We start from the raw sequence: 288,358 nt of genomic DNA on the forward strand, positions 1-288,358 counted from the left end.
GTTGTATCTCATGCTATATATATCTGTAGTTTATGTTTTTGTTCTAGCCATATGCGTGTGCATCTGTGAGTAAAAGCTTCTGCTCTTAGCTGCCGGCTACATATACATATGTGTGTGAAATAATACCTCTGCTTCAAGTTCCTGGTCGTGTGTATGGAAATTCTTCGTTGCTTTGTACATAAGCACCGGTGGGCAACACTACATAGACACGGTTACCAAATTGAGAGTGCACTAGTATACACGAATGCGTAGTTAGCACGAAAGCAAAATCAAGTATATATTTAGTTTGATTTCAGCGCTTGTACTGTGAGCACGTGTCACACGCATTCTGTTGTACTCTGTTACTCTGGTTTAAGAGCACATTCGACACGTCCTTACTGCACGAGCATCAAAATTAAACTAAATGAGCCGTCGTTGATTTTTACGAAGTAATCGTTGTGCTCTTGCTCATCGTATACGTATATGGTCGCTTAGTAGGTGCTAAGCTAACGCTCACCCCTGTACATAAGTGTGGTTGCTTGTTTTAATGTGTACATGTAGATAAGTGTGTCTGCTTGCTGTTTTTGATGTTGTGATTATTTACTAACAGCATAGCGATGCTAACGTTCGCCACAGTATATATATGTGATGTAGTGAAAGTGCCACTGTTACAACTCGTGGCAAACAACCACACGAACTGCATTTTTCAACTCTTAATTTTATGTTACAACCTGCTAATTTTGTGTCACATCTTAAAATCTCACTCTCATCATTTTTTCACATCGCGCCTAAAGGAGTATAACTTCAAAAATATATTTTTGTTAACTTTAAAAAAAAAAATTAATCTTGCCGCGCCCCCTAGCTCCGCGTACGTTACTGCTATTAATTTGATTATAGTATGGAATAACTTAATAATTCCATTCAAAATTTTAAAGTCAATATATGCACATAGACATAGTTTGCTTTTCTTTCAAACACTAAAGGCCGCTTATTATTATTGCTTTCACCGCAAATATTGCAATATGTAAATTTCTTTTTTTTTCTTCTAAATATTATGTATTTAAGTAATATTTCTTACTCATAATAATACACAGACGCATAAATCAAATAATAAGTACTCTTTATTATTATTATTTGCACTTTACAAAAACAAGAACAATAGTAGATACGTGGTAGGATATACCAATATTTACTTACGACTCAGCGCCACTCTTGTGGCATCAGAAATGGCTTATTGAATAAGAACTTAAATGTGGCAGCCAAAGCTGCCTGTGTATCTGGTACTTGAAAACTTTTGGTTTTTGAATTAGCCACCTTTGAACTCCCGACTTCAACAATCCTGCATACATACATATATACATATTTATTCACAGTTAGACAAGATGTAACAACATAATTTGCATAAAATTGACGTTAAAAGGTTACATTTAGGATATGCCAAACATTGACATAAGTAAAATGTGAGAATGTAGATGATGTAAGTGAAATCGCCAGGCAGCAAGCAAGCAAATGAAAGTGAAAGTAACTTTACAATCAGATTGCAGTAGCCGCCTCTAAAATTTACTTTGTTCAGTTATCCTCATATAAATAATGCGCTGCGCGACTCCAAAAAACCATTTTGAATGGTTGGCGTAGTGAAGTGGAACCACATGAGCCCAGCTCACTCGCATGCTGTGTTTGCTTCATCATATTTTAATAACAGTAAATCAATTTGCTTCTACTTTTTTTATAATTTGTGAAAGCAACTCAAAGCCTTCTAAAAACATGGGTTAAATTAATTTTTTGCGTTACGTAAACAAATTATAATTGCACATTAGTAGCGTGAAAATAAAATTCAAACCAAAGTAAAACAAGTAAGGACGTGACTGTCTTCGGCTATGCCGAAGACTTCATGCCTTTCATGAATGGGGCTGAACAATAATCTTATCCCGTTCGTAATCTCCAAATAATCGGATGTATAAGATAAGAAATATATAGTGAACAGATGTACATACCTAAACGATTTTTAAGAAAAATATATAAGTAAAAAATGGCAAAAAACCCCCTTATCTGAACGATCGGTTGTATGGGATATATATTATATATAGCTCCGATCGAAATGATTTTTACAGACATCTTCTATGATATATTAGAATAAATATCACCAAGTTTAACGTTTTTATATTGGAAATTAAGGGAGAAATTGCCAAAAATTTTTCTATCTGAACGATCGGTTGTATGGGAGATATATGTTATAGTGGTCCGATCCAACCGGATCCGACAAATGTCTAATATAATACAAAAATACATCCATGTGTCAAATTTCATTGAGATATCTCAAAATTTGAAGGACTAGTTTGCTTTCAAACAGACAGACGGACATGGCTATATCAACTCAGTTCGTCGCCCTGATCAATTCGGTATACTTAATGGTGAGTCTATCTTCTATATTTCTCAACGTTACAAACATCGGACCAAAGTTTCATGTTCATGAAAGGTATAATAAGCCCAATCCTGTAATATGTGTACCTACATATGTATGTATGCATGTGTTTGTTAGGTACCTGCCGAATATTTATGTTTTAAACCGAACCGAACTTTGTACACTTTCGGGAGAAACCCAACATGTACAAACCTTCATGACAAATCAAATACTTTTGTACTATATAAACTGGCTACTACCTTAGCACGAAAAGGTGAAACTTTCCAGAAATTGCTGATGGGGAAATGCTATAATCGCAAGCGTGCCGTTAAAACCTGGGTATGTCGTACAGTTTCAGTTGAGACATACACCCAATAAGATCTTGCCCTGGCTCTATACGCAAGATTTCATCAGGACTTGTCCTGTAGGGAATGCGGTAGCTAGCGACCTAAAATGGCAAATAAGTACTAGTTCGATAGTAACTAGATTTTCTCTAGTTCAAAAAGCGACAGTTTGCGTTTTAATACATTACATTGTGACGAATATTAGCATCATTAAGCTGATACTAAATAAATAAAGGCACAACAACAATAAAGCAAGCTGCCACTCTTGTGTACACCAAATCATTTATCATTTACACACATACATACGAGGCAACGAAGAGATAACTCACACAGATGCAGTCAGCAGCCGAAGTTTTTCTCACACATGCACACTCATATACATATGTAGCTCAATTACCAAGCAGGAGATACAGCATAAGGCGAAACGTTTAGACTTTAGTAGAAATATGCGAATGAAGCGACGAAGAGTATAAAAGCAGCGCAAGCTGAGTAATCAGTAATCAGTTTGATTTAAACACGCTATCAGTTGCAAAGTATAAATGTGAAGTATAATTGTACTACTCCCAAAGTTAGCTAATAAAGAACATTTTGCAATACAGAATATTGGAGTTATTTATTCGAGAGTTCAGCGATACGAGCATTAGCAAAAGGTTGCAAATAAGCGGAATTTCTCTAAATTTGTTGCAACATTTAATATATATTTGATAAATATGCTATCTAAAAAGAAACTAACGCAAGCTTCAAGTAGCTTCGACTTTGAGAATGCGTTCTTTCGCCACACTTTTAAAGCTTTTCCCTTACGTAAACCCTATCACATATACTTCGCGGTAGGTCCCACATAGTGAATTTATACAATAACAAGGAACTTGCACTTGAGTCAATTCATATTAAAGAAGCCTAAGTCCTTCAGAGGGCAATTTTGGGGAATACGAGACATTCACCGAAACTCGAAATGGATTTTTGTCATATAATCTGTGGGAATTTTTGCCTGGATGAGAACTATCTTAAAATGTGGGAAGATATTTCCATTGCAGATATTTATGGAGTGGTTCGCAAAGGGGATTAAAGCGTATGTAGAATTTCGGTCTGGTTCCGGCTCAATGAAATAGAGCTAATAAGAGAACTAGATCTCAGCTGTGAATTTATATAATAGCTCGGAACTATTGAAAAAGTGCCAATAAAAAAAACACCGCTCTCAATGGCAACTGGAGCCAAAAACATTACCCCAAAAACGAAAGAAACCTAAATATTGCCGACGAAAAACGAGAGAAGAGGAAGAAGCAGCTTGAAGGAAATGTTAAAACATTTAAAAAAATTAAGTATGCTTTGGCCAAACAATAAAATATTAGCCTGGATATAAAGGCCAGACTTCGAGAGATCGAAAAAACGACATACGTAGTCGACAGTTATCGTCGCAACTGAATTTGAGCAGAGCTCTAAGTCAAAAAATCAACTGCACCAGAAGGGGACACAGCTACAACAGTGGAAGAACAGAGCACAGTCCTGCAGAAGATCACAGCGCTAGAATAGACAAAAAAGAAACTTCTCCCAAAAATGGAAACAACTCCAAAAACTACAACGAAGGCAAAGCAATACACCGAGGAAGTTCTTATCAAACCCGCAGCTACTTTGACGTTCTGAACAAACTCCGAGGCAAAATAAAACCTGGTGATGATGAAGCAATAATAGAGGCCGTGTGAAAGACAAGATCCGGCGAGTACTTGAATCCCGCTTTCTGTGAGGCACCTAAGGCCATGCTAGATAAATCAGAGGTAATATCCGACCTTAAACCAGAAGTTATTGTGAAGCTGCGTTGCTTACTACAACAGAGGAAGTAATCGAAACAACAAAGCACGAAAAAACCAAAGCTGGTTGGAATATTCCACTCGAATCGCTCTGGCTCCAGCCGGGAAGTAGCATGCCACTGCTACCTGACACCCAACGATGGCATACTGGAGTTTCAACAAAAGTTTAACGATATCAACACATCACGAAAAATAGACGGATCGGTTATATTCAAAAGTGACACTTCAAGAGCCATTGAGTGACCAACAACTAACCCAAGAGGAAGAAGGATGATGGACATAGTAGATAGGCTGGAACTATCAATTATAAACTCTGGCTCATCCACCACATTCAGAAGATCAGACTGCAAAAAATAAATACTAGATATCACGATGGCATCTGATAACATCTCTGGAGCTATAGAAGGGTGGAAATTGCTTGACTTACTTACTTCCAGCGATCGCCAATACATCTCCTTCCTAGTAGGGCCGCAAGAAGTGCCTAGCGCGAGCACAATCACAAGCACTCGCAGTTGGGACTTATGGAAGCTATTGAAGCCCTAAATGCTGCTATCGACGCATACCTGTTAAGCAATCTCGTCTCATCAAGTGCTGAAGAGCGTGTTAAAGCTACCATGTTGGGCGTCAAATGGGTATATCCTCCTAGTAAAAGCTAAATAGGCGTTAAAAATGGTAAACAAGCAAAGCTGAAATAGCTGCCAAGACCGAAATCGAATAAAACTCCGAATTCTTTTCTTTCCCTAATACCTTAGCTCATTTATATGAGACGTGGGTATGTTAAGTAGCATAATACTCCCCAAATTTTCCACACTGCATGTGCAGAGAAAAAAGTGATAAATGCCAGCAAAAAACATATTAATTATAACCCGCTGTGAAAAACAGGTTGTAGACTGATGAATATATGTGACAGCATATGATATACAAACAAATACCAAACCCATATTGTACAAATTAACATAAAGCTAAAATGTCTCCTTAAAACTAGTTTGAAGCAACTCCTTTGCTTTCAGAGCACAAAACGCTGGCGCTACCAATGGGCGGAATGAAATAAGCGCTACTAACTTTTTAATCACCGAAAAAACTCCTTTCAACACTTGACAGTAGCTTTTCTGGTATTTACGACGAAAATTATTTTGTTATATGAAATTGCTGCATACTACAAGGGATGATAAATGCCAGTTAGGCATGACTATTAAGGTCAGCTCGAGATTAGTATGGCAATCTCAATATTGTAACGAATTTAGGGAAATTCCGCTTATTTGAAACCTTCTTCTAACGTTCGAATCGCTAAATGGTCGAATAAATAACTCCAATATTCTGTATTGCAAATTGGTCCTTATTAGACTACTTTGGGAGTAGTACAACTATACTTCACAATTATACTTAATTTCGCAACTGATAGCGTGTTTTAATCAAACTGATTACTTATTACTTAGCTTGCGCTGCTTTTATACTCTCGGTTCCCTCGTTCACCCATTTCTCCTATGGTCTAGTAATTTCGCGAATTCCATGCATGGTTACCAGCTACATACATGTATATTTGTAGTTTGTAGCCATATGCGTGTGTATGTGTGGGTATCTACTTCTGCTAATGACTACATATTTGTATGTGTGATTTGAGATATGTCTTCGTCGCCTTCTGCATAAGAGTGGCTGCTCTAGTGTTGTTGTGCATTTATTTAGTAGCAGCTTAGTGATGCTAATATTCGTCACAATATGAAGCTCTGAAGCCTTGTTATGTAGACGCCAAAAATCTTCACTGATAGATGGAATATAGGATGGCTAAAGAGCTTTCTGAAGTAGCGTGTTACGACAGGCCTAGAAAATGGGAGTGGACTATCTCGTTGACAACACGGTTTCTCCGAAAAGGAAAATGCGCAATAAATACCAGCAAAGTAAACTAAAGTTATTTACTTCCGTGATTCTTTAGGAAATAGCAGTTCACAACCCATTGCGCTGATCGTGGTAATACATTTTAGTAGGTACCTCTTCAAAAGTTAAAGAGAGTGCTAAACTGAGAGTTTCCGGCCCAAGCATCTAGTACTAAGGCTTAAAATCCCGGCTAGTGCTACAATATTTTTCTCTATTTTTCGCGATAATTGACGCCAATTGAAAGTGCTTCCACCTGCCTGTTCCAACTCAAATATGGGTACCGATAGAAACACTCTCTGAGCCGAAGCGGCCTCATTTATTCGTATAACATGACCCTGGCAGCGTAACCTTTGGGCCCTTGGAGCCCGTCCATGAAGCAAAAAAAAAAAAAAAACATGTATCAGGTTCTATAAGTAAACAGACAGGTGTACAATTAGGAAACTAATATTTTTAAGTTGTCTAGAGCTCACCTAGGGAGTGAATTTAAATCACCACAGAGGGTTCTTTACATGTAACAAATAATGTCGAGCTTCTTGAGAAGAGCTTCGTCGGCTTCTTATCGGTTACAACCGAAAGCGGCAAGTTATTATTTTTTATCGATAGCGAATTATAATTGTCTTGTTATCGGCTTGATATTCCTAAAACAAATCGAAAAGTTTTCCAAAAAAATCGACAGCTTTTCTATAACAAATCTATGAAAGGACGATAAGAAATTTGTAAAAAATGGATAAGTTTTCAATATGAAATCGATAACTTTTCTAAAGCAAATGAAAACTTTTTGATAACAAAATTTTCCGAAAAAATAACCGATAACTTTTCGATTAATGATAAATTGTCGATAGTATTTTACTAACATTTTCATTACAAATCGATAATTTTCGGTAACAAATCGATCAAACTACGTTACAAATTATCGACAGCTTTTCGATAGTAAATCGATAAATTTTCCATAACATTTTGATACGTTTACACTACGATAGGTAACTGATAAGTTCTCGATATCAAATCTTGTTTAAAGCAAATTGAAAATTGTTTGATTATATATCGGTATTTTTTCGAAAATTACTTTTCGGTTATAAATCGATAACATATGAATAACTTTTTGGCAACAAATCGATGGCTTTTAAATAACTTTTTGATAACAAGTCGAAAATTTTTTGATAACATAATCGATAACTTATCGGTGTATTAAATTTCAGTAAGGTGGGAAGTGCGACGACCCTTTTAATGGTAGTGTTAGTATAAGTGGTAATGGTAGTGGGAGTGAGAATGGGAGTGGGATGATAGGAAAGAGGACGATGAAATAGAGAGTGATATCGGGAATGGGGGACCATTTTTAAATGAAGGCAAGCCAATTTCGAGCAGCAGAATGTCTGCCGGATACGCGAGCTTCTCCTTTGAAGAAATTCATATAGGAGATCGATAACAAATCGATAGCGAATCTATTACACTTCGATAACAATTATTTATTCTCTATATAGTACACCAATACCCACAATCCCCCTAAACTTACATTCAATATTCCCCCATAAGGCATACCACTTCCGAAGATAACGTTTACGCTTATGCTTACGCATATATTCTGGACTTCCTTCCGCCTACCACAAACAACGTGGTTTATACATCAAAAACAGTTTGCATTAAATGCTTTAATAGTCTCCTTCAAAATCGTGTTAATTTAAATCTCCTTTCGACCCACGGCTACGTTGTAGTATGGGAGCGATTACTGCAAAATCGCGTTAAATAAGTACTCTTTTATTCATCGTTGGGAGAGATCTCTCTCTCTACGTGGGATTAAGCAGTAACTAAAGTACTGAAATCAACTATACAACAAAGTTTTAGGCTAATCCCTCCGTTGAAATGAAATGTTACTGGCGGCTTCATTCATTCATTCACTTGGAGTACCTTCATAAACGTCAGCAACATTTTTGTATGACAGCAACAGCCACCAAACTCACTATTGCTCGTAACAAACAACAATTATTCATATAAATATAATACGAGTTTGAGCTGGTAACTGACCAACTGTGTTTGCGATAACCACAAACATACGAGCACCCACAAGCAGTGCCACCACCCTTCCAGGATCTGAGTGCTAAGGCAATGATTTAGTACTTTCATTTGGACGATGTTAGTTTCGTGCACATTTATTATTTTAATAAAATTGCTTTTACTTATAAAGATATGACATAGGATGTTGTTATTGGTGAGTGATGGGGATATACCTTTGAGTTTGTATGGGGAAAAAAATTGTCATACATGCTTAGTTAAGACAAAAAATTTGGTTATCAAAACGGTTAGCCAAAACAGTCAAATCCGCTTAAATGTTATGGTGATTCTTTAAGTATGAAGATATCAATGATTAATATTTATACCAAAGAAGTGACGATTTAACTAAATAGAAGTAGTAAGGGAAGCTTGTTACGTAAATATCACTTCTGCATTTAAAGTGTGCAAAATATTGATAAAAGCAAAAGATTTATTGAATTCGCATATTATTCTTGTAAAAAATATAATGAGATACTCTCAAAATAAGTAGTACTCACCCTAGGAGCCAGTAGAGCTGCCTCAAATACTCACCATATACAAGCTCAAGTTTATGTGCTGAGATTGAATACAAACACATCTACCTAGAGATGAGGGCGCGAGAACGCGATGCAGCCTAGCTTATCAGCATTTGAAAGACCAGGTAGTTAAAAAGATGACACCTACCATTGCCTGCTAGCAGGGGAGCCTGAGGAAAGAGAAAATATGTAACAATAAAGGGGTTGCGGAGGTCAGTGTTTATGTTTTGGCAGGGCCTATACTCCAGAGGTAGAGGTATAACTGGCTTATAGCTAAAGCCAGAGTTAGGACTAGGCGAAGGTCAATAATTTCACATTCCACTCAGCTGAACGAATGTGTTGCCAAATAAAACTATTTGGCCTTATCAGTGCGGCTTCAGACCTGGCAAATCTGCTATCGACCAAATTTACACTATACTCCAAATTTTGGAAAAAGTCCACATCACCTTCGCCTTCGACAGTACAAAAAGAGCTGCCTATATGCGATATTCAAGGGGTTGATAAGCGCAATACAAAGCTTTGTCAATCTCTCCTACGCGAGGTGAATCCTGTAACAAATATGTATATATGAATCATACACAAATTTAGCAGGCGAGGATCTGGCGAACCCAAGTTCCTCATGGAACTAGTGGGTGGGGGGATAGCCTAGGAGGTTTAATGTGGTCACATTAATTGTTCTGGAAATGCTCGGGCTAGTACCTTATTGGTGCTTGTTACTGGAACGCAGCGGATCTATATCCAGCAAATCAACATCGACAACACTCCTCAACACCTTCGGAGAGTGCCTTTATCGTTAATGCAACAACAACTGAGGGAGCCCGCGATTTAGAGGTACTATGACATTTTTTTTTATTCAGGAGAGTCTTTAGTTATTCCATGTGCAATTTTTAAGCCGAATTTCAAAAGCTACGAAAATCTGCATTTCGTTTTAATATTATAGTGAAATGTGAAAAATAAAAATCTATATATATAAAACGAAAGGCTAAAATGTGTGTTAGTTGGTCGCCGGTGTTTGAAGAGATGCGTCGGACGATTTTGTTCAAACTTTCACACAAGTTGCGTAAACCTCACGCGGTGGTTACTACATAGGCTTGGTCGCGATCGACGTACAAGGTCTCGAGATATAGGCCGAAACGTGGACCTGAGTACCCCCAGAATGTGTTTATAGCATATGGATAACTAATGAAAGCTGTTGATGGATGCTTTAGTATAGGGTAATTTTCATACCCCAGGGTGACTACGGTCTCAAAATATAGGCCAAAACGTGGGCCAGTGAATGCTTAGACAGTGTTTATACAATATGGATATCAAATGAAAGCTGTTGATGAGTGCTTTAGTACAGAGTAATATATTATCCAGAGACGGACTGGGACTGGGATTAGGGCTAGGACTGGGACTGAGACTCGGAGTGGGACTGGGACTGGGACTGGAATAAAACACATGCCACCCTCTGGGGCAGGCAATAAGGGATGCAGAAGAATGAGAAGGAATTGAGAGAAGAGAAAAGGGAGAAGGAGATTGAGAAAGAGATAGAATGAGACGAAGATGGGGACAGATGAAGCGGAAAATACGGAGGGAGGAGTGAATAAAAGGATTAGGAAAAAGTGAAGAGGGGAGGAGGGCAGAGTCAGAGGGAGGGAGGAGTGAATAAAAGGATTAGGAAAAAGCGAAGAGGGGAGGAGGGCAGAGTCAGACGGAAAAACCGTATTAAAATGTATGCAGATAGGCCAAATTTAGGGCAGGACAACGTCTGCCGGGTCTTCTAGTACCTTTATATTAAGTCGGTTTCCCCTCATTTCCATACGAATTTTTGACCCACGGAAAAGTCTTTTTCGGTAACTTCCCGTTGAGCTAGACACTTGATACTTTGAACATAGTTCAGATCTGAGAGACATTACAATGCAAGTGAAAAAATCCGCTAGGTGGCGCACGGATCGATATATACAGAAAATTTATTTTAAAATGGAATTTTTGCGATCGACTTTTAGCTAACTTCTCGGTGATCCAGAGACTTGAAACTTAGCACATAGTTTGGGAGTCGATGGCACTGCAATTCGTGGAAAACGAAATGCCGCCAGGTGGCAGACGAATCGAGATAAACGAAAATCGCCGAAAATCCCTGAAAAAACGCAGGGAATGTTGCAATCGATTTTTGAGTAACTTCCCGGTGAGCTGGAGATATAAAACTTGAGCCGTAAGTCAGAACCCGGTGACAATACAATATTTTATCAGAAAAATTCCGCTAGGTGGCGCATGGATCTAGATATTAGGAAAATTAATTTTAATTTGGGAATCTAACTTCCCGGTGACCTAGAGACTTGAAACTTGGCACACAGTTCGAGGCTTGGTGGCAATAAAATTTGTAGAAAACAAAGTTCCGCTAGGTGGCGTGCTAATTGAGATAACTACAAATCCCTGAAAAGCGAGGCGAATTTTGCGGTCGATTTTTGAGTAACTTGCCGATGAGCTAGAGACTTGAAACTTGGGCCGTGGGTCACACCCTGGCGACAATGCAAAATTTTATCAAAATAATTCCGCTAGGCGGCGGATGGATCGAGATATTAGGAAAATTAATTTTAATTTGGGAATCTTTCAATCCATTTTTAACTAACTTCCCGGTTACTTAGAGACTTGAAATTTGGCACTTAGTTAGAGGCCTGCTGACAATACAACTTATAGAAAACAAAGTTCCGCTAGGTGGCACGGTAGTCAAGATAACTACAAATCCTTTAAAAAGGGGGGAAGACCTTGCGATCGATTTTCGTGTAACTTCCCGATGAACTAGAGACATGAGATTTGGATATCTAGAGACTTGAAACCTGAAATATAGTTTAAAACTCGGTGACAGTGCAATTTTTGATCAAAAAATTTGAGCTACGTAACGCACAAATCGAAATATTTAGAAGATTAGGCCGTACCTTCATGGTTAGCCTCCTGAGTGTTGCAGGCGTTGTAGAATTCCACCTCGTTGAAGGCCCAACTCAATGCACGTCCTTGCATACTTTTTGGCGTACGCGACTGTCACCACGATTCTTTTAGACTTTCACGCGTATGCCAATTTCACCACGATTTTCAGCTGTACAAATTAAGTAACTGGCAAACGAGGTGGAATTCTCTTGTTATGATTCGAGGTGGAATTCTGTTGTTTTCGCCAGTGTTGTCAGCGAAAATTCTACTAGTTCTATTAAATCTTGCTATTTTGAACAAATAAAAAAAGATAAAAATTTTAACTTAGGAATTACTTAAATTACTAATCAAAGATGCAATTGCCTTTATGTAGGCAGTACTAAAAAATTGAAAATAACTCCACCTCTATAGTTTTAAATCCCAAAATCCTTACAAGAGCTATTTTTAAAGTTGTTTAGTCAAAATTCAACAAGACTATGTCTGTATTAAAGAAAAAATTGCCTTCTATTTTTTGGTCCATTTATATAAAGGTAGTACTTAAAATTTTTTTATCATCTTTTTATTTTAATTTGATGCTGGAGAAAATAATACTAGCCGAAAAATGTAATTACTCTGGAACAATAAAGAGCCCGAAAATACTGTCGTGTCGTCAACATAATATCATTTATTTGTACATCCGTGCCGTGTGAATGAGGACAAATTGAAGTATATGCTGTCTTCAAGCAAAGAGTCAACGCAACTGGACCACTGTTGGCAGCTGCATAGGCATAGGACAACATCTGGCGACTCTGTGAATATTGAAGAGAAAATTTCTTCGAACGAGCTTTACGCAGACATATATGTATAAAGTCCAGTGACCATTTAAACGGTTAAGCCCCAATAAAGTAATAAGTAGTATACCAAAATACCAAATTTTCTGGTTTGATTTTTTCTCAGTTTCATAGACACAGTTGTTGCCATGGCAATGCTGCATGACTTTACGACCAAATAATAATCTAGTCTTTAAAGTTAACTAAAAGTAAGATTGTTTCTGGAATACCGTAAAATAGTCAATTATTAATAATTTTTTAGCAATTAATATTTATTTTTTTCTGCAGGAATAATGCTCTGAGAAATCTCTTTTCCCGAATTTTCTGGTTAACTGTTTTTGAGCACCGCTTACTCAACAACGGAACATATGTATATAACTATTGTTTTCTCTGTGATATGCTCCAATAAATATATATATATCTTTGACACAGAAAAAGAACTCCATGAAAATGCTGTTGTTGATAAACACAACCTTTTTTTTATTATTTCTTCAAACGAGTATGTTGCAAATTCAATATTTGCCAACAAATTTGCATTTTTACTCACTTACCTTCGCTTAAATGAGGGACATATGACAAATGCTGGACAGTGAAATATTGAAAAAAAAAATAAAAAATATTGAAAAAGAATGAAATAAAACTCAAGCAATATGATGATTGTTTCATGGGTGAAGTATGTATGTTTGTATATATGTACATTTTTTTAGACTGCTGCATGCTACATTAACATAGCACAGCATGCAAATAATGATGCACATACCTATGCGTGTATATGTATTGGTAGTATCCTGAAGGCATTCATACAGAATCAAATTTTTTAAGCAAACAAAAGTTAAAAGCAATGAGCGCGTACGAAATTCACACTGCCCTTTAAATCAACATACACATATGTATGTATGTACATATGTATGTATGTTAGGGCGGGTCGATATGACCGACACCACTAACTTTGGAGGCCCGACCCACCGATGCCAGTGGCACACCCCCTGGAACCCCCCTGGGGGTTCACCACAAATGTTTGTATTTTGAACCCCCAGGGGGTTCCAGGGGGTGTGCCACTGGCATCGGTGGGTCGGGCCTCCAAAGTTAGTGGGGGTCGGTCATACATTTGGACTCGATTGGAGTACTCTAAATTGGTCAAAGTGGGATTTTTCAAAATTTGCCCCTACCAAAAAGTTCGACCCAAATTGGGGGCGGGGGAGACATCAGAATTCGTTTTAGAGGTATGGTTCCTTCGGCAAAATGTCTTATTTTGATCCCCTTTGATTTTCACAGAGCAATGGGCGATTTTTTTGCCTCCCCACAAATCGACCCGCCCTAATGTATGTGTGTACATACATATGTGCAGTTGTAAGTCTTTATGTATACAATATATGTTAACAATTGCTTGGCTTTTTTTTGGATGTTAAGAAGGAGTGATGATAAGCATGTGGGAGCTGTTGTTGTTGAGTAGCCAACTGCAGTCATATGAAAAGCATTCACTCGTACAATTTACACAGCTTTTTTTTTTTTGATATGAAAATTTCTGTAGATAGTATGTTCTGTTTTTTTTTTTTCTTTAAGGTTTTGCTTTCTTTTTGTGTGATTTTTTTTTGTGAGGAGGGCAGAGTCAGACGGAAAAACCGTATTAAAATGTATGCAGATAGGCCAAATTTAGGGCAGGACAACGTCTGCCGGGTCTTCTAGTACCTTTATATTAAGTCGGTTTCCCCTCATTTCCATACGAATTTTTGACCCACGGAAAAGTCTTTTTCGGTAACTTCCCGTTGAGCTAGACACTTGATACTTTGAACATAGTTCAGATCTGAGAGACATTACAATGCAAGTGAAAAAATCCGCTAGGTGGCGCACGGATCGATATATACAGAAAATTTATTTTAAAATGGAATTTTTGCGATCGACTTTTAGCTAACTTCTCGGTGATCCAGAGACTTGAAACTTAGCACATAGTTTGGGAGTCGATGGCACTGCAATTCGTGGAAAACGAAATGCCGCCAGGTGGCAGACGAATCGAGATAAACGAAAATCGCCGAAAATCCCTGAAAAAACGCAGGGAATGTTGCAATCGATTTTTGAGTAACTTCCCGGTGAGCTGGAGATATAAAACTTGAGCCGTAAGTCAGAACCCGGTGACAATACAATATTTTATCAGAAAAATTCCGCTAGGTGGCGCATGGATCTAGATATTAGGAAAATTAATTTTAATTTGGGAATCTAACTTCCCGGTGACCTAGAGACTTGAAACTTGGCACACATTTCGAGGCTTGGTGGCAATAAAATTTGTAGAAAACAAAGTTCCGCTAGGTGGCGTGCTAATTGAGATAACTACAAATCCCTGAAAAGCGAGGCGAATTTTGCGGTCGATTTTTGAGTAACTTGCCGATGAGCTAGAGACTTGAAACTTGGGCCGTGGGTCACACCCTGGCGACAATGCAAAATTTTATCAAAATAATTCCGCTAGGCGGCGGATGGATCGAGATATTAGGAAAATTAATTTTAATTTGGGAATCTTTCAATCCATTTTTAACTAACTTCCCGGTTACTTAGAGACTTGAAATTTGGCACTTAGTTAGAGGCCTGCTGACAATACAACTTATAGAAAACAAAGTTCCGCTAGGTGGCACGGTAGTCAAGATAACTACAAATCCTTTAAAAAGGGGGGAAGACCTTGCGATCGATTTTCGTGTAACTTCCCGATGAACTAGAGACATGAGATTTGGATATCTAGAGACTTGAAACCTGAAATATAGTTTAAAACTCGGTGACAGTGCAATTTTTGATCAAAAAATTTGAGCTACGTAACGCACAAATCGAAATATTTAGAAGATTAGGCCGTACCTTCATGGTTAGCCTCTTGAGTGTTGCAGGCGTTGTAGAATTCCACCTCGTTGAAGGCCCAACTCAATGCACGTCCTTGCATACTTTTTGGCGTACGCGACTGTCACCACGATTCTTTTAGACTTTCACGCGTATGCCAATTTCACCACGATTTTCAGCTGTACAAATTAAGTAACTGGCAAACGAGGTGGAATTCTCTTGTTATGATTCGAGGTGGAATTCTGTTGTTTTCGCCAGTGTTGTCAGCGAAAATTCTACTAGTTCTATTAAATCTTGCTATTTTGAACAAATAAAAAAAGATAAAAATTTTAACTTAGGAATTACTTAAATTACTAATCAAAGATGCAATTGCCTTTATGTAGGCAGTACTAAAAAATTGAAAATAACTCCACCTCTATAGTTTTAAATCCCAAAATCCTTACAAGAGCTATTTTTAAAGTTGTTTAGTCAAAATTCAACAAGACTATGTCTGTATTAAAGAAAAAATTGCCTTCTATTTTTTGGTCCATTTATATAAAGGTAGTACTTAAAATTTTTTTATCATCTTTTTATTTTAATTTGATGCTGGAGAAAATAATACTAGCCGAAAAATGTAATTACTCTGGAACAATAAAGAGCCCGAAAATACTGTCGTGTCGTCAACATAATATCATTTATTTGTACATCCGTGCCGTGTGAATGAGGACAAATTGAAGTATATGCTGTCTTCAAGCAAAGAGTCAACGCAACTGGACCACTGTTGGCAGCTGCATAGGCATAGGACAACATCTGGCGACTCTGTGAATATTGAAGAGAAAATTTCTTCGAACGAGCTTTACGCAGACATATATGTATAAAGTCCAGTGACCATTTAAACGGTTAAGCCCCAATAAAGTAATAAGTAGTATACCAAAATACCAAATTTTCTGGTTTGATTTTTTCTCAGTTTCATAGACACAGTTGTTGCCATGGCAATGCTGCATGACTTTACGACCAAATAATAATCTAGTCTTTAAAGTTAACTAAAAGTAAGATTGTTTCTGGAATACCGTAAAATAGTCAATTATTAATAATTTTTTAGCAATTAATATTTATTTTTTTCTGCAGGAATAATGCTCTGAGAAATCTCTTTTCCCGAATTTTCTGGTTAACTGTTTTTGAGCACCGCTTACTCAACAACGGAACATATGTATATAACTATTGTTTTCTCTGTGATATGCTCCAATAAATATATATATATATCTTTGACACAGAAAAAGAACTCCATGAAAATGCTGTTGTTGATAAACACAACCTTTTTTTTATTATTTCTTCAAACGAGTATGTTGCAAATTCAATATTTGCCAACAAATTTGCATTTTTACTCACTTACCTTCGCTTAAATGAGGGACATATGACAAATGCTGGACAGTGAAATATTGAAAAAAAAAATAAAAAATATTGAAAAAGAATGAAATAAAACTCAAGCAATATGATGATTGTTTCATGGGTGAAGTATGTATGTTTGTATATATGTACATTTTTTTAGACTGCTGCATGCTACATTAACATAGCACAGCATGCAAATAATGATGCACATACCTCTGCGTGTATATGTATTGGTAGTATCCTGAAGGCATTCATACAGAATCAAATTTTTTAAGCAAACAAAAGTTAAAAGCAATGAGCGCGTACGAAATTCACACTGCCCTTTAAATCAACATACACATATGTATGTATGTACATATGTATGTATGTTAGGGCGGGTCGATATGACCGACACCACTAACTTTGGAGGCCCGACCCACCGATGCCAGTGGCACACCCCCTGGAACCCCCCTGGGGGTTCACCACAAATGTTTGTATTTTGAACCCCCAGGGGGTTCCAGGGGGTGTGCCACTGGCATCGGTGGGTCGGGCCTCCAAAGTTAGTGGGGGTCGGTCATACATTTGGACTCGATTGGAGTACTCTAAATTGGTCAAAGTGGGATTTTTCAAAATTTGCCCCTACCAAAAAGTTCGACCCAAATTGGGGGCGGGGGAGACATCAGAATTCGTTTTAGAGGTATGGTTCCTTCGGCAAAATGTCTTATTTTGATCCCCTTTGATTTTCACAGAGCAATGGGCGATTTTTTTGCCTCCCCACAAATCGACCCGCCCTAATGTATGTGTGTACATACATATGTACAGTTGTAAGTCTTTATGTATACAATATATGTTAACAATTGCTTGGCTTTTTTTTTGGATGTTAAGAAGGAGTGATGATAAGCATGTGGGAGCTGTTGTTGTTGAGTAGCCAACTGCAGTCATATGAAAAGCATTCACTCGTACAATTTACACAGCTTTTTTTTTTTGATATGAAAATTTCTGTAGATAGTATGTTCTGTTTTTTTTTTTTTTTCTTTAAGGTTTTGCTTTCTTTTTGTGTGATTTTTTTTTTTTCCTTTTGTTATTATTGCTCATAATATGTCCTTTTGTTAAACGAATCGTGCAAATGCGGGCATCACTCATTTAAACGCTGATTACTCATACGACATGGCGCACGCGAGTTTTAAAAATTAAAAAAAAGAAGTTTCACATGAAATTGAGTTGCTGTTGATTTCACAAATTGTTTACTTGTGTTTAATTTTGTATGCACGATTGTTGTTAGGGTGGTTCCTAGAAAATGAATAAAATTTTATTATTAGTTTTACTATAAAGATTTGATATGATTTTTTTTATACTCAGCTGAGCAGAGCGCACAGAGTATATTAATTTTGCTCGCATAACGGTAATCCGTAATGGCATAAACTAATCGAGATAGATATAGACTTCTATATAGCAAAATGATCTGGGCGAAAAAAGAAATTCATTTAGCCATGTCCGTCCGTCCGTCCGTCCGTCTGTCCGTAAACACGATAACTTGAGTAAATTTTGAGGTATATTAATGAAATTTGGTATGCAGGTTCCTGGACACTCGTCTCAGATCGCTATTTAAAATGAACGAAATCGGACCATAACCGCGTCCACTTTTACGTAATCGAAAATTTCGAAAAATCGAAAAAGTGCGATAATTCATTACCAAAGACGGCTAAAACGATGAAACTTGGTAGGTGACTTGACCTTATGACGCAAAATAGAAAATTAGTAAAATTTTGAACAATGGGCGTGGCACTGCCCACTTTAAAAAGAAGGTAATTTAAAAGTTTTGCAAGCTGTAATTTGGCAGTCGTTCAAGGTATCATTTGGCAGGAACGATACTCCTATTAATATATGTGTGCTAAAACAAAATTTGCAAAATTGGATGACGAACACACCCACTTTTTAAAAAAAGTCAAGTTTAAACAAAAAATTTAATATCTTTACAGTATATAAGTAAATTATTTTAACATTCAACTGAAGGAATGATATGGTGCAACAAAATACAAAAATAAAAGAAAATTTCAAAATGGGCTTGGCTCCGCCCTTTTTCATTTAATTTGTCTTGAATACTTTTAATGCCATAAGTCGAACAAAAATTACCAATCCTTGTGAAATTTGGTAAAAGCATACCTTCTATGTCGATAACTGTTTTCTGTCAAAATGGGTGAAATCGGTTGAAGCCACGCCCAGTTTTTATACACAGTCGACCGTCTGTCCTTCCGCTCGGCCGTTAACACGATAACTTGAGCAAAAATCGATATATCTTTACTAAACTTAGTTCACTTACTTACGTGAACCCACTTTATCTTGGTATTTAAAATGGGCGAAATCCGACTTTGACCACGCCCAATTTTTCGATATCGAATATTTCGAAAAATGAGAAAAATGCCATAATTCTATACCAAATACGAAAAAAGGGATAAAACATGGTGATTGAATTGGTTTTTTGACGCAAAATATAACCTTAGAAAAAATTTTCTAAAATGGGTGTGACACCTATCATATTAATTAGAAGAAAATGAAAAAGTTCTGCAGGGAGAAATCAAAAGCCTTTGGAATCATGGCATGAATACTGTTCGTGGTATTATATATATAAATAAATTTGCGATACCCGACTGATGATGATCTGATTCACACTGCACATTTTGGTCGATATCTCGAAAACGCCCTCACATATTCAACTAAGGGCCACTCCCTTTAAAGACCCTCATGAATACCTTTAATTTGATACCCATATCGTACAAACACATTCTAGAGTCATCCCTGGTCCACCTTTATGGCGATATCTCGAAAAGGCGTCCACCTATAGAACTATGGCCCACCTTCTTTTAAAATACTCTTTAATACCTTCCATTTGATACCCATGTCATACAAACACATTCCAGGGTTACCCTAGGTTAATTTTCCTACATGGTAATTTTCCCTTATTTTGTCTCTGAAGCGCTCAGCTGAGTATGTAATGTTCCGTTACACCCGTACTTAGCCTTCCTTACTTGTTTTGTTTTTATTTCGTTTGGAAATTACTAATTTTTTTTATATTTTTTTATTTCGATCGGAAAACTACTGTTACTTTTTTTGGAAAATAGTAGTTACCAGTTGGCTGGAATTTTTTAATTTTTCTTTTTTTTTTTTTATTTATAACAAAACAGTAAATTTTTTTTTAGTAAAGTAGTGTTTTTAGTTTTCTATATCTCTCAGTTAATTTTTTATTTTTTGTGTTTTGAAAACGAAGCGAGATAAAAGAACAATAAATAAAAATAAAGAACACAAAGTATAAATTGAAAAATTATTTTAACAATAAAATGTATAGCTGTTATCCCTGGATTACACTAGGTTAGATAAGGTTAAACTGGCGGGTCAGTCAATAAGGCCTCACATATACTGAATGTGTCCATAGTGTTACCAGAATTTGTTTGACTACCAAACTGAAAAATCACAGTTAGGTACTAGCACTAATGTTATAAAATAATTCCGTCCTTTTTGCTATTATTAGAAGTTTTCTGGGCCCTACCTGCCCCGAGATCTGTCAGCTGTGTCGCTGGTAGCTGAAGCCTTGAACTGCGGGCGCAGAACAACAACACAAAACGTGCTAAATCATTTCTTCCTGCAGCTCGCACTTCCTACATCTGCCGTTACTAAGGGAGCCGAACCTATAAGCATGTGACGCCAAAAGGCAGTGTCTAGTCAGTATGCCCATTGTGAGCCTTAAGTCTTCTCTCTTCAGAGATATGAGCCACTTTGAGCACATGATCTTAGAAATATTGCAGGTGTAAGCTTCTGTATACGTCTCTTCTGCTTGTTGAATCATACGCAATAACTTTCCCTTTTTGATTTCTCCCAAACGAATTTTGATGTTCACCGTCGATTCATCGAGGACTGCCTGCTCCTTTGCCAACTCATCGGCGTTTTCATTACCTTTCATCCCTTTACGATCGGGAGCCAGCTCAGTATTGGTGTATGTTCCGGCCTGATCGAAGTCTATCAAATGTTTATTTGCATTCCAGGACACTTCTTGATGAATTACATACTAAAAAGCCTCGAAAGTTATAATTTTTATCTAATAACTAATTTAAATAAAACAATAACAATGTCGGCTGTATTTGGACAGAGCAAAAAATTTAATATATTAAAATCTTTCGCTACAGTATTACAATAAAGCTCAAATTTAGGAGCAGTTGTTTTCATCTCTTCGATGTCTTTTCCAAACCATCTATCAACAAATAGCAAAACCGCCCAAGTACCACAATGTGACAAACTTGAGATTTCCAAAAAAAAATCATAATTTTCATATTTGAATAACGGTGAAATTGACGTTGGACTCCGAAATTGTATTTCAGCTCTTTCACTTACATATGTATATAAAGCTCCTAAGTAGTATATAAAAACCGAATGTTCTAACATATTGTAGCGAATTTTGGGAAACTTTCTGCTAAAGTTCGAATCGCTGATTTGTCGAATAAATAACTCCAATATTCAGTATTGCAAAATGATATTTATTAAGACTACTTTGGGAGTAGTACTTCACAATTATACTTTACTAATAGCGTTTTTAAATCAAACTTATTGCTGATTCCTCAGCTTGCGCTGCTTTTGTACTGTCGTTTACCTCGTTTGCCTATTTCTCCTAAGGTCTATAGGTTTCACAACCATGCTTTCTAGCACAGTTGTATCTCATGCTTGGTTATTTAGCTATATACATGTATCTCTATAGTTTATGTTTTTCTTCTAGTCATATGCGTGTGTATGTGTGAGTAACAACTTCTGCTCATAGCTGCCGGCTACAATCTGTCTGCTTCAAGCTGCTGGTTATGTGTATGGAATATTCTTCGTTGCCTTGCACATAAGTGTGGCTGCTTGTTTAATGTGTACATGTATCTAAGTGTGGCTGCTTGCTGCTTTTGTTGTTGTAATTATTTACTAATAGCATAGTGATGCTAACATTCACCACAATATCTTTAATAATTTATCATAGAAAAATTCCTAAGAAAAACTTGTGCAAAATAGGGTTTTCTGCACTACTATAAAATTCAAAATTCCATCAGATAGGCGATTCTGCAAAGGCATCGACGATCTACCTTTTTTGGTTCCCAAGTCAGCCCGACCAATGGCTGTTATTTCAGTGGAACCCAATTTAGTTTGTTGCGTCCTTGGTCGCAATAATTAATGGAGAGATAATTAATAGGGCGAAGCACTGCTACAACAATAACAACAACCTACCTTTTTCGACCCAGTCTAATGTATATTTCTGTGTCTGCAAAAAAGTTGGCGCCTGCTATGAAATTACTGTAATGATACCAAGCAATTTGCCGCCGCTCGATATATCTACCATCAAATTCTTTCTCCCACTAAAAACACAAATAAATTATTGAAAATTATCTCCTACAATAAAAATCGAACTGCGCCCTATAAAATTCACAGTAAAGCGTTGTGTTAAATAAAGTTCTTATGAAAATCAAAATTACTCTATAGCTATAAAGACAGCAAAAACGAGTTACCAACCGCAATGCAAACCCTTTAAATAAAATTCCTTACTTTCTCTCACCACAAACTAAATTTGTGATTATTGCCTTATTTCTTTTTCTTTTATGTCAAAATTTCATTTTTGTAGCAATGACACGCCAGCAGCAAACTTACAAAGAAAACATAAAAATTATATTGGCGTCCAATGTTTTTACTTCTTCGCCTTTAGCTGACTGGTCTACAAAGCTATTCCTGAGCTTTGAGCACTGCCTGGAAATTAAATTGTGCAAAGTTTTGGTAATTTCAACAAAACTTTCCAAGCGCCGTAGGAAATTCAAAACTGTTTGCTTGAAAAAAAATGTAAGAAATGATAATTAGGCAAGAAGCATCGTAGTAATAATAACAACATATTTTACCACAATCTGTGAACATAGTAAAAATCAAAAAAAAAAAAAAAAAATATTAATAAATGACAGCACTGCTTAAGTAAATACATGCTTTAAATAATGAAGAACATTCGGACAGTGTGTTAAAACTAATAAACTTCTGATGTCAAATAAACTTTATGCAGTTTTAACAAATTTGTGCCTTTCCTCCTTTTTTATCCCAATTTCACTCGCAAGTTTCATTCTCCCTTCATTCTTACTCCCCCTCTCCTTGTCATTGACACTCTTTCTCATATATTTTATGCCTTTGCCCTCGTGTTATCCCTACTGTTTAACCAACATTTACTTTTTGCAATTTTAACAACTTTTTGTGTTTCTCTTTCCCTGCTTTTAAATTTCCGTTTTCCTCTACCTCGGGTTCTCACCTCCATTTTCGTTTCATTGCCCCGCTTTCTCTTGCTGCTTTTGTCCCATTTCCTCAAATTCTTTCTTCGGACTGCCCTTACTGTGAAGTGTAATTTTCTGTAATCTCTGTAATTTTGACAGTTCGTTTCTCTCTCACATCCACTCTTCCTCAATTTCCATCTTCGTTTTTCTCACGCTTTCAGTTTCAATTTACCTTTCATTCCCACTTTCCGACCATTGCCCGAACCCTCTTTATTACCTCATCCTACTTCTTATACGACGTCCTTTTCTCTCCCTTTTTTCTCTATTTGAAAATAAATAAATGTAAGGCGCGATAATATCCGAAGAGATTTTAGGCCGAGCTTCTTTACAATTTGCATCGTGTTCCTTTTGCCTTTTCCTTCAACTTGGCGGGACGGGGCCTACTTAATTTATGCCGACTCCGAACGGCATCTGCAAGGCAGATGAGTTTTCACTGAGAGCTCTTCATGGCTCAAATGTACTCAGCGTGCTTGCCAAACATTCTATTGCCCCTTCGTCTTTCCCCTACAACGCATTACTCAGAGACAAAAATCACCCTCACTTTGCCGGCTTCAACGCATATTACAGACCATGGCATTGCAAATACCCGATCGATGTTAGGAGACGAACACTAGCTAAATAATAAGACGATATATTTTCAGTGCAGTGAATGGAGGCGTCCTTTCACAGAATAATAGTTTCTCGTATTAGATCACTTACGCATACTTCTTTCAATTGACCAGCCAGTCGACTTCTTACCTTCGGAACGCCCAAGCTACTTTCAGATAGTTTATTTGCTGGACTTCGCAATCCATTATATGTTTGACATGGAATTTCCAGTCAAGCCTTACCGAGGGAATATGGTCAAGCTCGAAATTACAACCTTAAAAGCGGAAACCAAGCAATCAGCATAAGTGGATATAATAATAGGAGCAACCAAGACTTTCAGTTTCTTTTCTGGTGCGGAAAAGTTAATTGTCAACCATAGGATATATGTATGTCTAACCCGATACAATTCACCACTTTTAGAATCTGGTCTGAAGAGGCCTTTGACCAGCAATTTAGAGCTATTTTAGCCAACAAGTTGAACGGCATCCTTCAGCAGAAGAGGCCAACGGGTGCTTGTCATGCCGGCTCTATGTATCGGAGCGATTCAGGTTTTTTCCGGATCAAGGGCTGTCGTTCCAGTGTAACCCCATTTAGTGAGTGATCGCACTTTTTACAAAAAGAAGTAGGTGCTCACCTGGCAGCATGTGAAGCCACAGAAAAGCAACATTGCACCCTTGCCATCACCAAAACATTGACTTAGAAAGCTATGAAGAAGGTCCAAGTCCCTAGACCGAGGGATTTCGATGGCATCGTCATGCTTGACAAGTGGGCTGACAGCGTGGCACTCGACCTGTCGAAATCCTTCTATACCGCCACCCACGTCATCCTCGACAGCATCTGCGAAATTTTGAAATTAAGATCAAGTTAAGAAAATTTAAACAAGGAGTGCTATAAGGTGGTGTCCTTTCTCCATCATTTTTTATTAGCTTTCTCCACGCGATTAGATAATGGCAACTAATTCCAACGCATTTCAGATGTGCACTAAAAACATGAGCTATGTTCCTGCTAACCTCACTTTCTTTCTCTGAAAGCTTGAACTGGAAGAAGCTGTAGGGCAATTTGGGGTTGTCCAACAGCGGTTGTACTAAAATGATAGGGTTAGTTGATGAACTGGTTCAAGGGGTATATGTGATGTCCGGTGTTCTGTGTCAACTTGGATATGTATGATTTCGCTGATATCCCTCCTTTGTTCAGGCCATACAACTTCCTTAATTATAGTAAGAATAACACTTTTGTCTAGTGGAGAAGCTGTAGATTGTTAATTATGTAGCGCATTGACTCACTTAGCGTCCTTGTACTAAAATTAAAAAGTGCAACCAGATTTACTTTGACTCACTAAGTGAGAGATACTAACAGGAATTTTAGTTAACATGAGAGAAACTGACTCATTGTGTCGCATTGCGTTATACATAATTTGCACCTTAATTCTTATTCTCATTTTGTCAGTTCAGCATTTCAATCAAAATAAGACACCGTGCTATTTCTTTAACACCAAATTCTCATTCACTCATACCCGGTCAAAGCTCCATCATGTACTGGCACACGACATCAATGTGTCAATGCCACCTTTTCAAAATTAACTCTTAAGCGCCAATAAGGGAACATCCAAAAGTCGCACCAGTGCAACTCAACATAAACGCTACTTAAATGTAAAATGTAAGACTAAAGCAAAGCATACTTTTTGGCCTTAAACATTTTCCTTACGCTATAATCAAACAATAGAAAAGTGTTACTGCGATTGTTTAGAAAAGAAACATTTTCGCTCCTTTTACTTTTAACATTTTTTGTTGTTCTAGTGAGTGCCCATATTACAAGTGAATGCCATAAATATATATACACCATACTCTCTTGTATTTCCACCAAAGAAAATTGGCTTCGGAGTGTTCCACTGGGAATCATTTCCCAAGAAAATCAAGTCAAATCAACGATTTACTTGATGGCAGGCACAAAGTTAGGCGACTGCTAGCTCTTACCTTGTTGTACAAGTACAATTTTGTGTAGGGTGGCAATGCTCAGAGTATTGCCATTTGAATCTATATGCTCCAAAAGTGATATATATTATCTACTTTCTTGCAGAAAAAATTGCTAATTAAGGCCTACTTCCGAGTTGGTGCTAATCGGGACAGTTGGTGGCCATAACACCTTTTAAGTCTAAGCTATAAGTATTTAAATTTATTAATCATCTCAGAACACCTTAAATTGTTATTAACGCATTCTAAGGGTTTGAAAAGGATATCACAATGTTAAAATTGTCAAGGGACAGAATTATAACTAGTGCCGGCCTTAATGCGATAGTTCTGCTTGGGGACAAATTATCAAGGTACATCAAAGTACCCAATGAGTGAGAGATGGCGATAGACTCCAGGCGATGGCAGAGCGAATTCATCAAATTCGCAGTGCAGAAGAATATCAAATCGAGAATAATTAGCATTGATTTCGATTAACTGAGCAGAGGCGTTGCTTGAAAATCAAGGCGAATCCATACCAGGTGGTGGCAAAGCGATTTCGACCAATTCGCCGTGCAGGAGAATGTCAAGTCAAAAGAAAATGTTAATTGTTTTCGATTAACTGACATATTAAAGTACAAGGCGCTGTATGGAAAATAATCAAGAACAAGCAATCAGCTGATAGAATAATACAACGCGAATCTATAGCAGGTGGTGGCAAAGCGAATTGAACCAATTCGCCGTGCAAAAGAAAATGTTCATTGATTTCGATTAACTGACATATTATTGTACAGGGCATTGTAGGGAAAATAATCAAGAAGAAGCAATCGCCTTGAGATGGTGTTATTCCAAGGCAAATTCAGTACCAGGTGTTGTTATCCCAACAGCTGATTGCTTCTTCTTGATTATTTTCCATACAAAGCCTTGTACTACAACATGTCAGTTAATCGGTATCAATGAAAATTTTATTTTGAATTGACATTCTTCTGCACGGCGAATTGGTTGAATTCGCTTTGCCACCACCTGGTACGGATTCGCCTTGCATCATCTGGTACTGAATTCGCTTTGGGGAAAAAGTTATTTGTTGTACGCGTTTTTATGTCATGACTGCCTAAAAAACAGACAAACAATAAATTTCACAAAAATATTCAATAAATTAAAAGTTGCTTCAAAACAAAAGAAAAAACTCTTTCGTAGATTATATCAAAAGGTTGCGGGATGAACCCAATAACAAAAATACCAAAATTTCTTATGAATGGTTTTTTTTTATATTACTCATCATGCATTGTCGGTTAATCACTTCAGCGATTTGTAGGCCTCGGCAGCAAAGCACGCAAGTCAATCCCTCCTAGCGATAACTATTGGTGCCACCTAATGAGGAGGAAATCACCATACACATATGATTTCTGGAGCCTCGTTCTTTCCTCTGCTGCCAAAGTCGCTGTCGTATTATCACATACCACAAAGAATGTCCCAGAATGATATCCTGGGGAAGGTAGCATCAAAAATAAATGCATCAAACACTTTTTGCAAAGCGGGTTCGCCCTTTACTTACAAATAGGCTCATTGTGATGCCCTACATATGTATATGATCTCTATGACTAACATGATAACAGTGATTGTTCATTTTTGCTCATTCTGCTTTATTTTCATTACAGAGGAAGTTCTTGGAAAGGACGCTCTCGAAATGTGTTACACATAATGATGCTGGGGTTCGATATTTGGTACTTTCTTGTAAATAGGCTTATTTCCTTTTTCCGTGGGTTAGCTTCGAGACTTATGTTTTTAGGTCATTGAAAGTTGTTGCTTATTCACTCTGCATTATGTTACTGAAGATTTCAGGAAACTTCCTTCCAGCGCATTCTTAATAATTTATAGCTTTCCACCTCCATTAGACAATCAATTCCACAAATAGCGGAAAGAGATCGCCTCCTTACGGGGTGGTCCTATTTTAACAGTATCTTAGTCGTATTAACGCCTCACTTCGTAATAATTATCCGGCAAGTAATCAAAAACCTATAGCTCTCACAACGACAACTGGCGGACAAATGTATGTTTCACAAAACTACTGACATTCGCTTTTCGAGCTCAGAATTTGGCGCATCGTTAATACCTAACCGGAACTAAACTTATCTGATCTCGTCGGGAAGTGTATTAATAGGACACCGAACTTGCTGCTGACCTACAGAGATGATTGCGGGGTCTTAGGGTCCTTACGACTATTTCTAACTGAAAAAGCAAGAGAATTTCTTCTTAAACTAGACAAATCTGCTGTGAAAGTATTTACAGGCCTCGCATCACAGCTCACTGTGAAACTTCCACGATGTGTCAAACAAGGCGTATACCAATAAGACCACTCCACTGAAACTGTGAAGTTGAGGGCGAGTGGGAGCCGATTCCTTGACCTGAAGACAAAACGTCTCAAAATGCTGTGAGCTCAATTTTTTCACACTCTGGCGGAGTGAACGAATGTGGAGATTTTGACTCTCGATTCTATTTCCTAAGTAGGCGGCTTTTTTCACGGTTGTTTCTTCGCATAACCATAGCGTTCACTTAGACCTAGCACTACATTGCTAGGATGAGACATTTTTTTTATTCTTAACAACTTCTTTCGAACTTTTGTCTTGACACTGAAAAACTTCTGGTCGTATTTAACAAATCGTTTGCTATTTTTACGAAATTTTTTTGCAGTGTAGCGGCAACTCTGTTTATTTTTCATGACCTCAAACTATTACTGCTTGCATGGTATTTATGTTGTTGTTTTTTGGGTGCTTCGAAGGTTGATTCTGCGGCTGTCGGTGTGGTTACGCGTTGCCTCATTACTGATTGTACCCAGTAGCGCAAAGGAAAAAGTAAAGTTTTGCATTATTTTTCAAGAGAGATTAAATTGTTTTAATGGTTTTTTAAAGTTTTTGACGGGCTGCTATAATGAGAATGTTTATTATTAGAAAGTGGGTGTGAGTATTCAAAATAGATTCTCTTCTTTATCCAAAGAAAGTGGATGGGCATGACAGCCGAAAATTATTTAACAATACGCTTGGATAATGCGTCTTATTCCACTTCTACGTGATTGTACTTATTTTGGACTTGTTTGAGCAAAGTTGAACTGTGGCGTTAGGCTTGCACGGGGTTGGAGTTGGTTAAATTAATGGAAAAACCAACAAATCGTTTAAGTAGTCATGGCAAAAGTTTTGCACTTCTTTAGTCTTCTTTAAATATTATCAAATTGTTTTCACAATAAATGTTAATACGGCTTTTTGCGGAGCGAGAAAGTGGTAAATAGGTCCCTGTAGTACAATAAAAAGTTTAAGTGTTTCGATGTGATTTTTAATTGGTAAATAACTTTTCGCAGCGACGTTGGAAGAACTAAAACAAGTTCTGTTGAACTGGTCGGCTTCTTGGTCGTCCCCAGTCCCAGCCAATATGCCTACATAACTACTTAGAAGAGGAAATAGAAGCCTCTAAGTCTTAGAACTGAATCCAAACTTCATCAAATCTTAGCAATCCCTTCGGTGCAGGAAGAGATTTGTATATGCATCTATTAGCGTATCAAGCATAATTTCCGCTCCTCCCGGTCCACTCGTACCGATTTCGGCTAAGTGATGCGCTTGCCAGTTATTCGAGGTAATCGGAGTCAGTCACTTCCAGACCACAGTCGATCCCAGAGATTTAATTTTATCTTGGATATCTGAGTAAATGTAAAATTCTTTTAACTTAATAGCGTTAGGTAGCATCCTATCCCTTCGATAAGAGAATGCCTGTACCTCAAATTTTGTGCGATCAGCACTTTTCCCCTATCCAATTCCCGTCCTCCACTTTATGTATTTTTCTTTGTAAGTGACTTCGGTTACCAATTATCTTTGATACGCCCAGGGAATGGGTGCAGCCGTAACCTTACGATTCACCGCTCAACGGCTTATCAATGCTTTCGGACATGTAGTCACCGTTCAACTATCGTTTATATCGGCTCACGGTTTAATGGTCCATAAATTATCTAAGCCATCTACTCACCGTTCATCGATATACCAGTTGTTTTGGACGTCAACTCACCGCTAACCGATCCACCTGTTTTTTGTTTTCTTTTTGTGTATCTTCTTACCGTTCAACGATCCTCCAATTGCTTAAGTTATCCGCCCACCTTTCCACCACTTGTTTCAGACATCAGCTAATCATTCTCTGATCCACCAACTCTTTCGAATATCGGTTCGTCGTTTAATGGACCATTAATTTTTTCGATATCTATTCACCGATCCACTAGTTGTTTACCCCTTCACTGATCTACTATTTGCTTAGGACATCTCCTGATCGCTCACCGATCTACCAGTTTTTTCGAACATCGACTCATCACTCTCCAATGCACCAGATGTTTAAATAACGGCCCACCGATCCACCAGTTTTTTCAGGCATCGGCTCACCGCTCTCTGATCCATCAGTCGTTTTGTACAGCGGCTTCCGTCAAGTTGTTTGATGTCAGTTCACAAATACAACCTTATTTTGATATCGGCTCCTCCACCTACTACTCGAGTCACCTACTCAGCTAGGAATTATGGACGTTCATCACCCTATGCAGCGTTCACCGAAGTCACTGCTCAATTAGGGCTTCACCTTTAACCGATTCTATCAGCAGCTTTGACACCCCCTCCCCTTGAACCCTCCCGAATAATTCCCACTATTCTTCACAGCGAGCGTATATATGTGTGTGTGTGCGTGTTTGTGTGTATGTATCACTTAAAAAACACCAACAAATTAGCGCGTGCTTATTAGTAAAGGAAGGGGAGTCCATACTCGACTCGTTTGGACTTCGGCGTAAACCATCTTACAATATATTTCCTACTACAGGCAGGTTTCACTTAAACGCAACCGTACAGAATCCGTGTGAGTGCAGCACACTCAGCCCTCAATATATTACTGTCAAAGCATGTGTGTGCCACATCAATTCGTTATCCCATATTTATAAAAGCTTCAAACCTATGTGCCTAAATCCCATTCCATAAAGTTTGGTTTAAATTATAATGGTCCAGCTAATATTAACCTCATATATCATGACCGCCTTCATATAACAATAACTAAATTTAATAACTCTTATTTATCCATGTGTAAGGTTAAGAACAATTGCTTGCTCATAAACGTTGAAAACTCGCCTAAGAAGGAGAAGCCTGGAGGAGAATGGTGAGGTTCATATTATAAGTAATTCTATTGTCATGAACCAATGGTTTGTCTTTGAGCAGCAAAGGGCCATTGCGAGCGCGTCATAAAGGTCACGGCCTTAAAGCGCCCGTATTTGTAAAATATGCCTTTTCCCCCTTATACCCATTTTTATCTTTTTTTGTAGGCTTTTTCAGTTGCTGCTGACTCTAAACTCATACTGTATGCGTTTACTTAATAGATAAGTTGCTCATATTTCTATTTTTATGACAACATTTAGCATTTGCGATTTCCAATTGCTGCTACCCCCTCGCCAGCTTGGACAATTGAAATCTCTGTTTCAGTTGTTCCTTAGAGTTACTGCCATTCTTCGATTTTCCGATATTAAAGTCACTTGTTTGCCTGCAGCGCAATTTTGCTTACCGTATTGACATTTGATCTTTATGTTCTTATAAGTTTGATTGCAGATTTTCTGTTGTTTTTTTTTTATCGTTTTCTTTACTGTTTCTCTTGTAACTCTAGAACAAACTTACATACTCGTATTCAAAACTCCTTTTCAATGGTATGTCTGCTTTCTACGCACTGCTTGGGTTTTTGTTTGGCTTGTGGCATCTTTTTATGACCCAAGTGTGTTTGCCTTTTGGCTTTTTATGCTTTCGACAATAAAAAATCAAACTTTTCCTTCAATGTCAACCACAGACATAAACGTATGTCGTATTTCCCACATAACATTTGATATAATTTTATAAATAGTAGTTTTTAGTCTTCTTTGAGTCATATTTATAACAATTTGTGTTCGCTTTACATTTGGTGATGGCATTTGCTATAAATAACTTCGCAAGCGTAGGAGTGAATCATTTTTGAGCCTTCCTTCATTCGCGGTAATGATAAGTTTTAGTCTTCTTTGGATCGAATTTATAATCAATATGTAATTTCTGTACATTTTGTAATTGTATTTTTTTAAAAACACTCTGAAAGCGCTCGAGTGAGTTATTTTTGAGCCTTCCTTCATTGGCGGAAATGACTAGTTTTTAGTCTTCTTCGGCTCGAATTTAAAATCAATTTGGGATCGCTGTACATTTTGTAATAGTATTTATATAAATTACTTTGCAAAGTGTACGAGTGAGTATTTTTTGATTATTTTTTAGTTCCGGTAATTATGAGTTTTTAGTTTTTTGAGTCCTTTCTATAATCATTTGTGATAGCTGTACATTTAGTTGTTGTATTTTCTATAAACTACTTTACAAGCGTGTGAGTGAGTAATTTTTGAGCCTTCCTTCATTCGCGGTAATGATAAGCTTAGTCCTCTTTGGATCAAATTATTAATAAATTTGTAACTGCTGTACATTTTGTAACTGTATTTTCTAACACCTTGAAAGCGCTCGAATGAGTCAATTTTGAGTCTTTTCTCAATCGCAAAATTAAGAGGATCTTCTTCGGGTCGTATATATTTTCAATTTGCCACTGATTATTACAAATCACAAACCATTTGGTGAGTCATTTTTGACTCTTTCGTAATTATAATCAATCTGTGATGTGATCACTGTACATTTTTTTATTGCCACCGTGGTGTGATGGTAGCGTGCTCCGCCTACCACGCCGTATGCCCTGGGTTCGCACCCCGGGCAAAGCAACATAAAAATTTTAGAAATAAGGTTTTTCAATTAGAAGACAATTTTTCGAAGCGGGGTCGCCCCTCGGTAGTGTTTGGCAAGCGCTCCGGGTGTATTTCTGCCATGAAAAGCTCTCAGTGAAAACTCATCTGCCTTGCAGATGCCGTTCGGAGGCGGCATAAAACATGTAGGTCCCGTCCGGCCAATTTGTAGGGAAAATCAAGAGGAACACGACGCAAATAGGAAGAGAAGCTCGACCTTAGATCTCTTCGGAGGTTATCGCGCTTTACATTTATTTATTTTATTTACAATTTGCAAGCGGACGAGTGAGTCATTTTTGAGCATTCCCTCATTCGTAGAATTGATTAGCTTTAAGCAGGTTTGCGCGTTTACAACATTTTTTGGATTTTTTACACTTTCATTGTAAACAATTGTAGACAATTGTAAACAATTGTAAATAATGTAAACAATTGTAAACATTTACCAGCATATATCATTTCCACTTATATTGTAAACTGTCAAGTCAAACAGATCAATTTGAAAGGCCCAAAAAGTTACTTTTTTATTTATTATAAAATGAAAATTGACCAAAACAATGAAGAATCGGACAGTGAAAATGAATAAAAAATATTAAAATACTAAATATTAAAGCGTATTTTTTTGTTATTTTTTTTACAAGCTTAGAAAACTGTTTGAAAAATAGTGAAAATGCTTAATTAGTAGTAGATTGTTTCTGACTCACAAAAAAAGCAAAAAAATGAATTGTTTACAAAAATGAATTGTTTACGTAAACAAATGCTGTAAACAACAGTTTACAGGCCTAATCCTGGCTTTAAGTCTTCTTCGGGTCGTATTTATAATCAATTTGTGATTGTTGTATTTGCATTTTGTATATAACGCCATGCAAAGGAACCAGTGAGTTAATTTTGAGTCTTCCTACATTCACGGAAACTTTTAATTCTTAATGTTCTACGGGCCGATTTACATATATTCACTTGTGATCGCTTTATATTTTGTAATTATTTTTATATAAATTAATTTGCAAGCGTACGAGTCTTTGAGTCTTCCTTCATTCGCGCGAATGATAAGTTCTTAGTATTGAGGCTCAAAATATATTCGAATATAATATAAAATGCTTTGTGGGTGTTATTTGCCATATGTATTGTATATATGTTGTATTGTGTATCCTTTATGGTCATAGAAAAATAAAAGGTCATTTATTACTGACTCTGTAAACGCCACTCATAAGACGCCAAAAAATATTTTGTAAATCTTATTGGTAAACAAATCGAAAAGTACATAGCCGCATTCTTTTAACAAATATAATTTCTTGGTGTCTTTACAAATTATTTTACTGTTGTCAAAACCTTCGAATACAATATGCCAATACAATAATGAATCGATTGTTTGCTCATGCGGTAGAGTATTTCAGAGTGTCTGTGTACAGTTTTTTTTTTTTTCAAAAAGCTTTTAAGCAAATTTGTATGAACTTTGTTTAAAGCCTTTGATTGAACTTTGTAATTTTCTATAGCCCAACTATGTGCACGTAAAGAACTAATAAATCGGGCAGATGGTGACTCCCACTCCCTCTCTTCCTCCATTTGCCTCATTCTATCTTTATACTTCTCCACCTCTACCCGTTCTCCTCCTCTTCTTCTCCCTCTTTGCCTCCTCATCCGTTTAAATAAGTTTACTGGCATTAAAAATGCTTTAAATGACGACTTGGATGGCCGGGGGCGCACTCATTGTACCTACCTGTAACCCTTTCCTAAAAAAAAGTATCTAAATATTAATCGAGTCCAAAATAAATAACATAAATAAATAAATAAACGTACCATAAATAAGATATTTTTGACAGAGTTGGTCACTGGTATCCTGCCCGAAAAAAAGTTATTGGAAAGGTCGTTTCGGATTCGATTGAGTACAACAATTTTAAACGATAAATATATACATTACTATAAAGTAAGTGTTTTTAAATTGCACAAACTCAAAAACAACAAGTAAGGAAGGATAAGTTCGGGTGTAACCGAACATTACATACTCAGCTGCCAAATAACAGCTTGCAAAACTTTTAAATTACCTTCTTTTAAAAGTGGGCGGTGCCACGCCCATTGTCCAACATTTTACTAATTTTTTATTCTGCGTCGTAAGGTCAATCCACCTACAAAGTTCTATCGCTTTATCCGTCTTTGGTAATGAATTATCGCACTTTTTCGGTTTTTCGAAATTTTCGATATCGAAAAAGTGGGCGTGGTTATAGTCCGATTTCGTTCATTTTAAATAGCAGTCTTAGATGAGTGCCCAGGAGCGTACGTACCAAATTTCATCAAGATACCTCAAAATTTACTCAAGTTATCGTGTTTAAGGACAGACGGTCGGAAGGACGGACGGACATGGCTAAATGAATTTCTTTTTTCGCCCAGGTCATTTTGATATATAGAAGTCTACATCTATCTCGATTAGTTCATGCCGTTACGGGGTATCGTTATGCGAACAAAATTAATATACTCTGTGAGCTCTGCTCAGCTGAGTATAAAATGCACCCAGATAAGGATATCTCCTAAGACAACTTAGAAGAAGAGTCATATGAGCGGTGCGTGTTTGCTTGCTGACTTCAACCCAGAGCGAGCAAGGAAGAAGTGTTTGCTGCTACAGTTTCTGCACAATCCTCTGCAGTACCAGATCTAACCTTAACAGCGAAAATGTACTCACGAGATTACAAGGAACGTTTAAAGGTCTGATGACGCTACAGAAAGCTGATGGATTTTTAACTGCTGCTCGAAGGAAGCATTCGTAGCTTTATCCGTTACAATGTTCACTAGCACTTCTTCCGTACGGCCAGTGGGATCACCATTGAATTACAGCGCAACAAAAAAAATTGGCTTACGGCGCAGGTATTGAAATTGTACGCATGTATTGGTGTTAGTATTTGTGATGAGTAGAATAAGTTGCTAAGTGTACCATTTATGGGGGCAGACTTTTAACCCAAACTAGTTCATAATTGTCATAAGAAATAGAGATAGCTAACATTTTATTTCCGTAGTGAGCAGCATACGTACAACATCACCCCAAACTCATCTCCTTCATTCAAATCCTCCGACATTATTCCATAGATTTTCTCGTCCTAGGCATATCCATCTGTTGTGAGCACATCTATCAGCAGCTCTTTTAACCAGTAGAAAAAGTGATACATCCAGCAGCGACAGTAATTTCGTCAGATTCATAGAGTTTCCTATACACAACGGCTCCGGCAATATGTATTAAATGCCTCATAGGATTAAACAAACGAATACAGTTTATCGATACTGCAATCGGAAGAGTAGGGAAAAATAAAGGGAAAGAGAAAATATATGGAAAGCGTAGGAATAAAGGAACCATTCAAGGTTGAGTTTTGCTACTGCTGAAAAAAATACAAGGTTAAGCTGCATGGAATTCGCTAACTTTCCCTACGTGAAACTTTGATCAAAGATTGACCTATTATGATGGCCACTAACCCTTGTTATACCAATTACGTTATATTAAAGTTAAGCTATTATCCTTACAGATCCTACAAGCTGCCAGATCACAGCAGCGTTTTCCAAACGGAAGTATTAGCCGTAACCAAACCAGTAGAAACACTGGAAGAGAGGAACTTAAACTGCAACCGTGATAACTTTTATATTACCAGCCAAGCAGCAATTAAGGCAATAATCTCACATAGCACAGCATCTAAAAGTGTGTTACAGTGTAAGCAGTCGCTGGAAAGAATCGGGACAGGGAGAAGTATACATATATATTGGGTCCCAGATCACATGGGAATAGATGGGAATGAAAAAGCAGATGAACTAGCTAAAAAGGGCGCATTCCTCGAAGCTTGCTCCGTAGACGCCCCAATTAGATTAGGCGATATTAAGAGAAGGAAAGATGTGCACATGTTCGACAAAGCGGGCAAGGCGTGGACCCAAGCCTGCAAAGTTAAAAATAAATAAATGTAAGGCGCGATAACCTTCGAAGAGATCTAAGGCCGATCTTCTCTTCCAATTTGCGTCGTGCTCCTCTTAAATTTCCCTACAAATTTGCCGGATGGGACCTACATGTTTTTTGCCGACTTCGAACGGCATCTGCAAGGCAGATGAGTTTTCAGTGAGAGCTTTTCATGGCAGAAATACACCCGGAGCGCTTCCCAAACACTGCCGAGGGTCGACCCCGCTTAGAAAAATTTTCTTCTAATTGAAAAACCTTATTTCTAAAGTTTTGATGTTGCTTTTCCCGGTGTGTGAACCCAGGGCATACGGTGTGGTAGGCGGAGCACGTTACCATCACACCACGGTGGCCGCCAAACAAAGTTACTTCTATCATAAACAGAGAGGACTGTAGACTCATGGCGGGTATTCTGACTGGTCACTGCCTTCTGGCGTCACATGCCTTTGAATTAGGCATGATCAATGATAGCACATATAGGAAGTGCGGATTGGAGGAGGAAACGATCGAGCACGTTTTTTGCTCATGCCCTGCGCTTGCCAGGCTAAGACTCCAGCTATTAGGAGTGATACAGCTGTCAGATCTAGAAGCATCAAGTGGCTTAAGCCCTAGAAGGCTTCTAGTATTTGCCAAGAGGCCGGAGTTATTTTATAACATAGGTCCTGGTTTTTGATAGGGGTTTTCAACTCGGTCATTAAGATAAACTTCTGGAAATACTACAGACTCATTCGGTCTATGTGAGGTCCTCATGGACTGGCCAGTTCAACCTAACCTAACCTACCATTATTTTGAGTTTGGATACTACCCTAACAACATTTGGAACCGGTTGAATGTAGCTAACCCCCTTCTACTTAGTAACAGATAATGGCAAAGCAAATGCTGCTCTCTTTTCTCCTCAAAACATCTGCAGCTAAGACAGTAATCCACTAAAAAGCTTTATCAGGATAACCTCGACTTATTTCGGATTAAAAGTGTGTTTTTGCGTTCTTTATCACAGGAGTGTCAAACTTGTTTCGTAGTCTCGCTAGCAGAAAGTGTTTACCAGAGAATTTTGGCCTTCTTTATGGTATTTGTTATCACACGAAGCTTAGAAGGAGCTGTCTAGCACAACAGTTGCGTGCGATATATATGCTCTCAACAGGGCGCTTAGAAGTAAATAATGACCCCCCTGCGGGTTAGGGGGCTTAGAATATAGCCGCGGTCGGTACGTCTGTCGTAAGAGGCGACTAAAATACCAAATAGATTCAAGGGGTTGCCAGCGCAATACATAGCTTGTCCAACCCAATTGTCAACATCGCCTACCCATGGCGAATCCTGTTTAATTAACCCAAGGCCTTCGGGGTGTTTCCTTATCGCTACAACAACAACAACAAGTGAATAATGAAACGAGCTAGTCTTCCATTTGGACAAACGAACGTTGCTCTCAATTGTATCCCCTCTCTCTCATCTCGCTACATATTACAAAAAGAACTAAATGCATAACAATAAAACAAAGCCTTCGAAAATTAAGAATATGAAGTTGTAGCTCGCAATAAAGACAACGACACGCCGTCCACACAAAAAGGACAAGAAAATTAACTTGTCGCTTAATTAAAGTTAAGCCTTGACCGACGGCAAAAAGTGCTATCACCTTTTTTGCTAACAATAATGCTAAATGTAACTATAGAACAAGATGTTATAATAAGTATTTATGTACTACGTGAAAAAGAAAACCGTAAAATCACGTAGAAAATTAGGCAAAATGACATGAAGCTTGCATAGATCTTTGTTACATTTCCATTACATTTAATTACCAAATTTTATTCTTAACAAAATTATGCAAATGTTTCATTATATAGCGACGCCGCATTGTGGCTAAAGAAATTAGCATTCATTTTCCGAGTTTTAAAATCGTAAGAAGAGGAAGAATTAAAATGAATTAGAGCATCACTCATACCACGTGGAGCACCTTCGGCGTGCGAGCAAAACAAACAAGTAAGGAAGGCTAAGTGTGGGTGTAACCGAACATTGCATACTCAGCTGCCAAATTACAGCTTGCAGAACTTTTAAATTACCTTCTTTTCTTCTTTTTTTTAAAAGTGGGCGGTGCCACGCCCATTGTGCAAAATTTTACTAATTTTCTATTTTGCGTCATAAGGTGAACCCACCTACCAAGTTTCATCGCTTAATCCGTCTTTGGTAATGAATTATCGCGCTTTTTCGGTTTTTTCGAAATTTTCGATATCGAAAAAGTGGGCTTGGTTATAGTCCGATTTCGTTCATTTGAAATAACGATCTGGGAAGAGTGCCCGGGAACTTACATACCAAATTTCTTTAAGATTCCTCAAAATTTACTTCAGTTATCGTGTTTACGAATGGACGGACGAACATGGCTAAATGGATCCCTTTTTTCGCCCAGATCATTTTGATATATAGAAGTCGTTATGGGGTACCGTTATGCGAACAAAATGAATATACTCTGTGAGCTCTGCTCAGCTGAGTATAAGAAGCAACGGCGTTTTAATGATACAAATTTGTAAAATGTGTTAAATACGATTTTTTGTTGTTTATGAAAGTGTGTATGAAAGTATGCCATGAGAAAATCTTAATTTAGGAACTTATTTTCAAATCATATCAACAGCTTAACGACATTGTTAACTTTGGTTAGCGCTCATACCAAAAAAAATGGTTAGCGGGCAGATACCTCAAAGGCTTTGAAGGTAGCATGAAACGTGTTGTGGTTAAGAAAAACATATTTTCAATTTATTGTTGTAGCTTTTGTGGTTAGCACGAAGAAGTACAAACAATTAACAATACACGTATTTTATTGTATGTATATGTGTATGTGTGTGTTTTTTGGGATATATGAACATTGACACTGATTTCGGTCAATTTCAGCAACCCGTCTGCTTGACTCTCGATAACAAGCAATAACCACACAAATCACTAAATTATTCATAACGCCAAGTGTTTTTCTAAGTATAGTTGTTTATTTGTAATTTTCTTTGCAAAAGACAGATGCCTCTCATAACTTAAAAGCAGATTTGGATTTTGGGTTGGACTTGTCAGTTTGCTAACTAAACTATCAACTGCCTTTACTATGTAAAAACTAATTACTAAAACGTTCCTTTTTAGTAAATTATCGAAGAAAGATATGAGTGTACCATATGAAAGCATAAACCACCATGTGTGTGCCTGAGTCACAACTAAGCCAAACACAAACTAGTCCATAAACTACTTAACACAAAGGCGGTTTCGACGTCACAAGCAGGTTCTCAAACAGGCGTCGGACCTCTATGCCAGGAATTTCCCGGCGAACCTAGTACTTAAAGAAAAATACCCCGAACTAGCAAAAGAGGATCGCACTCTTTCTAGGGAAATGCGCGTCACTCTAGCTCAACTTCGATCTGGATACTGTAACAGGTTAAACTTTTACCTATCCAGAATCAACCCCGACATACATAATGTATGCCCCGCTTGCAATGTGTCCCAACATTACAGCAACCGTCTCTTTAATTGTAATGTGGAACCAACGTTTCTACCACCCTTCACACTATGGTCCACCGTTGTTGAAAGAGCAAGTTTCCTTGGACTCCCGTTAGAGGACATTGATGAGTTATCGTGTGAGCGTTCGTACCTATAGGATGGAGAGAAGCACTGTTACAACAACAACAGCATGACAACAAAAATAGTAGAACATAAAGAATATCAAATAATTTCATATAACAAAAATTATGTTTGTAATATAAAGAAGCTAAACATAACATAAGTAAACATAACATGACTTAACTCAACAGGAACAAGCCCACTCTCCTCATTGCACTTGATATATGGAAAATTCTCAATACAGCGGTAACCCCAACGCATTTCTACACTTTGTTGAAGCATACGTCTCAATAAACTAAAAAAGTAATCTCGGAATTAACTGCTTGTTGACCCCTCGAAAGTATCAGTAGAGTTTGGGATTAAGTCAGAATGGTTGAATAATTTCGATGACAGCGGAGAGGTGAAAAAAGTAGAGACAAGAAAAAGGGAAGTAGAGAGAGGAAAGGAAATATAAGAAACCAAAGCAGAATCCAGACGGCGTGTTGTGGATTTGTTATCGAAGTGTTTACAAGTGGGTTTGTTATCGACAACACCGATTATTAACGAGTCATCGGTTTGATATTTGTTATCGCCTTACAATAACACTTTCATAACAAATCAATAATTTTGCCATAGCTAACGGTGACAATCCTATTTTTCGATAATAAAGAAAAATTATCGATAAAAATCGGGTTTTCCCTAGCAATTACAAATCGATATATTTTCGAGAGCAAATCGATAACTTTTCAGCCACAAACCCAACCGCCAGTAATAAACCGATAGATTTCCCACAGCAGTTTTTATCGGAAACAAGCAGGGACGGAAAATAAAATTTTTTTTTTTCGGAGTCCAAAAAGTCTTTATCAAAAAATTGTCCTAGGCGAAAATGTTTGAGTTCTGAGTTATCCCTATAGCAATATCATGTCGAATCATGCATCCTTTTTATTTTCCGAACTTTTCCTCAAAAGTCCACATATAAAAGCAAAAATAGTAATATTCGTATTTTAACATCGGACAAGGGAAACAGTAGCAATGTATATGTGTGATTATGAAAATAAAATGAAAGATGTATTAAATGACTTGACAATGTATAGAATACAAAGACAGGACCCCACATCGAGGCTACAAAGCAAAAACAATAGCTTAGTTGATAAGCTTTTCAAATTGGACCTGATTTCAAAGGCCGAAAGAAATAAGTTAACCACGACCACGGCACTATCCCCACGAATTTATGGACTTCCGAAAACACACAAGGAAGGAACACCACTTCGGCCGATTTGCTCTGGGATTGGATTACCATCACACGGCCTATGTAAATACATTGCCGGCATATTAAAAAACGTCATGACGAACTCCATATATAATATTAAAAATTCGCTAGAGTTTAAAGAAAAGATAAATAACTCATATATTTATGACGATGAAAAACTTATATCTTTTGATATAATTTCCCTATTCCCCAGTATACCCACACAGCTAGCACTTGACATTATAATAAGAAAATGGCCGATAATAGAAAAACATACGAAAATGCCAAAGAAACTATTTATGGAAGTATTAAAATTCTGTATAGAAGAAAACAGATATTTTAAGTTTAAAGTGACAATATACACACAACTAAAAGGATTACCGATGGGATCGCCGACTTCACCAGTGATTGCAGATATCGTAATGGAGGAATTATTGGAAAATACAACTGCAAAATTGACTAGAACACCAAGATGCATTACCAAATATGTGGACGATCTATTCGTTATTATAAATGAAAATGACGTAAAAAGTACACTTGACGCATTAAATTCATTTGACAAAAACATAAAATTCACAACAGAACTCGAAGACGACGGAAAATTACCTTATCTCGACACAATTATTATTCGACGAGGAAACCAATTAAAGCTCAAGTGGTATAAGAAATCAACATCTACCGGACGAATCATCAATTTTTATTCAAAACATCCAAAAAAGATGATAAGGAATACAGCAATGGACTGTATACGACGTATGTTACAAATATCAGATGACACTTACCACAAGGAAATAAAAGAAGAAATTAAATTAATATTAAAAAGGTATGACTTTCCTGACAATGTTATCAAAACCTTTATAAAAAGAAGTTTATCACAGACGAGTCAACGTGAATCCGAAAAAACAAAAATATTCAAATCGCTAGCATATGTACCAAAATTGTCAGAGCGTCTAGCAAAATCAGATTGCTATAATAGAGAAAAAGTGAAGATAGCTCACAAACCAATAAACACATTGAAAAATATTTTTAACAAAACGAAATCCGAAATTCCTAAAACAGAAAAAAGTAATATTGTCTATAAAATCCCTTGTAATGGAAACAAAACAGAATCATGCAATAACATATATGTGGGAACAACGAAAGCAAAATTAAAATCTCGACTAGCGCAACATAAATCCGATTTTAAATACTGTCATGAAACTATTAACCAAAAAACAGCATTAATGACACACTGTGCAACGAAGAACCATTTTCCAGACTTTGATAAAACGAAGATACTCCAACAAGAAACCAATTATAACAAAAGATTTACACTGGAAATGCTGCATATAATTAACACACCGACCAGCATAAGAATGAACTACAAGACGGACATCGATAATTGCGCGAACTCCTACAGACATTTTATAACAAACAGACGGACAGTACAAAACTCCGCGTTGAGCAGTGAAGACGCATAAAATAATGTATGTAAATAATGTTTTTTATGAATGTTTGTTTTGATGTCAATTGTTATTTTTATTTTGTTTATGTTTCTTTATATTGTTATAGTTAATCCTGAAGACGGTTACAGTAGGTAACCGAAATATATTGAAGAAAAGAAAAACCTCAACAATTTTTGAAAATTTTATTTACAAAATTGGACCTCAAGCCGGCAAGAAAATTATTTATTTAAAAGTAAAATCTGTATTTTTATTTTTTGAGCCCGATAGAACTAGTTAAACTCGGACTTTTAAAAATAAAAGTCCGGAAATAAAAGATAAATCTGGACTTTTATTTTTTAAGGCCAAAATAAAGGCCGGCTTGATAACAAAGAAAAACGGCTGTTCCGAATTAAAAACATTTTTTTATTTCGGATAAGCCGTTTCTTTGTTAGCAAACCGGACCTTTATTTTGGCCTTAAAAAATAAAAGTCCGGATTTAACTTTTATTTCCAAACTTTTATTTTAAAGTTTTGTTTTTAAATAAAAACATTTTTTTATTTCGGATAAGCCGTTTCTTTGTTATCTAGCTGGACTTTTATTTTGGCCTTAAAAAATAAAAGTACGGATTTAACTTTTATTTCCGACCTTTTATTTTAAAGTTTTATTTTTAAATAAAAACATTTTTTTTTCGGATCAACCGTTTCTTTGTTATCAAGCCGGACTTTTATTTTGGCCTTAAAAAATAAAAGTCCGGATTTAACTTTTATTTCCGAACCTCTAATTTAAAACTTTTATTTTTAAATAAAAACATTTTTTTTATTTCGGGCAAGCCATTTTTTGTTATAAAACCGGACTTTTATTTTGGCCTTAAAAAGTAAAAGCCCGGATTTAACTTTTATTTCAGAACTTTTATTTTTAAAAGTCCGAGTTAAACTAGTTCTATCGGACTCAGGTAATAAAAATCCGAAAATAATTTTTATCTTGATCCAAATATATTAAAAGTCTAAAATTAATAGTTTTGCAAGGAATTATATTATAAACTAGAAGACCCGGCAGACGTTGTCCTGCCTTAAATTTGGCCAATCTGCATACATTTTAATAAGCTTTTTCAGTCTGGCTCTGCCCTCCCCCCTCTTCACTTTTTCCTAATCCTTTCATTCACTCCTCCCTCCGTCTTTTTCGCTTCATCTGTATCCATCTTCGTCTCATTCTATCTCTTTCTCAATCTCCATCTCCTTCTCCCTTTTATCTTTTCTCTTCTCTCAATTTCTTCTCATTCTTCTGCATCCCTTATTGCCTGTCCCAGAAGGTGGTATGTATTTTATTCCAGTCCCAGTCCCATTCCGGGTCTCAGTCCCAGTCCCAGTCCGTCTTTGGATAATATATTACTCTGTACTAAAGCACTCATCAACAGCTTTCCTTTGATATCCATATTCTATATACACACTAGCTTTACCAGGCGCACGTTGTAACGCCCGAGATCGAATGGATGTTGCGTTATTTTTTCTGTTTTCTTTGTTGATAATTTAATTTATTGTTCTGTAAATTGAATTGAATTTTGTACGCATATTTGGTGAATTTTTCTGTTAAAACATTTTATTCTTGTACCTTATTTTATATTAGTGTATTGCTTTTACAGCTGATGATTATTGCTTTGATTACATTCCGAAGAAGCATGACTGGTGAGCCAATTTTTAAAGTTGATATATGCGCAGGCATGCATTTTGGTTCTAAGGAGTATAGAAATTCATTTGAATAATTCACAATTTTATCTTCATCTGTAACTGTGTCGATCGATTTATATTTCGTCACTTCACCAGGAAATTGATTTTGAAAGCGATCATTGATTTGTTAACATGATCATTTTCGGGAGCTAAGATAGTTCTTTCGCATAGCCAAAAAACAAAAACATTTAAATTTAAAATTCTTAATTCTGAAATATGAAAAACTTTCGTCTTGATCGAAGGAACCTCGAGCCAAAATTTGGTGATAATCGAAGTATAGCAAACACGTTTTCATAGGGAACACACACACAGAATTTGATTTTTATAGAAGATGTAGATAGACTGAAGCTAAACAATTTTTTTAACAGCGGCAGATTACTAAACGTTCAAAAGGCATAACAGCTAAACTCAGCAATGCAGTCAAACTTTAGGTGTTAAAATAACTTAAGTCTGTACGGCAGCCATAGTTTTAATTATCTACCTTTACGACATCCAGATATATGCAGTATAATATATTCCACTTGTATGGGAGATGCCACGCCCCCTTTTTCCCAATTCCATATTTTCTTGGTGGTTTTAGGGATTGACCTCAAATAACTCCTTACTGAATTTCAATGTTCTGGCATGTATACCTTCAAAGTTATGCAGTACCAAATAAATATCTCAATATAGTCCCGAAATATTTCCGAAATATTCTTTATACATTCCCAAAGTTACCTGGAAACAGTACCTGACACAATCCTTAAAACATTCAAAATAATCCAGGAATGACCCCAAAATAACCAAAAGAAAAAAGACTCGAAATTATATCTGCATGTTAAATTGTAGGAAGAGTACCTCAAAATGGGGATTGTATGAGGCCACAAAAGCAGTGGACAGGGGCACGCTGCTGGGTAGGGTGATATTACCTCTGCTGTGGACGCTGGTCATCACCCAACTGCTCAGGCAGTTCGATGAGGGATCCGTCAAAGTTAAGGATTACGCAGATGACATTTCAATTGTCATAAGTGCCTTTCAACAATTAGCACTTCGGGATATTCATACCTGGCAATGCAGTGAAGCCGGATATGGTGTTATTTACTAAGAGGTACAAGGTCCCACATTGGACCAGGCCTAAGTTAGGTGGGGTTACCCGGCATGATAAACCAAATTGCTTTTTTTGGTTAACCGTAAAATTCAATCTCCGGAAGTAGAATAATCATTCCGATTTGGTTTATTGCTTCTCTCCGGTTAACAATTCTTTATTTGGGACTAAAGATAATTTAATTTTTTTTTCACAATTCGATACAAAACTATTCCAATTCGTGAATTCCATTATGTGAACATGAAATGTACGCACTCACTATGGGATTACCAGGTATGCAACCACAGAACTCTAGTTCTGGTGCTCATTAGAACGGCCTTTGACCACATGAAATTTTCACCTCAGTATTTGAATGGAGGTTTATAAATACTACATATGCATATGAATACAAATACTAGGTGAGGTAGGCCCTAACATTTGTGTTCAGTTGTCTTAGGGCTTCAACAACAACGCACATATGTATGTTCGAAAATTTTCGCAAGCCAAAGAAATATTCTTCTACATGAAAGTGTCCATATATACATTAGATTGCCTTAGTGTATTTTAAAGCGTCTGGACTAATTTGAAATTAATTTCCTCCATAATTTGGTTTCTCATGTGTAAACATCTTTGCTCACGAAATGTAAACGTGCAACATAATAAATGAAAGAAAAGGAGAGAAAGAGAAGAAAACGAAAAACGGAAAAAACTGTACAGTATGGCATCAATTTGCTATCGAGTTGCTAACGGTTTGTTTTAATGAGTTATCGGCTTATTATCAACGAGCTATGGGCGTGTTATCCATGTATTGTTGTTGTTGTTGTAGCGATAAGGACACTCCCCGAAGGCTTTGATGTACCATTAAGGTACTAGCCCGGAACGATTTGGTATAACCACATGAAACCTTCTAGGCCATCCCGCCCTCTCATCCCCTAGATCCACAAGGATCGATGAGTTATCGGTTATTTGTATATAGGTTGTTATCGACGAGGTAGAAACGAGGGTTCGATTCGTTATCGAAGGGCTATAAACTTGCTATCGATAACAAAATTTATCAATGAAAAACGAATTTTTATCAACAATTCATAGGTATTTTATAGATTAATTATCGAAAAGCCATCGATATCCTACCAAAAACTAAAGGTTTGTCATCGAAAAAATATCGATTTGTTATTAAAAAATTAAGGATTTGTTATCGAGAGTTATCTATGTGCTATCGAAAGTTTTCCGTTATTCATCGAAAAGCTCTTGATATGTTATCAGGAATAATAAATCGACTTGATATCCAAGCTGTCGATTCATTATCGCAAAATTATCGTCATGATGTCAAAAACTGATCGATTTGATATCAATAGCTGGAACCTTTCAACGACAGCCATGCACCAATATTACCAGCCCCAGCGGGTTAGGGGGCATAGAATATACCCGCGGTAAGTATTTGTTAGGGTAAAATTTTGTTAGCTGACCTAATCATGTGAAAACGACTTCATAGCTTAAAAGGACATTAAACGGAAATGTGAAGCTTCTCAAGGCCAAAATAATGGCATACCAATTTTAAAAATCGAACGTCAAATAACCAAGTTACAACGAATAAACCGTTTCGGCTGTATTTCGAAGGATCAAAAAAATTAAAAAAAATTTTTCCGAAACCCTCTCAACATAATCTTCAAATTTAGGGGCGGACATTAGCAACTTTTTTTTTCGACCCAGTCTAATGTACATATTCCTAAGACCCGCATATGTTATGCTTAATAGTTTCATAAGCTCCATTTAAGATTCGCTAACACATGTTTCATAGAGAGTCAAGTGGCAATTGCCCCAATCATCCCTTTTCATAATAACCCTCAGACACATTGCATTGTTGTTGTTTGCCATAACTAAACTAATTTAGTGAAATGTGTGACATGCCTGGAATATATTAAATCAATGCAATCATTTACTGAAACATATCAACTAGTACTACTAACTGTTGTTATATTAAATACTGTACTATCTCTAAATAAAACTCATGTACATAGTATGTAGATGCGGGCTAACCTAAAATAATTACCAGTATCTGTAGCTGGTTTAGTGGGAATTTCAAATTCCATTCGTATGTTTATATACACACGCGCATATGGAGATAGTAAATGTTTGCTTTGACATAAATTGATATAAGCGGGTTAATGTATATATTTAATGATAAGGACAACTAATTTCATGTGATAAAGTTTGTGTTATGTTTGTATATGTATGGATGTGCGTATGTATTTAAGATAAATTTTGACATCCTACATATGATGAATTTCATATCAAAACCTACAAAAAAAGGCACATTTTGAACCCGACCCTCTCAGATTTTGATGAAATTTTGCATAGAGGTACACTTTACCTATACAAAGACCACCTCGTTTTTAGAAATTTCTGAAAAATTGTGGGCGTGGCAAGGTGTCAAAATTGTGAAAAATGCGTGAAAAATTACGGTAATAGGTACATTTGAGCTGTGATAACTACGGAACGGCTCAACCGATTTCAAATCACTTGATACCATTGGAAAGGTATTCAAATCGGCTTCCGAAAATATACAATGTAAAAAGATTGTATTACACTGAAAAATTTATTGTTTCAAAAATAAAATTTTAAACTTGGAAAAAAATTCAAAGACCAAGTGTTTTAAAATAAAATATATTTTTATTAGAAAGGTCTATTTAATATATATGTAGTTTTGGTTGTAATCCTTTATTATTTTAATCACTTAAAACTACTTACAAAAAAAGTTTATGAAAAAAGTATGATTGCACTAACATGTGCTTGCGATGACGGGGATGAAAAGATAAAGAAAAAGTAATTGTTTTTGTTCTACATTTTACATTTCAACAACTGGCTGTGGTGAACTTTGCTATCAGCTGTTGGAGCGGCCATATCATAGGAGAGGTGTGGAAATCCATGTTGCCACATATATAACATATCCAAAAATTAAAATGGCATTTTCTACCCTTTTTTTTAATTTTAAGTAAATGCATCTCTTTATATTTTGATATGGTAATTTCGAGCTGTGATAACTACGGAATGGCTCGACCGATTTCCAAGATGTTGGTACCATCGGTATTCTAATCGGCTATAGAAATCATATACTGAGAAAATTTTTATTACACTGAAAAGCACTTTCTTTTTGTTTTTAAATGCTTGAACTTTGTAATTTTTTCAAAGTTTAGTTTTTAAAAAATTTGAAAAAATGGGTTTTCAGCGATATAAAAATTCTTACAGTATACGTTTTCGAAAGACGATCTGAATACGAGTACCCTTCCAGTGGTACCAAAATCTTTGAAATCGGTTGAGCCATTCCGTAGTTATCACAGCTCAAAAATACCTATTACCGTCATTTTTCACGCATTTTACACAATTTTGACACCTTGGCACGCCCACAATTTTTCAAAAATGCAATTTTTAAAAAAGAGGTTGTGCTTGTATAGGAAAAGTGTATTTGTTCTCAAAATTTCATCAAAATCTGAGGGGGTTGGGTTCAATGCATATCGGTTTTGCTATGAAATTCATCATATGTGCTGTTTAGTGTTAACATTAAAATTTACACTCCTCTTTCGTTGAGCCTCATCACAATTAGCTCTTGTGTCCTCATTAAATCGCACTAATGCAGGTTCAGCTAAGGCAGGTTAATGTAGTTTTTCTGATGATGGCTTTCTATTCCTCGTACACAAACCGGTTATCCTTGTTTCAAATCCCAGGGCAAGTAATTTAAAAACTTACTTAAATGGCGATTAACCGTTTGAATGGTGATGACCGCGCAACAAGTCCAATTGGTAACACGAAGGGAATCTGAACTTTCTAGCGTAAGGTGGTCGCGCCCTTCTCTTCTGCTGTGGCTGGTCCCCATAGGAATAATCATCGATTTAATATCGGAAAAAAGTGTTACCAGAAGTGTGTTGAACGACCAAACCGAAAACCCCTATCAGCCAAACACGCCCTATGTTATGAAATAACTCCGACCTCTTAGCAAATACTAGATGCTTTCTAGGACATATGCCTCTTACTGATTCCAAACCTTTTGGCGGAGGCACTCCCAATAGCTGGAATTCAAGGGGTAATAAGCACAATGCATAGCTTCCGCAACCCAATTGTCAACCTCACCTACGCCACGCTAAACATATTTAGCAGGCATGGCTCTGGCGACCGTAAGTTCTTCATAGAACTGCGGTATGGAGGTGGATGCAGTATAGCCTTGAAGGTTTAATAGGGTCATATTAAGTATTTTATATAGTACCTTAATGGTGCTTGGCTAAGACACATGATCTTCGACACTTTGCAGCTCCACGCTTGTTTCCTCGCCTTTCCCGCGTAGTTTCTAATCGGCGTACCAATGATTTGTTATCGATGACCAATGAATTTGTTATGAAACAGACACCGATAAAACTTCAATATCTGTTGGTATAGGTTATTAGCGATACGAAGGCGACGAAGTTCTATTTATGGAACCCAAAATATTTGTTTCAGGTAAAATTAACTCTGTTTTAGTTTACCTGCATCCCCTGGGCGAGCTTAAGTTAACAAAAAACATTGGTTTTCTACACCTCAATGTTTACACATCGAACTTAAGGAGTAATTGGTACTCGCATGATGATGTGCGAATTTAAATTTCCCGATTCTTTCAAACGCTTTGGTAACTTTAACATTTTACTTAAATTTAATGTCAGCTACCCTCACTCAATTTCTTTCATAACCACATACATATCTCTATCGTTAAATTTACGGTTGCATTTCTGTCAAATATTTAATTATTCATAACACCAACTTGTTCTGCCGTTTATGTGCAACTTTTACCTTCCTGCCCTACCTCCGAAAGCGTTGTGTCAAAACAATTTGGTTACCCTTTTAACTATAAACATAAATATATATGTATATATATATATATGCCCTTGCAAGTATGGGAATAATAACAAACATACTTAAATATTCTTTGCAACTTGCCATTGTTCATGTCGTAAAATCATGTTTTCTTATCGTAGTCCCACGTTTTTAACCTCGCCACGCGTCATCCGCGCTATACACCCCTAAATGCTTTAAACGACGCGTCGTTTGAATTATAGTGGCGTAGGTTAAATGCCTCAATTCTAGGTCATAAACTACATGCAATCCTTTTGTTTTCTATCCCTCTTCCCTTAGCAAAGGATTGACGTATCATAACATCGCCGATGAGCCTTATGGGTTGCCAAATTGCGGCGTGTATTGAATACCTATATTGCTAGCAAGGTCTATATGCATTACTTGTTGGGAATAATATTTGTATCTACGTAAGGTAGCACTTTAACCTTCCTGCATAGCATTGTTGAGTTACCAAGTAAGACCACAATTAGGTACCATGACTAGAAGTTTTCTAGGACGTAGCTGAACTACTGCCACGAGCTTTGCCAACTCTGGAGCGTTCATCTCGCAAACATAGGACACGAGAACAGCCGTACTTCCTACATCTGCTGTTATTGGCGATGTCTTATTTTATAGCACGTAACGCCAGAAGGCTCTTTCCAGTTAACCAACCCATCATGAGCCTTAAGTCTTTGAGATATGAGCCAATTTTTAAGTCTAATATCGTAGGATATGCTCACGATCTTAGAAATTTGCCGCTATTTCTATTTATATCAGTCCTGCTTTATGGAACATATGCAATCCTGTCTCTCAAATGGATTGGAACGTCTACCGCCGATTCATGAAGTTCTGCGCCCTCTTTAGCCTGCAACTCATCGGCGTTTTCGTCGCTTTCTATTTGTTACGACCGGAGCATAGAATAACGGTCCGGCCTGAGCGAAGTTTTTCCAACACTTCTTTGCATACCAGGACACTTCTTGATGAGGTACTGTGTGAATTTTTTGCCTTAACGGCCTGATTATCAATATATATAATGACGCAACTATAACTCACGCTCGCTCCCTCCAGAAGTTTTGCAGCTATCTTCACTGCAGTTTCCGCCTGAAAGATAAAACTATGATCTAGCAAATTTGACCTTAAGTCGCTAAATTTTTTATTCCGCTACAGAGGAAAAGTCTAATTACTCCTAGAGATTGGCAGGCAGCTTTCTATGCAACCTGAAACCTAGAAGCCTAGCTCCGTCACCATTATTAATTTTAGATTGAATGAGAGTGTTGTTGTTTCTATAGAACTTACCACTGACGAACTTTAGGCTTTATGATGTATTTTTGAATTCCCATGCATTGTATTAATCTCCCTTTGCCGCTCCATATTAAAAATGATCATACGTGGACACGACAGAACCCTCCCAAAATCCGCAAAGTTCTCTAAGCTCGGAGAGATAAAATTAGCAGAATTGGCGTAATTGCATACCTAGAAATTATTTGACAATTTTATATTTGACATTATTATATCTCATTGCTCAGTTTTCTTACCGCGGTCCCACAACGCATGCCTGGCGTTCGATTCACTGCTAATTAGGAGCTTCTCCTGCTGGCTATTCCCTTAAACAGTTGTTTACACCTCTGAGAAGGATGTGTGTCGATTGTGAGCTATTTACGCAGAGGCCTTCGCTACGCTTTGACAGTTTTGTGACTCTACTATATTCACAGCAACATCGTAAATACTGAAAGTAAGTAGAAAGGAAGTGTTTAAAATAGTATTTCTAACGAGTATACAAGCTCCCAGCTTACCTTAGTATACAAGCTCCCGGCTTACCGCCACCCTCATCTTCATCAAGGGTGGAACACACTTACACGTAGAGTAAGGTTGAGCTCCTCTTGCTTACTGAGCATAGCCGACTTGACACTGCGTTCATTCACTTCCTGTGAGAGAGTTTCCTTCGTCGACTGCTGTAGGCGTTGCTGCAGTTATTAAAGTAGCTGCAATGCGGGCTTTGTTGCGACGATAGTTTCATATCTTTTGAAGACAGTTTCCTATTGCACGGTATCCTATTTTGGCGACTTTATGTAGAATAATAGTGTATCCTGTTACTAGAACACCTTGCCTCTGGACATCGTATCATTTGTTCGCATCCCTACACATATTGGACCAACAAGTGAGCCGCACAGGGTTGATCTGCCCCGTTATAGCAGGCATGCCACGCTTAAGCTCTTAAAAGCTCATAAAACAGCCGCAATTGCCCGATCATCGAATGAGACTGTTCGTGGCCAGCTTTTCATTCAGTACGGCATGGATACCTCCAAGGAGGGTGACATAAGGTCAACCGCCATCACTTCAAATTACCTGTTGACCATTTCAGATGGGCTTAAAGTCAGTTGAACTTGGGACCATTTGATACCGTCAAATTTCAAATGGTTACAATGTCACTCATATAGACATAATGACCAACCTGTTTTCAGAAATGGTCATAAAGTCAACTCTTTTTTTTCAAATAGTCACGTATTGAAATCTTAATAACTGATGAGTTACAGTTACGGTTCATTAATTTCGCTATACTTTCGTTAAGTCGAATGAAAAGAGGTTTTTTTTTGTTATCTAAAATTGACGGCCGTCTTTTCTTATATTTTGGTACCATTGCAAAGAAAAATTAGATAAACAAGTAAGGAAGGCTAATTTCGGGTGTAACCGAACATTACATACTCAGCTGGGGACAAAATAAGGGAAAATCACCATGTAGGAAAAAGAACCTAGGCTAACCCTGAAATGCGTTTGTATGACATGGTTATCAAATGGAAGGTATTAAAGAGTATTTTAAAAGGGAGTGGGCCATAGTTCTCTAGGTGGACGCCTTTTCGAGATATCGCCATGAAGGTGGACCAGGGGTGACTCTATAATGTGTTTGTACAATATGGGTATCAAATTAAAGGTATTAATGAGGGTTCTAAAAGGGAGTGACCCTTAGTTGTATATGTGAAGGCGTTTTCGAGATATCGACCAAATGTGGACCAGAGTGACCCAGAACGTCATCAGTCGGGTACCGGTAATTTATTTATATATTCGATACCACAAACAGTATTCCTGCCATGATTCCAAGGGCTTTTGATTTCGCCCTGCAGAACCTTTTCATTTTCTTCTACTTAATATGGTAGGTGTCACACTCATTTTATAAAGTTTTTTCTAAAGTTATATTTTGCGTCAAAAAACCAATCCAATCACCATATTTTATCCCTTTTTTCGTATTTGGTATAGAATTATGGCATTTTTGTCATTTTTCGAAATTTTCGATTTCGAAAAAGTGGGCGTGGTTGTTGTTGTTGTTGTAGCGATAAGGTTGCTCCCCGAAGGCCTTGGGGAGTGTTATCGATGTGATGGTCCTTTGCCGGATACAGATCCGGTACGCTCCGGTCACACAGCACCATTAAGGTGCTTGCCCGACCGTCTCGGGAACGATTTATATGGACACATTAAACCTTCATGTCATCCCTCCCTCCCCACCCCCAAGTTCCATGAGCAGCTTGGCGTCCCCAGAGCTTCGTCTGTTAGTGAAACAGGATTCGCCGCAGATAGGTGAGGTTGACAATTACATATATATTGCGCTGGCAACCTGAATGGTTGCGCTACACAGCCCCTTGAATCTGGTATTTTAGTCGCCTCTTACGACAGGCATACCTACACCGCGGGATATTCTGACCCCCTAACCCGCTGGTCATAGTCGGATTTCGCCCATTTTTAATACCAATATAAAGTGAGTTCAGATAAGTAAGCGAACTAAGTTTAGTAAAGATATATCGATTTTTGCTCAAGTTATCGTGTTAACGGCCGAGCGAAAGGATAGACGGTAGACTGTATATAAAAACTGGGCGTGGCTTCAACCGATTCCGCCCATTTTCACAGAAAACAGTTACCGTCATAGAAACTTCACAAGGATTGAAAAATTTTTGTTCGACTTATGGCACTAAAAGTATTCTAGACAATGAAAAAGGGCGGAGCCACGCCCATTTTGAAATTTTCTTTTATTTTTGTATTTTGTTGCACCATATCATTACTGGAGTCGAATGTTGACATAATTTACTTATATACTGTAAAGATATTCAATTTTTTGATAGAATTTGACTTAAAAAATTTTTCTTTTTAAAAAGTGGGCGTGTTCGTCGTCCGATTTTGCTAATTTTTATTTGGCACACATACAGTAATAGGAGTAACGTTTGTGCCAAATTTAATCATGATGTCTTCAACGACTGCCAAATTACTGCTTGCAAAACTTTTAAATTACCTTCTTTTAAAAGTGGGCGGTGCGACGCCCATTGTCCCAAATTTTATCAATTTTCCATTCTGTGTCATAAGGTCAACCCACCTACCAAGTTTCATCGCTTTATTCGTCTTTGGTAATGAATTATCCCACTTTTTCGGTGTTTTGAAATTTTCGATATCGAAAAAGTGGGCGTGGTTATAGTCCGATTTCGTTAATTATAAATACAGGTCTGAGATGAGTGCCCAGGAACTTACACACCAAATTTCATTAAGATACCTCAAAATTTACTCAAGTTATCGTGTTTACCGACGGACGGTCGGACATGGCTAAATGAATTCTTTTTTCGCCCAGATCATTTTTATATACAGAAGTCTATATCTATCTCGATTAGTTTATGCCGTTACGGATTACCGTTATGCCAACAAAATTAAAATACTCTGTGAGCTTTGCTCAGCTGAGTATAAAAACTGGCTCAAAGAGGTCCTCTCCGGGGTAAGAAGAATCTATTCAACTAAAAAATTAGAGACTGCAGCGATAATTTTTCTAACTCTGGTTTCATTACAAAGAAACAACAAATTGAAATTGATCTTATGACCATTTAAATGATGATAACGTCAATTGTCTTTCTAGCCATTGACTTTATGTAACCCCACCAACTCCACAACTCCACACCTTGACTAACACTACTGCGGGTGCGGCGGTCTCCACATTCCGACCGAGTGGCTTCTCCCCACATACATGCCTCCCGAACTATTCAAAATATGGAGCTTTCCTTCAAGTTGGATCTCTCTTGGCCACAAGGCGACCAACAAATAAAGAGTACCACAGCTAACTACTGAGTATATAATGAAAGGTTTGAGCTGAGCTTAGCTTTTCTTACTTTATTTACATTTACAATAGAGTAATCAATAAGTTGCGGCAACTCTTTCTAATTTGCCAAAAATCAGTAAACGGTGCAATCTTGTCGTTTGTTTTATACATTTCTTCATTATACCAAAATAACAAGTCTGGATTGCCGGCCCACCAAAAACTTATAGTTTTCTTTGCTAAGTCGTTGGCTGTATTCATTTATGTTTTCCTTAACAGTTTTCTATTCTAATTACCACTCTCTTATACGCCACCACCATTTGCCCTTCACCGCGCTCACTGTTTTCAGATTGCCAATGTTTTCTTATAATTAAATCTTTTGTATATGCTTTCTTACAAAATATTGCCATTTGGCTTGTTTGCTTTTGTGTATATGTATGTGTGTGTATTAGTGCGTGCGGAGAAACTTGGCAAATGCCTTTTAGCCATAATTCGTAAATTAGCGTCAAAATTGCTAAACAATGTGAATGTCATCGCTTGCACTTTTAGTTTGGTTAGTTATTTGTGTGTTGTTCTTGTTGTATGTACGAAAGTTTCAAAGATTGTTGTACGTCTTTGGTTGTAGCCTTTGCTTATCCTGAAATATTTAAAAAGAACAGATATTTGCATCTAATTCAATTTTAATGCTTGATTTGTTATTAATTGAAAATGCCAACTGTTGTTATACTCAGCTGAGCAGAGCTCACAGAGTATATTAACTTCGTTCGCATAACGGTAATCCGTAACGGCATAAACTAATCGAGATAGATATAGACTTCTATATATCAAAATGATCTGGGTGAAAAAAGATTTCATTTAGCCATGTCCGTCCGTCTGTAAACACAATAACTTGCGTAAATTTTGAGATATCTTGATGAAATTTAGTATGTAGGTTCCTGGGCGCTCATCTCAGATCGCTATTTAAAATGAACGAAATCGGACTACAACCACGCCCACTTTTACGATATCGAAAATTTCGAAAAACCGAAAAAGTGCGATAATTCATTACCAAAGACGGATAAAGCGATGAAACTTGGTAGGTGGGTTGACCTTATGACACAGAATGGAAAATTAGTAAAATTTTGGACAATGGGCGTCGCACCGCCCACTTTTAAACGAAGGAAGTTTTGCAAGCTGTAATTTGGCAGTCGTTGAAGATATCATGATGAAATTTGGTAGGCACGTTATTCCTATTACTATATGTGTGCTAAATAAAAATTAGCGAAATCGAATGACGAACACGCCAACTTTTAAAAAAAAATTTTTTTTAAGTCAAATTTTAACAAAAAATTTAATATCTTTGCAGTATAAAAGTAAATTATGACAACATTCGACTCCAGTAATGATATGTTGCAGCAAAATACAAAGATAAAAGGAAATTTCAAAATGGGCGTAACTCCGCCCTTTTTCATTTAATTCGTCTAGAATACTTTTAATGCCATAATTCGAACACAAATGTACCAATCATTGTGAAATTTGGTAGGGACATAGATTCTATGACGGTAACTGTTTTCTGTAAAAATGGGCGAAATCGGTTGAAGCCACGCCCAGTTTTTATATACAGTCTACCGTCTGTCCTTCCGCTCGGCCTTTAACATGGTAACTTGCGCAAAAAACGATATATCTTAACTAAACTTAGTTCACGTACTTATCTGAGGTCACTTTATCTTGGTATAAAATATGGCCGAAATTCGACTATCAGCACGCCCACTTTTCCGATATCGAAAATTACGAAAAATGAAAAAAATGACATAATTCTGTACCAAATATGAAAAAGAGATGAAACATGGTAATTAGATTGGTTTATTGACGCAAAATATAACTTTATAAAAAACTTTGTAAAATGGGTGTGACACCTACCAATTAAGTAGAAGAAAATGAAAAGGTTCTGCAGGGCGAAATCTAAAGCTCTTGGAATCTTGGCAGGAATATTGTTCGTGGTATGACATATATAAATAAATTAGCGGTACCCGACAGAAGATGTTCTGGGTCACCCTGTTCCACATTTTGGTCGATATCTCGAAAACGCCTTCACATATACAACTAAGGGCTACTGCCTTTTAAAACCCTCATTAATATTTTTAATTTGATACCCATATCGCACAAACACATTCTACAGTCACCCCTTGTCCACCCTTATTGCGATATCTCGAAAAGGCATCCAACTATAGAACTAAGGCCCACTACGTTTTAAATAATCATTAACACCTTTCATTTGATACACATGTCATAAAACACATTCCAGGGTTACCCTAGGTTCATTTTGCTAAATATTGATTTTCCCTTATTTTGTCTCCAAAGCTCTCAACTGAGTATGTAATGTGCGGTTACACCCGAACTTAGCCTTCCTTACTTGTTAAATTGTTGTTTTTGTTTTTTTGCATATGTTGTAAAGAAAGGAAATTGAAAATTCTTTCAATTTGATGACTCAACTAAATGGCGAAGCTTTATGATATACAATTACGTTCTTTGTTCCTTTTTCAGCAATTTTCCAACATTTGTAATACCCTCTAGCTGACTCGGCAAACCTTGTTTTGCCAAATAAATAATTTCTAGCCCATCCCTGCAAAAATCGTTGGATCATGTGGTCCACTGGAGTACTTACCATTATACTCCATTGTAATGCAGCAATGGACTAGCTCATGTTTCTACACGAACATATTGTAAGCCGATCATTGCTCGTTTGTAACCATTGTAATCACTACACGATGTTTATTGGACTGTGTGTACTCCATGGGTTACTCTGACGTAAAACGGAGCTGGAGTATATGGTCCAGTCCTAGGACATCGCAATGTTAATTGGACCATATTTTTTGAATGAATTGTGGTTAATTTGGAGCACTCGGTTGGTCCATAGCGAGTACTCCATACATGCATACATGGAGTACGCGCGATTTTTGCAGGGATTGAGCAGTCTCAAAGGCTTTGCCCTGCGATGTGGATTTACTAGAAGGTTTTCAAATATGTACCAACTCGTTTATATCCCTTCTTCTTTCTCTCTTGTCTCTCACTCTTTGACTTCATCTTCCTTTGCTTCTTTCTCTTCGCTTTCCTCCATCGCCCTACTCCCTTTCATATCTCCAATCTCCCACAGCCTCGTTTTCGTTGTTCCCCTTCCTACTCTCTCAACTATAGCGGAAGGTTTCAAGCCCAGGCAGATGATTGCACTAATGACAAAGAGGATGAATATAATAAGAGCCACCAGTCTGCTACGAGTGGCGAGTAACTCGCTGGAAATTAAAAAATGTATGCCTAATGTTTAATATGAGAGATACTTTTGGGGTGTAGGCACCTTATGCAAATGTTATTTTTGGAAAGAGTATTAATTAATTAATTAAATAGAGTGGGAAAAATAAACACAAATACCCCACGAAGATGTATAGAAGACATTTTACGCACATCTCGCCCAAAAAACAACCAGCGACTACCTCGAAGAAAACATCGAGCAAATGGCTACAAGTAACGAGCGACGTCTCTTATTATATTTATCCTTTTTGCTAATGATAATGGCGCGTTCCTGGTAACCGACGTATAGACTATACTCAGGGTGTATTGGGGATCATTTTTATCTTTGATAGATAGGGAGGTTAGATAGTAAGTTGTCGTGGAAGCTCCCTGTGGAAGAGAGAGTGAAAAAAGACTTCGCAGCACTATATGCATGCAAAGTTGCACGTGGGGCCTATCACCCTATCACTCACTCATTGGGTATTAACGGCAATTGTTAAACCCATACCCATAAAAAGATCGCGTTAGTAACTGCAACGAGGCATAAGGCCTCGGGACAGCTTGAGTGCAGGCTGTATGGCCATAGCAGTATAGCGCCATCTAATTTCGGGCAAACGAAATACATGATCCCTTGCCTGAACTTCGGAAGAGATATTGGGATCACAATTGAGCCGGAAGGTTGGCACCAGGATGCAGAAATGGCAGAACATACTATACTTGTGCATACCGATGGTTCTCAATTAACGGAAGGGGTCGGGTCTGCTAACTAACTGGACACTGCCTTCTGGCGTCACATGCTTATAAATTAGGCCGCGTCACAGCAGATGTAGGAAGTGCGAGCTGCATGATTCGTGTCTTGCGCTCGCTCCAGCTATTAGGGGCGGTAGAATTGCCAGTTCTCTAGACAGCAATTAAGCTAGGTCCCAGAAAATGTCAAGTATTTGCCAAGAGGACAAATTCTGTAACACTATGGACATATTCAGTGTATATGAGGTGTTTATTGACCGTTGAGTTCAACTTAACGTAACCTAGATAGCGACGTACGTGACGAAACCTGTGTGGTGACATACTGTAAACGGTCAAAAGTCAATTGAAGTTATGACTACTTCAAAAAGCCATATGATTAATTGCACTTATGACCACTTCAAATGGATATAAGGTCAATTGACTTTACCTGACCTTCCTTAGCCATAGCTATATTCTATGCATGGTTATCGCGAGGTCAAATTTGACCGCAAATTTGGTCATATCTTTGAAAACGGCTTATCATACAGCGTAAAATGCGTTAGCCGTTTGTTTTGACTACATACTAACAATTGAATTGACAAATTAGTGAAAATGGCAATTACCTAACGGTTTAGCAAATTTCACATAAAAATTTCATTTGCTGTCATGTTGTCAAGTTCGTTTGCCAACTGGTGGTCCCCAAATAAATAATGCCACAACTATTAAAACAATGCCAAATATTAGAATGGTTTTTGAAATAAATGAACACAAAAATTTAGCTTGGGTTTTGAACAAATACTGTCAAATATGTCTGACCGACTTTGAATTCGCATATGTGAAAGAATGTAAAAGCATTTGACACCATATGACCAGCAGGTCAGTTAAATATTTTTTTACTGTCGCCGTAAGATTACCAGTGAAAACTGTTAAAATAACTAGATTTTCGTCAACATTAGATTGACAGTGACATGGTCATAAGAACAGAATGGTGAGATCGTTGAGCGTAAGTTTTTAATAATAAAATAATTTTAATAAAATAATTTAAATAAAAAATTGTTTAAGTTAAACGGTTTTATTGAAAATAATATTTACATGAATTAATAATAATACTAAAATTTAGAAAATAATTAGGGTTCCTAGGTACTAGTCATCACACTCCTCATCAACCTAGGGCGTTGATCAGATAATTAAATAAAAGCGCTGGGCGCGTGGAATTTCTAAAAATGTGAGGCGTAGCATCACCTTATTAAGGTTCAGTTGGTCTTATATATGACTATCAATAGCCGACCGCTACACAGAGTGAAGCTAAATATAACCGTTTAAAAATAGGTAGGTAGTTTGTGTGAGAATTCAAAGTTTCACGTTTTTTGTGGTCTGCATGAAATAGCTATGACTACGAATCACGTATTTTAAAAATATATGATGTAAACGTAACTATTTGATGAATTTTGAAGCTTGTAGCCGTAAAAAAGGGGAAAAAATGACAGTTTATATGAAGTATATAATATATATACCACCGATATCTATGATTTTTTCAGACAACAATATATGCTATATACGTAAGCTTTTGGTGAAATTTGAAGCTTCTAGCTGTTAAAACGGGGCAGAAATTGCGCAAAGTTTCTTATCTCGTTTCTAGGGGAGATATACTATATATACGACTGATCTCTTCGAATTTTTCAGACAACAATATCTGCTGCTGGAAGATATGACAAAAATCCTCTTTTCTGAAAAATCGATTGTATGGGGGATAAATGCTTTAGTGGTCCCATCCGGCCGGTTCCGGCAAATGTCTGATCGGACACCCAAATACACCCGCTCACCAAATTTTATCAAGATATATAAAAAATTGAGGAACTAGTTTGCATACAAACAGACAGACGGACATGGCTAAATCAACTCAGCTCTTCATCCTGATCATTTCGGTATAATTAGTGGTGAGTCTATCAATTTTCCTTTTAGGACTTACAATTTTGAGATTCGCGACAAATTTAATATACCATTTCATTTTCATGGAAGGTATAAAAATTAGTTGAGAATCTGTCATTTTACAGATAGCTGTCATCTTGAGACCAAGAGTTTCTCTTCGGTTAGAATTACAAAATAAATTTGTTCTCTTGACAAAAAAACTCGGTTGAATTTAATCATAATGGAATCAGTTTTACCGAATGTCTGCTAATTCAATAAAAACAAACTGGACTAGTTGATTAAACTAGCGTCGTTTTATATCGGTGTATTTCTTGAAATCAATTTCTTTTATAATCACACCTTAAATTTCATTGCGATTAACTAGAATTGATATCAACACTCAACACAAGTAACCAACCACCTATTTAGCCAGTTGGGCTTCCTGCCTTGGTTGCCGATGATTTTGTTGTTAGCGCAGTAAAACAGTGATAATCTCGGCGCATTAACACGCCCACAAAACTCTAATCCCACTCATCTACTCACGCTTCACTAACGCGCGTTGTGGTTTAATCCCTAGCGACTATGTAGCTGGCTAATAATAACAAAGTGATGAACTGCATGTCCTGGCAGTGGCTTATTTTGTAGCTGTTAATGCCTGTTACTCATACCTTTAGAACCGTTCAGTGTTTTAAATTACTTGCAGAAATTTTAGTTTAACCCTGGTATGAGACTCAGGTAATTACAATTTTTTTAAAGATGTTTTGGGTTTTTAAAACATAAAAAAAAAGACTTTTCAATTGTTGCCTATGCCAAAGGCTGTTAATGTTAATGAAAATAATTGCATTTTGGGTCTCATTTGTGGCCACAGCGGTAAATAAGTGAAGTGGAAATTTTAAGTGTTTTGAGTTATTGTTGGTGTGGTAGTATTTCATCCATCGTTGTTAATTGCGGCTTAGAATGGACTAACTAACGATAACTGGCAGCACCAATGGGAGGAAAAGTCTTCCTAATACTACAACTACTACTACTACCCTTTATCCTGGGAAATGTTAATGGTCCTTTGATGGATACAGATCCTGTAGGATTCGGTAACAAGCACAATCAAGGTACCAGCACGGCTATTTCGGTAACGATTTAACATGGCCAATCCGAACTCCCACGAGAATACTAAAAGGGCAAATCCATTTTCTTTTTTCAGCGTCCATGACTCCGGGCCATATATATGTTATGCCTGGTATGATAAGAATCTAATAGAACGTGCTTTATCTTCGTCATGAGGAGTTTACTTTTCAATTCGCGACTTAGTCCAAATAAGCCATTGTTGGCACGGAATTGCTAGCCTGGCATTTTGTTTGCTCTTAATTCTGGTTCCCAGGTAGACGAAGTCATCGCCATCATCATTAATTGGCGCTCAATCGCCTCAGCGATTTTGGCCAGCTCGCAACAAGTCACGCCAGCTATCCCACGACCTTCGGTGTTGTAGGCGTAGCGAACCATCGCGTCACAGCGGAGGTCACAACATGCATACGTGGACGTATCTTGCATGCCAAAATGTCATGGTTGGATGCGATATTTGCAGCTCGTAGACTTCGCACATTCGAGACACTGTTTTCTTGCCTGACGTCAATCAAAATATTATGAATTCGTTTTTCTGATAAAACTGGGCATATGATCATATTTCGACCTGCGGCGAATTCAATCAACTTCAATACTATATCGCGGTAGCCTAATTTTTCAACTTTGGAACCAATGACCATTTTCATGCCCATGGTGCGTAGGCGGAAATAACTTGTATCCTGAAAAACCTCGCCTTGATGCGGATCGCGACAAGGAGTTCGTTCACAGCTATAAACGGAGATCTCGTTTCTACCTCAAAGTTAACATCGGACTCCAAACTTCGCTTCCCTGCTCATAGCTACTACGGTACGCGTCGCAAGGTCCCAGTGCATCGTACTGCTTGAATTTCGGTGAACCCGTCTGGCATCTGCACCTTCTCCCGAAATATGCTAGGTAAGAAGCCTAGGTAAGAAGTTTTTAAATTTTTTTTTTTAAGAATTACGGAAATTTTAGTTTACGTAGCGTCGTTAGAAATCGGAGCAACGGCTGGCCATTAAGGTCTAACCAATCCTACGGAAGCTTTCTTGTGGTCATCTTAAATATGGCACTCTTCCCGAAATGGTCAGAAGGTCAAAATGAGCTTTCTTCAATAAGCATAAAGTCAAATTAAGGAAATTCATAAAGTCAATTGACTTGTGACCATTTGAACTGGCCATAAAGCCAAATAATATTATGGCCATTTGAAGTGTCTGTTGACCTTATGTCACCACCACTCATTTAAAATCTTTTGCGGCAGCATTATCTCAACTGTTAGCAATAAAATGCATGTACATACACATTATGAATTAGGGATCGCACACAATTCTGAAAACCTCTCTCAAGTCTCAACCACATGAATCCGTGTGGCTTTACATTCCAATATCCCTTTTGTTTTTTTTTGTATGTGCACGCAATTAATTTACGCAACTGTTTAGCGCTGCTCCCTGTTTTCTTTATTATTTATTCCTTCTTATCATAATTTTAAAATGTCAATATTTGCACTCTGTCCTCGAGTTTACTCTACTGAAAAAATACAATTTTCTTTCTTTCTGTACAAACAACTTTTATTGTTTTCTTTGTTACTTTTTTTGTTTTTGGGTTGCCTGGGCGCCTGCTGGTGCTTACATATTTTCGCACGTTTCATTACGATTTTGTTTTCCACATTTTTTGCACCTTCGCCCATGCAAATCATTTAGAAAATCACCCACAATATTCATAACTTGCCAAGTTCTATTCCTTCCCTTCTTTTAATGCGCTCTCTCTGACGCATAGCAACACATCAAAACTTTTGATGGAAGTCATTGCGCCATTTGTTTAGTCTGTTATTGTGCTTTTGTATCAACCTGCTGATGCATATAATTATGGAAATTTAAAATGTATGCAGCTACATCAGCAGCAGTTGGTGGTGCTTGAGTGCCATCGCATCATTGCAGCTCATCCATCCACCCACGACCAGGAATGAAGCTCGCGGTGATTCAATGTAGCGATTTTTCATTACAATTGCAATGCTGAATATTTATTGTAATTGTTGTTGTTTTTGTATAAAAAAAATGTAAATAAAGCTTATACATTTGCAGAAATCTCTTCAGTATATGTACATATCTCTAACAACATGTGAGTAGAGGGGTAAAAGCTAATCAAAATATTTCGACGCAATGAAATCACGGCACATCACATCATTTCATGATACCCATAGCACGTGATGTCAAATCGTGTTAAGTTTGTCATTATCACATCATTACACCCCCGGTCAATGAAAGCTTGTAAAAATTTATGTTCTTAATGGTTCTCAGATACTCACCCGTGTTTTTGTTCGAAACTTCTAAGAAAACGTGGAAAGATGTAATGATACCGCGAGCTGTGACTGACATTGTTATCATTTAGTTTTCTAATAAGCACAAATTTTTTGGATGGCCTGGTTGCACTGAAATCTTCACTGATATCCGACCTAGCACGGATTCCATTGCTAAGCTCGTGGGGAAAGCCAACTTTAATGGCCATCAGCTGTTTTAAGCTCTTCAAGTCTACGGTGATAGATCTTTGGGGACTGCCTGCAGCTGACTTACTCACAATCACGACCGCTATCTGAGGTTGGCACATAAGGGCTGATTACATTCACGCCGGCGGTGTAGCCGCCACTTCTGTCATATTATTATGCTCAGTTGAGCAGAGCTCACAGAGTATATTAACTTTGATTGCATAACGGTTGGTTGTACAGGTTTAAAGGAGTCGAGATAGATATAGACTTCCATATATCAAAATCATCAGTATCGAAAAAAAATTCGATTGAGCCATGTCCGTCCGTCCGTCCGTCCGTCTGTCCGTTAACACAATAACTTGAGTAAATTTTGAGGTATCTTGATGAAATTTGGTATGTAGATTCCTGGGCACTCATCTCAGATCGCTATTTAAAATGAACGATATGGGATAATAACCACGCCCACTTTTTCGATATCGAATATTTCGAAAAATCGAAAAAGTGCGATAATTCATTACCAAATACGCATTAAGCGATGAAACTTGGTAGGTCAGTTGAGCTTATGACGCAGAATAGAAAACTAGTAAAATTTTGGACAACGGGCGTGGCACCGCCCACTTTTAAATGAAGGTAATTTAGAAGCTTTGCAAGCTGCAATTTGGAAGTCGTTGAAGATATCATGATGAAATTTGGCAGGAACGTTACTCTTATTACCTTATGTCTGCTTAATAAAAATTAGCAAAATCGAAGAACGACCACGCCCACTTTTTAAAAAAATTTTTTTTTAAATTCAAATTTTAAAAGAAAAGTTAATATCTTTACAGCATATAAGTAAATTATGCCAACATTCAACTCCAGTAATGATATGGAGCAACAAAATACAAAAATAACAGAAAATTTCAAAATGGGCGTGGCTCCGCCCTTTTTCATTTAATTTGTCTAGGATGCCGATATATCTTTACTAAACTCAGTTCACGTACTTATCTGAACTCACTTTGTATTGGTGTAAAAAATGGCCGAAATCCGACTATGACCACGCCCACTTTTTCGATATCGAAAATTACGAAAAATGAAAAAAATGCCATAATTATATACCAAATACAAAAAAAGGAATGAAACATGGTAAGTTTATTGGTCTATTGATGCAAAATATAACTTTAGAAAAAAACTTGGTAAAATGGGTGTGACACCTACCATATTAAGTAGAAGAAAATGAAAAAGTTTTGCAGTGCGAAATCAAAAGCCTTGGAATCTTGGAAGGAATACTGTACATGGTATTACATATATAAATAAATTAGCGGTGCCCGACAGATGATGTTCTGGATCACCCTGGTCCACATTTTGTAGATATCTCGAAAACGCCTTCACATATACAACTAAGTGCCACTACCTTTTAAAACCCTCATTAATACCTTTAATTTGACACCCATATCGTACAAACACATTCTAGAGTCACCCCTGGTCCACGTTTATGGCGATATCTCGAAAAGGCATCCACATATAGAACTAAGGCCCACTCCTTTTTAAAATACTCATTAACACCTTTCTTTTGATACCCATATCGTACAAACAAATTCTAGAGTCACCCCTGGTCCACCTTCATGTCGATATCTCGAAAAGGCGTCCACCTATGGAACTAAGGCCCACGCCTTTTTAAAATACTCATTAACACCTTTCATTTGATACCCATATCGTACAAAAACATTCTAGAGTCACCCCTGGCCCACCTTTATGGCGATATCTCGAAAAGGCATCCACCTATTGAACTAAGCCCCACTCCCTTTTAAAATACTCATTAACACCTTTCATTTGATACCCATATCGTATAAACAAATTCTAGAGTCACCTCTGGTCCACCTTTATGTCGATATCTCCAAAAGGCGTCCACCTATAGAACTAAGGCCCACGCCCTTTTAAAATACTCATTAACACCTTTCATTTGATACCCATATCGTACAAACAAATTCTAGAGTCACCCCTGGTCCACCTTTATGGCGATATCTCGAAAAGGCGTCCACCTATAGAACTAAGGCCCACACCCTTTTAAAATACTCATTAACACCTTTCATTTGATACCCATATCGTACAAACAAATTCTAGAGTAACCCGTGGTCCACCTTTATGGCGATATCTCGAAAAGGCGTCAACCTATAGAACTAAGGCCCACACCCTTTTAAAATACTCATTAGCACCCTTCATTTGATACCCATATTGTACAAACGCATTCTAGAGTCACCCCTGGTCCACGTTTATGGCGATATCCCGAAAAGGCGTCCACCCATAGAACAAAGGCCCACTCCCTTTTAAAACACTTATTACACTTTTCGTATGACACCCATATTGTACAAACGCATTCTAGAGTCAACCCGGGTCACTTTTATAACGATATTCCGAAATGCGTCCACCTATAGAACTTAGTCCCACTCCCTTTTAAAATACTCATTAACACCTTTCATTTGATACCCATATAGTACAAACAAATTCTATAGTCACCCCTGGTCCATCTTTATGGCGATATCTCGAAAAGGCGTACATCTATAGGACTTAGGCCCACGCTTTTTTAAAATACTCATTAATACCTTTTATTTGATACCCATATCGTACAAAATAAATTCTAGAGTCACCCCTGGTCCACCTTTATGGCGATATCTCGAAAAGACGTCCACCTATAGAACTTAGGCCCACTCCCTTTTAAAATTATCATTAACACATTTCATTTGATACCCATATCGTACAAACAAATTCTCGAGTCAGGCCTGGTCCACCTTTATGGCGATATCCCTAAATGGCGCCCATCTATAGATCTATGGCCCACTTTCTCTTAAAATACTCTTTAATACCTTCCATTTGATACACATGTCATACAAACACATTCCAGGGTTACCCTAGGTTCCTTTTACAACATGATGATTTCCCTTACTTTGTCTCCACAGCTCTCAACTGAGTATGTAATGTTCGGTTACACCCGAACTTAGCCTTCCTTACTTGTTTTTATACTCAGTTGAGCAGAGCTCACAGAGTATATTAAGTTTGATTGGATAACGGTTGGTTGTACATATATAAAGGAATCGAGATAGATATAGACTTCCATATATCAAAATAATCAGGATCGAAAAAAAATTTGATTGAGCCTTGTCCGTCCGTCCGTCCGTCCGTTAACACGATAACTTGAGTAAATTTTGAGGTATCTTGACGAAATTTGGTATGTAGGTTCCTGAGCGCTCATCTCAGATCGCTATTTAAAATGAACGATATCGGACTATAACCACGCCCACTTTTTCGATATCGAAAATTTCGAAAAACCGAAAAAGTGCGATAATTCATTACAAAAGACAGATAAAGCGACGAAACTTGGTAGATGAGTTGAACTTATGACACAGAATAGAAAATTAGTAAAATTTTGAACAATGGGCGTGGCACCGCCCACTTTTAAAAGAAGGTAATTTAAAACTTTTGTAAGCTGTAATTTGGCAGTCGTTGAAGATATCATGATGAAATTTGGCAGGCACGTTACTCCTATTACTGTATGTACGCCTAAAAAAATTAGCAAAATCGGAGAAGGACCACGCCCACTTTTAAAAAAAAATTTTTTTTAAGTTAAATTTTAACAAAAAATTTAATATCTTTTGAGTATATAAGTAAATTATGTCAATATTCAACTCCAGTAATGATATGGTGCAACAAAATACAAAAATATAAGAAAATTTCAAATTTGTCTAGGATACTTTTGACGCCATAAGTCAAACAAAAATTAACCAATCCTTTTGAAATTTGGTAGGGGCATAGATTTTATGACGATAACTGTTTTCTGTGAAAATGGGCGAAATCGGTTGATGCCACGCCCAGTTTTTATACACAGTCGTCCGTCTGTCCTTCCGCATGGCCGTTAACACGATAACTTGAGCAAAAATCGACATATCTTTAATGAACTTAGTTCACGTGCTTACTTGGACTCACTTTATCTTAGTATGAAAACTGAACGAAATCCGACTATGACCAACGCCCACTTTTTTGATATCGAAAATTACGAAAAATGAAAAAAATGCCATAATTCTATAAAAAATACGAAAAAAGGGATGAAACATGGTAAGCTAATTGGATTGTTTTATTGACGCGAAATATAACTTTAGAAAAAACTTTATAAAATGGTTGTGACACCTTTTATATTAAGTAGAAGAAAATGAAAAATTCTGCAGGGCGAAATAAAAAAACCCTTAAAATCTTGGCAAGTATTACATATATAAATAAATTAGCGGTATCCAACAGATGATGTTCTGAGTCACCCTGGTCCACATTTTGGTCGATATCTGGAAAACGCCTTCACATATACAACTACCACCACTCCCTTTTAAAACTCTCATTAATACCTTTAATTTGATACCCATATCGTACAAACTCATTCTAGAGTCACTCCTGGTCCACCTTTATGGCGATATCTCGAAAAGGCGTCAACCTATAGAACTAAGCCCCACGCCCTTTTAAAATACTCATTAACACCTTTCATTTGATACCCATATCGTACAAACAAAGTCTGGAGTCACCCCTGGTCTACTTTTGTTGCGATACCTCGAAAAGGCGTCCACCTATAGAACTAAGGCCCACTCCCTTTTAAAATACTCATTAACTCCTTTCGTTTGATACCCATATTGCACAAGCGAATTCTAGAGTCACCCCTGGCCCACCTTTATGGCGATATCTCGAAACGGCATCCACCTATGGAACTAAGGATTACTCCCTTTTAAAATACACATTAACACCTTTCTTTTGATACCCATATTGTACAAACAAATTCTAGGGTCACCCCTGCTCCACCTTTATGGCGATATCTCGAAACGGCGTCCACCTATGGAACTAAGGATTACTCCCTTTTAAAATACTCATTAACACCTTTCATTTGATACCCATATCGTACAAACGCATTCTAGAGTCACCCCTGGTCCACCTTTATGGCGATATCTCGAAACGGCGTCCACCTATGGAACTAAGGATTACTCCCTTTTAAAATACTCATTAACACCTTTCGTTTGATACCCATATTGTACAAACAAATTCTAGGGTCACTCCTGATCCACCTTTATGGCGATATCTCGAAACGGCGTCCACCTATGGAACTAAGGATTACTCCCTTTTAAAATACTCATTAACACCTTTCATTTGATACCCATATCGTACAAACGCATTCTAGAGTCACTCCTGGTCCACCTTTATGGCGATATCTCGAAAAGGCGACCACCTATACAACAACCACCACTCCCTTTTAAAACCCTCATTAATACCTTTAATTGGATACCCATATCGTACAAACACATTCTAGAGTCACCCCTGGTCCACCTTTATGGCGATATTTCGAAACGGCATCCACCTATAGAACTAAGGCCCACTCCATTTTAAAATACTCATTAACACCATTCGTTTGATGCCCATATTGTACAAACAAATTCTAGGGTCACCCCTGGTCCACCTTTATGGCTATATCCCTAAATGGCGTCCACCTATAGAACTATGGCCCACTCCCTCATAAAATACTCTTTAATGCCTTTCATTTGATACACATGTCATACAAACACATTCCAGGGTTTCCCTCGGTTCATTTTCCTACATGGTTAGTTTCCCTTATGTTCTCACCATAGCTCTCAACTGAGTATGTAATGTTCGGTTACACCCGAACTTAACCTTCCTTACTTGTTACACATGGTCTTATGAGTGCAAGGGCGTATGCAGGGGGGAGATAGGGAGGCGACTAGGGGGCCCGTTGCCCCACCTTTCGCGAACTAAGAAGACAAAACTGAAAGTTAAACATCAACAACATAAAAGTTTTTTAGTTCCACACATTTTTTTCAAATTATGAGCTTAATAATATTTATTTACATAAATTTATTAATAACTACATACACGTACATAATATTTACCTATTCTTACTAATAAAGTAACTAAAATGATAAATTACTTTGAATAAGATGAAGATGAGTCTTAAAGACATTGAAAGCAAACTTGCCGACGCCAAGGTTTTTTATAAATTATATGGTATTGGTAATGAACTGGAATTGTGGCACAGGGCTTGCCAAAATCAGGGACCAACAGATCGTGTATCTGTCTTCTAGAAGACAGCATTCCATCCAAAAATAAGAGAAGCACTTGAAATTCTGCTTGCAATGCCCTGCACAACCGCAACTGTGGAACGCTCCTTCAGCACTCTAAGGAGGGTAAAGATGTGTTTGAGAACAGCAATGGCAGAATCTCGCCTTAATGGTAAATACAGTTTTGTTTTTTTTTTGTTTATTGTGTTTTTTTTTTTCAACCGTTTATGTATGCTGAGTGCTCACAGAAAATTGGTAGCGGAAAATGATACAGAGTTAAAAGATCTTATTTTAGATGAATTTACAATAAATCCTCGAAGAATTATACTTACTTAGCAGGTTTTCTAATACTCAGAGAATGAGTAATGCAATTTAAAATACATCTCCGTAACTAAATAAAGTATGTGGAAAAATACAATTTTGTTAAATGAAACTCACTTGGGGGATCACATTTCTAAAGTAATTACACCCTGTACTGACTATTAAATTAATCTATCTAATTCAACAAAATTTTGAATTACCAAATCCTAGACATGGTAGATATTTTAGGGGAGCTCTTGATAAATAAATAAAAAACTTAACGGACTGCTAGATCCCATAGCTGGGACTATAAAGCAGGCTTCGCTTTTACCTAGACGTCATTACTCTTTATACTTATAAATACGCTATATATGAATCTGATATTTAAAAAAAAAATTGGGTCCCCTTCATGAAAGGCTCGATACGCCCTTGTATTAGTGTCGTTATTTTCGGCGCGATAGAGCCGCACGACAATCAATCACGAAAGCCGTTGTAGCCAGATTAAACCTATTTCTATTTTTGGGAAGCGGCAGTGAGTGGCGTCCATTTTATTTTGTCAATAAAAACTAAAAAAGAAGAAAATAGCAGATAACAAAAGCTAAAATCATTCTTTTGGTCGTTTTTTAAACATAATTAATATTTTTTTCTAAATTTTTCCGCCGCTTTCTAAGTAATCAAGAAACCAATGCTTGACTACGGTTGTCGTCAAGCTTTTCTTAATTGTGGTTTGAGAGAAACTGTGATATTCCCCTCAAAAGTTGAGTTCAAACAGCCTGTCCTAGTTCCTTTAAGACACGCTGGAACACCTAACTGATTTAAGCTGCAGACATTGGTGCTTTATCGGTAACCGTTATAACAGCTTATTCGACCGACCTTATGAGAATCAATGCAATCGATTATTGGTGCTGTCGTAACGATAAACAGCTGATTACGTTAGGGATACGACTACAGCGATACGACAAACGGCACCAATGACTACAGCTTTAACATGAATACACCCAACAAGCATTTGGCATGAGTACCATGTTGATAACTGGCATACTTCCTAAATCTCAGGAGCTGTTTCGAAACAGTGGCGTTCTTTCGCGTTCTCAGCAAAGAAGGTAATTTTCTTTTAAAGCAAAAACTGCTGTTACTGAAGTTGATAGAATATAGTTCCCAACTTAGTAAAATACCAATACTACATTATTTTCACGAAAATAAAATAAAACATGTAGTTTAAATTTATAACGCTTCATTACTGCTACCAACCAGGTGTTTGTTTCTCACAATTGGCTCTGATGGCACCACCTTGGAGAAGATTTTTTTTTTCAAGCTACTGAATACTCTGACCTTAGTGTTTCTCAATACCTCACGGTCCTCAGTATGATTGGTTAGTGCTTTGACACATCTTGTGTGTTATTGAATCATAACTATCAATTTTTTCAAAAATTTTGATTTAATTATACACTATCGTACGTTGGACCTATAACGGCCCAGTAATATATAAAGTTCATTTTCTTGACTTCCTGTTAATGTGGTCATTACGGAACTGACAGATAAATTTTGTCGACATAATTCAATTTCTCAACGTCCTAATAAATATTTCTTAAGTTATTGAGGAAATATGTCAGCGCTGAGAATGGATGTAAAGAAGACTATCAAAATCAACTGTAGAGAGAGAATATTTTATTACAAAAATTAGGATTTCGTGCAAACAGGTGTTTAAAGAGAAAAACCTTAGAACAGAGGAAAATAAAGTCCTTGAAAAGTGAGTGGATGAGTTTAGGAACTCAATATAAAGCCGGACGCAGTGATGAAAAATTTAATGTGGAAATCAGCTGTTTCATGGATATCAACCAAACAGATGCCGCTGTCGAAACGACAAATTTAAGCTGTGAATTGACCGCTTGTTGAATCAGTCGACAGTAAATATAAAGGGCGGTAATAATATACAACAGGAGTCGACTGCTAATATGCATCCTAAACTATTGGGAGAGATGTCAAAAGACGCATATTTACCTCAGTACAAATAATCCGAAGGCTGTGTAAAAAATAGTAGTAATTTACAACTACTTATACGCGTCCAAAATTATCGGGAGGAAAGTGAAATTGAGAGTTGTGCAAAGGTATTAACAAAAACTCAAGGTGCATCCAAAACTGGAGGTGGGATCCATAGTTTTTTGCACAAAACACCTTTTCCGCATAGACGGCCTTGAGCCGCATGTATAAAAAATTACCCTGGCTAGTTCACCAATAATGTGGGATCAAAATTAAACTCATAATTTTTTTCCTGTGTACAGTAAAATCACAACAACAACATGAAAATTATCAACTGCGACTAAATTTTTTATTTTTCGACAGTAGATTATTAATACTGAGGTAAATACGCGTGATTAACACCCCTCCCGTTAAATTTGGACGCATTTTTGCATACGACACTTGGGGGTCAATTCCGTAACTGTGAGAAACTGAAAAATGTACACTCATTGAAAACTCATTTGCACACACAATTTACACTTTAAATTTTCAGGCGATTCTGTAAATTATTGTGTACATTGTTTTGCTGAATGAGCGCTGAATGTAAAAAGCTGGAGACATTGGTGCTTTATCGGTAACCGTATCGGTAACCTTTTAACAGCTGATTCGACCAACCTTATGAGAATCAATGCAATCGATTATTGGTGCCGCTAAGGTCGTAACCGTATCGTAGCCAACCAATTGGGTTTTGGTTTACCGTCGTAACGATAAACAGCTGATTACGTTAGGGTTACGGATACAGCGATACGACATACGGCACCAATGACTCCGGCTAAAGTCGTATGTCAGTGAGAAAATATTCATCAAACGCCATGAAAACAAAAAAGTCATTCATTCTGCAACAGTGCGTATGAGTTTTGAATATCAGAATAGTGTACACTGGCTGCCAAGAAAACTCACGAAGTTTTTATCAGTGAGTTTTTTTGTTCACAGTTTTGCTTTACAGAATCAGAATTTAAAAGTTTACACAATTTCTTGTGTACATTTTCATACAAATTATATGAAGAAAAAGTGTACATTTTAAAACTCACAGTTATTGAATAGGGCCCCTGTTCTATCAACAACTTCGCGTCACATTTATATTGAACGTGTGCTACTCGCCTATCAGAGAGCAAACAACAAATGCAAATAAATGTCGTGTGGCAGCGCTTGCCACAATTGAGCAAAAAAATTTGGAAATTTGCTAAATGAAATAGCATCTGATCTATAATGTAAAGCAAACCAACGGCAATCAATCAAGTCATTTTAAGTGTTTACAACAAAAATTAAAAAGACCAAATATAAATATAAGCACTGATACTACCAGGTAGTAACAAATTAAACGGAAAACACTAAAGATACCAATCAACATACAACCAAGGAAATACATCACTACCCAAGTACAACCTGGCGCTATACGGACACATAAAGATCCGTGCCATTATCAATACTCACAAAACGAGTATTCAAAGCAACAAAAAAAAAATAGCATCTGTGTTATTATTTGTTCAATTTCATTTAAATTGAATTAAAAGTATATTTAAGTGGTAAATAAAATTCTCAAAGTGCCTATTGAATAAAAACATCGTGATAGAGCAAGGAAAATATTATGTATTTTATGAATAAAGTGTTATTAAATTTTATTGGAATTTAAAATGGATATACCAAAACTACAACCAATAACAAATAAATTAAAACCTAATGCATCTGCTGCTGGCAATGCATCAAAAGGTGGTGGTGGAGATGCAGCCGGTACAAATCATGTGGGCAACAGCCATTTCAACAAAAGTGGCGCCGGTTATGGGCTGAATTACAATGCTAACGATACGTCCAACCAATTTCCGATTGGCGAGTGAGTACCAGTAATGTTTGTTGTTATACTAAAACTATTGGTTTTTAAATATCAAATCCATTATTGTCGGCTAATAATTAGTTGAATCAATTTTTATTGGCATTGATGTGCAAATTTCGTGAAATGAACTTGCATAGTTGGTTCGCTTATTGTCTTCGTATGTTGTATGGTTAAAAACACTGCGGAAGGATATTTTAAGCTGTACTGTAAAGAAACATCATACATCCCAACACTCCCCAAGTGCAATATTTATATAATAGTGAGTTAGTCGAACCAAGATTGTAATTTTATATTTATAATTGGCTTAACCTCAATCTCTCCACCTATATCTTAATAAGGACTGTTTTCAACGTCTTCAGTTAGTCGCTTATCTATAAGTTATTTAAATTTTCGTTTTCTTCATAATAATTGGAGCTTCACGTCTCGGTTAAGTGCATTGTGAACTCCTACAAGTAAAGAATCATTATATGCATGCATGGAGTACTCGCGATTTTTGCAGGGAACGAGCTAGAAAGCAGCGCAGTCGCTACTGACATTATTATTAATGGTATCCCACTTGATTCCGAAAGAAGTTTGCCTGATATATCCCTGCAAAAATCGTTGGACCATGTGGTCCACTGGAGTACTTACCATTCTACTCCACTGTAATGCAGCGATGGACCAACTCATGTTTCTACGCGAACATGTTGTAAGCCGATCATTGCTCGTTTTTAACGATTGTAATCACTACACGATGTTTATTGGACTGTGGGTACTCCATGGATTACTCTGATGTAATGCGAAGCTGGAGTATATGGTCCGGTCCTATGACATCGCAATGTTAATTGGACCATATTTTTTGTATGAATTGTGGTTAATTTTGGAGCACTCGCATGGTCCATAGCGAGTACTCCATACATGCATGCATGGAGTACTCGCGATTTTTGCAGGGATTCGCCAACATATGCAAAGCTGTGAAACTCACCCCACCACCATTGCGTGATGCTGTTAGAATAAGAAAAGCAAAAAGCAAAACGCAAAACAACAGCAATAACATGAGTGTCATGCCTATTGTTGTAAAACTGTGCTCTGCGCGCGAACGAAACCAGCTGTTTAAGTATATTGCTGCATTTTGTAAACATAAACAGCGATCGCTTGTGCTGTCGGATATTAATATACCTGGCTATGGATCTGTTTATATACATGAGAGTTTGCCAAAGAGACTAAGAGAAGTTATGTCTTATACTACGAAGATGAAGAAAAAGAGGCTTTTAGCATCTGCGTTCTCAGTTCGTGGAAAAGTTTTTGTACGATTAAAGTCCAATGAAGAGCCTAAATTTATAGCTAGCAAAGAGGAAGTGGATTCTCTTTTGAGCACCGGAGATGGAAAAGGAGCAGCTGATTAATATGACCATACTTTTAGTTATATTTCTTTGTTTTTTTGCATTAGGAATATTTATTAATATGTTTAAGTTTTTATTTTATTCTTTAACCACTTTTCATATGTAATCTCCTGTTGACCCTTCTCTGTTATGCACTGTAGTATGTTGGCAATTTGAAACGCACACTTGTGGATTTATTTATGAAGGTAAATAGCTCAGCTGTTGGCTCTAATGAATGCAACAATAAGATAGTACTGAAGATTTTGAGTGATTGTCATCCTGGATTTCAGGTTTGTCATTTTAACTCGAGAAGTTTGAATCAAACAAAACTTGATTACTTAAATCACGTTTTTAGCTCTGCGTGTATTGATGTCTTGTGCATTACTGAAACTTGGTTTCAGAATGATTTGGCTGATTATAATTACCAATTTCTTGATTACTGTATTGTAAGGAATGACAGACAGCAAGACAAGCGCGGTGGTGGTATTGCGATCTATTATAAAAAGGCATTGCAGGGAAGAGTAATTGACAGGTCAGATCAACTTGATCCTGTGGAGTTTTTGATGTTTGAGTTCTTCAATAATTTTGAGCGTTGCCTTGTTGTATGTGTATATAATCCGAATAAGTCATATGATTTGGGTAACTTTTTTAAGAGTTTCGATAAATATAGTGCAATTTATGAACACATACTCTTGTGTGGAGACTTAAATATTGATTTGCTTGTGGAAAACGATCGGTCCAAACATTTTGTTGATAGCATATCAGGCGTAGGATTGGAAGTTGTAAATAAACTTGCTACTCGTTTCGGACCCCATTGCAAACCTAGTTTACTAGATGTATTTTGTGTGGCTGACATGGGCAATGTCTTACATTTTGATCAGTTTTCTCTGGGAGGTATTAGCGACCATGACTTAATTTTTTTGAGTTATAATGTAGTTTTGCAATCTACGAATACTATCTCCATTAGCAACCAGTACGTTCGTGATTTCAATAGAATCAATGTCAGAGCTTTAGCTGCTGAAGCATCTTCACTTCCTTGGAATGACAGTTGGTTTGAAGCAGACATAAATAAAAAAGTTGAAAATTTTTCCAATTTGGTTAACTACCTATTTGATAAATATGTCCCACTTAAGAAAATTAGAGTGAACAAAAATAAGCAACCATGGTTCAGTCGAGATGTACTTCAGGCAATAAAAGCAAGAAATAAAAGCTATTCACTTTGGAGGAAATCTCCTTGTGAAGAAAACTGGCAGGCTTATAAGATATTGCGAAACAGAGCTACGAAAATTACTAGGGATGCCAAAAGGGGTTATTTCCGAAGCAAACTTGATGTATGTCTATCACCAAAGATTCTCTGGAATAATCTAAAACAACTTGGTATTAAGAATGATTTAAAATCGGAATGCTCGATTGAGGCTGATGTAATGAATGATTTCTTTGCTACCAAGTTACCGATGAGAGTGAGTCAAATATTTCCAGCGACGATTCTTTGTTTGATTGGTGCAGTAAATTTAACTTTTCTAATATTACTGAATCTGAACCAATACAATCCATATTTTCAATAAAATCAAATGCAACAGGGGAAGATAAAATAAGTCTAAGATTTATTAAACATATATTACCATATGTGATTGCACCATTAACGCATATTTATACTGAGTTGAGCAGAGCTCGCAGAGTATATGAAGTTTGATTGGATAACGGTTGGTTGTACATATATAAAGGAATCGAGATAGATATAGACTTCCATATATCAAAATAATCAGGATCCAAAAAAAATTTGATTGAGCCATGTCCGTCCGTCCGTCCGTCCGTTAACACGATAACTTGAGTAAATTTTGAGGTATCTTGATGAAATTTGGTATGTAGGTTCCTGAGCACTCATCTCAGATCGCTATTTAAAATGAACGATATCGGACTATAACCACGCCCACTTTTTCGATATCGAAAATTTCGAAAAACCGAAAAAATGCGATAATTCATTGCCAAAGGCCGCTAAAGCGATGAAACTTGGTAGATGGGTTGATGTTATGACGCAGAATAGAAAATTGGTAAGATTTTGGACAATGGGCGTGGCACCGCCCACTTTTACAAGAAGGTAATTTAAAAGTTTTGCAAGCTGTAATTTGGCAGTCGTTGAAGATATCATGATGAAATTTGGCAGATACGTTACTACTATTACTATATATGTGCTAAATAAAAATTAGCAAAATTGGATGGAGAACACGCCCACTTTTTAAAAAAAAATTTTTTTTAATTCAAATTTTAACAAAAAATTTAATATCTTTACTGTATATAAGTAAATTAAGTCAAAATTCAACTCCAGTAATGATATGATGCAACAAAATACAAAAATAAAAGAAAATTTCAAAATGGGCGTGGCTCCGCCCATTTCCATTTAGTTTGTCTAGAATACTTTTAATGCCATAAGTCGAACAAAAATTAACCAATCCTTGTGAAATTTGGTAGAGGCTTAGCTCCCAGGACGATAACTGTTTTCTGTGAAAAAGGGCGAAATCGGTGGAAGCCACGCCCAGTTTTTATGCACAGTCCACCGTCTGTCCTTCCGCTCGGCCGTTAACACAATAACTTGAGCAAAAACCGATATATCTTTACTAAACTTAGCCCACGTACTTATCTGAACTCACTTTATCTTCGTGTAAAAAATGAACGAAATCCGACCATAACCACGCCCACTTTATCGATATCGAAAATTACGAAAAATGAAAAAATGCCATAATTCTATACCAAATACGAAAAAAGGGATGAAACATGGTAACTGGATTGGTTTATTGACGCAAAATATAACTTTGGAAAAAAATTTGTGGTGTGACACCTACCATATTAAGTAGAAGAAAGTGAAAAAGTTCTACAAGGCGAAATCAACAGCCCTTGGTGGTATGGCATATATAAATAAATTAGCAGTACCCGACAGATGATTTTCTGGATCACCTGGTCCACATTTTGGTCGATATCGCGAGAACGCCTTCACATATACATCTAAGGGCCACTCGCTTTTAAAACCCTCATTAATACCTTTAATTTGATATCCATATCGTACAAACACATTCTAGAGTCACCCCTGTCCCACCCTAATGGCGATATCTCGAAAAGGCGTCCACCTATAGACCTAATGCCCACTCCCTCTTAAAATGCTCAGTAACACCTTTCGTTTGATACCCATATCGTAAAAACATTCTAGAGTCACCCCTGGCCCACCCTAATGGCGATATCTCGAAAAGGTGTCCACCTATAAACCTAATGTCCACTCCCTCTTATAATGCTCAGTAACACCTTTCGTTTGATACCCATATCGTACAAACATTCTAGAGTCACCCCTGGCCCACCCTAATGGCGATATCTCGAAAAGGCGTCCACCTATAGACCTAATGCCCACTCCCTCTTAAAATGCTCAGTAACAACTTTCGTTTGATACCCATATCGTACAAACATTCTAGAGTCACCCTTGGTCCACCTTTATGGCGATATCTCGAAAAGGCGTCCACCTATAGAACTAAGGATTACTCCCTTTTAAAATACTCATTACCACCTTTCATTTGATACCCATATCGTACAAACACATTCTAGAGTCACCCTGGCCCACCCTAATGGCGATATCTCGAAAAGGCGTCCACCTATAGACCTAATGCCCACTCCCTCTTAAAATGCTCAGTAACACCTTTCGTTTGATACCCATATCGTACAAACATTCTAGAGTCACCCCTGGCCCACCCTAATGGCGATATCTCGAAAAGGCGTCCACCTATAGACCCAATGCCCACTCCCTCTTAAAATACTCAGTAACACCTTTCGTTTGATATCCATATCGTACAAACATTCTAGAGTCACCCTTGGTCCACCTTTATGGCGATATCTCGAAAAGGCGTACACCTATAGAACTAAGGATTACTCCCTTTTAAAATACTCATTACCACCTATAATTTGATACCCATATCGTACAACACATTCTAGAGTCACCCCTGGCCCACCCTAATGGCGATATCTCGAAAAGGCGTCCACCTATAGACCTAATGCCCACTCCCTCTTAAAATGCTCAGTAACGCCTTTCGTTTGATACCCATATCGTACAAACATTCTAGAGTCACCCCTGGCCCACCCTAATGGCGATATCTCGAAAAGGCGTCCACCTATAGACCTAATGCCCACTCCCTCTTAAAATGCTCAGTAACACCTTTCGTTTGATACCCATATCGTACAAACACATTCTAGAGTCACACCTGGCCCACCCTAATGACGATATCTCGAAAAGGCGTCCACCTATAGACCTCATGCCCACTCCCTCTTAAAATGCTCAGTAACACCTTTCGTTTGATACCCATATCGTACAAACATTCTAGAGTCACCCTTGGTCCACCTTTATGGCGATACCTCGAAAAGGCGTCCACTTATAGAACTTAGGATTACTCCCTTTTAAAATACTCATTACCATCTTTCATTTGATACCCATATCATACAAACACATTCTAGAGTCTATCTCGAAAAGGTGTCCACCTATAGACCTAATGTCCACTCCCTCTTATAATGCTCAGTAACACCTTTCGTTTGATACCCATATCGTACAAACATTCTAGAGTCACCCCTGGCCCACCCTAATGGCGACATTTCGAAAATGCGTCCACCTATAGACCTAATGCCCACTCCCTCTTAAAATGCTCAGTAACACCTTTCATTTGATTCCCATATCGTACAACTAGAGACACCCCTGGTCCACCTTTATGGCGATATCTCGAAACGGCGTCCACCTAGGGAACTAAGGATCACTCCTTTTCAAAATACTCATTAACAGCTTTAATTTGATACCCATATCGTACAAACATATTCTAGAGTCACCCCTGGTCCACCTTTATGGCGATTTCTCGAAAAGGCGTTCACCTATAGAACTAAAGCCCATTCCCTTTTAAAATACTCATTATCACCTTTCATTTGATACCCGTATCGTACAAACACATTCTACCTTTATGGCGATATCCCTAATGGCGTCCATCTTAAAATACTCTTTAATACCTTCCATTTTAGGTTCATTTTCCTACATGGTGATTTTCCTTATTTTGTCTCCATAGTTCTCAACTGAGTATGTAATGTTCGGTTACACCCGAACTTAGCCTTCCTTACTTGTTTAAATTTTGCTTTATCATCTCTAAGTTTTCCTGATGCTTGGAAGGTGGCTAATATTATACCTATTCCAAAAAAGGTTAATGCTTCCCAACCATGTGATTTTCAGCCAATAAGTATTCTTCCCTGTTTATCAAAAGTTTTGGAAAAGCTCTTATCGAACCAGATTAGGAAATATCTGACTGAAGAAAATCTGCTTTCGGAAAATCAATCCGGTTATCGCATTGGACATAGTTGCTCAACCGCTATGCTCAAGTTTTTAGAAAACATACGACCAAAATTTGACAATGGCGAACTCACAATTCTTACGTTATTGGACTTCTCTAAGGATCACTCCTTTTCAAAATACTCATTAACAGCTTTAATTTGATACCCATATCGTACAAACATATTCTAGAGTCACCCCTGGTCCACCTTTATGGCGATTTCTCGAAAAGGCGTTCACCTATAGAACTAAAGCCCATTCCCTTTTAAAATACTCATTATCACCTTTCATTTGATACCCGTATCGTACAAACACATTCTACCTTTATGGCGATATCCCTAATTGGCGTCCATCTTAAAATACTCTTTAATACCTTCCATTTTAGGTTCATTTTCCTACATGGTGATTTTCCTTATTTTGTCTCCATAGTTCTCAACTGAGTATGTAATGTTCGGTTACACCCGAACTTAGCCTTCCTTACTTGTTTAAATTTTGCTTTATCATCTCTAAGTTTTCCTGATGCTTGGAAGGTGGCTAATATTATACCTATTCCAAAAAAGGTTAATGCTTCCCAACCATGTGATTTTCAGCCAATAAGTATTCTTCCCTGTTTATCAAAAGTTTTGGAAAAGCTCTTATCGAACCAGATTAGGAAATATCTGACTGAAGAAAATCTGCTTTCGGAAAATCAATCAGGTTATCGCATTGGACATAGTTGCTCAACCGCTATGCTCAAGGTTTTAGAAAACATACGACCAAAATTTGACAATGGCGAACTCACAATTCTTACGTTATTGGACTTCTCTAAGGCATTCGACACGGTCTGCCACAGAATTCTCCTGCATAAGCTAAAAAAATATTTTGGATTCAGTAGCGATGCTGTGAAGCTGCTTGAGAGCTATTTGACAAACAGGTACCAACGGGTAATATGTAGGGATCGTGGATATAAGTTATTACCAGTAAAATCTGGGGTTCCACAGGGTTCTATTCTTGGTCCAATTTTATTTAGTTTGTACATTAATGACATAGAAAAATGCTGTCGTAAAGTATCCATTCATCTCTACGCGGATGATGCTCAGATATACCTTTCTGCCCCTCTTGGCTTAATAGAGGATTTAGTTTGCCGATTAAATGAAGATTTAGAAGCTATATTTCAATGGTCTAAAAAGAACAAGCTACACCTAAATGCATCCAAAACACAGGCGATCGCTATTTCACATTTTTCCTACAATCTGAATGGCATTTCTCCGATAGTTATAAATGGAAGTGTTGTGAAATATGAGAAGAATGTTAAAACTCTTGGATTTATCTTAAATAAGCACCTAACTTGTGTTGATCATGTGAATTCCTCAATTAGTAGGTTATATTATATGTTAAGGCATTTATGGAAAACGGCTTATTTTATTCGAGAAGATATAAAACTTAAACTTGTCAAAAGTCTATTAATACCAATAATATCTTACCATGAATTGATATATGGTTGCCTGGATAAAGCTTCCATGAACAAATATCAACTACTGATTAATAATTGTGCCAGATATATCTATCTTAAACGGAAATATGATCATATTTCAAACTTCTCAAAAACTATTCTTGAATGCAGTTTATCAGCATTCTTTGACCGTCGTTTACTAATATTTATACATAAGATTATCTTTTCTCGTACGCCGGAATGCCTTTTTGTAAAACTTACTTTCGCACAATCATCCCGTACTTGCAATCTAATTGTACCGCATTTTAAGTATTCAGTAACATCGAGAATGTTTTTCGTTAGGGCTGTGCAGTTGTGGAATGCTTTGCCTAATAAAGTAAAGTTAGAATCAAATCCTAAGCGCTTCAAATTAGCTGTACATCGCACCCTTTGTTCTTGAACATTCTTATGTGTTTTACTTTTTCTTTTTTACTTACCTCCATGGAACATATGCTGTATGGTTTGAATGTTACTTCTATTTTTGTTTCTAGCTTTTAAACTTACTTTGTACTAGTAATAAGAATAATAGCAAATATGGCACTGTAAAAGACTATGTCTTATATGTGTATTTTATATAAATAAATAAATGATTCAAGGTTCGATTCGAGCTCAAGGCCAGAACAATAATTTTTTTCTAATGATAATTATTGTTATTTTTAAATTTTTCTAAATTTGAAAAATTGTATTTTGTTTTTGGAATAGTAAGTAGAAAATTTTGAAGACAACCTGCCATAGCTGCGCAGATAGATCCATTTCGAAGGGTGCTAAGCCTTCATCATCAGTACGCTTTAGGCATGCTGCGCTAACCATTTAGCTATACAGCGGTGGTTTGTTTGACTGACAAATTTGCTACTTCTATTCCTTTTTACCAACTATATTAATTCAGTGTTGCGCCATCTGGTGCAAATCACTGATAATGCTGTATTTTTGTTTATTGTCAATTACTTTGTTTGACATTCCCAAGTGCTCATGGTATATTAACAATTGTTTTTGTTTTTATCGGCCTATTGATAAATCATTCAAGGTTCGAATCGAGCTCAAGGCCACAACAATAATCTATCTGCGCAGCTATGGCTGGTTGTCTGAAAAATTTTCTACTTACTATTCCAAAAACAAAATACAATTTTTCAAATTTAGAAAAATTAAAAATTAAAAAATAACAATAATTATCATTAGAAAAAAATTATTGTTCTGGCCTTGAGCTCGAATCGTACCTTGAATCATTTATCAATAGGCCCATAAAAACAAAAACAATTATTAATAAACCATGAGCACTTGGGAATGTCAAACAAAGTAATTGACAATAAACAAAAATCCAGCATTATCAGTGATTTGCACCAGATGGCGCAACACTGAATAAATATAGTTGGTAAAAAGGAATAGAAGTAGCAAATTTTTTCACGCGCCTAACGCTTGTATTTAATTGTCTGATCAACGCCCTAGATTTATTAGGAGTGTAATGACTAGTACCTAGGACCTACCTAATTATTTTCTAGCTTTCAGTATTATTATTACTTCATGTAAGTATTGTTTTCAATAAAACCGTTTAAATTAGACATTTTTTTTAAATTATTTTATTTTCAAGTGTTTAGTCTTTATTTAATTGCCTGTTATTTCTTATTCTATTTAGTTCATTCTCTATCTCTCTCTCTTGCCTGAGAATTGTTACAATCTAAGTCTCCAATGCATAATCCTTCCAAAGACTTTACACGACTCTGTGCCACGTGATGTTAGCACCCCAAAGTGCAGCACGCCAATTTTTTTTCGGAGTTCTGGGTTTATTTTGAAGATTTCTAGGTTCTGCAACCCTACTAGGTTTTTTCTAAATATATTGTAACGAATTTACTTGCAAATCCTCTTATTTGCAACCTTCTGCTAAGTTCGAATCACTAAACTGTTGAATAAATAACTCCAATATTTAATAACGCAAAATGGCCTTTAATAGAGTACTTCACAATAAATAACTCTACTATTGCCCGACAGATTGCGTGCTTAATAAAAACTGCTTCTAGCGCCTCTATTGTTGAGGCCTTTTATACTCTTTGATTTCCTCGATGCATCTTCTAGGCACTTCTGTTCTCGAATCTACTAGTTGGTTATCTGTTATAATTATACTACAGATGTACGTGTATAGCTCTTCTATGCGCGTGTGTTTGTGAGCGACACTTCCACAATTATAATTGCATATCTCAGATAAGATATCTGCATGTGTTTGTTGCTTCTCCGCTGCGTATACGTACATATGTGTAGGCATAATGATTGAATTATTGATGTGCATTCACGTCACTGCTTAGCATCGGCTTAGAGATGACAGTACCCCTAGTGTTGCTAATATTCGTTACAATATTTTTAGGGTCCAACACCCCTTTCACGCAGAAAAAAAGTTCGGAACCGATTTCTAGTAGAAAAAGAAGTGCTCTGGAGTTCCCTAGGGGATGCGAAGAGTTCCGCAACCCTAATGTTGCAAACCGCAGACGTTTCAAAAAAAAATCATATATCAAAATCATCAGTATCAAAAACATTTGATTGAGCCATGTCCGTCCGTCCGTCTGTCCGTTAACACGATAACTTCAGTAAATATTGAGATATCTTCACCAAATTTGGTACACGAGCTTATCTGGACCCAGAATAGATTGGTATTGAAAATGAGGGAAATTGGATGATAACCACGCCCACTTTTTATATATATAACATTTTGGAAAACACAAAAAACCTGATTATTTAGTAAATAATACACCTAGAATGTTGAAATTTAACGTGTGGACTGATATTGAGACTCTTGATAAAAATTTTAACATGGGCATGGCACCGCCCACTTGTGATCAAATCAATTTTACAAATATTATTAATCATAAATCAAAAATCGTTAAAACTATCGTAACAAAATTCGGCAGAGAGGTTGTCTTTACTATAAGGAATGCTTTGTAGAAAAATTAACGAAATCGGTAAAATTCGTGGAGGAATAAAATAAGCTATGTCTTTGCAAAAAAACGCTTTATATCAATGGTATTTCATTTCCCAAGTGGATTTATGACAATAAATATGAAAAACTTCAAATTTTAAAAAATGGGTGTGACACAGCCCCTTTTATGACTAAGCAATTATCTATGTTTCGGGAGCCATAACTCGAAGAAAAATTAACATATCGTAATGAAATTATGTACACATATTTTTCTTATAGCAAAAAATATTTCTAGTAAAATGGACGGGATCGGTTAAAGACCACGGCAACTTAGATATAAAACAAGTTTAAAAGGGTCGTAGACTAGAATAATAAGCTATAACTTAGCAAAAAATAGTTTTGAATCAATGATATTTCACTTATCAAGTTTTATTGTAAGATAAAATGGAGAGAATTTTTTTTTTTTAAACGGGCGGTGCCACGTGTTATGTAGGAAAGTAATTTATCTGAAATGGAATGTGCAATTGAAGCTCACGTTCAGTATATAATGTTCGGTTACACCCGAACTTAGACACCTTTACTTGTTTTTTCTTATTATTGCATTGTCGTCGGGTTCTAAACTATATTCCAAGTTTCAAGCTTGTAGCTTATCGGGAAGTTACTTAAATTTCAATTACAAAATTCGTGCCGGCCAGCCAGCAACCAGCCAGCCTGTCAAGTCAAGCTAAATGAAACCGTCTAATAAGTGTAAAAACATAATTTAGTTAAAAAGTAAATTAAAAACAATCAAATTAAATTAAGAATTAAAATTTGTTGTCAATACATAAATCGAAGTTAATATAGAGATAGAATTAAATACGTGACAGTTAGCTGCATCACGCTGGAACCCGCTTTGAAAAAATCCAAATTTTTTTTGTGATTTCTATAACTACAAACGATGCAATTGATTGTAGTGAAGTTCATTTTTTTGTAGTTCTTATAGTTACTCCGAAAATATAATACATTGTGCGGAAACCAAGCAATTTAAGCAGATTTGGTTTTTTTCTTTTTGAAATACGTTTTAAATCGTTTGTAGTTTTTCATACGAAAAATAAATTTTTTTTTGGTCCCCAGGTTTCGGAGATATCGCTAACGCATCTCAAAAAAACCAAGAACGCAGCAATTTGGAAGCACTAAAAGTACTTTTCCTATAACTACAAACGATGAAATTGATTGTAGTGAAATTCATTTTTTTGTAGTTTTTATAGTTACTCCGAAAATATAATACATTGTGCGGAAACCAAGCAATTTAAGGAAATTTGGGTTTTTTCTTTTTGAAATACGTTTTAAATCGTTTGTAGTTTTTCATACGAAAAAAAATTTTTTTTTTGGTCGACAGGTTTCGGAGATATCGCTAACGCATCTCAAAAAAACCAAGAACGCAGCAATTTGGAAGCACTAAGAGTACTTTTCCTATAACTACAAACGATGAAATTGATTGTAGTGAAATTCATTTTTTTGTAGTTTTTATAGTTACTCCGAAAATATAATACTTTGTGCGGAAACCAAGCAATTTAAGTAAATTTGGTTTTTTTGTTTTTGAAATACGTTTTAAATCATTTGTAGTTTTTCATACGAAAAAAAATTTTTTTTTTGGTCCACAGGTTTCGGAGATATCGCTAACGCATCTCAAAAAAACCAAGAACGCAGCAATTTGGAAGCACTAAAAGTACTTTTCCTATAACTACAAACGATGAAATTGATTGTAGTGAAATTCATTTTTTTGTAGTTCTTATAGTTACTCCGAAAATATAATACATTGTGCGGAAACCAAGCAATTTAAGTAAATTTGGTTTTTTTGTTTTTGAAATACGTTTTAAATCGTTTGTAGTTTTTCATAGGAAAAAAAATTTTTTTTTTGGTCTACAGGTTTCGGAGATATCGCTAACGCATCTCAAAAAAACCAAGAACGCAGCAATTTGGAAGCACTAAAAGTACTTTTCCTATAACTACAAACGATGAAATTGATTGTAGTAAAATTCATTTTTTTGTAGTTCTTATAGTTACTCCGAAAATATAATACATTGTGCGGAAACCAAGCAATTTAAGTAAATTTGGGTTTTTTCTTTTTGAAATACGTTTTAAATCGTTTGTAGTTTTTCATACGAAAAAAAATTTTTTTTTTTTGGTCCACAGGTTTCGGAGATATCGCTAACGCATCTCAAAAAAACCAAGAACGCAGCAATTTGGAAGCACTAAAAGTACTTTTCCTATAACTACAAACGATGAAATTGATTGTAGTAAAATTCATTTTTTTGTAGTTCTTATAGTTACTCCGAAAATATAATATATTGTGCGGAAACCAAGCAATTTAAGTAAATTGTGGTTTTTTCTTTTTGAAATACGTTTTAAATCGTTTGTAGTTTTTCATACGAAAAAAAATTTTTTTTTTGGTCGACAGGTTTCGGAGATATCGCTAACGCATCTCAAAAAACCAAGAACGCAGCAATTTGGAAGCACTAAAAGTACTTTTCCTATAACTACAAACGATGAAATTGATTGTAGTGAAATTCATTTTTTTGTAGTTTTTATAGTTACTCCGAAAATATAATACATTGTGCGGAAACCAAGCACTTTAAGGAAATTTGGGTTTTTTTCTTTTTGAAATACGTTTTAAATCGTTTGTAGTTTTTCATACGAAAAAAAAATTTTTTTTTTGGTAGACAGGTTTCGGAGATATCGCTAACGCATCTCAAAAAAACCAAGAACGCAGCAATTTGGAAGCACTAAAAGTACTTTTCCTATAACTACAAACGATGAAATTGATTGTAGTAAAATTCATTTTTTTGTAGTTTTTATAGTTACTCCGAAAATATAATACATTGTGCGGAAACCAAGCAATTTAAGTAAATTTGGGTTTTTTCTTTTTGAAATACGTTTTAAATCGTTTGTAGTTTTTCATACGAAAAAAAATTTTTTTTTTGGTCCACAGGTTTCGGAGATATCGCTAACGCATCTCAAAAAAACCAAGAACGCAGCAATTTGGAAGCACTAAAAGTACTTTTCCTATAACTACAAACGATGAAAGTGATTGTAGTAAAATTCATTTTTTTGTAGTTCTTATAGTTACTCCGAAAATATAATATATTGTGCGGAAACCAAGCAATTTAAGTAAATTTGGGTTTTTTCTTTTTGAAATACGTTTTAAATCGTTTGTAGTTTTTCATACGAAAAATAAATTTTTTTTTGGTCCACAGGTTTCGGAGATATCGCTAACGCATCTTAAAAAAACCAAGAACGCAGCAATTTGGAAGCACTAAAAGTACTTTTGCTATAACTACAAACGATGAAATTGATTGTAGTGAAATTCATTTTTTTGTAGTTTTTATAGTTACTCCGAAAATATAATACATTGAGCGGAAACCAAGCAATTTAAGTAAATTTGGTTTTTTTGTTTTTGAAATATGTTTTAAATCGTTTGTAGTTTTTCATGCGAAAAAAAATTTTTTTTTTGGTCCACAGGTTTCGGAGATATCGCTAACGCATCTCAAAAAAACCAAGAACGCAGCAATTTGGAAGCACTAAAAGTACTTTTCCTATAACTACAAACGATGAAATTGATTGTAGTGAAATTCATTTTTTTGTAGTTCTTATAGTTACTCCGAAAATATAATACATTGTGCGGAAACCAAGCAATTTAAGTAAATTTGGTTTTTTTGTTTTTGAAATACGTTTTAAATCGTTTGTAGTTTTTCATAGGAAAAAAAATTTTTTTTTTGGTCCACAGGTTTCGGAGATATCGCTAACGCATCTCAAAAAAAAACAAGAACGCAGCTATTTGGAAGCACTAAAAGTACTTTTCCTATAACTACAAACGATGAAATTGATTGTAGTAAAATTCATTTTTTGTAGTTCTTATAGTTACTCCGAAAATATAATACATTGTGCGGAAACCAAGCAATTTAAGTAAATTTGGGTTTTTTCTTTTTGAAATACGTTTTAAATCGTTTGTAGTTTTTCATACGAAAAAAAATTTTTTTTTTGGTCCACAGGTTTCGGAGATATCGCTAACGCATCTCAAAAAAACCAAGAACGCAGCAATTTGGAAGCACTAAAAGTACTTTTCCTATAACTACAAACGATGAAATTGATTGTAGTGAAATTCATTTTTTTGTAGTTCTTATAGTTACTCCGAAAATATAATACATTGTGCGGAAACCAAGCAATTTAAGTAAATTTGGTTTTTTTGTTTTTGAAATACGTTTTAAATCGTTTGTAGTTTTTCATAGGAAAAAAAATTTTTTTTTTGGTCCACAGGTTTCGGAGATATCGCTAACGCATCTCAAAAAAACCAAGAACGCAGCTATTTGGAAGCACTAAAAGTACTTTTCCTATAACTACAAATGATGAAATTGATTGTAGTAAAATTCATTTTTTGTAGTTCTTATAGTTACTCCGAAAATATAATACATTGTGCGGAAACCAAGCAATTTAAGTAAATTTGGGTTTTTTCTTTTTGAAATACGTTTTAAATCGTTTGTAGTTTTTCATACGAAAAATAAATTTTTTTTTGGTCCACAGGTTTCGGAGATATCGCTAACGCATCTCAAAAAAACCAAGAACGCAGCAATTTGGAAGCACTAAAAGTACTTTTCCTATAACTACAAACGATGAAATTGATTGTAGTAAAATTCATTTTTTTGTAGTTCTTATAGTTACTCCGAAAATATAATACATTGTGCGGAAACCAAGCAATTTAAGTAAATTTGGTTTTTTTGTTTTTGAAATACGTTTTAAATCGTTTGTAGTTTTTCATAGGAAAAAAAATTTTTTTTTTGGTCCATAGGTTTCGGAGATATCGCTAACGCATCTCAAAAAAACCAAGAACGCAGCAATTTGGAAGCACTAAAAGTACTTTTCCTATAACTACAAACGATGAAATTGATTGTAGTGAAATTCATTTTTTTGTAGTTCTTATAGTGTTTGGAATACCCAACCGGGTGTATTCGAATTTCCCAATTTTGCAATGTATTATATTTTCGTAGTAACTATAAGAACTACAAAAAAATGAATTTCACTACAATCAATTTCATCGTTTGTAGTTATAGGAAAAGTACTTTTAGTGCTTCCAAATAGCTGCGTTCTTGGTTTTTTGAGATGCGTTAGCGATATCTCCGAAACCTGTCGACCAAAAAAAAAATTTTTTTTCCTATGAAAACTACAAACGATTTAAAACGTATTTCAAAAAGAAAAAACCCAAATTTCCTTAAATTGCTTGGTTTCCGCACAATGTATTATATTTTCGGAGTAACTATAAGAACTACAAAAAAATGAATTTCACTACAATCAATTTCATCATTTGTAGTTATAGGAAAAGTACTTTTAGTGCTTCCAAATTGCTGCGTTCTTGGTTTTTTTGAGATGCGTTAGCGATATCTCCGAAACCTGTGGACCAAAAAAAAAATTGTTTTCCTATGAAAAACTACAAACGATTTAAAACGTATTTCAGAAAGAAAAAACCCAAATTTGCTTAAATTGCTTGGTTTCCGCACAATGTATTATATTTTCGGAGTAACTATAAGAACTACAAAAAAATGAATTTCACTACAATCAATTTCATCATTTGTAGTTATAGGAAAAGTACTTCTAGTGCTTCCAAATTGCTGCGTTCTTGGTTTTTTTGAGATGCGTTAGCGATATCTCCGAAACCTGTGGACCAAGAAAAAAATTTTTTTTTCCTATGAAAAACTACAAACGATTTAAAACGTATTTCAAAAACAAAAAAACCAAATTTACTTAAATTGCTTGGTTTCCGCACAATGTATTATATTTTCGGAGTAACTATAAGAACTAAAAAAAAATGAATTTCACTACAATCAATTTCATCGTTTGTAGTTATAGGAAAAGTACTTTTAGTGCTTCCAAATTGCTGCGTTCTTGGTTTTTTTGAGATGCGTTAGCGATATCTCCGAAACCTGTGGACCAAAAAAAATTTTTTTTTCGTATGAAAAACTACAAACGATTTAAAACGTATTTCAAAAACAAAAAAATCAAATTTACTTAAATTGCTTGGTTTCCGCACAATGTATTACATTTTCGGAGTAACTATAAAAACTACAAAAAAATGAATTTCACTACAATCAATTTCATCGTTTGTAGTTATAGGAAAAGTACTTTAAGTGCTTCCAAATTGCTGCGTTCTTGGTTTTTTTGAGATGCGTTAGCGATATCTCCGAAACCTGTGGACCAAAAAAAAAATTTTTTTTCGTATGAAAAACTACAAACGATTTAAAACGTATTTCAAAAAGAAAAAACCCAAATTTCCTTAAATTGCTTGGTTTCCGCACAATGTATTATATTTTCGGAGTAACTATAAGAACTACAAAAAAATGAATTTCACTACAATCAATTTCATCGTTTGTAGTTATAGGAAAAGTACTTTTAGTGCTTCCAAATTGCTGCGTTCTTGGTTTTTTTGAGATGCGTTAGCGATATCTCCGAAACCTGTGGACCAAAAAAAATTTATTTTTCGTATGAAAACTACAAACGATTTAAAACGTATTTCAGAAAGAAAAAACCCAAATTTGCTTAAATTGCTTGGTTTCCGCACAATGTATTATATTTTCGGAGTAACTATAAAAACTACAAAAAAATGAATTTCACTACAATCAATTTCATCGTTTGTAGTTATAGGAAAAGTACTTTTAGTGCTTCCAAATTGCTGCGTTCTTGGTTTTTTTGAGATGCGTTAGCGATATCTCCGAAACCTGTGGACCAAAAGAAAAATTTTTTTCGTATTAAAAACTACAAACGATTTAAAACGTATTTCAAAAAGAAAAAAACCAAATTTACTTAAATTGCTTGGTTTCCGCACAATGTATTATATTTTCGGAGTAACTATAAAAACTACAAAAAAATGAATTTCACTACAATCAATTTCATCGTTTGTAGTTATAGGAAAAGTACTTTTAGTGCTTCCAAATTGCTGCGTTCTTGGTTTTTTTGAGATGCGTTAGCGATATCTCCGAAACCTGTGGACCAAAAAAAAAATTTTTTTTCGTATGAAAAACTACAAACGATTTAAAACGTATTTCAAAAAGAAAAAAAAACAAATTTACTTAAATTGCTTGGTTTCCGCAGAATGTATTATATTTTCGGAGTAACTATAAAAACTACAAAAAAATGAATTTCACTACAATTAATTTCATCATTTGTAGTTTGATAAGCCAAGTCAAAGAGCACTTGACTAGCATCAATTCCACCCTTAAATACGTATGTGCATATGTACACAGAAGCCTATGCCTGTCGATCAGCTTTTGAGCATTGTATCATTGAATATATATGTATGAAAATATGAACCAAATTAGAAATGTACATACATACATATTCAATAATACTCCAAAGTAAAGGCAGATATAAAAAAAACTTGCCGCTTGCTACGTTCTAAAGCGACCAAAGACTTTTTGTAAATCCGCGTATACAGATATATATATATACATATGAATGCTCGTAGCAATTAGCCAACGAAATACAATAGGCACGAGCCAAATTATGTATCGTCGGTGGTTAAAAGTGTTGCCGTTTGCAGCTTTAATCAACTGACAGCTAAAGGGGGAATTTATTATTAATACTAAAATAAAGGAATTTATTGCTCTTTTGCGACATAATGTTATTTTTCTTGGCAAAATTACTTTAATCATTTCGCCCCTCCCATTTATTACTATATTTATCTATGAAAATAGTGTAAAATTCTTACTTTGTACTGACATGTGATAAACAAGTCAGCATATACAATATGACGTCACAGTGCGAATTCGGGCCAGAAACGGGTAAAACTCGACTTTTATGTATTAACTGCAACACAGCTGCTGAAAACTTGGTTGTTCGACTGCGCGAACAATTTTTCGACAGAATAAGATCAGGTTTTTCAAATAGCAAATTAAAATTTCCATAAGCTCTGCCAACTCGGCAATTCGGCATATTGGAAAATTATTTGCAAAAATGTATATGAACAATGCATGAAAATATTTAGATTATATTGCTAATACGTTACTGGGCATTTATTGGGCAATATACTCGCATCTTTATTTGCATTTCTTACTACCATATTATTACTTCGATTAGGGCATATAAATAGTTTGGTATTATTTCATAGGAAAAGTGCCTAGTTATGGAAGTAGTTATGCGCGTTATAATGAAAGCCCTCAATATGCATCGAAGTAGGTATTTATAAAATCACAAACATTTTTCTTTTGACGATTTTATCAAATGCCATATTGCCAAATTGCATCACCAATTTGGACAACTTAAGAAGAAGCATTATGAATGAAAAAGAGGAAGCTAGTTTTCAGGATTTTGTGATTTACATTTGAACATACATATGTATGTATGTACACATGCTTGTGCGTAAGAATAATTATTGTTGGAAGTGGTTGGTTGAATAGAAGTTTTTTTTTTTTTTTGAACATGTGAATATACAAACATACATATGTTAGCTTATGCTTGGATATATTGGTATCAATGAGGTGGGTGTGAAGTGGAGTGAAGTGGGGTGTTGGTTGATCTTTAGTTTAAGAATATACATATGTATGTGTTTGCATATATATCTAAGTTTGTTTATATGCTACGATCGTCATAGCAGATACATTACCATGTTCATACATTTCTTAGCTTACATATGAGCATACATACATATGTATGTACGTACATTTGCTTGAGCGTAAGAATAATTTTTGTTAGAAGGGGTATGCTGAAATGAAGTTTGTTTTATTTTTGAACATATGAATTGTAAGCAACAATATTTACTTGCACATTCAAAAACTTTAATATGCTTGTAATTTAAATCGAGAGAATTATACAAAGAACCCATTTGCTGTGCAAAAATCATTGTTTGGAATACCCAACCGGGTGTATTCGAATTTCCCAATTTTGCAATGTATTATATTTTCGTAGTAACTATAAGAACTACAAAAAAATGAATTTCACTACAATCAATTTCATCGTTTGTAGTTATAGGAAAAGTACTTTTAGTGCTTCCAAATTGCTGCGTTCTTGGTTTTTTTGAGATGCGTTAGCGATATCTCCGAAACCTGTGGACTAAAAAAAATTTTTTTTTCGTATGAAAAACTACAAACGATTTAAAACGTATTTCAAAAACAAAAAACCCAAATTTACTTAAATTGCTTGGTTTCCGCACAATGTATTATATTTTCGGAGTAACTATAAGAACTACAAAAAAATGAATTTCACTACAATCAATTTCATCGTTTGTAGTTATAGGAAAAGTACTTTTAGTGCTTCCAAATTGCTGCGTTCTTGGTTTTTTTGAGATGCGTTAGCGATATCTCCGAAACCTGTGGACCAAAAAAAATTTATTTTTCGTATGAAAAACTACAAACGATTTAAAACGTATTTCAGAAAGAAAAAACCCAAATTTGCTTAAATTGCTTGGTTTCCGCACAATGTATTATATTTTCGGAGTAACTATAAGATTTACAAAAAAATGAATTTCACTACAATCAATTTCATCGTTTGTAGTTATAGGAAAAGTACTTTTAGTGCTTCCAAATTGCTGCGTTCTTGGTTTTTTTGAGATGCGTTAGCGATATCTCCGAAACCTGTCTACCAAAAAAAAAAATTTTTTTTCGTATGAAAAACTACAAACGATTTAAAACGTATTTCAAAAAGAAAAAACCCAAATTTCCTTAAATTGCTTGGTTTCCGCACAATGTATTATATTTTCGGAGTAACTATAAAAACTACAAAAAAATGAATTTCACTACAATCAAATTCATCGTTTGTAGTTATAGGAAAAGTACTTTTAGTGCTTCCAAATTGCTGCGTTCTTGGTTTTTTTGAGATGCGTTAGCGATATCTCCGAAACCTGTCGACCAAAAGAAAAATTTTTTTTCGTATGAAAAACTACAAACGATTTAAAACGTATTTCAAAAAGAAAAAACCCAAATTTACTAAAATTGCTTGGTTTCCGCACAATGTATTATATTTTCGGAGTAACTATAAGAACTACAAAAAAATGAATTTTACTACAATCAATTTCATCGTTTGTAGTTATAGAAAAAGTACTTTTAGTGCTTCCAAATTGCTGCGTTCTTGGTTTTTTTGAGATGCGTTAGCGATATCTCCGAAACCTGTGGACCAAAAAAAAAATTTTTTTCCCTATGAAAAACTACAAACGATTTAAAACGTATTTCAAAAACAAAAAAACCAAATTTACTTAAATTGCTTGGTTTCCGCACAATGTATTATATTTTCGGAGTAACTATAAGAACTACAAAAAAATGAATTTCACTACAATCAATTTCATCGTTTGTAGTTATAGGAAAAGTACTTTTAGTGCTTCCAAATTGCTGCGTTCTTGGTTTTTTTGAGATGCGTTAGCGATATCTCCGAAACCTGTGGACCAAAAAAAAATTTTGTTTCGTATGAAAAACTACAAAGGATTTAAAACGTATTTCAAAAACAAAAAAACCAAATTTACTTAAAGTGCTTGGTTTCCGCACAATGTATTATATTTTCGGAGTAACTATAAAAACTACAAAAAAATGAATTTCACTACAATCAATTTCATCGTTTGTAGTTATAGGAAAAGTACTTTTAGTGCTTCCAAATTGCTGCGTTCTTGGTTTTTTTGAGATGCGTTAGCGATATCTCCGAAACCTGTCGACCAAAAAAAAAATTTTTTTTCGTATGAAAAACTACAAACGATTTAAAACGTATTTCAAAAAGAAAAAACCCAAATTTCCTTAAATTGCTTGGTTTCCGCACAATGTATTATATTTTCGGAGTAACTATAAAAACTACAAAAAAATGAATTTCACTACAATCAATTTCATCGTTTGTAGTTATAGGAAAAGTACTTTTAGTGGTTCCAAATTGCTGCGTTCTTGGTTTTTTTGAGATGCGTTAGCGATATCTCCGAAACCTGTGGACCAAAAAAAAATTTATTTTTCGTATGAAAAACTACAAACGATTTAAAACGTATTTCAGAAAGAAAAAACCCAAATTTGCTTAAATTGCTTGGTTTCCGCACAATGTATTATATTTTCGGAGTAACTATAAAAACTACAAAAAAATGAATTTCACTACAATCAATTTCATCGTTTGTAGTTATAGGAAAAGTACTTTTAGTGCTTCCAAATTGCTGCGTTCTTGGTTTTTTTGAGATGCGTTAGCGATATCTCCGAAACCTGTCGACCAAAAAAAAAATTTTTTTTCGTATGAAAAACTACAAACGATTTAAAACGTATTTCAAAAAGAAAAAACCCAAATTTCCTTAAATTGCTTGGTTTCCGCACAATGTATTATATTTTCGGAGTAACTATAAAAACTACAAAAAAATGAATTTCACTACAATCAATTCCATCGTTTGTAGTTATAGGAAAAGTACTTTTAGTGCTTCCAAATTGCTGCGTTCTTGGTTTTTTTGAGATGCGTTAGCGATATCTCCGAAACCTGTGGACCAAAAAAAAAATTTTTTTTCGTATGAAAAACTACAAACGATTTAAAACGTATTTTAAAAAGAAAAAACCCAAATTTACTTAAATTGCTTGGTTTCCGCACAATGTATTATATTTTCGGAGTAACTATAAGAACTACAAAAAAATGAATTTCACTACAATCAATTTCATCGTTTGTAGTTATAGGAAAAGTACTTTTAGTGCTTCCAAATTGCTGCGTTCTTGGTTTTTTTGAGATGCGTTAGCGATATCTCCGAAACCTGTGGACCAAAAAAAAAATTTTTTTTCCTATGAAAAACTACAAACGATTTAAAACGTATTTCAAAAACAAAAAAACCAAATTTACTTAAATTGCTTGGTTTCCGCACAATGTATTATATTTTCGGAGTAACTATAAGAACTACAAAAAAATGAATTTCACTACAATCAATTTCATCGTTTGTAGTTATAGGAAAAGTACTTTTAGTGCTTCCAAATTGCTGCGTTCTTGGTTTTTTTGAGATGCGTTAGCGATATCTCCGAAACCTGTCGACCAAAAAAAAATTTTTTTTCGTATGAAAAACTACAAACGATTTAAAACGTATTTCAAAAAGAAAAAACCCAAATTTCCTTAAATTGCTTGGTTTCCGCACAATGTATTATATTTTCGGAGTAACTATAAAAACTACAAAAAAATGAATTTCACTACAATCAATTTCATCGTTTGTAGTTATAAGAAAAGTACTTTTAGTGCTTCCTAATTGCTGCGTTCTTGGTTTTTTTGAGATGCGTTAGCGATATCTCCGAAACCTGTGGACCAAAAAAAAATTTATTTTTCGTATGAAAAACTACAAACGATTTAAAACGTATTTCAAAAAGAAAAAAACCAAATCTGCTTAAATTGCTTGGTTTCCGCACAATGTATTATATTTTCGGAGTAACTATAAGAACTACAAAAAAATGAACTTCACTACAATCAATTGCATCGTTTGTAGTTATAGAAATCACAAAAAAAATTTGGATTTTTTCAAAGCGGGTTCCAGCGTGATGCAGCTGTTTATGCTACAAAACATTTTCAGCGACGTATGTAAATAACATCAAACGACATTTTGAAAGTTCGCATAAAAACTTAAATAAGTTGAATGCAACAAAAAAATTAAAACTTCTTCAGGAGAGTTGCATTTTTTCATATTAATAAAATGTATTTACGTAAATACGTGCATACATTTTTCGCTGCGCAACTAGCGATACCAACACTCGATGTTGACACGCCAACTGCTCATTGCAGACTGAACCATTCACTAAACAAAGAGCGCAGGCTATCTGTGTGAACTGCTCACCATCTTAAGATGTATAAAGCGCCGATGCCTGCGCTAGAGTATTACCTTACGGATAGCAGCAGCCGAATACCCAAAACTAATACAGGTGTACAGTTCATTATAGCGCGAGCACCGTTTGCGAAGAGGGCTATAATTGGCAAAATTTTGCTGAAGAATGAGTAAATGAAAGAGTATGTACTCTTCTTGTCTCGGAAGTTTTCGCAAAAACAGAAATATTTAGTGTGATCACAAAGTCAGTGGAATCTACCTCTCCGATAATCAGTTTATGAAGGCACATTACCCCGTGTAATGTTCTTCTATTCTCTAAAGTTGAGAAACAAATGACAAGTTGTATATTTCTATATGGCGGGAGATGAAGACTTGACTCCCAGTTAAGACAACGCAATGCGAAGATTAAAAACTGCTTCTTTACCGATTCAATTTGATCTATATAATTTTTATATTCCGGACAATACTCAAGTATTGGGCGTACGAATGATGTGTAAGAGTCTTAGGAAGACAAGGATCGTCAAATTCTTTAGCCCATATTTTCTTGAATCTTGTATATATTGTTTTGTTGCTTCTTCATCACTTAATACGATGTGTTCCAATATTAATCCAAAAACTTTAATTTTTAAAATAATATGCAAAACGGGCATTATATTAACGTTGCTTATTCAAGCGCTCGTATTTCAGCTGTTACCCATCCTTAAGATTACATTCCATTTTGATACGCTTGGAAATTATTGTCTGTTGGCTACTACCAATAGTTTCCCCGGATTGCTCAGATAATCTATAGTGCGTGTATGGCATATAAGTTACTGGAACATACCTTTGGGCTCTTGCGAGCCTATAACCCCATTTACATATATGAACTAAGAAAACATACCACAACTGTGAAAATTTTCCTTTGAAAATTTTTGTCTCAATTTATCGGGTTTCCTCAACTTTGGTGCTATCTGTATGAACTAATTTGTGCAAAGACTGATCAACTCGGCATTGCGTCAAAACTGGAAATTAATTATGAGTTCAATTTCTTATACGTGCTAAAAACAGACTCGAGTTATTAAAATTTTAATTAAAACAAAATTTGAAAAAAAAGTTTCAGTTGTATGAAAACTGCGAAGAACTGTTTATAGACCAACTATTGTTATTTAAGCTTACAATCACCCTCTGCAGGCTAGTATGACTGTTACTTTTGTAGTTACCAACCGATTTTAAAGGTTTTACCAATACTTCATACTTTAAAACGACATACACAGTTTCTAGGATATTATTTTATATACAGCAACAACTTTTTTCGACACTATTTAATATATTTTAAACTTAACGATTCTACTTCTTTCATGCTCACTGCGTGACTAATTATTTCTTGTATGTCTCATTGTTTAATTAATTCACTATGCACCTTAAATTAATAGCACAACAACTCCTTGACTTAGAGTAGATAGAAAAGGTATTATTATTTTATTTCACTTTTATTATATCGAATAGAAAAAAGGATGAAAAACAAAATATAAAATTAAATATTTGCGCGACGGCGGGCGGGCGAAAAACTGCAAACGATTGCGGTTCGGATGTTGCGTGTGGGCGGGTAGTTTTAAGTAAACTAAAAACTCAATTGAGAGTGAGCGCGGTGGTGGTTGGCAAGCCACAGCTGAGCTGCACTGCTTGCGCTTGGCCGCACTGGCCGGGTGTTGCCAGACGGAGGGGGCGGACTTAGTCCGAAAACTCGATCATGTCTTCAACATGCTCCCCCCCCCGCCCGACGCGTTGATGGGTTAAGGACGGCATCAACCCTGTCCAGGGCCGCCCGTGCCTCGGCTACTAATTGTCGTATTCGGTCGTCGCGCTGTCTAGCCGACCGGCTTCGAATTGCCCGTTGGCGATGTTGGGCTGTTGCGCGCTGTGGTCCTCTATCGGTGCGACGCGGGTTGGTGGGTGTGCGTCGAGCTCGGTGTAGGAGCGTGTGATGGCCGAGGGAGCATTTGCGGCAGCTTGATTTTGAGTCACATGCCCCGGTGCTGTGCGACACTGCCAGACAGTTGATGCAGTACCGGTGGTTCCTCGCGCACTCGTAGCGCTCCTCAGGCTTCATTGCGAGGAACGCCCGGCACTGCCTTAGCGCGTGTCGCTGCCCACATAGCCGGCATTTCTGGGTCCCCATAGATTTGCGGGTCCTGTAAAGACAAGAAAAGAAAAAATACGTATTTCTCAAAAAATGGGTTAGAAAAATACGTTGGGGAGGGTAGCTTATATGTAGATTGCTAGGGGCATGAAGCAGAGGGTACCAGAGGTAGGGTTGGAACTGCTAGGCAGTTGGTAGCACGCACAATTTGGCAATATTTCGGGTTATTAGTCCGTTTTGTGTTTTGAGTTCCACAACTCGAACATGGTTATCCGATCCAGGGTGTAAAGTGATTACCCGTCCCAAACGCCATTCGTTCGGGGGTAGTAAATCATCCTTTACCACGACTAAATCTCCAACTTGAATATTGCGTTGAGGGCATTTCCATTTGTACCGCTTATGCAGCTCCTTGAGGTACTCGTTCTTCCATCGTGTGCTGAACTGGTAGTGAAGCGTTTTTAGTTTCTGCCATTTGTTGACCAGGGTGAGATGCTCTGCAGTTGGCTCCGGCAGTGATAAGAGTGGCGCGCCTCGTAGGAAATGCCCTGGGGTTAGGACTAGGGGATCCATTGGATCTTCGGACATAGGGGAGAGCGGTCGGGAGTTGAGGACCGCCTCTATGCGTACTAAGAGGGTGGTGAGCTCTTCGAAGGAAAACTTCTGGTTTCCTGCTACCTTCGTGAAGTGTATCTTGAAACTTTTCACGGCCGCTTCCCATAGACCACCCATGTGGGGAGCGTATGGTGGGATGAATTTCCACGAGAATCCGTGAGTTGCATACTTTTCGGCGACGTCTGTAGCGACTTCCTTGAGGAATGTGGTGAGTTCTCTTTGTAATCCGCGTTGTGCGCCGACGAACGTCTTTCCGTTGTCAGAATATATCTGGTGGGGTAGGCCACGGCGGCCAGTAAATCGGGCAAAGGCTGCGTTGAAGGCATTCGTGGTGAGATCCGAGCACACTTCTAAATGAACAGCCTTTGTGGAAAAACAGACGAACACACAAACGTAAGCTTTGACATACGAAGCTCGGCGAAGGGGAGAAGTTTTTACCATAAATGGTCCAGCAAAATCGACTCCTGTTGTATGAAAGGGTAGAGAATATGTTGACCTCTCGGGTGGCAAGGCTGCCATTATCTGCGTTTTCATCTGCTGTTTATAGATGGTGCAGGTTTTGCAGTGGAAGACGAGCTTTTTGACCTTTTGCTTCAAACGTGGAATGTAGTACTGTTGCTGTACCATTCGGATCATCAGCTGTTTGTCGGCGTGCAGCAGGTGCGAATGGAGGAAGTCTAACAGAAGAGAACAAAATCGAGAGTTTTCGGGTATGATAATTGGGTGCCGCTCATTAAAGCTATAGGTGGCATATGCTAATCTTCCAGAAACTCGCATGATTCCTGAGTCATCTAGCATGGGGTTTAATGTCAGAAGGGTGTTCCTTTTGGGTAAGGGTCCTGACGTTTGAAGCAGCTCTATCGTGTCTCCGTAATGATTCCGTTGAGTTTGAATGATGATTTTGATCTTGGCATCATTCACTTCGGCGTGGGTGAGGTTGAGCGTGGCTGGAACTTTCAGTTTCCTTGCTTTCTTGATAAACCGCAACATATAGGCCACGACTCTAAGCGCTCGAGAAAACGACGAAAACCGGTCGAGTATGTCTATATTTTCTTCCTGCAGGGTGTGGAATACTTCCACATGTCGTTGTTCGGGGGGAGTTGGGTGGTGAGAAATATCCTTTGGCCACGAAGTTGATGGATTGATAAGCCAATTAGGTCCTTCCCACCATAATGGACATTGGACTAAATCCTGAGGCTTGCAGCCTCGAGTGCCCAAATCCGCTGGGTTATCCTTACTAGAAACGTGCCTCCAAGTGGCGTTGTCAACGTTCTTAAGAATTTCAGAGGTTCTGTTGGCGACATACGTTTTCCAGGTATGGGGTGGTTTTTCTAACCAGGCCAGTACGATGGCAGAATCGCACCAGAGAATGAGTTCGTGTTGGGGTAGATTCAGCTCACTTCGCAGCTGTTTCACTAACTTGGAGAGTAAAACTGCTCCACAGAGTTCCAACCGTGGAAGACTCACGGTTTGGAGGGGTGCTACTTTGCTTTTAGCAGCTAGCAAATGGGATGAAAAACTATTTTCATGGGTTTGTACTCGTAAATATATACAGGCACAAAATGCTTTTTCTGAAGCATCTGAGAATCCATGCAACTGGATTAGTTTATCGGGGGAATACTGTACCCACCTAGGGATTTTAATGTCTCTGATATGAGGTAAATTTTCATAAATTGAGGTCCATTTTTGGAGAGCTCCGGGCTTCACGTCTTCGTCCCAATCCGTTCCTTCCATCCAGAGTTGTTGCAGCAACATTTTTGCAAGAATCATTATTGGTGAAAGCCATCCTGCGGGGTCAAACAGTTTTGCAACTGCTGATAAAATCTGCCTTTTTGTAGTCGTGTTTTCTGCTGATGGTGGATCATACGTGTAGGTGAAGGTGTCGGTTAGCGCGTTCCACTGAATTCCAAGGGTTTTTGTGGAACTCGAATCATGGAATTTAAGGAAGTCGACGTCTAGCAAATCAGGGTCGGGAACGGGTTTTAAAATTTCAGGGTGATTTGCCGACATCTTCCTCAAAGGGAACCCTGCCGATTTTAAGGCTTCGATAACTTGAGTCATAGAGTTCAAAGTGGACTGTATATTATGACCGCCTGACAAAATATCGTCAACATATGTTTCGTTTAATAAAATGTTTTTAGCGAGCGGATATTCGTCTTGACAATCGTGGGCGAGTTGGTGTAGGGTTCGAATCGCCAAATACGGCGCGCAATTTACACCAAAGGTAACTGTTTTTAGTCGGAAATCTTCTATCGGCAGAGTTGGGTGTTTTCGAAAAACGATTCGGTGAAAATCTTTATCTTCTTCGTGGATGAGTATTTGGCGATACATTTTCTCAATATCGCCGTTGAAAACAAACTTATAAAGTCGCCATTTGAGTATGACGAGCATTAAGTCATTTTGTAGAATGGGGCCTGTATGAAGCACGTCGTTCAACGAGTTGCCAGAATGCGACATTTTTGATGCGTTGAAGACGACTCGCACTTTTGTGGTTTTGCTGTCGGGTTTTATGACAGCATGATGGGGTAGATAAAATGATAGATATTTACCATCTCTAATTATCTCTTGTTGGGAGGCGGGTTCCATGTGATCCATGGTTAAATATTCATTAAGGACTTCAAAATATTTGTCTCTTAATTCGGGGTTTCTTTCGAGGGTTCGTTCGATGCTGATATACTGCTGTTGTGCTGCGGGTCGTGAATGACCGAGTGCCAGATTGGCTGGAAATTCCGATTTGAAAGGTAGTTTTACTCTGTAGCGTCCATCTTCCTCACGAATTGTGGTTGTCCGGTAGAGTGCTTCGCAGTATTCATCATCTGCTGATCGTTGTTGGGTTTGGTGAACTTCTTCCTGTTCCCAAAATTGTCTCAAAAGTTGATTGATGGGGTCATCGGTGCATTCCGTGACATGAGTGCTGAAGGTTGATACCTTTTCAGCTACAGGGCCGCTTAATATCCATCCGAATATTGTGTTTTGGGCAAGTAATGGTCCACTCACATTTCGTAGGGCCCTTCGGTGAGGATTTGCGGGGTGATATCGCTGCCGATTACCACATCGATTTTAGATGGTATCGAATACTGCGGATCGGCTAACGGTAAATGGGACAGTTCTTCGAGATCGATGCTTGAAACTCTGACTGTGGGCAAGAACTTCGTTAGTTTTGGCAAAATTATTGCTTGTGCGTCTATCATTTGGGTTAAGTCTGCTGAACAGAATGTTATCTGGCAGACTTTATTGGCATTTTTCACAACCGTTCCACCCATTCCAGATATCTGGTGGAGCGACTCTTTTGTGGGTAGACCAAGAACCTTTTGTATACGGGATGATACAAAGGTTTTTTGTGAACCTTGGTCTATTAGGGCACGAATTTTATGAAATTCGCCAGCAAAGTATACTGGTACTATTGCTGTGGGTAGTAGGGTGGTTCCATGATTACTCGAGAAGAGTGAAGAAACCGGGTTTTTGTCTTGAGACTGTAGGGAGGAGGTGGCTCTTGCGGCGGCTTTCGATGTTGAGGCTCGCTCGTCGTCCGTTCTCCTAGGGGTACCGGCTTGGGCATTTTGAGCTCTGGGGTTTGGTTGTGATTGTTGGGGTTTGGGCTGCAAATGCAGTAGCGAATGATGACGCTTTTGGCAATAAACGCACGTGAAACTACTTTTACATTCGTTCTTGGGGTGTGACGTAGACAAACAGTTTTCGCAATAACTATTTTCTCTCACAAATTTGATTCGGTCTGATACCGATAAATTTCTAAACCTAACGCAAGATTTGACTGCGTGGTATTGATTGCATAATCTACACGAAGCCGCTTTATTGAACTCCGTGTGATATGCATGGGTTCTATTATTGTTAGATTGGGTCGAGTTTTGATTCACCGTTCGTGGCGTAAAACTCGAAAATTGGGGTTTCGCCTTGCCTGGTCGATAGGTACTTATTCTCTCTACTACCTCGTATCTGCTGGTCAAAAATTTATTCATATCCTCCCAAAGTGGGAGTTCTTTTCGGGAGCTGAGGGATTGTTCCCATAGTGAAAGGCTTACACTTGGCAGCTTGGATGAGCAGAGGTAAACGAGGATTGGGTCCCAGTCCGTTGTCGGGATTCCTTGGGTGTTAAGGGTTGACATGCAGTTGTTGATTGTTGTCTGCATCTTCTGTATTTGTTCTCCGCTTTCTGCGAATATTGTGGGTAGGTTGAACAGCGTCTTCAGTTGGTTGTCGACGAGTATCCTTTTGTTCTCGTACCTAGATCTGAGCGCTTCCCAGGCAAGCTCGAAATTATTATCGCTCAGTGGGTATTGTTTTACAATAAGCCCAGCTTGTCCTTTTGTTTTCAGGCGTAGGTGGTATAATTTTTGAGCGGGTGATAATTTAGGGTGGTTTTTATAGACTGCCGTGAACATATCTCTAAAGGATGGCCAGTCTTCGTATCCACCATGAAATACTTCGGTGTCGCATGGTGGTACTTTTAAATAAAAACCGTTTGCGTCTGAATTGTTTATTGGGTGGGCGGGTATTTGTTGTTGGTTGGTGCTAGCAGTATTAAAAAGCTGTAAGGCTTCTAAAATTCCTGATTTGCATGTTTGGTAAGTTTCCAAGCATTTAGCGAATTTTTGCTCAACCGAGCCGCTAACATCTGTGTAATTATCTGAGAAACTTACTTCTCGATGGGACTCTAGCACCTTTGCCCATATTTTATCAAGGTCTTCTAATTTGACCTTAAGCATACACTCTGATAAATCGGTAGCTTGGGAGGGTGACCACCTTGAGCAGTAAACCTCTACTTGGTTACCGTCATATATGAATTTCTGCAGGCATTTATCTGCAGGGGTCAATTTTTGGGTTTCGTCCGACGATTTCGGCATTATAATTAGTTTGGTTTCTTAATAGAAATGGGAGCTTTTATTAAGCTGTGAAAATCGAAAAAAATTTTTGTCAAAAGTGCAAAAAAAAATATTTTTTTTTTTTGAAACCAGCCTAATGTACGCTTGGTTCGTTATACGGGCTTGTCTCAGCGCTTCTGAGTGCAAGTAATGTGGGTATATAATAATTTAAATATTATAATATTTGTGTTCACTGGGATTTTATTTTTTATTTTTTGAGACCGGCCTAATGTGTACCGGCTTTTTGCTTTGTTATATGTACTTGTCTCAGCGCGTCTGAGCACAAGTAATATGGGTATATAGTACGTATGTATGTATTTATATATATGGGTGAAATATATTTGCCGACAAACTGTGGTGTACCAACAACCTTTTGTTTGCCGTGCCAATGCGCTTGATCTGTATTGACAAAGTAAATGTATGCAAAATATGTAACCGATGATCTTCTTTGTTGATTCCTTCTATTATGTTGTTACATATGCTCATGCAATTACTTTGTTGAGGGTGGGTTTTTGGCTTATGCAAAAAGATATACCAGTGCGTGTGGGTATTATGGGTGCATATAATTGTAGGTTTGTATGCAAAATTAATATTGGGTGCACCGGTAAAATAAACTTTGAGAAAAGTGACAAAAATTTGGCAAAGTTTGTTGCTATGGGTTTTTGTAAAATATATTTTATGTAATATATGTATATATGGGTAAATTGGGCAGCGGTGAATTTCACGCTGGAAAAATATGTATAGCTCGTGGACGATTACCGAACTAAGTGGGTATATACATATATTACATATATACGTATATACTTTTATAATTAAGTAGGTATTTAGCGCAACGAACTTATTGGGTATATAGAAACCGGGCAGTGGATTTTCCGTTGGTACGGGAATGCAAATTTATTTGTTGAAAAATTTATGTGTTTTTGAAGGGACTGTACCTGTTGGTAACAGTGAGTAAGCAAATGAAAATTCTGCCGTTTAGGCTTTTGATGTGGGTTATATACCCAGGGTCCGGATCTTTAGATCGGAGGAGTATATAAGTTTGAGGGTTTTAGATTTGGGGTCCGTGCTTTAGACGGAGGGAATATATATACGGATATATAATGGGTACCGAGAGTACTTACTCAGACATTTTTTCTATGTGAACTGTGTGTTACTTGTGGGTTTTTGTGCTGTCTTTTAGCCTCCTTTGTATTGTGCTCCTCCTTGTTGGTGTAGTTAGTGTTAATGTTGTTGTTGATGTGATGTAGATATATGTGTTTATATTCTCAAATAGCTCAAGTATCAATTTTTTGTATTAAAAATTTCCACACAAATTTCCAATTTTTTCCTCCTAAGGTTTAGCACTTTTGTCGCTTAAATTGTGTTTTGCTAACAAAAAATGTTTTTTTTTCAAGTGGATTTTTCCTTTTTCTAAATTTTCTCTCAAAATTTATTGTGCTTCCAAAAAACTATTACCATTTATTTAAGTTTTTCCCAACTTTTTTGTTTGTTTATTCACTTTAGCTTTTTTTGTACGTTGTATGTTTGTATGTAACTTTTCTTTTTCTTTTTTCTCAGAAATTTTCACTCTTTTATCATTTCTTTTTCAAAGGATTTTACTTTCTTCCTTAAATTTTTCTTATTCAATATTTTTGATTTCTAAATTTTTTTGTTTTTATCACACCTTAATGTAAAATTTATATTTTTCTTTTGTGTTTTTGGGTACACACAATGTTTGTGTGAATTTGTGGTTCAACTTATTTTAAATAAATTTTTTTTTTTTTTTTGTTGTACTTAGCACTTTTGTATTTTTTTTTTTTTTAATTTTTTTGTTTTGCGTCAAAAAATATTTGTAAAAACAAAAATTCCCACTTTCTTCTCTGCTTTTTTCCTTTTTTCTCTGCAAAGGATTTTATTGTTTCCCTTTTTTCGTATTAAATTTTCTGATTTCCAAAAAAAATTTTTTTTTTTCTCACACCTTAATATTGAATTTTCTTGTTGGTTGTGTGTATTTATGTACTTGTACCTATGTTTGTAAAATTTTAATTTTTTTGTTAAGCACTTTTTTGTTGTTTTTTTTTTTTTTTGTTAAGCACTTTTAGTTTTGTGGCCGTACCGAACCGCGTTTTGTATGTTAATTATATGGATGTATAAACTTTAAAATAATTTTGTTTTTGCCGCTGGTTGCCTTTTTAGCACCAAAGGACCATGTTTAATTAATTCACTATGCACCTTAAATTAATAGCACAACAACTCCTTGACTTAGAGTAGATAGAAAAGGTATTATTATTTTATTTCACTTTTATTATATCGAATAGAAAAAAGGATGAAAAACAAAATATAAAATTAAATATTTGCGCGACGGCGGGCGGGCGAAAAACTGCAAACGATTGCGGTTCGGATGTTGCGTGTGGGCGGGTAGTTTTAAGTAAACTAAAAACTCAATTGAGAGTGAGCGCGGTGGTGGTTGGCAAGCCACAGCTGAGCTGCACTGCTTGCGCTTGGCCGCACTGGCCGGGTGTTGCCAGACGGAGGGGGCGGACTTAGTCCGAAAACTCGATCATGTCTTCAACACTCATATTCTACCTTCGGTTAATGCAATATGTACATTAGACTGGGTCGCTTTATTAACCGATACCGCGCCATCGATTTTTCGATAGGATTCGGGCTCAGGAAAAAAAGTTCCAGTACGCATACCAAAAAAATTATTTTCGAGCCTACCCAAAAAAATTTTTTCGACTTTGATTTTTAACGTTTTTTCATGACCTACTAAAAAAATTTTCATTTGATTGTAAAATTTTCATGCTTTTTTTTCAAAAAACTGTTAACGCCAAAGTATTTGGCGGCCATTTTTGTGTCGGACAGGGTATACATATGAAAATTTTTTAGTAGGTCATGAAAAAAAGGCGATACCGGTTAACTTTCGTCCATACAAATCAACCCAGCCCAATGTACATACATACTTATGCATACATACTATGTATGATTTATATACTAAACAGTTTAATTTGAAAAATATAATTACCAGTGAGAGAATGAGTGAACTTAATAGTTCTGAGTGCATGAGTTCTGCTCGAACATAACACCTCTTAATCGCTTAAGCAGATACAGTACGTCACTTACTTGGCGGAGAAAAAAGCAACTGACAGCAAAGCTGACTGTACTTACTTAAATGGTAAACGTGAGATACGTATCAGTCGTCACATCCCTCATACTTTGCCAATTTTCTACCATTGACATACATACGTCAGTCACGTCACATATGCTGCATTTTATTGTTTTACCATTTCCAGTACTCACCTGTTAAATATTGAATTAAATTAACCAATGCTCTTAGTTGACTAACTATTATTATTTTGATGTATTTTATCGAAATATGTCTTGAGTTGTCTTTTGAACATAAGCTCGGCAGGTGAAGGACCAATGGAAATATGTGGTGTTATGGTATATGTGGGTTGCACCAAAATGTTACCAATTTCAAATCGATGTCCTGAAAATCTGGTGTTGGTTTAAAAAAATCTTTAGTTGTCTGGACCATTCTTTTCGCCTTACCATTACAATATGAGTGGAACGGAGTACAACGAATGTGCTAGTTTGTCGGGTAGGCCGTCAGTTTGATTGTGGTTTGATAGCCGATTGCCATGAGGTTCATTTGACCAAGAATATTTCAAGCCACTTGGAGAACGAATCCACAACCACGAGAAACAGCTTGCCACGGAAAGGGTCAGTAAAATCAACATGTAGGCATGGCCATGGATTTTTCACAGTTTCCCACCAATGAATTGTAATTGATGTGGTACACACGACTTTACCATATATTCAATCTCTTTTTTCATATTAGGCCACCAAACATAGCTCCTTGCTAAAGCTTTCATACGTAGAATAGCTAGCTGATCAGTATGTAATGCGCTGATAAAAACCTGTCTGCTTTCTGGCGTGATGATGGTTATATTTCCTCATAAAAGACACCCTTTCAAAGATGACATTTCTTGGCGCTGTTGCTCGTTTTTCCCAACTCCAATGGCAGTTTTTGTCAAACAGTCGATGTAATGGCTCAGCGATTGTTGCTTGATAAAAATCAATTTTAGCAAATATACTGCAAGCCTCGATAGAGGAAAGTAAGCTACTATCTGGAAGTTATGTGGCTTTGATGCATTATTAAACGGAAACATAAAATTGCTACAAATCTGAATAGTTTTTGCAATAAGTAGCCCAGTCCGAGTACTCAACTGGCATCAACATATTTGACAACATTATGGTGGAGTTTGAACCCGAATCAATTTCGAAAGTTCAATTTCAAGTATTGATACTGACAGTAGTTGATATCTTTAAATCAGTCAGCGGTAAAATTGTATTATTATTATTTTATTATATGCTGCTTGCCTTTAGTGAAGGTGGCCCTTAGTGCCACAAGACGAGCAGGTTGTTTCTTGATCTGGACATTGAGACATCGAGGATGGGAGCCACCACATTCATTACATAGTTTCGTTTTCAAATTAGGATTGTTACAGGATTTCATACGACCTTATTGTTCGCCACTACTTGGTGAACGTGTTCGAAACAGCGCATCGCAATCGATAACTTTCTGTATTTTCAGCTCGGTTTTCGCTAAAATGCTACGTTGTAATGCCACATCAATTAACCCACATACTAACCGATCACGAAGCACACAATCCAATGACACTCCGAAGTTGTAATCTCAGAAAACTTCCCGTGTTTGTGGAATCTAAAATATTCCGATGGCGGGGGTGAAAATGAACGGGGTTAAAATCGTTTTGATTTTGTATATGTTAAGTTGACTCACCTGCCGGTGCGAGACCAATGTCGTCCGCAAGTCATAAAAAGGTGCTCCGGCTAACGTGATAAATACGGCCTTTTATCGGTCAATACCATGTGCGTCGTTGGCCAACAAGTAGAGATCAAATCTAGCGATCTATGAAGTCTTTTTCTGAATATTCCAGAGTGAATTTCTCCAAACTCCCAAGAGTCGACATTCTGCTGCAAACGGTCACCTCATCATTTTGTGCGTTCTGCTGATTTTTTTTAGTTCTGTTGTTTTTATTAAACGGTTTTATTTAGCTTGACTTGACAGGCTGGTTGGTTGGCTGGCTGGCACGAATTTTGTAATTGAAATTTAAGTAACTTCCCGATAAGCTACAAGCTTGAAACTTGGAATATAGTTCAGAACCCGATGACAATGCAATAATAAGAAAAAATCGCCGCTAGGTGGCGCAAGGATCGAGATATTCACAAAAATCTTATTTGTGGTCCGATTTGGCTCATATTTGGAACACATAATACATACAAGAATAGAAAGCGGCATATGGAACAAATCGCCGCTAGGTGGCGCAAGGATCGAGATATTCACAAAAATCTTATTTGTGGTCCGATTTGGCTCATATTTGGAACACATATTACATAAAAGAATAGATAGTGCCCTATGAAAAAAATCGCCGCTGGGTGGCGCAAAGATCGAGATATTCAAAAAAATCGTATTTGTGGTCCGATTTGGTCCATATTTGGAACACATAATACATACATGAATAGAAAGCGACCTATGATGTCCGATTTGGCTCATATTTGGAACAAATATTACATACAGTCCGGTAGAAGTGTAATCAAAAAATTTTGGAGTTGGAGGAGGGACAAGCATACGTGGCGCAGAGTCTAGTAAAGTCTTTGGAAGGATTATGTATTGAGGACTTAGATTGTAATAGTGTCAGGAAAGAGTCCTTGTAATAATGAGTCACTAAATAAACTAAATCGAATGAGAAATAATAGGCAATTAAATAAAGACTAAAAACTTGAAAATAAAATAATTAAAACAAAATTTCTGAGTTAAACGGTTTTATTGAGAACAATACTTACATGAAGTAATAATAATACTAAAAGCTAGAAAATATTTAGGTAGGTTCTAGGTACTAGTCATCACACTGCTCATCAATCTAGGGCGTCGATCAGACAATTAAATAAAAGCGTTGGACGCGTCAAATTTCTATAGATAGTCATATATAAGACCAACTGAACCTTAATAATGTTATGATATGCCTCACATTTTTAGAAATTTCACGCGCCCAACGCCCTAGATTGATGAGGAGTGTGATGACTAGTACCTAGAACCTACCTAATTATTTTCTAGCTTTTAGTACTATTATTACTTCATGTAAGTATTGTTCTCAATAAAACCGTTTAACTTAAAATATTTTTTTTAATTATTTTATTTGTACATTTTTTCAAAGTGACCTTAATTTTCCCTTTTGCACCCCATACAAGTTAAGCGACGTTGTATGTACATATACTGATGATTTTCGTATACTACCGACTGTGCCAGTTTAGTATACAATAATATCTTTATTCAACAATATTTACTATATTCTGGCTTATCGATGTTACTTCTTTGCTTTTCTTAGCTCATTGTGCGACTAAATACTACTTGTATGGCTCAAATTCTACCTTCGGTTAATGCCGCGGTACTATGAAATTTTGTCATATAGATACGTTTTACACAAGCTTATGCATTCCAGTAACATCGCCACAATCAGCCAAGATGTTGCGTTTATAAATATGAAGGAACTTCAGACTTGGCAATTGAAGTTTATTTCGCCTTGCCCATTCACGTACAAAATTTCGTGAAACACTGCTATAAACATTCCCTCTATACAACAAAAATACTTGCTAACATATTTTGTGTCGTATTCATTTGTTATATTGCAGTTTTTAATATGCGAAAAAATGTTAGTAAAGTTACCAACCAGTGTGAAAAATAATTTCATTTGCAAAGTGTTCCAGCACCCTTAGCCAATGCAAATGTCAAATTCTTTTTCTATGCTTTGCTCGTAACAAAAGTTGCAAGTTCGCTACTTTTCCATGACAGATGGGGCCAGTGTAGCTCAATCTACCGTTCTCCATACAAATACGTGCAATCTACTCATAATGCATAAGATTGAGTTAATCGCATCTACATATATGGAAAACTGCTTATATGAAGGGGCTTTTAATGCAGTTCAATAACAATACATTTCATCAGCAGTGAGAGAATGAGTGAATATAATAGTTTTGAGTGCATCAGTTCTACTCGGTCATAGCAGACAGGTGTTATTCAAAAGTTTTCTCAGATACATATGTAATACTTCTGAATTGCTATTACCAAAGATGGATTGAAGAATAAAGATGTTGCATGCGCGAACTTCAATGGAAAGCAGCGGAGCAACACAAAATTCTAGTTTTAGCACAATTTTTAACATAATTTAAGCACACAAAGTACACTGATTGGAGTTCTAGAGAATAAAAATTAAACAGCGTACATTCGCAAACAACAGAATGCCGATTTATTGCTGTTGAAATATTTTTGTTTTCATTTTTGAATGTTATGGCGCAACAATCAGTCAGGGTCATTATATGGATTGCCGCTTTCTCAAAGAGTTCTGTCCACAATGGTACTTATTTCTTAAAACTGTTTTTGAGTACAAGTCACGGGTAGAACATACTTTATTGTTGAATAATTTCTTACCAACTTCAAAAAAGTTAAAACTGAGTTGTTGGATGTATTTAAAACAAGTTTCTAATTCTGTACCACAAAAATTAAATAAAAGAACACCTTAGTAAAGTTAGGATATCAGGTGTTGATTCTGATCGATAAAAAAAATAAAAAAATGCAAGGCGCGATAACCTCCGAAGAGATTTAAGATCGAGCTTCTCTTCCAATTTGCGTCGTGCTCCTTTTTAATTTTTCCTACAAATTGGCGGGACGAGAGCTACATGTTTTACGCCGACTCCGAACGGCATCTACAAGGCAAATGAGTTTACACCGCAAAGCTTTTCATAGCAGAAATGCGCTCGGAGTGTTTGTGAAATTACTGCCGAGGGGCGACCCCGCATAGAAATACTTTTTTTTTTTATTGAAAAAACGTTTATATAAATTTCTGATGTCGCTTTGCCCAGGAATCGAACCCAGGATCTTCGGTGTGGTAGGCGGAGCACCCTGCCATCACCTACCACGACACCACTGCGGATGCCAGTATCCGCCTGATCTGATCAAAACGTCTAATAATAAGAATTCAGGGTATTTAGCATTTAAGTCAGCTTCATTACATAAAAACAGTTACGGAGCCCGAAAAAACGGTTTATGCATTTTTTGCCCGCCACGTTAACACATTTCATACATTCACCTATTAACACTAACTGCATAACTAATTTAATGGCATATAAAAAGCAACAACAAAGTGGGTATGTGTTTACTTTTATATGCCTTCGGAGCAAACAATTTGGCAAAATATGCGTTGTTCTCTCCTTTAAACATATCAACCCCACCCACAAAAAGTCTTGGCCTTCCATGTCATCATAACAGCATAACTTGTCATATTAAAAGCATAAATTTCACTTTTTTTCTGCAGCTCATCTGCTTTAGTCCTTCCGCTCTCCCTTTTCCTTGCTTTACGTAGGTAAAAGAAATGCCAGCTCAACAATTTTTTCTTTTAAGTGGCTGTTGAGATTTTCTCTGCCCATTTGCTACACACCATTTTTTTTTTTTAATTTTACAGCACATAAAATATTGCTAGAATATTTGTTTTTATGCGCTCATAAGTAGGCAAATGGGCGTTCTTAGATTCATAATGTTCGGTGTGGGAGAAGGTTTTCGTCCTTTTTTTTATTTGTTGTGTTCCCACATATGTTACCCATCTCCCGCATATCGCATCTATCGCCAACCAGTGAAATCGATGAATTTTTTTCGATTTTAAATGTTACGAAATCCTATTAGGTAGGTACTTTGTAAATGTTGCCACAGCTGCTGTATAGCAAAATATTGCATATTGAAAATGGCAAAAACGTGTCGATTTGTTTCCAAACCAAGTGATTTGTAACAGTCAATACAAGTGCATATGTGTGTTTCAGAATATTAACTTAAACCATCTTCTATTAACAAGTAGCAAATACGTACGTATGAATGTATGTATGTACGTATGTATTTGTAAAAATTAAAAAAAATCTGAATTGGTATGTATTGTAAAGCTTTCCAACTTGTAACTCCATTTCAACTCATGCAGCTTTTAGCTTTTAGTATTATTATTACTTCTTGGCAGTAGCTGTCGTACGAGACACATTTAGCTACAAGCCAATGAATTCATCTTGCTAACATAACAAGCCTCGAAATTCCCGCATTGTTTGCGATTAAGACAAAAGCACAATTAACTGAGAATGTTCAAAAAAAAGTGTACAACAGTTGTACAAAAAATAGAATTAAAAACAAGTAAGAACGGGACTGTCTTCGGCTGTGCCGAAGACTTCATACCTTTCATGAATGGGGCTGAACAATAATCTTATCCCGTTCGTAATCTCCGAATAATCGTATGTATAAGATAAGAAATATATAGGGAACAGATCTACATACCTAAACGATTTTTAAGATAAATATAAAATAAAAAATAGGTAGGTACTTTGTGTGAAGATGCAAAGTTTCAGGTTTTTTGTGGTCTGCGTGTAAAAACTATGACTACGAATCACGTATTTCAACAATATATGACGTAAACGTAACTATTTGATGAAATTTGAAGCTGCTAGCCGTAAAACAGGGGCAAAAATTACAGTTTATATCGGGTATATAATATATATACCACCATGCTATAAACGTAAGCATTTGGTGAAAATTGAAGCTTCTAGCTGTTAAAATGGGGCAGAAATTGCGCAAAGTTTCTTTATCTGAACAATCGGTTGTATGAGATATATACTATATATACCACCGATCTCAATGATTTTTTCAGACAAAAATATATGCTATACACGTAAGCATTTGGTGAAATTTGAAGCTTCTAGCTGTTAAAATGGGGAAGAAATTGCGCAAAGTTTCTTATCTGAACAATCGTGAAATTTGAAGCTCATAAGTAGGCAAATGGTCGTCCTTAGCTTCATAATGTCAAGAAGTGCTATAGCTCTGTGTGGGAGAAGGTTTTCGTCCTTTTTTTTATTTGTTGTGCTTTTTTGTTGTGTTCCCACATATGTTACCCATCTCCTGCATATCGCATCTAGCGCCAACCAGTGAAATCGATAAATTTTTTCCGATTTTAAACGTTACGAAATCCTATTAGGTAGGTACTTTGTAAATGCTGCCACAGCTGTTGTATAGCAAAATATTGCATATTGAAAATGGCAAAAACGTGTCGATTTGTTTCCAAACCAAATGATTTGTAACAGTCAATACAAGTGCATATGTGTGTTTCAGAATATTAACTTCAACCATCTTCTATTAACAAGTAGCAAATACGTACGTATGAATGTATGTATGTACGTATGTATTTGTAAAAATTAAAAAAAATCTGAATTGGTATGTATTGTAAAGCTTTCAAACTTGTAACTCCATTTCAACTCATGCAGCTTTTAGTATTATTATTACTTCTTGGCAGTAGCTGTCGTACGAGACACATTTAGCTACAGGCCACAGAATTCATCTTGCTAACATAACAAGCCTCGAAATTCCCGCATTGTTTGCGATTAAGACAAAAGCACAATTAACTGAGAATGTTCAAAAAAAAGTGTACAACAGTTGTACAAAAAATACAATTAAAAACAAGTAAGAACGGGACTGTCTTCGGCTGTGCCGAAGACTTCATACCTTTCATGAATGGGGCTGAACAATAATCTTATCCCGTTCGTAATCTCCGAATAATCGTATGTATAAGATAAGAAATATATAGGGAACAGATCTACATACCTAAACGATTTTTAAGATAAATATAAAATAAAAAATAGGTAGGTACTTTGTGTGAAGATGCAAAGTTTCAGGTTTTTTGTGGTCTGCGTGTAAAAACTATGACTACGAATCACGTATTTCAACAATATATGACGTAAACGTAACTATTTGATGAAATTTGATGAATTTTGAAGCTTCTAGCCGTAAAAAAGGGGCAAAAATTACAGTTTATATGGGGTATATAATATATATACCACCGATCTCTATGATTTTTTCAGACAACAATATATGCTATATACGTAAGCATTTGCTGAAATTTGAAGCTTCTAGCTGTTAAAATGGGGCAGAAATTGCGCAAAGTTTCTTATCTGAACAATCGGTTGTATGAGATATATACTTTATATACCACCGATCTCAATTATTTCTTCAGAAAACAATATATACTATACACGTAAGCATTTGGTGAAATTTGAAGCTTCTAGCTGTTAAAATGGGGAAGAAATTGCGCAAAGTTTCTTATCTGAACAATCGGTTGTATACTATATATACCACCGGTCTCTATGATTTTTTCAGACAACAATTTATGCTATACACGTAAGCATTTGGTGAAATTTGAAGCTTCTAGCTATTAAAGCGGGGCAGAAATTGCGCAAAGTTTCTTATCTGAACAATCGGTTGTATGAGATATATACTATGTATACCACCGATCTCAATGATTTTTTCAGACATCAATGTATGCTATACACGTAAGCATTTGGTGAAATTTGAAGCTTCTAGCTGTTAAAATGGGGCCGAAATCGCAAAAAAAAAATATATACTATATATACCATCATATATATATTATATATATCACCGATCTCTATGATACAATATATACTATATACGTAAGCAATCGGTGAAATTTGAAGCTTATAGCTGTTAGAATGGGGTAGAAATTGCGAAAAGTTTCTTATCTGAACAATCGGTTGTATGAGATATATACTATATATACCACCGATCGCTATGATTTTTTCAGACAACAATATTTGCTATATACGTAAGCATTCGGTGAAATTTGAAGCTTCTAGCTGTTAAAATGGGGCTAAAATTGCCAAAATATATATATATATACTATATATATATACTATATATACTATATATATATACTATATATACCACCATATATATACTATATATACCACCATATACATATATACTATATATTCCACCGATCTTTATGATTTTTTCAGACAACAATATATGCTATATGCGTAAGCATTCGTTGAAATTTGAAGCCTCTAGCTTTTAAAATAGGGCAGTAATTACGAAAAGTTTCTTATCTGAACAATCGGTTGTGGGGGATATATACTATATATACGACCGATCTCATAAATTTTTTCTGGCAACAATATGTGCAATATACGAAACTATATGGTGAAGGTTGAAGCTTCAATCTGTTAAATTGAGTAAGATATGACAAAAATCCTCTTTTTCTGAAAAATCGGTTGTATGGAGGATATATGCTATAGTGGTCCGATCCGGCCGGTTCCGACAACTGTCTAATCGGACACCCAAATACACCCGCTCACCAAATTTTATCAAGATATCTCAAAAATTGAGGGACTAGTTTGCATACAAACAGACAGACGGACAGACGGACATGGCTAAATCAAATCAGCTCTTCATCCTCATTATTTCGGTATACTTAATGGTGGGTCTATCTATTTTCCTTTAAGGACTTACAATTTTGGGTTTCGTGACGAAATTAATATACCATTTCATTTTCATGAAAGGTATAAATATAAACTTACTTGAGAATTGTATACCCAGTTGTGGATAATATTTCGTCTCAGCAAAACAAAGTGGTGAGAAACTCTCTAATTTAGTATTTATTTTTAGAATGCCCTATATTGCTTCTAAGATATCTGAAACCATCTCAGCACCCGCCATAGTATCGAAGTAGTGTTTTTGTTTTTAATTTTGTTCATTATTGTTCTTGTAACCCTAAAAAGACTCCCCTAAAGTTTAAGAGGGTGTTGCGGTTCTAGCACCACTGCATCGGAAACAATTTTTTTACACCTCGAACCTTCAGCTGTGCGGATTTTAGGCGCCCTAAGTAAGGCATGCCTACCCTAGAAGCCCTTTAACCTATTGGGGGCAAGGTAGTGTGCTCGCCTACCATTGGATGTACTTTTTACTACTATTAGCCTCGATACTGTAACGAATTTACTTGCAAATCCTCTTGTTTGCAACCCTCTGCTAAGTTCGAATACCTAAACTGTGGAATAAATAACTCCAATATTGAATAATGGAAAAATGCCTTTATTAAAGTACTTCACAATAACACTTATACTTTGCAACGAATAGCTTGCTTAATAACCAAACTAATTGATCAATTGAAACTGATTTCTCGCCTCTACTGTCGCGCATTTCACATAATCATAATACCTAAGTCATGACCATATTTTTACTTAACCATATCGATTGACATCGGTTATTGCTGCCTTGGCCTAAAAAATGTAACGATTTTCTAAAAAAGAAGAAAATGCAAAAAATTTATATCAAATCCCACAAATAATAAAAGTCACTGAGTCAAAACGTATCCAAAACAAGAAATAAAATATCGAAAAAGTTAATAAATTAACCAACTCAAATACTAATAGATTATGGATTAAACCGAGAAATAAAATATCGAAAAAGTTAATAAATTAACCAACTCAAATACTAATAGATTATGGATTAAACCAAAAACCAATTAGTTGGCTTTGATATGGTTATAGCTAGGGTGTAATGGTATGGTACCATTGACCAATTACGTTGATTTTATAAGGTTGTTTGGATCAGCTGTTTTATATAGATATAGATATGGCAAGTTTGCTTTGGATTTATTGTGCTTCAGCCTATTACTGCATGTGGATGCTTTTAATCTATTTAAGCACCTCTTAAGGCTTTTTATTACGCGTTCGCAGATAATGTAAACCAGCGTCTCATCCTACAGCTCTTAACAGAGACATATTTGTCTATCGGATAGTTTTAACGTACTTATGTGATATCGTAGACTACAGTGTCATATATAGTATACCCAGTGAGGGTTCGTAGAGAAGACCCTCTACATGCATGCCCTGCACATTCCTCTACTAGGATTAAAATGTGTGTTTTCCAGAGAAGTGATTTTACATTTTTTTTTTAAAGAAAAGTGGTATAAAATAGATTAGCCGAATCAAACTGTTTTTCTCCTTTTTATTAAAGAAAACAATAAGTAAAGGGGCTGCTTCGACGATGCTGATGACTCGGTACCTTTCATGAATTGAATTATTTTAATATGAATTATTTTAAAGAACATCAGTCTAAATTATTAAAGATAATATTTTAAGATTTGCCGATCTTTTCAACAAATCGCAAACAACTAATTTAATTACAAGTCCCACGAACATCAAAATACTTTGGAGAATCAATGACTTGGGAGACCCCATATATACATTTTCAAAATATAATCAGGCTATTCGTATAAAGGTGACACACGTGCTGTATTATAACCTGATAAGTATGATAATATTCTTAATATACATACAAACATACATAAATCATAAATATATGTACTTAGTGTTGTTGTTGTAGCAGTGCTTCGCCCCATCCAATAGGTGGGACCGATCACAAATTGTCATCAATGTCCTATAACGGGAGTTCAAGGAAACTTGCGGCTTCAACAGGGGTGAACCATAGTGAGAGAGGTGTTAGAGGCGTTGGTTCCACATTACAATTGAACAGATGGTTGCTGTCATGTGGGGACACATTTCAATCAGGACATACATTTTGTATGACGGGGTTGATTCTGGATTCTGTTCTTATGCCCGGGTTTACAGTACAAGTTCAACTCAGTTTGTCACCTAAACTACGCTTAACCTTATTCTGCAGTTTTTCAGTCTACTCTAACTGAAGTTTAAGCTGAGCTTAAGCGGCCGATCTGGCTGGGTTAAAGTCTAGTTAACCTATCTGTTATTCGCGTTCGTTCGAAATGGCGTCGAATATACCCAACTGGCATTTGGGCTTGAGTACCATTAGATCTCATGTTGATAACTAGGCATACTTCTAAAATCTCAAGAGTTATTTCGAAACAGTGGCTCAACTCGAGAACCATAGCGTACTCAGCAAAAGAGGGCATTTTTTATAAAACAAAATATGCTATTATTTACACAAAAAAGCCTAAGGCAAAGGCGGCCTTAAGCTGTAGTCATTGGTGCCGTTTGTCGTATCTCTGTAGTCGTATCCCTAACGTAATCAGCTGTTTATCGTTACGATGGTAAACCAAAACCCAATTGGGTGACTACGATACGGTTACGACCTTAGCGGCACCAATAATCGATTGCATTGATTCTCATAAGGTTGGTCGAATCAGCTGTTATAAGGTTACCGATACGGTTACCGATAAAGCACAAATGTCTGCAGCTTTAAACTGTGACAGAAAAACTGGTCAGTAGTTTAACTGGAGTTTAAATTTGACTAGAGTTTAAGTCACCCCCAAAACTTTTTTGTGCGGCAACATTGGTTTTTTTTATTATATAGATAATTTGTAGATACGGCAATAGCTGGATTTTGTCTACCCAACAAACATGGAAAAAAAATTTCTCCAGCGAAATACATATATATTGGTTTCCGGAGGTGATACCCAACATCATTATTTATTTATTTTTAAACCATTTAGTTCTCGAGTTAATATCCAATTTCATTCTCCAATAACTACCAACCTTTGAGAAATTTTGTAAAATTAAGATTTTTCGTGTTGATCTCCAATGTCATTAATGTTTTCTAATTATTATCCAACTTTCGAGAGATTTTGAGAAATGTACAGTTCTCAACGTTGTCATATTCAACACATTTCTCCAGTTGATATCCTACATTGGATACCGAGTTGAGGAGGAGTTGAAAAAAATCTCCAAGGTGGTACCACCAATACCAAACAGCTGTTTATTGTGAGAAATACACACCTGGTTGCTAGCAGTAATGAATCAAAAATAAATTATATATATTTCATTTTATTTTCGTGAAAATACTGTAGTGTGGAATTTTACATTTGAGTCCCAACCACACGTTGTTAAAAGCTCTAAAAGTGCTCAAGCCTAAATGCTTGTTGGGTATATTCGACGCCGTAGACGAGTAGACTGAAAAACTGCGGAATAAGGTTAAGCGTAGTTTAACTGACAAACTGAGTTGAACTTGTACTGAATAACCGGGCCTTAGGTATGTACTGATAGTAAAACTGCCTAATCTTCCTTATTTTTTTGGCCAATTTTTTTTATTATTTTTTGTTTTTTTAATAACGGCACAGAAAAAAGAGTGGTATGTACACTGGACTACATTCATTTGTATGTATTTTGGCGCTGTTTCCGAATTTCAAGTCAGATACACTAAAATACTGAGATAATTGCAAACAAAAAAGTTATAAATGCAAAAATTTGCTGTTGTTCTAATAAAAACTAAAAATACTACTGTTAAATTAAAGATATTTCTAGTATATTTAGTAGAGGCTCTGAATAGGAATTTGAAGTATGTATTTGTATTCGAACCAAGATTTTTTTCTGATGAAATGGGAAACGTACTCTAATATTTGTTTTACATTTATATTCCAATATATATGTCATCTGACTTGAATAATTTTTTTATATATTTATTTATTTAATTATTAGTCTATTTTGGACTTGGTTAAAATCTATGAGATCACATTTTTTATTTAATGTAACTAACTAACTGGTCATGCTTTGTGTATATATCCATGTATGTAGAAATTACTTACGATGTATTTACTTTGGTTGGAAAGTATTTAGCGTTTTTCTAAAAATAACGACTGATAGCTATAAAAATGTATGTTGCATACAATTGCCGTAGTCATGACGCACGAACAAAAAGTCTAACCTATATGCGTTTGATGAAATACATAAACTTCAATAAATGAATTTAAGATAGTATTATTTAAACTCGATTCATCCAGTTAGCAATGTTTTTCGTCTTAAAATGGCTGCTAAAACGGTAATTCGCTGAAAATTAAATAACGGACAAAGATTAAATAAATAGCCTCCAATTATCGCTATTAAAAATTTTAATATCTCAGAACTGCCGAATCAAACATGATAAGGCAGTAAAAACGAAGAAAGATGAAACAATGCAGAACATATCAACCAGCGGTTGAAAAACACAGCAAAACATACACCCAGCAGTCTGAATAAAATTTAACATTTTCCTTACACTTGTTTAATTACAAACACATTTGCAAAATGTGAAAGAGCGAATCGGCTGTTGCTCACCACATTCTTGGCAAATGTATTGTAACGATTTTTGGGAATTTCCTGATTATCCTGTCATCCTACTATCGTTCGAATCTCTGAATTGTTGAATAAATAACTCAAATATTTAGTATAGCAAAATGTCCTTTATTTACAACTCTACTGTAGTAGTAGTACTTCACAATCGTAATACCCGCTAACTTCACTTAAATAAGTAAATGTAAGGCGCGATAACCTCCGAAGAGATTTTTAGGCCGAGCTTCTCTTTCAATTTGCGTCGTGCTCCTTTTTAATTTTTTCTGCGAGGCAGATGAGTTTTCACTGTGAGCTTTTTCATGGCAGAAATACACTCTGTGTGTTTGCCAAATCTCTGCCGAGGGGCGACCCCGCTTAGAAAAATTTTCTTCTAATTGGAAAACCTTATTTGTAAAATTTTGATGTTGCTTTGCCCGGGGTGTGAACCCAAGGCATTCGGTGTGGTAGGCGAAGCACGCTACCATCACAACGGTGGCCGCACTAACTTCACTTATAGCGTGTTAAAATCAGACTGAATCCTTATTCCTTTGCTTGCGCTGCTTTTATACGCTCTGTCACCCCGTACAGATATTTCTTCTAAGGTCTAGACTTTTCGCAAACAGCTGCTTATTTATTTCTTATTTATGTATGTGGGAGTGGGTTTCTAAACAACATCTTGACCTTTTCTCAGCAACCTTGTGGCACGCGATACGAAGAAGCAACAAAGAGAAACAACAATGATCAAACGAGAAGCAACAGTTAGTTAGTTGACGACGAGAACTCAAACCATAACGACGGCAGAACGACGCGTGTGAAAGTTAACCATCTTGAATATTGGAATTAACTCATATTACATTCAACCATTTGTGAATTTTATTTGTAACTTAATTCTTTATTAAACATTAAACGTTCAAAATTAAACATTAAATAATCTATTTAACTTCGTAAAAAGGATAGTCGTATATCACTAACCCCTTTTTACCCACATGTATCTGATATTCACGTTTGTCTTCTAGTTATATGCGTAACTTCTGCTCTTAAATCAGTGGTCACCAAAATTGAAACTGTGGCTGATAGTGGTTTAGTAGTTGATTGAGTAGATTGAACGTATTTTTATGGAGAACGGTAAATTGAGCGACACTGGCGCCATCTCATATGGAAAAGTAGCCAACTCACAGCTTTTGTCGCAAGCAAAGCATAAGAAGAACAATTTGACATTTGCTTTGGCTAAGGATACTGCCACCCTTATTATTTTTCCCACTCGTTGGTAACTTTTCTATCAATTTTCGCAATTAAAAACTGCAATATAACAAATGAATACGACACAAAATATGTTAGGAAGTATTTTGGTTGTATGGGGAGAATGTTTATAACAGTGCTTCGCGAAATTTTGTATGTTAATGGGCAAGGCGAAATAAACTTCAATTGCCAAGTGATTGCAACATCTTGGTTGATTGTGGCGATGTTACTCGAATGCATAAGCTTATGTTAAATCTATATCAAAAATTTCATTGTGTCGCTGCCTTAACATTTAAAAAATTATACGCAAATATGCCATACAAAATATTTTGCCAATATTTAATCATTAAAAAATATGCGCGTTTGGCTTTTGTTTGCAAAATATCTGTTTGGAAACGCTCAAATAAACAGTAGCTCCCTCTAATATTGCTAATCCGCTTATTCGGCAAATACTAAACGAAAGATGACAATAATAGCCGTGTTTTTTGCGCGTATATACGTATACGTTTGCGGGTAAAGAAAAACGCTTATCCTCACTTAGATAATGTTTATGAGACCCATCTAGTAGCAATGGTTAAATACCTAGCTTCAGAACATGTTGTACAGAAAAGCGGAGACACAAACCACGGTTAGCCATATTGTATGACATATGTATAGCTGAATCGGTTGCGGTGAGTAGTGGACACACACCATTTGTAGAGGTAATACATCGAGGTAGTGTAGAGGTGAAACATAGACACATATTTCAGTTGCATCTGAGTATAATGCGTATTCAAATTTAGCAGTACTAATAATTTCTGCGCAGCAATTTCAGAAGAGTAGATAAAGTTTAACGCTTTGCAGTCCATATAAAGTTTAAGCGTATATGTATATAGATGTAAAAAAAAACACAGCTAATGTGTCTGAAGTGAGCGCGAATAATTATTTCACTAGCTGACGCCCACTGTCTTAGATGCTGCCTAAATGTATGTGTTTGAAATATTCTCTTTGCTGTTAGATTCGCTGTTTACAAGTGTGTGTGGCTTTACTGTTGTGTATTTATTTACTATCAGCGTAGTGGCTTATCGAAACTGCTAATATTCGGTACAGTATCAAACAACTTTTTTGTTCTGCCTGCCTTTGTACTTCCATTCTTTTTTATGGAAGCTAAAGCACAAGGCTTTTATATTTGGGAATGGTTGCGTTTTTGTTGAATCACATTTTGTTCGGGCGTTCAATGAATATAAGGAATATGCTCTAGGAGTCTTCTTAGACATTGCCGGCGCTTTCAACAATGTTTCTGAATGGGCGATTATCGATGGTCTTAATTACATTCAAGTACATCCAGCCTTAACTAGATGGATTGGCTGCATGTTAAACTGCAGGAAGATTACATCACAATGAAAATTGTACGAGACCACGAAATCAGTGGACAGGGGGACGCCGCAAGGAGGGGTGCTATCACCTCTGCTGTGGACGCTGGTCATCAACCAACTGCTCAGACGATTCGATGAGGGACACGTAATACTTACGGCTTACGCAGATGACGTTGCAATTGTCATAAGTGGAAAGTTCCTTTCAACGATTAGCTTTTTGATGGATCGGTCGCTTTGGGATATTCATATCTAATCGTATCTAATGTCGGGTTGACAGCCAACGCGGAGAAGACGGATATGGTCTTGTTTACAAAGAGGTAAAAGGTCCCAAATTGGACCAGGCCCAAGATAGGAGTGGTGACCCTACCTAGGAATCATCCTACACAGTAAGCTGTCATGGAAGTCCAACCCGGAGCAGAGGGTGAAGAAGGCCTCAGCGGCACTTAATGCATTTAAAAGAATGCATAGAGTGGCTTAAGTCCTAGAAAGCTTCTGGGGTTTGGCAAGAGGACGGAGTTATTTTATAACATAGGTCCTCGTTTTTCAGTTTGGTTGTTAAAATAAACTGCTGGTAACACTAAGGACCCATTCACTCCATGTGAGGTCCTCATGGACCGGCCAATTCAACCTAACGTAACCATTAGATGAAGAGAATATGCGCAAAACACTAACTCATTTGAACTCGCTCCTGAGTTTGCTTATTGATTTCACCATGGTTTAAATAATTCCACCAAGGCGATTTTCACCATACAAACATATGTGACATATGTGACGGCGGCCGCTGCAGCACTGAACTTGCAGTTACGTTATTTGTAGCAATCCTGTACGTAGTGTAAAAGTTTTATAAACTGAATCCTTAAATACAGAACGTTATGGGCTAGTTTTTATATCTATCTTTGTAGAGCTAAATGTAAAACGTTTTTAAAGGAAGTTACAGCCCAAATAGCTCGGTATTGTCCGAGATTACCTATTTCCAAAATTCAAGACCTGGATTTTTAATATGTTTAGATAATATCACTTTACTCTTATATGTAGTGTACAGTCTTTGAGTTTTGGATTGTAAATTGTAATTTTAATTTTTATACCCAGCTACTACTTGATTGGATAACGGTTGGTTGTACAGGTATCAAGAAATCGAGATAGATATAGACTTCAATATATCAAAATCATCAGTATCGAAAATAAATTTGATTAAGCCTATGTCCGTCCGTCCGCCTGTCCGTCCGTTAGCACTATAACTTGAGCAAATATTGAGATATCTTCACCAAATTCAGTATACGGGCTTATATGGTTCCCGAATAGATTGGTATTGAAAATGAGCGAAATCGGACGATAACCACGCCCACTTTTAGAATATCAAAAGTTTAGAAAAATGGAAAAAATGAAATAATTCAAAAACCAATAGCGCTAAGCTAATGAAATTTGCTAGGTGGATTGAGTCTTATGACGCAAACCATAAATTGCAAAAAATTTTGGAATATGGGCGTGGCACCCACCACCCATATTTAGAAGAAGAAAATATGAAAGTTTAACAAACCGTAATTCAAAAGCCGTTAAAGATATTACATTGAAATTTGGCAGAGACACTATCCTTGCCAAATTATATAGACCAAGTGAAGATAATAAAAATCGGTTAAAGGCCACGGCCACTTTTCCTAAAGGTCTTACAACGCAGCCTTATAACACTACCAACCACACAAATTACACAACAACAGCTGTTTAAGCCGCCTCCAACAATATTCAGACGGCGGCGAAAATCCTATGCGCAGCCGTGCGCGGCGAGTGGAAAGGCGCCAACACGCATTCACTACAATCGTCATCCACAATAATTGCAACGAACCAGTCTAGCACTATCAATCGGCAATCGCGGACGCGCTCCTATTTTAACGTGCCATAAGCATATATATATATATCCAATTATAATATATATTTTTTATACATACTGAGTTATTGGTATTTGAAGTTACCAATTTGTAAAAAGTGAATTGTGTGAAAGTTTGCATTGTTTTCAATAAGAATATTAAAGGAAATTATAACGTTTTCGGAAAAAACTAAAAAATATAAACATCTTTTTATTTGTGCGTTTGAGTGAAGCGAAGAAAGACCAAAGTTGTTCATGGTCCTTCGAGCCGGATATGAACCAGCGACCTATGAAATATGGAAATAAAATCTTCTCTTTTGGTTGCGAAAGGCAAAGTTGTCCCCATAAAAACTGTAAGCTTACCCCGCTTAGAGCTATGTGGTGCAGTCCTACTCGCAAAACTGGCTACTGAGATTGTACTAGCCTGGCTAGAGAAATCTCCATCGACCTGGAAGACTTATGTGGCCAACCGTACCTCTCAAATTCGAGAATATCTTCCCAGCGGCACCTGGCGCCATGTATCTAGCCAAGAAAACCCTGCTGATCTTGGCACACGGGGTTGCAAGCCGCATGATTTGATAGGCTCTTCACTTTGGTGGCACGGACCACAATGGCTTTCTCGCCACATTTCGGCATGGCCAAAGCCGAAAGCAGGTAGCGCTTCTCCACCCGAGAAACGCAAGGTCGAAGCATATCACGCACTCGAGGAAGAGGACGATATTCTCCAACGCTTCTCCTCATACTCTCGAGCTCTCCGTGTGATTGCATACGTGTTCCGCTTTGCGAACAATGTCTGCAACAAATCCAAATCGGTGACAACAACACATAATCCCCATCTGACGTACAAAGAGTGAAAACGCGGCTTGTGGCAATGGCACAATCTCGCCATTTCGGGGCGGAAAAGAGCGCCTTACAAAACAATATGCCAATAAGCAAAAAGGGTTCCCTTCTGGCTCTTGACCCATTTCTGGATGGATACGGGCTCCTACGTATCGGTGGAAGATTGGAACATTCTACAATGCAATACAACGAGAAGCATCCAGTAATCCTTCCTCCGGATTCAAGGCTCTGCCAGTTGTATCTGGAGTTTTTACACCGCCTGCTTCTTCATGCAGAAATGCGGTTAATGCTCCAAATGGTGAGGCAAGAGTACTACGTACCAAAACTAAAGCCTCTTATAAAGAAATGCATTTTTCAATGCAAATCTTGCACGCTTTTCAAACAGAAAACGCGCACGCAAATAATGGCAGCTCTACCACCTAAGCGCTGCAATTTCTCACTCCCCTTTTCCACAACAGGAGTAGACTTTGCAGGTCCATTCCAAATAAAAGCATCGGTTCTGAGGTCGACCACTATCATAAAAGGGTACATGGCTGTATTCGTCTGTTTTTCCACAAAGGCAGTACACCTCGAGCTATGCTCGGACCTTACTACTGAAGCCTTTCGCGCAGCATTCGCCCGATTCGTAGGCAGACGAGGTTATCCCTCAAAAATGATGAGCGACAATGGTAAAACGTTCATTGGCGCTCAGCGCGCACTCGAACGCGACTTCGTTAGATTTCTTAACGAATGCTCTGCGGACATTGTGCAGAAAAATGCCCCCAGGGAATAAACTGGCAGTATATTCCATCCAGCGCCCCTCACATGGGCGGCTTGTGGGAATCCGCAGTAAAAAGTTTTAAAACCCACTTCAAAAAAACCGCTGCATCCCACAAGTTTACATTCGAAGAATTCACGACGCTGTTGGTGCGTATTGAAGCAGTTCTCAATTCAAGGCCTCTAACCTCACTATCCCAGGACCCAGCTGACTTCACAGCGCTCACTCCGGGTCACTTCCTTCGAGGTGCACCGCTATTAGCCATTCCTGAGCCAAACGCGGAAGACCTCTCCTGGATAAATCGATGGGAAAAACTCAAATCGCTTCATCACCAATTCAGTCGACGCTGGAAAGAGGATTTTCTGAAGGACCTTCAGAAGCGCTATAAATGGCAAACGCCACAGCGAAATCCTCAACCAGGCGACCTCGTCGTAATTAAAGAAGAATCACTCCCACCCACCGAGTGGCGTCTGGGACGAATCGAGAACGTTCGCCTCGGACCTGACAACCATGTTCGGGTTGTAGAGGTTCGCACCCAAAATGGGCTTGTCATGCGCTCCTTAGTTAAACTGTGCTTTCTTCCAATGGAGCACTCTTCGAGTACAGCGCTCTAACTTATATACGTTTCCCCTTTATAATTAAATTTCCGTATCATCCGCTGTATCCAACTACTTCTCGTTTCTCTCTCTGCTCTTGTACTTTCAGGACGATACCATCATGGCATCTCGACCAGCGTGTCCACTGGCTCCCACGGCAGAGACCGACAACTGCCTTCAGTGTCGGCTCTGCCACCGCTACCACGCGCTGCGGACCTGCCCGGCTTTTAAGGCGATGCGGCCACCGCAGCGTGCAACAGTGGCCAGTGCCCAGGGTTACTGTTACAATTGCCTAGCCCTCACACATACAACGGGTGAATGCGACTCCCGAGGGTCGTGCAAAATTTGCGGCCTGGCGCATCACACCCTCCTACACGAAGGGCCGAAAGGACGACGAGGGCAGCACAAAGCCCCAACATTAAAAAAAAGGGGGAGTACCACGGAAACCGGCATCACCGAAGAAGAAGAGAGAAAAGAAGTCCACCTGCGCCTGTAGGGCACAAAAGGCGCACCCGGCAACCAAACCTGCGGCAACCCCCAAAACGGAGCAGACGGCCAAGCGCACAATCGCGCGCACTTCACAAGGCCTGAAAACGGCGCAACACCAGCCGCGCCTTAGATACGACCATCCGCGCCCTGCAGGAACTGCAGAAGGTGCTCACTAGCACCTCCCTGCAGGGCGGGCAGGATGTTTAAGCCGCCTCCAACAATTTTCAGACGGCGGCGAAAATCCTATGCGCAGCCGTGCGCGGCGAGTGGAAAGGCGCCAACACGCATTCACTACAATCGTCATCCACAATAATTGCAACGAACCAGTCTAGCACTATCAATTGGCAATCGCGGACGCGCTCCTATTTTAACGTGCCATAAGCATATATATATATCCAATTATAATATATATTTTTTATACATACTGAGTTATTGGTATTTGAAGTTACCAATTTGTAAAAAGTGAATTGTGTGAAAGTTTGCATTGTTTTCAATAAGAATATTAAAGGAAATTATAACGTTTTCGGAAAAAACTAAAAAATATAAACATCTTTTTATTTGTGCGTTTGAGTGAAGCGAAGACGAAAGTTGTTCAACAGCGTTTCAAGTACGCTGGGTATGTAATGCTTGGTTTCACCCGAACTTAGACTTTCTTACTTGTTTAAAATACTTTTTTTTTATTTAATAGCTATCTACACTCAGAAAAAAATACTTACGTAAAATGAGGAAAACATTTCTTAAACAAACTTTATTTAAATGAAGGAAAATGTTAATGTAATGAGTAAGATTTTTTTTTGTATAGCACCTTTTATTATATTGAGGGAAAATTTTTCTTTAATATTTTCAATCAAGAATACTTGGTTGAATATTTCTCAGGAAATAAGAGTACTCGCGGACCCCGACTAGAAATCGACCGACGTAAATTTTTGATGTTGCTTTGGGCGGAGCATGCCACGGCGATCGCCATACACTTGTAGACATCATATCGACTGCTGATTGGAACATCACCCTATCTAAGCTGCAGTTTCGAAAAACGCCCTATCTCCGAAAACGTTCGAATAACGCCCTACAGAATTGAAACAAACAAACACGCCCTATCAGAATTCGGTTGAAGAACAACCTATCTCAGAATTCTTAGCGGGTTTTCTCCAATTATAAAATACGCCAATTTACGGCAGATTCGTAACTGCGCAATTATCACTTTTCAAGTCCTTTATCGCGATTCATCAATTCGTCAATAGTCAAAATCGACAATGAAAACATTTGTTTTTTTAAATCGATTTTTTGGGCTTGCAAATGTTAGCCAATAACAGAGTTGTTAAAATTATGGCTAAGCTAGATTACCGCTGTTGAATATGCTTAAAAAAGTTAGTGAATAGCGCTACTGGCCTGGGTAACGGCCCCTATTTTCTATCTGCCCTCTCTCCTCCTAATCTGCAAAAATATACATTTCTTTGTAAATCTATTCAGCATTCACGCTAATGAAATTTACTTAAAATTCAAAAGAGCCTAAGTACATCAAATATTTAATCAATGAATATCTATGTTATCTAGTGCAAGTAACTAGTGAACATCTGTGAGCTATTAGGACTTAAGTAAAGAACAACAGGTGGATGGTAAGATACAAGAAATTTAACTGAAAAATTTACCAGAAACTTTTAAATACCGAATCATTTCTTAAACAAACTTTATTTAAATGAAGGAAAATTTTAAGGTAATGAGTAAGGTTTTTGTTTTTTTTTTTTGTATAAAACTTTTTATTAAATTGGGGAAAAATTTGTTTCAATATTTTCACACAAGAATCCTTTCTTGAATATTTCTCACAATATTTACATGTTACATGCAGGAGCTAGCTCAGGAAATAAGTGTACTCGACTATAAAGCTGCGGACCCCGACTAGAAATCGACGGACGTTTTTCTAAATGTTTGATGGTGCTTTGTCTGGAACCCACGGTGAGGTGGGCGGAGCATGCCACGGCTTTCGTCATACATTTGAAGACATCATATCGACTGCTGATTGGAACATCACCTTTAAGCTGTAGTTTTGAAAACGCCCTCTCTCCGAAAACGTTTGAATAACGCCCTACAGAATTTGTTTCAAACACGCCCTATTAGAATTCGGTTGAAGAACAACCTATCTCAGAATTCTTAGCGGGTTTTCTCCAATTATAAAATACGCCATTTGTCTACTGCCAATTTACGGCAGATTCGTAACTGCGCAATTATCACTTTTCAAGTCCTTTAGCGCGATTCATCAATCCGCACATAGTCAAAATCGACAATGAAAACATTTGTGTTTTTTTTTTAACACGTTGACTGACAAGGCCATTTTCAGAAAACTGGCCAAAAATGACATTTTGATTTTTCACATTATATTACTAAAAACTCTATTTCTAGATCATTGGTATCATCAAAAATCAAAAATGATGTTTTTTTAAAGGAGAAAAAGGACCTACGAGTTATCTCGTAGTTGGCGTCTGGGAAAGAACTCGCTACGAATTATCTCGTAGTAGGTAGGTCCTTTTTTTCCTAAAAAAAAAACATCAGTTTTGCTTTCTATAGTATTTTGTTTTATAGTTATTATTATTTATTATAATTATCATAATTTTATTATTATTTTCTTTCTTTTTAGATTTATAAACATTCTCTAAAATTACTGTTATAATTATCAAGAACCCAATATGGATAGGAAAAGGTCACTGAATCAAAGTGAAATTGAGTACAACGCAAATCTAAGTGATTCAGAAGATGATTTCAGCGATGGCAGTAACGACATTTATGAGCCTTCTGAGAATACAAGTGATAGTGAAGATGAAGTCATCTCCGAACCTGAAGACGTCTCCGAATCTGATAATAATGACGATGATTTTCAAGCAACAACGTCAAATGAGAATGATAATTTGTGGACAGAAGTTCAACACAATCCTAAATTATTTCTTTTCGAAGAAAATGTTGGTGTGAAATTATATACATCAAATTTTACAGTACAAACGCTGGTGGTTTTATTTTTTTCGGATGAGTTTCTTGCATTACTGGTAGAACAAACTAATTTATATGCTGCGCAAGAAATTGCAACATTGGAAAATGGGAATCAAATTGCTATAAAAAAATCTAAAAGGATATCAAATTGGCAAGACGTAAGTGCTACAGAGATGAAAGTTTTTATTGCAAATGGGACCTTGTACTTTTCCAACAATAGAACATTACTGGAACACAAACAAGCTATATAATGTAAACTTTTGTCGCACACATATGAGCCGCAATCGATTCCAGTTGATACTTCGTTATTTTCATTTGGTTGATAACTCACAACCATCTACCGACAGATTATACAAGGTGAGACCAATCCTAAATCATTTCAACAATGTTATGCGTGAAAACTATGTACCAAGTAAAAATATTTGTATTGACGAATCCATGATGCTATGGTGGGGAAGATTGCTTTTCCGCCAATACATAAAAAAATTAAAAACACAAATATGGTGTCAAACTATATGAACTATGAGAGTCCGACGGTCTTGTAATAAAAATAAAAATTTACAGCGGAAAATCTGAGGAAACTACCCATAATGTAGGTCACACTGCTGACGTTGTTTTACATTTACTTGAGGACCATCTCGATTAAGGCTACGCGCTTTACATGGATAATTTTTATAATTCAGTTAGTCTTACAAAACTGTTATATACACGAAAAACTTATGTGTGTGGAACTCTACGAAGTAACAGAAAGGAAACCCCAAAGATGTGGTAAATCGTAAACTAAAAAGAGGGGAGTGTTTTTGGCAGACAAATGGTCCTCTTACTGTATGCAAATGGAAAGACAAACGAGAAGTCCTTTCCATTTCAAACATGCACGCTATTGAAATGGTAGAGGTGCCCAATCGCAATGGAAGAATTCCTATGAAACCGAATATAATTCGAGATTACAATAATGGAATGTCTGGCATTGACCGATCAGATCAAATGATTTCGTACTACTCATCTCTAAGAAAGACTATTAGATGGCACAAAAAGGTTTCACTTCATATTATAGAGATATATATACAAGATGCTCACAGAATTTACCAAAAAGTACCTTCATCTAAAATAAAACTGATAAGTTCAGAGAAGAATTCGTCTAGGCGTTGATTGGAGATATTCAACCAGTTTAAAAAAAAAAGCTCTAAAGAGCTCCATTATTTAGAGTGTTTGCCACAAACAGCGTCCCACAAAGCCATGTCGTGTATGTACCCAAGAAAAAAAAACGCCGAGAAACGCGTTACTTCTGTCCAGCCTGTCCAGAGAAGCCAGCCCTTTGTGTGGAAAATTGTTTTAAAAGCTTCCACAAAGAATACTATATTACTTTATTTCTTGTATATGAGTTAATTTTTCCATTATATTGAATGAATTTTTGCATTATATTGAATGAATTTTTCCATAAAATTTTTTTTTAATAAAAAAAAAGCTCACGGAAGCCAAACCCAAAATTTGTTTCTTTTCCCAGAAGCCATTTATCGATACTAACACTATTATAATACGGTTTTACTCGTAGCTACACAAAAAGTGGTAGTTTTAGGTAGTACGAGATAACTCGTAGTTGGCTTCCTGGAAGGGAAATCATACTACGAGTTATCTCGTAGTTGGCAGTCAACGTGTTAAATCGTGTAATCAACTACTTATTCAATTGCAAGAAAATGCTATCTTTATCAAAAGTAATGTATGTATCTATTCTATCTAGTACAAGTAGCTAGTGAACCCCTGTGAGCTATTAGCACTTAAGTAAAGAACAACAGGTGGATGTGGTAAGACACAAGAAATGAAACTGAAAATTTTACCGGAAACTTTTCAATGCCGAAAGCATAAGAACATCGAATTCCTGGAAGAGATAAAGTGTGCTCAGCATTTGCTTAGCTGAATTGAAGCTAAATTTTTCGAAAGAAGACCTCCAGAAATTAGCCAAACTCTTGATTCCTTGCAGACCTCCAAGTCCGATACACAAACACCGAGTAGGCCAAGATCTTAACGTGACAGTTGCGCTGGGGCTACTAGCCTGGATCCCTATGATGATATATTTTCCAAACAAAAGTTCGAGACGGTGATAGAGAACGAGTTCAAATACTTCCTAACCACCTTCAACACCAACACTGCTGATATGTTGAATACCTTGACTGTAAGAATAATAGCATTACATTTTTATTTATGGCGGGTAATACTTCAACAAAAACAAGAAAAAAGTAAAAGGGTAGTTTGCTGCTTAGCTTTAAGCACATTATTTACTTGGCTGTGTCTAAAGTGGCGATTTGTCTTTTTTTTAATTGAATAAATATAAGGGATTTCAAACATCTTCTTGACCACAGGACACATGTCTAAAGCTGATATTAGCCGTGTTTTCTTTACACGCGTATACGTTTACGTTTGCGCGTAAAAAAACGCTTATCCTCGCTTAGATAATGCTTAGGTTACCCATCTAGCGGCAGTGGTTAAACAACTAGCTACAGCACAGGGTGTACCGAAAGCGGAGACACAACCCTCTGATGTCCATAGTGTATAACATGTAGCCGACTCAGTTGCGCTGAATTGTGGACACGCACAATTTGAAGATGTGATACATAGAATTAGTGTAGAGGTGAAACATAGACACATATTTCAGTTACATCTGAGTATAATGCGTATTGAAATTTAGTAGTACTAATTTTATGCACCGCAATTTAAGAGGTGTATTTAAAGTTTGACGCTTAGCAGTCTATATAAAGTTTAAGCGTAAACGTCTATAGCTGTAAAAAAAAAACAGCTATTGTATGAGTAACTGAACTCAATTTTCCAATTTTCTCGCTGAGAATGTCCCGTCACTTTCTATATGTTGACTTACTAAATTTGGGATGTTACGAAAGTGAATTGAATTGAATCGGAGTTTTTAAAAGTTGATTTAACGAGTCAGTGATCAGTACAGTCTATGCCATGGTATCTAAATGAACATAGTTCAACTTCAAATTTCTTGACGTAAAATTTTCCATTGTTTCATTAATCGATTGAAGTTTAAAAAAAGACCTACATATCTCATAAAACTCTCGCTTTATTTGAAAATTTGTTTCAAAACGCTCTATCCCAGAATTCGGTTGAAGAACGGCCTGTCTCAGCATTTTTTTCAATAACGCCCTATCTGAGATTTCAATACATTTTGACATTGATGCGTATTCATATAGCTTCGAATGCCTTTTGATCGGATTATTAGAAGGGTTGCTACCATTTTTAGTAACTATCCCTTCTAAAAACATTCAGGAATGATTTCGAAATAGCCTCCAAGCACAATCGTGGTTAGGTATTCAGTTTTAAGTTGAAACTTTTTTCTTTCTAGGGTTTTATTCTTTGTAACATCTTTTTAAATTTGTCTTGGATTTATATAAAATAGTAAAGTGCAAACAAAGGAAAAAGAATAAAATAATTAAAATATAGTAAAATAAGTTTAAAAAAACACACACACAAAAATAAAATAAATTAAATAAGCATTAAATAAAGTGAAAAAAAATATAATAAAATAAATTCAAATAAAATAAAATGCAATTTAAAAAAATTAACAATAAAATAACATAAAATAAAATAAACAAAATTAAATTAAATAAAATCTAATGAAATAAAAGTAAAATAAAACAAAGTTAAGTTAAATCGATTATTTATTAATTTATAATTGATGAGTAGTCCGGGTGTTATTGATTTGTTATCGATGACTTCCCGAAAAGTAATCAATATGTTATCAAAAGAATATCAATTTGTTTTCTGTATCTTACAGATTTGTTATAGGAGTGTTACCAATTTGTTATTAGCATGTTATCGAGAAGTTATCGATTTTGTCATTAAAAATTTATCGATTTGCTATCGAAGAGCTATCGATTTCTTATCGGAGTGTGAACAATTTGTTATTGGCATGTTATCGATTTATTTACTACGACTCATCGGTCTGTTATGAAACAAATACCGGTAAAACATCAATATAAAAACAATAACACTTTTATAACCCTTCGATAACAAGCCGATAAGGAACCAATAAGAAGCCTATGACAAGCTGATAACAAATCGATGGCAAGCTAAAAACAAATCGAAGACTCGACGATACTGATTGGCTAAAAACCCCGAAACCTTGAACCTAACTGAACCTAAACTAACTATTACTTCAGATTAATAGTATTTTGTTCTCATATGGTTTGTTATCTAGTATACATTGTTATTGAATAATATTTTAGTTTTTTCTAATATTTATTTACATATATGTGTTTATATGTATGCGTTTCATGTACCGCAAAATGTTTGCTTTTGTACGTAATACTGAGTTTTGTTATTATTTGCTCTCCAGTTGAGCAGAGCTCACAGAGTATATTAACTTTGATTGGATAACGGTTGGTTTTACAGGTATAAAGGAATCGAGATAGATATAGACTTCCATATAGCAAAATCATCAGTATCGAAAAAAAATTTGACTGCCATGTCCGTCCGTTAACACGATAACTTGAGCAAATTTTGAGGTATCTTAATGAAATTTGGTATGTAGGTTCTAGGGCACTCATCTCAGATCGCTATTTAAAATGAACGATATCGGACTATAACCACGCCCACTTTTTCGAAAAATCGAAAAAGTGCGATAATTCATTACCAAAGACGGATAAAGCGATGAAACTTGGTAGGTGAGTTGAACTTATGACGCAGAATAGAAAATTAGTAAAATTTTAGAAAATGGGCGTGGCACCGCCCACTTTTGAAAGAAGGTAATTTAGAAGTTTTGCAAGCTGTAATTTGGCAGTCGTTGAAGATATCATGATGAAATTTGGCAGGAACGTTACCCCTATTACTATATATATGCTTAATAAAAATTAGAAAACTCGGAGAACGACCACGCCCACTTTTAAAAAAAATTTGTTTAAAGTCAAATTAAAAAAAAAGTTAATATCTTTACAGTATATAAGTAAATTATATACACATTCAACTCCAGTAATGATATGGTGCAACAAAATACAAAAATAAAAGAAAATTTCAAAAGGGGCGTGGCTCCGCCCTTTTTCATTTAATTTGCCTAGGATACTTTTAATGCCATAAGTCGAACAAAAATTTACCAATCCTTCTGAAATTCGGTAGGGGCTTAGATTCTAGGACGATAATTGTTTTCTCTGAAAATCGGTTGAAGCCACGCCCAGTTTTTATACACAGTCGACCGTCTGTCCTTCCGCTCGGCCGTTAACATGATAACTTGCGCAAAAAACGGTATATCTTAACTAAACTTAGTTCACGTACTTATCTGAAGTCACTTTATCTTGGTATAAAATATGGCCGAAATCCGACTATGACCACGCCCGATATCGGAAATTATGAAAAATTAAAAAAAATGCCATAATTCTGTACCAAATATGAAAAAAGGGATGAAACACGGTAATTTGATTGGTTTATTGACGCAAAATATAACTTTAGAAAAAACTTTGTAAAATAGGTGTGACACCTACCATATTAAGTAGAAGAAAATGGAAAACTTCTGCAGGGCGAAATCAAAAGCCCTTGGAATCTTGGCAGGAATACTGTTCGTGGTATGACATATATAAATAAATTAGCGGTACTCGACAGAAGATGTTCTGGGTCACCCTGGTCCACATTTTGCTCGATATCTCGAAAACGTCTTCACATATACAACCAAGGGATACTCCCTTTTAAAACCCTCATTAATGCTTATAACTTGATACCCATATCGTACAAACACATTATGGAGTTACCCCTTTATGGCGATACCTCGAAAAGGCGCACACCTATAGAACTAAGGCCCACTCCCTTTTAAAATACTCATTAACACCTTTCATTTGATCCCATATTGTACAAACGCATTCTAGAGTTACCCCTGGTCCACCTTTATGACGATATCTCGAAAAGGCGTCCAACTATAGAACTAAGGCCCACGCCTTTTTAAAATACTCATTAACACCTTTCATTTGATACACATGTTATACAAACACATTCCAGGGTTACCCTAGGTTCATTTTCCTACATGGTGATTTTCCCTTATTTCGTCTCCATAGCTCTCAACTGAGTATGTAATGTTCGGTTACACCCGAACTTAGCCTTCCTTACTTGTTTAATATGAAATTGTTTGTATTAATATTTACTTACTAATAATACTAGTATTAATATTTAGGCCCACTTTTTAATCGGAGTGCTACCGATTTGTTATCGAAGAGATGACATGTTCGAGAGAAAAGTTCTACGGAACTTTAATTGTTCTGTCCGTGATGCCGACTATCATATGGGAAACCCTATAATGGTGAACACGATCAAACCGATAACCTCTCGATAACAAAACGATATTTTTTAATAATAACAAGATAAGATAATAAAGCGATAATACGTCGATAACAAAACCATAACAATCGGATAGTAAGAACAGGTTGCTAACTTTACTTACTTAATTGGCGCTTAACCATCTAAACGGTTATGGCCGGCCAACAAGGCGCGCCAGTCGCTCCTTCGCTTCGCCAACCGGCGCCAATTGGTCACACCAAAGGAGTTTAAATCGTTTTCCACCTGGTCCTTCCAACGGAGTGGGGCCGCCCTCTGCCTCTGCTTCCATAGGCGGGTTCCGATAGAAACACTTTCTTGGCCGGAGCATCATCATTCATTCGCATAACATGGCCTAGCCAGCGCAGCCGCTGCGTTTTAATTCGCTGGACTATGTTGATGTCTGCGTATAGCTCGTACAGCTCATCATTAAATCTTCTTCTGTACTCACCATCTCCAACGCTTAGAGGTCCATAAATCTTTCGAAGAACTTTTCTCTCGAACACTCATCTACTGTTGTCATGGTCTATGCTTCTGCCCCATATAGGAGGACGGGTACGATAAGTAACTTGTAGAGTATTATTTTCGTTTGCCGAGAGAGGACTTTACTTTTCAATTGCCTACCTAGTCCAAAGTAACATTTATTGGCAAGATTGATTCTTCGCTGGATTTCAGTGCTGATGTTGGTGCTAGTGTTGATGCTGGTTCCCAAATAAACGAAGTCTTACTATTTCGAAATTATGGCTGCCAACAGTAGCGTGGTTGCCAAGGCGCGTATGCGCTGACTCTTTGCTGGATGACAGCAGGTACTTCGTTTTGTCCTCATTCACCATCAAACCCATGTTTACCGCTTCTTTTTCCAGTTTGGAGTAAGCAGGTTAATAACTTTGCGTATACATAAACGAGTTTTTCGGAACCCTGCTTAATAAATCCCGAAGTGATCCCAAATAAGTCGCTACAAAATCCCGAAATAACTCCGAAATGATCCCACAGCGATATAAAAATAGTTCCAAATTAATCCCGACATGTTCCCTAACAGCTAAATAAATATGATATGTGATTTTCTGGTTTGAATTTTGAGGAATAAATGCCCGACTACATTCGACTTTTGCGTCGTTTTGGCGCTGGCGTCACTTTGAAAGAACGCACTCTGAAAGTTTTCGTGCCACAATGAATGCAAAAAGTAAACTCAAATTTTAATTTTTCTTCATTAAAAAATGTAAGCAACACATTTTTTAGTTTAAAAAATAAAATATTTTTGTAAATTGCACCCGATTAATTAAAAATAAAATAAAATCGAGCAAAATTGGAAGACTGCAAAGAAATTGACTGACAACGCCAGCAAAACGTAAACTTTTGAGCTCCTTTGCGTTACTTTGGTGTTTCCTTTGCGTTGTTCGTGGATTGAGAACATAGCCATAAAGAGACGTGTATGTTCAAAGTCATCTGTTGACCCAGCGTAGGCGCCAAAACGATGTAAAATTCGAATGTGTTTGGGCCTGAACAATTATTTGCAGACTATACAAAACAATGTTAAATTTACATTACGTTGATTCTAACAGAGCAGAGGAGATATATCTCGAAAGTTATTTCGGTCGCAAAAAAAAGTTAAAAAAAACCTTGAACAATAAATCACACTGAACGTTTACAGTTATAGTGAGAAAACATTTGAAAATAAAAATTAGTCACTGCGAAGGACGAAAAGTAATCAAAAATAAACCTATCTCACTGAGAAAGTACATTTTGTTCTTGCATACCATTTTGTTAGCCGTTAAATGCAATATCTGGGTTATCATTGCATACAATTTTAAAAATGTTGCTCCTTTTTCATAGTTTTGGTCCTTATTAATTATGAATTATGCGTTCGAATAAAATGAGGTGTGGCAACTATGATCAGAGATTAAAATTATTACGAACCTACAAACTTTCGGTAATAAAGAAGATAACCTTGGCATCCCCAATGCATGTTAATCAGTTTGGTGGACGTTTTCCCTCAATAATTTATATCGATACGAGCATGTACATAGTCGCATGTATGAATGATAGTCTCTTTCCTTCATAATTTTTCCAACATTCGTGCTACAAGACACACCCGATTGATTGAAACACGAAATTGAAGTAACATCAAGAGTAGGTAGTATTTTACTAAAAAAATCCACTCTCTAAGTTGTGATAGTCTCAAAGTTTGCGGTTCATCAGGCTGTTGACTGCAGACTCATACTGAATCATTCTTGCTGTTTATATGTTCATGCCATTTTTTAGCTACAATACTTTTGCGAAACTTGCATACTTGCCCACTGGCTTTCGACACTGTAGACAGAGCCCTTGTGCGTTGTCCTGCTACCAGCAGCGGTATGATATGAGCATCCTTAATTTTTTCACACATGTTTACGTACCCATTTGCTATTATACCGATTTCTCACGGTAGTTTAAAATATTTTTACATGTGGCATGTGGGAATTCAATTTACACACCGCTTAATTTTTTTTTTTTAAAAATCATCCTGCTCTTACAACTTTGAAACATTTTCAATGTGTCCAGACTTTTATCGATAATTGCTAAAACAATTTTAAATTTTTTTCCCTGAACGCTGTAACGAAAAAAGAATCAAATTTTTCAGTGCATAACAAAAGGTAATTTATTAAAATTCCTGAGTGGAAACACACTGACAGTTGAGAGGATGAAGAGGTAACTATGAAAAAAAGCTCTTCTCAAATTAACACAATTAATTTTGCATGCAGAAGGAATTAGCGCGAGACCATATAATGCCATCAACAACACCATTATACCGAAAAAGGTCCAGCCAAAAAGAATAAAAAAATTTGATAAATTAATTTAAAACAAATGGCGGTAAAATCATGAAAAATTTATTTTTTTTCTCGGGTGTGAAATATATTACCAGAAAAATTATGAACACCGGCGAGGAAAAAAATAGCAGCAATGTAATTTTTTGTTGTACGGATATGTGACTAGTTTTTAATAACGCAACGCGCAATTTTTGTAATTAAAAAGCAAAAACCTCCAAACACAAAAGTTATCTAAACAAGTTTCGAAAACTTTTGCAAGAAATTCGAAAACTCGTTATTTTAAAAAAATCGCCAATAAACTGTACAATCAAAATGTTTTAGAAAAAAAATAAAAAATTCTTAATTAAAAAAAAACATCTCCACTGATTGTATGACAAAAACTACTTAAACCGAAAACGTTTTCAAAAAAAACAAAATTAAAATTCGTTATTTAATAAAACAATCATATTGTAACGAATTTGCTGCAAATCCTCTTATTTGCAATCCTCTGCTAAGTTCGAATCACTAAACTGTTGAATAAATAACTCCAATATTGAACAATGGAAAAATGGCCTTTATTAAAGTACTTCACAATAACACTTATACTTTGCTACTCGCTGGCTTAATAACCAAACTAATTGATAACTCAAATGAAACTCTACTATTGGCCGCCAGATCGCGTGCTTAATCAAACTGATTGATAGCTCAACTCAAACTGAATTACTTCTTACTCGCCTGCGCCGCTTTTATAGTTTACGCTGCATACTTCTAGGCTCTTCGATTTCGATCAATATGTTCCTGAAGATGATTTCATAATTCATCTGCAATGAATTTTATAACGAAAACTATGTTAACCAATTTTGAAAAATTCCAATTCAAAAAAACACAATTCATGAAATGTTTAAATTTAAGTCTGCAGTGTTATAGTTTATTTCATTTTAGTTTCGATTGATTTATCAAATGTTTTTTTATATTCAGCGTGCTTTGCACACAGAGTGTATTAACATTGATTGGATAACGGTTGGCTCTACAGGTATAAATGAATCGAGATAGATACAGACTTCCATATATCAAAATTATCAGTATCGAAAAAAAATTTGATTGAGCCATGTCCGTCCGTCCGTTAACACGATAACTTGAGTAAATATTAAGATATTGAAAATGAGCGAAATGGGATGATAACCACGCCCACTTTTTATACATATAAAATTTTGGAAAACACAAAAACCTCATAATTTAGTAAATAATACACCTAGAATGTTGAAATTTGACATGTGGACTAATATTGAGACTCTTGATAAAAATTTGGAAAAAATTTTTAAAAAATGGGCGTGGCACCGCCCACTTGTGATAAAATCAATTTTACAAATATTAATAATGAATCAAAAATCGTTAAACCTACCGTAACAAAATTGGGTAGAGAGGTTGCCTTTACTATAAGGAATGCTTTAAAGAAAAATTAACGAAATCGATTAAGGACCACGCCCACTTTTATATAAAAGATTTTTAAAAGGGTCGTGGACATAAAATAAAATATATCTTTGCAAAAAAGACCTTGGTATCAAAAGAATTTTACTTTCTAAATTGAACTATAACATTAAATTGGAAAACACTAAAATTTTTGAAAATCTTCTATGTTTCGGGAGCAATAACTCGAAGAAAAAATAACATATCGTAATGAAATTTGGTACACAAATTTTCCCTATAGCAGAAAATATTTCTAGTAAAAATGGACAGGATCGGTTAAAGACCACGGCAACTTAGATATAAAACAAGTTTAAAAGGGTCGTAGACTAGAATAATAAGCTATAACTTAGCAAAAAATAGTTTTGAATCAATGATATTTCACTTATCAAGTTTTATTGTAAGAGGAAATGTGGAGAAATTTTTTTTAAACGGGCGGTGCCACGTGTTATGTAGAAAAGTAATTTATCTGAAATGAGGTGTACAATTGAAGCTCACGCTGAGTATATAATGTGCGGTTACACCCGAACTCAGACACCCTTACTTGTTTTTTTTTTTTTTTTGCCTACAAAGTCTGAAAAAAGTAAATTTTTTTTGCATGTAAATTAAAAACACTTCAAATCCATGAGCATTTTGGGATATTTCGAACTTGTAGTTTGCCAAACTAAAATGAATCGGACCAAAAAACTGAATATCCAAATAAATTATGAAGATGTTTACGGATTTTCGAACTTTTACGAATTTTTGCTTAACGTTTTCAAAACTATTTTACATAGTATTCACTTTACATACAATTCATTAAAGTTTCTTTTTCTACCACGAAAGCAAAAAATATTAATAAAATTTACAAATAATACTCGCATGTGTACATATTAACAGCTGTTTTAGACATTCGCACTTACTGCACACAAAAATATAGTACAGGGTGGCTCCAAATAAATTTATGCCCATGTCTTTGAAAGTTGCAAATTAATTTTTTTCTATAACTTGCCTTCACTGAATTGGTCACTCAAAAGATCATCTTGTTAGTTATTAGCTCATATATTACTATGCGATTTTTTCCTTGTAACTCAAAGGAGCCTAAGCCTACTCGCGGCATAGGCGGCACCGCATGTTGCTGCTGCCTCTTCATTTAATTTCTTACCTTTTGCGCATATTTTTAGAAAATTTATATTTTTTCTTTATACACCTAATAATGCTATACATATTTAATTTTAAAGCAATCTTGTAATATCGTAACGCTTTTGGGCTACGCTTCCATTTTGCATGCCTTGCTAGGACTTTTATTTCTATTTTTGGACTGGGAAAGGAAGCTCAATGAACTTTCATGTATGCCTCGGCACGGTTCGCGGAAATTTAGGACCATTTCGAAATTAGATATTTTGGTAATTTGTCAGTATCACTTCTCGACTATTTTCGGAAACTATTTCTCGACTATTTTCGAGACTATTTTGAAACCATTGCAAGAGAGTTACAGGACCATTTCAGGATCACTTCGGGATTATTTTTGAACGGCCCAATTTTGAATGATTTCAGAATCACTTCGGAATTGTTGAAGGTATCATTTCGGGACAACTTCCCAATCGGAATCATTTCGAGGCTAAAACAAAAAAAAATAAATACTTGGCGCGATTTACCTCCAGATAAAAATTTTTCTACAAATTGGCGGGACTGGAACTACATGTTTTTATGCCCGCTCCGAACGGCAGCTGCAAGCCGTATACATTTCTTTTCATGACAGAAATAGACTCTGGGTGTTTGCCAAACCGGGGCGACCCCGCTTCGAGACTACTTTGGGATTATTTAAGGTATCATTTCCGAAAAACTTTAGAATCATTTCGAGACTATTTCGTGACCATTTTGCGACAGTTTTGCTATCGATGCGGGTTCACTTCACAGAACTATTTTAGAAATCATTTCGATGCAATTTCGGGACCAATTTGGAACAGTTTCAAGATCACTTCGGAATTATTTAGCAAAACATTCCAGAAAACTTTTTAATCATTTCGAAGCTATTAAAGAGCCGTTACAGGATCACTTTGGGACTATTTTCGGATTCATTTCAAGATCATTTCGGTACAAATTATAAGAGTTGCAAGATTGCTTTGGGTACACGTACCTTTGTATTTACGTTGTATGAATATAGTAAGCAACCCTGGAAAAAATTTTGAACAAGAAATCTGGCAATTTGTTTTTTTATTTCACATTTTCTTTCTTTAATGATAAAAAAATAATAAGCCGTTAATTTGTAGTGATAGTGAATTTGTGTATCTTCGACTAGCTAGACCATGCTGTTGTAAGTAGCTCGCTTTTGTTGAAGACCTGGAATGGATACCCACAAGCTTCCAGTTATTTTAAATAGTTTGAGAAGTTTTTTTCTGGAAGCAACTTGTATATTTTTGTCCATTTCACCGGAATTTTGTTTATCTTAATACTTTTATTAGGCGCATTAGGCATGACATTATACCAATTAGGATTATGACATCTCATATACAGTGACATAATCCCAGATAAAAAAAGCTAATGTTATTTCACTTGAGATTACTTCATGACACCAATGCACAATAGGGAGATTTGCTTTGGGCTGTAAGTGCACGGATTGCAAGATATTTTGTATATCCTATGCAATACTACAATAGCTTAATTTTTTCGTGAGCGAAATGAGATCATTGAGAGGAATGAAGCAGTGCTGCATTTCATTTGCTACAATTCTTTGCACGGAAACATATAGAGGTTTGAGCATAACACAAATTGCACGTATTGCATAGATTTTGCGTGTATTTTGTTGTTGTCACTTTGCAATCCGTGCAAGCTATGCATTTCGTGCGATTCGTGCACCATTTGCACTACAACGCGAATTCGCCTATTAATTCAGGCTTGTGTTTTCCATTATAAATTATACACGTGCAACAAATATACGTTTTATAACAATTGTTTGGCTAACCGTCTAGCTTGCGTGTGAAGATCACATGACGCCCTGATAAGCTAATATTTGGCCATATTTTCTTTGTTTTTTTTTTTTTTTTTTTTTTGTCAGATTCAGTCCAGATCATGAAGTTATTTTTGCTCCAGTCAATAGCAGCGAATTTTATTCTGAACTCTATTAAGTAGCCAGAGCTTTGCCTTGAGAATACTGTTCGTTCTCTGCGAGGGAATACCAATAGGGTTGTGGCTACCGAAATAAGCATCCATCAGCCCTCGTATTTAGGTTGAACTTTCCCCTGCAAAATGTTTTACGACAATTTACAAAACAACAATGTTTCGAATGAAAATTAACACATAAATTTTCGCCCTCTCCGTCTATCATACATACGAATACCCACCAGCTTTAAACAGCCCCACCCATTGCTGTTTGTCCATCGCAACCTCCCACTTACCTGCTCCGCAGCAACAGTTAATTTTTTTTGTGTGTTAAAGATGAACTTTAAATGCTTGCGGCTGTTGTGATACTTTCGTTCATTTCTTTGGTTTACCTGGGCTATCACTTGGCCAGTTCGCTTCGTGCTGCTGTTGATGTCCTTTCTGTTTTCTATCATTCTTTTTTTTTTTTGAACTTTGGGTCTCGTCATTTCCGTTCGAATAGCTACTGTCAAAGTTTTTCAATAGCTTTTGTATACGTGGTTTTAGCTTATTTTTCTACTAACCACATTTTTTATTGTTTCTTTACCATAGCCAATCGACGCCTCCACTACGTGATGTCCTTCGAATTGTGACCACTAACGATACAATGACTATTACTGATACTGACATTTTTATTATGTTTCATCGAATTGTATTCTTGATTACAATCATCGTTTCTCCTCGTCTTCGCTGATGAAATCTTCACCATGTTATTCGACTTAGACGTGACACATAGTCAGGGATCTTAAAAGTTATAAGATTACAATCATCATTGCTCCTGTTGTTGTTGTTGTAGCAGTGCTTCGCCCCATCCAATAGGTGTGACCGATCACAAATTTTCCTCAATATCCTCTAACGGGAGTCCAAGGAAACTTGCTGTTTCAACAGGGGTGGACCATAATGAGAGAGGTGTTAGTGGCGTTGGTTCCACATTACAGTTGAAGAGATGGTTGGTGTAATGTGGGGACACGTTGCAAGCGAGGCATACATTTTGTATGTCGGGGTTGATTCTGGATCGGTAAGAGTATAACCTGTAACAGTATCCAGATCCAAGTTGAGCTAGAGTGACGCGCGTTTCCCTAGGGGAGTGCGTTCGTCTTCTGCAAGTTTAGGGTATTGTTCTTTGAGTACAGGATTCACCGGGCAATTCCTGGCATAGAGGTCCGACGTCTGTTTGTGGAATTCACTGAGGACCTGCTTGTGTTTTTTGGCTTCATGCGGCTGTGTTCTCAGGTGCCGTATTTCCTCATAATACTCCTTTTCTTCTTCTTCTCCTTTAGCGATAAGAACACTTCTCAAAGATTTTTGAGAGTTTTATCGATGCTAATGATCCTTGTTATCGACGCGTTATCGATGTTTCATCGATTGTTTGTTGCAGTTTTACGGTATATGTTTCGTAAAAAAAGACTCTTCAGTCGTGGTTAATAACAAGATAACACGCCGATAAGAAATAGGTAACAGAAATCGATAACTTTTCGTTAAGAAATAAACTTTTTGATAACAAATCGGTCTTTCCTATAACAAGTTGATAGCCTTTTGATAACATGTCGATAACTTTCCGATAAGTAAGAGATAACTAATCGATAGTTAATCCAGAACCTTTTGATAAGAAGTCGACAGCGTTTGCATCACATTTCGATAACTTTTCCATAAATTAGCGATACATTTTCGATACCTCGCCGATAAAAAACACTCTGATGACAAATCGATAACGTTTTGATAACATGTCTACAAGCTTTTCCATAAATAATTGATAATTTTCCGATAACAAACCGATTATTCATCGAAAAAAAGTCAAAAGCTCGTAGATACATTTTGAATACCCCCTACATAGAAAGCGTGCAGATAAAAAATAGGAAATTTATAAGATTTCGTTCAAACACACAATAGCAAACCTATCATTTTCTTTCCTTTGCTTGCCTTTCCTTTGCTTTCTTTGCCTTGTCTTTCCTTTGATGTCTGTTTTCGCTCGTATCAACTCTACCACGTACTTTTTGCCCATATTATTCTAGAGTATTGTGACTAAACCTGTGCTTACATTCTATATTCACCTTCTAGCATACCACTTCCAAAGACTGACTTACACTTAGCTTACGCTTACATTCAGGATTCCCTTATACCGTGATCAAGTATGTCAACATACCAGTAAGGAACGTATTGGCTATTTCTTATGTAGTTGGCTCTCCACCTGCAATAAATTGTTTTTATTAATTTAGTGACCTTTAATAATGTATCTGTGAGTTAAGCTGGCTCGAGGTCAGGTGTAATAAAACACAAGAAGTTCTTGTATAACCGATATATTTCGATTACCTTCGGTAATCGTCCTCAGGGTAAATTTATTTCACTTTTTCACTGTCTGACGTGGAGTATTATACTGTTTATTTTTTGTCAACAAGTGTCTGTACGACTGTGCAGTATTATCAATATCTGTTTTGTAGTTAATTCGTATGTTTGAAGGTGTGTTAACGATATGTAACATTTCTAATGTATACCTCTTCTTCCATTTCTCTTCTTTCTCAATAACTAAAGCGTCGTCGAAGTTCGGAATGTGATAACTGCTGGCACAGTGGGCCATGAGAGCTGTTTTATGGTTGTTAGTAGAATAACATTGTTTGAAATCAGATTTGTGTTGTGACAGTCGAGTTTTTAATTTTGCTTTGGTTGTGCCCACATAAATCTTATTGCACGATTCTTTATCATTACCTTTGCAAGGAATTTTATATACAACATCGCTTTTTTCGGTGTTTGGTATTTTTGATTTTGTTTTATTGAAAATATGTTTTAGAGTGTTTATTGGTTTATGGGCAATTTTTGTTTCTTCGCTATTATAGCAATCTGATTTGGCAAGTCGCTCTGATAAACCAGGTACGTAAATAACAGATTTAAATGTTTTTGGGGTTTTTGGTATAATATCTCGGTTTGTTGATCCCGTTCTTCTTATTAAACTTTTTACAATATTCTCTGGAAAATCATTATCTCTTAATAGTAATTTAATTTCTTCTATAGTTTCTTTGTGGTAAGTGTCGTCCGATATTTGTAGCATTCGTCTTATAAAGCCTGTTGCTGTATTGATAATCATCGTCTTTGGGTGTTTGGAGTTAAAATTGATGATGCGTCCTGATGATATTGATTTCTTATACCAATTCAATTTAATTTTATTGCCTTCTCTTATTACAAGTGAGTCCAGGTAGGGTAATTTTCCATCTTCTTCGAATTCCGTAGTAAATTTTATATGTCGATCAAAGGAGTTTAATACGTCAAGTGTGTTTTGTACCTCGGTTTCTTTTACTATCGCAAAAATGTCATCAACATATTTTGCTACAGATCTTGGCTTTTGTATTAGCTTTTCAATGCTATTTTCCAACAACTGATCCCATTGGTAATCCTTGGAGTTGAGTATATATCTTGTCATTAAATTTAAAATATCTATTTTCCTCAATGCAGAACTTTACTATTTCCATAAACATTTTTCTAGGTATTTTAGTGTACTCTTCTATTATTGTCCATTTTTCTCTTATTACGTTAAGTGCAAGTTGTGTGGGTATGCTAGGGAACAGTGATACATCATCGAAAGAAATAAGTTTTTCATCGTCACAAATAAATGTATTGTTTATCTTTTCTTTAAAATCAATGGTATTTTTTACGTTGTAGCTCGAATTTAATGTTAATTTCTTTAAAATGTTTGAAATATATGTACAAAGGCCGTAGGATGGCGATGTTATAGTTGAACATATGGGCCTGAGAGGTGTACCTTCTTTATGAATTTTAGGTAGCCCGTAAATCCTCGGTGGTAATGCCGTTGTTGAAATCATCTTGTTCCTCTCAGGCTTTGAAATAAGTCCCATTTTAAACAATCCGTCAACTAAAGTGCAGAAAATCTAGATTAATCCCCAATTTTATAAAAAATGCAACTAAATTTAATAAATTAATTGTATTTGACCACGACATAAACAGAGATATTGATAGCATCTTAGATACACATACATTTAACTACCATACAAAAATACTAAATTTGTTGATTAAACACAAGCACACATTACTAACAAGACAACAACAACAGTTGGAGGGAATTACAAAATATCTTAAGAAACGATTAAACACGCATGATTTTGAAGAATTTTTGAAGAGTGAAAAATATATAACTAGCGGGCTAACAGCAACATTAAAGAAAAAACAAGAGAGTAAATATGAGAGACTAAAAAATGAGTACAGCAACATTTTAGTCGACAATAAACAAGATTGCTTTATGACTACCTCTCAGGCCCATATGTTCAACTATAACATCGCCATCCTACGGCCTTTGTACATATATTTCAAACATTTTAAAGAAATTAACATTAAATTCGAGCTACAACGTAAAAAATACCATTGATTTTAAAGAAAAGATAAACAATACATTTATTTGTGACGATGAAAAACTTGCACTTGACGTAATAAGAGAAAAATGGACAATAATAGAAGAGTACACTAAAATACCTAGAAAAATGTTTATGGAAATAGTAAAGTTCTGCATTGAGGAAAATAGATATTTTAAATTTAATGACAAGATATATACTCAACTCCAAGGATTACCAATGGGATCACCGACCTCACCTATCATAGCAGACATATTAATGGAAAAGTTGTTGGAAAATAGCATTGAAAAGCTAATACAAAAGCCAAGATCTGTAGCAAAATATGTTGATGACATTTTTGCGATAGTAAAAGAAACCGAGGTACAAAACACACTTGACGTATTAAACTCCTTTGATCGACATATAAAATTTACTACGGAATTCGAAGAAGATGGAAAATTACCCTACCTGGACTCACTTGTAATAAGAGAAGGCAATAAAATTAAATTGAAGTGGTATAAGAAATCAATATCATCAGGACGCATCATCAATTTTAACTCCAAACACCCAAAGATGATGATTATCAATACAGCAACAGGCTGTATAAGACGAATGCTACAAATATCGGACGACACTTACCACAAAGAAACTACAGAAGAAATTAAATTACTATTAAGAGATAATGATTTTCCAGAGAATATTGTAAAAAGTTTATTAAGAAGAACGGGATCAACAAACCGAGATATTATACAAAAAACCCCAAAAACATTTAAATCTGTTATTTACGTACCTGGTTTATCAGAGCGACTTGCCAAATCAGATTGCTATAATAGCGAAGAAACAAAAATTGCCCATAAACCAATAAACACTCTAAAACATATTTTCAATAAAACAAAATCAAAAATACCAAACACCGAAAAAAGCGATGTTGTATATAAAATTCCTTGCAAAGGTAATGATAAAGAATCGTGCAATAAGATTTATGTGGGCACAACCAAAGCAAAATTAAAAACTCGACTGTCACAACACAAATCTGATTTCAAACAATGTTATTCTACTAACAACCATAAAACAGCTCTCATGGCCCACTGTGCCAGCAGTTATCACATTCCGAACTTCGACGACGCTTCAGTTATTGAGAAAGAAGAGAAATGGAAGAAGAGGTACACATTAGAAATGTTACATATCGTTAACACACCTTCAAACATACGAATTAACTACAAAACAGATATTGATAATACTGCACAGTCGTACAGACACTTGTTGACAAAAAATAAACAGTATAATACTCCACGTCAGACAGTGAAAAAGTGAAATAAATTTACCCTGAGGACGATTACCGAAGGTAATCGAAATATATCGGTTATACAAGAACTTCTTGTGCTTTATTACACCTGACCTCGAGCCAGCTTAACTCACAGATAAATTGTTTTTAGCTTTAATAATTAAGACCATTACCAGCTATTTGCAATCCCTGTATCACCACTGTTAGCCTGGGCAAAATCGCTTCAGTCACCCACAATCTTAGTGGTGTTGGCTGCTTCTCACACTCTGTTAGGGAAAATCATGTTTAATTTATTTTCTCAAACGTACTCGTTGCAAATTAAAAATAAACAAAACTTGTTTGCATTATTACATTCGTTTTTCTGCACAACCTCCTACCCTTTCCCGTTGTTTGATTTGCTGGCCACAAATTTACTTGTGCGGCGTTTTAGCCTATCAACACTCTACCTCACGAGCTATCTAACAAAATATATTTGAATTTGTATTTCTAGCGAGTTAATGAAAAATCGCGGATAGCCTTTTTTCTTTAATTATGATTTTAAATTAAAATATTCAAAACCAAATGTTGCTCTGAAATTTGAATTTAAATTCAAATTTTGTATAAAAACGGCCAGACATCAAAATTTTCTTCATTTTTGTTGTAGTACGGCACGGGTCGTTCTTAAACAAATGCAGAAATAAAATCAACTTCCTTTCCACAGTAACAACAATAAGATGTGCCACTTCCTTCCAAAGTTCATAAGAATAAGAAAAGAATACGGAAATAAATAAACGTCACGTCTTTCATACCGTTAATCAAAAGAAAAAAAATTATAAGGAAATCAAATAGCCAGAGATATATTCAAATGCTGGCCGCCTGCAATTTACTGTTAGCGCATAACTCATACTCAATAAAAATGGAGAGTTTGGAATTTCCTATGCACCCCTCAAAACTCGCCACCGCATACATATGAGAGGACTAATAACAGTTCGTTTGGTTGAACTTGAAAAAAGTGTTTGCACCAAGAAGAGCTTTAAATACAAATGCTACATCTTTTGTAGTAGTATATGTGTACAAGCAGAATTGTAAAAAAATTTGAGCATAGAATTTCCTTTGAGTCTCAGTCGCTGCGCTTATTAAATTTATGAGGCTCTACGAAGCTCTTGAGGGCATATGTGGTCAAAATGCTAAAGCAAATGAACTGTCACAAATTCAAGAGATATTACTTATTTTATTGTGAAAGTAAAGTCATCTAGCTAAAATTTTGTAATTTGCCTCTTCGCCAGATAGTCTAGCCTTAGATTTCCCAGACGTTTCACAATACATCTTCTGCTTTGGATTGAGTATGCAACTGCGAAGCAAAGCCGTCTCACCTCAAACGATATTCAGATTATATTGTAACGAATATTAGCAGCACTAAGGGATACTATCATCTCTAAGCCGATGCTAAGCAGTGACTTGATGTACATCAATAATTCAATCATTATGTCTACACATATGTACGTACACGCAGCGGAGAAGCAACGCACAAACACATGCATATATCTTATCTGAGCTGCTCACAAGAGAGGGCAATAATTTGTGCAAGTATTACTCACGCGCATATGAAAAGCTATAAACGTAGTTGCGGCTGGTGATTTTGTAGCTGATAACTAACTAGTAAGTTCTAGAATGGAAAAGCCTAGAAGTATGCAACGAGGAAACCAGACAGTATAAAAGGCGACAACAGTAGAGGCGCGAGAATCAGATTGATTTAAGAAGACACCTGGCGAGCAATAGTAGTGAAGTACGTTATGTTGTGAAGAACTTTAATAAAGGCCATTTTGCATTATTGAATAGTGGAGTTATTTATTCAACAGTTCAATGATTCGAACTTTAGCAGAAGATTGCAAATAAGGGGAATTGCAGTAAATTCGTTGCAATTGGTGTCAGAAGAGGAATTGTTGAATAAATTCCGAAGACTTCGAATACAACGTGGACATGGCAAAGTTGAGTGAATTGACGATCCAGCAACTGAAGAAGGAGTTGGAAGTCCGTGGATTGGCTACTTTTGGCGATAAATCCCAGCTACAAAGACGACTAAGTGTAGCTATGGTATTTGAAGGAATCAATGCTGAGGAGTATGTCTTTCATTATGATAGCGACAAAACAACAACAAAAATGGAAAAAAAACAAAGCACCGAAGAGAGTGACGAGCACAATATCTGCACAAACATCGACAATGGCATCTCAGCTGGAGTCACAGGAGGCACGCATTTCAGAAATGGCGTCGCAAATGTCATCTCAATTGGAAGAACAGAAGACATATATTTCATCTCAACTGGAAGCGCAAGAAGCTCGTATATCTGGAATGTCGACAAAAATTTCGGAACAGGTATCATCGCAGCTCTTTGCGAAACTGGAAGAGCAAGGTTCCAAAGTTTTACAACTCGAGGACAAAATTGATGCCGAGATAGAAGCGTTGAAAGGTTGTTGTTGTTGAAAGGTCTTATGCAACAGTTACAACTAAATCGCCCAGCTGTTCCAGCGAGCAATCCGAAGGTAAAAACTCCATCTTTTGACGGCTGTGTTCCTTTCGAAGTATTCAAGCTTCAATTTGAGAAGACGTCAGCTATGAACAACTGGAATGCTGAAGATAAAGTTGCTGCACTGTTCGTGGCGTTGAAAGGGCCTGCAGCTGAAATCTTACAGACAATTCCAGAGTACGAACGGAACAACTATGAAACATTGATGAGCGCTCTAGAGAGACGTTACGGAAGCGAGCATAGGAAACAGATATATAAAATTGAGTTGCAAAATCCTCACCAAAAGGCGAATGAGACTTTGCAGGAGTTTGCGTCGGATGTTGAAAGATTGGCTCATCTTGCAAATGCAGACGCACCCGTGGAATGCACCGAGAGGGTTAAAATTCAGAGCTTTATAAATGGAATATGGGATGCCGAAACGAAACGAGCTACATATGCGAACCCAAAGCCAACATTTTATAAAACGGTATCCCATGCACTGACTTAGGAAACAGCGTCACTTTTGAGTAAGCCCGCATAAAAAGCTCATTGCGTGGAAGTGGAAAGGCCAGATTGGGTAGACACAATTTAGGAAGCACTGAAGGGATTACAACAAAACAATGCCGGAGTTATGAAGTGTTTCAAGTGCGGTAACCCAAGTCACATTGCACGTCATTGCAGCACCGGTCATGGTAGTTCCAACTTGGCTGGTCGTAAACGCAAAGCTGGAGGAGATAAGCAAGAGCGAGTCAAATGTAAAGATCGAGAGCCTGCCCCAGCTATTGAATGTCGTGTGATACATATCTCTTAAACTGGAAGGAAATCGAGCAGTCTTGCCGTCAAAGGAAATGTGGATGGCAACGAGCGTGTACTGACTGTAGATACGGGCGCATCTCATTCTTTAATCCGATCCGATTTGGTCAACAGGAGAGTATAGCCATTACCTGGAGCAATATTGCGTACGATTACTGGTGAGTATAACCAAGTCCAGGGAGAAGTGGTATGTGAAGTCTTAATTAAAGGAGGTCATAGTTCTACACAAATTCATTGTGGCAGTGATATTTGATAAAGTCATATTGGGAGTGGATTTCTTAGTAGACTATGACATCAGGATCGATATGCAGAGAAGGATTATGCAGTATAAAGACAAGGATGTGCCACTTAACTTCAGTTTTGAGCAAGGGTTCAGCAGTTAGCGAGTGCTGGTGAAAGAGATTCGACAAATACCACAAAAGTCAAAGGTAAAAGTTGATGGAACGAATGGGTCAAACAAAACAAAATCAAAGATACCTGCGAGAGAAACACTGGCATTGAAAAACCCGAACGGACGCAGCAAAACGAAGGAAAGAATTTTCCAGAAAGAATGCGAGGGTAATTTCAAGCCGGGGCGCACTACTGTTGTGAAACGTGGGAACGATACTCATTATGCGAAGCCAATCCGTCAAGCGCAAGCTCTACGAAGTAGTTCATTGGCCAAACAACAGAGTGTGAAGGAACGGCCCAGGGTAATGAGTAGTAAGATGAAACACAGATACGACAAGGAAATAATTCGGAAGGTTTCCGTAAGAGAGATTTGGTACTGCTATACAACCCTCACCGGCGGAAAGGTGTCCCCGACAGCGTGTCCCTGGCAGCGTTTAGATCGAGAGATTTGTCTGATCGGGACGATCAGACTTAGGTGGAGGGCAGTGTAACGAATATTAGCAGCACTAAGTGATACTATCATCTCTAAGCCGATGCTAAGCAGTGACTTGAAGCACATCAATAATTCAATCATTATGTCTAAACATATGTACGTACACGCAGTGGAGAAGCAATGCACAAACACATGCGTATATCTTATCTGAGGTGCTCACAAGAGAGAGCAATAATTTGTGCAAGTATTACTCACGCGCATATGAGAAGCTATAAACGTAGTTGTGGCTGGTAATTTTGTAGCTGATAACTAACTAGTAAGTTATAGAATGGAAAAGCCTAGAAGCATTCAACGACGAAACCAGACAGTATAAAAGGCGACAACAGTAGAGGGGTGAGAATCAGTTTGATTTAAGAAGCCACCTGGCGAGCAATAGTAGTGAAGTACGTTATATTGTGAAGATCTTTAATAAAGGCCATTTTGCATTATTGAATAGTGGAGTTATATATTCAACAGATCAGTGTTTCGAACGTTAGCAGAAGATTGCAAATAAGGGGAATTGCCGTAAATTCGTTACAATATGGTTCATGCAGTATTTTATACAAAGCAAGTAAGAAAGTCTAAGTCTGGGTGAAACCGAACATTTCATAGCCAGCAGTGTACTTGAAACGCTGTTGTTGTTTGCTGTGTGTTGTTAATAGCGTTATAAGGCTGCGCAATAAAAGTTACATATTATTAATACTGTATTTCAGATCTATTATAAAAAGTAGGAGTGGCTTTCAGATGAGTTTGCTCATTTTCAGAGGTGTGAAAAAAATGTTCATGCCAAATTTCGTTCGGATTGGGAGATTTTTGTTTGACTTATGGCATTGAAAGTATTTCGGAAAGCGTAACAAAAAAGGTGGTGTTACGCACATTTTCAGAATTTGTTTAAGTTTTGTTCTTAGCTCAACCATATCACTACTAAGTTAAAATAATAGTCAAATGTAGTTAAATACCATAGAGTTATTGCTAAGGTTAGACCTTTAGGAAAAGTGGGCGAGTTTTTTAACCGATTTTGATTATCTTCACTCATTCTATATAATTTGGCAAGGATAGTGTCTCTGCCAAATTTCAGTGTAATATCTTCAACGGCTTTTGATCTACGACTTGTTAAACTTTCAAATTTTCTTCTCTAAATGTGGGTGGTGCCACGCCTATATTCCAAATTTTTTTTGGAATTCATGTTTTGCGTCATAAAACCAATCCACCTACCAAATTTCATTAGCTTAGCAATATTCGTTTTTGAATTATCTCATCTTTTCCATTTTTCTAAATTTTTGATATCGAAAACTGGGCGTGGTTATCGTCCGAGTACCACTTTTTCCATGCGTAACGGGTTAACGGACTTCGATAAAATTTTGGTATATTCTTGGACTAGTTAAGAACGATATCGGGACTGTTTCATGCAATGGAATCATTGACAACGTTTTTCGAGCTATCCATTTATATTATGATCCAAAAGTGTTCAAACACAGCCTCAGTTACCCTGAAGCTGTTCTGTTATATTCAAAAATAGAACTTCGAATAGCGAAATGGTCTATGGTTGGCTGTTGAGAAATTTGTCCTGAGCACAATTCCGAAGTAATATAAAAGCAGCTCAGAAAAATTCCTCGATTCGAAAGCGATGCAAAATTCTCCTCAAACAATCCTACCACAGTACCTACAAAAAACAACACTGTAATTATAAGCATCTAAAAATGTTAAATAAAAATGTTTTCTTCGTTTTCAAAAATTTTTAGGAACTTTATATTCTTAGCGAACATTTGTTAGTACCCACGCAGTGAGTAACTTAAGCAAAATCCATTTGGAATAACAAAATTATCTGCTGCTCAAACTTTTACCTTTTTTGAAAAATATCCTTGAAGCATAAAAAAATTTTAAGGGAAAAAAAAGTCGCTCAAAAACCGTATCCGCAATTCGGTGTGTTTGCATAGCGTGCATAAAAAAATGTTACCTATTGTACACTTACGCCCCGATTCTAGTGTCGTAACAACATTCTTCACCACGGTAACGAAATCATGTGGCAACTTTTACACTTTTGGTATTCTACCCACGAAAGTAGCCGGATAATTTTTTACCCACAAAAGTAGGTGGTTACTTCGAAAGAACCACACAACAGCTGTTGTTTAGAAAAAGGCAAAACTGAAAAATAAACAATTGTAAGCGCAAATAAGTAAATATAATAGTAAAAAGTGTTGCCTCTTGCTATACATATTTGTTTACATTATGTACTTTCACAGAATAAATTACAATACACCTATGTAGAAACTTATCATGTATAATATGCATATACACATCGTCCCGTTTATTCGTTAACCTCGTATCTACAAGTGAGACATTTTCGGTAAAGCGAACACTGTTGCCACACCATGTTTTCATTTGGGACCAAAATTCATCGAAAAAGGACCAAATTTTTGTTTTATTTTATTAGTATAAAATACAAAATTTTAGGATGTTTCCATATAAAATTTTACTAAACATAGTGAAGACTTTCCTTTAATTCAAGCTGAACAAAAAAAATATATGTTCATGCAACCAAAAATGATACTATATTTTGACATATGATAATTCTACATCTTTCACCAACCAAACGTTGTGAACCTAGTTTTGGTCACAAAGCTCTTCGTTCTAGCATTATGTTGTTGATTGCAATGAGATAAAATGTATAGTGCAGTTAGGCTTTAGTAAGAAACGGTTCAAAATTTGCGTTCTGGTGTTGCCGAACTATGTACGTGGAAAACTCAGTAAATCATAAATGAAACTAGGCAATTTTTTTAGTGCTATTTTTATAGATGCTTACTTTTTTCCTTAACGTTTAAACTTCATATCAGAGCCTAGATTCAGTAAGTGTGAGTTTTGATCCCAGGCATCAGGGGTTCTGCTAGCACCTACGGGAATAATTTTATACAAAACATTTCTTCCGAAATCAAATCTCTTTTGCATTTGCTTCCTTCTGTCTTCGAGTTAAAATATTTCTTGTGCCAAGATACTTAGTTTTCAATTACCTTCCGTGGCTTAACACCACAATAGTCCTGGAATTCCTTGAACTCATTGAGCTGGGTGAGAAAGATTTAAATATCAACTTGCCAAACCAGAAGTAATGCATAGAGTTTCTTTCTATAAGTTTTGAAAGTGTTAGGCTCACGGCAGAGTGCTCACTATAAGCTATGCTAGGCAAGAAGCTATTTTTATTTTCATATATTTTACATAGTGTTGTATAACCGATCGAAATTTCTACCCGTTATTAACATTAGCCGTGTTTTTTAAACGCGTATATCCGTTTACGCTTAAACTTTGTATGAACTGCTAAGCGACAAACTTTAAATACACCTCTGAAATTGCTGCGCATAAATTTTGTCCTACTAAATTTCAATACGCATTATACTCAGATATAACTGAAATATGTGTCTTTGTTTCACCCTCTACACTAATTCTATGTATTCTATGTGTGTCCACAATTCATCGCAACTGATTCAGCTATATGTTATACCCTATGACCATCAGAGCGTTGTGTCTCCGCTTTTCGGTACACCCTGTTGCTGTAGCTAGTTGTTTTACCACAGCCGCGAGATGGGTCTCCTAAGCATTATCTAAGCAAGGATAGGCGTTTTTTTTTTTCACGCGCAAACGAAACGTATACGCGTGTAAAAAAAACACGGCTATTATTATAAAACAAGAGTTTTTTTTTATTAGTCGGTTATTTCATTAACAATTAACGACAATGTGTTTGCCAACACTTTTCTTTTTAATGCCTGGCATAAATTATATCCTAGGTGAAATGTTATTGTTCTGGTACATTTTATTGGCTGAGCAATTTTGTATGGTGAGAATTCCATTGAAGTAAATTCAAAATTATATGGGAGCTAACGAAAGTGTGGCGAATTTTTGGGGAATATTAGCCGTGTTTTTTTTTACACGCGTATACGTTTCGTTTGCGCTTGGAAAAAAAACGCCTATCCTCGCTTAGATAATGCTTAGGAGACCCATCTAGCGGCAGTGGTTAAATAACTAACATAACAGCACAGGGTGTACCGAAAAGCGGAGACACAACCCTCTGATGGCCATAGGGTATAACATATAGCTGAATCAGTTGCGATGAATTGTGGACACACATAGAATACATAGAATTAGTGTAGAGGGTGAAACAAAAACACATATTTCAGTTACATCTGAGTATAATGCGTATGGTAATTTAGTAGGACAAATTTTATGCGCAGCAATTTCAGAGGTGTATTTAAAGTTTGACGCCAGCGAGACCAGCGGTCCAAAAGGACCATTTTTGGTCCAAATGGACCAAAGTGGCAACCGTGAACGCGAAGAAAACGACCTTTCAAATTTCTCCACGGACACTGGTGAGTTTTTCGGTGATGACCGCATTACCACTTGGGCCAGAATAGCGGATAAAAGAACTGGTAACGATATTCGGTTACATAATGTTCTGGGTACTATTTTACCGGTAACGCTCAGATTCGGGGCGTTAGTCTAGGTTTGTTTTGGTGGCGATGCTTAATTCATTTGGGACGGCGTTATTAACACTTGACTAAATATGCATTTGTTGTGTCAACTCGCCGAAGTTGAAGAAGTACAGAAGCACCATTGATTTAAAAAGTGAACATTTTGGCTTTGTTAGTATTACGCTACAGTAAATTGTAAAGTTTATGCTAAGAAAACATGCTGTTGAGGACTTCGAACCCAAGTCAATTTCGTTTAACCTTAAGTATGAATTAAATAAATACGTATGCTACATAGAATTAAATAATAATATACAAAAATTATACTTGTCTTCTATCAATAAACTACTATTTTGTGGACTTGGGAGTCACGATAGATACTAAACTTAGTTTCAACCTTCATATCAGTGGTACTGTCAATAAGGCTAGAGGTGTTCTTTCATTCGTTAAACGGTGGCCAAAGAATTAAGTGACCCTTATGTAACTAAAGCACTTTTAACCACGTTAGCTAGATCGATACTAGAACGGATCAATAGTCTGGAGTCCAAAATATCGAATTCATGCAGATAGACTTGAATCAGTACAAAAGCAATTTCTACTTTTCTCTGCATATAATCTTCCCCTTTATACTAGTCGGTTGAAGCTTATCAATCTTCCAACTCCTGTAAGTCGTAGAGATATGCTAGGCGTAATATTTATGGCTAAACTACTGAATGGATTGATTTCTAGCCCAATTCTCTTGAACGAATTAAACTTTAACGTCCCAACACGAGTGTCAAGACATTACAAACCTCTTCTTTTAAGGCAGTGTAGAACTAATTTCGAATTAAATGAACCTTTTCCGTGTTTGTGTCATGATTTTAACACTCATTCTAATTCCTTTGATATAACGGATTTACTTTTTATCATAAAGAAAACTGTCCTATCCTATCTTAACTCGTAACAAAAATAAATGAAAATTAAAATTTTACGTACTAAAAAGTTCACTTACTTAACAGTGTAGTATATTTATAATTTCTAACTGTTATGTACAATACTCAACTGATGATTTTTATACTTTAACTGAGCAATTTTAGATCTCAACGCTTAACAAATCTCCGCCTATCAACAACTCGGCAAAAACAAATCCTTGTGTCATGCGGATGCGTCCCTCGCTTCGGTTGGGCGGGCTTTGGAGGGTATTAATCCGTTGGGTTTTGTTATTATTATAATACTCACCTTTTATAAATACTTACCTATCATCAGGCCCGACGAGTGGGGGGGATTCCCCCGGGCCTGAGGTTTCTCAGGGAGCCCGCGATTTAGAGGTACTAAGACATTTTTTTTAATTCGGGAGAGTCTTTAGTTGTTCCATGTGCAAATTTTAAGCCGAATTTCAAAAGCAACGAATATTGATAATGATTTTTTGCCTGGGCCTGAGGAGACAATAAAAACATCAAACAAAAATGTATGTTTACATGAATCCGAAATCGTACAGTTTTCGTGGTGACATTGATGAAGGTTCATTTTCAAAGTCTTCCAACAATACCACCAACTCTGTATCAAAGTCCAGATTATTTAAACGACTTCGATATCGGTGCCGTGAATAATGAGTTTTTGCGATCTGAAGAAGTGAACGAAATAATTCGTTGAGGTCGTCAAAAGTGTCCTGATATTTTTCCATGTGCTTGTCATGGCGAGGCATTTCATACCTCGTTGTTAAACAGAATATTGCCAAATGGAGAGAAAGTGGAGCGTGACTGGTTAGTGTGGAGTGCCAGTAGCAATGCTGTTTATTGCCTACCATGCCGTCTGTTAAGCACCAGTACTTTAAATCGACCTAAAATTTGTTCCGCGGATATTCGAAATTCCATGTATGGAAGAAGCTATACGATAAACTGCCATCACACGAAAATGCTCAAGATCACATTAAATGTTATATTCAATGGCGATATTTACAAAATCTAATTCAAAAGGAGGCTACAATTGATACACTTATCAATGACCAGCTAATCACTGAAACTCAAAACTGGAAAGGAATTTTATATAGAACTAGAAGACCCGGTAGACGTTGTCCTGCCCTAAATTTGGCCTATCTGCATACATTTTAATAAGCTTCATCCGTCTGACTCTGCCCTCCCCCCCCTCCACCATCGTCACTTTTTCCTAATCCTTTTATTTTCCGCCCTTTCCAAAGTTAATCGCGAAAACCATTACCACAGTTACATGTGTACTACACACTACTTCACCAGAGCTACTACACTAATTTGTACCAAAGTAGTACAACGCTGCCGAATAGCCTCCACAAAAAAGGAGATAGAACAAACATTATGATCAGGTGAGCACAGCTGCGAACGAAGAGCTGATACATATTTTATTCGAAACCTTTACAATAGCCATCATCCCGTCGCAAAGATACTGAGCCAGATATATAATTTTGCATATAAATGCAACAACAGCGATTTGAGTCAGATAAATTCAGATAGCGTCCCTGCAGTCAAAAGCCAAAGTAGTCAGAAAACATTCTAGTTCATTGACTAGAATTTTGTGGGGTTATTCATACTAGTTAGTGTATGAGTAGTTATTTGACTAGAATTTTGTGGCGTTCATCATACTAGTCAGTTGTAGAATGGTTCATTGACTATGATTTTGTGGTGTTATTCAAAATAGTTAGTATTTGAATAATTTATTCGACTAGAATTTCGTCTGTCGGACTCGAGGAAATGCGCGAGTGCCAGTTTGCAATCCATAAATCAATTGACAATTCTAGATATCGTCCAAATCAACGGGCACATAAACACAAGCATGACGAGTCGACCCTCGCCGTTACCTCAACAGAGGTTAAAGAAGATAACGAAAACGCCAAGCCTTTCATATCAATAGTCCCAGACGGATAACCTATGCCTATGCCAAAAAACCTTGGCCATGAGGGCATCAGCAGCCTAGCACATTTTCTTGGCGTTAAAAGCCTTTGCCATTCCAGATTAACGGAGAATGGCAAGGATAAAACCACTACCAAAGACCGGAAACCCAGCCAGTACTAACGATATTATGCCTTTGGTCAGTAACGAAAACATTTGAAGCCTTTACGATTCCCTCAATTAAATGAAATTCTTCGGTTATCCAGCCATCAGCATGACTTCCGTAAAGTGCATATCACTACCACCGTTCTGAACTCCATTAACACTAATCATAGGACGGTGCTAGTGCAGCTTGGCCTGTTTTGACGTAGTCAACCACGACTGGTTCGTCCTTCTCCGTTAGATAGATAGATAATTTATTGAAGATTGCACTGCGACCATTGGTCTATTGTGCCCTCACCTCCTTCACAGCACGTCATCCAAGCCGACTTACTTGATGAACCCTAGCCGTTTTCTTGGCTTGGGGGATTTAATGTGGGAATGTTCTGACCATGGTGAGCCCATAAACTTAGCCCTATGTCTTGAGATTGCGTCACAGGATATGGTCCGCCGGCTCCGCTGATCGATCACAAAATCGGCATGTGTTATTCCGTTACTTTTTAGGTTTTATATATATGCACGCATTTTTATCAAAATTTATTCCAAAGTATAATGTATTGAAGTGATAAATATTAAAGTGATATATGTATGTTTATTAACTTGGGGCGATTTGTATGGACGAAAGTTAACCAATATCGCGCCATCGATTTTTCGATAGGATTTGGGCTCAAGAAAAAAAGTTCCACTACGCATACCCAAAAAAATAATTTTCGAGCCTGCGAAAAAAATAATGGCGAAAGGGTAAATTTTTCGACCAAAACACTCCCCAAAACCAAAAAAATATATTTTTTTTTTTTCAAAAAACTGTTGTAAAAATCAATGGCGCGATATCGGTTGATAAATCGACCCAGTCTAATATACATACTTTTTATAAGATTTGTATTATATACTTCATTACAGTCAATACAAAAAGAAGTCCCCCCCCCCCCCCCCCCCCTGGAACCGCGCATGAGTTGGTATGATATTGATGTAGATAATAACTAGTATGCCAGCTCGTATAATGCTGGCGCAAAGGCTACTAGTATGTTAATTGGTATGACCCTGATGAGTATGCTGACTAGTATGGCATCTGGTACGATGTTGGTGTATATAATGACTAGTTTGTCAATTGGTATGATGCTGATGCAGAGACTGGCAATTGATATTTCGTAGGACATCGCCATGTTAAAAATACCAGTTGCTAATATGAAAAAATTACAGAACTCATACTAGTTGGAATTTTGGCAAACTAGTATTCATCTAGTATACATCTAGTTGGTTTGACTGCAGGGGTGCTACGGAGCTAGAAAACTCACTGAATGATGACTAATGATCCGGGGTGGGCATGAGCTTAGCACCTGCTAAGCGACCATATATGAGCCGTTTATTTTGAAAGTGGCATAAGTCATTTCCAACTCATGGTCTTAAATGCATTGTTATTTTTGAACGAATGCATATATAGATGGTTCTACAATTATAAAATAATAATAAGAATTGCATCTTTAGGATATTGGACTCTAAAAAACTGGAGGCGAGGAGAGATACAAACAAATTACCACTGAACCTAAACGACATGAAATGACTTATGCCACTTTCAAAATAAACGGATCATATGTATACGAAAAGCGAGAGCACAATGGCTACTTCGTCAAAATCAACGACAGCTCTTTTAGTTTGATTTCGATGGTCGTACAGTAAGGAAGTGTCGCACACGCGCTTAAAACAGAGTACCAAAGAGTGCATCTGACACGTATTCACCGTTCAAGCATTGAAATCAAACTAAATAAATAATTGATTTTGCTTTCGTGCTCGCTACGCGTTCGTGTTTACTAACACATTCTCAATTTGGTAACCGTGTAAATGTAGTGGTGCCCACCGCTGCTAATGATCATGGCGGAACGATACAAGGTGGCAGCATGGTGATATACCTACAAACATAAATAAAAATTCGATGTACTTTGTTTTTGTAAATTCGATGGACAAATGTCAAAATCGTACTGCGCCGGAAGTTGATGTATCAAAGCAAATAAAAATAGTTAATTATCAGCTGTCCCATGCTGCCACCTTGTATCGTTCCGCCATGCTAATGATAAACCTTTGCAGTTTTTTCGTTTGACATACGGCGTTAGTATAGAAAATATTGATTTACTTTTGCCAAAGAGGATAAATTATGATAAGAGACGTCACTCATTACTCGCAGCTATATGCTCGTTGTTTTCTAAGAGGAAGTCGCTTTTTTTTGGCGAGATGTGCATAAAATGTCTTCTATACATATTCGTGGGGTGTTTGTGTTTATTTTTCCGACTATATTTAATGAATCAATTAATTCTCTTTCCAAAAATCACAGAATGTAAGAAACGAATTTGGACTTAACCCTCATTATTACATTGGGCCCGAAGCTGACAAAGTCTTGCTAAAGGAAAACTTTTCTGAAAATGAAATTAAATGCGTGAAACGTAATATTTTAAAGTATTATCAAAAGCTGTTTTACGAAATATTGCAAAGAGTAGACATTTCCGACAAAAAGATTAGGGTTTTAAGTTATTTGAATCCATTAGTGATCAAATCAAATGATGATATAGGAGTTTTTGATATAGTGTTTGAATATTCTCATTGAACAGAAGATCCCGAAGTAGTTACTGAGGAGCTTAAGCTTTTAGAATGCAAAGCAAAAGACAATGCGTACAAAAAGATCTTCGAACAAATCGATATAGAACAGTTTTGGTACAATGTTGGAAATTTTCCCTCGGAATTTTGTTCTCGCGAATTTTTTTATTCCCGCTGAAAAATTCCTCCAATTCTTTTCTCCTTGGGAGAACAATAATTGGGGAATAGAAATTTCGAATTTTCGAAGTTAGTTGTTTTGTCAATTAAAAAAATAGAAAAGCTTACTTATTGTTCCGTAGTTGTTTGTAATTAAGAAGTAAAATATAAACAATGCACAGTATTGCATTTCATATGGTATTCACTGAAATGAGTAATGAATTGGTGCCACAGCAATATCAATAGAGGAGCATAACAAAAAGAAGAAGACGGCGGGATAACACAAATCCGCCGGAGTAGCCTGCTTCCATTCAACTTGCATTCAACAAAGCAATTTTCTGGCGACCAAATCGCCTTTCGCCATATGCCAAAATCTATTTAAGCCTTTTTAAAAAATCCTTGAGCAATTTCTGGATGGTTGCATAAATATACCAAGAGCTCTTCCCTTGCTTACGATATACTTTTCCACTTAAAATAAAGAATATTGTGGTAGAATGTACATATGTACATATTTTTTAATTTGTACAAATAAGTGTTCCTTCTTAAAAGAACCAATTTCTTTTAACTAATTTAATGCATTCACTTTAATTTAACAAGTGATAAAACTCCTATGAAATGGCAGAGAAATCTCCCTCTCTGATTGAAAATAATTTAAATGAATATATATATATAATAATTTGTATTTATTTGTTGCAAACATATTAACGCTGCCACATTGAAAGAAATGGTGCTAGTAAAATCAACAAATCGGTTCTGTTCTTCTTGACTTAACGGAGATTCTGTGAAATTGATCGAATTATGGTTAATTCGACCGAGTTCTTTGTCAAGCGAACAAATTAGTTTAGTCATTTCAACAGAAGAGAAATTTTCGCTCTTAAGTTAACAAAATTCTGTAAAATTGACAGATTCCTAATCAATCTGATTTTTGTGTTAACACAACTGATCTCACTTGTCATTTCAACAGCGATCAACAGTCAATACATGAGCAAATTTCAAAGAGAATTTTACGCTCACTGCGCTCTCTGCTTGTTACTTATGACGATGGTGCTACTTGTTTAAAAAAAAATACCAAAATAAGAAAACCACCAAATCGAAAAAACACACAACATGGGAAAACAACAAAAAACTAGTTTGTCAGTTATCAATACAAAACGAAATACCCTTTTTTGAATTCACTGTGCAAAAAATTATGAGATACCGGGACACCCGATAAATGGTACAATTTTGCAACTTCTCCTCCAAGCGAAATGCAAAATTGCGGCCTATTGTTGCAAAAGTTTTGTTTGAACGAACAGGATTTTTGCAAAGTTAGTAGCATTTTGTTCAAGTTTCTACGAATTTTCACTCATGCGAACGAATTTAATAAGATAATAAAAAATATCCTTTTTTAATGTTGCTGTTTCCGACAACATAAAAGTTTGAGTTGTTTTGGAATCGTTTTAACTTGAAAGTGTTACGAAAAGTAAACTTGCCGAATTACATGTAAAGTTACTCCAGTGGTGAATTACCTTCTAGCGATTTGATTCTTTATTTTTCTACAACTTACAAGTTCTCTATTTAAAATATTATGTCAAACATTTATACTACAAGTTCGAAACAATCAAGTGTGGCAACTACATGCGAGAGAAGAAATTGAGAATGAGATGAGCTGCAACTGAAAGAATTGAGAATCAGTTTTGTGACTACAATTTTCATTTCTATTTGCAAAGCGAAGTTCAAAACTATAAAGTAAATAAATTATAAAATATAAAATTTGGTGAAAGTGCGTTTAATAAAACAAAATAATAAAGTGTATAAATGTTTAATGTGTGCCAGCATATTTGATGTAAGCCCAATTGAAGTTCGCTTAGTAAGTGTGTACATATGCATGCATATGTAGCAAGCATCAGTGTTGCCAGGTTTGCCTTTTTGAGGCTAGATTTAGCCTTTAGCCTCGAAATTTTGTGTTTAGCTTCGTGACTTTTTTACTCTGAATGTATTTTTTAAAATTTCTAAAATAAAATAATTTCAATAGTTCCTGTGAACACCTAATACCTAATAATATGAGTTCTCTACAAAAGATTAATTCTTTTTCTGCTGAAAATTCGTTGAAAATTTCAAAGCCAGATGTATTATCTTACTTTGAAAAAGAGAAGTATAGTTATTCTTCAAGTCAAATAGTATTAATAGAGCTGCAGTCGCGAAAACTTATAATTATACAATGGAAAAATGTACACTCCGCCATGTAATTTTGGTCGGAAGTCCGAGAACATAAAAATGCATTAAACGAACCTCCTTTTTTAGAACTTGTCGAATTCATATTTAGTTTTTTAGTATTACCACTCAGTAAAGCGGAGGTTGAAAGAGTTTTTAGTGGCATGAAAGTTCTGAAAACTAAATTAAGGAACAAACTAAAAATTAAAATGCTTAATGCGTTGCTTAATATTAGATGCTCGTTAAAACGCTTATCTAAATGTTGTAATGACTTTGAAATTACCTATGATCTCATATCTATGATAAATAGCGAGACTTTATACCCAGACATAAGCTCTTCCGATTCTTCAGATGGGGAATATTTTATATAAATAATTAGTTTGTAATATTTTTTTTTATGTATATACACATATGCAATCATTTAAAGTAATTCCATGTGCTAGTCAAAGAAAATGTGCCTGATATGTTTTGAAACAGGAAGTTATGCTTAAGTTATGTTTATAAGTTTTTATTTACAAATGTGTAAACTAAAATATAAAAAAAATTTAATGAATTAACCAAAAAATGTCTGGTCTTTTTTAGCTTCTTTTTTTCTAAATTTAGCCTTTTCTAACCTTTTTTTTTTTGCCAATCTAGCTTCTTTTTTTTGCATCACCTGGCAACACTGGCAAGTATGCGTATTTTTTTGGTGTGATGGTAGCGTACTCCGCCTGCCACACGGTATGCCCTGAGTTCGTAGCCCGGGCAAAGCGACATCAAAATTTTAGAAATAAGGTTTTTCAATTAGAGGAAAATTTCTCTAAGCGAAGTCGCCGCTCGGCAGTGTTTGGCAAGCGTTCCGAGTGTATTTCTGCCATGAAAAGCTCTCAGTGAAAACTCATCTCCCTTGCAGATGCCGTTCGGAGACGGCATAAAACATGTAGGGGAATTTAGGGGATAGATTTTCTTCTAATTGAAAAACCTTATTTCTAGAATTTTTATGTTGCTTGGCCCATGGTGTGAACCCAGGGTCCTCGATGTGGTAGGCGGAGCACGCTACCATCACACCACGTCGGCCGCCATATACATACGTAAATATGTGCATACATATAGTACACAGCATTCATAAGTACAAAGTAGAGAGCGCAGTGAGCGTAATTCTCTTTGAAATTTCCTCATGTATTGACTGTTGATTGCTGTTGAAATGACCAGTGACATCAGCTCTGTAAACAATAAAATCAATTAGATTGATTAGGAATCTGTCAACTTGACAGACTTTTGTTAACTTAAGAGAGACAATTTCTCTTCTGTTGAAATGACTAAACTAATATGTTCTTTTGACAAAGAACTCGGTCGAATTAACCATAATTCGATCAATTTCACCGAATCTCCGTTAAGTCAAGAACAACAGAACCGATTTGTTGATTTTACTAGCACCATTTCTTTTCTTGTTTGTAACTCTATGCTAGGCGCGCAAAGGAGTGTTATACCCATCTAGGCAGTGGTTAAATAACCCGGTACAAAACGAGTTGTGTTTAATAGCGAAGACATGAGCCTCTGTGCTATGGCGTGTTTTTTAGTTTTTTTAAAACTATATTTGTTATTAAAACTCCTTATCTATATAAGAAACAAATCAATGACTGTGGTAACAATAGCGCATCTTGTTAAAAAAGATTAAATGGAATATGATTGAAATTATTCCAATAAAAGATATTATACGAATTAGGCGTGTGTTAGAGCGTTTTATTTACCACAGAGAGGATCAGAGTATGCACCATGCTTCGACTCATGAACAGAAGATCTGTAAAGGGGGCAATTGCCATTTCATAGGAAATCACAATGTTAAAAGCGTCAGTTGAAAGCACTGCGAGGGGACAGAGTTGGAACTAGGACCGTCTCAAAATGCGCTTTCGGAACTAGTGCAATCCGCTGCAGGGTCATTATATACTTATCAACACTACGGGCGAAAAAAGATACACGCGTGTTTGTCGGCAAAGAAAGGTTCATGATTACCTATTGTTTTGCTAAAAAAAAAACAACCAATTAGTCCCTACAGATGACAAAATCGTGTGGTTGCCGCCGAAGAAATTATGTTAGGTCCCTATTATGAGAATTTTTCGATCTTCGATCTTCGCTGGCTATCGAACATCGAAAATCGAATTTGTAATTGGTATTATGACATCTAATCTCTGTCGAAATTTTCGTTGTGTATCTAATTTTAAAGCGAATAGACATTTTTTGTCGACGCTGTATCGAATTAGAAGAAAATTGTTTGAAACGTAGGTTTTTTGTGTTTATCTTCTAATTTTTGCTACCTAATAGTAATTTCAAACTATTTGTATTAATCGTATATATTGTAGGATGCGTTATTTTTATTAAAATAATATCCACACAAAAATTATTTAAAAGAAAATGTTATATTTTCAGGATGCAAAATTGAATAGTAATGAAAATTTTTGAAAATAGAAAAATCAATATTGAAAATTTAAATATTGTAAAACATATTAAAATTGCAAAGTTCAAAGTAAAATAAAAACAAAGTTAAATAAAAACAAGTAAGGACGGGACTGTGTTCAGCTGTGCCGAAGACTTCATACCTTTCATGAATGGGGCTGAACAATAATCTTATCCCATTCGTAATCTCCAAATGACGCGCTGTATAAGATAAGAAATATATAGTGAACTGGTGTATGTACATACACCTAAACGATTTTAAGAAATATATAAAAAAAATGGCAAAAAATCCCCTTATCTGAACGATCGGTTGTATGGGATATATATTATATATATAGCTCCGATCGAAATTATTTTTACAGGAAATTTCTATGATATATTAGAATATATATCACCAAGTTTCACGTTTTTATATTGGACATTAAGGGAGAAATTGCCAAAAATCTTTCTATCTGAACGATCGGTTGTATGGGATATATACTATATATAGCTCCGATCAAAGTGATTTTTTCGGAAAATCTTCTATGATATATTAGAATATATATCACCGAGTTTCACGTTTATACTTTCTAAATTAAGGGAGAAATGGCCAAAAATCTTTCTATCTGAACGATCGGTTGTATGGGAGATATATGTTATAGTGGTCCGATCCTACCGGATCCGACAAATGTCTAATATAATACAAAAATACATCCTTGTGCCAAATTTCATTGAGATATCTCAAAATTTTAGGGACTAGTTTGCGTTGAAACAGACAGACGTATAATAATTGAGTCGATATAATTTAAGAACCCTACATATAGGCCTTGGCGTGAATACAAGACAACTGCTTGGAAGACTGGTTTCAAAAATTGGACAAAATCCTTTTATAACAAAAGAAACAGAATCAGGTGGAAAAAATTCCAAGTGCATTCTCGTACCCGATGCTTAGTTGAAACAATCCCTAGCGCAAAATCTGATAATTGTTGCCAATTTCAAAGAGGTTGGAATAGACTTGGCTCTTGTGCATTGTTGCAGCGATTCATCTTTACTGGATAGCAAGTCCATGAACGCTTATATGGTTATTATGAAGCTTAGTTTTTAACACATGTAACAACATGTTTAGAAAGTTACAATGTTTAGAAAGCTACAATTACGCGTTGAAATTCATTTCAGCGTTTTATACTTCTGGCTAGTTGCAGTACTCAAGCTTTTTTCTTCATAATAAATAATTTTGCTTTTTTTTATGCTTTTTTTTAAATATGCTTTGGCAGATGATGGGAATGTGCTTTTCTGAACGGTTGAATTTATCGAACTATGGAACAATGGCACTAGTCTTGATCGAATGAGTGTCATAATACCGAATGAAAATTCGTTCGATCAGCTCTTTCATAATAGGGGCCTTACTTTTTTTCTTTACAATAAAAGAGACATATTTTCGTTCCATATTTTTAGAAAGAAATGATTGGTTTTTTTAAGACATATTCATTTAAGTTTTATGAAAGAAAAACATATTAAAAAAGTCCCATTCGTATAATTTTTAAGAATGAAAGACGTGTTACTATGCGGATATAAAGAAGAAAATTTACTGACAGTAATACCAATTGATTAATCAAATTATCGATTAGTTGAATTCGAACGAAAACATTTGGTTTAGTGAAAATTATAAAAAATGGTGAACAGAAAAAGAAAACCAACCAATTACACGCAAACATATCCGTGCCACCTGAAAAGACGGGTACCGATGCGTTAACGTAACATTTTTTTTATATTTGGTATATATGCAAATGTATTAGTAAAACTAATATAAGTGTGTAAAAAAACTTTTATAATTGCGCCGAATTTTCGGGAAGAATAGAGACAGCGTTATTATTATTTGTAACTACAACATTTGAAGATGAGTACTAGTAATGGTCAGTTGCTTTTTAGACTCTACATCAGTATCAACAAACGTTAATTCGATTTTGGAATCGCCAATTGAACTCCAGAAAACATTGATCTGGGTTAAGAATACAGTTATTTGAATTTCAGAAAGCAAAAATATGTTTAACTTTACGAATTCTAAAATTAATATATTTTTATAAAGTCTAATCAAACTGACTCTTTATAATATTCAGTTCACTTTCTAAAGTACAACTGGCATTTGAGAACTTTTATTGGATTTAAGAACAGCTAGTGGAATTAGCTGAATACTAATAGAGGCTTAATCGAATCACAATTTTGTTTAATAAAATAATTAAGCTTTCCTTTTAACACAGAGCCACTTTCTTTATTAAGCGAACATCTATCAACAGTCCCAAAAAACTATTACGCTTTTACAAAAAAATGGTTTAAATGAATAGCAGCCGTTTCCTCTTTAACATTTGGTGTCATCAAAATAAAATGCATGCAGGAATACTCATAGAAGCACCTTGCCTATTTTTGAAAAAGCCATATTATCTTTTGCTACTAATGCAAAGAAAATAAAATTTTTTTGATGTTTTTGTATTTTTCGTAAATTATTGAAAATAATTTATTTTCATTGTAATCTGTTACACTGACAATAAAATCCGACCTATCAGGCATTCAATAAAGCAATAATTAGATAATTAGGAATTTGTATTGTATTTTGTATGGAATATTGAGTTCAAGAAAGACTGTAATGTAGAAAACTTGAATAATTATTATATTAACCCTCTGTGTGAAATTTGTAAACAATTTCTATAACCTAACTGAATATGCTGAGTCCTGTATATATGAAATGAGCCCGCTGATGGTATGCCTCCAGAGCTATTCAAATATTGCGGCGATGAGTTGGTAAGGCATCAGCTTGTTTGCAAAATACGAGGCATGCCCGACGACTGGAATCTAAGTTTTCTTTGCTCAGTCCACAAGAAGGGGGATCCTACAAACTGCGCCAGTCATCGCGGAGTCAGTCTTTTTAATATTGCATATAAAGTCTTGTCAAGCGTATTTTGCAAAAGATTGAAGTCAATCGTTGATTTGGCTGATAGGACCTTATCAGAGTGGCTTTTAACCTGGTAAATCTACCATCGACCAGATTTGCACAAAGCGCCAAAAATTGGAAAAAACGCGAAAAAAGACAGCACGAAAAGAAACTGCCTATATGCCGCTATGGCTGAATTTGATTTCCCCTAAAAACTTATACGGCTGTTCAAAATAACGATGACAAACACCGGCAGAATTAAGAAAGAGCCTCTCCGAGCCGTTCGAAACTAAACTAATTTGATGCTGGAGACAATAATAAGAGCTGTAGAACTTAACTGCTCTGCTCTTTTGCGGCGGGTATGGGAGTGTTCAAGAGAAAAGTTCTCCGAAAGATTTGCTGACCTGTGAGTACCGAAGAAGATTCAATGGTGTACTGTACAAGCTTTACGCATACATCAACATAGTCCTAAGAATTAAAACACAGCAGCTACCCTTGCTAGGCCATGTTATGCGAATGAAATATGATGCTCCGGCTAAGAAAGTTTTTTTTCATCGTAACCCGCCTGTGGAAGCAAGGGACGGCCCTCACTCCGCTGAAAGGACCAGGTGCAAAACGATTTGAATTCCCTTGGTGTTACCAATTGGCGCAAGTAACCAAAGCGAAGAAGCGACTGGCGGCGCGCGCCTTATTCGACAACCATAACCGTTTAATGCCCTTATTGAACTCAATCTTTCCTGTAAAACACAAATTCATAATTATCTTATTATTGCTTTACTGAATGCCTAGTTTAGTCAAAACCTAGTTGGTTATGTTTGGTGTTACCGATTTTATTGTCAATTTACCCAAAACACCAAAAAAATTCTAAATTTAATTTTGACAGCAAATTATTAAATAGAATTGTAACAAGTAGAGGTGTCTAAGTTCGGGTGTAACCGAAAATTATATACTCAGGGTGATAAAAGTCATTGTTGAAGACATGAGCGATAACCTTATAGAGTTTGAGGATTAAAATAAATTTATATATATAATACATACATATTATCTGAAAAGAAAAATTATAATTATACTGAAATGAATTAATTTCTAATACTTACATTATAAATATTTACCTTTTACTTACCTTTGAAATATTTACCTATATGAAATATTTGCTTAAAATTACTTACCTTTATTCTATACTCACCCTTTTTGGAATACCATGTCTATTTACCTGTTTGAAGAACCCTGTAAATAAGAAACATAATTACTGTTTAGCGTACACATATCTGTGTATACCCACATACATATGTATGCTCTCAGCAAAAGAAGTAAACGGTCCAGTGGAATGTGCTGGGCCGTTGTAAAGTTAGTTATTCGCCATCAACCTAACTAATCACGCCGCTAAATATAATAACTACGAAAACGTGAAAATTGTTAAATTAAATAATTCAACAAATAAAAATAAAGTTTATATTTTTTATACGTTTAACCTGAAAGTTATCGCGTTTTTTATTTGATAAAGTGACGTACTACCGCCCCTTAATCCCTCAGTGCACCAACTTCATAGTGCAAAAATTATACATGGTCCTTTGGTACCATACAGTGAACTAGCGACCTAGGAAATAGTGAAAATAATAATTAAATATTAATTACATTGAAAACAATATATTAAAACACTAAAAACCGGTAGACGCGACGCGCTAACATATTAATCTAATACAAAGTGCTGAAAATATAAAAAGAAACAAAATTTTTAAAATACTTAAAAAATACATTACAAGTGCTGAAAACATAGAAAGACAAACAAAAGTTTCAAAATACCTACGATATATACATTATATTAAAAATTATTAGAAATAAAATAAAAATACAAATTAAGTGAGAAATATTAAAGAATACAAATATACAAGTACAGAAAAAGTAAAAGCAACAAAAGTGCATCCAATTTTACTGAGAAAGTGAGTGAGGTGAAGTGAAGAACGCAAACGGTGAAGCTACAGTGGCCAAGTTCTGAAAAAAAGACGGTGAAAATAAAAAAGGAATAAAAACCTAGAAATTATTAAAAAGAAAAAGAAGAGATATTATATAGAAAAAGTTGTCGAAAAACAGGAAGAAAAACAAAAGTTTGAAAATATTAAAAAAGGAAAGAACGTAGGAAAATAAAAGAATTTTTATAATAAAAAAAAAAAAACGTGGAGCGCTTGTTGAAAAAAATAAAAATAAAACCAAATTAGACATAATTTACAAAAAAAAAAAAACGATTTTCAAAGTGGTTTGGAAACGCATCCACAAAGTTTTTAATTTTTAAACCACGAGCAGTAGACCTGCAAAAGTGGTACCCGGCAGCAAAACCGACGCAACAACAACGAAGCAGTACTGCCGCTAGCGCAACAGCATCAGCGACACCGAGCGACAACAACAACAACAATCCAGCAACAGAAAAATCAGGTGGTAAAAGCAAATATGCCAAAGTAAGTACACCTTGCCCAAAACATATGCATATATAAGTGCAGCGGAATTCCCCTAAGCAAATAATCGCACTCATCTACGGTAAAGTTGACAGGATCTTGGAAAGAATCCGTACAAAACACCGCTTTGCGCAAATCTCTCTCATTTAATAAAATTCCGTTAAGCTCTTCTTATATATACATAGGTATATTGGTAATACTATCAAATTTGTGATTCTTACATATATCCATATCCATATATACTCATACCCATATCACATATTTACTTATATACCAATCCGCTGTAAGATTTGTCGGGTCTTATACTAGAATTTCCCCTTAAAATTTTACCGTATACCGTTTCTCACAGCCACCACAACAAATTTGCTCTCCTAGAATAAATTACTTTAGATATTGGTTGCGACTTACAAAAGTACAAAAGTTACATATATACACATATGTATTCGTCCCAAATCAAAAGGCAAACTCCGCCTTAAAACTGCAAAATATTTAATGCTGTTTCGGTCCCTGAAACATTCAAAGTTAATCAGCGCATTATTGACTCTCTCAATTCCTTTTAGGTGTACTTATTATAACACCATTTAATTTAGGTAATTTGCAAATTAACTCCGCCCAACACTATTTATTTCTGTTCGCTGAATATATATATTTGTATGCACATAAACATACTTGGACTTAGATGCGCTAAGACAAGTATTTCCCACCCTCACTTGTTTATGCAAATCCGGCTAGTCAAAAGTACAGTGGCCCTCAACTTATAAAAAACAACTCAAAATACAGTGGGTCAAAAGAACTCAAATCACCCTGAAACTTTTGATACAATTTTAGAACCCCTAAATCAACTTCTTCCTATTGAATTAAATTCACAATGGGCGGCACAGGTGAAGAAAAACCACAATCCCTTCTACCCCAAGCACCAAAGAAAACAAGAGCGAAATCTCAGAGTGACGAAGAGGAAGCAGCAATCTTTAATAAAAAATTCATGTTTGAAGCCACAAGATTAGAGAAATTTTGCGACAAGTGGTGGAACATTGCGGAAACTGACCACTCGGAAGCTGGCCTCAAGACCTATCTGGAGCAACTAAACAAACACATGGCTTTGGTGGACATGGCGAATGAAAACCTTCAGATGAGCAACATTGAAGAGACAATAAGGAAATCGAGTGAGGAAAGATACGACCACATCAACGATTCAGGATTAAATACGAGACTACGGATAAATGAGATCCTCAGTAGTATTAGGCCAGCCCCAGAAGAAGCTAGCAGAACCGATCCGACTCCGCTAGCAACGCTCCCCCCTTCTAATCAACCCAATTATTTAAAGGTACCTGCATGTGACACAGAGGTCTTCTACGGAGGATATGAAGACTGGCCATCCTTTAGGGACATGTTCACTGCAGTGTACATTAGTCACCCCAAACTCTCTCCTGCCCAAAAACTTTACCATTTGAGGCAAAAAACCCGAGGTAAAGCAGCCCTCCTTATTAAAAATTACCCGCTTAATGACCAAAGTTTTGAGCTTGCGTGGAATGCATTAAAGCATCGATATGAAAACCGCAGAATTCTCGTCGACAACCAGCTCAAAACCCTCTTTAATATCCAACCCGTAACCAGCGAAAATGGTGAACGCATACAATATGTGCAAACCACAATCAATAATTGCCTCTCAACCCTTCAGGCAAACGGAGTATCCACAGCTAATTGGGACCCGATGCTAGTATATCTCTGCTCCTCCAAATTGCCAGACGAAACCCTAGCTTTATGGGAGCAATCCCTCAACTCTCGTAAGGAGTTACCTCTTTGGTCCGAATTGGACCAGTTTCTGACTACTCGGTATGAGGTGGTTGAACGCCTAACCACATATAGGCCTAACAAACCAAAGCCTAATCAATCGAATTTCACCCCGCGGTCTTCTACTCCTACTAATAACTCGTTCCACTCAAGGAACAAGACACACTCATTGCACACTGACCCAAAAAGGCAGGCTTCGTGCAAATTGTGCAACAGTAATCACTCGCTGATGAATTGTGTCAAATTTAAAGAGCTCTCAGTTCAAGATAGAAACAAATTCGTAAGGGAAAACAGGTATTGCCAGAACTGTTTGGCTTACTCCCACTCAGAAAGACAATGCGGAAGCAGTTTCACTTGCGTTTACTGCCAAAAGCGACACCACTCCCTCCTACACTACTCAGCCAACAGCCAAACCCAAAACAGCTCAAAACCGAAGAAAAATCTCGTCACATCTCACGTGACCATCGATGAAGAAAAGCCTTGTACCTCTCAACAAGCGGCATCAATGAACTCTGAGCTAGCTCCTCAAAACAGCACGAAGAACGTCCTCTCACACTTCTCTAGTAGTAGAGAGCGAACCTTGCTCCCTACAGCAAACATTCCCGTGTTACACAAAGGAGAAACCTTTAATATTCGTGCTCTTCTGGACCAAGGATCCCAAAAAACTTTTGTAACCTCTAGAATACAAAAGCTACTTGGTCTACCCGTTCAAAAGACCAATTACGAAATATTGGGAATGGGCGGACGAACAGTCCAGAAAGCAGATAAGGTGTGCTCAATCACCATATGTTCTCCAGATCTCAATATTAAAATCGCAACTAATGCGATCATACTCCCTCAACTGACGCAATTCTTGCCAACGTTTAAAGTCTCTTATATAGACCTCAAAGAGTACTCAACACTCTCTCTAGCAGACCCCAACTGTTTCGCGCCTGCCAAGATAGATATGGTACTAGGTAGCGACATACTCCCTCAAATACTGATTCCGGGCCTCAAAACCAATGTAGCTGGAAGTTTAATAGCCCAGAACACAATCTTCGGGTGGATATTAAGCGGGCCACTTAAGGAACAGATCTCAACATTCTCAACTCAAGTAGTTGAAACGCAAAAGGAGTTCCTCGAAGACCTACTCAAAAGGTTTTGGGAACAAGAAGAAGTGCCATCGGCTTCCTCTCTCAAAGACGATGATCTAATATGCGAAGAGCTCTACAAAAGTACCACAATCCGAAGAAATGATGGCCGCTACGTAGTAAAACTCCCATTTAAAGACTCGTTTCCCAACTCAATAGCTTTAGGGCACCCTAGACCCGCTCCTCAGCAACAATACCTCAGCGTAGAACGAAGCATTGAGAAAAAACCAGAGCTTCGAACGACCTACTCCAACGTCTTAGCGGAATACTTAACCCTAGATCATATGGAGCCCACAACCCCTCGGGAAATTATACGTGATGGAAAGTATTTCTCGTTTTACTTACCACATCATGCCGTACTCAAACCCGATAGTAAAACTACTAAAGTCCGAGTAGTTTTCAATGCATCCAAACGATCTCACTCCGGCATCTCACTCAACGACGTGCTTCATACAGGTCCCGTTTTACAAAATGATTTAATGGTCGTTATACTCAACTGGCGACTCTACAAATATGTATTTAACGGCGACATTGAGAAGATGTATCGGCAAATATATGTCCACAAGGAAGATCAAGACTTCCAACGAATACTCTTTCGTCAATTTCCTCAAGGCCAAGTAGAAGATTTTAAATTAAAAACAGTAACCTTCGGTGTTAACTGTGCTCCCTACTTGGCTATTCGCACCCTGCAGCAGCTCGCAGAAGACTGCAAAGCCGAACTCCCCCTCGCTACCAACGTTCTCCTGCGAGAGACCTACGTGGATGATATTCTCTCAGGCGGACATAACATACAGTCCATTCGCGAAACCATGACTCAGTTGATCGAAGCACTAAAGTCAGCAGGCTTCCCACTCAAAAAAATGACAGCGAACCACCCAGAAATATTGGAATCAATCCCCGAATCTGATCTTCTCGATGCGGACTTTCTAAAATTCCACGACTCAAGCTCCACAAAAACTCTTGGAGTACGCTGGAACGCACTCGAAGACTCCTTCTCTTATTCTTACAACCCCATATCAGACGCACACTCGGCAACCAAGCGATATATTCTCTCGTCCGTCGCGAAACTTTTCGACCCGGCAGGATGGCTATCGCCTATAATGATAGTAGCAAAAACTCTCCTGCAACAGCTCTGGATGGAAGGAACGGATTGGGATGAGCACATCAAACCCGGTTCACTTCTCAAATGGAAATCCTTTACGGAAGACCTCTCAGCAATTGGAGATATAAAAATTCCACGTTGGGTTCAATTCACCCCCAACGTGCCCACTCAGATACATGGTTTCTCCGACGCCTCTGAAAAGGCATATTGTGCCTGCGTCTACTTAAGAGTTCAACACAGCGATAACTCTATATCCTCTCACTTACTCGTAGCAAAAAGTAAAGTTGCACCCCTACAAACAGTGAGCCTTCCCCGATTAGAGCTCTGCGGAGCGTTACTACTCTCAAAATTAGTAAAGCATATTCGAACTTCGCTTAAACTCACAGGGAGCAACTTGACTCTGTGGACAGACTCCTCCATAGTGCTGGCTTGGCTCGAAAAGCCACCACATACATGGAAAACCTATGTAGCAAACCGCGTATCCCAGATACTCGACAATGTCAGTAACGCAACGTGGCGACATGTACCCAGTGGAGAAAATCCAGCCGATATGGGCACTCGGGGATGTCGACCCCAGGACTTGGTCGACTGTTCACTCTGGTGGAACGGCCCAAGGTGGCTCGTACACTCCCTTCCTGACTGGCCGAAAGATAGCCATCATAATGACTCACCCCCAGAACAACGACGGATAGAAGCCCTGCACTCACTGGAAAATCATGACTTTCTGGACCGGTTTTCGTCATTTGCTCGAGCATTGAGAGTCCTCGCTTACATTCGCCGATTTGTCTCGAAGTCCAGGAAACAGCTGATACCCTCCACAATTCATCTCACCCAAGAAGAGATTCGTCATGCAAAGGTGCAGCTCATTGCGAACGCTCAGAAAAACCAGTATGGAAAAGTGATTGCAGACCTCAAAGCCGCAAAGTCTCTCGGAAAAGGAAGTGCGTTGCTCCCGCTCAACCCGGTCTTGGACGAAATGGGACTATTACGCGTAAATGGACGCCTCGCCTATGCAGACATTAGTCACAACGAAAAGCACCCTATAATCATACCCGACAACTCACGGTACTGCGCTCTCCTTTTGGACTTCCTCCATGCAACCTTACTCCATGCCGATGCACAACTTATGATCCGCATGGTCCAACAAGAATATTATATTCCCCGCCTGAAACAAAGGGTGAAAAAATGCATATTTCAGTGCAAGAAATGCACTATCTATAAGCAAAAAATGAAATCTCAAGTGATGGCCGCTCTACCACCAGAGCGCGTAACTTACTCACTGCCCTTTCATACCACTGGAGTAGATTTTGCAGGGCCTTTCCTCGTCAAAACGTCAACTCTCCGACGTGCATCATACGCCAAAGCATACGTCTGCGTTTTCGTATGCTTTTCCACCAAAGCCATACATCTCGAAGTCTGCTCAGACCTCACCACTGAAGCTTTCAAAGCAGCATTCGCCCGTTTTGTGGGCCGTCGAGGCATCCCCTCAAAGATTATGTCCGATAATGGTAAAACATTTGTAGGAGCCCAACGCAGCCTGCAACGCGAGTTTACCACATTTCTCCAGGAAGCTGCCGAAGACATCGTAAGCAAATATGCTCTCCACGGACTCTCATGGCAGTTTATCCCTCCGTACGCCCCCCACATGGGAGGATTGTGGGAAGCAGCAGTGAGAAGCTTTAAAATTCACTTAACCAAGGTTGCCGGAAACCAGAAGTTTACCTTTGAGGAGTTCAACACTCTCCTCATTCGCATAGAAGCGGTCCTCAACTCCAGACCGCTTTCACCAATGTCACAAGACCCCGACGATCTAAAAGCTTTAACTCCAGGTCATTTTATACGCGGTGCTCCCCTTCTGTCTATTCCTGAGCCTAACTGTGAGAACCTCTCTTTAGTGAACAAATGGCAAAAGCTAAAGGTACTGCATCACCAATTCAGCAAACGCTGGAAAACCGAATACCTCCAGGAACTCCACAAGCGATACAAATGGCAACGCCAAGAAGCCAACGTTAAGGAAGGTGACCTCGTCGTCATTAAAGACGATCTCTTACCACCCAACGAATGGCGGTTAGGCCGAATCACAAAACTTTATACTGCTCGTGATCAAAGTGTTCGCGTAGTAGATATCCGAACCGAGGGCGGAACTGTCACTCGCAACATAACGAAACTCTGTCTGTTACCCCCCGCCTAATCGTATTCCTCAGTTTTTATAGGACCCCTCATGATACCCGAATGTAATCTCTCCTCATCACACATACCCCCTTCTAATAAGGTTTCGACGTTTCTTTCCAGATCCAAGGATTATCGGAAGTGCCGCCTCTGCTGCCGCATTCACTCACTTCGATTTTGCCGCGCTTTTCTGGCTATGACTCCAGACGAGCGCTATGAATCCGCAAAGGCGCACCGTTACTGCATAAATTGTTTAGCCACCTCACATGTAACGGGCGCCTGTGACTCTCCTACAAGTTGTCGTCGCTGCGGGCTAGCACACCATACTCTGCTTCACAGGCCCCCCCGCGCTCTATCAAAACGCTCGCCAAATCATGACCGCGAAACAAATCGACCTCCGAGGAATCAGAAACAGCGAACTAGCACGGCAACCTGGCCGAAGTCCACTACTCAGTCCCAGCGCAGTCGTGTAGAGAAGCCGCGCCAACCACGTCGTCCTATCCTCCAAAGGCGCCTTCGCGGCTTATTCAATCAAGCCAAGGAAACGCTGGAGGAGCTGCAGGATCTCATGCAGATCACCTCGCCCCAGGCCCGCCGGCATGTTGAAGACATGAGCGATAACCTTATAGAGTTTGAGGATTAAAATAAATTTATATATATAATACATACATATTATCTGAAAAGAAAAATTATAATTATACTGAAATGAATTAATTTCTAATACTTACATTATAAATATTTACCTTTTACTTACCTTTGAAATATTTACCTATATGAAATATTTGCTTAAAATTACTTACCTTTATTCTATACTCACCCTTTTTGGAATACCATGTATATTTACCTGTTTGAAGAACCCTGTAAATAAGAAACATAATTACTGTTTAGCGTACACATATCTATGTATACCCACATACATATGTATGCTCTCAGCAAAAGAAGTAAACGGTCCAGTGGAATGTGCTGGGCCGTTGTAAAGTTAGTTATTCGCCATCAACCTAACTAATCACGCCGCTAAATATAATAACTACGAAAACGTGAAAATTGTTAAATTAAATAATTCAACAAATAAAAATAAAGTTTATATTTTTTATACGTTTAACCTGAAAGTTATCGCGTTTTTTATTTGATAAAGTGACGTACTACCGCCCCTTAATCCCTCAGTGCACCAACTTCATAGTGCAAAAATTATACAGTCATAAACGTTTTCCCTATTTATTGTTATAAATCCACTTAGGAAATGAAATACCCTTGATATAAAGCTCCTTTTTGCAAATATATAGCTTATTTTATTCGTCCACGACCTTTTTAAAAATCTCTTACATAAAAGTGGGCGTGATCCTTAACCGACTTCGTTAATTTTTCCTCAAAGTATTCCTTATAGTAAAGATAACCTCTCTGCCGAATTTTGTTACGATAGGTTTACCGATTTTTGATTTATGTTTAATAAGATTTGTAAAATTGATTTTATCACAAGTGGGCGGTGCCACGGCCATTTAAAATTTTTTTTTTCAAAGAGTCTCAATATCAGTCCACACGTCAAATTTCAACATTCTAGGTGTATTATTTACTAAATAATCAGGTTTTTTGTGTTTTCCAAAATGTTATATAATATATATATATATATCTTAATATATAAAAAACACGAGTCACAGGTTTGAGGCCAATGGACTCCTAAACTACTGAACCGATTTTGAATTTGCTTTATACCCCGTGTGTAGTTTGATCTAGCTTGAAATATAGGATAGGTTATATCTCAGTTTATAGTCGCAATATTATTTTATTGCAATTTTTTTATTTGTTTATACGTAATATTAAAATGTTACGTATACGCAGTGGCACTCATATTTTCAGGTGGTGCGGATATACTTCCGTGTAATTGCTTGGTGTTTAATTAAACAACCTGCTTATCAATAAAAAATATTATAGCGAATGATATCAAGTATAGCACATCACCAGGCCCGGCGAGAGGGGGAGGGGGGGGGGGGTTTCTGAGGGGGCCCGCGATTTAGAGGTACTATGACATTTTTTTTAATACAGGAAAGTCTTTAGTTGTCCCATGTGCAATTTTTAAGCCGAATTTCAAAAGCAATGAAAATCTGCATTTCATTTTAATATTATAGTGAAGCGTGAAAAATAAAAATCTATATATGTATATAAAAAGAAAGGCTAAAATGTGTGTTAGTTGGTCGCCGGTGTTTGAAGAGATGCGTCGGTCGATTTTGTTCAAACTTTCACACAAGTTGCGTAAACCTCACGCGGTGGTTACTACAGGTACAGGGTCTCGTGATATAGGCCAAAACGTGGGCCAGTGAATGCCTAGACAGTGTTTATACAATATGGATATCAAATGAAAGCTGTTGATGAGTGCTTTGGTACAGAGTAATATATTATCCAGAGACGGACTGGGACTGAGATTAGGACTAGGACTGGGACTGTGACTCGGAGTGGGACTGGGACTGGAATAAAATACATACCACCCTCTGGGACAGGTAATAAGGGATGCAGAAAAATGAGAAGGAATCCAGAGAAGAGAAAAGAGTGAAGGAGATTGAGAAAGAGATAGAATGAGGCGAAGATGGAGATAGATGAAGCGAAAAAGACGGAGGGAGGAGTGAATAAAAGGATTAGGAAAAAGTGAAGAGGGGGAAGGGCAGAGTCGGACGGAAAAAACTTATTAAAATGTATGCAGATAGGCCAAATTTAGGGCAGGACAACGTCTGTCGGGTCTTCTAGTATTATATAAAATGTCGACGTGGTTATCATCCGATTTCGCTCATTTTCAATACTAATCTATTCTAGGTCCAGATAAGCTCGTGTACCCAATTTGGTTAAGATATCTCACTATTTACTCATGTTATCGTGTTAACGGTCAGACTGACGGACATGGCTCAATCAAATTTTTTTTCGATAGTCATGATTTTGATATATGGAAGTCTATATCTATATCGATACCTTCATACCTGTACAAACAACCGTTATCCAATCAAAGTTATAATACCCTAAGTACAAGTACAGCTGGGTATAAAAAGTAGGCACATATTTGGTTAGGTGTAACATCTATGAATTAGGGCTGATCACATTCACGACGGCGGTGTAGTCGCCACATCTGTCATATTATTTTTACACAAGTTCTTACGAGTGTTGTTATTTTCGGCGCGACAGAGCGGCACGACAATCAAGCACGACAGCCGTTGTAGCCAGATTAAATCTAATTTTATTTTTGGGAAGCGACAGTGGGTGGCGTCCTTTTTATTTTGTTAATAAAAACTAAAATAGAAGTAAATAACATATAATAAAACTAAAATCATTATTTTGGGCGTTTTTTAAACATAGCTAATATATTTTTTTTTAAATTTTCACTACTGTCTGCTGTAATTTATATTGGTGGCTGCCGCTTTTAAAGTAATTAAGAAGCCAATGTTGGCTACGGTTGTTGTCAAGCGTTGCTTTATTGTGGTTGTGGTCTGTAGTAGAGATATACGCCGCCGATAAACGCCGCCGCCGCCGCCGATTTAGGACGTTTTTCGCACGCCGCCGCCGAATGTCAAAAATATCGGCGTGGCGGTGCGGCGTCCGGCGCATTACTATATTTTCTACTCGTTTAAGACTGTTTAGGCCATTTATTGTTCATGTCGAAAATTGGTCGGATATGGTCGAAAGTGGTATCAACGGATGCGCATCACTGCCAGTTATAAGAAACTAATTGCGAAATTTAACTCTTTATAACTATTCAATTTTTTGCATCACCCAATTCAGCAAGTTATTAAAATATACTAAAAGAAAAGTTATATAATAAATGTATATGCTCACTTTGCATTTTTGAAAAAAATAATAATGAAAAATTTATTCGAATAAAATGATCCAAGGCGAACTTGTTTTTAAATTGTCCTCAAGAATAAACGAAATCAGTGATGCAAAATCCTTTAGTAGGTTCTAGGGGCATAAACACTCCTTTGAAATTATTCTTACCTCATACTTAATTTGAGGATATACATAAGTACTTATGAGAAGGGTTTGAAAAATCACTAAGTCTTGCATTCAAACATCTATTGTTTATTTGCAAAACTATACAATAGCGTCTGAAATGTTAATTTTGATTCTCACACTTCATCCTTCAACACCCAAGTCTCCCGGTTTGACATTTCCTAAAGTTGGCGGCCCTATCCAAAACTAGTCCCTTGGAGTGAATCACATTGATTATAGCCTATCAACCGTGTTTAAATATCACCTACACGTTACGGCTCCTTTTACAATTGTGAATACGTAGGCACATATATCTACCAGGTGAGGCTTTGTCCTTCGCAAGAACACTCAAAGTGGTGAAGCAAAAGCTTTCCCAAGACAGTGGAACTAATGACCGTGTGTGACACTACCCTAACGTAGTGGACAGTCGAACTTGTCTGAAAACTGAAGCTACGCGGTCATCCATAATGAGCTCCTATATCGTAAGGCCGGAAAACAGTAGTTAACAACTTTCAACTTAAAATCCGTCGACTTTCATTCTAAATTTGATTTAACGAAGACTACTGAAATCAATGTTGTGAACACAAACGTCTGCAATCTTTGGTCTACATTTTAAAAATTGTATACATCCACATGACATCCACTTAGACTGCTTATGATTTCGAGGGCGGCATCTTTGGCCAAATAGTCACTCCCTAACGTTTCAAGGTGTAGCTCGGTAGCATAGCGCGACAAAAGCATCCGTTGGAAAATCTTCGGAGCTACACCTAGAGCTTCTAGGAAAGTGACGTCGACGAAGGTATGAGTTCGAAGTCGCAGTCCTATAGCTTCTGTACTGGCATATCGTGTGAGGCTCAGGGGGCGTGATAGCGACTGTGGTAGGGATTCCTACTCTTCGCACATCGGAAATTGTAGCTCTTAAAAACAGCCGAAAAAACTGGAGGTGCCCTGTGCCACGATAGTCATGAGTATTAATAGACCATTAATAGCAACCCTAAGTCGCCTTTATGCGTGACCGCCAAGGAGCGACAAATGATTTAAAGAAATTGTGTTCGCGACGATTATTAGGAGTTAACCCTAGATGAAACTACGCTTTGCACGAGATATACAGGCAAATGTGTGACTATTTTATGTATCTCTATTTCTTTTCAGTAGACGTAGCAGTACCAATTCCAAAGACCGGGGTTAGGTTCGAAGCCTCTCTGGAGCAAGCAAACGAGGGACAATCCCTTCGCAAGGAGCTACTCCTGAAAATTTTTGAACGGTCTGCGAGATTTTGATGCAAAAACACCGGATCTTTCCGAAATGGCCAACATGTTGATTTCCTTAAATACATATAAACAAAACCTTTCCTAAATATTATTTTTTTAAATAGAAAAATCAAGCTTTTAAAGTGAGAACACCGGCGTACGCCGGCGCGCCGCCTACGCCGCCGCCGCCGATAAAGTGATCGGCGTAAACCTCTAGTCTGTAGACGCCGTGTTGAATGTAATCAGCCCTATTGCTTGGTATATGAACATTTTAACACTTTTTGTAAATAGCGTAAAATTTCTTTTGGGCTGCTGACAGATGTTCGTTACTGAAGCAAGTGACCCTGTGAGAAAAGGAAAAAGTTTAATTAAATTAAAAAAATTGTGATTCCCTTAAGTTTCTCTCTGAAATTGGTACTAGATGTAAAATATTAGTTTTTGAAATGCAAGTAACCATTTATTATATGAAAATTGTTTTTTTTTTTAACTAACTGGAAGTGGCGCATTTTTTGTCAAGTTACTTCTTAGCCACTAAAATTTCTTAAATTTCAGCTAAGTTTTATTTAGCAAAACCCCTAGACTCTTTATTAATTTGGCATTTAATTTTTTACGTTTGTCTCAAAAAACTTTTCATCAGATAAAGTTATTATTATTAAAAAAACTCAGTAAACAAATATTATGGTATTTTAATGTATATTTCTTTTCGTATTACGCAATTATGTACATCCACAAAAAAATTATTAAAAAATTTGCAATGCGTCCGTTTGCTAAGAATATGCGACGCAGACTGAAACCAATGATGACTGAACATTGACTGAAACCATCTATAATTCGCATTGTAAGTAATATTCGACTCTCAATTTACACAAGGATATGCGCATCAACGCATGGAATTTAATTCATAACAATTTGGCGCGAAATTGTTTTTATCTCAAACATATGACACTCTCTATGAGAGCACTGCAGCTTCGTCTTACGCTCTCGTGTTTAGCACGTGCTGGCAGCACAATTCGATTACAATAAAACAAAATTACGTTAACTTTATATTTTAATTGAATCAACACCACGTGATGCTGACTATGATGTTGTTTGCATCCCCTCACCTGATTTCATATATCATCAAACACTTCGTGTCTTTTATTGTGTTACTCACTGGTTTAGAACTTTTCGCTCAGCATTTAACTGTTAGCTCACCAACACGTTATAACGGTTTAATGATGTTTCTTTTTTGGTATGAGAGTTATGCATTTTGTTTTTATTTTCGAATTTGTTGCGTTTTTGTTGTTTGGGAGCTTATTTTTTATTACTATTTTTGTTTTGTATATATTTATAAGTTTTTGATTTTGTTTTTCTTTTTTCTATATATTTTCCGATGCGAATCGTGTTATAGAGGGTTGTACTGCAACTATTCGTTCTCGTTTAAATAAACCGAATTCAAAATTACATACGATTTCATTTTTATTTTGTGCATTCTATTTATTGTTTTGTTGTTTGTTGTGTGTGTTCATATTGTGACGCGACAATTTTACCCCGCCCCCAATTGGGATGTTGTTAATATACATATATATGTAGGTGTTATGTGTCCTGCTTCTAAGTAACAGCCTGTGTATTCATATCCAAATATCCAGCTGCTTGTTGTTTTCTAGCCTGTTGTGTATTTTGTAGGGCTGACCAGTTTGTATCATTTGTTGGATTGGCATTTCATCGCACGACGGCTTACAAATGGGTCGTTATTATCACCTTCGTTGTTGTGTCTGAGCGCGCGCTTCGCATACGGTTCGCTGATATGTTGATCTCCTTCCAGACGATACAATATTTTCGTTGTGTTTGAGTTGTTTTTTCAAACAGCCTCAGTCATGGGTAGACAATATTTTACCCGTTGGCCAGCAATAAATTGAGCGTTTCTTTTTTTCTGACTGGCTAAAATAATCTTATCATCTCTGCTACACAAGTTCCGGCTATGATATCAAAACGAGCCAAAGAAATTCGCACGGTTTTTTTTTTTATTGTGATATGTCTTTTTTTCCGCACGACAAAGCTATCATGCGATTAATGGATATTTAAGTGAGTGTTAATTTTGTTGCTGTACTAAAACATGTGATGTGTGTGATTTACTTTGGCCATTTTGTTGCCGCAAATAATGTAGTTATTTGATTCATAAAAAATTAAGCGTTTTAAGTGTAGATAGGTAGGACTTCTTTTTACTCTGTGTGACTAATGTGTGACTTATTAACAAAGTGTGTCAATCTGATTAAGAGTGTTTGCTGTGATATGAAATTATGTTGCAATTTGATTACGATAACCTACGCATAAATGACTGATTTTTTAATTTTAAAATTGGAGACTGTAATTTGAAAAATTAAAATAAGCAACAAAGTTGCATTACTTTAACAAATAATTTACAACAAAATCGCGAGATACTATCTTATAAGGAAAAAACTCTTAAACACCATTGTAAAACACAATTATACGCGTTATTTATAATATCAATAAGAAACAGAATTAAGCTTGTGATAAAAAGAAAAGAATTTTGAAACATTTCTTTAAAGAAAAAAAGACAGTCTGCGAACTTATTGCAAATAATTTGAAAAGATAAAAACATGCATATTCAGTATAGCTGCAACATATGATCAAAGTGAAAGGTGAGCGTAAGAAAAAAACCAAAATTTAAGAAATTTTAATTTTAAGCACTTTTTATAGCAAACGAAACTCTGTCCAAATCAAATAAAACGTTTTTCAAATCAAATTAAACTTTTTTCAAAGTAAATTTTTTTTTCTAAAGTAGATTATATTATTCTAATGTTCATGTTTAAATTCGTATTTTCGAAAGTACTGTTGGAAAAAGCGTAGTTTTTCGATCAACGGCTATATGGATATGTTGTTTTTTTAAGTGGCATGAGTCCAGTTTAAATTTTTTTTTTCACGGGTACAAATTTGAGCCTAAATTTTAAAACAATCATCGATTTTTAATTTTCTTTGGTTTAGATTTTTAACTTATTTAGATCTGAAATCTGAATTTAAAAAACAAAACAAAAACAGAAAAAGTTTCAAAAATATAAAAATAGAATCTTATAGACACTTCTGGGCTTGAAACAAAACCGAAAAGTTCAATAAACCCTAAAATAGATATTCATTTTAAACCTAATCGAGAAGTTTGAACTTCTTGCCAAAAATTTTAAAATTTAAGATTTCATTTGTGAAAAATGCTGCAAGTTAAACAGATTAGATAGTTCAGTGGGTAGAATACAATACTGTTATCCGGTTCGAAACCTTGTCTTATATTTTTTTTTAACGGGGAACGTAAACTTCTAAGATCCAATGATCAAATATTGAAAGCCAGTTCCGCGCATCCATTTTTACCAAAACGAGTGTAGTCTATATTTTAAATCAAACATTTTTTAGATTTAGGCAGAATTTTTAACTGTGTAGTAATGTTTTTAGAACCGATACTTGAGAAATTTAAGATTTATTTTGTGAGACTAAAATTGATTTGACGATAAAATAAACAAAAAATTTTTAAAATTTCGAGTATAAATATTAAAATTCTGTATTTATTTAATAACTTGGGAAAAATTTAAACAACGTGACATCAGTACGGAGGATGGATTATACATTGTAAATATCTTCAAAACCCGCACTCCAGCGACGGTTGAAATGTTACAAACACATTCAGCCACACCATGCCTTAGTTGTTGTACAACCTATCCAAATTGCCTTCTTTACATATTTTATCCTTTGCACATACAAAATGTGTATGTTATCATGTGTCAAAGCTACGCTTTTTGTTGTTGGTGGTTTCGAAGTTCGCGAAGCGTAATAACTAAATAAAATTTTACAAAACTTGTATAGAATTGACTACAAAAACTTCTTAAACCATCTTCAAAAACATTTTTCAAAAAATAAAAAACATTAAAACTGTTAATGAAAATTTTACAAAATTACAATAACGAAAATTTCATGAGCCAATTTCAAAAATGTTTTCGAAAAAAAGAATCGAATAATTAAAAAGTTTTTAAAAAATGTTTACGAAAATTTCAAAATATGTGACCCGGTCTATGAAAAGGTGGCTTATGACTCAAAAAAGAAATTGCGAGAAACAGCTGTTAAAGATAAATGTTTCTTCAGTTTCTTAGTAGTAGTAATTTTTTTTGAGTCATAAGCCACCGTTTCATAGACCGGGTCACATATATTTTTAAAATTAAAATAAATTTTTGAGCATGCTCAATAAATTATGCAAAATGTTTAAGCAATAAAATCTAATACTTTAGAAAAAAAATTTAAAAAATCAAGGCCAATTTCTGGAGATCTAAAGTTATACTTTGTGTGGCTAAATTAACGTGACTTTAAAACTCTATGCTCGTAAATTTTTTAAAATATGTAAGAGTTAAACTAGAAATACTCATAAATATTTTTTAAGAAATCTCGTGGTATAGACGTTTTTTCGAAAACGTTTTTAAAATTGGTTAACATATCATCGCCCGCCTGCCGGAAGCATGAATGTGCCAAAATGAAAATCGAGTTTCAAAGTTTATTGCTCCCTCAAAATTAGAAGAATTAGTTTCTAATAAAAAAGTGTATCTATATATTATATTCACACTACGTTCTCTCAACTGAGATAATCGCTCTGCTCGCATCCCTTCTATTTTCCGAGATTTAGCACATTCATTTTTGTGGCACAACAAAAATTTGAAAAACTGATCTAATTTTTTGTTAACACAGCTATACAAACAAATTAAAAGTAGTCGGATCAGGTAATGCGACTCATGTTTTCTCTACATTTTGATGCGCTGAATCCAGATACGCTACAAAAATTTGCCCAAGTGGTCATAGTATGGCCTTAACCTCAAAAGACGTAAAAAAAATCACTGCAGATTGATTTTTGAATAATGTTAGGGCCAAGCCAGTACCTGCTAGGCCAATTCTGTTGGCGGATTGGGATTCGGAGCATCACAGTACTTGGGAAAACATCCGCGGCTTTGACTTATCGAAAGTATGTATGTAAATGACACATTCAATTCAATTTCATATACACTAATGTGTTTTTATTTAAGATATTATTGCAAACTTAGAACTAGTTCTAATTTTCATCAGAATCAGATTCTTCTGAAATATTGGGTTTGGGTAAAGCGTTGCCCTCAAGATTTTTATAAAAAGAATGATATTCTTTTGATATAAACAGTTTTTCACAAAATTCTTTCAAGTATTTTAGATTGGATTCGAGAAGAGGCAACGGCTTCGAATAAATCGGTTTGTCTTCAATTAAACAACTATCTTTTTTTCTGATATTCAGCTATTAAAAATTCTTCATGTTTTCTGAAGAATACCTTATACAGCTCATCTTTTGTGTATCTCAACTAGCATATATATCGCATGGGTAGTTTTATAGATCCCTGAGTAAAATAATTATAAATAAAAAAATCGTTATACAATTGTGTGTGAACCTCGAAAAGTTTTGGTGAGTTACGAGTTGGTGCCCAACATTCAGGCACGTATACCGGAACCTTCGAACATACGAATGTGTGCTGTTCTTACTTTTTTTCAAAAATTGTTTAGCCATATCAACTAATGTGTCATATATACAGGAAAATCATTACCTTGTTGCCACCCAGAAACATGAATGTGCTACATTCATTTTTCTGGCTCAACTTTGTGTGACTGAATTGCACATTCATAAAAATGGCACTGCAAATTATTGGGGTTTGCATGTGCGTAGGAAGCTCTAGATTTAAGTAGAACCTAGAGAATCTAAAGAGTAATATAACGAGGTCTATAACACAAAATCGAAAAAATTGCACATTCATGCTTCTAGTTAGTGGGCGACGATATGCTTGGGCACATCTGAAATCAAGCGCGAAACGTTTGCTAAATAAGAATAACTTAAAACATGTTTTAAGATTGTTTTGTTCTTAAATTTTCATAATATATCATGCTCTGTAAGAATTCTGCGCCCTCTCGGAAATAGTGAATCGGATTAACCATGTAAGGGAACTAGATACCAAGCGTACTTATTAGAACCACAATTGAGTGTTATTCGTATAACAAAAGTTGAATGCTTCATATTAATCGATTGAGTGAAACGAATGTCAATCCATGATCGTATAAAACGATACTGTTCCTGGGCCTGTATCTTGTTACACGATCCGTGATCGAAACCCATTTTTTTTTTAAATCACAATAGCTCTAAAAAGGTGAATGCTTTGAATGACATATGTTTTTTAAGGACCAAACGTACTCATTAAATCAATGTTTTTTTTTACAATTTTAACAAATAGTTTGACAAATTCATAATTATCATTTGAGTGAAATTCGTTTTTCATTCCTGATCGTATAACACCATATGAGACTAATATTACCAATATTGAGTCGTCTTTTAATTGTCTAATACTGAGGTTGAGTTGAAAACTTAGTGAGTGGTACGGGAATTTCGAAGGCCTAGTAAATCCTTGGCCAATATCCTGTTATACGATCCGTGATCGAATTAAATTTTTTAAATCGCAATAGCACTGAGCGGGTGATTGGGATTGAGGTAATTTGTGAAATAATGGCTACGAGTACTTACTAGATTCATATTGTTGTATCATTTTTACAAATAGTTTGACATGTTTGGCGGCCACCGTGGTGTGATGGTAGCGTGCTCCGCCTATCACACCGTATGCCCTGGGTTCAACTCCCGGGCAAAGCAACATCAAAATTTTAGAAATAAGGTTTTTCAATTAGAAGAAAATTTTTCTAAGCGGGGTCGCCCCTCGGCAGTGTTTGGCAAGCGCTCCGGGTGTATTTCTGCCATGAAAAGCTCTCAGTGAAAACTCATCTGCCTTGCAGATGCCGTTCGGAGTCGGCATAAAACAGGTAGGTCCCGTCCGGCCAATTTGTAGGGAAAATCAAGAGGAGCACGACGCAAATTGGAAGAGAAGCTCGGCCTTAGATCTCTTCGGAGGTTATCGCGCCTTACATTTATTTATTTTTTTTTTTGACAGAATTATATTTATCGTTTGAGTGAAATTGGTTTTCGATACGTAATCGTATGACACGATACGGGCTCTTATTTTTAGATTTAAGGTTATCTGTTCGTAATTTCAAATTTGAAAATTTTAGAACTAGAAATTTCAGCTCAGAATTTGAACTACCGCAAGATTATTTACTAACTAACGCAGCCAGCAGCTGCAAAACCCCTTTTACAACGACTTCTATTACGACTTATATAAGATTTTTACTATTGGAAACTTGTTTCAGGTTTCTTCATATTTTCAGTATTTTGTCTGACAAAAAATATTTCGTTGGATTCTGCAAAAACTGTGACATTGTCCAAGGTTATAAGCGTGGTATCTGTAAAAAAATGCTCAAATTTCAGCTTGACTTTTTGCTAACAAATTAATAGTACATGCAATAATTAGATTTAAAAATTTTGCTGTAAAATATAAACGATTGCCAGAACGGTGGTTTGCGAAGACTTTAGTAGAGGAAAATAATCGATATTTTTAAAAGCTATACTGGTTTGAAACAATTTGCCAGAATGCGCTGTTGATTTTAAAAACAATGGCAGCAAATAAACAAATTAGATAAAACTTGCCTTGCATTCGATTAACTGAGATATTGTTGTACCAAGGCGTTGTTTGGAAATTATCAAGAAGAAGCAATCAACTGATGTGATAAAAACACCTGGTACTGAATTTGCCTTGGAATGTATTTATTTAGTTTATTTCAAATTTGGCAGATAAAGAAAAAAGCAAACATAATTTCTAACTCAAGGTAAAACTACACGTAGTACCCGATAAAATTAAACATTCAATTGTATAATAAATTTAAATAAGTACTTAATATCAAATTGCGCATTATGTTGTCATCTACTTATTTTCTTTCTTTTTGTGCACACATGTTTATTTATTTATTTTTTTTTTTTTTGTTAAAAAGTTAATGAGTTACTACTGAAAAAGCTAAACATTTCAACGAAAACAACATTGTTTAATCAGACCAGGCTATTCCTATTCGCCTTTCGATTAGTCGATTAAAAATTGTTAAGTAAAATAATCGATTATGACAATTTATTTTTTTTAATATTTAGGATAAAAAATTTAATTAAGAAGTTTTAAATAATATTTTATAATGAAAATCATTATAATAACAGTTAGTCAATTGCATGCTATGTTCAAATCGAATACCAGGTAGTAACTATATTCTGAATAAATGCAAAAGTTGCTACACAAGTAGTCGATTGTAAAAAAGAGGCCTATTCAGTATCAAATTCGAAAACAATTTACGAAAATTGCGAACCTGTTATACCTTTCATGAAAATGAAATGGTGTATTAACTTCGTTACGATTTTCAAAATTGTAATTCCTTAAAGGAAAATAGATAGACCCACCTATAAGTATACCGAAATGATCATGAGGATGAAGATCTGAGTTGATTTAGCCATGTTCCTCTGTCCGTCTGTATGTTTGTATGCAAACTAGTCCCTCAATTTTTGAGATATCTTGATAAAATTTGGTGAGCGGGTATATTTAGGTGTCCGATTAGACATTTGTCGGAACCAGCCGGATCGGACCACTATAGCATGTATCATTGGGAAATGAAATACCATTGATATAAAGCTCTTTGTTGCAAAGATATAGCTTATTTTATTCTTCCAAGACCCTTTTAAAAATCTTTTATATAAAAGTGGGCGTGGTCCTTAACCGATTTCGTTAATTTTTCTTCAAAGCATTCCTTATAGTAAAGGCGACCTCTCTGCCGAATTTTGTTAGGATAGCTTTAACTTTTTTTGATTTATGACTAATAATATTTATAAAATTGATTTTATCACAAGTGGGCGGTGCCATGCCCATTTAAAAAAATGTTTTCAAATTTTTATCAAAAGTCTCCGTATCAGTCCACACGTCAAATTTCAACATTATAGGTGTATTATTTACTAAATAATCAGGTTTTTTGTGTTTTCCAAAATGTTATATATATAAAAAGTGGGCGTGGTTATCATCAGATTTCGCTCATTTTCAATACCAAACTATTCTGGGTCCAGATAAGCTCGTGTATCAAATTTGGTGAAAATATCTTAATATTTACGCAAGTTATCGTGTTAACGGACAGACGGACGGACAGACGAGCGGACATGGCTCAATCAAATTTTTTTCGACACTGTTGATTTTGATATATGGAAGTCTATATCAATCTCGATTCCTTTATACCTGTACAACCCACCGTTATCCAATCAAACTTAATATACTCTGTGTGCAAAAATCATAGAGATCGGTGGTATAGACATATATTATATACTCCTTATAAACTGTTATTTCTGCACCCTTTTTTAAAAGCTTCAAATTTCATCAAATACTTAAATTTACGTTAGACATATATTGTTCAGATAACTGTTTCCTTGTCATAGCTATTTCATGCAGACCACTACTTACTTACTTTGGTATGCCAATTTCAGACAGAGGCTAAATGAAAGATTAGTGAGGATTTTACATTAAAGCCCTTATTGAACTCAATCTTCCATACAAAAATTAAATTCTTTGTTATCTCATTATTGCCTTATCGAATCCTAATGGAGTGAAAATCTAGTCGGTTTAGCTTGGTGTTCCGACTATATTGTCAATGAAGCAGATGACAAGCAAAAATAAATTATTTGCAATAAAGTTATCTGAAAAATTAAATTTTTATATTTACAACGCAAGATGATATAGCTTTTTAAAAATAGGCACATCTATGAGTTATGGCTTGGTTTCCTCGAAAGCGGTGCCGCTATAAAGCGGCCGTTACATAACGGTAGAGTACATTGTCAAAAATGATGCAGTGTCAAAGTGCCTACACATATGGACAAAAGTCTTCATCAAATAACGTATGTGCTCTTTAATGATATGCGACGCCCATAAATTTATTGACATATTTTTAATTCAAATCTTATTTGTTATTACAATGCTTTAGCTTATTTAGCTTTGTTATAGTGCTGAAAAGCTTTTAACCAACGCTTCAATGTTTTAAATAACAACGATTAAAGTAAAATAGGTACTAAGCTATGTGGACAAAAGTGTTCGTCACCTTGAATAATTAATAAAAATAATTAAATATATTAGCTTCTAATATTTGGTTTGTCTTCCTTTGGACTTTACGACTTCTTGAAGCCGATTAGGCATGGAGTCTACCAATTTTTGTCCAACATCAGGACCGGTGTTGCGCCATTCTTCCTGTATAAATTCCTTTAGTAATTTTTTTGGTGTTATATGGCGTTCTCAGATCTTTCTGTCAAGATGATCCCATAGATGTATGGGATTTAAGTCCGGTGATTGTGGGGTTGTTTTTAAGGTGTGGGGAGTGTTATATAAAATCAACAAACGAACAATTTCGGCAATATGCTTGGGGTCGTTGTCGTGCTGAAAGTGATAATGGGATTATATACCTAGCTATCGCGCGCTCTTTGCCAAATTTTCTTTTAGTATATTCAAGTAGGCATTCTTATCCATTGTGTTTTCTATAAATACGAGTTCTCCGAACCCATCAGATACCATACAACCCCATACCATGACAACCGTCACCACAACTAAAATAATATGCAATAATGAAAAGTCGTCTGCCGTAAGTGTTCGTAGTTTCCAAAAAAGCGGGGCTGCTGAAAGGCCGCTCTTAAGCGGTCGTAATAAAGCGGCACTGCTTTTGGGGGAAACTGTATTTAAAGCTAAAGAGTAAAGGGCTACTATCCTTTTAACTATTTTTTGTAAAAAGCATAATATTCGTTTGGGCCTACTGACAGATTTTCGTTAATGAAGCAAAAGCTGTGTGTGAAAAGCAAAAATTAATTATTTCACTAAACGAAATCGGTATTAGATTAAAATTGGTTTGGCTACAATACTACATACTAAGCAATTTACAAAAAGTTTTCATCTCATAATTCAATAAATTATGCAAAATGTTTATGCAATAAAATCTAATACTTTAGAAAAAATAAAAATAAAAATTTTAAATCAAGGCGAATTTCGGGAGATCTAAGTTTGTACTTTGGTGACTAAATTAACGAGACTTTAAAACTGTATGCTCGAAAAGTTTGTTAAAATATGTTAGAGTTAAATTGGAAATATTCATGAATATTTTTAAGAAATCTGGTGTTATCGAATTTTTTCCGAAAACGCTTTTAAAATTGGCCAACATATGCTTGGGCACACTTGAAATCAAGCGCGAAACGTTCTCTAAATAAAAACGGTATGCTATCGAGAACAACTTTTTAGATCCCAACGGCCCGGAAAGAGGGAATCGGATTAACCATGTAAGGGAACTAGATACCAAGCATACTTATTGGAATCACAATTGAATGTTATTCGTGTAACAAAAGTTTAATGCTTCAAATTAATCGATTGAGTGAAACGAATGCCAATCCATGATCGTATAAAACGATACTGTTCCTGGGCCTGTATCTTGTTACACGATCCGTGTTCGAAACCCATTTTTTTAAATCACAGTAGCTCCAAAAAGGTGAATGCTTTGAATGACATATGTTTTTTAGGGACCAAACGTACTCATTAAATCAATGTTTTTTTTACAATTTTGTCAAATAGTTTGACAGATTCATAATCATCATTTGAGTGGAATTCGTTTTTCATTCCTGATCGTACAACACCATATGAGACTAATATTACCAATATTGAGTAGTTTTTTTAATTTTATAGTACTAAGGTTGAGTTGAAAACTTAGTGAGTTGTTCGGTAATTTCGAAGGCCTAGTAAATCCTTGGACAATATCGTGTTATACGATCCGTGATCGAATTAAATTTTTTAAATCGCAATAGCACTGATCGGGTGATCGGGATTGGGGTAATACGTGAAATAATGGCTACGAGTACTTACTAGATTCACAATGTATTAACATTTTTACAAATAGTTTGACAGATTTATATATATCGTTTGAGTGAAATTGGTATTCGATACGTAATCGTATGACACGATACGCGCTCTTATTTTTAGGTTTAGGGTTATATATATATATATATATATGTGTAAGGCGCGATAACCTCCGAAGAGATCTAAGGCCGAGCTTCTCTTCCAATTTGCGTTGTGCTCCTCTTGATTTTCCCTACAAATTGGCCGGACGGGACCTACATGTTTTATGCCGACTCCGAACGGCATCAGCAAGGCAGATGAGTTTTCACTGAGAGCTTTTCATGGCAGAAATACACCCGGAGAGCTTGCCAAACACTGCCGAGGGGCGACCCCGCTTAGAGAAATTTTCTTCTAATTTAAAAACCTTATTTCTAAAATTTTGATGTTGCTTTGCCCGGGTGCGAACCCAGGGCATACGGTGTGGTAGGCGGAGCACGCTACCATCACACCACGGTGGCCGCCAGGTTTAAGGTTATCTGTTCGAAATTTCACATTTGAAAATTTAAGATATGCTGAATTTTTGATCTCTTAACTAGAAATTTCAGCTCAGAATTTGAACTAGCGCATGATTATTTATTAACTAACGCAGCCAGCAGCTGCAAAACCATTTTTACGACGACTTATATTAGGACTTAGATAAGATTTTTACTATTGGAAACTGCTTAGTCATAAAAGGGGCGGCTCCACACCCATTTTCAAAAATATTCGTGTTATCCAATTTAATTTTATAATTCAATTTAGAAAGTAAAACTCTATTGATACAAAGCTCTTTTTCGCTAAGATATAGCTTTTTTTCGTCTAAGACCCTTTTAAAAATCTTTTATATAAAAGTGGGCGTGTTCTTTAACCGATCTCGTCAATTTTTTCTGGAAATATTTCCCCAATTTTATTACGATCCGTTAATTTTTCTTCGTGTTATGGCTCCCAAAACATAAAAAATTGCTTAGTAATAAAAGGGCGGTGCGACGCCCATTTTTTAAAATTTGAAGTTTTTCCTATTTATTGTTATAAATCCCCGTGGGAAATGAAATACCATTGATATAAAGCTCTTTTTAGCAAAGATATAGCTTATTTTATTCGTCCACGACCCTTTTGAAAATGTTTTATATAAAAGTGGGCGTTGTCCTTAACCGATTTCGTTAACTTTTCTTCAAAGCATTCCTTATGGTAAAGGCAACCTCTCTGCCGATTTTTGTTACGATTTATGATTAATAATATATGTAAAATTGATTTTACAACAAGTGGGCGGTGCCACGCAAATTTTAAAAAATTTTGCAAAATTTTTGTCAAGAGTCTCAATGTCAGTCCACATGTCAAATTTCAACATTCTGGGTGTATTATTTACTAAATAATCAGTTTTTTGTGTTTTTCAAAATGTTTTATATGTATAGAAAGTGGGCGTGGTTATCATCCGATTTCGCTCATTTTCAATACCTATCTATTCTGGGTCTAAATAAGCTCGTATACCAAATTTGGTGAAGATATCTTAATAATTACTCAAGTTATCGTGTTAACGGACGGACGGACGGACATGGCTCAATAAAATTTTTTTTCGATACAGATGATTTTGATATATGGAAGTCTATATCTATCTCGGTTCCTTTATACCTGTACAACCAACCGTTATCCAATCAAATTTATTATACTCTGTGTGCAAAGCACGCTGAGTATAAAAATATTGCCGACAAATATGTATAAACGATTGCCAGAACGGTGGTTTGCGAAGACTTTAGTAGAGGAAAATAATCGATCTTTTTAAAAGCTATACTGGTTTTAAACAATTTGCCAGAATGCGCTGTTGATTTTAAAAACAATGGCAGCAAATAAACAAATTAGAGAAAACTTGCCTTAAATTTAACTGAGATATTGTTGCACCAACGCGTTGTTTGGAAATTATGAAGAAGAAGCAATCAACTGATGTGATAAAAACACCTGGTACTGAATTTGCCTTGGAATGTATTTATTTAGTTTATTTCAAATTTGGCAGATAAAGAAAAAAGCAAACATAATTTCTAACTCTGGGTAAAACTACACGTAGTACCCGATAAAATTAAACATTCAATTGTATAATAAATTTAAAATAAGTACTTAATATCAAATTGCACACATGTTTATTTATTTTTTTTTTGTTATAAAGTTAATAGAGTTGCAGCTGAAAAAGCTAAAAATTTCAATTTTTCAAATTTCAACATTGTTTAATCATACCATGCTAATTTTATTCGCCTTTCGATTAGTCGATTAGCAAAAATTGTTTAGAAAACAATTTAATTTTTTTAATATTTGGGATACAAAATTTAATTAAGAAATTTTTAAATAATATTTTATAATGACAATCATTGCCGCCACCGTGGTGTGATGGTAGCGTGCTCCGCCTACCACACCGTATGCCCTGCGTTCACACCCCGGGCAAAACAACATCAAAATTTTAGAAATAAGTTCTTTCAATTAGAAGAAAATTTTTCTGAGAGAGGTCGCTCCTCGGCAGTGTTTGGCAAGCGCTCCGAGTGTATTTCTGCCATGAAAAGCTCTCAGTGAAAACTCATCTGCCTCGCAGATGCCGTTCGGAGTCGGCATAAAACATGTAGGTCCAGTCCGGCCAATTTGTAGGGAAAATCAAGAGGAGCACGACGCAAATTGGATGAGGAGCTCGGCCTGAGATATCTTCGGAGGTTATCGCGCCTTACATTTATTTTTTTTATAATCATTATAAAAACAGTTAGTCAATTGCATAAAAATATGTATGACCTAGAAGGTTCAATGTGATCATACCAAATCGTTCCCGAGATGGTCGGGCTAGTATCTCAATGGCGCGTGTTACCGTACATTTTCCAAAACCTTCGGGGAGAGTCCTTATCGCTACAACAACAAAAACAGCGAAGATCATTGGAGATTGGAGTACTCGAGTAAAAAGCTCTCCGAATGGTTTCTGTTCCTGCCCATAATATCAACAGCGAGTATCGAAAGAGGTGTAGTGATGAGCTTTACACAGATATGAAAATAGTGCAGCGAATAAGAACCCAAAAGCTTTTCTGGCTAGATCATGTTATGCGGATGCACAAAGACGCTCCGGCCACTAAAGTATTTCAGTCGACACCGCAGTTTGGCAGCAGAGGTGGAGGAGATTACGCATAACTTGGTAAAGGCAAGTGGAGAAAGACTTGATCTCCTTTAGTCATGCCAACTGGCCTCAGTTATCTTGAAATAGAGATAGCTGGCGTGATTCTTTACCAACTGTTATCGGTTAAGTGCCAATTAATGATGATGGTGATGAAGTATTGTCCAGATAGGTATTTAAACATTTCAGAAGCGGGCAGAATCGCAAAATTAAATAACGAACCATTTATTGCTTTGAGAATAAAACTATATTTTAATTTGAGAATGTTGTTTTGTCAACTTGTCAGATTTTTTAATCGTGATTTTTAGCAAAAAGTTTGTCTTTAAGTGTTGTAAAAATCTCTTGCAGAAGCCATACTCAAATTAAAAATCGTGTACATTGTTTTATATCGTTGGTTAACGAGCAACTAGGCAAGACGTACGCAGGCATGTTTTTTAACACTCAAGAAATATTTTGTAAATATGCTATGAAAATATTATTTCATTGCTTGTGTCTAACAAGTAACTAAAACAAAATGTATTGCTGACATTGAACAACGACAACATTCTGCGCATAAATATAAACAATAGTCTCTTTTAAAGTTTAAAGTACTCTGCTTGTTCAGCAACTACTAATTGGAAGATAATAGTAATTTCAAGTCCACCCGCACGGACACTTCGCTTGAGCTCCTTTCTGATCATTTCACGTTAAGTTCATTTCAAAGTACTTAACGTCGGCCCTTACTGTCGGCGTTCCTACACAACATTGTTAAGTATTATATTGAAATGTGTGAATTGCGGGTTATATGGTCGTAAATTTTCACAAAACTTTAACTTTAATACTATCTGCATAAATTATGATTCAATTTTTAGACTAAACAAATATATGAAATAAATTTAGACTAATTTTCCTCAGTCATACTCATGTTGCAAATAATTGATTTTTTAATTATACCCTAAAAGTGTATATATCTTAATGACTTAATCAAAAATAAAGCATTAAATATTTATTTTTTTAATAACGTGCATGCTTGTTTCAAAATTTCCAATTGCAATTTACTGTTTTAGACTAATCATCAAACGCCAGGCGTCATATCGCTTTGCCAAATCCTCTTATACGCACATCTGGCAATTTAAAGTTTATTTTTTTAATTAAATTCGAAACACTTGCATACACTTTTATTATTGTCTAATAAGGATATAGAGTGACTGCCTATCCCAGCAGACAATAACTAAAACGGAGAGATCGCATAGCTTAAGCCGAACTATCACTAGGCCACCATACACTGCAGAAACAAAAAACAGTTGACAGTACCTATTGTAAAATTATCGAGTCGATTGATTGCTGTTGTTGTAGCGATAAAGACTCGACTAACAAGTACCATTAAGGTACTAGCCCGACCGTTTCGGGAACCATTTAACCATCTGGACAATCTCGCCCCACCTCTTAATTCCATGAAGAACTTGTGCTCGCCAGAGCCTCGCCTACTAAATATGTGTATGACACATATATATTGGTTACAGAATTCGACTCGCGTAAATGAGGTTGACAATTGGGTTGCGCTTAGTGGTCTACTACTGTAACTTACTTCTCTTCGCAGCTACTACATCTACCAAAAATTCTCTAGCCAGTTAGTGACTATGTTTACTGGGATGCAGCTAGAGCAATAACATCACAATAGAACAGAGACAACTGATAAAGCAGAGAGCAATGACAATCAAAATACGAGACGGCCGTGCCAACGTTTAAAATGCACCAGGCGAATAAAATGATGTTCACACTTCCTTCCTTCGACTCCCTCTACTAAATAAGTATTTGTCAATTTATGATAAAATTTTCATTTTTCATTATTGAGCATTATGACAGCTTTTGTACGTTTGTGGGGGGAGTGCGCGTGCAAGGAAAGTAGGTATAGGATGTCCTTTAGTAGATTGTGGGGGAAATTACTGACTCGTGACAAGGTGACATTGGATGGCAGCAATTGAGATATTGTTTGCCGATAAATGAGCAACAAATTATGTTGATTGGGTTTAGTAATGAGAAAGTGTGGCAGAAGAGATGATGGCAGTAAAACTTTTACAGCTGTGTAGAGTGGAGTCAAATTTAAAGACGATAGAGTAGAAAAATTTCAGAATACACTTATGTTTTCGAAACTCTCTCATACAGTTATGTGGTACTACTGAATGTATGCGCAAGTGTAGTCACTGCGCTATAGTGCAATGTGGGAACAGGGTACGTGGTAGAGTTGATATGGACGAAATCACACAGCAATTTGTATACATGCAAGTGCACGAAGAGATGTATACACTGCTGTTTTGTTCGAAATAAAGAGCGAGAGATATAATGGCAAACATTAGCAAATGCGTAATTATTATTACTAATACACATGTTTACAGAAACAAAGCACGTGGCTAGATTTTCAGGTTTAAATTGAAATATGTTTATTTTATGATTCTGTTCATTGCAACACCTTTTTAAATTTTTGCTTGGATTTATATGAAAGAATAAAGTGCAAACAAAGAAAAAAAGTAAATAAGTAAAATAAATTAAAAAATAAAAACCAAATAAAGTAAACAAAAATAAAACAAAGTAAAATAAAATGTATTAAGATAAAATGAAACAAAATGAAATAAAATGAAATGAAATGAAATGAAATGATGTATGTTCTTTAAAACTTTAGCTAGAATTTTATTCAATACTAAAAATAGTTTCTAGATCTACCTGCTTCACAGAAACTTAATTTCTGGCCAATTTTCGTTGAAACTTCCTACTGTGCGTTTGTAAATATTTTAAGTGCAAACTGTTTGTAAAAAGAAAGTAGAATTATTAAGATTTTCAAAATCCAATGCCAAATTAATGATTGTTGAGTGGAAACCAATAAATTTCTGCCATAAAAAAGTTTTATTTTTTCCTATTCTACAGTAAACAAAGCAACTTCATTAAGTGCCCAAATCTAACAAAATGCTTTGGCAAGACAAAATTTGCGTTACTCTAGAACAATTACAATAACAAATCCATACTAACATTCCTGGCTTGTATTTAGTTAGCGAGCAGGCAAGGAAAGCGGATTAATGCCCGGAAAAGTGTATGTATGAAAATTTCTTTTTGCATTATTTTAAAATTTTTTTTTTTTGCTTGATAGCATATTTTTGGGTAGACAAAAGTTGAAAGTAGCAAGAAGCAGCAGTCATTGCATGGATAGGTGGTAACAAGTTTACACCGCTGCTGTGACTCTCATCGCCACATTTAAAGTTTTCATATTTTTGCTTTTGTTGTATGCATAAGTAAAAGACTTAAAAGTAATTTTACGGCTGACTAAACATTAATGTACCAACATTTTATTGTTTGTTTGAAAAACAAATGGCAAACAATGCTAGTTCTTTAAATTGCGTCTTGATTATATGGTGGTAGCGAGATATAATGCCAACAAAAATGTATAATGTTTAATGTGTGCCAGCATATTTGATGCAATTGACGTTCGGTTAGTAAGTGCACCGTGGTGTGATGGTAGCACACACCGTATGCCCTGGGTTCGCACCACGGGCAAATCAACATCAAAATTTTAGAAATAAGGTTTTTCAATTAGAAGAAAATTTATCTAAGCGGGGTCGCCCCTCGGCAGTGTTTGGCAAGCGCTCCGAGTGTATTTCTGCCATGAAAAGCTCTCAGTGAAAACTCATCTGCCTTGCAGATGCCGTTCGGAGTCGGTATAAAGCATGTAGGTCTCGTCCGGCCAATTTGTAGGAAAAATCAAGAGGAGCAAGACGCAAATTGGAAGAGAAGCTCGGCCTTAGATCTCTTCGGAGGCTATCGGGCCTTACATTTATTTTTTATTTTTTTTTTTGTCGCACCAACTTTTTTGTTCATTTGACTACTAAAACGTTCAATTACGAATCAACGATTTGTGCTCAGTTGATTCAACATCTTGTTGCGATGGATAAAAATTTACAGAAATTTCGGTTGAATTGGCCCGTATTTCGGTTGATTTTACCAGTCTTTTTCTTTCAGTGTTCTACGTCTATTGATAATTCATTCTGACGTCGAAATATCAGGTAAATATACTAAAGTGAACAAAGAGTATCAAATCTATCTTTCAGTGTACATATAACTATCTCCTGGTTCGAATTCGAACCCATTGCCTATAACAAAATGATAATTTGATTTGTACAAAGCGTCTCGGATTGGCGTCCGAACGATCTGATCACCCTACATATCACGTAATAGCCAAAGGCACTTTTAAGAACTAAGTGTTTAATTACGTAATCGGGGCCCTGAAAAACAGAACATTTTTGGCTATACCTGATTTTGTTGTTGATTTTTTCCATTTTCTGTTATTGTGCTTTGTTGCTTTATTTCCTTTTGTGCCTCGCATCCGGTGAAAACGATAAAATGAAATGATGCTGTGTGAAAGATTTGTATCCTCCAGATAAAATTTAATCTTGTTGTTGTTGTAGCGATAAGGATACTCCCCGAAGGTTATGGGCTGTGTTATAGATTTTTATAATCCCTTGCCGGATTTTTGTCTAAGCCGAGTTGCTTGTATCTGATTCAAATTCTGCTAGGCAACTTCCATAACCTTCCACAAGCCTCCGAGAGAGGTCGCATGTTCTATAATGGGTGTTCTTGTAAAGAAATACCCTCTACCTCTCGCAAATATTGTTTTACCTCAAGTCTAATGAAATCAACTGTCACTTCACTTAAGTTACTTGAAACTTTACACACGATCTGTCGTCACTGGATATAAAAAAACCTAAGCAGCAAATTATATATGTACTACTACTGAAACTACCGTTATTGCCACACATTGTTTAGCTCATGAGACGTAGCTCAGATGGTAGACCGCTCGCATAACATGTGAGAGGTACGCATCTCGATGCCGCACATCTCCAAAATTATACTTTTTATACTCAGTTGAGCAGAGCTCACAGAGTATATTAAGTTTGATTGCATAACGGTTGGTTGTACAGGTATAAAGGAATCGAGATAGATATAAACTTCCATATATCAAAATCATCAGGATCGAAAAAAAATTTGATTTAGCCATGTCCGTCCGTCCGTTAACACGATAACTTGAGTAAATTTGGAGGTATCTTGATGAAATTTGGTATGTAGGTTCCTGAGAACTCATCTCAGATCGCTATCAAAAATGAACGATATCGGACTATAACCACGCCCACTTTTTCGATATCGAAAATTTCGAAAAACCGAAAAAGTGGAATAATTCATTACCAAAGACAGATAAAGCGATGAAATTTGGTAGGCAGAATTGAAAATTAGTAAAAGCGTGGCACCGCCCACTTTTAAAAGAAGGTAATTTAAAACTTTTGCAAGCTGTAATTTGGCAGTCGTTGAAGATATCATGATGAAATTTGGCAGGAACGTTACTCCTATTACTATATGTACGCTTAATAAAAATTAGCAAAATCGGAGAAGATTTTTTTTAAAGTAAAATTTTAACAAAAAATTTAATATCTTTACAGTATATAAGTAAATTATGTCAACATTCAACTCCAGTAATGATATGGTGCAACAAAATACAAAAATAAAAGAAAATTTCAAAATGGGGTTGGCTTCGCCCTTTTTCATTTAATTTGTCTAGGGTACTTTTAATGCCATAAGTCGAACAAAAATTTACCAATCCTTTTGAAATTAGGGGCATAGATTTTATGACGTTAACTGCTTTCTGTGAAAATGGGCGAAATCGGTTGAAGCCACGCCGAGTTTTTATACACAGTCGTCCATCTGTCCTTCCGCATGGCCGTTAACACGATAACTTGAGCAAAAATCGACATATCTTTAATGAACCTAGTTCACGTGCTTACTTGAACTCACTTTATCTTGGTATGAAAAATGAACGAAATCCGACTATGACTACGCCCACTTTTTCGATATCGAAAATTACGAAAAATGAAAAAAATGCCATAATTCTATACCAAATACGAAAAAAGGGATGAAACATGGTAAGGTAATTGGATTGTTTTATTGACGCGAAATATAACTTTGGAAAAAACTTTGTAAAATGGTTGTGGCACCTACCATATTAAGTAGAAGAAAATGAAACTGTTCTGCAGGGCGAAATAAAAAACCCTTCAAATCTTTGCAGGTATTACATATATAAATAAATTAGCGGTATCCAACAGATGATGTTCTGGGTCACCCTGGTCCACATTTTGGTCGATATCTGGAAAACGCCTTCACATATACAACTACCACCACTCCCTTTTAAAACTCCCATTAATACCTTTAATTTGATACCCATATCGTACAAACACTTTCTAGAGTCACCCCTGGTCCACCTTTATGGCGATATCTCGAAAAGGTGTCCACCTATAGAACTAAGCCCCACGCCCTTTTAAAATACTCATTAACACCTTTCATTTGATACCCATATCGTACAAACATATTCTAGAGTCAGTCCTGGTCCACCTTTATGGCGATATCTCGAAAAGGCGTCCACCTATAGAACTAAGGCCCACTCCCTTTTAAAATAATCATTAACACCTTTCGTTTGATACCCATATTGTACAAACGCATTCTAGAGTCACCCCTGGTCCACCTTTATGGCGATATCTCGAAAAAGCGACCACCTATACAACTAGCACCACTCCCTTTTAAAACCCTCATTAATACCTTTAATTTGATACCCATATCGTACAAACAAATTCTAGGGTCACCTGGTCCACCTTTATGGCGATATCTCGAAACGGCGTCCACCTATGGAACTAAGGATCACTCCCTTTTAAAATAATCACTAGCACCTTTTTTTTTTTGATACCCATATTGTACAAACAAATTCTAGGGTCATCCCTGGTCCATCTTTATGGCGATATCTCGAAACGGCGTCCACCTATGGAACTAAGGATCACCCCCTTTTAAAATACTCATTAGCACCGTTTTTTTTTATACCCATATTGTACAAACAAATTCTAGGGTCACCCCTGGTCCACCTTTATGGCGATATCTCGAAAAGGCGACCACCTATACAACTACCACCACTCCCTTTTAAAATACTCATTAGCACCTTTTTTTTGATACCCATATTGTACAAACAAATTCTAGAGTCAACCCTGATCCACCTTTATGGCGATATCGCTAAATGGCGTCCACCTATAGAACTATGGCCCACTCCCTCATAAAATACTCTTTAATGTCTTTCATTTGATACACATATCATACAAACACATTCCACGGTTTCCCTCGGTTCATTTTCCTACATGGTTATTTTCCCTTATGTTGTCACCATAGCTCTCAACTGAGTATGTAATGTTCGGTTACAACCGAACTTAACCTTCCCTACTTGTTTTAAATAATTTCTTAAATTAAACTGAATAATTTTTTTCTTTAATTTGAAGACATTTGTAATATGTTTCAATTTATTTAATTAATTTTTCTGAATATCTTTAATAATAAACAGCTGCTGTTGTCCTTGTCACTACTAACTAATATTAAGTTGTAAATTTTACCTTAAGTCTCCTTATCCACATATGAGAAATTCCGCAGACGACAGGAACCAACTTCCGCCACTCCTTTATAGCCGATAAGCTTTCTTCTTGATTGAAGTTTATCCGTTAAATGTAATGAATATTCAAAGAGTAGAAAATGTCTTGAAAAATTGCTGACTTCGTTGAAAAGTTAAGAGGCGGTTAAGTATAGGCAGGGTTGCCATATTGAGGTACATATTAATATTGTAATGTATTATATGCCGACATTGTAAATAACTGCTATTGGTCAAAATTTAGATTAAAAAAAAAAAATAATACTCAAAGTCAAGTGCATAAAAAGTGCAAAAAGGTTTTCCATATAACTGATAATACTAATATTTACATATTTTTTTTTATATTGACGAAAATCTGAAACACTCGGAAATAAGTTTTCACCCATAACTTTTTATTTTATTTGTGAGACTAAAGTTGATTGGGCTACAAAACTGCATTTTCAAAAAATTTCTGAGAAATCCAAATAAGAAGCTCGGACTTTTTGCAACATTTTCTCGAATTTGCGAAGATTTTCGAAAACGTTTTTGCAATTGGTTTGCATAGTTTCAGTTACGTGTCGCACAGTGGTCAAAGCGATGATTGCTCTATGGATGAAATTGAAACTGAATTTTTCAATTTGCTCTACCGAAACTCGATATTACTTTAATAGGCGACATCACATATAAACTTTTGTCACGATTAGGAACGTGTAGGCGTGATTTTGAAATTTGTACCAGTTAGTCTTTCTATGGTTTCTGAAAGTTTTCTCCTTCTCTACCCTCTTTAGGGGTATTGAAAGGGATGGCCTGTTATGGACCCTCCATTTATATCCTGATATACCATGCTCAGAGCTCAATGTGATATAAAACACATTACTTGATGTTGGACCAACATATTTAGCAACGCTACCCCTGTTAGCCGCCTGTATAATACTCGTTAGTACATAACAAAACAGGGACCCAGTTCTATCGTTAATATCGCCCTCCCCATACGCTGTGAAGCGCACTATCCTTTCCGCCTATGACGTGCTGTTCTCTGCGCCCTTATTGATAAACCAGCCTTTAGAACTCTTCTGGCGGGGCTTCCACAGAATCTACGCGCGGAGTACAGCAACCTCTCCTCCAGATGAGAGTCATGGCTCCTGTGTCAGCGCCATATCAAACGAAGCCTCCTCAAGGGTCAGTAGGAGTTTGTTCGGCGCCACTTTACTATGTTTATCTGTAAGACAAGCAGCGCCATTGAGCTGTTGGTCTCTCTTCAAATTATCCGCTGCTGCGCTCATGCTGCTGATTTCAGGCTCCAGAGGTCCTTGTCCACCTCCTCTGCTCGTAGCGTTTATGATTATTCTTAAGATTCGCAGCATCGTTTAGCTTTTTGTCTCATTGCCAACACCGCCGCCTCTATGGCTATACCGTCATTTGACACCACTTCCAGGTTTCGTGGCTATTTCTACCTCCTTTGCTTATCCCTTAACAAAACACAACTTGCATTTTTTTAACGCATTGGCAACTCTTGTTTAACACCACACATCGAATTATATAAGCAACTTGTCGCATTTTCTACATCCTAACATCCAACAGCATCCAATTCCAATATCATTCCATAGACCGCGTAATTTTATTTACCTACATAACTGAGCCGCCCCCCTCATTTTCAATGACCTCTCGCTGCAAACCATTTTCATGGTTGTAGGTATAAATCAGACAATATGTCAATGTTTGTTTACTTGCCTTTTCATTTTCAACTTGGCTGTTAAGCAATTAAACAGCAAAAAATTTCGATATTATAAAGAGTACTGCATAGTAGAATAGGTAAATGGAAAGGTTGTTACATATATGAATATCTGAATACTTCTTATTCAAGTATCGAAAATTCTGTGGCTTTCACACGACACGTTGGTCGATGGTCTGATGACAATGCAAGGATATGCCAATGATACATGGCATGCCCATTTATGACGACAGCTCTTGTTTTAATTTTTAAATGAAAACATTAGTGAGTTGGTGAGCCACAAGCACAAGCACACACCACGACACCCAAACACGAAATGTTTCAATCTTTTCTCCCTCCCAAAAAAAATTTATTTGTTGTTTACAAAAGCAACTTTTGAACTTGGTCCTTAGCTATGTTGTGACGACAATGACATGAAGTTTTGCCTCCTAGTATAGTCAACCATCCACTCAGCAGCAAGAGCAATGTATCGAGAGGCTGGTAGCTACAGTAAGTTATTGTAGAGTAATCGACGAAAGTTGTTTTACATATGTACATATATGGCGTGGAAGCGATGTATTATTAACATTTGTACAGTAAAGAATTTTATAGTTTTAGATTCATATTTATAATTGTTGTTGCTCTGTATGAAACTTCTTTATTACCAAACAAACAAACGAGGCGCTTCATATCTATCGTTTTACCCCATTTACAAAGTAGATTCTGTCAAATATTATTCCAAACTCTTCTCTCATCCAACGGTGTATGGGTAACAGTGATTTGCGGTTTTCGGTTTCCCAAATTGATAATGGGAAATAGAGGAATTTGGCGTCCAACTTTTAAGGTATTTCCTGTTACAGAAACTAAAATTTTAAAACAAAATCAAAATATTTGATATCAGATGATCTTTTAAACAATCCCGGAGTGATCCTTAAATCTTCCCGAAAACCATCCTAATGTTATACTGAAATACGTATATCCGAAACGATCCCGGAATGGCCTAAGAATATTCCTAAGCTATAACAAAATAGTATCAAATTATCCTTTAATAGTTCTTTAATTGTTCTAAATAAAATCCAGAGAACAATTCCCGAAATAGCTCTGAAAAGATACCGAAAATAATCTCAGTGTTATCTGGGAAAAGCCCCGAAATGTTAAGAAGGCCCAGCTATTAAATAATGTTGTTCTAGGTCAAATATACATACTTAGAGTGCAAAAATATGTCAAAGGCAGACATTGAGGACGATTTTTATTATGTTGGACTCTAATGTCCTTAAGGCGGCTTGGCTGTCAACAAAGATCGTTACGTCGGTGTCGGAGACCAGCCTATCTTGAAGCAGCTTTGCTGCTCTGTCTATGGCATAGACCTCGGCCTGGAATAAACTGCATGCGTCAGGAAGTCGGAATGATTGGCTTCACTGTAGATGTGTTGAGTACATCCAAGCTCCGGTTCCCTTTTCCATTTTCGAGCCATCGGTGTAGATTGTAATACCCCGACCATTGTCTAGGCCTGCTTCCCATTCCTCCCTTGAAGGATATCTTATGTTCGGAACTTGGAAGTCCAAAACCGCTGTGATGTGTTCGGTTTTGGATGTTAGGTCTGTTATTATTCCGCTTAATTGTCCCTTCGTCACACCGTCTAGAATCGTCGCGTGTCCGTGCTTAGCTGATTTCCACATGTTGAATTCTCTTAGGCCTGGAGCTCCTCTATGCAGTATATGCCATGAATGCCATGTGGTGCCAGTCCCCAGACCGTCCAAAAGACCTTTTGCAGGTGTAGTATGATGCTAGAGCTTTCTTTGATCTCATATCAACGTTCCTTTTGCAGCTTAATTCGGAATAGAGTATAATGCCAAGATATTTGGCTTCCGAAGATAGGTTTAACGTTGTGATGGCTAACGAATATTCCTTGCAATTCAGTGATGATTCTCGATGACAGTGACTGCCTCATGAAGGGCACTTTCAACTGATTTGCCTTTTCGGTATGCGTGCTGAGCTGCGTCCATCCTGCAGAGATTGCCATTGCTTCTAATATGTAGATCGATAAGTCTCTCCAGTGTTTTTAGGATGAAGGAAGAGAGGTTATTGGTCTATAGTGCTTGGCTTCCCAATGGTTAAGTCTTCCTGCTTTGGGCATGAAAACCACCCGTACATTTCTCCAGTCTTCGGGTACATAACTATCTTGAAGGCATCTTGAGAAGATGTCGTGTAGATGTGGTATCAATTCGTCCAATCGGCTTGTAACATAGCCGGTTTCACACCATCCGGTCCCGCCAATTTGTAGGTTTAGAACGATTTTATAACCCATGATATTTTATCCTGATCAACGATGTCTGTGACGTCGGCTTCCGGAGGGTACGCGCGGTTTTCTGGCAACGTCGTGCTATCGCATCCGTGCATCCCGGAAAGTGTGTCTCCATCAAGACTTCCAGAGTTTCCTGATGAACATTACATACAGACAAAAACTTTGAGGGACTATTGTAATGGTCTGTAAACGAATACAATCATACTATCCACTCTGTTACAGGAAAAAAACCAGTTGACATATTTTTCGGCAGACCCTGTCCATCCAATCGCGAAAATCGAGAAGAAACCAGGGCAAAAATTTTTTAAAAACTAAAAAAGACACAAGAACAAGACCTACAATACCATAACAAGAATGAAAAGGACACTATAGGCTTCAGGCCAGGACAAAAGGTTTTCGTTAGACAAAACAAAGTACTAGGTACCAAACTTTCCAAACGATACAAAGAAGAAATTGTAAAAGAAAATAGGAATTCCACAATAACAACAGAATCAGGAAAAATAGTTCACAATGACCGCATACGAAACTAATTCAGCACATTTTTATTTTAGATTTCTCCTTTTCCTGAACTTTATTTTATGCGATGGTTCCGTTGAAGTGCTAGACTACACTCAATCAGAAATCGTTGTTATGGAAGACGGAATTGGCAAAGTTCAAACAGGAACTTACCAGATTATCCACATGGCAAACATAACGGAATACTCTACAATACTACAAGAACTAAACAGAAACTTCATTAGAAACATACCAACTAACAACCCCCTTTACATTTATAGCAGAGCAGATAAATAACATCAACGCAATCATTAATAACATCTTACCTACATACAAAAATAAAAGATCCCTAGATTTCGTAGGACAGCATGGAAATGGATAGCTGGCAATCCTGGCCATGACGACTTGGTAGCCATCAATAGTAAATTTCACGAAATAGTTGAAAATAATAACCAACAAGTAGTAATTAACAAAAATATTATCGAAAGAATTAACAATATCACACAAATTAGCAACTCAATAATAAAGTCTCTAGGAAACAGTAACGAATTTCAAACCGCCCTAATACTTCAGTATAAATTTAAAATTGACATAATCAAAGAGGAGTTAGAAAATATTAAAAGAGCAATTCATTTAACAAAATAGAACATTATTAACTCAGTTATTATTACCAATCAAGAAGCTCATAGAATAAATAAAATTTTTATAGAAGAAAATTTACCATTTGGATCGTTAGAAGAATCTTTGAATTTTGCAGACTTTCAAATCGCTGTAAAACACAATTTACTAATTTATATGATAAAAGTACCGAAAACCGGTAAAGAAACTTGCAAATCTATTATAATTAAGCCTTTAAGTAAAAACGGAACTATTTTAAAGATAAAATTTGAGAAAATATTGTAACGGTATAAAAAAAGATTGTAAAATAATAAATGAAATAAAAATTTGCAAACAAACCCAAATTGTTAATTTAGAAAATGAAAATTGTATAAGAAATTTAATAAAGAATAAACCATATGTGCACCGTAACAAACACGGAACATGTTAAAAATATTGTTGAAATAAATAATGGATTAGTACTTTTAAATGATCTCGAAGGAAATATTACTACAAATAATAATACTAGGAATTTGAAAGGATCATATTTAATAAGAACCTTTAATGAAACCATAAGAATTAAAACTTATGAAAGATCTTAATATAAAGAACACTAGCAGACCCGGCAGACGTTGTTCTGCCCTAAATTTGGCCTATCTGCATACATTTTAATAAGCTTTTTCCGTCTAACTCTGCCCTACCCCTCTACACTTTTTCCTAATCTCTTTATTCACTTCTCCCTCTGTCTTTTTCCCTTCATCTCCATCTTCGTCTCATTCTATATCTTTCTCAGTCTCCTTCTCTCTTTTCTCTTCTCTCAAGTTTTTCTCCTTCTTCTTCATCTCTTATTGCCAGTCCCAGACGGTGGTATGTATATTGTTCCAGTCCCATTCCGAGTCTCAGTCCCAGTCCCACTCCGAGTCTCAGTCTCAGTCCCAGTCCCAGTCCGTCTCTATTATACTTCCCGGAAAAAAGCATCGTAAATACTATTATAGGCAAATAAGTATGTGGATATTATTAATTCATGTCTTTATTTCGGCTTCGCATGCATATTTATCAGTTTTGCCAGGTTGATGCGACTAAATCGAATATCACAATGAACTTCAGAGCTCTCAGCAACAGCTTTCATTTGATATCCATAATACACACACATTCTAGAGGTATCCGGGTCCATGTTTTGGCCTATATCTCGAGACCGTAGTCACCCAGCGGTGTAAAACTTACTCTGTACTAAAGCATACATCAACAGCTTCAATTTGATACCTATAATGTAAAAACACATTCAAGGTGTACCCGGGTCCTCGTTTTGGGCTATATCTCGAGACCCTATCCTCCAAGTTGTATGAAAATTATCCTGTACTATAGCACTCATCAACAGCTTTCATTTGATATCCATATTGTATAAACACATTCTAGGGGTACCCGGGTCCATGTTTTGGGCTATATATCGAGCCCCTAGCCTCCCAGTTGTATGAAATTTATCCTGTACTATAGCACTCATCAACAGCTTTCATTTGACATCCATATTGTATAAACACATTCTAGGATTATCCTGGTCCACGTTTTGGCCTATATCTCGAGACCCTAGTCACCCACGGGTATGAAAATTATCCTGTACTATAGCACTCATCAACAGCTTTCATTTGATATCCATATTGTATAAACACATTCTAGGGGTACCCGGGTCCACGTTTTGATCTCAAGACCCTAGACACGTAGCGAAAGTTGGCGGCGTAGTTGGCCGATTCTCAGACCTACCCAATATTCTCACAAAATTTCATGAGAATCGGTTCGGCCGTTTCGGAGGAGTTCAGCCTCTAAAACCGTAACAGAAGAATTTTATATATTAGATTAAAACAAGTAAGGAAGGTTAAGTTCGGGTGTAACCGAACATTACAGTTGAGAGCTATGGTGACAACATAAGGGAAAATAACTATGTAGGAAAATAAACCGAGGGTAATCCTGGAATGTGTTTGTATGACATGTGTATCAAATGAAAGGTATTAAAGAGTATTTTATGAGGGAGTGGGCCATAGTTCTACAGGTGGACGCCATTTAGGGATATCGCCATAAAGGTGGATCAGGGTTGACTCTAGAATTTGTTTGTACGATATGGGTATCAAATCAAAGGTGTTAATGAGTATTTTAAAAGGAGTGATCCTTAGTTCCATAGGTGGACGCCGTTTCGAGATATCGCCATAAAAGTGGACCAGGGGTGACCCTAGAATTTGTTTGTATGATATGGGTATCAAATGAAAGGGGTTAATGAACATTTTAAAAGGGAGAGGGCCTTAGTTCTATAGGTGAACGCCTTTTCGAGATATCGCCATAAAGGTGGACCAGGGGTGGCTCTAGAATGCGTTTGTACAGTATGGGTATCAAACGAAAGGTGCTAATGAGTATTTCAAAAGGGCGTGGGGTTTAGTTCTATAGGTGGACGCCTTTTCGAGATATCGCCATTAAGGTGGATCAGGGGTGACTCTAGAATGTGTTTGTACGATACGGGTATCAAATCAAAGGGGTTAATGAGCATTTTAACAGGGAGTGGGCCTTAGTTCTATAAGTGGACGCCTTTTCGAGATATCGCCATAAAGGTGGACTAGGTGGGTGTCAAACGAAAGGTGTTAATGAGTATTTCAAAAGGGCGTGGGTCTTAGTTCTATATTGGGACGCCTTTTTGAGATATCGCCATAAAGGTGGACCAGGGGTGACTCTAGAATGTGTTTGTACGATATCGGTATCAAATTAAACGTATTAATGAGGGTTTTAAAAGGAAGTGGTGGTAGTTGTAGGTGGTCGCCTTTTCGAGATATCGCCATAAAGATGGACCAGGGGTGACTCTAGACTTCTTTTGTACAATATAGGTATCAAATGAAAGGTGTTAATGAGTATTTTTAAAAGGGAGTGGGCCGTAGAGCTATAGGTGGTCACCTTTTCGAGATATCGCCATAAAGGTGGACCAGGGGTGACTCTAGAATATGTTTGTACGATATGGGTATCAAATGAAAGGTGTTAATGAGTGTTTTAAAAGGGCGTGGGGCTTAGTTCTATAGGTGGACGCCTTTTCGATATATCGCCATAAAGGAGGACCAGGGGTGACTCTAGAATATGTTTGTACGATATGGGTATCAAATTAAAGGTGTTATTGAGGCTTTTAAAAGGGAGTGGTGGTTGTTGTATATGTGAAGGCGTTTTCCAGATATCGACCAAACTGTGGACCAGGGTGACTCAGAACATGATCTGTTGGATACCGGTAATTTATTTATATACATAATACCACGAACAGTATTCCTGCCAAGACTTCAAGGGTTTTTTATTTCGCCCTGCAGAACTTTTTCATTTCATTCTACTTAACATGGTAGGTGTCACACCCATTTTACAAATTTTTTTTCTAAAGTAATATTTGGCGTCAATAAACCAATCCAAATACCATGCTTCATCCCTTTTTTTCGTATTTGGTATAGAATTATGGCATTTTTTTCATTTTTCGTAATTTTCGATATCGAAAAAGTGGGCGTGGTCATAGGCGGATTTCGGCCATTTTTTACACCAATACAAAGTGAGTTCAGATAATTACGTGAACTGAGTTTAGTAAAGATATATCGATTTTTGCTCAAGTTATCGTGTTAACGGCCGAGCGGAAGGACAGACGGTCGACTGTGCATAAAAACTGGGCGTGGCTTCAACCGATTTTGACCTTTTTCACAGAAAACCGTTATCGTCCTAGAATCTAATCCCCTACCAAATTTCACAAGGATTGGTTAATTTTTGTTCGACTTATGGCATTAAAAGTATCCTAGACAAATTAAATTGAAAAGGGCCGAGACACGCCCATTTTGAAATTTTCTTTTATTTTTGCATTTTGTTGCACCATATCATTACTGGAGTTGAATGTTGACATAATTTACTTATATACTGTAAAGATATTAAATTTTTTGTTAAAATTTGACTTTAAAAAAATTTTTTTTAAAGTAGGCGTGGTCGTTCTCCGATTTTGCTAATTTTTATAGCATACATATAGTAATAGGAGTAACGTTCCTGACAAATTTCATCATAATATCTTCAACGACTGCCAAATTACAGCTTGCAAAAGTTTTAAATTACCTTCCTTTAAAAGTGGGCGGTGCCACGCCCATTGTCCAAAATTTTACTAATTTTCTATTCTGCGTCATCAGTTCAACCCACCTACCAAGTTTCATCGCTTTATCCGTCTTTGGTAATGAATTATCGCACTTTTTAGGTTTTTCGAAATTTTCGATATCGAAAAAGTGGGCGTGGTTATAGTCCGATATTGTTCATTTTAAATAACAATCTGAGATGAGTGCTCAGGAATCTACATACCACATTTCATCAAGATACCTCAAAATTTACTCAAGTTATCGTGTTAATGGACAGACGAACGGACGGACGGACATGGCTCAATCAAATTTTTTTTCGATCCTGATGATTTTGATATATGGAAGTCTATATCTATCTCGTTTCCTTTATACCTGTACAACCAACCGTTATCCAATCATAGTTAATATACTCTGTGAGCTCTGATCAACTGAGTATAAAGACGCATAAAAGGTAGGGGCAGATGGAGAGAAAGCGGTAGAACCAAATGAAATTATTTTCGTATTAGACTAGGCCCCCTAAAGGAAAGCAAAGGATTGTTGGTGCATCAATTCTGTTCAACTGTCAACTAAAATGTTTAATTTAAAAATATTCTAAACCAAAAACAACTTCCTTCAGAACAGCACTTCCACACGCAGCTGCTGCGTTCATTAAAATCTTCAGAATAAGAAAAACACTTGTCTTACAAAGTTGAAAATTACCTCAAGCTGTTACACATCAACCCTTCTACACATACTTGTATCTTTTTTTGTCTATACGCATACATTTTAAGCAAGAATTACAACAATTATATTGTTGTTATCAAGCCAAAACATTATTTCTTGCAAGCAACAATTAGTTAACTCACAACGATCATTAAACTCTACCCCAACCCGGCGTTGCAACGAAATCTCTATTGTTTTTGTTGGTCCTCGTGAGTTTCAGCTTTTTGTGCCAAGCTATTCAAGAAAGTATTTATATTTGTATAAACGAGTTGCTCTTGTCTTGTATTTATAAGTCTCATTAAACTCAATGTTACACGCAAAATTAATGTCAACTTGGTTTCGATGTTGTTTTTGTACGCTCTGTGTCAATTTGGTTTGTTTATATTTTTACTAATTTTTCCCACAACAATCAACCAAACAACACCTCGTGCTTTTTTTCCAAATTCACTACTATACCTGACGTCGCACAGTGTTTGATTTTGAAGTGCTGTGGTATAAAAAAGATCCGATAAGCAGATGAGACCACATCGATTTCTGATTGAAATATCGCCCTATCTTGGCTGCCGTTTCGAAAACAACCAACCGCATCAAACGTTTTAATATTGTCCTACTTCAGAGTTTGTTTCAAAAACGCCATGTTTAAAAATTCGTTTAAAGAAGGCGTTTTTGAAACAAATTCTGGAAGAGGATGTTTTTGAAAAGTATTCTCAGATAAAGCGTTTTCGAACTGACAGCTGAAATAGGGTGATACTCCACTCAGCTGTCGATATAAAAGGCCAATAAATGGTGAAAAGGTTAAAGCAAGCCCGCATAGAGCATAGCGAGAAATCTTAAAAAATTTCAGCAATTGAAAGAGCTGCACTCAAGAAACCATTATTCCAAACGCAGAATATGTCGCGCGGAAAAAAATTTCAAAAATATTATTCCCATTTTCCTTGACCTTGTACCTAAAGTACTAAAAAAATATTGAAAAATTGTTGAGGAACAACATGATCTATAACTTCCCAGTCACGACTTGTATAAGTGACTGTGACAGAACAGTGACATCATTCAAATCGCAGTTCACAATCATTTTTACCCATAATCCGGATCCCAGGCCCAATTACACCTCCCACAACTGAATGAATCCGTGATTTGTGCTGCAATCTACTGCTAGAGGTTGCAGTAAAAGCTACATAAGCAGCTATTGCTTGATGTCGCATAGCCGCTTACATATCAGTTTACTGCGACATCTAGTGCCATTTAGTCGCAGCACAAATTACAGTGTCATTGGTTCATACGAATAATAACACATGGGCTTCGCATGACTTTGTCAATATTCAATCATCGCTAGATTACGGGTTCAAAACCCTCTCCAGGAGAAAGACTGTTAAAGGATTTACAAAGTATAATCGTAGCGTTTGTCGCCTTGTACGTCCTGATGTCGCGTTGTTTAAATTTTTCCCAAATTATAAAAAAAAATTTTATTGTTTAAATTTGAAGAAAATTGCCACTGCTATTTTTCTGGTCGCTGCTGTATGCTCAACAAAAATAGTCGGTACGAAGTTCACTTTAGGCTATAAGCTCCTTCTTTTACTATCCAGCTCTATTCCCATTTTGTCCATCGCCACCTCAAAATCGTGTACTATGCGCACTTTAAGCAATTTACTACAGTTTTAATTTTCATTGTTATTTAAGTTCTTATTTGTACATACTTAATTTAAAAGTAAAGCAGTCTGAAATATTTTAAGTCGCATCGTTTTATCGCTAAGAAAATATTTGTCAGGCACTTCTTATATCGTCAAAATACTTCTTATCCTTAAGTAAAGTGTTTGAAGTTGCAAAACTTAAAGAAAAGAAAAGGAATAATATAATTGTATCATCCAAATATTTTACTTCATCCTAACAATTTCTTAAAGTCATTATACCTGTCGCTCTCACTAAATCATTTCTCCTTAAATACGATTTTTAGTCACGTATTTGACAGAGACTTTTTAATTGACTTGACTGTATGACATCGAATCGCAAATAATTCAGTAAATGCGCGTATACTTAACTTAGAAGTTGCACGCACTTGGAGAAACAAATTTTTTTTCCTGTTCAAAATATTTGATTTTTTTTTATAAAATTTGCAAAAAATCCTATTTATTTGGTCCTTTCGATATCATTTCATGTAAATAAGCGCATTTCGTTTTTCTCTGCAACTGTCGTATGTCTTTACATTGCACATACATTTTTACAATTCCATATAGTCAACAAAAGAAGATAAGTTTACATGCATAGGAAAAACGAGCGTGCGAATTAAGACCTCAAAGAATCCTTTCACAATCAACACCGCATAAATTATTGTTCGGATTTTTTAGCTTAACGTTGCTTGCATATTAATTTTTTGAAATATGACCGGAAAACTTCCGCTAACTTTTATACGAATGGAATATTTGAAAAACTCGAACGAATTTCAAAAAATTGCGCCGTCAATCTGGGTAAATGCGCTAATTTTTTGGCGTTAATACCATAAAGCGAGCGCCAAAGCCAGTAACAACTCAGTGAGTTAGCGCAATTACGCCAAGCGAGTTGTTGGCCATGCTTAGCTGGGATGATAATGACGGCAGAGCTAGTAAATCTGCAGAGCTTCCGATATGTCAGAGCTTCCGAATCCGATTTTAGTGCCGACTGTTTAGAATCGGTTGCCTAACGAAAGTCGATCCGTAGAAGAGTTTAATGGAAAAACATATAGGAGCAATTCACAGGTGCAAATGGTCTTTCACGCGCCCAACGCTTTTATTTAATTGTCTGATCAACGCCCTAAATTGATGAGGAGTGTGATGACTAGTACCTAGGACCTACCTAATTATTTTCTAGCTTTTAGTATTATTATTACTTCATATAAGTATTGTTTTCAATAAAACAGTTTAACTTAAACATTTTTTTTTAATTATTTTATTTTTTTATTATATTGGGCCTCATGCATAAAAACTGAGCCTTTTCTCAGGCTCGATTTTCTGAGTAGAAGCAGGTTTCTTTGTTTTTGTTGTCGAAAAATTAAGTCTGTGTATTAACTAATTTAGCACGATTGAGCAACTTAACGGGGACCTTGCGTTAGGTTAGGTTTAGAGGACATACGTGGGAATTTTCTACACTTTCACTCGGAGACATTTTTGTCCACTGTGAGTGCCCTTAGTGAGTGCCCGGAGGTGGCACAGCCGTCCAACCAGATTGCTTTCCTTGAAGAACTTAAATAGGAGTGAAAAATCCACTTCCCAACCTTTGCCAAATTGTCGAAAAACCATACGCTCTCAAATCTCAGTCGCCCGTAAGTACTCTCACTGCAAATTTGATAAGTTTGAGAAGAAAACTTGCTCCTTTACTATCCTAATCTCATATTCCTCGATTTTGCTCTAGATATGTCCTAGCGGTGGCCGTACTAAGCTGTCCGCCTGGCTTGCGTTCATTTGGGAACATTTCCTGGTCATCTCATCTGTAAACTCATTCCATTCAATGTCGCTCTGCCCCGGGATCCAGCAAAGGGAGAGAACCGGGTCCGCCTGGAACACCTTGCATGAGTCAGGAAGTCGGTACGATTGGTTTGTCTGCAAATGCTTTAAGTACATTCCAGCTGTGCTTCCCTTTTCCATTTTCGAGCCGTCTGAGTAGATTGTAATGCCACTACCACTGTTTCGGCCTCCTTCCCATTCTGCCCTAAAGGATATAGTGTGTTCTGCACCTAGAAGTCAAAAACCGCCGTGATATTGTCGGTGTCGCTGGCGGAGACCTTTGTTATAACTTATAACATACTTAAATTTAAAATAAATTAAGGGCCTCCCTCTCCATCCACACCTAAAAACGCCATGAAGTATAAATGATTAACGAATTCACGCCGCTTTACTATTTTGTCTCAAAATTACCGCAGCACGCATTTGTGTATGCAACTTTTAACATTTCTTAGCAATGAACGTAACAGTACACCCAAATACATCCACTCAGAATAAATACTTTTTAAGCATATATAAATATCGTTTAAGTTTCAATATTTTCTTCTTAAAACAATCTGAGTTCAAAGCCCTATGGATCTGCGTTCGAAATATTGTTCATATCCTTCAAGATTTCATAGAACTTTCAAAAATAAAAAAAAATAAAATGTTTAAATCGAAAACCAAAATAATAGTTTTGTGGCTTATTAAATTTTAGTCTAAAAAAGCAAACAAATTTAAATAGTTTAAAAACAGTCTTAATTTGTTAGTCGGCCTTTCCTGCGTTTAACGGTGGAGCAATATTTTTATGGAAGGATATAGACGACGCCTATCTAAAAACTCAACACGATTTTAAAACTACCTAATACCAACACATTGTGAGGCTTAAACTCAAGTGGCTTATAGCCGTATTCATGACTTTCTGATTTGAAATCGAAAAAAATTCCCCAACTTTTTTACTTTTCGTAAACGTCTAGATTCTATAATTAGAAATCTTCTACTTTCAGGTAGTATACACAATTGCTTTTATCTTTAACTGTTTTGTTAATTTTCAATCAAAGTACAATGCTCGTTTTTCGATTTTCTAAGAATTCAAGCTCAATACTTAACACTGCAATTCAACGAATATCAAAAGTTTTATATCAAAATTTTCAACTTCTTTTAGAACTAGACAGAAAAAATTCTCAAAATTAAACGGTAGTCGATAGCGTTCGAATTAAATTAGCTACAAAACTGTACTCGAAGGGGCAAAAATGACAGTTTATATATAATATATAATATATATACCACCGATCTCTATGATTTTTTCAGACAACTATATATGCTATATACGAAAGTATATGGTGAAGTTTGAAGCTTCAATCTGTTAAATTGAGGAAGATATGACAAAAATCCTCTTTTTCTGAAAAATCGGTTGTATGGAGGATATATGCTATAGTGGTTCGATCCAGCCGGTTCCGACAAATGTCTAATCGGACACCCAAATACACCCGCTCACCAAATTTTATCAAGATATTTCAAAAATTGAGGGACTAGTTTGCATACAAACAGACAGATCAGATAAATCAACTCAGCTCTTCCTGATTATTTCGTTATACTTAATGGTGGGTCTATCTATTTTTCTTTAAGGACTTACAATTTTGGGTTTCGTGACGAATTTAATATACCATTTCGTTTTCATGAAAGGTATAATAAAGAACACCTAACAAAATCTTTGAATTTCTAAGCCACACAAATTCTTTCTTACCATAAGTCTTGTTGCACTCAAATTATGTATTCACTGCGAAATTTTTAATTAGTTGTGAAAGGTGCAAATGAATAAGATTTATATTTTGCGTACGTGTGATTGTGTGATTGTGTGTGTGTGTGTGTGTAAGCATTTTGTCTGAGTAGGAGGACACTTCTTTTCTTTTTTCTGTTTGGAATGCCAAACTTTTTGTTGGCTTCTTTGGCACAGACTTTTTGAGGTTATAAATTTTAAATCTGTTAATATTAAGTATTCCAATATCTTTGTTTTAATTTTTCTTGTTCTCGAATTTTTCACCGCCATCCTATCCTGCCCATCTGCAAGCGAGGTGCCACAGGAGCACCTTTGTTTATTTGCTATTAAAGACTGTAATGATGCAAATTTGTAGGATTTCTGGCACGCGTTATAAAATTACATTAATTATTCCTTTGTTGTTCTGCGGCAAAAAAAAATTGTTTTCTGATTTTTTAAAGGCATAAAAGGGCATTTGTTTTTTAACAAATTTTAATTCAGGTAACTGTCAATGGGCGATTTTAGCGGGACGAGATTTATTTATTTATTACGGCTTAAATTAGCCTAGCTTATACCTATATGACTATATTTAATTTATAATCTAACCTATATTACAAAGGGTAATCTCCTTATTTCCCGCGCTGGGCAGTACAGCAATCTTACGTATGCTGCGGGATACAGGCCATCGACACATTAAAGCGCAAAGATAACTGAGCGGCGATGCAGAGAGAGTGATGCACTGCAGTTTATGCTTCGGCAACTTAGTGTGTGCGTGGGCGTTTGGTGATGCATCAGCGAGACGTGGGTTGGACGCACCATGAATGATACTTCTGGATATGACTACTTTAGCACTTTGACATCGTTTTGTTAGGTTAGGTTAGGTTGAACTGGCCGGTCCATGACGACCTCACATAGACTGAATAAGTCCGTGGTGTTACCAGAAGTTTGACATATACTAGAAGCTTCCTAGGGTTTAAGCCACTTGCTGCTTCTAGATCTGACAGCTGTATCACTCCTAATAGCTGGAGTCTTAGCCTGGCAAGTGCAGGGCAAGAGCACAGAACGTAATCGTTTCCTCCTCCAGCTCGCACTTCCTACATCTGCTATCACTGACCAAGCCAAATTTAAAGGCATGTGACGCCAGAAGGCAGTGTCTAGTCAGAATACCCATCATGAGTCTGATAGAAGCAACTTTGTTAGTCTAAGGTTGTAAGACCTGCACATAATCTTCGACACTTTACAGCCCCGCGCTTGAACCCTCGCCTTTCCTGCTTGGTAGATCATGTGCACCTCTCACCTTCGCTTAATTTCGCCCAGTCTAATTGGGACGTCTACGGAGCAAGCTTCAAGAGATGCGCCCTTTTTAGCTAGTTCATCCGCTGTTTCATTCCCAGCTATTCCCATATGCCCTGGGACCCAATATAGATGTATGCTTCTCCCTGTCCCAATTCTCTCCAGGGACTGCTTACACACATCGTTTGGTAGTTCATTAAAATATTTTAAGCTTTTATAGTACAAATTAGATTTATTGCCGTCTCTTATTAATATTATGCATTATTGGAATAGAATTGAACAGAATTACCGTTTTCCGATTTCTGAAAACAAGTATACAGAATTTCAGAATGATCGGTTCTGTAGTTTAATGGTGAAAGCGTTGTAAACTTTATGACTGCACACCGCTTAATTGAAACATTTTCATTGTATACATTTTTTAAAATTTTCTATATAATAGCTGCAAAACTTAGTCATAACTTAATTTTCTTTTTATTATTTGCAGCCGAGGGTATAACTATAATGGAACAGGCCGCAGAGATTTCGTTACGGATCGAAGGAAAGATCAGGTAAAAGTGATAATCCAGCGTTGAATAAAACAAAATACATATGAACATAGCTCAAAATAATTAACTTTCCTAAATACAAACTTTTACAGTATCAAAATCGACTAGAACCATATCGTCCTAAATACGGACCACGTAACGATCAAACTTTCTATTATACACCACATTGGAACAATAAAAATCGATATAAGAATTTAACGAATAGAAGTAACTATCGGTGCTCAAACGAAAACAAGTTTAAAACTAATTATTGGCAAAATGAGGCATTAGGGCGTATTAATACGTCATATAATCGTAACGAATGCGTTAAGAAATCTATGAATTCTCAAAAGCCAGATAATGCAGCATTAACTGTAGGAATCGAAAAAAATTATGAAACTGTAACAAATGAAAAAAATTAAATTAATGGAAACGCTACAAACTTAGCTAGAAATGGAAATAAAAATGAAGAAAATACTTTGCAGACGTCTAGTGAAGTTGGCATGAAATGTATAGAAACTACAAATGCAAACTCAACAACAGTTAAACGTACAGTGCAACGGAAAACTCCTAAAACTTCTTTACAAGTAAATAAAACTACCAAAAAAATAAATCTTAAAATTACTAAAATATCAACAAATATAATTAAGAAAAAACAATTGTTTAAAACTCGCTGTATCAAGAATGCGAATAAAATAATAAACAAGACAAAAACAAACAAAATTAAGAATAAAATTGTTGCAGAAAAAATTAGCAAAGACGCTAAGGAACCGAATCTTACAATAAATAATTTAATTAATAAAGAAAAAAGTCCAGCACTAGATATTAAGGAACAAAGTAAAACTATAGAAAATCATACTGGTGAAGTAAGCAATCTTACAACAAACAGCACCCACAAACACGCTAATAGTAAAATAATAGGAGAATATTCTGAAGACAGCCCAACAGCGGATAGTACAGAAGATATCGATATAAGCGATATAAATAAAAACTATGGAAATCAGAAGCAAACAACTATTCGCAGGGATACTTTAAATAACGAAAGCGTAGAAAACTTGTTTGATAGCGAATTGGTCATCAGATTGAGTCAATCAAGCGACGACAATTTAGAATTCCAGGACAATGGTGATTCCAACATTTCCAATGTACACACTATTAACTGTGTAAATATATCTAATGATGAACAACAAATAACAATACTACTTGCTGCTGATTTACCCGATTCTGTTGACATCGAACCGAATTATTTAGATATTTTTGAAGAAGGTGCTTCGTATGATGATAATTTCGCAAATTCGTCACCAATTAAAGATACTAACACACAACCTCGTATATCTATAGTACCATTATCGCGTCTTGTACGCAGCGAACTTATCGAATCGGCAGCAAGCGACTCAAGTATTACAGAAACCGAGAGTGCGCCTACAACGCACCACACAATACACACACTACCAATAGCAGGTACACCAAGTAAACGGGTCTGTCGACCGAATATGGTAAAACGGCGACGTAATATTTCAAGTTGTAGTAATTCAAGTGGTACTACAGAAAATTTAATTGAAAAAGTAGCCGGTATGGATAAATTTGGTATTAAAGAAGTCATCAATAATAGTGGAACACGTTTTGATGAAGCGCTTAAAGCACATGCACGTAAACGTTTACGTGAAGAGATACGTAAACAATTGAAATCAATGAATGTAGAGACGGCAAATGATGTTGATAATGTAGATTGTGTACCCGATGATATTGTAGATGCTATATGTATACCAGATTTGCTATTAGATGAGATACGTAAAGCTTTAAGTATAGAATTTTTTTATAATAACGATACATTACAAGAGCCTACCATGGCAATTGCGCCATCCAATTCAGATAAATAGGATGCCACAAAAGACAGGAGTGATAAAGAGTTAGTTAGAGTTGGTGGTGTTGGTGCTGGTGCTGGAACAATGACGAATAATATACAGCCAATACAATAAAGTATTGTTGAAACGACGACTGCAACAATGGGAGCTGGAGAAACTGAGATGGAAACGAAAAAAGATGCAGTTTAAAAAGATAATATGGTAGAGAAGAAAAAAGCATTAGATAGCGGTGTTAAAACGGCAGCAGTATCAAAAGCGAATAAAACTAAAGACTTTGTCGAAAATGCCAAAATATTGGAAAACAAAAATGCAACCAAAAAGAGTGATACAAAACAGAACGTATTAGATGTGGACAAACCGAATAATAATGTGGATAAAGAAGAAGGAATAGATCAGAAAAAAGTAACAAAATTACCAAGTGATAAAGCGCAGGAATAAGTAATATATGTTTCGAATACGAAAAATGGGGTTAAAAAAGATAATACTGTAGAGAATAAGAAAAAATCGGATAAAGCAAAGCAGAGTGATAAAATAGTAGAAGTTGTAGCTGAAGATAAAACGAAAAATATTGTAGAAAGACAATAAAAGTAAAGATCAACAAAAAGCAAAAGAGAGTGATAAAAGGTTAGAAGTTATAAATGAAGATCAAACAAAGACAGAAAAGAATAAAACGCAAGGGAATGACGAAAAAATAAATGACACTGACAAAACAACTACTGAAATAAAAAACAAATCAATAATTACTGAAACAGTGCCAACACCTAAGGTATATGCTGCAAAGCGTAAAGCAAATATAATAGAAAGCGATACAGAAAACAACAAAATTAATAAATAGAAAGTTGCTCAGAAATTGTGCGCGAAATAAGTGCACTAAACTGTGAAGAAAATAAAAGAATGAAAAAAAGGTAAAAAGATTTCACGTACAAAACAGAATAAACTCAAAGAAATCGATGATGATATAATACCACTTGATACATCATCATCGTCCAGCAGTTCATCGTCATCAAGTTCGCTACTATCGGAACGACTCAGATTCTGAAACATCATTTCATAGCGTTTCGTCATCAGTGAAAAGTAGACGCATAAAATTACGCACAGATGCGCAAAATATTGTAGAAAGTTTTGAAAAACTCATACTACCCAGTCTGAGTGATAACTTGAAAACACGTTATCATAAAAAAATTCTACATACACACGTTTGCATTTCATATCATGTATATGCACCAGCGAATATAATACAAAAACATTTACGAAAAAAGAAATTGCAAAAATACAATCTGATCTAAAATCTGAAGATTGTAGCGCTGCTTTAGAATTTTTGATGCGTGAAATTGTCAACGTTTTCAATAAACAACAAGTAAGGAAGGCTAAGTTCGGGTGTAACCGAACATTACATACTCAGTTGAGAGCTGTGGAGACAAAGTAAGGGAAATCACCATGTTGTAAAAGGAACCTAGGGTAACCCTGGAATGTGTTTGTATGACATGTGTATCCAATGGAAGGTATTAAAGAGTATTTTAAGAGGAAGTGGGCCATAGATCTATAGATGGACGCCATTTAGGGACATCGCCATAAAGGTGGACCAGGCCTGACTCGAGAATTTGTTTGTAGGATATGAGTATCAAATGAAAGGTGTTAATGAGTATTTTAAGAGGGCGTGGGCCTAAGTTCTATATGTGGACGCCTTTTCAAGATATCGCCATAAACGTGGACCAGGGGTGACTCTAGAATTTGTTTGTACTATATGGGTATCAAATGAAAGGTCTTAATGAGTATTTTAAAAGGGAGTGGGCCTAAGTTCTATAGGTGGACGCATCGTTATAAAAGTGGACCTGGGTTGACTCTAGAATGCGTTTGTACAATATGGGTGTCAAACGAAAAGTGTAATAAGTGTTTTAAAAGGGAGTGGGCCTTTGTTCTATGGGTGGACGCCTTTTCGGGATATCGCCATAAACGTGGACCAGGGGTGACTCTAGAATGCGTTTGTACGATATGGGTATCAAATGAAAGGTGTTAATGAGTATTTTAAACGGGAGTGGGCCTTAGTTCTATAGGTGGATGCCCTTGCGAGATATCGCCATAAAGGTGTGCCCGGGGTGACTCTAGAATTTTTGTGTACGATATGGGTATCAAATGAAAGGTGTTAATGATTATTTTAAAAGGGTGTGGGCCTTAGTTCTATAGGTGGACGCCTTTTCGAGATATCGCCATAAAGGTGGACCAGGGGTGACTCTAGAATTTGTTTGTACGATATGGGTATCAAATGAAAGGTGTTAATGAGTATTTTAAAAGGGCGTGGGCCTTAGTTCTATAGGTGGACGCCTTTTCGAGATATCGACATAAAGGTGGACCAGGGGTGACTCTAGAATTTGTTTATACGATATGGGTATCAAATAAAAAGGTGCTAATGAGTATTTTAAAAGGGAGTGGGCCTTAGTTCTATAGGTGGATGCCTTTTCGAGATATCGCCATAAAGGTGGGCCAGGGGTGACTCTAGAATTTTTTTGTACGATATGGGCATCAAAAGAAAGGTGTTAATGAGTATTTTAAAAAGGCGTGGGCCTTAGTTCTATAGGTGGACGCCTTTTCGAGATATCTACATGAAGGTGGACCAGGGGTGACTATAGAATTTGTTTGTATTATATGGGTATCAAATGAAAGGTGTTAATGAGTATTTTAAAAAGGAGTGGGCCTTAGTTCTATATGTGGACGCCTTTTCCAGATATCGCCATAAACGTGGACCAGGGGTGACTCTAGAATGTGTTTGTACGATATGGGTATCAAATTAAAGGTATTAGTGAGAGTTTTAAAAGGGAGTGGCCCTTAGTTGTATATGTGAAGGCGTTTTCGAGATATCTACCAAAATGTGGACCAGGGTGATCCAGAACATCATCTGTCGGGTACCGCTAATTTATTTATATATGTAATAACACGTACAGTATTCCTTCCAAGATTCCAAGGGCTTTTGATTTCGCCTTGCAAAACTTTTTCATTTTCTTCTACTTAATATGGTACGTGTCACACCCATTTTACCAAGTTTTTTTCTAAAGTTATATTTTGCGTCAATAGACCAATACAATTACCATGTTTCATTCCTTTTTTCGTATTTGGTATATAATTATGGCACTTTTTTCATTTTTCGTAATTTTCGATATCGAAAAAGTGGGCGTGGTCATAGTCGGGTTTCGGCCATTTTTTACAACAATACAAAGTGAGTTCAGATAAGTACGTGAACTGAGTTTAGTAAAGATATATCGATTTTTGCTCAAGTTATCGTGTTAACGGCCGAGCGGAAGGACAGACGGTCGACTGTGTATAAAAACTGGGCGTATCTTCAACCGATTTCGCCCTTTTTCACAGAAAACAGTTATCGTCCGAGGAGCTAAGCCTCTACCAAATTTCACAAGGATTTGTTAATTTTTGTTCGACTTATGGCATTAAAAGCATCCTAGAAGGGCGGAGCCACGCCCATTTTGAAATTTTATTTTATTTTTGTATTTTTTTGCACCATATCATTACTGGAGTTGAACACTGGCATAATTTACTTATATGCTGTAAAGATATTAACTTTTCTTTTAAAATTTGAATTAAAAAAAAAATTTTTTTAAAAACTGGGCGTGGTCGTTCTCCGACTTTGCTAATTTTTATTAAGCAGACATAAAGTAATAAGAGTAACGTTCCTGCCAAGTTTCATCATATCTTCAACGACTGCCAAATTACAGCTTGCAAAACTTCTAAATTACCTTCATTTAAAAGTGGGCGGTGCCACGCCCAATGTCCAAAATTTTACTAGTTTTCTATTCTGCGTCATAAGCTCAACTCACCTACCAAGTTTCATCGCTTAATGCGTATTTGGTAATGAATTATCGCACTTTTTTGATTTTTCGAAATTTTCGATATCGAAAAATTGGGCGTGGTTATTGTCCGATATCGTTCATTTTAAATAGCGATCTGAGATGAGTGCCCAGGAACATACATACCAAATTTCATGAAGATACCTCAAAATTTACTCAAGTTATCGTGTTAACGGACAGACGGACGGACGGACGGACGACTGCGTATAAAAACTGGGCGTGGCATCAACCGATTTCGCCCGTTTTCACAGAAAACAGTTAACGTCGTAAAATCTAAGCCCCTACCAAATTTCAAAAGGATTGGTTAATTTTTGTTCGACTTATGGCGTTAAAAGTATCCTAGACAAATTAAATGAAAAAGGACGGAGCCACGCCCATTTTGAAATTTTCTTTTATTTTTGTATTTTGTTGCACCATATCATTACTGGAGTTGAATGTTGACATAATTTACTTATATACTGTAAAGATATTAAATTTTTTGTAAACATTTTACTTTAAAAAAAATTTTTTTTTTAAAGTGGGCGTGGTTCTTCCCCGATTTTGCTAATTTTTATTAAGCGGTACATATAGTAATAGGAGTAACGTTCCTGACAAATTTCATCATGATATCTTCAACGACTGCCAAATTACATCTTTCAAAATTTTAAATTACCTTCTTTTAAAAGTGGGCGGTGCCACGCCCATTGTCCAAAATTTTACTAATTTTCTATTCTGCGTCATAAGTTCAACTCATCTACCAAGTTTCGTCGCTTTATCGGTCTTTTGTAATGAATTATCGCACTTTTTCGGTTTTTCGAAATTTTCGATATCGAAAAAGTGGGCGTGGTTATAGTCCGATATCGTTCATTTTAAATAGCGATCTTAGATGAGTGCTCAGGAACCTACATACCAAATTTCATCAAGATACCTCAAAATTTACTCAAGTTATCGTGTTAACGGACGGACGGACGGACGGACGGCCGGACATGGCTCAATCAAATTTTTTTTCGATCCTGATTATTTTGATATATGGAAGTCTATATCTATCTCGATTCCTTTATATATGTACAACCAACCGTTATCCAATCAAACTTAATATACTCTGTGAGCTCTGCTCAACTGAGTATAAAAAGAGACTGCAAAAAGGGAGCGTGGTAATCGTATAAGAAGAAACACAGATAAATCACAACAATCAAACGATGAACAACCATTTTCTACAACAAGCGACACGTATGCTAGGAGAAGGGATGATACAGCAGGCACTTCTACTTCAGATATGGGCGACAAAGCTAATGCGATTTGCAGAGAAGCTGTTAAAGATATTAACAGCGGTGACAATAAAAAAACTGCTAGTACAGCAGAAAATTATGATGTAATAAGAAATTGTAGTATGCAATCAAATCTGAAAACAACATCCTCTTGCGCCGCAACACCAACTAAACACGACCAACAACATCAAAGCGTAAATGGGCGAACATTAATGAGCAATCATGTGGAGGATGTAGAAGAGGAAGAGGAGGGGGAGGAGGATGTGATTGGTGAAAATGCTAAAATTGCACAAAATGCAAGACAACGTGGAAACAGCATTAACGCATTCGCTGAAGCATACGAATATTTACAACAGAACAACAATCAACACAACAACACTAATAAAATTACAATGAATAGAAATATGTTGGTAAATGAAACGACACGTCGACATCTTGCCAATACTTCCACTCCAAATAATAATATTGGAAGTTTACCATCAAGAAATGAGACGACGACGTCTTCTATTGGTACGACGGCGGCAGCGAATGCACCACCAACTTATTTGAATGGTTTGGGATTATACTTTAAAGATCTTTTTGGCACAGAAATTAAATTAAATGGTGCTACAAGAAACACAACAGTGAGAGACGAAAATGGTTTCACGTTGAATAATTTTTGGCCGCTATCCGGCGTTACACCGCTCATGATCTCAGATACGCTCTTTCCAAATGTAGATTTAGATGCTTTGCGCAAAAAAAATATCCTCGATGAATTTGTTGTAAACAATTTACGTGGATTAGGTTTTAAGTTAATGGAAATGCATAAACGTAAAATGTTCGTCGAAGAGATGATATTAAAATTGCAAAAAGATAAAATGGATATTGATATGCAAACTATGCAATTGCAAAATGAAAAATTTCTTTTATTGAATACCGCTATGACGGCAGCTTCTATTGAATTGCCAAAGAATGAAACAACTACTGAATCGATTGCACTTGCAACAAACGCAACAACAACAACCGCAACTGTTACACCAATACAAAATGCAGATTCACAACCATCTCGTATGGATACAACTTCAAGCAGTACCAGTCCCAGCTCTTCCAACGGCGCCATGAACACCAGCGCCACCATGACCACCACAGCCACCATGACTACACCACCACCACCTCCAGAGGCTACCACATATTCTATGCAACAAAACACATATAAAGATCATCGTAAACGTCGTATTGATGATAATTATTCCCGCCAAATGATAAACGGTATCGTCCACGTCACGTAGACGTGGCGGTTGTTTTCGTAAAGTTATGTTGAAACGTGCCAACAACGCACCCAGTATAGATCCGCAATTGGAAACAGCTATTGAATTTGCACCACAAGATAAAAGATTGTCATCACCTGGTCGCAATCTTGATACACAACGACGCCCTTCAATCTTTGATGGATCGCTTCGAGCCATACATACTCTGGCATCTAATGTCGGGTTGAGCGCCAACGCGGAGAAGACGGATATGTATAAAGTCCCGAATCGGTCTAGGCTTAAGCTAGGAGGTATGACCTTGCAGGAGAAACCTTGCACAAAATATCTAGGAATCATTATAGACAGTCAGTAAGTTGTTGTCGAAGTTCAACGTGGAGGAGAGAGTGAAAAAGGCCTCGACACCACTTTAAGTATGTAAAAGAATACTGGGATATACGTGGAAATACCGCCCTCTCTCTATCGTTGGATATTTACAGCGATTTTAAAGCTCATTCTATATTATGGAGTTCTTGTTTGGTAGACGGCCAATCAAAACAAGAAAGTACCTCCAAATTAAAGGGGTATGTGATATATCAATGCACTGATCCCATCCTGCAGGATATATTCCATTGTATACTGGTGCCGAAGAGCATAGCGCTAACAACTGCACCTACACTCATTGCCTCAGACGGAAGAAGTAGCTATGACTAAATCAGTAGAAACACTGGAGGAAACTAGCAGCGTCAATTTTTACATTGAAAACCAAACAGCAATTAAGGCTATAATCTCTATAAGTGTTTTAGAATGTAAGCAATTTCTGGATATAATCGGTATAGGGAGAACTTTACATCTATATTGGGTCGTGTGCATAGGGGAATAAATGGAAATGAGCTAGCTTAACAAGGCGCATAGCTCAAAGTTTGTACAGTAGAATGGGCGATATTAAAAGAAGGCTAGAGCTGCCCATTACCGACCAAGCAGGAATTGCGTGGAACTGAAAGCGTCGAGGATTATGTGCAGTTCTTACATCCTTAGACTAACAAAGTTACTCCTATCATTGAAAATAATGAACTGTAGGCTCAGGATGGGTATTCTTACTGGACGCTGTTTCTAGCGTCACATGCTTTTAAATTAGGCCTTGTCAGTGATAGCAGATGTAGGAAGTGTGTGGTGGAGGAGGCAACAATCAAGCTATTTGCCAAAGGAACAGAGCTATTTTACAACATAGGCAACTTTTTAAAACCGGTTACTTTTATAAAACCGGCTACTTTTTTAAAACTGGCCACTTTTATAAAACCGGCTACTTTTTTAAAACCGGTTACTTTTATAAAACCGGCTACTTTTTTAAAACCGGTAACTGTTATATAACCGGCTACTTTTTGTTAACCGGTTACTTTTATAAAACCGGCTACTTTTATAAAACCGGCTACTTTTTTAAAACCGGTTACTTTTATAAAACCGGATACTTTTTTAAAACTGGTTACTTTTATAAAACCGGCTATTTTTTTTTAAACCGGCTGCTTTTTTAAAACCGGTTACTTTTATAAAACCGGCTGCTTTTTTTAAACTGTTTACTTTTATAAAACCGGCTATTTTTTTAAAACCGGCTGCTTTTTTAAAACCGGTTGCTTTTATAAAACTGGCTGCTTTTTTTAAAACCGGTTACTTTTTGGAATCGGTGACCTTCGAATTCTGTAAGTTTTTGAAATCGGTGACTTTTGAAATCGGTAACTTTTTGAAATCGTTGCCTTTTTTTGACCGGCTAATCCTTACAAACCAGCTATTTTTTTAGAATCAGTGACTTTCCTGGAAACAGTTAATATTTAGAAACCGGCTACTTTTTTGGAGTCGATGACTTTCTTGGAAACAGTTAATATATAGAAACTAGCTACGTTTTTTGGAATCGCAGTCAGCGATTTTGAACCAAGTACTTTTTTAGAATCGTAGACTTGTTCGAATCGGTTACTTTATGTTACCGGTGGCTTTTTCAGAACAAGAATATTTTTTGTAGCCTTTACCTTTTTAGAATTTTATTAATGTAGACCTCCCAACTTTAACATTGAGTAATTATTAAATTAAGCATAAACATAATTATCAGTTAATTCTGTTATTTGATTATTTAAAAACGAAGCACCCTTGAGTAATAAGTTTTTTGATTGATCCCAAAGCTAATAATTTGAGCAACCGCCTTTTTGATTAGAGTCATTATTCAAACTTGTGTGATTAAGCATTTTTCTTGCATCTTACATTTCACGGTCAGATTTTTTAGGTTTTTAAATTTTTGTACAACCAACTTTGCATACGAGCGAAATGCGCAATTTTTTATTAATTTTCGGTTTTCTTTATTCAAATATTGAATTAATCTAACAATCGATTAATTAAACAAACGATTATTCTTGTACACAATAATTTAAAATACGTTTCTTTAGTCGATAGCGCCGATAAATATTAAATGAAATTAACTACAAGTTGTTGATAATTATGTACTAATATACTTTGCTATTTTGTTTTTGCTTTAGAATTTCGCCTTGGATATACAATCAGTATATATGCAGGCAGGGGAGGATCCAGGATTTTTTTTGGGAGGGGGCACACAGAACGAACCTGCAAAAAAGTTAACAAGAATTTATATAAATATTTAGAAGTAGCATACCTACTTCGAATTTATTTATAGAGGTTCAAGGCTTATAAAAGTGTCAAAATAATAAACAATTATGTGTACAGTAAAGACATTTTTCTTTTGTATTTCCTGCTTCATTAGGGTCAATTTTTCCCGCAATATCTTCATTGATATGCATTAAAGCCAATCCATTCAAACGCTCTCCTGTCATCCTGTTGCGAAGATACGACTTTAATCGGCGTAAGGTGGAGAAAGATCGCTCGGCAGTGCTGGTAGTCACTGGAAACGTATACAGTAATTGACAAAGAGTTCTAATATTTGGCAACGCTGTTGCTCGTTTGTAGGCATCTGCTGCAGAATCTGGGATATTTTCTGTCATTTCTTTCCAAATTTTTAATTCACCCTTCAAAGCTTGAAAACAAGGAAGGCCTTCTTTATATAATTCTGCGCCTTGTAAAACATTCTCCAAATCTTCATCGCTGTAGTTTTGGGACAGCAACTTTTGCAATAGCCCAATTTTTTGCATGGAGGCGTTAGGAAACCTGGATGACATTTCGTTTATAATATAGTCTAGACAAGGAATATATACTGCAACTCGGTAACAATCTTCACTGACTGAGTCTGAATGTTTGGTCGATTATTTTGACGCCCGGTGATTCTGGGGACCGTGATTTCTGCACCAATATCATTCGCGATGCCCTTAGCCTGGTTGAAAAGTTTTTTTAAAAGAGTCAGTGCTAGTTTCACGTTGTCTCTGTAACTTAATGTGGTCATATCAATAAGCTTAACTGCAGAAACTATATCAATATCTTTGGTTTGTAATTTTCGAAGTGTTGTTTATAACTCAAATTTTCTGTTTTAAAATTATTTATACATATATAAATATACAGTTCACAAGAGAAATTTTCATTAAACATAGATATTTTTGTAGAATTTCAAAATCTATAAGAATTATGATTTTGATTTATTTGAATTATTGTTTACGATTAAAAAAAAACGGGTAAAACCCGCAAAATTAGGCGACTCAAAACGTTATTTCCTACTTAGTTTTAAAACTTTTAATTATCTAGATTTGTTTGTTACTGGAAAATATGTGAATTTTAAATCACTTTGCAAAAATTCCATGAAACCAATAAACAATTTGTAAAGAAATATAAATTCGGTCATATTGCCCCAAATACCATTGAAGCTGCTTTTTTAACACTTTGAAATTCAAGATCTCAACGTCTTGAACTGGTAAAAGCTTTAAGTTTTTTAAGCTAAGCTTTGAAAAATTATAGTCCGGGAACCGTTTTTTTAACATTTACTATTTATTGAAAATTTTATAGCTCTAGCTATTACTGTTGCTGGGGAAGCTGATTTAGATAAAAGCGGCTACGTGCCCCCGTGCCGCCCCCCCCCCTGGATCCGCCCATGTAAGCAGGAACCCCTACAATGAATTTAAGTACAATGAGGCGCTGCTTTTATTGGAAGCCGATGGGGTAATATTTTCAGATTCTACATTGTGTTAAGTTGAAAAATCATTTAGGCAATTCACAAGGCCCCTTTTCGCCGCTTTAATCATGGTATGCTTTAATCAAATTTTATATTGGAAACCATGGCAACAACTCAAGTCTTGACATTTTACATGAATACTAAACTTTTTTGAATTGCCCAGTTATTTTTAATTTAATACGCGTAGCCAAGGTCCGGACGTTTCATCGACAGCAGTCATTGAGATTCGATTGGGCACTACTCGTAGCAATAGAATTTACAACGCTCAAGGCTATTTTACAAGAGTGTATTTTATCAACCAGAAACTTGGTTCATATAAAAAAGCCCTTGGAAGAATAACCGTACCTTGCAATTCTATTCCTACCAAGATATTTTTTCCGGGCTCAGCTCTACTCTAAAATCAGCCGAATTACGGGTCAGTTCAACCAAAATTGCTATCAATTTTTATCCACTGCAAATAGTTTTCGAATCAATTTCACACAAATTGTTGATTCTGAATTGATTTTTTCAACAAATCAACAAACAAAATTTTCATCATAAGTAAGCCAAAGCTCTGCTCACCTAACAATTATTTCTGCCACATTAAGTATGCCAATGAAAACTGTTAAAATTACAGATTTTTCTCAACATTACAATAACTGTTGATGTGATTTCTGCCGCTCCATGGTCATAAGAACAAAGTAGTGAGGGCCGTGAGCAAAAGTTTATTTTTAATATTGACAGTTGTTCGCTGTGTTTAACAGAAAAATCAGTTAGATTAATTGAGAATCTGTCGCTTTTACAGAGTATTGTTAACTTGAATGACTTAAGAAATTTGTTATCTTGACAAAAACAAAATCGGTTGAATGAACCATGCGATCCATGCGATCAATTTTGTATATACAGTTACTCACAAAAATAAGTACACACTTGGTTTATGCTGAAAAAAACTCAAATGCAGTAGCTTACAGCTTAATTGATAGTTTTCATCTAAAAAATCGCAAATTGCTAACAGAAACCAAATTCAAAAAAATGTCAAAGGTTATTCAAAGGTAAGGAGAATTAATGAAAATTTCAAAAATGACCATCAAAATTTTCCAATTTTATTTTTTTTTTCAGAATTTCTAGAAAATTTTTGTGTATGCAGTTTAGTAGCGCAATACATTTTTGTATAATAATGTGCAAGTTCGAAATACCCCAAAACGTTTTCTGAATTTTCAGAATTTTTTTCGGCGAGGGTGTTGAGCAATCCCCAACATACAAAATGCATTTTTGTTAATGCGATCCATACACGAAATTGCTCAACACCCTCGCCAAAAAAAATTCTGAAAATTCAGGAAAAATTTTGATCTATTTCGAACTTGCACATACTAAAATTCATTGGGCTACAAAACTACATACTCAAAAATTTTCTAGAAATTCTGAAAACAAATTTGAAAATGTTGATGGTCATTTTTGAGATTTTGATTAATTCTCCTTACCTTTGAATAGCCTTTGAGATTTTTTTGAATGTGCTTTCTGTTAGAGAATTCGCGATATTTTAGATGAAAATTATAAATTAAGCTGTGAGCCACTGCATTTGAGTTTTTTTCAGCATAAACCAAATGTGTACTTTTTGTGAGTAACCGTATGTTCATTCCAGGGGTGAGGTTTTATTGACCGGCCAGTTCAATCTAATTCCAGAACAATAAACCCCATTTGTTGATTTTACTTGCGTCATTTCTTTCGGTGTGTTATAAGGGTATTGGGCCTGACATCTGCATCGCTATATAGCGATTCGTACGTCCGTTTCTATGTTCCTAGAGGAGTTCGCCCCAGTCTAGAGACTTTTCGTGATCCGGCAGATTTTCTAGTAGAATTTTTCTTTTTAGCCAGCATCTCAAGCTCCTCACGCTCACGCCCTACGGTGTATTTTTTATAGTTTTCGAACGAAATTGAATTCTTAGGCAGCGGCTTTTCTGCAGCCCTATATCGTTCTCAACAGTGGTACGTAGTTAGTCAGAAATACGCAATGTCGAAATATTAAACTTATATGTATATCAATTCAGAAATAAATAATTTGCGAAGATTCATATCTCGAATGCACGCAGCACGTGAATTCTAGACAAATGTAATGCAATCTTTAATTTTAGCTCACACCGTAATAAGACGAAAACATTTATTTCCTTTTTTCGCTAGAAGTAATTTTAATTAAGTAGATGGCCTGTGATACGTAGTTATGGGGCTCGATTGGTAATTTATTGCTCTGACCTGCTTAGATTCGTTTTTATTATGCACATTAGGGTGCGTAAGCTTTAAACAACATATTTTCTGTTCCTTGGTTTTTTATAATATTTAATAGATAATCGTGAACTGGGATGTCTGTAAAAAGCTCACATAGACTGAATGTGTTCATAGTGTTACCAAAAATTTGGCTCGAAGACAATAGACTGCGATACCCTAGCTAGAATTACTCCCTTCTCTTAGCAAATACGAGAAATCTGATATTGGCCATTTTTAAGCAGAAGTCTTAATACCATTTTGGGTTTTATAGCCACTTTAATAGACGTGAAAATACTTCATAAACTTCTTGCTTTGCCACCTTGTTTTCCTGAGGATATAAGGTAAGTATGGTGGTAAGCCCTCCACAAGATACACTTGACAAGGCACTTTGACCAGCCCCCAAATCCCAGCAGTTTAGGAGGCTTAGAATATATCCGCGGTAGGCATGCCTGTTGAGGCGACTAAAACACCAAATTGATTCAAGGGGTTGTGTAGCGCAATATATAGCTTCTCCAACCCTATAGTCAACCTCACCTCACGAATCCTATTTCATTAACAGCCGAGGCTCTGGCAACCCCGAACTCCTGACGGATCTAGGGGGCGGGAGGGCGATATGGCATGTGTTCATACCAAATCGTTCCCGAGATGGTCGGGCTAGTACCTTTATGCTGCTTGTTACCGGAACGTACCGGATCTATATCCGGAAAAGGACCATCAACATCGATAATACTCCCAAGGCCTTCGGGGGTGTCCTTAACTCTACAACAACAACCAGCTCCCCAATATAACACCACTCGATGAGCTAGAACCCTCCCTCTTTAAATATATAGGAAATTTAACCATTTTTTTATTCTACTGTAGGGCATCAAGTTTTTGAGTTCATGGAAAAGCTCGTTTAAGCTGCCAATGAAGTGCTTGCGATTCCCTCGTCAAATTTGGTTTGGAGACAAACCGGTTTCGGTGTGCTTTGTCTCCATCCAAGGGATGACGGAAAATCGTACTAATATGCATTGTCTTGACGCGAACCAAAAACTCGGAAAGTTTGACCGGTCAAGTTTCAATGGAACGAAAATAATAAAAAGGTTGTATTAATTTTAAGCATAAAGTTGCTCTTTAATAATTATAAATTTTTCTTTAATATATGTACATATATGTAATTACAGGTTACCTTATAAAATCTGGAACAGTACGGCTGCGTGCGATCGGTAAGCAATCGAAATCCAAGTGGAAGAAAGCTTATAAAAATGTTAGCACTAGTTGTTGTCGAACGGTTTATTTATCTGTGCGATACATAGCTTAAACGGCTCGATCACCTCTGTTAACATTATTGAATAAAAAGAAATACTAGGGCTACCTCAAAAGTATGCGGTTTTGGGCCGCTGGCCTAAACATGCCGGCCCCCTTGCGTTACGCAACCCTTAACTAGAACCGAACACTTGGACCGCCGTGTTCCATCGACTACTGAAGGGCTATTTCTTAATATCTAAGTATTTCTATCATCCAGTCCTGGAACCTTGTACCTAGGCTGGAGAGAGAGTAAAGAAAAAATAGGTACAAACGTGGTTTTAAATTTCAATACCACATTTATTTATAAAAAATTCTGATACGTATTCATATTCAAAATTTACTGTGAATTCATTTTTAGGTTCATATGAATATAAATGAGAAAAGAAAAAAAGAATAAAATAAATAAAATGAAGTATATAGTTAGCACGCGCCCGACAGGACCCATCCAAATATGGTATTTTGGGCCAGTAGTGGACACAGTATTCCCGCTGGAATGGCCCCTACAAAAATTTTAGGAACAATTTCTGCTCCCAGCATGAGACGGACTGGAGCAGCGACGTGGAAGCGCGGGTCCGCCAATCTTAGATTTGAATATTTCCCCGCTATGGTATCATCTAGTGGCGTGCGTCGATTGAACTTTCGGAGGCATATTGCGTGCGTGGTGATGGCCGTGGATTGACCATGCTTCCCGCGCAACTTGATGAAGCAGCCCATCTGGCGATTTATGTAGGTCACACCTAGCTGCAGCTCTCGCGCGAGATCTTCGTTGATGATTGAGGTGGTGGCACAGGGATCGATCAATGCCCTCACGAGATGCAGACGCTCTCGTGCTCCAATTTTCACCACCGCGGTTGGTGCCACTGATTTGAGGGACTGGACTGGTTGTGGTGGCGCTCTTACTGGGGCCATTCTTCCACACCGCAAATTCTTCGAAGGCGTGAGGTGGAATGCTCAAGATTCCACTCTCTTGTGTTTTTGGTGTTTACGGGATCTTTGTCGGGCTTTTGCGCTCTTTCTATTAGGCGGTTGGAAAGTTTTAATTTCCAATCTGCTGGTTCTTTTAATTTCCTGCTGAAGTTGCGGTCGGAAACGCTGAGTTTCCGATCCGCCTGCTATAGCTGGGTGGAATGCATGTAATTCCACTCCAGCCAGGTTTTCTGGGCGGAAAGCGAACGTTTCCGCTCCAGAATGAGGCTCGTTTCCCACTTCAGAGGCGTATAAGGGGATTGCATCGTTGTCATCGGCGTTGTTTTCCCTGGGTCGTGGTGGTCATCGTTGGCGTTTTGGTGCTTCCCCAACGTGGTCTATGTGGAGCATTGTGTGATGGTGCTCGTTGCATCGACGGCATAATCCCTCGTTGGTGCATTGGGATGCGAGGTGAGCCTCTGATAAGCGGTTAGTGCAATAGTTATGTATGTGAGTATCGCGTGAGCGTGCGGCTGGTTCAACTGGGCATACTCTAAGCGGGTGCCGTTGACCGCATACACGACATACCAATGCGTAATGGTTTGCTTCAGCCCTTTTGCGAAACGCGCAAACGCGTGGTGAAACGCGCATTTCTGTAAATAACAATTTTCCCATTGCAGCGATTTGCTATTTTTTTTGTTTGTTTTTTAATGGCGAGCAATATTTGCATGTTTGACTCTCTTATTGGCGGTTGGTGGAAGCAGGGTTAACTAATTTGCTAGTGTAAAATGCTATTGAGCTATTGTGGAACAAGTTCATTTGGCTAACAAATGATATCCTGGCGCCGACAACACTAAACCAACGAAGAAAGAGAATAGAAAGGAAAAATGCCCTAGAAAGTCACCCACACATGCCACTCACTCAGTTATATACATTTATTTTGATGTGCACCCAATTGTTGGTCAAACTTAATCGTAATGGTCAGTGACCATAACGTTTGACCAAAAATTTGATCGTATCCAGTGCCTATACGACCATGCAAATGTATCGAATTTAGTACATATTCGATAGCATATTCATATTCCTATAATGATGAAGCCGGAAGTTTTTGATTAAAAGTGAAACGCCACTTCGGTTTGTAACGTCGTCACGTTATGTTCGTTTTTCCTCACAGCTCAACCGTGTGAAAAAATAGGACTTTAGTCATGCGGTTGAGAACAAAATGGAGGACAGTGCGGAAATCGAAATAACATAAATCAAATTAAAAATTATCGTACCTGGAGTAAACCATTAAATCAATATATCTAACCATATTTTCGCGTAATTGTTTAAAAACATTAAAGTGCTATCGTTCCCAATAAGTTAAAGAAATAATAAACCATATGTGATGTACAAACATATATGTATAAAACTTTCGTTTTATACGCTGTTCAATGTCTAACACGGACAATTGCCAGCGGGCAATTATCCTATATAATAAATTCAATTCATTATTATCATATTAAAATAATAAATTTAAAACAATGCAAAGTTATTGATACATAAAACTATCTCGTTATGTACATACATACCGTTTTGGAAATATATAATGTCACTGAGGACAAATGAAACATATAACTGTAATGAAAAAGAAAAGAACCTAACATAAATAAGACAAACGGAAAAAGTAAATGAAGTGCGCAGTCCAGTGTGAAAGGAAAATAAAAAGTATAATGTCCCGAGGACAAACGGAACAAAAAAAAAAGTTAAAGTTAATCAAATACATAAATGTACAGGGATGATAAAAATTAAAGGAGATAAAACGATTGGACTACTTGCAAAGACATACATATGCTTTAAATAAAATTTAAACAATTATATATACCAAATTTGACCATAATTCTTGGATAAGACAAATTATAATCAAATACATAAATGTACAGTCATGATAAAAATTAAAGGAGTGTGCTAAAAGGATTGAAATATTGGCAAAGACATACACATGCTTTAAATCAATTTAAAATTAATAACCAAGGACAATTTGAGATCAACGGAACAAAAAACGGGACTTAGTAAATATGATAAATAATTACAATAATTAAATGAATAATCAACAACTTAAGACAAATTGAATTTAACCTGGCGTGGTGCCGTGAAAAAACCAGTATAAAAAGCACATAGATAAATACAAATAGTAAATGCAATCAACATACAACCAAGGAAATACATCACTAACCAAGTAGAACCTGGCGCTATACGCACACATAAAGATCCGTGCCATTATCAATACTCACAAAACGAGTATTCAAAGCCAAAAAAACAAAAAAAAAAAAAAAAAAAGTGAAACGTGACGGTTAAGTATTTTTACGTGTGATAGTGGTTTTCGCGTTTGTAAATTTGGTTTTCCACGGGAATTACCAAAAAAATAAGCCTCGTGAGTGCTAGTGATAGTGAAAATAATTTTTGTTGTTATATCGGCCTACTGATTTTAAGATCGCGGGTTCGAATCGAGCTCAAGGCCTAACAATAATTTTTTATCATTATTATTGTTATGATAAATTTTTTCTTAATTGAAAAAATTTTTAAATTAGAATAGAAGAAAGAAAAAATTTTTTGGCAGTTGTCTAAAATTTTTTCTTTCTTCTATTCTAATTTAAAAATTTTTTCAATTAAGAAAAAATTTATCATAACAATAATAATGATAAAAAATTATTGTTAGGCCTTGAGCTCGATTCGAACCCGCGATCTTAAAATCAGTAGGCCGATATAACAACAAAAATTGTTAATACATCCCAGAGCACGGGGAAAAACAAGTGTCAATAAAATATGACACTTTGGCAGCATTGCCAACAAACAAGTCCAATTTTCACAGCTATTCTGCAACAGATGTCGCAGTGGTGTGAATATCAATTGGCACGAACCAGAATAGAAGTAGGATTAATGAAGACAAACAAAAAACCGCTGTGGTGGCTGAATGGTTATAGCAGCGGCGCCTAAACGTTGCCGATGAAGGAATTTAGCAGTTCCCGAAATGGATCTATACAACGAGCTTTGGCAGTTGTCTAAAATTTTTTCTTTCTTCTATTCTAATTTAAAAATTTTTTCAATTAAGAAAAAATTTATCATAACAATAATAATGATAAAAAATTATTGTTAGGCCTTGAGCTCGATTCGAACCCGCGATCTTAAAATCAGTAGGCCGATATAACAACAAAAATTGTTAATACATCCCAGAGCACGGGGAAAAACAAGTGTCAATAAAATATGACACTTTGGCAGCATTGCCAACAAACAAGTCCAATTTTCACAGCTATTCTGCAACAGATGTCGCAGTGGTGTGAATATCAATTGGCACGAACCAGAATAGAAGTAGGATTAATGAAGACAAACAAAAAACCGCTGTGGTGGCTGAATGGTTATAGCAGCGGCGCCTAAACGTTGCCGATGAAGGAATTTAGCAGTTCCCGAAATGGATCTATACAACGAGCTTTGGCAGTTGTCTAAAATTTTTTCTTTCTTCTATTCTAATTTAAAAATTTTTTCAATTAAGAAAAAATTTATCATAACAATAATAATGATAAAAAATTATTGTTAGGCCTTGAGCTCGATTCGAACCCGCGATAGTGAAAATATAAAAAAAGATATAATATGAGGAAAGTGTAAAAATGTGCGCCTTTAATTACGGCAAAATTAATTCCTCAAGCAAGTAAAAGAGCCTGTAAGGCCATTGTTTTTGTTAAAAATACAATAAGTGTGGTGGTGTGATTTAGTTTTGTTGTTGTGCATAGTGAAAATGAAATGGCATGTTCCTACGGCACTTGTGTGTTAGGGTGTTTCCAAAAAAGTTTTTTTTTTGCTTGTAAATTCCCCCCTTTTTTTTTGTTTTAACAAAAGGTATAAGGGCAGCTTGCTCCTACGTTAGGGTGTCCCAAATTTTGTGAAAAAAATTTTTTTTTTTTTTTTGTGCGGTTTATAAATGACGAAAAAGGGTGAATTCAATGGAATTGGTAGCGGATAAATATTTCTTGAGTGACGCTGCCTTTACCATTGTGATATCCTTTTCCCATCCTCCAATACAATTCACGAAAGAAAAGCGACAGAAAAATTTGAATTTTTGAGGGCACCCTTATAGTGCAGTTTTAGCCAAATAAAACGGCTTAAGCTAGGTGAATACATTTGTATGTACGGTAGAGTGTGTGGCCCCAAAGAAAAATAAATATTTTGCACTTGCAAAAAAATAAATTGTGTTTTCTAAAAAAAAGTAGATTTTCGTGGTCAGTCCAATGTGTATGTACGCGGTATGTATGTTTGTACATATGTTAATGGTGTGTGACTACCCAACAGGCAGTCCCTTCGGCCATGAGCCGAAAAAAAGCTCCGAAATAAGTGAAGTTAAAGGGTGAAAAATATTATTAGTTTAAGTTGCTAATATATGTTCGGCACGTTTTTTCACTTTAAAGACAAACCTTTGACGTGCATGCATTAGGCTGAACCATACAATTTTTATTTATTTATTTATTTATTTTTTTGATTATTAAATATTATGCGGTATTCTGTTTGTAACGTTTTTGCTTTGTGCTTATTGTGTCTGTAAATTTGGGGTTGTCGTATCTACGGTTTCCGCACTATTTGATGGTAGCAATACCAATTTGACGAGCGGTCTTGTCACTTCTCCTCTCTCAGTTAGGACATCTACCACTCGTACCCGTTTGTCGGAGCCAGGGTATAATCTGACAACTCGCCCTAATCTCCATTCATTGGGTGGCAGGTTGTCCTCCCGTATGACCACCATGTCTCTCACTTTCATGTTGGACTTAGGATGTTTCCACTTGGTCCGCTTCTGAAGTTCTGAAAGATATTCTGTTTTCCACCTTCTGCAAAAGTTCTGATGCAAAGCCTTGCGTTTTTGCCACCTGTTCATAATTAAGGCCGAGTTTTCGTCGACGTTGATTTCCGCTGTAGCTAGAAGGTGTCCTCCGATTAGAAAATGCCCCGGGGTTGGAGGCTCAAGGTCAGATGGCTCATTTGAAGCCGGACTGAGGGGTCGTGAGTTAAGACACGCCTCAATTCTGCATACATACAATACACTACGTATTAAATTCTTCGAAGGTGAACTTTTGGCTGAAAGCTACCTTTTTGAAATGGGTTTTGAAATTTTCACCCCATCTTACCACAGCACCCCCATGTGCGGAGCCCCCGGTGTATAAAATGCCAAGTCAATGCCTCATGGGAATGCTTGGAAAGCGTTTGGGTGCGGGCGTCAGCCAGAAAGGCTTTAAATTCCGCCTTAAATGCGCGTGACGCTCCGACGAAATTGGTCCCGTTGTCTGAGTAGAAATTTCTCGGGCATCCACGTCTGGCTACGAATCGAGCAAAGGCTGCTGCAAAGAATGAGGTGCTCAAGTCTGGCTACATGTCGCCAAGTTGCTGGCCCAACTAGGTCAAGAATTTGAGCTGTGCGGTTTGACACGTATGTCTTCCAAGTATGCGGTGGTTTTTCTAACCAAGCTAAGACAATTTCTGAATCAGACCACAGATATAATTTTCGATTGCTTAGTTTTAAGCTGCTGGAGAATAAAATACCCATCGGGGAATCCGTATCTGGTCGATTTCCATGTATGTTCTGGTAAAATTGTGCCATTTGTCTAATGTGGAAGGAGATAACGTTTCATCCCAACCAGTACCCACTAGCCATATATTTTGCATACTAATTTTGCGACAATAATTGTAGGAGCTAGCCACTCTAATGGATGGAAGAGTTTCGCTATAGTTGATAAGACTGTTCTTTTGGTGAAAGTGGAATCTTCTTCTATTGACTTCGCTATAAAGTAGAATTGGTCAGAATGTGCATTCTACCTAATACCAAGAGCTTTCACGCTACTGGAATCATCGAGTTCTAGAAAATCTGCGCTCAGTAGATGAGCTTTTGGAATGCCTTTCAATACTTCGTTACTATTCGAGGTCCATTTACTTACTTAATTGGCACTTAACCGTCTAAACGGTTATGGCCGTCCAACGAGGCGCGCCAGTCGCTCCTTCGCTCCGCCAACCGCCGCCAATTGGTCACACCAAGGGAGTTTAAATCGTTTTCCACCTGGTCCTGCCAACGGAGTGGGGCCGCCCTCTACCTCTGCTTCCATAGGCGTGTTCCGATAGAAACACTTTCGTGGCCGGAGCATCATCTTTCATTCGCATAACATGGCCTAGCCAGCGCAGCCGCTGCGGTTTAAATCGCTGGACTATGTTGATGTCTGCATATAGCTCGTACAGCTCATCATTAAATCTTCTTCGGTACTCGCCATCGCCAACGCGTAGAGGTCCATAAATATTTCGAAGAACTTTTCTCTCGAACACTCCCAAAGCCGCTTCATCTGCTGATGTCATGGTCCATGCTTCTGCCCCATATAGTAGGACGGGTACGATAAGTGACTTCTAGAGTATGATTTTCGTTCACCGAGAGAGGACTTTACTTTTCAATGGCTTACCTAGACCAAAGTAGCATTTATTGGCAAGATTGATTCTTCGCTGTATTTCAGTGCTGATGTTGTTACTAGTGTTGGTGCTGGTTCCCAAATAAACGAAGGCTTTTACTATTTCGAAATTATGGCTGCCAACAGTAGCGTGGTTGCCAAGGCGCGTATGCGCTGACTCTTTGCTGGTTGACAGCAGGTACTTCGTTTTGTCCTCATTCACCATCAAACCCATCTTTACCACTTCTTTTTCCAGTTTGGAGTAAGCAGGTCCATTTACGTAAAGGAAAACCAGCTGATTTCAATACCCCTGAAACTTCATTTCTTGCCTTTACCGCGGAGGTAATAGTATGACCACCGGAAAACACGTCATCTACGTACATATTTTTTCTCAAAATGTTAGAGGCAATTTGATGAGAACTTTCTGAGACATCAGCCAGTTGGAGTAAAGTCCTTATTGCTAAATAAGGAGCACAATTTACACCAAAAGTAACCGTTTTAAGCTCGTAGAGATTGATTGGTTCATCTGGTCTTGAGCGGAAGATTATTCGTTGGTACTTGGTATGGTTAGGCTCTACTAGGATTTGCCTATACATTTTTTCAATATCGTTGTTGAAAACATATTTGAAAAGTCTCCAGCGAAGAATTAAGGTCGTTAAATCCGACTGAAGCACTGAGCCTGGGAGAAGAATATCGTTCACACTGACGCCTTTAGAAGTTGAAGCCGAGGCATAAAAAACCACCCTAACTTTTGTTGAAATACTCTCTTCTTTAATAACAGCATGATGAGGCAGATAATAATTGTCGACAGCGTCAGCTGATTGTATTGACGTTATTTTCGACATATGACCCATTTTCTCGTACTCCATAAGTACCCCATTATATTCCCCAGGAAAATATCTGCAGGTAATTCCGCTCTGAAAGAAAGGGACACGATGTATCTTCCTTCTGAGTTTCGCTGCGTTGTGCGATCGTAGAGTTCTTCGCAAATTTTTTCTTCTACTGTGGTGGATTTTGCCTTGGATATGTCCTCAATTTCACAGAATGACCTAAGCTGACTTTCTAAAGCCACTTCATTGAAAAAAGAAACCCGATTATGATTAGTTGGGCTGGCTGCATCAGCACGACCAGTCAGTATCCAACCGAAAACTGTTTCTTGGGCTAAAATTGTACTTAGATTGTTTTTCTTAATCCCGCCTAAGATTATTTGCGGGTAGATGTCTCCGCCCAGAACAAGATCGACTTGTTCATTGACAAAGAATTGTTTGTCCGCCAGTACAAGGTCAGGGAATGCCTGTTGTGTTAGTGAACTGACGTCATGTGTGGGTAAATTACCTGTCAATTGTGGCAAAACTAACACAATAACATCAATTGATATAAGTGGGTCAACTGGTGACCGCAGTTCTATGGCACATGCCTCTTTTACCTGCGCATAGATTGAATTATTGATGCCCGATGCGTCTGAGTCTTTCTGTAATGAAAGAGCATTCAGAGCCAGAATCTGTGAGGGCTCTTGCCGAAAAATCTGTACCATTATAGCGAATGGTTACACGAGCCGTTCCAAGTAATACACCTCTACTAGTATTAGCGAAATTTGATTTCATATTAATTGTTTCTCCTGAACCTTTAATTTTTTCCGAACTGTGGCGTAATCGGGCTTGTTTCGACGTATACGCCAAAACATCTAATGATTCTACAGCCGCTTTCGCCGGAGCAGGCTTCGTTTGAGCTGTCTGCAAATGCAGAAGGGAATGGTGTCGTGTATGGCACGTGCAGCAATTGTGTGAGCTTGTACATTTTCACCCAAAGAGAGACAGTTCAACCAGCAGTTGTTACCTTTGATAAAAGAGACCCTTTCAGATGGTGTCAAATTTCTGAATTTTTGGCATGTGTGGAATTTTTAGTTGGGTGTTGACTAAGACTCTTTTGTTCTCGTACCTGTCACACAAACCACCTCCACCTTCTCCAACTTTTCCGCCAGGTCATTATTTTCGGCATGCACCGCACAAAAACGGAATAGCATGATCTATTTTTCTTTTTAATTGCGGTAACGTCTTTAGCGCTAGTGTCCTCAGCGAATTTTTGGAGTGATCGCTTGTGGGTTTGCTTAAGAATTCGATGTCGAATTCAATTACCGTGTCTGCTAGGCGGTTGAATCCTTCCATTTTTACTTTAAATGCTTGGAAAAATTTGAAATAATTGAAATGCGCCAAGCTTTTTGTTGTTATAAATCTTGCTACGAAATTTATTTTGACAGAGACAGAATCTGTATCGAGGTAACCCGCTTTATAATATGTCTATTAAACAGCAATAACCACCAATAAATGGAGAAATCGTAAATTGGTTAAAATGATTTAATTTTATAAATTTATTGGAAGAAAAAATCCACGAAAATAAATGTTTTTTAGGGGTGTGAAAAATGGACTGTAATGTTAAATTTTGCATGTGTGTATATGTATGTGTTATTATATTAATTATGTACGTGTGTATTACTGCAAGCACTAAGGTTATGGGAATAATCTTTCAAAGCTATTCTCCCAAAATTAATTTTGTGTCTTTGAAAAGTATTTAATTTAATAACGTGAAGTGATTTTGTGAACAAGCTTTTTGTAATTTCATATGCTAAGATTCAAATGGAAAATAAGCGAGGTTATGCCCACAGTGTAGTGTTGTTGTTTGAGAAATGTTAAAGCGTAAGTGCAAGAAGCGAGAAGAAAAAAAGTGCAAGTAACGAGAAAATGAGATTTAGGTGATCTCCGCAAGAAACAGCTTGCAACTCGTATTGTGCTTATTCCAACAACAATAATTGTACAATGTGTAAGTGTGTGTAACTCTGAAAACCCTTAAGCTGTGTCAGGCACTCCTTACCTCTTGTGCGGGGTTATATCTGATAGTCAAAAGGGGCTATGTGTATAAAAACACTGCAATTTACTTGTGGAAAAAATGTTTGCTATGCTCACTAAATCACTTGTATGTACATTATTTTGCAAAATACTCAAAAGTTTTGTAAAACTTGTAATTAAAGTGGGGTTATGACCTCCGCGCAGTGTTGTTGTTGTGGAAGTGAACAGAATATGAAGAGCAAGTCACGTTTAAACACAAAAGTAATTTGGATTACTTAATCCTCAAAAGAAAATTACGTGCACTTCTCTATCACTCCCAAACACTGATTTGTACAAGTACGTGTGTGCGTGTGACACTGAGGACCCTTAAGCCGTGTCAATTATACCTTACCACTTACTTACTTACTTAATTGGCGCTTAACCGTCTAAACGGTTATGGCCGTCCAACAAGGCGCGCCAGTCGCTCCTTCGCTCCGCCAACCGGCGCCAATTGGTCACACCAAGGGAGTTTAAATCGTTTTCCACCTGGTCCTTCCAACGGAGTGGGGCCCGCCCTCTACCTCTGCTTCCATAGGCGGGTTCCGATAGAAACACTTTCTTGGCCGGAGCATCATCTTTCATTCGCATAACATGGCCTAGCCAGCGCAGCCGCTGCGTTTTAATTCGCCGGACTATGTTGATGTCTGCGTACAGCTCGTACAGCTCATCATTAAATCTTCTTCGGTACTCGCCATCGCCAACGCGTAGAGGTCCATAAATCTTTCGAAGAACTTTTCTCTCGAACACTCCCAAAGCTGCTTCATCTGCTGTTGTCATGGTCCATGCTTCTGCCCCATATAGCAGGACGGGTACGATAAGCGACTTGTAGAGTATGATTTTCGTTCGCCGATAGAGGACTTTACTTTTCAATTGCCTACCTAGTCCAAAGTAGCATTTATTGGCAAGATTGATTCTTCGCTGGATTTCAGTGCTGATGTTGTTGCTAGTGTTGATGCTGGTTCCCAAATAAACGAAGTCTTTTACTATTTCGAAATTATGGCTGCCAACAGTAGCGTGGTTGCCAAGGCGCATATGCGCTGACTCTTTGCTCGATGACAGCAGGTACTTCGTTTTGTCCTCATTCACCATCAAACCCATCTTTACCGCTTCTTTTTCCAGCTTGGAGTAAGCAGAACTAACATGCGCGGGTGTTTAGGCCGATGATATCAATGTCATCAGCATATGCCAGTAATTGCACGCTTTTATAGTATATTGTTCCAGTTCGGTTAAGTTCTGCAGCTAGTATAATTTTCTCCAGCATCAAATTAAAGAAATCGCACGATAGGGGGTCACCCTGTCTGAAACCTCGTTTAGTTTCGAACGGCTCGGAGAGGTCCTTCCCAAATCTGACTGAGCTGATGGTGTTGCTCAACGTCATTTTGCACAGCCGTATAAGTTTTGCGGGGAAACCAAATTCAGACATAGCGGCATATAGGCAGCTCCTTTTCGTGCTGTCGAAGGCGGCTTTAAAGTCGACGAAGAGGTGATGTGTGTCGATTCTCTTTTCACGGGTTTTTTCCAAGATTTGGCGCATTGTGAAAATCTGGTCGATGGTAGATTTACCAAGTCTGAAGCCGCACTGATAAGGTCCAATCAGCCGGTTCACGGTGGGCTTCAATCTTTCGCACAATACACTTGAAAGGACCTTATATGCGATATTAAGAAGGCTGATTCCACGATAGTTGGTGCATTTTGCAGTATCCCCCTTCTTGTGGACTGGGCAAAGAACACTTAGATTCCAACCGTCGGGCATGCTTTCGTCCGCCCATATTTTGCTAAGAAGCTGCTGCATGCGCCTTACCAACTCCACGCCTCCGTACTTGAGTAGCTCCGCAGGCAATCCATCAGCGCCCACGGCCTTGTTGTTTTTCAATCTGGTTATTGCTATTCTAACTTCGTCATAATCGGGCGGGGGGACATATATTCCATCATCATCGATTGCGGGATCGGGTTCTTCATCTCTGCGCGGTGAATTACTGCCTACATTTAGGAGAGCAGAGAAGTGTTCCCTCCATAATCTAAGCACTCTCTGGACATCAGTTACAAGGTCGCCGTTTTCATTCCTACAGGAGTTTGCCCCGGTCTTAAAAACTTCCGTCTGTCGCCGTATTTTTGGTAGAATTTTCGGGCGTTATTCCTGGTGGCTAGCAGCTCAAGCTCCTCGCACTCACGCCTTTCTGCTTCTGCTTTTTTCTTCCTGAAAAGGCGTCTCGCTTCCCTTTTCAACTCACGATAGCGTTCACACACTCCTCTTGTCGCGCTCGCTTTTAACGTAGCCCTGTAGGTAGCGTCTTTTCTTTCGGTTGCAACGCGGCATTCTTCATCATACCAGTTGTTTTTCCGTGGCCGCCGGTAACCGATCTTTTCTTTGCCCACCCTGGCGTTAAAGTCGCCAAGCACGACTTTTATATCATGACGGGGGCAGCGCTCGTATGTGCGTTCTAATTGTTCATAAAAAGTGTCTTTCACCTCATCGTCTTTCTCCTCTGTCGGCGCATGGGCGCAGATGAATGATATATTAAAAAAGTTTGCTTTTATTCGAATAGCGGCGAGACGCTCGTCCACAGGCGTGAACGCCAGCACTTGGCGACAAAGTCTCTCTCCCACCACGAATCCGACGCCGAAACTGCGCTTATTCGCATGGCCACTCCAATATATGTCACAATTTTTGATCTTCTTTCTTCCTTGCTTCGTCCAACGCATTTCTTGTATGGCGGTGATGTCAGATTTTACCACTGGTGGGGGGAAATATCTGATGATCAAAAGGGTTACTTGTAAAAATGTTTTCTTTAAAATCACAAAACACTCGTTTCACCTTTTAATATTCACAAAAAAAATGTTTTCACCTTACTATTTAATCTTAATATATAAAAACACGTGTCACTATGTTTGAGGCCAATGGACTCCTAAACTACTGAACCGATTTTGAATTTGTTTTGCACCCAGTGTGTAGTTTGATCTAACTTGAAATATAGGATAGGTGACTAGGGTCTCGAGATATAGGCCGAAACGTGGACCCGGGTACCCGTAGAATGTGTTTATAGAATATGGATATCAAATGAAAGCTGTTGATGAGTGCTTTAGTAGAGGGTAATTTTCATACATCTGGGTGACTAGGGTCTCGAGATATAGGCCAAAACGTGGACCTGGGTACCCCTAGAATGTGTTTATAGAATGTGGATATCAAATGAAAGCTGTTGATGAGTGCTTTATTAGAGATTAATTTTCATACCCCTGGGTTACTAGGGTCTCGATATATAGGCCAAAACGTGGGCCAGTGAATGCCTAGACAGTGTTTATACAATATGGATATCAAAAGAAAGATGTGGCTGCGTGCTTTAGCAGAGGGTAATTTTCATACCCCTCGGTGACTAGGGTCTCGAGATATAGGCCAAAACGTGGGCCAGTGAATGCCTAGACAGTGTTTATACAATATAGATATCAAAAGAAAGATGTGGCTGCGTGCTTTAGCAGAGGGTAATTTTCATACCCCTCGGTGACTAGGGTCTCGAGATATAGGCCAAAACGTGGGCCAGTGAATGCCTAGACAGTGTTTATACAATATAGATATCAAAAGAAAGCTGTTGAGTGCTTTAGTACAGAGTAATATATTATCCAGAGACGGACTGGGACTGGGATTAGGACTAGGACTGGGACTGAGACTCGGAGTGGGACTGGGACTGGAATAAAATACATAGGTTCCACCCTCTGGAACAGGCAATAAGGGATGCAGAAGAATGAGAAGAAATCGAGAGATGAGAAAAGAGAGAAGGGGAAGGAGATTGAGAAAGAGATATAATGAAACGAAAATGGAGACAGATGAAGCGAAAAAGACGGAGGGAGGAGTGAATAAAAGGATTAGGAAAAAGTGAAGAGGGGGAGGGCAGAGTCAGACGGAAAAAGCTTATTAAAATGTATGCAGATAGGCCAAATTTAGGGCAGGACAACGTCTGCCGGGTCTTCTAGTTATTTATATAAACCTATTTATATGCGCACTGATATATTAAAACCACTTACTTTTAATTTTATTCTAGTTGTCGTGGATTGTGTACATCGATGAAAATGCTGCTTTTACGCCTCGATTTAAAGAAATCAGCCGCTGGTAATTCGTTTGATCAGAACTGGATGGTAAATTCTGGGTTGGTTCGCAAGGATTTCCACTGGTGCTGGAATTGCAATTTATAAGGCGTTGTAAGGACCAAATGTCTTGACGCGAACCAAAAACTCATAAAGTTTGGCCGGTCAAGTTTCAATGGAACGAAAATAATAAAAAGGTTGGTATTAATTTTAAGTATAAATTTGCAATTTAATAATTATAAATTTTTCTTTAATATATGTACATATATCTAATTACAGGTTACCTTATAAAATCTGGAACAGGACGGCTGCGTGCAATCGGTAAGCAATCAAAATCCAAGTGGAAGAAAACTTATAAAAATGTTAGCACCGGTTGTTGTCGAACGGTTTATTTATCCGTGCTACAGAAGATTGTTTAAGACTTGACCGGATGGTTCTTTTGTTAAAAGTTGCCAATTCAGCTCCGAATTAATTAGAAATTCGAATACGGTGTGAGGATAGGCGTTGTTAAACGCTCCCCTTATGTCCAAAAAGACCAGAGTTAAGTTCTTAAAGTCAATCTCTTTCTCTAACTCTGTTGTGAGGGCGTAGAGAGCTGTCTCCGCGGATTTGCCTTTGCAGTATGCCAGTTTAGAACTAGATAGATGGAGGGCCGGCTCTACCATATACGCGGACTACGCGATCGCTTAGCGCACCAAGTTCTAGGCGGCACCAAATTCGATAAACACTTTTGTAATAAAAATCCTTTTTGCAAAAAAAAAAAAATTGTAGGGGCCCTATATTTAGTTTCATTAAAAAAATGTAATTTTCACCTTAGTTATATTTTACAACACAACTTGTCTGGTCTCATGCCCAATTTAGTATTTTGTTGACGATACCAATGTCGGTTGCGAGTGGCGAGCGTAGCTTTTCGAAACTGAAATTAATAAAAACGTACTTGCGTTCGGCCATAACTCAAGAAAGGCTTGTCGGTTTAGCATTGCTATCAATAGAGCACGAAATTGCGCAAAAATTAGATTTAAGTAAAATTATATTAACTTTCTCTGAGTTGAAGGCGCGGAAAATGAAGTTTTAGTAAACTCTAAGAAAATTAAAAATACTTTTGTGTGTTATATTTTCGTTATTTTGTTGAAAAAAAATATATTTAATATGCAAAAGAAATATTTTTTTGTTTATTATGTATTTGCGACCAGTTCTTGTTGAATCTGAAGATATATTATTAGGCTTTTCCGGTCTAAGTTTTTTTAAGTGCAAAATAAAATTACATTATTCCACTTTTCTAATCCAACGTTTCGCTAATAACTTTTTAGCATCATCAGGGGTATGTGTTTATTTGTTAAATCTGTTACAAACAACAAAATACAAAAAATGTTAAATTCATACAAAATATATTGAGTTTGATAAATCTGTATGGAAAATCAACTAAAAACAGATAATAATACATAAAAACCAACTTACAATATTGCACTCTGCCGAGGGGTTTTCCTCTTTTGAAATTATTTAAAACTATTGTTTTTGAACATACGACACTTTTGGAAAACATAAAAACATTGAACATTTAAAGTGGAATAATGTAATTTTATTTCGCACTTGAAAAAAAATTTTGACCGGAAAAGCCTAATAATATATCTTCAGATTCAACAAGAACTGGTCGGAAATACATAATATGCAAACTCGGAAGGCCTGCCGAATAATCTGTTTATTTTTTCTGTTACGAACAACATTTACAAAGCCAACCCAAATGAAGCATTTTTACAAGCATATAAGCTATATGCATGGAAATTTAGCATGCATATCCCTCAAACACTACAGCAAACAAATACAGAAACTATCTAAGCATAAAGAAGATCTAAAATTTATCTTAGAATGCAAACGATACGGACTTATCCCTTATCACCTAACAAATTCAATCAGACGCATTGAAATTAACACCACTTCTGAAAAGATAAGACAACAGCTTGATGAGTCAAAACAAAGTTTTCTGAAGGAAATATTAAATTTAGAAATCACGCAAACCAACATTAACATCAAGCTTACAAAAGATCTATTAAATCAGGCTCAACAACAATTAAAATATACTTTAAATGAGGTCAATAAGCAAGGTTTCCTCAGTCACAGGATCGCAGAAAGAAAGAGAACTATACTTACGTCGAAAATAAATAAACTTAAGAACGAAAAAATGAAGAAACTTAAAATAACAAAAAACGATAACTGGTTCGTAAATAAAACAACGATTGATTTCCCTAACGAAGTTAAATGGATATTGTCACTTGGTAAAAAATTCACAGTACCAACAACAAAATCAAATTTTTCACCTAAACACATCATAGCCGAAATTGAACAAATTATACTATCATTAGAAAACGAAAATGATAAAGAAATCGCGCGTAACAAAGTGAGCAATAGAATTCTCCAATTTAAGCGTAACAACAATTTCTTGAGATATTGCCTTAAATATATACAAACCAACAACGATGTCGGCAATCATGTATACACGCTTTCGTAAATATGTATGTATGTGTACATCAGCCCCTAAAATTTAGACTGTCATAGGCACTAAATAACAATAACAAAATTAAATAACAATATTTATGCACCTATTTCGCAACGAAGGCAATGCAACAGAAGGATACCAACACAACCACGCTTTGTATGAACGAAATTTCATTTGGGCCAACCAATGTTACTACTGCAAGGGAGTTGCAACGATAAACCCTGCGTCTAAGTCAGATGTCGGCAAATTTGAAATGCAGATGTGTTAGGGAAAGCGCGATGATCGCGCACATCACTTGATGCATAATTTTGCGTTCTTCATTCGCTTATTAGCAAGCAAAAAGTAAAGACCGTTTGCTATTATTATTTTAATGCGCACAATGGCAAGCGGAAAATATTTTATGTTGCCCAACCCTTTTGGGCAAACACAACGTATTTTATGCTACAAGTCCTTTTTAAATCCGAAATCGAAAATATTTTACAACATTGCAAATTTTTTTCGATATGCCTAGATGAATGTACCGACGTTACCGATGTTTCCCAACTGGCTATTTGTATTCGTAGCATAAATAGTGAATTTGAAATTTTTGAGTCTTTATTTTCCATTGAAAGCTTTTATGGTAACGTGACTGGAGCATCTTTGTTCAGTGTTGTAAATGAAAAGCATTTTTCCTTCGTTGATATGGGAAAACTTTCGGGAGTGTGTACAGATGGTGCGAACAATATCGTCGGTATGCACGAAGGCTTCGTAGGTCAACTAAATCTTAATGGAATTTCAGTTCCAACCTTCCACTGCCTTATGCACTAGGCGGCTCTCTCCTCAAAGTTCTTATCAAATCACGCTGTTATGAAAACAGCAGAAGAAATTATTAATAAAATACGTGGTGGCCACCAGTCACTTTCACACAGAAAGTTTAAAATGTTTCTTAAAGACAAAAATACTACAGCAAAGGACCTTAAAATGTTCACAGACGTGAGATGGTTGAGCCGCGCTGACTGCCTTAATAGACTGTTCGACTTAAAGGCAGAAGTTCTGCAATTCCTGAAAATTGAAAAAAAAAAAAAAAATTGCGACTTATCTCGTTATTAAAGAACAAAGCGTTCTTCTTAGATTTGGCATTCTTGTCCGATGTAACAAAATTTTTAAATGATTTTAACTTGGAACTTCAAGGAAAATTTAAAAGTTTCCCAGATGCCTGTAAAGCCTTAAGTGCTTTCAAAACTAAAATTTTTTTTCCTTCTGTGTGAAATACGCTCAGACAATTATTCAAGTTTTCCAAAAACAACAATAATTTTGTCCCAATAAACACTAGATGTAAAAAAAATGGAAAATTGTAATATTCTTGAAACGCTTTACGAAAACTTTGATGACAGGTTTAAAGATTTTGAAAATGTCAAACCAGTCATCGACCTTTTCGAAGCACCTTTTCATTGCGATGTGAGCAGATACGAGTTCGCAATTCAATGCGAGCTCGTCATACTTAGGAGTGAAATGTTTGCTCCAGATGTCACAAACACTATTGACTTCTGGAAGAATTTGAGCGAGGAGGATTATCCTCAATTAAAAAAATGCTTGAAAATGTTTATTATATGTTTTATTACATTAAACGTTTTCGGATTTGAAATATATTTCTTCGAAGCAGCGAAGTTAACTTCAATAAATTTGAACAACATACTGTTGATCAAGAATTGTCACCCAAAGCACTTTAAACTTGCATTGAATTTCGAACTCACATTTTTGGTTAACATCGTAATAAAATAAAAAATATTACAATATGCCATTTGAACAAAGACGGTCCAATAACGTTACCATTAAAGCTTTCAATGGAAACTAAAGATTGAAGAATACCAAATTCACTATTATGCTACGAATACAAATTGCTAGTTTAGAAACATGTTGTTGTTGTTGTTGTAGCAATGCTCGCCCCACCTAATAGCCGCGACCGATCACAAATTGTCATCAATATCCTCTAACGGGAGTCCAAGGAAACTTGCCGTTTCAACAGGGGTGGACCATAAGGAAAGGGGTGTTAGAGGCGTTGGTTCCACATTACAATTGAAGAGATGGTTGGTGTCATGTGGGGACACATTGCAAGCGGGGCACACATTTTGTATGTCGGGGTTGATTCTGGATAGGAAAGAGTTTAACCTGTTACAGTATCCAGAACGAAGTTGAGCAAGAGTGGCACGCGTTTCCCTGGGGAGTATGCGTTCCTCTTCCGCAAGTTTTGGATAATTTTCGTTAAGTACTGGATTCACCGGGCAATTCCCGGCATAAAGGTCCGACGCCTGTTTATGGAGTTCACCAAGGACCTGCTTGTGTTTTTTCACTTCATACGGCTGGGTTCTCAGGTGCCGTATTTCCTCAAAATGCTTACGGAGATGACTCCTTAAGCCTCTAGGTGGTGCTGGTTCATCAATCAGATGTCTGTTGGGATGCCCAGGTTTCTGGGTAGTTTGGTCAGCATCTCATTTCTCTCCCTGATGGGGAGTATTCTCGCCTCATTATGCAGATGGTGTTCTGGGGACATAAGAAGACAGCCCGTGGCGATTCTGAGAGCAGTATTTTGGCAGGCCTGTAGTTTCTTCCAGTGTGCGATTTTTAGGCTTGGCGACCATATGGGTGACGCGTAGCACGTAATCGGCTGGCTAATTGCTTTGTATGTAGTCATGAGCGTTTCTTTATCTTTTCCCCAAGTACTGCCAGCGAGGGATTTGAGGATTTTGTTACGGCTCTGAATTCTCGGAACAATTGCGGCTGCGTGCTCACCAAAATGTAGATCCTGATCACAAACGTCACACCCAAGATTTTGGGATGTAGGACAGTCGGTAGCATAGTGCCATCGACGTGGATGTTCAAAATGGTCGACATTTGGGGCGTCCATGTTGTAAATAAGGTCGCGGAAGATTTAGTCGGTGATAATCCCAGGTTTCGCGAGGCGAAAAAACTGGAGAGATCAGGGAGGTAGCCGTTTATTTTATTGCATAGCGCATCGATCTTTGGGCCTGGGCCTGTGGCCATTATTGTGCAGTCATCGGCGTAGGAAACGATTGTGACTCCTTCCGGTGGTGAAGATAGCTTAGATATGTAGAAATTAAACAAAAGTGTTTAATTCTCCTTGGTTTTGATGTTTCGTTTCTAAATTGCACCGATGCCTGCCGACCACCCAGATAATTTGCGGTCCACCTTTTAAGACATGGGGGAAGGGTAGACCCTTCCAGGTCCTGCAGTAACGAGCCATGGTTGACCGTATTAAAAGCTTTTGATATGTCTAGCGCTACGAGTACTGTTATATGGTGGGGGTATTGATTTAAACCGCAATTTATCTGGGTGCTAATGGCATTTAGCGCGGTGGTAGTGCTATGGAGTTTTCTGAAGCCATGCTGATGAGGGGCTATCTGCAAATTTGCTTAGAAATAAGGGAGCAAAATGGCTTCAAGCGTCTTTGCCACTGGCGATAGGAGAGATATCGGACGATACGACTCACCTATGTTAGTTGGTTTCCCAGGCTTTAGTAGCGGGACCACCTTGGCCATTTTCCATTTCTCAGGTATGACAAAGGTGGAAAGAGACAGATTGAAGACATGCGTTAAATATTTGAAACCCTATTTCCCTAGGTTTTTAAGCATCGGCATGGCTATGCCGTCTAGGCCCACTGCTTTGGATGGTTTAGCACGACCAATGGCGTCCTCAACCTCTTTAGCGGTGATGGTGATTGGTGACGCGCTGAATTTGTGTTTATGTGCGCGTCTATTGGCTCTCCGTCTATCTTTGTCGACCGTAGGATGCATTATACATTGTCGGCAGAAAGCGCTCGCGCATTTTTTCGCGTCCGACAGCACTTTGTCGCCAAAGGCGATGGAAACTTTTTCTTTGTGCTTAGTCGGATTCGGTAGGGATTTTACGGTGGACCAAAGTTTACCCACACCGGTAGAGAGGTTACAACCTCTTAGGTGCTCCTCCCATTTCGCCCGCTTGTGTTCATCCACAAGCAATCTGATGCGTTGGTTTATATCCCTTATTTGGGGGTCGCCTGGATCAAGCTGTCTTATAAGGTCACGTTCTCTCGCTAAGTTTGCGGCCTCCGCCGGGAAGTGGGGCCGGATTCGGGAATTCTCCCGGCGGGAATGAAATGTGCCGAGGCGGATTTAATGACCCTACGGAAGGCACGCTCCCCTTGGCGGGCATCAGTTGGGATAGGGAGGGCAGCTAGGCGGCTGTCTGTAAAGGATTTATATTCTTCCCACTTTCCTTTTTTGAAGTTTATGAAAGTGCGTTTTTCAGTGACGATGAAGTCGGCGGTACGCTCAAGCGAAATAAGTATGGGGAGGTGGTCGGATGCCAATGTTACCATCGGCTGCCAGTTGACGCAGTTTATGAGTTCTGCGCTCACGATTGAGATATCTGGCGAGCTGTGACAGCTTCCTACCATTAGTGTGGGGGCGTCTCCGCTTATTGTGCAGAAAGTCCTTTCTTCTATTTGATCCGCCAACATCTCACCCCTACTGTCCGCCCGCAAGTTTGAATGCCATAGATCATGATGGGCATTGAAATCGCCTAAGATAATGCGATTGTTGCCAGCGAGTAAGGCCCTGATATTAGGGCGGTATCCACTGGGGCATCAGGTGGCAGGAGGGATGTAGATGTTGATGATTTCCAGGTTTGCATCGCCTGACCTGACATATAGGCCTTGACGTTCTAAGACATTGTCCCTGCGGTCGATGCCAGGATCAAATATATAATATTGCACAGAGTGGTGTATGATAAACGCGAGACCGCCTCCATTTCCGCTATCGCGATTTTCCTGTGGACGTTATACCCAGAGCAGGTCTGCAATGCAGATCTTGCTGTGAGTTTAGTCTCTTGAAGCGCAGCAATGCGGATGTTGTGCCGCTTCATGAAATCGACTATCTCCGTAATCTTCCCAGTTAGTCCATTACAGTTTAGCTGCAGAATTGTGAAGTGCATAAGGGGAGACGTCGCCACTCTGGGGGTAAGTGACGGGTGACTACGCCTGGGTTGGGGAAGGCCAGGACGCAATTGCTGTTGTGGCCCTAGGACTGGGCGTCCTTGGGCAAGCATTGGGGTACCCGGATGATTTGGGTTTGCGACCTGGCAACATGGCGCGATGAAACCCGTCGGGGGGTTGCCGTCGCGGAGACCAGAACATCTAGGAAAGTGGCACCACCCAAGGCAGGAGCTGCATTGGGCGGATGTCGCAAACATATATATTCTGTGCTGGCAAACGGTGCAAACGGAGGTAGGGACTAAGAGTCTGTTTCCCTGACCTACACGATTGCTGCCGGAAAAGAGGGGGGGGGGGGGGGAGACGGGGGCAGGGGCTGTTGCGCAGCATTGCTTCCGACTCTACTACGAAGGTTGTAGTTATGAGTGGTAGCAGCTGTTTGAGTTGTTGGCGCGGTGGGGCGCGAGCATCAGCGGGTACTTGTTGTGGCTTGCTGAGCAGCGGGGCTGCTGGAAGGTAGTGGGGGGGGGGCGCTTAGACGTAGACTACGGGACGCCCTTGGGCGTGAACACCAAGGAGCCACAAAAGATTTGTAAAAGTTACGTGGACGTCGGGTTTTGGATCAAGCCCAGAACAACCTGTCCGATGCAACCATCCCTTGCACGAGACACACTGAACAGAGTATGACCGTCCTAAAAAGATTCTTTTCCGGCAGATGCAGCAAAACCATTTCTCAGGACCGGGGTCAGGAGCGGACCCGGATTGGATTCGATGCCTTCCCGGAGTAAGAGAATATGGAGCAGTCCTGCTGCAAGGAGCTGCTGGGAGGAAGACAATTTGTGGGAGGGACGAAACAAATTAGATGGGGTCACACTGAAATGACAGTCCTTGGTCGGGAAAAATCCCGAGTCGCTCCGGTACATAGAACCGACTTCCTTGGGAAGTTTAGAAACATCGGTAACGTTCGTACTTTTATCTAGGAATATCGAAAAAAAATTCCAATCTTGTAAAATATTTTCGATTTAATGTTCATGCCTAACTTAGCCGTACGACGCACTACAGTTCTCGGAGATAAAGTTATTCCTTCAATAAATTCGGTATTATAACTCAATTTATTAAAAATCTTTACTGTCGTACCTTTAACAAATTTACCATCAGAAAACGGCCTACTCTGTCTTACTATTTCAAATGAAACTAAAGACGACAATTAATTTTTCAGCCAACCAGCTTTTAACTTTAAAAAAAAAAAAATTATTTTTCTTTAAACAACGCATTTTTATGTAATAGTATAAAAAATAATGTATGATTTTAAATTTTGCCAATTCTACTCCGTAAAATAATGGTTTATCCTAAGATACATTTTATTTCAAAATATACACCCCCTAATATATTTGTTTACAAAATACGTACTCATAATATACATACATATGGACAACATTCGCCAAAATTTCGAGACGCACACAATTGATGTTGCTGCGCCAAATGCTCAGCGACTACTAAATGATATGAAACTTCTCGCTCTCTGAGAGCGCGTGAAAATGTGCATTTTTTTATAATATTGGCCATAGATACCATCATGCTCAAAATCAAATTTGGGCATTTCAGAATAACTTTGGGGTATTTTACATGGTAAAGGTTTAATTTATAATTTTCACTGAAAACTTACTCAAGATTGTCAAATGGGATATCAAAAAACTCGATCTTTTGTCAGGATTACAAGTCCGAAGACAAACTAACTATTTTTCACCCCTGGAAAATTTATCAGTGACAACACCTTTCATCGAAGGGCTGCACACGAAACGAGTTTTGATAGCAGCTTTCGATTGGAGAAAAAGTCAGCTTCTTAGTCTTCGCATTGATGTAAATGGATGCATAAAGGCCAGGTTTTTGTGGAGCGTTGCAACATTCCACTTTTGACAGCTGAGATAAATTGTAGGTATACGTATATGTTAACGCAACATGTATAATTAACAGCCTTTTGCGGACGACAACGCAGATACTTCACCAAGTGATATAATTTCGTAATTTCTTATAAATTTTTTACGTTTTTGATTGTATGTGGATATACATATGTATGTAAATAAACATTTTGGTCGCATCAAAGTGAAAAAGGGGCTAGCCGTTCATTGTTATCTTATGGCGGTGCCAGCGCAACAAAGCAAAGCAACGCAATCGAAATATATTATTTCATATTTTTTCACTTATCTACCACAAAATATTTCTACAAAACTTTGCCTTTTTTATAAATTCTAATAAGTTTTTATCACCTTACTTGCTGATTTTTTGAAAATAATGAAACCGAACGGATTTCTTGGAGTTTTTTTTTTTGGTATTTTAGGCAACTCTATAGCCATCTCATGTTCAAGAACCATTCTTGGAAACGAACGAACTTTTGTTTACAATCGAATGAACTTCAAGACCCATTCCTGGAAACGAATTGAGAGAGAATAAAAGTTTCATATCATATCATCAGTGCTACTAAACTAAAGAGTATAAGAATACGTGTGAATTGAGTGTGCACAATTGTGCCACTAAATGCCGACATCTGGTCTAAGTACATAGTTTATATCAAAGCCGGCTAAAAGTTGCATATTGTGCAATTTGAGTTCGTATATTCACACAGCCACTAACGATGTGCGATCACGATGTTTGCTTTCGCTTGTCACTCACTAAAATCAACAGTGAATGCAAAACGAAAAGTCCATGCTACTTTTTGGGCACATAATAAAAACAATATGCTGAAATGTTAAAGTGTGTTGAAGACATGGAGGAAGAAAATTTAATTGAATTCTAAAATACAATTTTCAAATTTTATATATGTATGTAAATCTACTGTTATACTTACCTGAATTCTATAATAATTAACTATTCATATATGTATGTATACACAGTCAATGAATTAATTTAATGAAGTAAAATACATATATACATATACTTACCCTAAATTCATACTCACCTAAAAATTGTATATCATAAATGCGAACGCCCTAATGCAAAATATATTAAATCAAATTGGAAGAATACCGCTTCTTTGTCATGTACGTACCTTAGGTACATATACATACGTAAAGAAGTAAAAAACCAAAGGCTCAGCGGTCAGCGGAAAAACGGAGTTGGTCAGTTGTCGTTGAGCGCGCGGTGAAACCTTTATATTTTTTTTTCTACTCCACAAAACGTTTGTTAATTTGATTTTGTGCACTTTGAAGGTTAAATTAAAACCAAGAAAAGTATTCTTCCAAAGAAAGTTAGTTGTGCACGTATTAATATTAAATAAATATTATAAACCGTTTTATTATTTAAAATCGTGTGCCGTGTTAATTATTTAGTGGAAGGGTGATAAAAGGGCGTAAGTAGCCAACCCACCTAGTAAGTTGCCCTCCGTAAGCAAATTCGAGTGGCTAGTGAACTTTTAAACATGGTCCTATCGGTGCCATAGGAAAATGAACCAGTGTTAAAAACGAAAAAAAACAGGAACAAATTGTTAAGTGCACACAAATAGAGTGATGGCAAAAACCAAAAAACAAAAAACCTATAAAATCAACAGTGAAAATCAGTAAAAAGTATTGAAAACCTGAAAAAAAGGAAAACTGAATAAAAAAGAAATAATTATTTTCTGCAAAAAGGCCTAAAAAGATATAGAAGTGAGAAAAATAAGGGTAACGTTGACATACATATAAAAGAAAACCTGAAAAGAGAAAATTTGGAATAAAGGTTTCGAAAAACATTGAAAAAATATATAAAGAAAAAAACAAGGGTTAAAACCAAAAGCTAGTGACCTGAAAAGAAAAATGTTCAAATATTTAAATTAAAACCTGGTGACCTGGAAAAAGAAAAAAATATATACATATACCCTAAAAGAAAAATATTAGAAACACAAAAGGGTCTAAAGTGAGAAATTAAAAATCATCAAAGGTACAGTCGACAAAAATCAGCACCAGGAACCACAGCAACATCATCATTAACCAGCCGTTAGGAGAAATCCCCGTTACCCAGAAGAATATAGATCCACAGCATACAAGGTAGTCCCAAGATTAAAGTAAGTGCCGTTAAATATTTTACACCATAACCACATATATACATATCACTGTGTAGAAAGATTTGCATAGCTTAACGGATCAATATAATAAATGAGAAACCTCATTTGTTGCATTTTAAATAATATATTCATACAAATCTCCAATTTGTATATACTCTTTCCAAAATCCGCTAAGACATATAAGTCACACAAATTTTTAAATACATGAATATCACCCGTTTTATATACCAGCCCTTTTCACTTCGCTTTATATATGTAATATACTTACCGGCTACTTACCCGCTCCTAATTACCGTACCACGTAAATCTCCTTTCCCCAATTTGCATTCCGGTCAAAAAACAACATATTGGCGCCAACGTATGTGGACAGTCACCTCACACACACGTTAATTCTGTTTCTCCCATTCTCCCCACTCAAAGCACACGAAAATCAAAACTTCCAAAAAATTGCAGTTAGCAATATACAAAAATAAACTTGGGCTCAGAAGCGCTGAGACAAGTACATAATTTCACCCTCACCACAGCGTACAAAAAATCTGTACTCAATTTGCGTCACAAATACATACTTGTATTCAGAGACGCGGAAGCAAGTGCATAAGTCGCCCTCTCAAAATTGAGTTAATATAAAGGAATATATATACATACGTACACAATAGCCGCACAGTGAATCTGAATAGCAAAAAAACGCACAAAAATACACTGGGTACAAATCACAAAAAAGGTGGTCAAATTTTATTTATTCTCGGATAAATATAGCCCCAAAATAAATAAATTACGAAAAAAGGAATTATTATCTCCTTTAATAATAACTATTAATTATTATCTCCATTTAATAATAATTTTAGCTATAAAAACCTCCTCGTGTACTCCTAATACATAAGCCCTTAAATATACTCCGGTGTACTTCTTAACACACAAGGCTTGAATTTTGAAACTTTTCTGTGTACTTCTAAAACGCAATATATCAAATCTACTCTGGTGTATTCCTTACACACAATATATTTTAAAAACCCAGCGGGCTCCGAATACAGTCTAGTAATACTCACAAGTATACTCCTTGCAACCCGTTACAAACGAAATCCCACCCATTAAAAAGAGCTTAACTTCAACGAAACTACAATGGCTGAAGAAAAAGGTGAAAAAACCAATACGCTTCTAGCACCCCAAGGACCTAAAACACGATCAAAATCACTGGCAGAAGAAGAAGAAGCGACTCAATCAGTGAGGAAATGCCTATTCGAGATAGCAAAATTCGAAAAGTTTTGCGGAAAATATTGGAACTGCAATGAGGCAGATCACACAAAACCTAGTCTGCAAACTTACATGGAGGAACTCAATAGGCACGTATCCCTAATAGAACGAGCGTATGAAGTAGCATACCTGAACCTCACGGATGAACGATCCATTGCATCTCTGGAAGAAAAATATGACACAGCGATGGGAACAAACATCAGCACGAAAGCTCGAATAAATGAGCTTCTCGCAACGTTGGAACCAACATCCAGAATTCAAATCCAGTCCCCACCCGTAGTAACCCTGAATAACCCCGAACCCTACCTCAAAGTCCCCGCGTGTGATACAGAAGTGTTTCACGGTGGTTATGAGACATGGCCGTCCTTTAGGGATATGTTTACGGCAGTATACATAAATCACCCTAAATTGTCCCAAGCCCAAAAACTTTACCATCTGAGACAAAAAACCAGAGGAAAAGCAGCCCTCATAATTCAAAAATACGCCCTCAATGACCAAAATTTCGAGCTAGCCTGGGGTGCACTCAAGTCTAGATACTAGAATCGAAGAATTCTTGTAGACAGTCAACTTTAAACTCTCTTTAATATGCAACCCGTATTCTATGAAAGTGGGGAAAGAATTCAAGAAATTCAAACCACAATAAACAATTGCCTCTCTACCCTTAACACTAATAACGTACCCACTAGTAATTGGGACCCTATGCTTATTTATTTATGCTCTTCAAAACTCCCCAATGAAACTCTGGCTTTATGGGAACAATCTATGGAGTCCAGAAAGGAATTACCACTTTGGTCGGAAATGGATAAATTCCTCACGACCAGATACGAAGTGGTAGAGCGACTAGGTACATACAGGCCAAGCAAACCTCGAAACTCAAACTCGAGCTTCACCCCTCGATCATCGACACCTCAAAGTCAATCCAACTTTAAAAATAAATCTCACTCCTTTCATAGCGAACAGCTCCGACAAGTCTCATGCAAGTTGTGCAATTCAAACCACTCCATGATGAACTGCGTTAAATTCAAGCAACTCAGTGTGTCAGAGCGCAACAAGTTCGTAAAAGACAATAATTATTGTAAAAATTGTCTAGCATTCTCCCATTTAGAAGCCGAATGTTGTAGCAACTTCAAATGTGTATATTGTCAAAAGCGACATCACTCTCTGCTACACTATCAAACATCTCGGCCAGCGAACCCTAACACTTCCCGACAGTATCAGAGAAGAAACCAGTCCAAGACCCAAAGCAATGATCAAGAAAATCCCTGTACATCAAAACAGGCAATGCAGCTCCAAGAATCACAAGCCGAAAACTCTACAAAAACGCAAGATTCAGGCAACAAAGTTCTATCTCACTTCTCCAGTAACAAAGAAAGAACGTTATTGCCCACGGCAGTAGTCCCGATACTCCATCGAGGAGAAACTTTCAAGGTACGGGCTTTGGTGGACCAAGGCTCCCAAAAGTCATTTATAACCTCTCGAATACAAAAATTGCTAGGTCTACCAACCAAGAAGACTAATTACCAGATATTAGGGATGGGCGGACAAATAGTCCAAAACTCCAATAAAATTTGTTCGATAACAATATGCTCTCGGGATTTAACGACACGAATCATTACCCAAGCCATAATTTTACCACAGTTAACACACTTCCTCCCTTCTTCCAAAGTGGTGATCGAAAATCTTGAACAGTTCTCCTCGTTAGCACTAGCTGACCCCAATTACTGTTCTCCAGGGAGAATAGACATGGTAATAGGTAGCGACATACTCCCACAAATCCTTCTGCAAGCCTCGAAACCAACGTCGCAGGAAGCCTCATAGCCCAAAACACCATATTCGGCTGGATTTTGAGTGGCCCAATAACTGAACAAATTTCAACGTTTTCAACCCGCATAATTGAAAACCCCGACGACTCTCTAAATGAACTCCTTAAAAAATTTTGGGAGCAGGAAGAAGTTCAATCCAACACACCGCTCACAGATGAAGACACCTTTTGTGAAGATCTCTACAAAGGAAGCACCACCAGAAAAGAAGATGGTCGCTACATGGTAAAACTCCCATTCAAACAAAATTTCCCGGAAACATTAGCCCTCGGTCACTCACGACCCGCTGCTCAACAGCAGTATATTAGCATAGAAAGATCATTGGAAAAGAAACCAGAGCTAAAAGAAAAATATTCTGAAGTACTGGAAGAATATCTAACCATGAATCACATGGAACCCACTTCACCCCTCGAAATTATCAAGAAAGGCAAATACTACTCATTTTATTTGCCCCATCATGCTGTCATAAAGCCCGACAGCAAAACAACAAAAGTACGGATCGTTTTTAATGCCTCGAAAATCTCGCATTCTGGAAGTTCGTTGAACGACGTACTACACACTGGTCCGACCCTGCAGAACGACTTGATGCTTGTAATCCTACAATGGTGCCTCTACAAGTTCATTTTTAATGGCGACATCGAAAAGATGTACCGCCAAATACTCATACATCCAGAAGATCAGGACTATCAGCGAATCATAGTACGCAGGTCTCCAAAATCACCGCTCGAAGATTTTAAACTAAAAACAGTTACTTTTGGTGTGAACTGTGCCCCCTACCTAGCAATCCGCACCCTCCATCAGCTAGCAGCAGACACCAACGATGAATTCCCCTTGCCAGAAATGTTCTTCTAAACGAAAGTTATGTAGATGACATCCTCTCTGGCGGATATAACCTACAGTCCACAATAAACTCCATGACCCAAGTTATCGAAGCTCTGAGATCAGGCGGTTTTCCTCTGAAGAAAATAACGGCTAATCACCCCGAAATACTCAAATCCATCCCAAAATCTGACCTCCTCGATGCAGATTTTCTAAAATTCCATGATGTCAGCTCCACAAAGACCCTTGGAATAAAATGGAACGCTATCAACGACTCATTCTCGTACTCGTATGACCCTCTACCAGCCGCCGACTCAAGGACAAAGCGACAAATATTATCAGCAATAGCGAAATTGTTTGACCCGGCAGGATGGCTAGCGCCAATTATGATATTAGCCAAGGCTCTCCTTCAACAACTCTGGTTGGAAGGAACGGACTGGGACGAAGAGATCAAACCTCTGGCCTTACACAAATGGAAAACCTTTCGGGGAAATCTCGCAGCGATAGGTGACATAAAAATCCCCCGATGGGTCGACTTTTCTCCCGACAAACCATTTCAAATACACGGATTCTCTGATGCCTCAGAAAAAGCATTCTGCGCATGCGTTCACCTCAGAGTGCAGAATAGCGATAATGATTTCACTACAAATTTGTTAGTAGCAAAGAGCAAAGTAGCCCCTTTAAAAACTGTAAGCCTCCCTCGCCTCGAATTGTGTGGGGCAGTGCTACTCTCAAAATTAGTCAAACAAATATGCTCTCATTTAAAACTGCCCCCACATGAGCTAAGTCTCTGGTCAGACTCCTCAATCGTGTTAGCATGGTTGGAAAAACCACCTTCCACCTGGAAGACATACGTAGCAAACCGCACTGCGGAAATTCTCAAAAATGTCGGCAATGTTACTTGGCGCCATGTGTCAAGCGGCGACAATCCAGCAGCTAGCTGAATCCTCCCTATGGTGGAAAGGCCCGGAGTGGCTATCCAAGTCTCCCGATTTCTGGCCCAAAGCGGTTCCTCAAAATTCCAGTCCACCAGAACAAAACCGTGTCGAAGCATTACACACCGGAGAGGCCCTGGATCCCTTAGAACGTTTCTCTTCGTTCGCTAAGGCCCTCCGCGTTACCGCGTACATGTATCGGTTCATCCACAAAGCGAGAAAACAACAAGTCCCTTCAACACATTCTCTCTCTCCAGAAGAGATTTGCCATGCAAAGGAACGCCTTATCATCGTAACTCAACAGATATACTATGCGGAAGCAATCTCTTTATTAAAAGCCTCTAAGCCGATAGGTAGGAAGAGTCCGCTACTGCCATTGAACCCGATGTTAGACCAGAAGGAAATATTGCGCGTGAATGGACGTCTAAGTTATGCCCCACTCAGTGATAATGAACGTCATCCGATCATCATTCCCGAGTCCTCAAAATTTTGTACCCTCTTCCTCGACTTTACTCACAATCGTCTATTTCACGCAGGAAAGCTCATGCTTCGGATGGTACAGCAAGAATATTATATTCCGCGGTTGAAACAAAAGATAAAGTCATATATTTTCCACTGCAAGACTTGCACGATCCACAAGCAGAAGATGAATTCCCAGATCATGGCAGCGTTGCCAGCCGAACGATTAACGTATACTGTCCCGTTCCACACGACAGGAGTCGATTTTGCTGGACCATTCCTCGTCAAAACCTCTACTCTACGACGCGCCTCCTACTCCAAAGCCTACGTCTGCATCTTTGTTTGCTTTTCAACTAAAGCCATACATCTTGAGGTCTGTTCAAACTTGACCACCGAAGCGTTTAGAGCAGCCTTTGCGCGTTTTGCGGGCCGCCGCGGAATGCCGCACAAAATCATGTCCGACAACGGAAAGAACTTTATCGGCGCTCATCGAGCGATGCAAAAGGAAATCCCTCTTTTTCTCCAAGAAGCAGGTCAAGGCATCGCCTAAAAATATGCTCCTCAAGGCCTTTCTTGGCAATTCATACCACCATACGCTCCTCACATGGGTGGGCTATGGGAAGCAGCAGTTAAAAGTTTTAAAATCCATCTAACAAAAGTAGCCGGTAATCATAAGTTCTCCTTTGAAGAATTCACGACCCTCATCGTTCGCATTGAAGGAGTCCTAAACTCCAGACCTATTTCTCCCATGTCGGAGGACCCTACAGACCTACTCGCGCTAACGCCAGGACACTTTCTCCGTGGTGCCCCCCTGCTGTCCCTGCCGGAAGCCAATGCAGAAAATTTAAATCCAACTCGTAAATGGTAATTACTTAAAGTCTTACACCATCAATTCAGCAACCGCTGGAAGAATGAGTATCTTCAACAACTGCATAAACGACAAAAATGGAAAACATCTCAGGCGAACCTGAAAAAAGGCGACCTAGTCGTTGTTAAAGATGATCTGTTGCCACCCAATGAGTGGCGCATCGGACGCATTTCAAAACTGCATGCAGGTCCCGATGGAAATGTTCGCGTCCTCGATATTCGTACTCAAAATGGAGTAATAACGCGGAACATCACCAAAATCTGTTTACTGACCCCGTCCTAATTCTCTTGCCTTTTTCTTCCCAGCTAGAACTATCTTGTCCTCAGTTCAACCTTCAATTTACCCTAATACTGAGTTCTTTTTCTCTTCATTCTTAAACGGTTTCTCTACAGATCTCATTATGGAACTTGGAAAATGCCGTCTGTGCTGCCGCCCCCACTCTTTGCGCCATTGCCATGCGTTTTTGGCCATGACCCCAGCAGAGCGATATGAGTCTGCACGCGTCCATCGCTACTGCATAAACTGCTTAGCCACATCTCACACCACAGGGGCGTGCACTTCCAACGGCAGCTGCCGCCACTGTGGCAAAGCTCATCACACGCTGTTGCATCGGCCCAATATTGCAACAGCAACACGCAATCGACGTCCAACACCTCCACCACCCATACGCCATAGGCGTGATGATCGACGTGGAAGAACCAGGCAGCATGCCATTGAACGACCAGCGGCGCGCTTACAAAGCCGCAGCGCCGACCAACGTAATCTGAGGAAGTTAGTCAACCACGAAGAGTACGCTCGATCAGCTTCAAGAACTCCTGCATTCGTCCACTTCGCAGGCCCGGCGCCATGTTGAAGACATGGAGGAAGAAAATTTAATTGAATTCTAAAATACAATTTTCAAATTTTATATATGTATGTAAATCTACTGTTATACTTACCTGAATTCTATAATAATTAACTATTCATATATGTATGCATACACAGTCAATGAATTAATTTAATGAAGTAAGATACATATATACATATACTTACCCTAAATTCATACTCACCTAAAAATTGTATATCATAAATGCGAACGCCCTAATGCAAAATATATTAAATCAAATTGGAAGAATACCGCTTCTTTGTCATGTACGTACCTTAGGTACATATACATACGTAAAGAAGTAAAAAACCAAAGGCTCAGCGGTCAGCGGAAGACGGAGTTGGTCAGTTGTCGTTGAGCGCGCGGTGAAACCTTTATATTTTTTTTTCTACTCCACAAAACGTTTGTTAATTTGATTTTGTGCACTTTGAAGGTTAAATTAAAACCAAGAAAAGTATTCTTCCAAAGAAAATTAGTTGTGCAGGTATTAATATTAAATAAATATTATAAACCGTTTTATTATTTAAAATCGTGTGCCGTGTTAATTATTTAGTGGAAGGGTGATAAAAGGGCGTAAGTAGCCAACCCACCTAGTAAGTTGCCCTCCGTAAGCAAATTCGAGTGGCTAGTGAACTTTTAAACAAAGTGACTTTTAAAACGTTTTAGTTAGTATTATTAAGTTCCTTTTGAACATACATATTAATATTGACAATTTAATATAAGTAACGTTTTACAAGTTCTACTTAGTTTTATTAATTTTTATAATTTTTTTTTTTATTGAATAACTTCATGTTTTGAAAATATATATTTCTATCTTTACATTTAATTTGGTTTATAATTCTTTCTTAATGAAAAAGTTAATTTTTTAAAGTAAATTTTGCATTGAAGAAACACCATACCTTCTTTTATAGCAAAGTTTTATCTAGCTACCTCGACCTCCGCGTTCTTAGTTATACGAATATAAGTAAATATAGTTAGGATTAGCTTGAAATCAAATAACCAAAGTCCTTTTTAATTTCAAACTTCACAGTCCACAATTTCTTTTACCACGCTGTGAGGAGTTGTCACTCAATTTTTACACACACGTATGCAATTGTGTTAGTATTTGTGTGACCGGCTCTTGTTTATGTACTTCTTTATTGTATACTTGTATTTATATACAAGTACTTATTTTAGTTATTATTGTATTTCTTTACATTGACTTAAACTAAAATGGCGTCTATACAAGCAAGTTGCATGCGCAGCAACTAACAACTACTGTTAGTTGCAACAACAAGTTATAATCACCAGCCTGTTTAGGGGTATGAAAATGAACAACATGCGGGAGTATGGGCGTACATATCGGGGAAGGAGAACGAGGTATACGCGGGTTGGGCGTATTATTTGGGCTTGAATAATGTTAGTCCCGAAGACACTCTTATGTTATTTGTCCATGGAATAAAAAAAAAACTATTGTAGTGATGTTTTTCTCCCTTCTCTTGTAGTTATAGTATAAGAACTGAAGCTGAGTAGTACTCTGCGGATACTATACAGAACCATGATTCAATCAGAAGAGGTTTGCTCGGCTGACAAATTTTTTGACAATTGGAGCCATTTTGCTCCCAAATCGAATTGACATCCGTTAACTGTGTTGTTTCTTTGCGCATTTTCGAAAAATATTAGTACTAGATATAGGAGGCAATTAGTTTACAAATACCCGATAAGTAGTGAACTGCATAATTCCTTAGAACAATTTTTTTTATTTTATGATTTATTTATGATTTTATTAACTATGCCATGATCTATAAATGTGGCTGAACATAGGTTTTATGAAAAGTACGGACAACAAGGAATCGTGCACTTTCGTAAACCTATGAACATACGAAACGTAAACCAATTAAAAATTCATCTTTCAACGTCAAAAACTCGACTAGTAAATCACGTAAAAATGTCATTAGTCAATAATGTAGATGACATAACGAAATGTACTCATTGAGCAAATTAACTCTTTCATTCCGTATGTTCGCAACATTCGTCTCCATTTAAGAATTTGGGGAATCGGTTTATATTTGGAATATTATGTATATACTTATTTGATATATTCGTACCTCGTGAGTTAGTATCAAACGAACGTGTCCCGAATATTCTAAATTAACGGTTTATCCGGAACACTTTTATGAATACTTAACGGAAAAAGGTGAATACTCCCTGTGTAGCAGGACCGCACAAAAGCTGAACTCTTCAGTCAAAGTCAAGGCCGGAATATAAAGTTCTAAGACAATAAGCCATTTTCTTTTATTTTTTTGTCAGTTCATTGCGGCTGCTAATTAGAGTATCACCCCATGTCGGCTGCCTGTTCAAAATCGTCCTATCTCTAAATATTTTTCAAAAATTTCCCATTTCAGGATTTGTCAAAAAAACGCCCTATATTAGAATTAGATTGAAAAACGCTTTATCTCAGAATGCTTTTCACTAACCTCCTCTTCTGTAAAAAATTGCTTCAAATAAATGTTTTCATACATTTAAAAAAAAGCAATATGGGCAATCCCCGATTATTAAAAATCATACAAACAGACAAAATTGGTTAATTCGTTGTAGTTCTATAAATAGAACGAAAACAGCAACAAAACCAAAGTTTCTTTGAAAACCGCCGTACCAAGCATAGCTTTAACACATAATTGCATACGAAGTATGCAATGTGTAAAAGATTAAAAAATATGCAAAAAGAAGGCAATTGGGAAAGACTTCACAACAGGCATGACGTAGCTGAATGCGTTTACAAACATTTCAACTATCGTAGGGGTGCGAGTTCGACTCCCACTCCCGGGAGAAAAGGCTTTGAAGAGATTTACAAGGTATAATCGAAACAGCTGTCGCCTTTTCCGTCCTGATGTCACGTTGTTTAAATTTTTCCCAAATTATTAAATAAATTATAAAATTAAAAAATTGCTTCAAATAAATGTTTTCATACATTAAAAAAAAGCAATATGGGCAATCCCCGATTATTAAAAATCATACAAACAGACAAAATTGGTTAATTCGTTGTAGTTCTATAAATAGAACGAAAACAGCAACAAAACCAAAGTTTCTTTGAAAACCGCCGTACCAAGCATAGCTTTAACACATAATTGCATACGAAGTATGCAATGTGTAAAAGATTAAAATATGCAAAAAGGAGGCAATTGGGAAAGACTTCACAACAGGCATGACGTAGCTGAATGCGTTTACAACCATTTCAACTATCGTAGGGGTGCGAGTTCGACTCCCACTCCCGGGAGAAAAGGCTTTGAAGAGATTTACAAGGTATAATCGAAACAGCTGTCGCCTTGTCCGTCCTGATGTCACGTTGTTTAAATTTTTCCCAAATTATTAAATAAATTATAAAATTAAAAAATTGCTTCAAATAAATGTTTTCATACATTTAAAAAAAAGCAATATGGGCAATCCCCGATTATTAAAAATCATACAAAGCATTTAACTTATGCTCAGATAGGGAGTTTTTGAATTCTTCCATCAAATTCTGAAGGAATAACCAAACCAACATAACCCTTTATCAATTCACGAAATATTTAGTAAAAAGTTTATTATTTCCCCAAAAACCTGTTGCCATTTACAAATTTAATATCACTACTAATGTACTACTAAAGGTACTTTTCAACTAAAATTTTCGCTGAGGGGGATTGAATTATTCCCCGTTTTCCTTACTTCATAAAAACAACCCGTCCAGATTTTTCAATTTGGGAGTGTCAAAGCTCTGCCATCATTGGAGAACAAACCTCTAGTAATTGAATCATGGTACAGAGCTACATCAAAAAGTGTTGGCTATTAACATTTAACACGAGTTTAACTTTGATGGGTGGTCCGTAAGAACCGCAGATAGGCTGAATGTATCCCTACTGTTCCCAGAAGTATGTCGACGAAAAAATTTAAAACCCTCTCTGCAGGTTGGGTTTGTATTTAAAAAAGAACCTTGTCCTCTTTGCAAATACTAGAAGATATCTTGAACATGGCCCACATCTTCGATATGACGCACCGTCGCACAGTGGCGCCTTTTGAGTTTTTTCTTTGCAAAAATCATAACTTTTGAACCAATGAAGATATTTAAAAAATTTAAAATGCAAATGAAAGCTAATTATTTAAAGTTTTACTGTGTGAAAGCTCAGAATGTCACAGGGTGCTTCAAAAAAATTCGTCAAAGTCGAAATTTTTTAGAAAAATGCAAAAACAAAATGTTTTTTGTAAAATGAAATGATATTTGTCTTATTATGACGTATTTAAGCATTAAATAAGATAAACTAATGATTTTGATAAGATAGCGTGGCACTGCCCACTTATGATAAAAAGTTGTATCTAAGTAGTCACGTAATCAATAACTACCAAAATCGATAAACGTATTGTTTCTTTTAAATGGCAATACTCTTATAAAACTCAAATGTCCGTTTTTGGTGCCACAATAACTAGGTGCTTAAAAATTCATCGTAAAATTTTACATGTTTTTTTTTTAATTCACAAGCCAAATATATTTTATTAATAACTAAAAGTTATTGGAAGTGGTTCAATGAAAATTTATTTGAGCTAAAGATTAAACAGCCAACGAATTTCTGAAAAGGGGAGTGGCACTGCCCATTTATGCTAAAAAGTTTGATCTTAGTAACCGCTTTACCAATTTGTACCAAACTCGATAGACGTATTGATTTCTATAAAAATTTAATACTCGTTTGAAGGCGAAATGCCTAAGCTTTAGAATAAATTTGATAAACTTTAGAGAAATGCAATAACGAAAAGTATATATTTACTAGCAAACCCGGCAGACGTTGTTCTGCCCTAAATTTCGCCTATTTGCATACATTTTAATAAGCTTTTTCCGTCTAACTCTGCCCTACCCCTCCACACTTTTTCCTAATCTAGTAGAGCGCTGCCACATGACGTTGAGCAACATCACCAGTTGTGTAAGGATTGGTAGCGAGCAAATCAAAACCAGATGTCAGAGAATCCAAGGCGACACACTTTGTGCAATTTCTTTAACTTAATGCTAGAAGATAGTTCCAGCAGCTGAACAAAACCGTAATGGCACAATCTTTTATAAAGCCATAAGTACAGTTTTTGGCGTATGCTGATGATATGGCTATTATTGGCCTTAACGTGGACGCCGAGAGTTCTGCCTTTTCCGCATTAGATAAAGAGGCAAAAAAATGGGGATTGTGCTGAATGTGTGTGATGAATGTGATGAATGAAAGAATCAGTGCATTCGCATCTTAGACGTATATAAATGCGACACCGTTGACGGATATAAATTAGAGACTGTGTAAGACTTCGGCTATCTGGAGAACAGCGAAAACAATGTGAGCTTAGAAATCAAAAGAATAATAACTCTTGCCAACAAATACAACTTTGAACCGAGTAGACAATAGCAGAGTAAAGACATTTCCCGACGATTAAAAATCACGCACTATAAGTTTCGTATCATACCTGTCGCGATATATTTTTCGGAATCATAGTTGATGTGGGGTGAAGATGGGATGGCCTTTGGAGTGTTGGAGAGAAAAGTTCTGCTTAAGATTTATGATTCGAGGGAGGTACCATGATGAGCTGTATTAGCCTTACGCAGATATGAAGATTGTGCAGGAAATAAAAGCCCAAAGATTTCGCTTGCTTTGTCATGATATGCGAATGGACGAAGATGCTCCAGCGCAGAAAAGGAAAGGGAGATGTCTACTGAGTTGCAAGCGACAGACGAAGGAAAACTTAAACACCTTTGGTGCTCCCAGTTGGCATCAGTTAAAGTGAAGCTGAAATTAGCAATTGAAATGGTCACAATCGTCTCAACGGTTAAGCGCCATTTAATGATGATGATGATCTAGAGATAAAGTGTGTTTTAAGTTGACTATTAAAAGAAAATTTCAAGCAACAATAGCTGCGTTTTTTTATACGGTTTTATTTAGGTTGACCTGACAGGCTGCACGGCTGCACGACCGTTGTGAACGAATTTTGTAATTAAAATTTTAGTAACTTCCCAATAAGCTACAAGCTTGAAACTTGGAATATAGTTCAGAAACCGATGACAATATAATAATGAAAAAAAATCGTCGCTAGGTGGCGCAAGGATCGAGATATTCACCAAAATCGTATTTGTGTTCCGATTTGGCTCATATTTGGAACACATAATATATACAAGAACAGAAAGCGACCTATACAAAAAATCTCCGGTAGGTGGCGCAAGGATCGAGATAATTACAAAAATCGTATTTGTGATCCGATTTGGCTCATATTTGGAACACATAATACATACAAGAATAGAAGACTACCTATGAAAAAAATCGCCGCTATGTGGCGCAAGGATCGAGATATTCACAAAAGTTGTAGTTGTGGTCCGATTTGGCTCATACTTCGAACACATAATACATACAAGAATTGAAAGCGGCCTATGAAAAAAATCGCCGCTAGGTGGCGGAAGGACCGAGATATTCACCAAAATCGTATTTGTGTTCCGATTTGACTCATATTTGGAACACATAATACATACAAGAATAGAAAGCGACGTATGAAAAAAATCTCCGCTAGTTGGCGGAAGGGTCGAGATATTCATAAAAATCGTATTTGTGGTCCGATTTGGCTCATATTTGGAACACATAATACATAGAAGAATGGAAAGCAACCTATAAGAAAATATCGCCGCTAGGTGGCGCAAGGATCGAGGTATTCACAAAAATCGTATTTGTGTTCCGATTGGACTCATATTTGGAACGCATAATACATACAAGAATAGAAAGCGACCTATGAAAAAATCGCCGCTAGGTGGCGCAAGGATCGATATATTCACAAAATTCGTATTTGTGGTCCCATTTGGCTCATATTTGGAACACAATACATACAAGAATAGAAAGCGACCTATGAAAAAAATCGCCGCTAGGGGGCGCAAAGATCGAGATATTTAAAAAAAGCGTATGTGTGGTCCGATTTGGTCCATATTTGGAACACATAATACATACATGAATAGAAAGCGGCCTATGATGCCCGATTTGGCTCATATTTGGAACAAATATTACATACACTCCGGTAGAAGTGACATCAAAATATTTTGGAGTTGGAGGAGGGACAAGCAATACGTGGCGCAGAGTCGAGTAAAGTCTTTGGAAGGATTATGTATTGAGGACTTAGATTGTAACAAATTGTCAGGAAAAAGTCCTTGTAATAATGGGTCACTAAATGAACTCAATAGAATGAGAAATAATACGAAATTAAATAAAGACTAAAAATAAAATAATTAAAAAAAAATTTTAAGTTAAACGGTTTTATTGAAAACAATACTTACATGAAATAATAATAATACTAAAAGCTTTGGCGGCCACCGTGGTGTGATGGTAGCGTGCTCCGGTTTTTCAATTAGAAGAAAATTTTTCTAAGCGGGGTCCCCGTCGGCAGTGTTTGGCAAGCACTCCGAGTGTATTTCTGTAATGAAAAGCTCTCAGTGAAAACTCATCTGCTCCGCAGATCCCGTTCGGAGTCGGCATAAAACAAGTAGGTCCCGTCCGGCCAATTTGTAGGAAAAATTAAAAAGGAGCACGACGCAAATTGGAAGAGAAGCTCGGCCTAAAATCTCTTCGGAGGTTATCGCGCCTTACATTCAAAAGGTAGAAAATAATTAGGTAGGTCCTAGGTACTAGTCATCACACTCCTCATAAATGTAGGGCGTTGATCAGACAATTAAATAAAAGCGTTGGACGCGTCAAATTTCTGTCGATAGTCATATATAATCGGAGGTTATCGCGCCTTACATTTATTTTTTATTTTTTTTAGTCATATATAAGACCAACTGAACCTTAATCAGGCTATGCTACGCCTCACATTTTTAGAAATTTCAAGCGCCCAACGCTTTTATTTAATTGTCTAAACAACGTCCTAGATTGATGAGGAGTGTGATGACTAGTAGGTACCTAGGAGCTACCTAATTATTTTCTAGCTTTTAGTATTATTATTATTTCATGTAAGTATTGTTTTCAATAAAACCGTTTAACTTAAAATTTTTTTTGTAATTATTTTATTTTACATCTATAGACGTTTACGCTTAAACTTTATATGGACTGCTAAGCGTCAAACTTTAAATACACCTCTGAAATTGCTGCGCATAAAATTTGTACTACTAAATTTCAATACGCATTATACTCAGATGTAACTGAAATATGTATGTGTCTATGTTTCACCCTCTACACTAATTCTATGTATTCTATGCGTGTCCGCTATTCATCGCAACTTATTCAGCTATATGTTATACATTATGGCCACCAGGTTCTGTAGCTAGATAAATAACCACTGCCGCTAGATGGGTCTCCTAACCATTATCTAAGCGTCTTTTTTTACACGCAAACGTAAACATACACGCGTGTAAAAAAAACACGGCTAATAGCTACAGCCTTGCCTGGCTACGCCTATGCTTGAGAGGCGATTGCATTTGAATGCATCTCGCAACCAACTCTTTTTCGATGTGGTGTAATATTCTTTATGTTTCATTCTTACAAGTAATACAAACAAATGATGGGAAGGGAGTGCAGTGGCTTTGCCGATGCGCTCTACTTCAATATCTTTATATCTCTCTCACCATGTTGCAATTTGTTGTGTTAGTGGTGTTTAGTCGTAGTTGTGCGCATGCCAAAAAATTTATTAAAGTTATTACTTGCATTTGTTGTTATACTTTCAGGATTTATATGCTGTATTGTATTTAATAATAAATGTAAATATGTAAACAATAATGCAATAAAAAACTTTTTACAATATATACAAGAGCATATATTCTATTTATCATATCCAAATTGCACAAATGGACTAAGTCCTATAGACCCCCTTAAAAATATGTACATATGTATGTATGTTTGTTTGTACCAAGAACATTTTAGGTACACGTTTTTATACTCAGTTGAGCAGAGCTCACAGAGTATATTAACTTTGATTGGATAACGGTTGGTTGTACAGGTATAAATGAATCGAGATAGATATATACTTCCATATATCAAAATCATCAGTATCGAAAAAAAATTTGATTGAGCCATGTCCGTCCGTCCGTCCGTCTGTTCGTTAACACGATAACTTGAGAAAATTTTGAGGTATCTTGACGAAATTTGGTATGTAGGTTCCTGGGCACTTATCTCAGATCGCTATTTAAAATGAACGATATCGGACTATAAACACGCCCACTTTTGCGATATCGAAAATTTCGAAAAACCGAAAAAGTGCGATAATTCATTACCAAAGACGGCCAAAGCGATGAAATTTGGTAGGTGAGTTGAACTTATGACGCAAAATGGAAAATTAGTAAAATTTTTGACAATGGGAGTGGCACCGCCCACTTTTAAAAGAAGGTAATTTAAAAGTTTTGCAAGCTGTAATTTGGCAGTCGTTGAAGATATCATGATGAAATTTGCAAGAACGTTACCCCTGTTACTATATGTATGCATAATAAAAATTAGCAAAATCGGAGAACGACCACGCCCACTTTTAAAAAAAATTTTTTTTACAAAAAATTTCATATTTTTACAGTATATAAGTCAATTATGTCAACATTCGACTCCAGTAATGATATGGTGCTCCGCCCTTTTTCATTTAATTTGTCTAGGATACTTTTAATGCCATAAGTCGAACAAAAATTAACCAATCCTTGTGAAATTTGGTAGGGGCCCAGTTTTTATACACAGTCGGCCGTCTGTCCTTCAGCTCGGCCCTTAACAGGATAACTTGAGCAAAAATCGATACATCTTTACTAAACTTAGTTCACGTCCTTATCTGAACTCACTTTGTATTGGTATAAAAAATGGCTGAAATCCGACTATGACCGCACCCACTTTTTCGATATCGAAAATTACGAAATATGAAAAAAATGCCATAATTCTATTCCAAATACGAAAAAAGGGATGAAACATTGTAATTGGATTGGTTTGTTGACGCAAAATATAACTTTAGAAAAAACTTTGTAAATATTAAGTAGAAGAAAATCAAAAAGTTCTGCAGGGCGAAATCAAAAGCCCTTGGAATCTTGGCAGGAATACTGTTCGTGGTATTACATATATAAATAAATTAGTGGTACCCGGCAGATGATGTTCGGGGTCACCATGCACAACATTTTGGCCGATATCTCGAAAACACCTGGTCCACCTTTATAACGATATCTCGAAAAGGCGTCCACCTATATAACTAAGCCCCACTCCATTTTAAAATACTCATTAACACCTTTCATTTGATACCCATATCGTACAAACAAATTCTAGAGTCATCTCTGGTTCACCTTTAAGGCGATATCTCGAAAAGGCGTCCACCCATAGAACTAAGGCCCTCTCCCTTTTAAAATACACATTAACACCTTTCATTTGATACCCATATCGTACAAACAAATTCTAGAGTCACTGATTTTCCCTTATTTTGTCTCCATAGCTCTCAGCTGAGTATGTAATGTTCGGTTTCACCCGAACTTAGCCTTCCTTACTTGTTTTTTCACATTTTTGTTGTGGAAAATATTGTGGGTGTGTTCTCACATTTTCATTGGTTGTTTGCAGCGAATCAAATTGCTGGCATGTTGCATTTTCTCATATGAACCTATTTAGGGGTTTAGTTGTTATTTAAGGATTGTTATGGATTTCTATTGCATCCACTAAATAAATACAAAACTAGGCGTGTACTTTAACGGGTTGAAGTTCCCTATATATAAGTTATCCTATATACCTTTTACTAGTTTTTCGGTGATTAGAAAATGGCTGCAATGATCGGTGGGGATGCAATGAAAAATAATTAAAAAGGAGTACCTATCTATTGGTTGTGGAAAGTTTTTGGATGTAAATTACAATTGCTTGTATACATGCAAATCTTTTTAAACCTTCCACAAATGGATCAATATTTTAGGAAGAAATACATATCTGTTTATGGTATGGCTGAGTGGTTGGTTGGTAGGTTTGACGCGCGAGTATCAAAGACCCGAACCCAAGTAGTGCACTGGGAGCATATTTCTCCCGTAAGCAATTGCTTCTGGTTTAGTAGGGCTGGTCAGTACTCCGTTTGAACACTTTACAGCCCGTGCTGTAGCTCCTGCAAAGGCTGTTAAAAAGGATCCTCATTCTCTCAGCACGCAGTGTCCCGTGATTGTGGCTGTAAGATTTATTTCATTCACCTATTTATTAGAATCTCTGGTCTCTTACACTCGTGATTCTGCTGGGTTTACTTTGATTATCTTGCAGGTGTCCGAGGAGTATCAGTTGGAGACCCCTAACTCCTTGAATTCTAATACTAGTATGTTCCTTTTGATTGATGTAAATGGATACATCTCCACCGCCTCCGCTGCATCCTGGAGTGTCCCTGCCTTCACAAGTTCGTCTATTTTTCCGTTGCCCTCAATGTTCCTGTGATGTTTGCAAAGTTATTTGTAGCATTAAGCGACCTCTTGCTGCTGCTGTAGTTGTTGGTGTTGTTGTTGTAGCGATAAGGTTTCTCCCCGAAGGCTTCGGGAAGTGTTATCGATGTGATGGTCCTTTGCCGGATACAGATCCGGTACGCTCCGGTAACAGCACCATTAAGGTGCTAGCCCGACCATCTCGGGAACGATTTATATTGCCACATTAAACCTTCAGGCCATCCCTCCCTCCCCACCCACAAGTTCCATGAGGAGCCTGGGGTCACCAGAGCCTCGTCTGTTAGTGAAACAGGGTTCGCCGCGGATAGGTGAGTTTGACAATTGGGTTTGGACAAGCTATATATT

At 36.8% G+C, this 288,358-nt stretch overlaps 1 protein-coding gene across 1 annotated transcript; it reads left to right on the plus strand.

Moving 5' to 3' along the window:
- Positions 1–74,444: 74,444 nt before the first annotated feature.
- LOC137236373 (serine-rich adhesin for platelets-like) lies at positions 74,445–236,218 on the plus strand. The gene is given in 8 exon segments (XM_067758885.1): positions 74,445–75,065; positions 227,945–228,008; positions 228,098–229,834; positions 230,424–230,615; positions 230,763–230,870; positions 230,872–231,022; positions 231,025–231,201; positions 234,810–236,218. Coding segments are annotated over 6 exon segments (3,384 nt in total). The 5' UTR covers positions 74,445–75,065; positions 227,945–228,008; positions 228,098–228,487.
- Positions 236,219–288,358: the final 52,140 nt, after the last annotated feature.

This window comes from Eurosta solidaginis, chromosome 1 (genome assembly GCF_040869045.1).
Source record: "Eurosta solidaginis isolate ZX-2024a chromosome 1, ASM4086904v1, whole genome shotgun sequence".
NCBI classification, from domain to species: domain Eukaryota; kingdom Metazoa; phylum Arthropoda; class Insecta; order Diptera; family Tephritidae; genus Eurosta; species Eurosta solidaginis.